Source organism: Myotis myotis, unplaced genomic scaffold (assembly GCF_014108235.1).
Source record: "Myotis myotis isolate mMyoMyo1 unplaced genomic scaffold, mMyoMyo1.p scaffold_m19_p_8, whole genome shotgun sequence".
In the NCBI taxonomy this organism is placed as follows: Eukaryota; Metazoa; Chordata; class Mammalia; order Chiroptera; family Vespertilionidae; genus Myotis; species Myotis myotis.
In genome coordinates this window covers 58,357,813-58,646,170 of record NW_023416390.1, presented here as the reverse complement: position 1 = coordinate 58,646,170, position 288,358 = coordinate 58,357,813, and the positions used below count along the sequence as shown (strand labels likewise).

The following is a 288,358-nucleotide window of genomic DNA, read 5'->3' as shown; positions in this document are numbered from 1 at the left end:
GGGGGACGGGGGAGCGGGGGACAGGAGAAGACTGATCACAAAATTACATTTCTAAAATTCCCTTATCAGCAGCCCCTCTCCTTCATTTCCAGCACAGTCTGGATAGTCATCAGTGACCCTCCAACTTTTTGACTGGGACCCAACACTCATAAATATATTTTATACTGTGGCCCAAGAAAAGTTTCAGAAAACAATGCTAAGACTTTTTATATTTTAGCTACTCTATGCAAAGCACTCATGTTTTCTATTCTGTCATTCGTTTATTTCTCTGAAAGAAAAGTATGATCACAACCCATTATATTGATTTTGCAGACCACTAATGGGTCAGGACCCTCAGTTTGAAAAACACTGGCCTACTTGCGGCCTACTGATGGAGCATCTTCCCTCTCTCTACCCCGCACCCTTTTCTAAACCCCAATTTAACATGACATAGTCAACGCAGTCCTCTCCTGCAAGCTTCCACAGGCAGAACGTCTTAGCGGATCCAGTTCCTCTGGCAGTCCCTGTAGCACCCCATGGAGAACATGCACAGCAGCCCCTGGGCCACCCTCTACTAACGCGGGGAAGTCTCTGAAAGAAACTCAGGCACTATATGTGATATGACAGGTGGGGAATATCCTGGAAATCCTAGTTTCTATAAATATAAAGATAGAAATATAAGGATACAGGAGTGAGAGTGATGGGGGGGGGGGGGCAGAAACCCATCTATCCAAGGAACCTGGTCCCTGCCTCGTGTTATGTCTAGTCCAGCTGAGCAGGACACACAGAGCCGGGCTAAGCCCTGTCCCGCAGCCGGTGTCTTCACTGGAGAAAAGCGTGCGCCTGGGCAGGAGAATAACAGGACCCGCTGCTCCTCCGCCCCACCCGACGCACAACTCTTTTGGCCACTTGAGGAGTCACTACCTCTGGTGCGCGTGGGCGTAGGACGACCAACACGTGTTGCCAGGAGACCTGAAAGCAGGGCCCGGATGCGCTTGACCTCTCCTCGGAGCCTCGGGGTGGAGCACAAGGCACACGTGTGGCTTGGGTATATAGGCCCCTCTCCCAGCCCTTCCTGCAGTTGGGAGGCGCCTCCAACTCTTGCCCTGGTGCCTGTCGCCCCGCCCACAACTAGGGGGTAAAAAACAAAAACATTTTCCCTAGTGTGGTGCACATGGAGCTCCAACCCCTCTCACTCCTCGGGGAACCCGGAGACTGACCACTGATCAGTGGGTGCAGGGAAATCAGGGGGCACCCTGGGCTGCACGTGCTCGCGCCCTGACTCACAGAACCTGGCCAGACCACGACTGGAACCTGTTGCCGCCTTTGGCCCTGGGGGACCTAGAACAGTTGGGAAAGAAGCAGGGAACAGCTGGAGTGGGCAGGGCTGGAAACAGAGGAAACGGAGTTAACCCGGCGTTTTCTTCCTAATTGCTCCCGAGCTCCCTCGGCAAAGTCTCCTGGCGCGACCTGCCGAGTCAAACTCTCTGTCTCCAACACGCAATGAGCAGAGCAGGGCGCTTGCGTCTCCACTTGCGCTCCCAGCCCACCCACAAATGGACACACGTCCTCTCCAGTGATCTTGGGGCCTCAAAAAGCAGACACCACTGGGGAGTGGGGAGTGGCAGTGGGCAGTGGAGAGTGAGAAGGCGTGGGGCTGGGCGAAAGAGGTGAAAGCTCGGCTCTCCGGAGTTTTCCGCCACCTTCTGTTGGGCCCAGAGCTCAAGTCGGAGAGTGGCACTAGGGGTGTGGTCTCCTTACGCCCGGGCGCACTAGGCGCACGCGGGACTTCCCCTTAGGAAACGCAAAGTCAAGGTCGAAGGAAAGACCTTGCAGACTCCAGCGGTCGTTTCCAGCCGCGCTCAGGAAACACGCTAAGCGAAAATGGCTTGAAATGACAGCTTCGCCATCCTACACGGTTATGTGTAACATCCAATTTGGTGTTTTTAGTAAAAGTAAGAAGTAAAAAATGAAAATCGGGTGCTGTGTGCTTCTTTTATTATTAAGAACGAATTACTTTCAAAAACGACGGCCCTGCTTGGAATTCATATCTCGGTTTCCCCGTAAAATCAGCTCTGGGAAACGTAAACCCAGAACATGCTGCTATGGGCGACGTGCTCTTGCTGCTTTGAGTGCTGTCAGAGGCGGGAGCTAAGCAGATCCTTTCCCCAAGACGCTTGCGACCGGGTGCGCTTCTTAGTAGTGGCTGAGACCTACGGGGAGAAAGGGACGATTGCACCCCAACCCCATCCGTGCTCTGAAACTGAAAAACTGAGGCAAGTGCCAGCTCGAGGGATGCCCAGGAAGCTTGGGTTGCAGAGAAATTCCCAGGTGCGCCCAGGAAGCGACAATTCCCGTTCCTGGAGAGCGGGGACAGGTTGGGGGCCAAAAAAAAAGCCTTAAAAATCCTTTCAGAGAAGGATGTCTTAGACATCCATAACTCTGTTCAATTGTTAAAATAAACCTGGAAAAAAAAGTTTTTAAATCCGTAGGACTAGATACCCTCATTTTCCCTCTCACCATGATAGAACCTCCCTCCTTCATTTTTGGGGTGGCTTCCTGCACACAGGACCTCCAGATCATCTTCTCTCACTGAGAGAGGAGAGACGCGTCCGGGAGACCCCCCCACCCCACCCCCCAGCCCTTACTCTCGGCAGCCACCTCCGCGCTGCCGCGCCGCGGATAAAAAGGGAAGCGGACGTGCGTGCGGTGCCAGGCAGGATGCTGGAGGCGCGGAGACGCGCAAGGCGCGCGGGTCTACAAGTGCTCTGGGGTCGCCACCCTCTACAGGACCTGGTGGGGGTGGAAATGGATCCTGTAGCGGGAAACTCTGTGATTAAAATAGGACAATGAAATAAATCTCTTCCCTCCCAGACCTGTTTGTATCTTGAAAGTATTCACCGCTGCCGAGTAGGTTTAAAATAATTGGCTAATTGGATATCCGCGTGGACGCACTGATGCCCGCAAAGCCAAAACATTCTCGGGGCAAAGCGAAATTGAACCTTCAAGTGACATTCTTAAGTTGGCAGGATATCTGCGTCTCTTTGTCGGGCTCCTTGCACTCTGTGAACACGTGCCCCGTAAGGCTCAGGATGGGTATTTTGAGTGGAGAAGGCACTCCAACTCTCTAGGGATGGAGCCAGGCACCACAAAGAAATACATGGGACAGGGTGGTTGGGTGCCACTGCCATCGCAGGGTGCTATGGGCTCCCTGAGCCAGGCATCTCTCTCTTGTTAGAATCAGGGCCAGAGACTCCCCACCCCCACCCCCAAAACGGAAGGCCAGAGCGAGAGCAGCCTGGGCACCTAGGGAATCCGCTGCGGCCGTCAGACCGCAGAGAGGCAGAGCCCAACAAGTAGGTGGTAGCGCAGCTTTGTGCTTTGAATTAAGGGCATCTCTCCATAAAGTCAGGGCCCTCTAAGCAACCACTCAATGTGGGTCTAGAAGATTTAAAATTAGACCTTCTCCCTGAGCTGAAAAATGTATGGTCAAGTCTTCGGAACAATGATTATGTATTTTCATAGCTGGAACGATACACAATAACTGACATTCTGAAAAGGACGTTGGGATAGGAGAAATGAAGGCCCCATCATAAAGTTTTCCTCTCTTTCCAAAGAAGTTTTATGCGACGGCTCGCTTTTGCAATGCAGCGTGTCTGTGGCTTTTCCTGAGTTTTACCCCTGGAAAGACTGGGACAGGAAAAGTCCTCAGCGGCGCGGATCTCAGCAGATCCAGGGGAGATGCGTGCGAGGCTCACAACCCTCACTCCCAACCCTCACTCCCCGGATGCGCAGCCTGGAGTTGGAAAGCCAGTCAGTAACTGTGGAGCAGAAAAGCACTAGCCACCCGGCAACTTGGGTTTGACTATTGAATGCAGGCGGAGGCGGTGCCGTGCGCACGCGGCCATTGGGAGCGGGCCCCCCCTCCCTCCTTTCACCCCAAAGTCTCGGGGGAGAGGCGCACCACCTGGCACCTCTTGGCCTGGGGTGATGCACAGCGGCTTCCTTGAGGGAGAACCGGCAACAGAGTTCCTTTCTGGGTTCAACTCTCGGGGATTCTGAGTCAGAAAGTCATCGTCTCGGCTCCAGACACCTGGGAGGTGAGGGCTGACGGCTCTGCCGACTTGCAGCATTTCTAAAGAGCGTTCTTCCGCTTGTTAGTGTCGGCTTTGGTTGGGGAAGTTGTGACAATAAAAAAGGCAAGCCTCATCTATTCAACCAAGCCAGGAAAGTGAACATGTCGCTTATATTTCATCGCTTATGTGGTCACCCACTTTTGCCCCTCAGTTACCTGCAGAGAAACGCCACTCCGAAAAACCACCTCAATGACTAGGAGACCTGCTTTCTCTCTCTAACCCCCCCCCCCCCGCAAAACGCGTCTTTTTAAAGGGGGGGGGGGGAGGCAAAGTAAAAATAACCTGAGGAGTCTCAAGGTAAGTTACTGTTCTAACTCTGTTTCTTAAGAATAATAATCCTGGAAATTTCAGTGGCCCGAACGAGGTCGGGAATTCCCCGGGGTCAGTGGAGAAGGCGGTCCCCATGTTCGGCTCTCTATGAAGTCACAGCAGCTGTCCTGAGGCGAAACTCAGTGGACAGCTGCGCAGGGTCCGGGGCTGAGAGGCAGCTCGGACTGAAGCGGCTTCTACAGCATGAAGTTACTTTCTTGATAAAAGTTGAGGCTGTGGAATCCTAGAGGCTGTGATATAACTTACTTATACCAGACCCGGGACCTGACAAACGGATATTTTATTATTTATTTGAGAAACTTTTAAGGTGAAATATTATTATAAAACTACAAACTGGACCTCATCACCATCCATGGAAGAAAGAAAAAGTCCTAAGAAATGTCTCTTCACAGTTCTGCTCTACGTCAAAGACCACTGACTCAAGGCCCTAAGGGCCCCGAATGCTTGTCCTTCCACCGACTCTTTACAAGTGTTAAGTAGAAGAATTAGAAAAATCCGAGATTAAGTACAGCACACTTCACATCCATCTTGACTTCCTGAATCTTAATAAAGTATTTCCTAAACATCGTGCCAGACAAAAACTTGACAAGACTTTGGACCTTGCAAAAGTTCAAAAGCTGCTTGGCCTCCTGAACTTCCCTCTGAAAGCTGCACCTATCAGCAAACTTAACAGAAGAGTGGAGATATTCTCGATTGCTTCTGATAAATGTAGGTTTGCCACAATGGAAAATTCCGATTAGGGAAAAATATTGAACTGAAATCTCTGGAAATTAGTTCGATCCCCCAGTTCCTTTTGCCAGCACAGTAGAATCTAGGTTGTCAGTTTGAAACTCAGGTGTTGAATAAGTGACCTATCCCAAATCAAACTCCAACTCTATCTATTGTATATTGCTATTTTTTCCCTCACCCAGAAAGAAGACCAAGTTCTGTTCATTTACATAGTTTATTGTTGTAAACATTAAAATTGTCTTTCTCAAAGAAAGAATTTATCAGAAAAAAAAATCAGTGTCTCTAACTGTCATACACCATAGAAAAAAAGGCAGTGACTCATATCATGTGCCATACTAGAAATATACAAAGAAAAATACTACAGAATATGGCAATATTAAAATTCTTACTCAAACATAAAATAATATATTAACTGACAATTTTAGACATTAAAAAAACAAAAAAAATTCAAAGTGCTCAGTAATTTCCAGGGAGTTATGTGTATTATAAGCACTCTGGAAACAGTCAAAAGCTGCTGCATGCAAGTTTTGTTTAGCTTTAGACAACAAAATAATCAAGATATAAACTTTCTTTTATCAACATCAACGGTACATACAACACTTACAAACAAGGAATGTTGGACGGTGTTACAAACACTATGTGTCCCTTTTGTCAGGATTTTCTGATGTGTCGTACTTGTGCCCACCTATTTTACAATTGAGAAAATGTTTAAGCTCAGATAACTACCAATCTTTATAAAATCTAACAGACTACATAGTGTCTGAAATACTATTTATATAATATAGACATTACTGAAGTAGCAAGTGCCTATAACATTTCAACCTAGAATCAACATGCTGGTCCCTTTTTTGTGTAGTTATATTTTTTTTTTTTTTGCAAACACACTTATCTTTTAGAATTTGTAATATTTATTCATAAATAGGCACAAAATAATTTAAAAAGCCAAACTGCATTGGGTAAATTTACAAGCCTTTGCCTTCTTCAACTCATGCCACCCACGCAACATTTAGTTTTACTATATATTACAGCTTTCTTTACAGCAGAAAACTTTGAAGTCTTTTAAAGGGCAATACTTATGGGTCCCCTTACGATGTGTGTATGTGTGTGTGTGTGTGTGTGTGTGTGTGTAACATTTCTCTTAACTGCAACAACCAAATGTGGCCAAACATTTCCCATCATACATTAGGAATCTTTCTCCTGAACATTTAACTGATTTTTAAACTGATAATAAAAAGTTTATACCACTGCATTGTGTGACGTCCATGTTCTAAATCCAGGATGCCCCGAGCCAAAATGCCCTTTCAGGTTCTGCCTGCAGGTTAGGAAATAGCAACAGTTTTTGTTTTCTGGGGTTTTTTTGTTTGTTTGTTTTCCTTTAAGGATCAAGGGGCTGGGGGGTTATGGAAGGGGTGGGATGGCTAGAGCTGAGACAGCTCAAGGGGTTATCTCTGCCCTTGTGACTTGCCCCCTCTGAACAGTTTTAGGTGTTCTTTCCAGTTCCTTTGAAGTGCATGGGAGGAGGTCTAGAAAGGTAAAGTATCCAGAAAAAGTTTGTCAATTATTGCTGGCGGTGGTACCAAGTCTTCCAGTTTCAGGTAGAAAATGCGCTGTAGACCCTGTGTGCAAAGAGTACGGAGTTCTGGGAGCTTCCCCAACAGTTTGGACAAATAGTTGGGGCGGTTCAAACCCCCGTTATTGAAAGTCACGTGGTCTTTGAGACAATTGACAATCTTGTTTTGTAGTTCTTCCACTCTCTTGGGTTCCTTGAGCCCATGTCTCTCTGCAGAAAACACAATCAGAAACAAAAGAAGAATGGGAAAAACAGTTAGCTAGCTGGCAAAACCCAGGAAGATGGGAGGCAAGGGGAAACTGGGACAAATCCTGCTGGACAGTTTTGGAGAAGAGCCTTGCGCTTATGGTACTGACCTGTGACCATAGCCAGGGCAGCAATGCAGGAGAAGGCAGAAATGTCGATGTTCATGTTCTGCAAGTTGGAGGAGAATTCAACAATGGAATCAATCCATTCCCCAAAGCCACGAACGCATTGCAACCTGTGCAAGACCACCCCATTGCAAAAGATGAGTTTACCCTCCACTGGGTTGGACCTGCAATTAATACCAAAGAGAGAGAGAGGGGAGAAAAAGAGAGAGAGAAAAGCTAAACAACTAATTACTTGAAGAGCAATAAATGAGGGATTTAAGAGGCACCTAATTACCGAAGAGTTAATAAAATGTAGACCAGTGGACCTTGAAAGGGTTCAATTTCATAACAATCAAGAACGCCCCCTATCCCACCTCCATGACATTCATCCAAGACTTCTGGGCTCACTCCTTCCCTTCTCTACCTTTTTCTATTATCCTATCCCTCTTTTCCCCTTATTCTGACCACTTCTCTTTCCTTCCTTTCATTTCCCTTTCCCTCTTTCTTTTCTTGTCTTGATTGCTCTCTTCCTTCTTTCCCAACCTCCCTGATTGCTTCCTCAGTTACCTGTATGCTAATCGCAGCACAAACAGTTCTAAGAAAGCCGATTCAAAAAGCAGGTCCTGGTCGGCTTTGGGCAGGTCAGCAAAGCCCGGAATCTTCTCAGCCCAGCCCCTGATGATCTCCATGGAGCCAGTCAGGAGATCATAGAATTGTTGGATATGCTGGGTGTCATCTCCACTCATCTGATAGTCAGGGTTCGCCTGGAACTGGAATTTCATTTTAAAAAGCACTTAATGAGGTTCTCTAAAATATATAACCCGTGAAATTGCTAACCCCGTTTCTAGTAGTGGAGCCAGGTTTTTATAACAATTAAACCTCTCTCTGACCAGTAAGGAAATTAGATGTTCCGGGGCAATTAATTCAATTAGGGATGGTGCTATGAGGTCGCTGCTTTAAATATGTAAATTACCATTTCCATACAGACTAAATACAGTGCCATCCAGCCCTGGGAAACGTTCACTCTTATCTCCACAAAACAATTGACATGTTAGTATTCATGCCAGTCCCAGAGTGGGTCTCGAGCAGAGGCGCCCTTTGCAAATCTTAATAAAATTGCGGTGACTTCTAAGTTTGCCCGACATACTTCCTCCAATTAAAGCCCTCCCATTCCTCACAGCTGGGGTAAAAGAAGACTCTGACCACTTGATCCCCCACCCCACTGCCATTCCTGGGACCCACTGTCCTTCCCTTCCCCGACCCCCAAGCAGGCAGCCCCCACCCTGACCGTGCCAGAGAGGGTGAGGATTAAAGCATCTCTGGGGGGGCTTCTCAAGAAGCCTCTGGTGTGGCTATCAGAGGCATTAGCGTCTGAGTATGTGGTGCTGGGAAAGGGGCTCGAAGAGGTTTGACCACCCTGGCCTAGCACTTCTTCCTTCCGCTGCACTGTCCTCCTGTCTACACTTGTCTGTGGGTCTGCCCGCCTTCTATGGCTCTCCCCAGAGCTATGAGGACACAGTCTTGCTTGCCTCCTTTTATCCTGAGTCTGGGGGTTAATGATGGGAGTGGGGAGGGTTCCTGCCCATCTGTCGGTTTGTCCACATGATACCCCCCTCCAGCATCTTACCCTGGAATAGTCCAGGCTGGTCATAGCCGGGTTGGAGTCGACATGGGCCCTGACGAGGGCACTGATCAGACTCACCGGGGGCGAGGGGGGAGAGGGCTCCTGTGGGCTCTTCGGTTTGGAAGGTAAACGACCTCGGCGGCCTTTTAAACTGTCCGTGCGAACCACTGCAAAGAAAGAGCCGGTTAGTGTCGCTTGGCCTAGGGGGACCCAGCTGCCTCCTTGGCCCCTCCCGGGGGTGGCTGCAGCTGGGGGGAGTGCGGCCGGGCGGCACTGGGCCCCACTGCTTGTAAAGCCTTTACTGACGAAAAGCGTAAAAAACGCGGGGCTGTTTTATGTCTTCTTCCAAATGGGTCGTATAGTTAAAAGAGAGAAGAGCCTGTCGGCTTTCTCTAGGGCAGGATGGGCAAGCAGGCAGCTGCCCGGGTGGAGGCCGGAGGCGGATGGGGGGGCCGGGAGACCCCTGGCTCTGTCTGTAGAAAGTGGGGTTAGAGTGGGGGCAGCGCTCTCCAAGGGCACAGACTGCGGAGTGGGCCTCTCGCCCGGACCTACCTTCTTTGACCATCCCCACAGCCAGGCACTTCTGGAACCGGCAGTACTGACAGCGATTCCTGCGCCGCTTGTCCACTGGGCAGTTTTTATTTGCTAAACACACGTATTTTGCGTTCTTTTGCACCGTGCGCTGCAAAACAAAAAGACAGTCAAGGCCGAAAATTAATTTTCTCTTGAAAAGCCAGCAACCCAAGGAATCCAGGAACAATTTCTGAAAGGCTGGGGTCTACACTCCCTTGCCACAAACAAACACATATACATAACTGCTTTCTTTTTCTTTTCTTTTTTCCTTTTCCTTTCTCTTTCCTTTCCTTTTCCTCCCCCAGGGCACATTACATTAGAAAATTGATAGCGTTAACATTTGAGCTAACCTTGCCGCTCCTTGCTGTGTTTTATATGCCAAGAGAAGGAGAAGGAGACGCTCAGTAAATACAAATCCGTGGGCATTCATATTATTTACATTCCTTGGAGACCTTCTCTATTTAAAATGATAAGATTATTCAATCAGGAAGGCGAAATAAAGAGATCACTTAATTTGACCATAGGGAATTCTGTTCCACTTGGTTAGCTCAGACACGGTTCTCTGTCCTAACCAATTTCAATCTGAACAGAAAAGACAGCTCTGCGCACATGCAAATGACCCTCTTCCAACTCGCGCTCCAGCAACTTGGGGCGGAGGCCTGCCGGGTCGGCTTTGTGCGGGGGAGATGCGACCCCGGATCTCGGGATCTCCGGGTCTCGGGGTCTCCCCGCTTTCTTTTCTCAGGCAGGCACCCGGATGCCCCCACCACCACCTCTGCGGACGCCGGGGAAAAGAACATTCCGGGGCGAGCGGGAGCTGAGCTGCCTGCACCCAGGCGGAGCGCGCACCCCGAGGCTCCAGGCTGTAGGGGGCCCCTGCCTGCCTCCTCAGCCCCTGTCCTTGCTCACCTTAAAGAACCCCTTGCAGCCCTCACAGGTGCGCACGCCGTAGTGCTGGCAGGCCGCGTTGTCGCCACACACCGCGCACAGCCCCTCGTTGGAGGGGGAGCCCCGCGACGGCGGCGAGGGCACCTGCGTGTCGAGCAGCTGCGACGCGTGGCCGATCTGCAGGCCCGGGAAGCCCATGGACGCGGGCTTTCGGATGGGGTTGGGCACAGCGAAGGTCTGCCCGTCTACAACGTGGTGGCTGCCCGCCGGCTCCGGGTTCATGGGGACGTGCAAGGGCCCGTCGAAGCGCATCTGGCAGCTCGACACAGGGGTGCCGGGGGGCGACTGCTTAAAGGAGAAGAGGGAGAGGCGGGAGACGGGCGTTTTCCTCTGCTCGATCATGTGCGTGGTGGCCACGTAGTTCTGGTGGAAGTTGTGGAGGGAGCCCGGGTCGTCCCACATCGGGCTGTGCTGCACCTGGAAGCCCGGGGTGGCGGACGTCGGGGGCGAGGAGGGCTTGTAGTAAACCGACCCGGAGTGCGGCATCATCTCCTCGGACTGGGGGGGCAGGTGGCTGTGCTGCTGGTAGCTGTGCATCTGAATGTCTTCTACCTTAATGGACGCCTGCTGGCCGGGCAGGGGCGTTTGGTACAAGCAAGGTGGCTTGACGTCGTAGCCTGTGCTGTAGTTGTCCATAAAGGTACTGAAGCTGGGGAGAGAAGTGGTGGCAGTGATTTCAGTGTTGGTGAGGTCCATGCTAAACTTGACAAACTCTGGCGTTAAGAAATCGGAGCTGTATTCTCCCGAAGAGTGGTAACTGTAGCTCTGAGAAGCGGGGCTGGCTCCTTGAGGCGAGGACCCATACTGCGCCTGAACACAAGGCATGGCTGGAAATGAAACAGGGGAACAATGTACACTCAGCCTGGTCAACTGAACACTTCCTCCCGGGCTCGGGCTCACCTGGAGCTGCGCCGGCAGCCCGCGCGGTCAGAGAGCGCGGAGGGGCGCGAGGGGAAGGGCGGGGATCGCGAAGGCTGCGGAGCTAGACAGTGCGGGGCACGGAAAAAGGCTGATCAAATAAAGACCCAGGGCCGGAAAGCCATGGAGGGTCTCCCGGCTCCTTTCAAACGCCTCCCCCTCGACCCCCTTTCATCGACAACCCAGCTCAAATGAGCCTCTCCCTCTGCAGCTCGGGTTCAGCAAGCTCATCCTAGAGATGAAGTTGAACTGCACGAGCAGAAAGTTGTTTCCAAAGGCGACGGGTTAGAAAACCTTAAGTTATAGGCTCTGCTGAGGAAGATCGCATTGCCCCTGGTCTTGATATTTAGGGAATTGGGGGGGGGGGGGGGCTGAGAGAAAGAAATCAAGTTGCACTAACCTTCAGCCGAGTTACAGGCACAGGCGTTTTCAAGGAACTTAAAGGTGGACAGTGTCGTAAAGCAATGAAGGATAAAGTTTCCAAGATTTTTAAAAAAGCATTGGAGAGCCCAGCCTGTCAGATCTCCTCCCTGAAACACAGACACAGACAGCTTCAGGGTGCTTTCCGGACAGAGTCAGCCCAGCATCTGTAGACTCACCGGGCAGGCCCTTCTATGCCGCCCGCGATTGTTTCATTGGAAACCTGGCAGTGAAAAGGAAGGTGTGAAAGAAGTGGCTGAAAACAACATAAAATGCCACCCGTTGCACTGTGTAAGTCCTTGCAGAGAGAGGGTTCTGGAGAATCAAAGGCATCCCATGTACTTATTTAATTCTTTGGAGGTAATAAATTGGCCCCTTTGGTAGGGTGTATGGGGGGGGGGGAGTGTCATTTCCATTTCAGTTTAATTCTGACTCGAAAAGAGGAAACTAGAGCTTAATAAAATACAGCATTGGAACCTTCCCTGATTTTTCTTTTCCCCGTGGTGAAACTGGCTTTTCTTTGGGGAGTGGGGGAGAAAGTAGAGGTCTAGAGTATAAAATAAGGAAACCTCTTCCTCCACCCCTATGAGTTACAAAACGTTAGTGAACAAGGCCTGGGCAGCCTGAAGGTAATCTGAACGTGCTTTTGACAGAGCACTGAGACTGGGGAAACAGGTGAACTGGCACGTAGTTTTCCAAGAAACTTTATCTTTCAACATCTTTAATGGCCAAGGGGTGGGAAGAGCAGACCCTACTTTTCCAGAAGCATCTTAGGTCAATTGCAGGGGGAGCGTGATGTTGCTTATCGGGTGTTGGTACCCCTGCTAAAAGGGCTTTCCTACACACCAAACTGAACACCTCCCCTGTACAGCCTGCCCTGGTCTTCCGGCTTGCTGGAACAAGGCATTCTTGTATCCTAGTAATTTTCAGATGTCCCTACTTGGAAGGCATTCTAGAGCATAGATGATCTTATTAACAATGAAAAAGAAAGTCAAATATCTACACCTTCTGTTTTCCTTGCCCCTCCCCTCAGAATCTTGCTTCAATGGGGAAGGAGACTAACCAGAAAAAGTGGAAAGACATTAGACTCTTGACCCCCACGGCCCCTGAGAAATATGCCTGTGCTGGATATTTTACCCACCTCGTTACTTCACAGCTTCATAACTGTACTCACTACATATTCTCTCCGTCTGTCTCTGACACACTCACATACACAAGCGCGGCATATATCAAACCAGAAATTTCACACAAATTAGTAACAGGACACTCTTCCCATCCCCTCTCTTTACTCAACAATACCCAGGAAACACTGGCACCCTGGCCAGCCACGGTGACACAGTTCCCAAGCAACACACAAACTGGAGTACTTTCTCTCTCCCTGTCACTTGGTGGGTAGCGTCCGGACCCCTCGTAGACACAGGACTTGGAGTCTCCGTGTCCAAAGGCCACACTCAATTTCGCACTAAGAGCAAACTTCCAGCACACTGATTTCCGCGGACAAGTCCACGGCTCCCCGAACTATGCGAGTCTCCCTTCAAAGTCCACGAACGAGGAGCCTGGCAGCTTGGGAGCCAACTCCCCGCTGGTGCCAAAGCCGGTGTTCGGACAAATGCCCTCTGTAGCTGCGCGCACCTCCTCCCCATCCTCCCGCCCCACTCGCGTTCCGCGCCTCTGGCGCCCACTTCCAGAGAACCTATTCCAGAGAGGCAGAAGGAAGAGACGTGCAAAAGAAGAAAGAAGGATTAAAAAAAAAAAAAAAGACCGCGAGCCGCACGGACGGCACCTACTCATTTAGGAGTTCTCCGCGTCTCTCTTCATTCATTCAACTCGGCCGAAGTGCAGTTCCCCCTGGGAGTCCGGGGGCAGGGGCGGGTTGGGGCGGGCGACAGGGGCGCAGGGAGCGAGGCGCCGAGAGCCGGGAGGGAGCCGCGGAAGGCGGCCGGCTGGACCGGCGAGCAGGAGCGCGGAGCGGGGCGCGAGCCTCGGGGAGGACTGGCCCTGGCGGCCAATGTGCCTTTGTTTATGTGGCTCGCGCCGCCGCTGCCAACGCGCACCTAAAGTCTCCGCGCGTCAGCGCGCGTCAGAGCCCGCCGCCCAATCGCCGCGCCGCCGCGCTCCCCGGACTCCTGGCCGCCGCTCGCTTTGGTATATTTCCGACCTGACGTCACGAGCAGGGCCGACGTTAAGGTGGGAACCGTTCTGGGTTCACCTTGGTGGCCAGCTCGGTGGGTGTTGGGGGTGCGTGTGTGCTTTTTTTCCGAAAGAGGTGTGACCTCTCCGCTCTGGACCGCTCAGCCCGCAGAGCGGCGACATCTCACCCACCCGCCCAGCCCCCCGCGCCCCTGCTGCCGCCCGGCCGCTCACACCGGCGGGAAGGTGCAACAAAAGCCTGGGCGGAGGGGAACCCTGGTGTGGGCCAGGCAGCTGGCACCGGGACCCGCAGGGATGGCTGTGCGTGACTGCGCTCTAACCTCACGAACCCACAGTCGTCATCTCCATTAGCAGAGGCGCGAGCAGATGTCCCAGGACGCCGCACGCTCCGAGGGCTCAGGCAATGGGGGTGGGATTTCCCTGGCCCAGGGCATCCTCCTCTTCTCCCGTTCCCTGTCCCTGGCCGCCTCCTCCTCCTCTGGAATATTCATATTCTCCCCCGTCCCCTCCCCCTACACACACACACAGTCCAAGGTGGAAGGGGCTAATTTGTGTTCCTTTCTTTCCTAGCAGTGCCCACGTGCGACGGAGGACGTGGTGCGTGGGGAGGGGAGGGGAGGGGAGGGGAAAGGAGGATGTAGGCAGTGACCCAGCCCTTTGGGGACCCCAAAAGCCAGAGTGAGACGTCGTTCACGTTCCTTTCGCAGACAATGCAGCCGAGCAGAGGGCAACAGGTGCGCCTTTGGCAGATAGGTGCGCTTTCCTCACCATATGCTAACTTTGGTACTTTCGACACTCCTCGGTGCCCATCACCTCCTATCCTTCCACGAGTTTTAGGTAAATACATGGACCCTCCTCTGAAGCACAGGGCTCTGACCGCCTCCCCGTGAGAGCCAAGAAGGAAAGACAAAACGTAGGGAGGAGGGGGCAGGGTGGCTCCGCTAAGCACCGTGTGCCGCCCTCCCAGAAGTGTGGGCTCTGGGCGCACGCCGCACCCCGCGGCCCTCCGAGTCGCCGCCAACTCCGCCGGGCAAGTCCATCCCCCCACCGCGCAGATGGGGCAAGGCGCTTTCTAGCAAAGGAAATGCCGCTTCTCCCAACACCGGGCCGATCCCTGGGCCAGAGCTGGGCCGGCCTCTGGGGGCTTCTCCCGTGGGGCTAGAAGAGGCTGGGGCGACGGAAGGGGAGGGATCGGGGGCTCTTCCTTCTGCCCGCGAGGTTCCAGCCGCCTCTCCTCTCTCCACCGGGCGAGCTTCCAGCCGTTTCAGGCCCCTCGGCAACTCCCCGCCTCCGTCCCCCCCGATGTTCCCAGGACGGGCCCCAAGCGCCGTGGACCGCTCCGCGCCTCGGAGCCACCCAGCTGGAATCTGCACCTCCGCCTTCGCCCGCTCCCCGCCGCCCCCTGCTCCCCAGAGGCGGAGAGGAGAAGCCTTCGGGTGCCCTGCGGCTGCCCCGTGAAGCCGCAGGCTCTTTTGCGCTGCAGCCTCGAGAAAACCTACGTGACCACCTTAAGTTTCCCCCAGATGTTGCGACTGCCGCCGCTGCTCTGCCGCCGCCGCGGCCCAGCGGTGCCTGTGCAGGCGCGAGAAGAAAAAACATTAAACCAGGAAATGTGTAAATGTGTGTGCGTGTGTGCGTGTGCGTGCGTGTGTGTGTGTGCGTGTGTGTGTGTTTGGGGGAGGGGGTAGTGGCGAGTGAAGGTGTGTGAGTAGGGGGATTAGGAGGGGAGGGCGAAGAATAGCTTATTAGCATGAGCTCGGCAGCGTCAGAGCCCCGGGGGCAGAGTCGATTGCACGCGAACGAAAGGGAAAAAGTGAGAGTTTGGAGAGCTGGGGAGAAGGAAAGGGGTGGAGGTGGCGGTGACGCAGGGGCGCAGGCATTGACGCACCGGCTCGGCTGGGCCCAAAATAGCAGCTCTAGCTCGGTGGCGCCCTCCCGGGTTCCCTTCCCCTTCCGCCAGGGAGCAGGGCGCGCCCAAGGGGAGCTTGCCTTGATCCCAGCGGCGGGCCAGGCTCCCGGCCGCTATTTCAGGCAGACGGAAACTCAAGCACAGCCTTGCTGGGGTGGCGGTTATTATTTTTTAATGTATTCCTAGGAAAGCGGGGGCTGGGAGAACCATTACCCTCCATACACAAATAGGCATACGTAAGTAGATGTAGTTCCTCCGCAGGCTCCTCCACCCTTGTTGCGGTTAAAAAAACAGTCCCATCGCCCTGGGTTGAGTCTGGGGACAACGTGAGAATTTTCTCCCAGAGAGTGGGAAAATGTTCTGGAGTTCTTCAAGTGAGCTCCGAGGAACACATACTGTGATTCGTTACTCTATACCAGCAACCTGTGGAGTCTGGCTCCTTGATACCATAGGCTTTGCCCAAGTCTTAATGCACCCAAGATGGAGAGGCAGTCCTCACAGCAGCTTAATAATTATTAATGACTTGGAATGGCGTAATTAAATGTAACATTCAAATGAGAGAAAAGGTGGGCTTATTTCCTTCTGTACTACAATACGTTTAAGAGTTCTCTGGGAAGAGAACTAGTTCCTGGGAAGCTATACTTCTTAGACACATCAGATGCAAGACTGAAATACTCACTTAAACCAATTATTGGCTAAGCTACTCCTAGAGCTGGCATTTTGGGTACGGGTCGGATGTGCTGGGGGTGGAAAGGATCCAGCACAGGCTTCAGAAAGTGTAGAGGAGGACTAGGCTCAAAACTCCAAATTCCTGTGTCCCCACCAGGTTCTGATGAAAGTGTCAGAACCGCCCACGACTGTAATTGACTGATTCTGTCAGTAGGGGGCCTGACTCCACAACGTTCAGGAGGATAAACACAGAGAGGGCGAGAGAGAGAGAGAGAGAGAGAGAGAGAGAGAGAGAGAGAGAGAGAGAGAGAGCTATTACTACTTAGGCCTATCCCCAGGAGAGCATGCTGCAGGCCCCAATATTCATATTGTACTGGAATTCATAAATATTTACAAATCTGTGAGACTCTTCCATTTGTCTGGAAAAGGGAAAGAGTTTAACACATGGAGTTAGGTTCACAATAGATTTTCTTTATTTCCTCCTGCTCATGTTTAACTCACTGTTAGGTCACGGGGAGGGGTGGGGGGAGAAATCAAAATGGTAATAAAAATCTCTCATTTTATCACAAAGCAGTTCAAATTGGCATACAGTTTGGAAAAATGAAAGCATGTTTTTAAAATCCTATGATTACATGTTTAAATAAATTATAGTTTAGAAGAGGATTCCTGTGGGTATATTTGCTAGAACATAAGAAAATGCTTTTGTGCATACAGGTTTAATTACACATATAATGGAATCAAAATGTACAATTGAACCACCTTTTAGAAAATGTTAAAAATTATGCTTTAGGCTAAAAGGAACTGAAATTGTGCATTTATATGACTGCAACCCTTCAAGATTCTTGACAATAGATTCTTGAAAAGAAACTATTTCATAACTCAATTAAAATTAACAATAATGGTTTTTAGGGCCCAGAATCTGATATAACTTTAAATTATTGCCATTTACAGTTATCCCCAATTGGTGGTCTATTTTCTTAACAATTTAAAATAAATGGGAGTAAAAGTTGGTCCTACCCCTAAGTAGCTCCTTTTTTTAATCAGATAAAATTTAAAATTATTATTCCTATCAACATATGCTACTATTTAGAAGACCTCAGTAAAGCATTTAGGAAAGTAATATTATGATATGTTATCATAGTAACCAATATTAAGCAGGATATATTGGCACATGGATGGAAAAATATTTTTATAAAAAAATCAATATAATATATACATTCACATCTCAACCAAAGTAGAAAAATATGAAAAATCAACATAAATAATACATACATGCACATCAAAACCAAGGCTAGGTAGATTATACTTAATAAAATTGAGCTTTTGGTATAATTTAGAAAGCAAACATGAATGTAATCCCTTAGGATTTTCTATCTTAATGCTTGGCAAGGGGGCCTTTATTTCACTAGTCTCCCAAAATGAACTCAGACTAGCCCTTACAATTCAGATATGGTGAATATACATAACTCTTACGTTGTATGAATCAAGGTAACTCTAGGATATGTCATAATAAAATTACTTAATGGAACCTATTTTAAGCATAAAATGAGATATACATTTTAAGTTATATTTAGACAAACACATTCATGGCATTATTTCCATTTGGCAGGAAGTTTTACTTTATTGATTGGAGGAAAAATTTTTTGAAAAAATCTGTTTATGAAAATGCAAAATCCATTTTTAATATTAAGGGGTTTGGTTTGGGGGTTTTTTTGTTTTGTTTTGTTTTTTAGTTTTGTTTTTTGTTGTTTGTTTTGGGGTTGTTTTTTTTTTGCTTTTGCCACTTCATTTGACTTAACAAGATATTAATCAACCAATAATTTGCTCCTTTGTTATAAGATGTTTAGAGAACATGTCAATTGCTTAGCTGGCATTCACATTTTGGGTAGTTGTGCTTTTACTCAATTTTACTTGGCCCATTTTCATCAAAAACCACTTATTGCAAAGACTTTCAAAATTCTTTCTTACTTTGATTCAGAACCCAGTTCTAGATGTGCAAAAGAAAAGAGTACTTTTTTTTCTAGAACCATCTATTTGTAAATTAAAATTGTAAAACTGAATATATGGTGAAACCTCATGCCACTCAAAAAGTATTTTGCATAATAAAAATCCTTCCTTTTCTCTAATGTTTGACTCTGGGTAATCATTGCCTAAATATTCACTTTTAACCATTTCATATTTTCTTTTTTATTTTGATAAAATACACATAACAAAATTTTATCATCTTTACCATCTTAACCATTTTTAATTGTACAGTTCAGTGGTGTTAACTACATTCACACTGTTGTGCACTCATCATCACCATTCCTTCCAATAACTCTTCATCTTATAAAACTGAAATTGTATACCCATTAAACAATAACTCTCCCTGTTCCCCTCCTCGCAGCCCCTGGCAACCATCAATATTTTCATCTGTAACAAATTTTTTTTATTAAGCAAGGAAGAGTAACTTTGGTTTTAGATTTCATTGCTAATTTCAGTAAACATGGAGGTCATTACAATGTACAAAATCCTAAAAGACATTTTAAAGATTCTGAACATAATAAGTTGCTATATGCTAAGAAAATATCCAGGATACTTGACATTTTAAAAGTAGCTATTAACATTAGTAACCATCACAGTATTATATAGCATTTTCTTTAAGTAGACGGAATACATACACTTTGCAACAGTTTTTATGTGTATACCTCAGTTTGGCTAGTTTTTGCTCTACCTTTAATGATAAAATAACCGCTTTTGATTTTTTCCTCAAACTAACTGGTTGATAGGAACCTCTTAATTTAATAAAAAATAAAGATACAATACTGATATATTATGACAAATATATGCCATTTTTTCATCATAATCTTGCAATTACCAAGCCTATAACTTTAATACCACAAAAGTAACTTACAGCAAGGACCCTTATAGTGATAGGCAATAAATCTAATTACCATATCCTTTGAATACATGTAATATAAATTTCATTGCTCACTTAAAAGTTCTAAAGTTAACAGCATAAACTTGAAGTTAAGTAATTAAGTAATCCTTATATAGACACTTATTAAAGTATTTATACATATTATCTTAAATCTACATCTATCATTTTGCCAATTAAAATTAGGACTTTAATTGCAATTAAGTAATTTAATTGCCAATTGAACAGCAAAATTGCTAAGTGACTAATTTTAATGCCTATTTTAATTACCAATCATGACTGGGGAGGGAGCTAATCAAGTTACATCAAGCAGTACCAGAGTAATGATGTGAAGAAAAAAAAAAGGTAGAACAAACATTCCAGGCTACATGCTTTAAAAAAAAAAAGAAAGAAAGGAAGGAAGAAAGCAAGACATAAATTAAATAAATGCAAACATAATCTTAGAAATGTATAAAATACTGTGTTTCAATATCTGAATACAGAACATGAATAGAACAAGATTAAAGAAACCCCTGTCAATCTTCAAAGTAGGGAAAATCAAGTCAAAATTTTATGTGGTATTTACATGGCACTCACTCTAACCCAGATAAAAACAAAGCTGTATATATAGCTGAGAATAAAAGACTGTTTTCTGCTTGGCTGGTTACATATTTACAGATTGACAGTTTTTAAAAATTCTTTAAAAATGAAATGCTATAAAAGAGAGAAACAAGTTTTCAATGCAGCAACATGGGTTTAAATTTGAGAAGCAAACAGGGCCAGTGCAGTGGGATTATATACTCTTTCCTGCTGGCTCTCCTTCCCCTCCCCCACTCACTGGAATGAAGTTCTATTACAGGCCTGATGCCTATTCATAACCTGTCCCATGTTACCTTGAGAAATGCATAAATCTGTCCTATTTTAAGTGTTTTAAAATACATTTGTGAATTAAAAATAATAAGAAGAAAGCATCTAGGATTGCATCACAATTAAAATTACTTAGAACATGGGGAATATACCGTGTCCTAAAAGTATTTCTCATTTTTTCAGTAAAAATAAACATACCAACTCAAGATAAAGGCTGTATATCAGAAAGCAACCAAAAAAAAAAAAAAAAAAAAAAAACCACTGGTAAAAATCTTCTTGGCCAATACAAACACATTCTCAAAAGTTTTCATATCCAAACTATCAGATTAGCAACATGAAAGGCAAGGTAATATTGAAAGGGAGAAGTGAGGTTGATAGCTAAAAAAAAAAAAGAAAGAAAAAGAAAGCAGTCCCCGTATAGACAATAATGCTAGCACTTTCCAGCTATAGGATTGCCTTGGCAGCCAGCCACCTCATTTAGAGTAACAATGGAAATCCATCAAATCTTCATTTAAAATAAAGTCATGATGCAAGATACATATCTTGATCATATATATATATATATATATATATATATATATATATATAAAAACATACATAGTTTGCCTATAAAAGGGCCCAAATTACTCATGAACTATATGTAATGTTACAACTTGAGCAAAAACAAATAGTGCCACTTAAGATTTTATTGACTAATGGACTTGAATTCTGAAACGAAGCATAGCAGGACTTTAGCCTGGCTTTTGAAGGAGGAACACATTAACACGCTCAGGGCCTAACAAAAGGCTGCAATATCTGTTCATGACGATAACAACTTTATAAGACAAGTTCTGTGTGACTGATTGAAGGGCGCACTTACTGTCTATTCAGAAGTCATGGAGTTGGAGTCATTATTGACAAGCTCACACTGATCAAGGTTAAAACTCATTGAGTGTTGATGTCACAGAAATAAAATCTCAGCCATTACAAGATTACCAAAAACAGCCTCCAGAAAAGGTTGCCATAACTCACACATATCTTAGTGCCTTCTGTATAAGAGTTTCTGCTATATAAAGATACAAATCATCTTATATTATGACAATAATATCAAACTTATTGCATTAACTTGAGCACTAAGTAACAAATTATCAGCTATCACAAAAGGAGAAAAATGGAGAAACATTATATGGTAATTTGAAAACAGCCCTGAAAGGACATGAGGTACAGACAAACTTTCAAAATGTTAAGTTTCTGAAACTTGACATGACTGAAAATATATACTTTATAAGACTGTTCATGTCTACTTTATATTTTGCTAATCCATCAGTTCACATGAATTAATACGGTTTGCATATTGTTGTAAGCAAAGTCTTTTAAAAGATAATATGTCTATAGCTTTCAGGTAAATGTTACAGTGAGTCATTTTACTTTTTTTACCCAAGTTTCTTGTTTCTCAGTGTTACCTCTCTGCATTAGCGAAGGAAAAAGGAGGGATACAGTAAAGGACAACCATGTTTATCATCTGAAATTAGAGGCAATAAATTAAAATATTAGTCACCAGGGTTTGTAAAAATAAGACCTGTGAAATATTACAGAATCATCCCACGAGGGTCTGAACAGAGACTTCAGTATGCTGTCACTGACATGTTGGGGGTGGGGTGTTGGAGGAAACAAATGACCAGTACCATCACATACAGGATTCAAGTTGAAGTGCACATGTAGTGTGTGGTGTGTAAATGTATAGAAATTGGTTTCCTCCTTGTTTTTTCTTATATTTCAAATTTCTAAGCACGGTTTTTCTGTAAGTTACTTTCCAAAGTTTAATAATGATTGAAGTTACTGAAAAAAATACACAAATACACAAAATTTCAAATAGTTAATGAATGGATTTAGGAGTTATATTGAAACAACTCAACACCACTTTTCATAGGAGTCTTTTAATTGCGAGTTTCACACCCTCATTGATTACTATTTGGAGGGCTGATTGGCAATATCCAAGACAACAGTTTTGCTAAACTTTACAAACTTTGTATCACCCAGAGGTGAGAAGAGGAAGGCCACACAGAAACAGATTTTAAGCCAGAATGATTGACAGAGCCCCTCAAAACTGTAAAGGGGCGTTATAGAATTTGAAATGTGGCTCTGTGGTTCAATTTATACCACAGAAACGGTGAAATGTTATCTTCCTGTTGTTATAACGTACCAGGTCAAGGGATATAAATTGTACCAGGTAATTTATTTTACCGTTCAGACAGTCATTAAGTTCCTCCCGGAATATATGTGATTGACATCCGTGGAGGTGAAAGGCTAAAAGAACCATATGGCAACATGTTGCATTCCGTCTGCTATCTGCCCATCCGTGCTTAAGCTGCCATTAGCAACATCTGCACCTTACGGAAATCCAGCTGTGCCGACGCCGGCTGACGGAATTGTACTTGGGGGGGAATCTAGCTTAGCGCCATTAACTTGAGACTTAAAAGTCTATCTACCAGGACGGATGGAAGCTTGCACAATTAGACGAGACGACACAAATGCTTTATTAAAGTTTAATTTTGAACTCCCAATTAGCGAAACGGCATTACAAATCGATTGCAATTTCCTAGAAGGCACCGCGAGTTCTCTGCCTGCCTGCCACGTGCGGGGAGGCTCCGGAGCGAGCTTCCCCGGCTCCCGGCAGCGGAAAGGGGAGGGTTCAGAGCTGGTCTCCGCAGCCCAGGAAGTCCCCCAAAATCCTCGCCAGCCCCTCCTTCCGCGAGGCGCGGGCGGAAAATGGGCAGATCCCGCGGGAGGGGGCAGAGGGTGGGAAGGGAGGACTTCCAAGACCCGGGCGTCCGGAGGGAGTGGGGGATGGACGGAGGAAGGGCGGCGGGAGGCTGCGGGGAGGGTGGGGGGGCGGTGTTCCTCCATCCTCTCGGCCTCCCGGGAGGAGCCTCCTCTAGTCAGTTACGCAGAAGTTTCTCTTTCGCTCTTGGCGCTAAACACCCACACGCGCTTCCTGCGCGCCGGCCTCGGGGCGGAGGAGCGGGGCGACTGGAGTCCCAGAAGGGCTGCCCGGCGATCGCACCCCCGCATCCCCTCCCCCACCCGCACAAAGCCCGGTCCGGGTCCGGGATACGTTACCTGCCGGCGCTCCCGGCCCCTCGGTCTCCGCCTTCCCCGCCGGCCGTGCCTTGTGTGCGTCCTGCTCCCCTGGGCGCACAAAGGGGTCTCCCTGCAGGCTACAGCCCCCCTTTCTCACCAAGCAGGGGAAGACGGGGGGACGGGGGAAGTGCAAGCGAAAGCTGGGCCCAAGGGAACTTACTGATTTAAAAAAAAAGTGCAGCTGGCGAGGGCCGGTGAGGGCCACGGGGAGGAAAGGCCGGCCACCTTTCCGGGGACCGCGGGCGGGCGGGAGGGGGTCGGGGAGCGGCCACCAGCCCCGGCCCCCCGCCCCCGGCCCCCGGCGGCGGCGGCAGCTGCACACACAGAAGCCCATTGTCACCCGCTCCCGACGCGCAGCCCCGCGGACTCGGCCCCGCGGCCAAGCGCGTCAGCGGCCCCGTCAGACCGGCCGGGCTCCGTGACGCGCGCGCAGCCCGCGCTATAAATAACCCGTCGCCGGGCGGCCCGGGCGGCTTTCCAGTGACGCCGGGGCGCGGCGTGGGAGGAGGAGGGCGCGGGAGACAATGAAGCCGCCGCCGCCTCCCCAGCTCCTCCGCCCTCCCGCGGCCGAGCTCCCGGCGCCCCGCGCGGACCGCACGCGAGTGGGAAGGACCGAGCCGAGCCCGCGTCCTCCCATCCCGGTGGGACCTCCGGGGGTCCGGGCCCCTGGGGCTTCGTTAGTTCCGCACCGGCGACAGGAGAGGGCAGGGGACTTGGCGACGAGTGGGACGCGGGGCGTTGTTTGTGCTCTCGGAGTGGTGAGACCTCGGGATGCTTTCTGCGCTCTGCACACGCTTCCTGCTGCAGGCCGACTGTGTGCGCAGTAGTAAATCCTCCATTCAAAACAAAACACTTGCACCTTCACTGTCCTGATCTAGCACTTTAAAGGATGTGCGTGTGTTTGCATCTCATGGGGTTCCGAGGACATCCCACCCCGTATATGGACCATACCCTTCCTTTCCTCAAACTCCACCTGAATTATTTGTCTAGTTTTTGTTTGTTTTGTTTTGTTTTCAAGCCAGGCCTACCTTACTCCTTTAAGTTGGGGTGCCCGTTAGAAGCAGCGTGGGTATGGGTCCCAGGACTCACGCTGCTGTCAGTCCCAGAGCATTTTCATGTCTTTTTGACCTTAGCAAAGGCCTTGAACATAGCACATTTGAATTTTCCGGAAGTCTACAATCTGTCAGTGGTTCAGGACTTTCATCAACGCTGCTTTCTCTATAGGTAAATTTTTTGTGGGGACTTTCTGTTCTAGCTCCCATACTTGGGCGATTCTGCCCCACACCCTGAAACTTCTCTGCCCATGAAGGTGCCCATATACAACTGGAGGTAGTCAGTTTTCTTGGGACCATCAATTAATAGACTAGTAATCTCTTCTCCTGAGCAAAATATCTCAGATTATATGAACTCCAGATTTCCTGGGATGCTGAGAGATACTTTGCCCGTGCAAGCAGAGTACTGAAGTGACCTGCATGGATAGAGGAAGTTAAAAGGTTGGGGAAATGCTCCACCATCTCCCCAGAAAATCGTGTAGTGAAGGGTGCACTGAGTGGGGTGTTGGAAGACTAGGGAGTTTAGGTTTCAGTTATAATTTCATTGTACCTCTGTGCCACCTTGCAGAACTCAGCCTCTCCCTGCCTCAGCTTCCTCATCCTCAAAAGGAAGGACTGATGGTTTCTAAGCCCCTTTGAACACTCACATTCTAGGACGCCGAAGGACACAATTGTGTTCAGGTATGAAATTACTAATATGAGCACACAGTGTCTCATGGGAATCGGATAACCAGATGTAGAATAATTCAGTTCCTGCCTATTATTTTGTGCATTTTACAAAAACAAAGTATATTAGGGACAGTTGAGAAAAAGAATGAATTCAATTATACCATTAAAACTATATGCTTCATTTATATGACAGCAGACATAATTACAGTCTGATGATGTTGTAGGCCCTTCCCAACACCTTATTCTTTTATGTGAATTAATGAATTATGGGTAGCAAGATGTACTGGGACCATTTTCTCTAATTCTGCCCCCATTCTGGCTTGGGCAGAGGAAGTTTTCTGTTGAAAGACACTTCAGTGAGTGGTATTTGTGGGGCAGGCTAAGGTCTGCTTCCGATGGAACCTCCTCAGAGAGTCAGAATCTGCCTCATTCTCCTGTCTCCAGGTTGGTGAAGGCAGAAAATGTAAAACTGGCAGAAACACATTTAGAGCCAAAACATTTGCTTCACATAGACACTATCAAAGTGTGATCACAACTAAAAGTTAACCAGTATTTTCCCGGTTCCAAAAGCACATCTGTCTCCCTTTCTATAAAATGTTTGGTATCTCTAATTTAATTTTGTATCAAAGGTCCTTCTTCTGCAGCTTAGAGATATTTTTCTTTCTTTCACTGCTACTTTCCTAATGCTTCCAGCTTCTCACATAGCTTTATATCAAAACTCTTTTTTTTCTTATTTCTTATCCTTTTTTTTTTTCACGTGGTCAATTCTATTCACCATTATCCTTACCCTTAAATGTTGAACAGAATGAGAATTAGGGTATACAGGCTAAAATTAAAACATTCTCGATATTAGAGGAAGGAAATAAAACTTGGTTCTAGAACTAATAGGAATGCAGTGTGTGTGTGTGGGGGGGGGGGGACCACCACAATTTCTTCCAAACAAAACAAACAAAAACCATCGTGCTAAAATTTGCTAAATAAGAGACTGAAAATATGGAAAATCTTTTATTTGGGGCTCCTTGATAGCATAAAGCTTATTACAGTTTTTCAAACATCCTGAAGGTTTTAGAATGTGGACATTTCTCAATATTTTTGAAGTTTCTGTCTACCCGAGGGTAAATCCTTTGAAAAGACTCCTCTATAGTCACAGTATTGAAAAAGTTATTAAAGAAACTACTGTGCACTCTTGCCTTATTACTCAGTTAATCCTGATCTATATTTAGATAGTGGTGCCAGCCAGGTTGAGGCATCAAAGGAATGAGCACAAATATTTGCCATGTCCTGTGCAGTATAGTTTTGGTGATAGAAAATTCATTTTGGAAAATATCAAATGGATAAATAGGTTAACAGGAAAAGTGATGAGAGATTCTCAGTACTCCAAAGGAAAGGAAAGGAACAACCAAGGTTATAAAACTAGAAGCTTTCTGCAAAAAAAAAAAAAAAAGAGCACCCAGTGTCTCATAGGAATTGGATAACCCCATGAGACACTGGGGTTACAAAGCCAAGAAATGGAAGCTTTTTAAAAGAAAACAAATTAACAAGGCTCCCAACATCAGTTCAAAATATGGACATATATACATAACTGCTCCTTCTGATAAGGTTGTCCTGGTTTTCATGGTTCATCCCCCAAACTGCACAGACTTTAATAACTCATTGGTGGGATCTATTGCAAACAGCTTTGATGTTGAAATATAAATTCTAACATCAAACCAGAATTTTGTTAATAGTGAATTTTTTTTTATATAAATATATTTTATTGATTTTTTACAGAGAGGAAGGGAGAGAGAGAGAGAGTTAGAAACATCGATGAGAGAGAAACATCGATCAGCCGCCTCCTGCACACCCCCTACTGGGGATGTGCCCGCAACCCAGGTACATGCCCTTGACCGGAATCGAACCTGGGACCTTTCAGTCCGCAGGCGGACGCTCTATCCACTGAGCCAAACCGGTTTCGACAATAGTGAATTTTAAAAAATTCTTTGCGAAGGTTCAAAGTTCTAGGCCTCTTTGCCCTCTGGTCCATTCCTGGCTCTTCTTTCTTCTCTTCTCTGTCACAGGCAGCTGATCCTGCGAGCAGCCTTCCCCTACATTCCTTAGGAGCTGGGTGCCAGGTAGGTGTGACCCATGGGAAGAAACAGTGGGAAAGTGGAGAGCTGGCCTCACTGTGCCCCCATGCTCCTGCCAAGTGCCCCATGATTCATCTGTTTCTAACCTTCAGTTGTTATTAACAACCTGCACAGACTTATGGGGTGGGGGTATGGGGCAATCACAGAAAAGAACATAGCGAAGTATAACCTGCACACCGCAGCTCGCTAAGACCAGTGGTATGGTCCTGGGGCAGGACAGTAAGATAGGAAAATTGCTTGGCAAATGGAATGGGACACTGAGACAGCTGATTCAAACTGGCCCCATCCAGCACTCTGAGCCACCTGCTTCCTTCTCCCTTGCAAGACCACTCCCTTTAACCTTAAGCCAGTGGTTCTCAACCTTCCTAATGCCGCGACCCTTTAATACAGTTCCTCATGTTGTGGTGACCCCCAATTTCATTGTTACAAATTGAACATAATTAAAGCATAGTGATTAATCACAAAAACAATATGTAATTATACATGTGTTTTCCGATGGTCTTAGGCGACCCCTGTGGAAGAGTCTTTCGACCCCCAAAGGGGTCGCGACCCACAGGTTGAGAACCGCTGCCTTAAGCCCTCAGGACAGTGAGGTTCTGATCAGCATCAAATAATCTTAGGAACAAAGCCTCAGGTCTGAGTTTTGGTCAAACAAGAGGTAACATCTAGGCCACTGGTGTTTCAGCTCCAGGCCCAGAAAAGCAGCAAAACAGATGAAGCAACACCATGACTGACATCAGGACCAGATGCAGTGACAAATGGCTTCCAGTCCTAGTACTGACCAATCATTAGAGGCCATGACCCTGAAAGGACACACCTGGAAAACTGATGAATATTCTACTGAGATCCTCCCCTGAGACCTCTTCTAAAACTCTCGCCTTTAGAAAACAGATAAAAACCCTTAAGACAAAGGATCCAGCATAGGCGCTCACTCTCTCTCTCTCTCTCTCTCTCTCTCTCTCTCTCTCTCTCCTGTGCTTCTCCACCTCCCTTCTTTTCTAAGGCACATATCTTTGCTTTCTTACTCCAAGGGCCTTCTTTTGCCTCTGTAACTTGTTTCCTGAGTCCATGCAGCCCAGCTGGCTCACTTATTCTGCCTCTGTCCTTCTTTCTAAAAGGCTAAATAAAGGTCTTGCATTAGTGTTCTTGGCTTTGAATTCTTTGTTTGCCAACCTCAAGGACTGAAGTCTAAGGCCACCACTAACAGTCCCAACTTCTGGTAAATATTAGGGAAATGAGTGGTGGCCTGAGAAGGAGCATGGAGAACAAGGCCCCTGACAACTTGGGAGCAGACAGGGTGGGTAGAAGGGGGGTGGGGAAGGGGAGTAGGGAAAATTTTGCCAAAAGTATCAGAGCCTCCTGTCCATTCTACCTTTGAGAACTGAATCCCTGTACCTTCCACTTTCCTTCCTCTAAAAATCTGGCTATTTCTTCCCTCTTCCTTCAACTCTCATCATTTTTTACCTGGATTTTTGGCAACAGCCACCTGTGTTGTCTCTTGCAACCAGTGGCTTTCTTGTTGTGGTCTGGTTCTATCACCATGGTTGTCTTTCTAAAGAGCACTGGCCCATGATCTCCCCTGCCAGTATCTCCAATAAAAACCTTCTTTCTGCCTGTTATTGTCTTCAGGATTTCTATAGGAAGTTGCAACTTTCCTTTGGAGGTGCCATTAAAGTTATTTGTCATGCTAATATAATTTCATTTAAAGAACTCTCTATTTAAAGATTACCCAAGTTTTCAATATTGAGACAGATGGCACCACAGTAGAAGCAACAGTGCCCTCAAAAATCTGTCAAATTGGGGAAAGTAAATGTTCACACAGTAATCAAAAGACTTGTGGAATATGCTTCTTTAATAAATCTATAATTCCATCAAATATTTCTGGTCCTAGATGAATCTGGATGGGGAGAGATGATAATATGGGATATGATAGATAGCATGTGGACTGGTGAACATAAATTTTGGATTATTTTGGGGGGCAAGGCTCTTCACCTCTGCACCTCATTTTTGTCATGTTATATCAGGAGCTTTATGACACACGGAGCCCACTTAATTTCCTGAAATTAAGCTATATATAGCATTTTCAAAAGTCTTCTTTGAAGTTAAGTTTATGCTCAAATTTCTAATATGCATAATAGTTTATAAACACAGAGAAGAGAATGGAAGAACAAGAAAATATGCCCCTCTTACTGTCCCAATAAATCATGCCATTGAAAAGGGACCCACTCACAGCTTTGAAATCCAGTATAGAGTCCCCATTACCGCTCTAGTTTATATCTCTGGTCTATCTTGGTTGAATGGGTAGCATAAAGCTGATATATAGAGTCTTGTCTTCCTGTGTATCATAGAGAAGAACATCACTGATGTCTTCATAAATGTCATTAATATAAGATTTCTCCTATATCAATAACAATGTTATAATACATTCAACCTTGGTATTTAGTTTACATGCCTTAAATTCAAAAGCTCTTCACCCACTGCTGCCCACATATGCTGACAACTGTTCTGATCCCAGCAGGAGTAACAGATTTTATTTCTTAAGCATTGCAGAACTACAACCAGAATGTTATTATTAGATGAAAGATCTCATACTGGCTTTGCAATAGAGAAACAAGAAAGAATCAAGACAAAAATAATCTAGGCTATTTTTAAATGCCCCATATTTTCAATATTGTAATTCAATTTGGTTTTCAAAGGTAACATTCAAATGACTAAAAATGCAAAAGGTATAATTTCTCATTCTCCTGCCATCCAGTTCTTTCCAGGCTAACCCAATGTTATAAAATGTAAGCAAACATGTTTATTTAAGAAAGTATATATTTTTTTAACCCTTAACAACTTATTTTGGAGATAGTTTTGTATCAGTACACAAAGGAGTTTTAAATTATTTTTTCTGGTTGCATACTATTCCATTGCAAGGATAGGCATAATTTACTTCACAAGTATCAATTGAATGGACATTTAAGTTGTTTTCAAACTTTGCTAATGCAAAATATTCCCACACTTATATTATTTTACTTGTGGACAAATATTCCTTTCTTTAATATATTTTTATTGATTTCAGAGAGGAAGGGAGAGGGAGCAAGAGATAGAAACATCAATGATAAGAGAAAACCATTGATCAGTTGCCTCCTGCACGCCCCCTACTGGGGATCCAGCCCAAAACTCAGGCATGTGCCCTTGACCAGAATCAAACCTAGAACCCTTCAGTCTGCAAGCCGACGCTCTATCCACTGAGCCAAACTGGCTAGGGCACAAATATTTCTTTAGTATAAACTCCTAGAAGTTGTATTTATTGGTTAAAACTACGTTATAATTTTTTAAGGAATGCAATTTATTCATTTTTGAATTGTGATAAAACATTCAAAAGGGCCTGGCCAGTGTTTTTCAGTAGTTAGAGCATCAGACTGACCACCTGGGGGGGGGGGGTGTTTTGCAGGTTCCACTCCCTATCAAGGGCACCTACCTGGGATGCAGGTTTGATCCCTGGCCCCACTCAGGGCACATGCAGTAGGCAACCAATCACTGTATCTCTTTCACATCTATGTTTCTCTCTCTCTCTCTCTTTCTCTCAGTGGTATGGAGTTGGGAAGGAGATCAAAGGAGATAATTGCTGCTTCTTTTAGCTCCCACCCCATTCTTTTAGAGCACTGGCTCTCCCTCCTTCACTTTCAGTTCCAGAATTACCCAGTGCTAGCATTTCTTAAACCATTTGAGGTTTCTGTTAAATTCTTGGGGATGATTCTCAGCTTTCCCCATGATCAGCTTAGTTCCACTGTGGGATCTGCTAAGTCAGTCAGGATTTATCCACCTCCAGTTTTCCAAAGTATATTGTTGTTTAAGTCCTCTCTTCCTCCCCATCTTTCCCTGTCTTAAAAAAAAAAAAAATGTCTTGAAGATTGTTGTCTCTGTATTTTCTGAAGCGGTGACAGTTAATGTGCATGTGTGTTCAGTTCTTGCCTTAACTCCACACCGGCCCAGCATATTTCATGCTTTTCTGGAAAAGAGGATGATGATCTCCTTGATTCACCAAGCTTCCAATAGGCTTAGGAATCAGAATTTAGTTTTATGCCACTCATTAACTTACTGTTGCCTTGCTGAAAATTCTCTCATTTCCTCATTTTGAGGTAATATTTAAAAATTGGTTTATTTATCCACAACTAAGGCATTAAAATTGGGCCTAAATCATAGAAAATACCCATTCTGAAAAGGCAGTTAACATGTGAGCAAATAAATCTGATTTTTAGAGACACTTCCTACAGACACTTTATTAGAAGGAATAATCATTGAGAAAATATATTTACTTATGAGGGATTTTAAAATTATAAATGATTTGTTATTTGGTCCCCATTTATCAAAAAATGGGCTCCGCTAAGTGGTCTTTTGAAGAAGTTTCACATATCTTTTCAAGGTCATGCTAATTGGCCAAATTAAAGAACTGCTGCAAGTAATTGAGGTGAATCTGCAAGAAAAAAAATAAACTTAAAAATAAAAATGGCACCTGTTTATTACCCAGATATATCTGTTCCCTCTGCTTCATTTTAGTCATAGCTATTTAATTTCCTGAAACAGAAAACAAACAGATTTTTCACTAATGTCAGTACTGCAGAGCTAGCATAGGACAGAAGAGCCAGCTGTACTCCATTTCATCTTATGCATCATCAACAAAATTGGCAGCTAAGTTCTGATTTCAGAGCCTTTATGGTTAATGGTGATGTACAAGCTGTGCTTGATTTTCAGATACAAGACTGATCTTTGCTGACAGAAAAATCTATTTTTGATTTGTAAATTGAGCAAATTTGATGCAAATTTATTGATGTAGGATAAACGCAGATCATGAAGATATCATTTTTAGACACATTTCTAACCCTAAAACCACTTCAGTTTGTTATTATTATTAGAATCTTCATCCTGATAACTAATCCTGTATAATAAAAAGCTAATATGCAAATTGTCCCATCGACCGGGAGTTCAACCAGGGGGCGAGGCCAACCAACTGCCCATAGTCCCTCCCCCCTGTTGGCCCACCCAATTGGCCCTTATCGGGTGGGCCGGCCGGACCCCACCATGCATGAATTCATGCACAGGGCCTCTAGCAGTATTATAATGATGGTAACTAAATATTTAACTAAAATTGCAGTTAAGGTTTGTAAATGAGTCATAGTATCTACAAGGCTCATACTTAAAAATGTAACAATGAAAAAGAGCAACAAAACTAATTAGCAATCAATTCTATTAGCATCCCTGTCCTGGGTATAAGGCTAATTCAGAATCAGATATTGCAAGTGGTCATGGGTGAAAGTCTTCTGAGGTTATGTAAAGAATGGTGGAACAAACAGGTGTGGAAAGGGAAAAATATGCTTCCTTGGTTACTGTAAGCTCTTCAACAACAGAAATTGTATCTCAGTCATTGCTTAGAGCAGCTATAATATTTTTTAATTCACACAAATCAATGTCATCATCATGCTTTTTAATGGTGTACCACTAAAAGTTTTTTAGGAGCAGCAATAATGGCCTTGTGCAAAATTATTTAGCTATAAAATAGTGTCTTAGATGTTCTTCCATCTTGTCCCCACTTATAAGCCCCTACCATACATACCCAGTTCTTTGATGCTGCCTGCTATCTATCCCCTACTCTTAATTCATACCTTTCCCCTTCCTTAGTTTATACCTATCAAAACACAATTTTATCAAAATTTATCTGTCCTTTGTCCAATTCCTTTAAGATTTTACAAAGACATACATGTTAAGAACTTGAAAAATATTTATTTTTTAATATGTTATCTTTCTAGGTATACAAATTTGCATTTTTTAAGAGGAATTGGTTTTATTTTATTTTTTGGCAAGATTTTATTTATTTTTGTTGTTGTTAATCCTCACCAGAGGATCTTTTTCCCTTGATTTTTATTTTATTTATTTATTTTTTAATACTAGGGGCCCAGTGCACAAATTCGTGTACCTTGAGAGGAACTGTGGGCTGTGAGGCTGTGGTGGGCACAGGGGCGGGTCTCGGCCCATCCTCTGTGCCCCTGCCCAGCCCCTCCCACTGCAGCCCCCACTCCTGCCGCTACTCCTGCCACCACTCCTACGTGCTGACAGCGCTGGCCCTGTTTGCACCCACTGATGGTGCAGAGAAATTGGGGCCGGCGCCAGCAGCAGGTGAGAGTGGGGCCAGCACCATCAGTGGAAGCGAGCAGCAGCTGCTGCCCCAATCACCCCTCAGGAGCAAGGGAAGGTGGAGAAGCCCTCAGGGGCAGTCAGGGCCAGCAGTCGCCACTCACACCCACTGACGGCGCCAAGCAATCAGGGCTGGCACCAGGTGCCAGCAGCGGGTGTGAGCAGGGCTGGCGCCCTCAGCAGGTGCGAGCACCAGGCAGAACTGCAGCATGCAGGAGCAAAGAATTTTTAGTAACCACCAAAGTCTCACCCCAATGACAGCCACTAGCGCCCTGCCTTGGTCTGGCACCCCCACTCACCTGCTCCATCATCCTGCCGCGGCCAATGCCCGCCATGTTCTGCGTCTGCTGCCGGCTGCTAATGCCCGCCATGTTCCACGTGCACCCCAGTGGTCAGTGCACATCATAACGACCAGTGGTTTGTTTTTTCCACCTTCGGTCTATTTGCATATTAGCCTTTTATTATATATTTTTATTGATTTGAGAGAGGAAGGGAGAGGGAGCAAGAGATAGAAACATCAATGATGAGAGAAAATGATTGATCGGCTGCCTCTTGCATACCCTCTACTGGGGATTGAGCCCTCAACCTCGGCATGTACCCTTGACTGGAAACATACTGGGGACCCTTCAGTCTGCAAGCCGATGCTTTATCCACTGAGCCAAATGGGCTAGGGCAAGAGGAACTCTTTTTTTAAAAAAAATATTTTTGTATTGATTTCAAAGAGGAAGGAAGAGGGAGAGAGAGATAGAAACATCAATGATGAGAGAGAATCATTAATTGGCTGCCTCCTGCACACCTCCTACTGGGGATGGACCCCACAACCCAGGTATGTGCCCTTGACTGGAATTGAACCCAGGACTGCCCTTGACTAGAATCAAACCTGGGACCATTCAGTCTGTAGGCCTATGCTCTATCAACTGAACCAAACCAGCTAAGGCAAGAGGAATTCTTAAAGACCTGTGGCCAACACTTGAAATGTCACATCTTTCTGTCTATCAAGAGTGGCAAAAATCCATCTATAATAATAAAAACATAATATCCTAATTAGACCAGACGTCCTTCCGGATGACCTTTCGGATGAAGCCGAAGCTTCAAGGGAAGCCTGGGTCCCAGGTGCCAGAGGGAAGCCGGTGCCGGCAGCTGGGGGAAAGAAGGCCTACTCTTGCATGAATTTCATGCATTGGGCCTCTAGTATCCTATAATAACCAACTTTTACTTATTGATTCTATCCAGCTTAAAATGTGTGTTTCTGAAGCATAATAATGAGATGCAGATAAGATCAAGGGTTTTGTGGTCAAATGGATCTGGTTTTGAAACTCAACTCTGCCACTTACTAGCTGTTAGTCACAATTTGCTTGTACAGGGTGGACAAAAGTAGGTTTACAGTTGTGAGTACACAATGCAGAGTTTATTCTTGTATTATTATTCATTAATTATTGTATTATTTATTTGTAAACCTACTTTTGCCCACCACTGTATTTAAGATGGAACACCTGTACCTACCTCATAGGGTTGTTGTAAGAAGCAAATTAGTCCATGCATGTAAAATTATTAAATTAATGCTGAGTAATAGTAGAGCTTTAATAAATGTGAGCTACTATTATTATGTATGTGATTGATATTGTATAATTTAAGTAGTCTTGCTAAATTATTTATTTTTTTGGAATCAAATATAGAATACACACACACACACACACACACACACACACACATATATATGGCTCTAAATGAATCTGATGCAAGACACCAGTCCCTCAAATAGACAATTTGATGTCTAACATATATATCTATATATGCTTATATATATTTATATTTATAAGTATTTATATACATATATTATATATATATATATTCAAAGGATATATAAACCTATATAATCCAAGGATATATAAATCATCAAGCTTTGTTCAACTTTGTTTCCCCAAGACTGCATATAATAATTGATAAATGAGTGTTCAATTTTGTTCAGTCCACCAAGAAATGTCTTTAATTATAATATATATTTATTATAAGGAAGAAGTGTTTGAATGAAGAAAAAAGATGATGGATTTCCACACTATATATTTTCATTGAATCAAACCATTTTTTGTGTGTTTCTTCAGTACGATCAAATGAAGCATTCTCTTAAAAGACCCATCTCTTTGTCATCAGTATAACAGAAACCTCACACGTTATAAGCAATAAACCAGTATCCCAGGGCCTAATTTACTATCAAGAAGCAGATTAGGAGAACCAAGATGGCGGCATAGGTTAACGCTGGAGTTTGCTGCTTTGAACAACTACTTCAAAAGTGAAACCAAAAAACGGAAGGGACATCACCCAGAACCACAGGAACGCTGCCTGAGTGGAAGTCCTACAACTAGGAGGAAAGAGAAACGCATACGGACACTCAGAGGAGGCGCAGTGCTGAAGTCAAATTCTGAGGTGCGGAGTGCGCAGAGCGGGCTGGTGGCGGAGGGCGTGGTTGGCGTTTTCAATCGGGAGGGAGTCACAGACTCTGAGCTCCAGATCCGGGCGAGTCTTTAGGGACCCAGACTCAAACGGGAGAAGCGGGACTGTCTGGCTTCGGTCAGAGCGAGTGCAGCTTTCTCTCTGAGCTTTGCAGCGGGTGCTGGGACTCAGAGAGGCAGAGCCCCTGGGGACAGGACTGAGAGCCGCCATAACTGCTCTCTCCGGCCCACCCTGTTGATCCTGTGCGACCCGCCCCGCCCAAGCCCTGCACACAGGCATTTGCCGGATAGCCTCAGGCAAACGCCAGATTAGCACCTCCCTAGAGGACAGAAGTTCTCTCACTGCTGACACAGCTGATTCTCATAGCCACTTGGCCTGGAGGTCAAACCCTCCCTGGAATTAGCTACAACAATCAAGATTTAACTATAAGACTGTGAACAAAGACCACTAGGGGGTGCACCAAGGAAGCATAACAAAATGCGGAGACAAAGAAACAGGACAAAATTGTCAATGGAAGATATAGAGTTCAGAACCACACTTTTAAGGTCTCTCAAGAACTGTTTAGAAGCCGTCGATAAACTTAATGAGATCTACAAGAAAACTAATAAGACCCTCGATCTTATATTGGGGAACCAACTAGAAATTAAGCATACACGGACTGAAATAACGAATATTATACAGACTCCCGACAGCAGACCAGAGGAGCGCAAGAATCAAGTCAATGATTTGAAATGCGAGGAAGCAAAAAACACCCAACCGGAAAAGCAAAATGAAAAAAGAATCCAAAAATGCGAGGATAGTGTAAGGAGCCTCTGGGACAGCTTCAAGCGTACCAACATCAGAATTATAGGGGTGCCAGAAGATGAGAGAGAGCAAGATATTGAAAACCTATTTGAAGAAATAATGACAGAAAACTTCCCCCACCTGGTGAAAGAAATAGACCTACAGGTCCAAGAAGCGCGAAGAACCCCAAACAAAAGGAATCCAAAGAGGACCACACCAAGACACATCATAATTAAAATGCCAAGAGCAAAAGATAAAGAGAGAATCTTAAAAACAGCAAGAGAAAGAAACTCAGTTACCTACAAGGGAATACCCATACGACTGTCAGCTGATTTCTCAACAGAAACTTTGCAGGCCAGAAGGGAGTGGCAAGAAATATTCAAAGTGATGAATGCCAAGAACCTACAACCAAGATTACTTTATCCAGCAAAGCTATCATTCAGAATTGAAGGTCAGATAAAGAGCTTCACAGATAAGGAAAAGCTAAAGGAGTTCATCACCACCAAACCAGGATTATATGAAATGCTGAAAGGTATCCTTTAAGAAGGGGAAGAGGAAGAAAAAGGTAAAGATACAAATTATGAACAACAAATATGCATCTATCAACAAGTGAATCTAAGAATCAAGTGAATAAATAATCTGATGAACAGAATAAACTGTTGATTATAATAGAATCAGGGACATAGAAAGGGAATGGACTGACTATTCCTGGGGGGGAAAGGGGTGTGGGAGATGCGGGAAGAGACTGGACAAAAATCGTGCACCTATGGATGAGGACAGTGGGTGGGGAGTGAGGGCGGAGGGTGGGGCGGGAACTGGGAGGAGGGGAGTTATGGGGGGAAAAAAAAGAGGAACAAATGTAATAATCTGAACAATAAAGATTTAATTTAAAAAAAAAAAAAAAGAAGCAGATTAAATACCTTCAGATTACTAGCAAAATATACCCAAGTATACTCCAGGGGTCTTAAAGAGTTAATATCTCCCTAAGTGCTATTTGGTCTATTATCAGGGAATAATTTAAACATTTAGGGAATGTTTTAATAATATCAACAAATCAACAGTAGCATCAATGATGTTTTGTCCAATTCTGCAGGGTGTATTTAGGTGTGGGAATTAAAAATCTTTTAGAAATGAGGGTGAAAACCTGTTCAAGAATCACTAAACATTAGCATCTAAGAGATCATTTGTGGGTACAGTGTTTACTTAGAATTTGCAGTGAACTCAACCCAGGGATCTTTTAAAATTATTTCTATACTAGAGGCCGGATGCACAAAATTCATGCAAGAAGAGGCTTTCCTTCCCCCGGCTGCCAGCACCAGCTTCCCTCTGACACCTGGGACCCAGGCTTCCCTCACAGCCCTGGCTTTGTCTGGAAGGTCGTCTGGAAGGATGTCTGGAAGGACATCAGGTCTAATTAGCATATTATGCTTTTATTATTATAGATACTGAGTTCAAGTTGCTCTCATAGTGAGTGATTTATGAGTGACTCTTAATGAATCTGATACAAGACACTATTACCTCAGATAGACAAATTGATGTCCAACAAAATCTAAAAGCCTGTTTGATTGGAGCCTGTTAAATAATTTTTTAAATATATTTTTATTGATTTCAGAGAAGAAGGAAGAAGGAGAGAGAGATAGAAACATCAATGATGAGAAAGAATCATTGATCAGCTGCCTCCTGCACGCACCCTATTGGGGATCCAGCCAGCAACCCTGGCATGTGCCCTTGATCGGAATCAAACTCGGGACCCTTCAATCTGCAGGCCAATGCTCTACCCACTGAGCCAAACTGGCTAGGGCAATTTTTAAAACTGGAGATACCCAATGTGACTGAGTTTTTGGATGTAGATATGAGTGGAGTAAGAAAACCTTGCCATATTTACCAGGGCTTGGGTCTTCTTTCTTTCGAAGCTCAATATGTTTCCACTTAAATCAGTGGTTCTCAACCTGTGGGTTGCGACCCCTTTGGGGATCGAACGACCCTTTCACAGGGGTCGCCTAAGACCATTGGAAAACACGTGTATAATTGCATACTGTTTTTGCAATTAATTACTATGCTTTAATTATGTTCACTTTGTAACAATGAAAATACATCCTGCATATCAGATATTTACATTATGATCCATTACAGTAGCAACATTACAGTTATGAAGTAGCAACGAAAATAATTTTATGGTTGGGTCACCACAACATGAGGAATTGTATTAAAGGGTCGTGGCATTAGGACGGTTGAGAACCACTGACTTAAATGAATTGGAGTCAACTCACGAAGTCAGCAACACTGAGCATCCTAGAGAAGAGGTAGTCCTAAGCCTCTATCGGGTGGGCAAACTTTTTGACTGGAGGGCCACAATGGGTTCCTAAACTGGACCGGAGGGCCGGAACAAAAGCATGGATGGAGTGTTTGTGTGAACTAATATAAATTCAAAGTAAACATCATTACATAAAAGGCTACGGTCTTTTTTTTTTTAGTTTTATTCATTTCAAACGGGCCGGATCCGGCCCGCGGGCCATAGTTTGCCCACGGCTGCTAGCTCCATGTAAAGGAGATCCATTTACCATTTTGTATTACACTGGGTCCACTCAAAAGCAGATGTTCTCACCAAAAGGAATGCTCCTTGCCCCATCACAGTAGTTCCATGTCAAGATCTTCTCTCATTCCTGGCCACCACATCTGGGAACTGCAGGAGCCAAGAGTCGCTTGGGAGCCTCACATCACCCACCTTAAACTGGTTCTCCTCATTCTCCAGGAAAGTATCAAACACCCATTCACTCACATTCCTACATCTGACCTCACCATGCAAAAGCCAAGCTCATTTTATTACTCTGAGATCAAATCCAGCCCATTGCCTGTTTTTGTAAATACAGTTTTATTGGAACACAATCCCGCCCATTTCTTTACATATTGTCTATGGCTGCTTTCGCACTAAACAGGCAAAGTTCAGTAGTTGTGACCGAGGCCATCTGGCCTGCCAAATGTGACATATTTACTATATGGCACTTTTTAGAAAAAGTTTGCTGACCCGTAGCCTGGACATTCATCCTCATACTGACCTGTACATCCACACATCCACTCCTGTGACTTGCTCTTTCCCTCTTTCTTTCTTTCTTTCTTTCTTTCTTTCTTTCTTTCTTTCTTTCTTTCTTTCTTTCTTTCTTTCTTTCTTTCTTTCTTCTTCCTTCCTTCCTTCCTTCCTTCCTTCCTTCCTTCCTTCCTTCCTTCCTTCCTCCTTCCTTCCTTCCTTCCTTCCTCTCCTTCCTTCCTTCCTTCCTTCCTTCCTTCCTTTCTTTCTTTCCTTCTTTCTTTCAAAATATATATATACATACTTTTTTTTTAATTGATTTTTTACAGAGAGGACGGGAGAGGGATAGAGAGTTAGAAACATCGATGAGAGAGAAACATCGATCAGCTGCCTCCTGCACACTCCCCACTGGGTATGGGCCCGAAACCAAGGTACATGCCCTTGACTGGAATCAAACCCGGGACCCTTGAGTTCACAGGCCAATGCTCTATCCACTGAGCCAAACCCGCTATGGCGTGACCTGCTCTTTCGCTTCTGCTGCCCACCCAAGCCCTTGCACCCTGCCACTTGAAGCTAACAGTTCATCATCAGCAAATGTGTCTGCATCCTTAACTCCATCTCTGAATGTTCCCTTTGTTCTCTTACTCTGAGTAAAACCTGGATGTGCCCTCTTGAAATCACTTCTGTTGCATCATAGTCAGTGTAGGCCATTTTTCTTTAACATCCTACCTAACATGACAGGCCTGATCCTGGAGTGGGTGTTCACCTTGCTCTTCAGTGCCACTTCCAAATCTATTCTCTTCCCTCATCCTCCCCAAATCCCAGCTCTTTGAAGCTTGTGTCATCAGACTTTGCCATCTATTATTTTCCTGTTGTTGTCATCTAGAGAACTCAGTTGCCTTCTTTTTTGATAACGTTAGCACCCACCTTATTGTCTTTTTATTATTCTGCCATTATTCTCACAGACTTCCTTCTTGCTGCTTTAAATGCCTGTATGGATGATACACCTCGTACCTCAGACTCTCTGTTTCTGGACCTTCCCACCTTACAATAGAATAATGTTTTTCTTCACCCACCCGCAGCCACTTTCTCATAGGGTCATACTTTTGACCTTGGGATCATCAATGAATTCATCATCTCCAAATCTCAAGTTCAAGCATTCCACTCTCGGACTACTGCCACCTCACAGCTCATTAAATGAGGTACATATACTAGTACCCAAGCAACATTTTGATTTTATTAAGACTTTCAAAATTGTTGAGTTTGTGACTGTATCATTGTTAGTCGGCCCTCCCCAGATCTTCTCTTCCCTCTGTACCCAGCTTGGATTCTATGACACGTTATTAAGACACCCTTTGACAACACCCTCTGCTCCTTTCTTCTGCTACCCTCTTTCACCTGCTGAGCTGCAACCCTGGTTACAATCAATAGTTCCCATGCACCAAAACAAACAAATATTGATGAGGACACAATAACTATGCTGGCCAAGAACACTTCAAATTCTGACTATACATCTCAATTGGATAGTTGCAGTAGTCAGGTTTTTCAGAGAAACAGACCAATAGGAGATAAATGATGATAGATAGATAGATGATAGATAGATAGATAGATAGATAGATAGATAGATAGATAGATAGATAGATAGAAGTATTATAAAGAATTAGTTCATGCAATTATGGAGTCTGAGAAGTCTTAAGATCTGCAGTCACCAAGCTGGAGACCCAGAAGAGTGGATGGTATAGTTCCAGTCTGTGTTCAGTCGGCGGAACCAAGAAAACCAATGGTGTAAGGTCCAGTACAAGACCAAGTCTGAAGGCAGGAAAAGATGCATGTCACAACTCCAAGAGAGTCAGGCAGAGAGAGGGAATTTTCCCTTCCTCAGCCTTTTGTTCTATGCAGGCCTTCGATGGATTGGATGAAGCCCACCCACACTGGGGAGGACAGTCTGCTTCATTCAACCTACAGATTCAAATGTTTTTGGTGTGTTTTTTTAAAACCTTTATTATTGAAAGTATTACATATGTCTCCCTTTTCCCCCATTGGCCTCTTCTAGCCTACCCTGGCCCCCTGTCCCGGGCCAAATGTTAATCTCAGCCAGAAACACCCTCACAGACACATCTAGCATAACGTTTAACTAAATAGTTGGGCACCTCATGGCCCAGTCAAGTTGACATAAAATTAATCATCACAGAAGTCAAGAGCAATCTTATTACTTCTATAGGACTTTTGCATTCCCACTTTCCAAAATGACACTTCACATCTTGTCTTTGCTCTTTGTATCTCCTAACCCCTTTTACTCTCTGCTTATGACATTGTTTCATAATTCATTGAGAAAATGGAAGTAATTCAATAAGAATTTCCTCACCTTTCCAACCTAAAATTGTCCACCCCCGTCCCCTCACTCTATACCTGTTCTCTGACTGCCTTGTTTTATTATAGAACAAGTGTCTCTGTTGCCCCTCTATTTTCACTCTGGATTCCATTCTTCCTCACCTCTCATGGGCATGGTTTCTCAATTATCTCCTCATCCTCTCCTAAATCATCATTTGTCTACTCAATTACTCTAGTTATCATAAACCACCTCTAGTAACTCCTTTCTTACACACACACACACACACACACCACAATTACAACTGCAACAATAGCAACACACAGTAGCAAAATACCCTCCCCCAATGGCCTTTTGGGTCTCCACTAAAATGTTTTCTCAGAGGAGTCTTTCCGGCCACTCATTTTAAAAATTTCATACTCATTATCATATCATTCTATTTGAAGTCTCCATATTGCATTTATCACTTAGTTATATGCATATTTGTTGATTGTGAATGTGTACTGTCTTTCTCCCCTCAATATTACATTAGCTCTATGAAAGCAAGCAACTTCTTTGTCTTTTCACCTCTCACATATGACATATATAAAAGGCCCTTAATGTGATTTTTAAATAATTGAATGAACTATTTTCTGTCTACTACCAGACCATAGGATTCTCAAGGGAAAGGATTTCATTTTTGTGTCTTATCTGTCTCTGTAGTTGGTTCCATAAAGACTTGTTGAATGAGTGAATGAATCATTGACATAAATGAGCAATAACCTAAAGATGAAAGTTATTAACTAGCATGATGTTCTACTTTTAAAATTTGCATTGGCATTTTTACTTTAAAAAAAATCAGAATGATTTCTTTTAGGGTTATACTAATTTTTCTAAAACTAGTACTAATTTCTGTGACATACATATTCATCTAAATTAATTTTTCTAACTTTAACTAAGGCTTATAAATAAATAAGTATACATATATGTATGTAGATGGATGGCTATATATACACCTACCCACACATATATAAAACATATGTTAGCCCTGTTCTAAGAATCTGCCAAAGTTTCTTGGTAAGACTTGCCAAATGCAATCATGTGACAGGATGACAGTTCTCTTCTCTGGGAGAAGTCCAGACTTCCAGTGTCTGGGACAGAAATAATATAGACCAAGAAACATATATAGCTGATGATAGATGATTTTTGGCTCCTATAATGTGAGGTTCGGTCTTCTTATTGGGAGACTTCGAAAATCATTAGACCAGGAATTATTCTTATTTCTACTCAGCTGAAAAATTTTCTTCTTGTGTTTTTATATTCAAGCACACTGTGAAGACAGTTTGCCTGGTCAAGATGGATTTATATTAAACTTTGCCACCCAGTGATAGCATGATATATTTTTTGCCAGGGTAGCTGCCTTATTTTTATCAGTATGTATCCAAATATACCCAATTAATTGCAGTTGCTTTCCTGTTGTCAATGATATAGTACTGCTTAAGAGTGAAGATGTTTTCATTCTCAGGTGGGATTGATTATGAGATGACAGGGACACTTCCATGACTGTGTTTATTCACAGAGGACGTAACAGTTAGGAGTGCTTTCGGCTGCAAGCAACAAGAGAACCAACTAACAGTGGTTTCAACAAAGTTGGGTTCAGTGGATCAGTGACATTTAGGCTGCCATCTCTGAAATTTTGCTGGCCTTCCCCTCAATGTCAAATGATGACTGCAGCACAAAAATGTTCTGGCACACTTGTCCTAGCAAAAGCAGTGTTCAAGTGCAGCAAGAAGGAGATGGTACAGGTAAGTGAGTTTCTCCTTGTACCCTATCCTCTTATCAAGGAGAGAAAATTCTACCTTGAAACCCTTCAACAGACTTCTCATTACAGCTTATTAGCTACAAGTTTGTCCCATGACAATACTTAGACTAGTTATTGGAGCCACCTTTCCTGAAAACCAGGGATTGTTGTTTGATTTCTGAACAAATTAGGGGCTTCATTTGAGAGAATAAAAAGGGGAATGGCTTTGCGTTGGCAAGGAATAGTGCCTCCCACAGAAGGCTGCCAAGAACACTCATGAGGCTTAATGGAGGAGATCATGCTTATGTTGAATCTTGAATTCAAGTAGAAGTTGCCTGGAGATAGAGTCTGGAAAGGCTGAAAGGCACTGAAAGGCACTCTACATGTATATGGAACAACGAGAGAAATGCAATAGACATTTGTAGAGTAGTGAGGGAAACCACTGCAAAGGTTGACAGGAGCCATGTCATGAAGGCAGTGTGGAGGAAGCAGGAATCAAGTTCTCTCACCTTCAGGCATGCATTCTGAGATGATTAAAGTTGAAAATAAATACCAGACTGGGCTTTCCCTCCATAGTGGTTGAGAAAATCTAAACATTTCAAGGACAATGCTGTCATTTCTCTATTTTAAAGAAGAAAGGTGAGAGCAGTCATTACTTAGGATATTTTTTTTCTCACTCTCTCCCTAGCTAAATCTTGCTTGGGGGTCTCTCACTTGTTTGCTAAACCAGATCTTACTCATGGCGCCTTAGAGGACTTGCCAACTATACTTTCTCTGCTAAAACCTTTACAGAAAAGAAGCTTGAGTGCTTGGAGTGAAGTCAGACCTGCTACCTTGATCATTATTTACTAGAGGCCTGGTGCACAGATTTGTGCACTGGTGGGGTACTTGGGCCTGGCCTGTGCCCTTTTGCAATCCGGAACCCCTCGGGGAATGCTGGACAGCCGGTTTTGGCCGGATACCTGCAGGCCTGATCCAGACAGGAGGGAGCCTGGTCCTGTGCATTGAGCATCTGTCCCCTGGTGGTCAGTGTGCATCATAGTGACCAGTTGACCAGTTGTTCAGTTGTTTGGTTACTTAGGCTTTTATATACATAGATTAGACCAAATGATGAGTGCCTGAGCCAAAAGTTGCCCAACAGGAATGTACCTTATTGGGTATTCACAGACCATCATAACCAGAGTTTACTTTGAGAAGGTTAGCAGAGGCAGGGATGGGTGGGTGCCCAAAATGTCCATAGTAGTAACAAGGTACAAAGGAGGGAGGAAAGAGCAGAGAGAAAAAATAAGAGAAAGAGGGAAATTGAACAATAACTGAGCTCTAGCAATGAACATAATAAGTCTTTGATCTTGGAAACTGGGGGGAAAAACATAGAGAGTGTCAAATATTGATCAGTTCTTTAGTGGCCTGGATCATATTATCATCACCATTCTCATCAGACCACAGGAATCATCTAATTTATTTTCAAAATGTGATTTAATCTTATCCCCACCTCCAAAGAATATAATATAGTCAGATAAAATTATTAATGAGGGTTGCAATTATAAATTATTTTGAATCAGTTTGAATTACTGCTCACTTTCTAGGATATCTGAGGAGTGAGGTCTTTGGGAAGTCATGTCAATGTTTCCTTTGTGTGAATTTGTAGTTAATGGATCATAGAGATGTCTTTCTTTATTCTCTGGGTAGTTCTAAGAAAGCAGTAGTTACCCTAGCCAGTTTTGCTCAATGGATACAGCATCAGCCTGGGGACTGCAGGGTCACAGGTTTGATCCCTGTCAAGGGCATGTACGTAAGGGCATGTACCTAGATTGTCGGTGTGTGGGAGGCAGCCAATTGATGTTTCTCTCTGTCATCAATATTTCTCTCTGTATGTCTCTCCGTTCCACTCTCTCTAAAAATCAATGGAAAAATATCCTCAGTAGTTATTAGGAACTGAGGGCCAGAAGATCCATGATTCATGGATCTGCCAGGTTGAAGAGTATAGTCTGAAGGGCAAATAGAAGCAGGATCTGTTCCAGTTGAAGCATACCTATGTCTCCCAGAAGGGTGGTTTAGTTCCACATCGTGACTACTCAGAATTACCTGGAGTATTTCCCCCGCAAATACTCCAGGGGGTGGGGGGGGGGGAATTGCAGACCTTACTCAAGTCCTGCCGAATCAGAACATAACATTTGTGTAGCTGGCCCAGCAATAATGGAGCTTTCACCTGTACACATGAAAAATGCCCATGTAATGATAGCATCAGGTCTTTCTTGAGAGAGACTGTCTTTTGTTCTCAGATGATGGCTCTCTGAAGTTTTTTTACTAGCACGGTATTCCTTTTATGAAACTGTTGTGACAAAACATCAGGCTTTAAAAAAATGTTCTTAATAAAATATAAATTAGTAAAACTGTTGCTACGATTTGACTTGAGGTAATTTATCAACATCACTATCAATAGTTTTCTGATTTTAAAATAATAAAATATAACAGCATTGTTTTGTGTATATTAAATGAGATAACATGTATAATATGTCTGACATGAGAAACACTTAAAAATCTCTCTTCCTAAGTAAGATACTTTGGTTTGCAAAGTTTGACACCTCTGTGTTAAAAATAAAGATGACCTGTTGTTTCAGGTAAGTGAAAAGTCTAGATCAGTGGTGGGCACCAGCTATTGCTGAGGCAGGACTCTGGCTCTATGGTTCTTCCTGTTCTACCCTCTGAGTTTTGGTTTGGCCTCTGGGCTAGTTTCTCAAAGTGGCTGCCAGGATCCACATAGTGAGAGAGAATGCTGCTCCTGAAACTACAAACAAATTCCATCCCTAAGATTTGACCACCCGGGAGCTAATGACTATGAGCAGGGAATGCCAATCATTGACTGCCTTAGCCCTGAGGTAGTGTGGTCCTGAACCAATGCAGTGCTAAAGGAGATGGGATCACCTAGTCAGTTTAACACAGCAGGGCCAGTCCCTGAAGCTGGAGATGCTATAAATCCATCAAAACTGAAAGCATGCCACACAAGGGCAAGAGGAGAATTAAAGTTGTGGGAATTAGCACAATTCCCCTCATAGCTTTATTCCCAAATATATTTGCTATTGGCTACTTGCAGTAGCCCCCTTCACAGACCTTCACTGCCTGCTTCAAGTAGTTTGGGTTACAATGAAAGAAGCTACTAATAGTGTACTCAAGGGAAAAGATTATTTACTTCACTGAAAACTTAGAAAAACTGAAATGTTACTGAAGTGTGAAAATATATAAAATTAGAAGGGAGAAGAAAGGTTCTTATCCTACCAGGGAAGATAACCATCATTAAAATTTAAAGTATTATCATTGTCTTTCTCTTATGTGTATGTATATTATGGATAAAGATATAGATATAGATATAGATATAGATATAGATATAGATATAGATATAGATATAGATATAGATATAGATAGTATATATAGATATAGATATAAATATAGATAGATATAGATAAATAAAACTTTGTATAAGACATTATGTATATAATGTATTTTTACATTTTATTTTAAATTGAACTTTAAACATATATGTGTTTTTCATTATAAGAGGAATGGTCATTTTTAAAATGGAAAAATAAAGAAGTATAAAATAAAAAGGAAAGAGAAGGAAGGAAGGAAAAAATGAAAATCTCATTGTGATACTATTTCTATTTTTCAGTATGCATCAAATATTTGTTTTATGTTGTTGAGGTAAAGTTATTTATATTTGTGTTTTAAGCATGATTAACAAAGAAATGCTCATTTGTCTTAGATGACAGATAATATTTACCACTGGATGGTTTATTCGTTTTTCCCAATTAAAAAAAATGACTCAGGAAATCAATATGAGTTTTAAAGATGTGGAAAATCATAACTCAAGCTTCCTAGCAATAAAAAATGACCACTATTGCTATACATGGCTCTATTTTATGGAAGAGAGAAAAGGGACTTGCATATAATAATTCTTTTAGTGTGGCTCACAACTTAGTAAATAAGTTAGCCATTTTTACCTTATTTTTTAATCAAAGTAGATATGCATATAATTTTTAAAGACAGATAGAAACACAGGAGTCCTCTACTCTACCTCTCCTTACTAGCAGGGGTGGGCAAACTTTTTGACTCAAGGGCCCAATGGGTTCTTAAACTGGACCGGAGGGCCGGAACAAAAGCATGGATGGAGTGTTTGTGTGAACTAATATAAATTCAAAGTAAACATCATTACATAAAAGGGTACGGTCTTTTTTTTCAATAGTTTTATTCATTTCAAACGGGCCGGATCTGGCCCGCGGGCCGTAGTTTGCCCACGGCTGCTTAGTGGATCCAATTGTCCTGGTCCATCTTCCCAGAGATGAGCACTTTCAGCTCTTTTAGCTTTGTCTTCTAGGCTCTCCTGTCATGTTTCTTAATGCTTTTAGTGCCATTCATCATTATTGATTTTTTAAAAATATTTTTTATTGATTTCAGAGAGGAAAGGAGAGGGTGAGAGAGATAGAAACATCAATGATGAAAGAGAATCATTGATCAGCTGCCTCCTGCACACCTCACTCTGGGAATTGAGTCCACAACCTGGGCATGTGCCCTGACCAGGAATGGAACCCTGACCTCCTAGTTCATAGGTTGAAGCTCAACCACTGCACCATACCAGCTGGTCATCGTTATTGACTTAAGACAATACTTGTTACCTCCCAACTCTAGATGATGAGTACTTAGCACTCTCCACGCCCCCTCCCACACTCCAAATATTATTATATCACAATTTTTGGTGAAATCAACATAAAATACTTATATTGATATATCTATATAAATGTTGTTTATAGATAAATATATAATTTATTGTGTTTGCATTTCCTTTCTTCTATAACTTTGCTTTCCAGGGTTAATTATTGTCTGGTTTTGTTGTTGTTATGTTTTCTTTACTTTCTGTATATCTTACATTATTTACCTCCCAAAATTTTAATATTAAAAATTAAACTGTCAGCCCTAACCGGTTTGGCTCAGTGGATAGAGCATCAGCCTGCGGACTCAAGGGTCCCAGGTTCTACTCCGGTCAAGGGCATGTACCTTGGTTTCGGGCACATCCCCAGTAGGGAGTGTGCAGGAGGCAGATGATCGATATTTCTAACTCTCTATTCCTCTCCCTTCCTCTCTGTAAAAAAACAATAAAATATATTTTTAAAAAATTAAACTGTCCCACTGAAGTAAAAAACAGCAATAGAGTCAAACATATCAAGTTCCTCTTTGCTTCCTTGCTTGTTTTGTGTGTGCTAGCCTCTCACCCTATCTTTCCTCCTGTTACGTCTTTTTAGATACCTGGTGTATTCCTGAGCCTTCCCAGGATTCATCCATCTGTTTTCTTTCTTCCAAATGTTTTGACCTCCCCTCATCAATAATTTCTTTCACATAATTTTCTTCTGGTGGGTTTATTCATATTTTATTCCTTTACTTTTATTTTAGTAAAATTTGTGCAAGGTTCAGAGAGAAACAAATATAATCATCAACCAGAAGTTGTTCATCCTTTTTAAACAAGTGATAACTAGAGAACAACTGATATTATTTTATGTTATCACTAAACATGGTTCTATGTAAATCGACAGGTACAGATTTGCAAATAAACATTCATGTTCAGCTAATGTAAAAAAGGAAAAGGAAGAAAGATTAGGGAATCATTATGGATTAAGACTTTTCCAAAATTGCAGAATTCACCTGATATCACATTTTCAATTGGATTAATGAAGGGAATCCAGGTGAAGTAAGAAAAACTGTGCAAGTTCTTTTCCATTACCCCTTCAATATTTTTGATTTCTTAATTCTAAATCATCTCAGAGTTTTCCAGACGAGAACTCGGGGCATGATACTTTCTGAGACAATGCATATCAAAGGATCACTTTCTTTGCCCTCGTGCCTGAAAGACAGCTTGTTTAAGTATAAACGTTTGTAATTATTTTTTTTTATTTAAATCTCTTTGGATGTTTGTTTCTCCGTTGTCTTGGAAAGGTGTTGTTGTGCAGGAATGGGAAGACGGCTCTTTGTTCCTTTCCATACAGCCTACCTCGTTGCTTCTGAGACTTTTTTTTTTTTTTTTTTGGTCTTGAAATCATAAATGTAGACAAATTTGGGTTATATACTATTGACAGTGAAAAATTAATAAATAGTTACTTTAACACACATATTGACATACTATAACATACATATTTCTGGGATTAGGGTAATATGGAACAATGAATCAAATACAGATGGTCTTGCTTAATGATCTATCCTAATTAAAAGATGTCTTAATTTTTAAATCAGCTTTTCTATGGAGTCACAAGTGAGGTTATAAATTAAAAGCCTGTAAAAAGCTGAATCACTTCGTTATCTGGAAATTTCTTACTTTAAAATCTGTGTAAATCTGTTATTACTTTCACCTTCCTTATTCAGAATGTCAAAGACATGAAGGCTAGTGTTTACCCTTTTTATAGAAGCTGACATATATGGAGCTTTCACTTTTATTACATAAAGTGGACATTGTTACAATCCTACTTTCATGGGCAAAAGAAAGAAAGAAAACTATTTCAGCTGATTTTATTATCATTTCAATGTTTTACTTTTTTTTAATAGGAGAAATTTTCTATTCAAATTACAAGTGCTGTTTTGTTTCCTCCTAATCTTTTTTTCCCCCCTTAGTCACTTTTTATTGACTTTGTTCATGTTACAAGAGTTCTTGCACTGCCAAATCATGCCTGAGAATTCAAAGAAACAAATGGTACAATGGACAGCCTCTCCACCCATCATACAGCATATTAAAACTTGATTCATGTGCATTTTGACAATTTCACAGTCTTTTAAAAAGTTATAACAACAGTTGGTTTTAAATCTCCTGCAGGTCTTCAGTTTTCTGGTACAGTAAGCCATTAAATAAGTTCCACATACCCATCCAGTTCATTCCTCAGTAACATAACCCTCAACAAAATGTTGCTGGAAAAAAATGCATACTTTTCAGCGAAAATATGTGGCTTAAGGTCCAAGAGATTAGTTAAGATTTTTGGTTCCCAAATGAACTCTTCAGTTTAACCAAGAATCCCTTATTTCTCGCATAATCATTCAACTTCTCCTTCGCTTGTTCAGCAACTCACCCAAAAACATCAGAAGGCAGGCATCCCAGCCCACCACCTCAGAGAACACCAACATTATTGCTCAGGAACGGTTGGCAGTCCTGTCAGATCTGGAACCCCCCAGGAGTCTGATTCCTGTGTTGACATATTTATCAAGACTAAAGTCCTGCTGAAACTGGTTTGGCTCAGTGGATGGAGCTTCAGCCTGCGGACTGAAAGTTCCCGGGTTCGATTCCGGTCAAGGGCATGTGCCTGGGTTGTGGGAGATGTGCAGGAGGCAGCTGATCGATGTTTCTCTCTCATCGATGTTTCTAACTCTCTATCTCTCTCCCTTCCTCTCTGTAAAAACTCAATAATATATATATATATATATATATATATATATATATATATATATATATATATATATATATATCAAACAAACAAACAAACAAACAAAAAAGACTAAAGTCCCACAGAAATATGCTCCCATATCAGGATAGTTTTACTCACCTGCTTGCTTCACTCTTGCCAGTAGCAAGTCTGCAACTCCCCCTATTTGCTTTTTAAAATATATATATATATATATATATATATATATATATATATATATATAGTATTTATTTCAGAAAGGAAGGGAGAGAGAGAGATAAAAACATCAGTGATGAGAGAGAATCATTGATTGGCTGCCTTCTGCACACTCGCCCACAACCCAAGCATGTGCCTTGACCAGGAATCAAACTGTGACCTTCTGGTTCATAGGTCGACACTCAACCACTGACCCATGCCTGCTGGGCTCCTCCAATCTTAAAGGTAACCCACTGCTATATTTGCAGGGCCTAGACAAGCAGTTGGCATAGTGTGGGTGCACTGTGGCTTGTGTGAATTTATACCAGAGCACGTTTAAGCGAGGAGTCTCAGTGGCCTTCTCATCCATGCACGCTCCTCCGGGCTTCCCACATCAGAGGGTTTGACTTCTGGCTTTCGTTGTGAATCTTTCATCTGGAAACACAGGATACTTGTCTTTGGGAGGCCCATTGTCCATCCCACCAAGGGCACTGCCAACAGCATATTGGACAACATGTTGAGATTTGAGGTCAGGGCTAAGGCACTTGTTGTGAAGCTGTAGTCTAGTTGAATATGTGCTAAATAAATGCAAGTCTTGAAACCTGCACAGGACGATGAGATTTACCTAGATGGCAGAACTATAACAAACAAGGAATTATCAAATTTCTTGACAAAAAGCATAAGGAATTGGAATTCCTACAGTGTCAGATGTAGGCACTGAAGTTTTAGAAACATCACTATTTCTTTATTATCCTCAGGGCACATAACCTCTATAGTAAATCACACTATATTTTATTCCCATTGAAGAGTATAATCCATTTAATCTTCATTTTCCAACAGAGAATTTTTAAATCATGTTCTCTGACCATTCCTTTGATGAGCAAGTGAAGTCCTGTGTGGCTGGGGTATTTCAACAACTGTCAACCAGACTTGTAAGCAGAAACTACTAATATAATGGCTGGGCTATTGCATTTACCCAATCAAAACAAGGTAACTCAAGAATTGAAACAAGGTAACTCAAGAATTAAAAGAAGCGAGAGAGAAAGGAAACCAAGATGGTGGCATAGATAAACACCAGGAATTGCTGCCTCGCACAACCACTTCAAAAACACAACTAAAAGACAAAATGGACATCATCCAGAACCACAGGAAAGTTGGCTGAGTGGAAATTCTACAACTAGAAAGAAAGAGAAAAGCACACTGAGACTCAGAGGAGGTGCGGAAGTAAAGTGCAGAGGTACAGAAGTGCACGCAGAAAGAGCTGGCAACTGAGGACACTGTTGTCTTTTTCAATTGGGAGGGAGTCTCAAGCTCCAGACTGCTCTAAACTCCAGTTCCGGGCAAGTCCCTGGGGACCCAGACTCATACAGGGAGAAACTGGACTGTCTGGCACTGGGCGGAACTCGAGTGTGGCTTTCTCTCAGAGGTGGTTGCAGCGATTACTGGGACACTGAGATGTGCGGCCTCTTAGGGTAGGACTGAGGATCAGCCATAGCTGCTTGCTTTGCCCTGTTGATCCCCTGAGACCCTGCCCCACCCAAGCTGTGTGCAGAGGCTTTTGCATATGAAAGGCCTGGCCCTTTGCAATCTGAAAATTACCTAACAAACTGCAGCTGGGTCAGAGAGACCCAGAACTTCCAAAAGAAGGCCCAAGGCCCCACAGCAGCTTGCATTGCTTCACAGCTGAGCCTCATCTGGGCACCTCCAAACCCCAAACAAAGAAGGGGAATCTGCAGATCTCTCCATAGCTCCTGCTGGGTAGCCTCAGGCAGAGGCTAAATAAGCACCTCCTTAGAGATCCAAGTGCCAGTGTACCCAGTGGCCAGAGTGGGACCATCCAGATTACAACTCCTCGGATCCATAAGGGACACACTCAGGGGGCAGATTCAGTGAGCACCAAAGCCCCACTGAAGCAAGCCTTGCCCCATAAGGGTGTCTCCAGCACAGAAGTTCTCCCACTGCAGACACAGCTGACTCTCACAGCCAATTGGCCTGGAGGTCAATCCCTCCCAGTGATACCTACAACAATCAAGGCTTAACTACAACAAGACTGTGCACAAAGCCCACAAAGGGGTGCACCAAGAGTGTCAGCTCAGGTAATTGGGGAGGCTGAGCCACTGGGCCCTATAGGACACCTGGCACAGAAAGCCACTCTGTCAACACAGGGAAGCATAAAAAAATACAGAGACAAAGAAAAAGGACACAAATGACAGAAATGGAGGAAAGCAAACGACTGGATATAGAGTTCAAAACCACACCTATAAAGTTTTTCAAGAATTTTCTAGAAACCGCTGATAAATTTTGTGAGACCCTCAAGAAATCTAGTGAGACCCTCGAGGTTATGAAAAAGGACCAACTAGAAATTAAGCATACACTGACTGAAATAAACAATATTATACAGAGTTCCAATAGCAGACTAGAGGATCGCAAGAATCAAGTCAAAGATTTGAAATACGAAGAAGCAAAAAACACCCAACTGGAAAAACAAAAAGAAAAAAGAATCCAAAAATATGAACATAGTGTAAGGAGCCTCTGGGACAACTTCAACATCTGAATTATGGGGGTGCCAGAAGAAGAGAGAGAGCAAGATATTGAAAACCTATTTGAAGAAATAATGAAAAAAAACTTCCCCTACATGGTAAAAGAAATAGACTTACAAGTCCAGGAAGCACAGAGAACCCCAAATCAACATCTGAATTATGAGAGTGCCAGAAGAAGAGAGAGAGCAAGATATTTAAAACCTATTTGAAGAAATAATGACAGAAAACTTCCCCTACCTGGTGAAAGAAATAGACTTACAAGTCCAGGAAGCACAGAGAACCCCAAACAAAAAGGAATCCAAAGAGGACCACACCAAGACACATCATAATTAAAATGCCAAGAGTAAAAGACAAAGAGAGAATCTTAAAAGCAGCAAGAGAAAGAAACCCAGTTACCTACAAGGGAATACCCATACGACTGTCAGCTGATTTCTCAACAGAAACTATGCAGGCCAGAAGGGAGTGGCAAGAAATATTCAAAGTGATGAATAGTAAGAACCTACAACCAAGATTACTTTATCCAGCAAAGGATCATTCAGAATTGAAGGTCAGATGAAGAGCTTCACAGATAAGAAAAAGCTAAAGGAGTTCATCACCACCAACCAGTATTATATGAAATGCTGAAAGTTATCCTTTAAGAAGAGGAAGAAGAAGAAAAAGGTAAGTATACAAATTATGAACAACAAATACACAACTATCAACAAGTGAATCTAAAAATCAAGTGAATAATCTGATGAACAAAATAAACTGGTGAATATAATAGAATCAGGGGCATAGAAAGGGAATGGACTGACTATTCTCAGGGGGAAAAGGGTGTGGGGGGTGGGAAGAGACTGGACAAAAATCGTACACTTAAGGATGAGGACAGTGGGGGGGGTGGTAAGGGCAGAGGTTGGGGTGGGACTGGGTGGAGGGGAGCTATGGGGGGGTGGTAAAGAGGAATAACTGTAATAATCTGAACAATAAAGATTTAACGAAAAATTTTTAAAAATTTAAAAAAGAATTAAAACAAGCAAAATAGAGTCACACTCATAGGTAGAGAACAGGCAGACAGCTCTGGTGGTGGGGGTGCTAGGGGAATGGGGGGAGTGAAGGGATTGAGCATAAAAGAAAAAAAGAATTCATGGGCATGGACAATAGTGTGATAATTTCAGGCAGGGAGGAGAGTGGAAGAGAGCACAGAGAGGATAAATGGTGATGGGAAAAAATACAATAAAATAAAAAATTAATTAAACATCAAAAATTATACTCACAATGCTTGTTTCAGCTTCTGGACTTGCCATGAGTCTGTGAGAGATCTGGTCAGGTTATGAATGGTCTTCCTGATGGGTAGGAGCAAGCAAACTCCTACCCTCCCTAGAATTGCTCCTCTGCAGACTTCTCTAGTCTCTGGTACCCTTGTCTAGAATCATGATGGCTCAGATTAGTCAAAATCCTTAGAAAAAGTTTCATTCAAGTCCTAGCCCTCTCACAAAATGGAAATCAAAACTAAATAAAATCACAAATAACAGTCTTAGGAAAGTCCTTAAATACCTCATATTATAGGATATTTCTTTATCATGCAATTTGAAATTCAAGGCAATAAATAAAATTTTTTAAGGCAGTAAAGAAAATTACACACACACACACGTGTGTGTGTGTGTGTGTGTGTGTGTGTGTGTGTGTGTAATAATTCAAAGCAATAAGAAACTTTTCAAATTCTTCCCAGAATTACTCTATTTATGTGCCTTGGGGATAAAAAACTATGCTTCCAAACTCTATAGTATCTGTATTCTAGGTAACTGATCTATATATTCTATTCCATTAATTCAATAGAAAGAGCTACCATTTATTATTTCTATGTGGTACTGTTCTAAGTGCTTTTCATATATTTACTCACTCTCCATTTAGCTTTTGTTATTTCTATTTAGAAACTGAGCACACAAAGGAAAGTACTTTCTCAAGGTTGCACAAGAAGTAGCAGAACTAGAACTCAACCCTAGGTAATCAGACTTGAGCATCAGGGCGCTTAATCACACACAATAATGCCTCTCTAAAATTCTCAATTTGCTACACATATTTATCAAGTGCTAGGATTTTAAATAGAGTTTCCTGAGTGGAAGAAAGAAGCAACGATAACGGTTTAAAAATGTTAGGACCAAACGTTACACTGCTGTGTTCATTTTTTTTTTTTAAATCTTTCATCACTGCCCTAATGAGTACAAAGGAATGTGTCCCCATCCAGATACAACACCAAACTGAGTGTTACAGAAATGGATATGAACTCAAAATCTTTGGTGATTATAGATCAGCGACATGGGAGAACCTAATCTAAACAAATTGATTTGAGCTAAACACAAAGCTCAAGTTAATGGCACCACCTAGAAATGCTCACTGAAAGGCTAAATCTTTGGATTTTTGTGCTATTTGGAAGAGGAGTGGGTTCTGCTAATAGGACAGACTTCATGCAACATATGTTAAGAAAAAAAATTTGGAAGCACTTAAAAAATACAAGTTGGAAGCTCAATCTTGCAAAAGAGGAAAAAAAATACCTTAAAATATTTTGGAGCTTTTAGGAGAAAGTCAATAATAAAATTAGTACGAACATAGAGAAAGGGGGTTATGAGTCAAGTGACTGTTGTTTTTCTAAATGTCAGCATGGAAACCCAAACAGAAAGAGGTGAGTTGGGTCCCTGGAACGACTGACTGGGAAAGCTGAGTGTTAAGTTTGTGACGCGGTTGATGGCAACCAAAACTTGTCAAGTGCATGATGACGAAGTATTTCCTGGAATGAGGGGCTGCTGCAAGACATATAAACAAGGGTAATGTTGTAGGGGCCTGTGCTTTAAACCAAGGTGGGATCTCTATGTGGCAGTATTACCAGCGGCATAAACAACGTTCCCAGGCAGAGGGCTCTGGGACTTGGAAACCATTCACAGACAGTTTGAGCTGAGCTTTATACTGAATTAGCGACCTTTGTATACAGCCGAAGAAAATAACCAACTTTAAAATACAACTTGCTCTCTGCTTTTATTGTGACATCATGGAAAATAACCAATTTTGGAACGTAAACTTGCACTCTGCTTTCATTTTAATGTCATGGTCCTGAAAATATAGCACTTGGCTATTGACAGAGACTAGGACTTACTTCATTACAGCTTGTAGGGTTTCACCCTGAAAATCATATTTAATTGAGTCCTTAACTTTAATTCAAGATTGCCTACTCTAAGGAAAGCAGGAAAGTGTGTTCTAGTTCAAAGTTTCCAAATCTCTGTAAGTCTTAATTTTCTCAGCTATAAAAAAGAAGGATTGGTCTAACCCCTTTACAAGAGTTTGTGAGCTCTGGCTGGGTAGCTAGGTCGGTTAGAGTGTTGTTCTGATATGCCAAGGTTATGGGAATAAGGGTTCAATCCCCAGTCAGGGCACATAGAGGACTCAACCTCTGAATGCATAAATAAGTGGAACAACAAATCAATGTTTCTCTCTCTCCCTCTCTCTAAAATCAATAAAAAAACTTTTTTTGGTTTGTGGGATTTATTGGTTATTGTTATCCTTATAAACAAACTCGGATGTTGTTGATATGACGTTTCTAGAGTGACTATTAGTTCCAACAGAAGCCTGTGTGTGTGTGTGTGTGTGTGTGTGTGTGTGTGTGTGTGTGTCACACACACACATACAGAGGTAAACATATATGTATATATAATACATATAATACTCATCAGTGAATATGATGTTCAGGAAATTTATCACGCTATAAACTAAATAAGAAACCCTCTGTGAATACCAGAAAGCTTCCCCAGTATACTTCCCCAGAACAATTTTTTCCCCACAGAGTAAGAAAAGCACTTTGCAAATTACCTAAAATATTAGTCTAAATGGAGTTGTGACTCCTTCTAAAGCCTTGGGTGTTTCAGGCTCACACCTTACCATTTAGCTTCAGTTTGTGGAAACAATGAAGTGTTTTTGTTTAAGTCTTTCCCCTCTAATTAAACAGAGATGGAACTGAGTCAACAATGGAGTTCTGGAAGCAGACAAACTGGAAATGTCAATAAGCTATTAAAGACATGCTCTCTCTAAATATCTCTCTAAAGATACTTGGAAGTTGCATTGATCCTGAATTCTTAAGAAGAGAAAAAGACCTTTAGATCAGAAAGCAGGACTAAGAGTGGCTTGGAAATCTTAGACTAATGATTCTTTCTCCTTTCAAATTCTTTCTGACCCAGAGGCAGGATAAACAAGGCCAAGGCCTGCAAAGTTTCAAGGAGGGAGAAAATCCCACACTCCTTCGGATATGCAGCAATGTGTTCTCTCTATAACATCTCCCAATCCTTTTGTAAAATGGAGGAAATTTCTGCAGCAGGAAGCCCCCGTGCTTAGGAGCAGACTAGCCGGATGGCATATGATGATTTTATCTTTTATCTATTTTTATACTTGGGGTTGCGATGAGAGTCTGTATACCAGTACATTGACCACAGAGCAGCCTCAGCTTCTATAAAACTTTTACCTAACCCAGTAGATCTCAGATCTTATGGTGATGGCTGCATAAATGTGGGAATATACCAACAACCAATGAACTGTATACTTTAAATGGATGAATTTTATAGTATGTAAATTATATCTCAACAAAATTGTTATAAACATTTTTAGTGTGTGGCATAAAATAGGATACATCTTCCTGAGTCTCACCCCAAAGGGCTGAACCCCTAAATGCTAAGCCCAGACAACTGTATTTTAAACATCTCAAATGACTCCAGTGAAATGACTCAAGGTTCACTCTTTTAAGGAAATCTAAAGGAGATTGCTACTTCCACTAAAAAAGAAAAAAAATCCCCCAAAAGTTCAGAATAATCAGTAATAATTAAAGGAGTACCCATCCTTCAGATAAATTTGATCCAATTTTTAATTCTCTGTTATGAATGTGAATATTATCACTATTGTAGGAACCATGATAAATTTTTACTAGAACTAGGTCAGGAGTCCCCTCAGATAACTTATATGAACATTGAATGAGCCACAAAGGAATTTTTCTTACTGTATATTTTCTTACTGGCTCCTCACTGAGACCTTGTTGAGTGATAGGAGCTGTAAAAGTCACCTGGCTTCTGCAGATGGGAAGGTGGAGATTCAGCAGGGTTAAATGTCGTGCCTAAAACACCTAACTGATAACTCACCAATCTGCTTGGATACTAGGTTTTCCGACTCCCAGTTCAGCACTCTTTTCACCATAAATACCTGTCTTTAAAAAATGCTTCTTCAGCATGTACCAGCATGGCTTGCCCCTAACCTTTAGAAGCTATTGTTTGAGCACATTTATGAAGTTTCTATTGTTAATGATGCTAAGAACCTGTACATCTTTTTTCTACCTGTACCACGAAAAGAAAATGCACAATTTAACACATTTCCCCCAATGCTCTGTAACAGTTTTTGTCTAAAAAACTGCATTAATGTATATCGCAATGTGGATATGTGAGTGTGTGTGTGTGTGTGTGTGTGTGTGTGTGTGTGTAGAATGTGTCTCCATGTGTTTGTGGAAAGAATAGAACATTATTCTAATGTGAAATTGTAAAACAGAATCATTTACTAATTTGTCTGTGAACTGTTCAAAGAAACTAACATTTATTGGATATTTACCATGCTATAAATCTACCTCCCTCCAGTCATCAACTTTCCCCCACTCCCATTCCTTAAAGACATGCGTCTGGCTGCTCTAGCCAGACCCCACTATCCCTCTAAGGTGAATTAATGTTCCCTTGAACATCTCAAGCCTATCAATTCCTTGATCATCTCATCTTTAGTAACCATTGCCTCCATTCTACTGTAGATATTCACTTCCAGGGCTATGTCATTACTCTGATCTTCCCTGTCTTTGAAATATTTATTCCAAAGATCCCACTGATCACATCTCAAAAAATTCATTCTCATTTGACCTCAAAAAATTCTTCAAGCATCTGTTCAACCCTTTCCTCACTACTTCCTTTCAAGAAAATCTTAGAGTTCCTGCTTGCCTCTTTAGTCATACCTTTGTCCATTCCCAAATTTTCTGGCCTTGTTGTCCTTTCATCATAGGCACCCCTTCCTTGGGCTCCACTGCTGGACTGGGGGCTCTCTACATTCCTTTTTCCAGCCTCATCTGGGTCTCAATGCTGCCTGGAAATTCTTCCAACTTCTTTCTAGTTTTTCCACTTTTATCGAATCTTTAAACATAATGGCTTGGCCACGAGACCAAATAGATGCACTCTCTTCTTTGCAGAGAACATAGAAGGTTTCATCATGGGAAAATCTTGAATTTACTGTCACCAAGTATACCACAACTCATCCCTTCCTGCTTTTCTCTTGAAGCAATAAAGCAGGTGCATCTCCCTTGTACCCAAGGAAGTCACTTAAGGAACTTTTCACATGTCTTTATTGCCTCCCTGTCCTCTGACTCCTTTATATTTTCATTCAGACATACTGAATCTCCCACCTTAAAATAAAAACAAAACCCAAAAAAAGCCTTTATTACCTGTAGGAGCTCTTCAATCTACCATTTATTTACTTAGTTCCTCAAGTCAGAAGCATCTTTTATTCCTTCCTTCTTCGTATCCCCTATACCCAATTGACATGCAAGTTCTGCCAAATCCATTTCCTCAGTGTTTCTTTATTCATCCCGGTCTCTCTATTTCCAATGCAAAGGCTATAAGTCAGTGTTGTCCAACAGAAAAATAATGTGAGCCTTATGTGTACATTTTAAAATTTGCTAGTCGCCACAAAAAAGTAAGAAGAAACAATGAAATTAATTTTAACAATCTACTTTATTTAATCCAATGTATTCAAAAATGTTATTTCAATATGTAGTCATGATAAAAAATTATTAATGGGATATTTACCTTCTCAATTTAGATTAACCACATCTAAATAGACGTGTGGCTAGTGGCTACCATATTGGACAGTGCAGCCACAGAGCACCGTCTCTTGCCCAATCCCATTAATTCTTTGCCAAATGCAAGGAGAACGCTTCCAGTTGTTTCCTGTTGGGGCCCCCTCCCATATGTTCTACATATCACAGCCAGAATGATTTTCTAAAAATAAAATTTCATGTTGTTTTCCTCCGTAGGACTCTGCATGGTTTCTCGCATCTATAAGCTTTTATGATATTTACAAGGCTCTGCATAAACTAGATCTCACCTACATTCCAGCTTCAGCTCTTCCTTTTCAGATTCCATAATATATCACATACCTCCCTACTAGCCCTCTCCCCACCCTCCCCCCTCCACACACACGCTAAATTTATTTTTGGCCCTTAAAGCTACTTTGATCTTCTTGGATTCTAGATCACTGCATATTCTGCTCCTTCTACTTAGAAAGCTCTTCTTCATCCTCCTTGTCCCCATTCATCCTCAATAGGTTAACTGCTGCTCATACTTTAAGCCTCCCCGGAAACCTTCCCTTAGGTCTGGATTATGTGTCCATCCTGTGTGCTCATATGGAACCCTTTAGTTTCCTCTACCATATCCTTTATTGCCCAATTGATACTTTCTTTATATTTTGCTGCCTTCCCCTGGTGACAGTCAGAACAGGGACAGCACTACCTGTGTCACTTTTTTGTCCCCAATTCCACCTAGCATCTGGTAGGTGATTGATAGATATTCACCGAGTAAGTGAATGAGTAAGTGAATAAATGTCATCTTTTTTAGTACCAGAAAAAAGCAACACAAACTTTTCTATTTGCAAATTCTCCTATGATTTAAAATGCCTTTTTTGTTGTTTTTTTGTATGTGTGCTTTCTTGATTCCTTGGATCTCACTAATTTTCAGATGAATTTGTTTCCAAAGAAATAATTTCTTTAAGGTAGCTTTTAAAAGGTAGAGAGCATGAAATAGCTCTTTCACTAGAAGATAGGAAAACTTCTCATAGAGAATAACTAAAAATTGCATAGCATGTGTTAGAAGAATCAACATTTGATTTTGTAGTGAAATAACTTATTAAGGGTAACAATGACCTCCATGTTGCTAAAACTAATGGACATTTTACATCTTGGATCTATAACTTGATTTCTCAAGGTGCCAGTATTTTAACTCACCTCCCCTTTGAAACATTATTTTCCCACTGGGATCCCTAAAACCTTATTCTTCTGGTTTTCCTCCTGTCTCCCTGGCTGTTCCTTTTCATTCTCCTCTCTCAGCCTTTAAATGTTTGAGCTCCTCAAAGCTAGACCTTTAGTTTTTTCGTGTCTCATTCACTGCTCTCACCCTAAATAGTCCCATCCAGTCCATGACTTTATTTTCTCTATACCCGTGTTTCTCAAATACACATTTCAATGCCAAACCTCTAGTCTTGTCTCCAAATCTATCATCTAAGTATCTACTGAAGATCTCCCTTTGTAGAGATAAATGCATCCCAAATTGAACAAAATAAAGATAGAATTAATGACCACCTATAAAGCTCACTCTCTCTCCAATGTTTTCTGTTGCATTGAATGATACCACCATGCATGTAATTATTCAAGTCAGAATACTGGAAATCATCTTACACCCTCCTTCTCTTCTATTCTCTATTTCCAATCAATATTTAGTGAATATTTAGCCAATCAATATTGGAAATTTTAATATTAATAAAGATGTATAGAGTTCTTAAAACATATATGTATTATACATTTTCATTATACAGATGCAAATATACACAAATATATTTTCAGAGCTATGAACATTTTTTCTGGGGGTTCCACACAACATTTCTATAAATGGTGTTATTATCCTTTTTCCCTTTTTGTATATCAGTGGGAAACTCTAGTTTCCTGAGTGAGGATAAGGGTAGTATCATAGTTGGCATCATCTTTGTTAGTCAAGATGGACAAGAAATATGAGCATTTGGGATACCAGTTAACATTTGTATCTAGTTCTCACTTTTTAAGGAGTTTGTAACATAATAACAAAAGCTTAGAATTGGAGGGGAGCAGCATGATGTACAATCTTTGGGAGCTAACCCTCTGAATCCGAAGGAAAAGCTATGGCTGCTTTTTCCTCTTCATTTGCTTCTAATCAGTTAGGGATAGTTAAAGCACAGAGGAGCTATTGAGAAAGAGTATCTCCTTAGGCTGTTATTGCCTTCCCTCCCTTTCCCTTTTGGTGATCACTAAGCAAGAAAGTTCTCTGTCCTTTCTTTACCTAGAGTTAGTGAAGAGGAAAATCACTGACTGCCATCCAGCCTGTCTGAGCCCAACTTCACTGGCGGGGCCGAGAGAGCTTAGCCCAGTGTTGTAAAATGGACAATACTGCTCATCGAAGTATGTCTGGGCCAATAGGTAACATATGTCTATGTGTTTACTCTGTCCATGAGAGAATAATTCTTTTTAGCAATTAGAAGTTAGGTTCTATTGTGGAAAAGAGAGATTCTAAATAAAGTGACTGAAACATGAAGAAAGTTTCTTTCTTTCTCATAAAATCCAGATGCAGATAGCTTAGGGCTGGTGGCTCCACAGCTGCTTGGAACCCAAGCTGTGCCCACCTCCCCAGGTGTGCCCTCCCTCTTTAAGTTCCAACCCACACTTTTCTCCAACCCTCACTTCGTAGCTAGATTTAGTCACAAGAGCAAGTTCTGGTCAATGGGATGTGAGGGGAAATATGTCGTAAAGGAAGGAGATGTGCCTCTTTCTCCACACTCCTGCTTGGCAGGGTTGGAAATGCCATTGTTCTGGTGGCCTGTGTGCAGCTGAAAGTCAGAAAATCTATTATCATGGAAGGGAGACCAGATATGGAGACAAACAGCAGCCTTTGGCACAAGTTTAAAAAGGATTTCTTTCTCTTTTTTTAAAATTCTTTATTGTTAAAAGTATTACATAAGTCTCCTTTTCCCCCCACTGACCTCTCCCCGGCCATCCCCAAACCCCAGCACATGCTCTCTTCTCCCCTCCCCCCAGTCTGTGTCCACTGGTTATGCTCATATGCATGCATGCAAGTCCTTTTAGTTGATCTCTTACCCCCTCACCCCAAGCCTTCCCTCAAAGGTTGGACAGTCTGTTTGCTGCTTCTATGACTCTGGTTCTATTTTTGCTCTATTTTTGCTCATCAGTTTATGTTTTTCATTATGTTCCACTAATGAGTGAGATCATGTGATATTTATCTTTCTCCGACTGGCTTATTTCGCTTAGCATAATGCTCTCCAGTTCCATCCATGCTGTTGCAAATGGTAAGAGGTCCTTCCTTTTTAGAGCAGCATAGTATTCCATTGTGTATATGTACCACAGTTTTCTAATCCACTCATCTGCTGATGGGCACTTAGGCTGTTTCCAGATCTTCGCTATGGTGAATTGTGCTGCTATGAACATAGGGGTACATATATCCTTTTTGTTTGGTGTTTCTGTTTTCTTGAGATATATTCCTAGAAGTGGTATCACTGGGTCAAATGGAAGTTCCATTTTTAGTTTTTTGAGGAAACTCCATACTATCTTCCACAGTGGCTGCACCAGTCTGCATTCCCACCAGCAGTGCACGAGGGTTCCTTTTTCTCCACATCCTCACCAGCACTTGTCGTTTGTTGATTTGTTCATGATTGCCATTCTGACAGGTGTGAGATGGTATCTCATTGTTGTTTTGATTTGCATCTGTCCAATGATTAGTGACATTGAGCTTTTCCTTTTTTCCATATGTCTCTTGGCTTTCTGAATGTCCTCTTTCGAAAAGTGTCTATTTAGGTCCTTTGCCCATTTTTGATGGGATTGTTTATCTTCCTTTTGTTAAGTTGTATGAGTTCCCTGTAAATGTTGGAGATTAAACCCTTATCAGAGATAACATTGGCAAATATGTTCTCCCATGCAGTGGGCGTTCTTGTTGTTTTGTTGATAGTTTCTTTTGCTGTGCACAAGCTTTTTATTTTGATGTAGTCACATTTGTTTATTTTCTCCTTAGTTTCCATTGCCCTAGGAGCTGCATTAGTAAAGATATTGCTACGACAAATGTCTGCTATTTTGCTGCCCATGGCTTCTTCTAAGATTTTTATGGTTTCCTGTCTTATGGTTCTTTATCCATTTTGAGTTTATTTTTGTGAATGGTGTAAGTTGGTGTTCTAATTTCATTTTTTTTTTTGCATATATCTGTCCAATTTTCCCAACACCATTTACTGAAGAGACTGTCTTAACTCCATTGTATGCTCTTGCTTCCTTTGTCAAATATTAATTGGGCATAGTGGCGTGGGTAGATTTCTGGGTTCTCTGTTCTGTGCCATTGTTCTATATGTCTGTTCTTATGCCAGTACCAGGCAGTTTTGAGAACAGTGGCTTGGTAATATAGCTTGATATCTGGTATTATGATCCCTCCAACTTTGTTCTTCTTTCTCAAGATGGTGTGGCTATCAGGGTCTCTTTTTATTCCAGATGAATTTTTGGAGAGTTTGTTCTAAGTCTAAGCCATTGGTATTTTATGGGGATTGCATTGAATCTATCAGTATAGATTGCTTTGGGTAGTATGGACATTTTAATGATGCTGATTCTGCCAATCCATGAACATGGTATATTCTTCCATTTGTTTATGTCTTCCTCTATCTATTTTTTCAATGTCTTGTAATTTTCTGAATACAGGTCCTTTACCTCCTTGGTTAAATTTATTCTTAGGTATCTTATTTTTTTTGTTACAATGGTAAATGGGATTTTTTTCTTTTTTTTAGTTTATCTTTCTGTGAGCTCATTATTGGTGTATTAAAAAAAGCCATAGATTTCTGGGTGTTAATTTTGTATCCTGGTACATTTACGAATTCATTTATTAGTTCTAGTAGTTTTTTGATGGAGTCTTTAGGGTTTTCTATGTACAATATCATATCATCTGTGAATAAGGATAATTTTACTTTTTCTTTTCCTATTTGGATGCCTTTTATGTCTTCTTCTTGTCTGATTGCTATGGCTAGCACTTCCAGTACTATGTCAAACAGGAGTAGTGAAAGTGGGCATCCCTGTCTTGTTCCTGTTCTTAGGGGAAATGGTTTTAGTTTTTGCCCATTGAGCATGATGTTGTCTGTAGGTTTGTCATTAAGGCTTTTATTGTGTTGAGGTATGATCCGTCTATTCCCACTTTTCGGAGAGTTGTTATCAGGAAAGGGTGTTGAATTTTGTCAAATATCTTTTCTGAATCAATTGATATGATTATGTGATTTTTGTCTCTGTTTATGTGATGTGTCATATTTATTGTTTTGCAGATATTGTACCAGCCTTGCATCCCTGGAATAAATCCCACTTGGTCATGGTGTATGATCTTTCTAATGTAATGCTGAATCTGATTTGCTAGAATATTGTTGAGGATTTTAGCATCTATGTTCATCAGGGATATTGGCCTGTAATTCTCTTTCTTTGTAGTGTCTTTATCTGGTTTTGGGATTAGGGTAAGGCTGGCTTCATAGAACGAGTTTGGAAGTGTGCCTTCCTCTTGAATTTTTTGGAATAGTCTGAGAAGGATAGGTTTTAGCTCATCTTTGAATGTTTGGTAAAACTCCCCTGTGAAGCCATCTGGCTCCCAGCTTTTGTTTGCTGGGAGTTTTTTGATCACTGCTTCAATTTCCTCCTTAGATATCAGCCTTTTGAGATTTTTTTATTCTTCTTAATTGAGTTTTAGAAGGTCTTATTTTTCTAGGAATATATCCATTTCCTCTAGGTTGTTTAGTTTGTTGGAGTTGAGTTGTTCATAGTATTTTTTTTTTTTTTACAATCCTTTTTATTTCTGTGGGGTCTGTTGTTATTTCTCCTCTTAAAAAGGATTTCTTTAAACTTACGCTAATCATACAGCCTAGGGGTACAGATTTAAGGCTGAGATAAACTTGGTTTGACTTCTGCTTTCAACATCTCATCTATAGGAACTTGGGCAAGTTAAAAGTTCTTGGGTGTTTGTTTCTTCCTTTGGTACTTCATGCAAAATTCCATTATAAAATTCATCGGGTTGGATTCCAATTTATCTCTGTGTTCCTCTGTGTTTAGTTAAGCACCCAACGCATACTTTGCTCTCTCTGCCCTTGTAATAGTTATTGGAAACTGTAGTTTCCCTAACAGCCATTTTCTTCTTTCCTTCTACATTCACAAATCATTGTCTTTCATCTTCCAATTTTCCTTTCGTGTATCATCTTTTTTCTTTTCCAGATCAGTTATGCAGTTTGCATGTGTAACATTTTACTGTCTCATTAATCCCATTCCATTATTAACACATTTTGTTCCCTTACATACCCCCTTTCAGACTTTATTGGGGTATAACTTACATATAAAATTCAACCATTTTAACTGCACAATTAAGTAATTTTTGGTAATTTTACTGAGATGTGAAAACATCACCATAATCCAATTTTAGAATATCTTCATCACCCCAATAGAATCCCTTATGCCTATTTATCTTTAAAGACATTTTTACCAATTTCCCACTTGAAATGTAAGTCAGGATGTGTTAATTATATGTCTATTGAGAATTCAGTGGGTGCTTGGTGCTATGGGAATTCATATAGAATAAAATACAATACCGAATCTCAAGGGGGTCAGCTAGCTGTAAAATAAGACCTCAGTCAGAGACCACCATGAGAAAGTGTGTATCTTATTTGTAGCTTTTGTGAATGGGCCAGTACTACAAGGCTACAGAAACTCCTATAGTTGAACAGGTTGTCTAAATTTGGAAAAATCTTACATACCCCATATACATGGATATTTTTTCTCCTTCCAGTCTTTCTTTATTTTTTTTAATTTAAGTAAACAGTTGGTTCCTTCCAGCCTTAAAACACCCTTTCTTAAACTGACTGATCATTGACAGTTTCCAGTAGTTTGGGCTTTTGTAACATCTCCCTTAAATGCCATCTTAAATATGTACCTCCTTCTGTTTCCACGTATTTGTAAGCAAAATCTATGTTATAGAATTTTCATCTTTCCAAGTAGGATCTAACATACTGTTCAGTAAATACTTCTAATTCTAAATGCAAAGTATGATCACTATAATTTTTCACATTGGGGTACTTATTGAAAAGAGGAATGTTTATTAATTTTCTCTGAATTAAATGTAACCAGTAGCTTTTTGGGGGCCCCCAGGTTAATATTAATGATAATTCACTGTGGTGATGAAGAATTCTTAGTAGTTATTACCCGAAGAGTAAAATAATGTGTTGCAAATTGCCCTAGCTGGTTTGGCTCAGTGGATAAAGCGTCGGCCGGGGACTGAAGAGTTCCGGGCTTTATTCCCGTCAAGGGCACCAAGTGCAGATTACACTCCTATCCCCTTCCTAGTGTCTTGTGGAGGCTGTCTAATGAATGGTTGAATTGAGATATAACTGACATAGAACATTGTATTGGTGAGGTGTACAGCATAATGATTTAATGTCTGCAGATATTGCGAAACGATTAACACAATAAGTTAGCAACCACCACTAACCATCTCTTGTTGACGTGCAAATAGTCTTCAAGCAGAGGCTCTCCGGCTTAGCGGCACTTTGGAATAAACAGGGCGTTTAAATGGATACTGATGCCTGGACCCACTCCTAGAGCTTCTGACTTAATTGGTTGGGGTTGGGCTCACACAAGCACCAGCATTTTTAAAGGCTCTGCCAGTAATTCCAATGTGCTGTGCGGAGTAGGAACTACTGCGTGGACTGCGAATAGGCATGCCAGCTCAGAGCCAGCTCTGATGTAAAGATCCTCTACGCCTGCTGGACGAAGAGTGCCAAGAGCCGAAGCAAGAATGGGGAAGGTACTGTGGAAACAGTGCCAGAGAGAAACGCTACCTGCCTCAAAGTGAGGGCCTAAGGTCAATCGTTGTGAATAGTGTGTGTGTGTGATGTGTGTGAGAAAGAGAAAGAGAGAGTGACGATGGGGGAAATTTGTCCCCAACCAAGAGAGATGTGAGGAGGGTAGAACTAGAACTGGACTTTTAAATTAATTTATTTTTAATTATAATTGACTTAGTATTACATTAGTTTCAGGTGTACAACACACTGATGCAACATTTATATATCTTGCAAAGTGATCACAAGTCTAGGAACCGTCTGTTAGCATACATAGTTATTTTGATGTTTGTGACTCTATTCCCTATGCTGGGCCTTACAACCCCTTGCTGTGACCTTGACCCAGCTCCCCTGACACCAAATCTCTCCCCTGCTCCTTCCCAGTTATTTTATAACTGGAAGTCTGTACCTCTTAATCCCCTTTCCCCTCTCTTCACTCCCCCAGCAATGATCAGAACTGAAATTTTTAATATTCTGTTAAGTTGGACATTTGGTCAGCCTCTCTTCACCTGTGAGCAGAGCTGGGACAGTTTTATGCACATACAGAATAGTTGCAATCCAACAAGTTTTCCTGAAAAGACCACCTACTGGGCTTCCTGTTTTCTCTTTCCCATCAACCACCGAGGCTGAAAAAACCCACCGAGTCTTTCTTTTCGATTAAGCCAGTCCCGTAAACCAACTTCACATCCTCTGCTGGCTTTAGAACTTGGCTTCATTTTCTTTATCAAATGCATCTAGATCGGCCTTGGACTGGTGGAAGAGGAGGCGTGGGCATTTAACGGGGGCTTTTTCTGGCTTCAGCTTTGAAATTTCAGAATTTTGTGAGAAAGAAGTCCCAGAAAGGGAGGAGGGCCTCACGTAATGGTAGACAAATTAGCCGCAACATGAGGAAAGGATCCTAAAGAGGATGTCAAGGTGAGGTCACCAGAGGCAACGTGCTTCTTTTCCAACTAACCGAATATTACAGTTGTAATTTGCACTGGTGAAATCCTTGGGATGGAGAAATGGCTCTGCCCCAGAATCAACTGACGTTCATGTTCTAGTCTAGGGCCTCGCGATGGAACGCAGGGGTTGCTTTGGAAATGTTCTGGCTTGGAGTGGAGCTCCTTAATGACTGTCCCATGATGTGGCTTTCTTCTTCTTCCTTTTTTAGCATTCTGTATTATTGTATTATTAGCTCAGCATGTGGCTTGTTCTAGTTAAAAACAAAATCTGATTAGGAGCCACTATTTGTTTAAATGACCGTAAGCAAACACAGTAACATTTATTTTGAATCTAGGAGTTGATTATGGAGCTTGTGGTTTACCCAGATTTTTGAAACGTCTGCTTTTCCGCTCTGGCTTTGGGCCTGGTGACCATTTCATTTCTAAGGGGTGACTGCTGCCACTAAGGGAGTGGACATTCTAGGCCCCCAGGGTGCTACCTGTTGTGGTCAATTTTAGCCCTGGTGGTTGAAGTGACCTTGACCCAGCTCCCCAGACACCGAGTCTCTCCCCCGCTCCTTCCCATGAGAGTGTCAGAGGCTTCTGCCACCCATCCTTCTCTTGTGGGGGCTGGTAGCAAGCCCACCTGCTTCGGGAAGGGACAAACACATACCATCTAACTGTAAACAGCTCACGATATTTACCTAGCAGGCCATCAGCTGGAGAGGAGCAATTTCTTCCTTTGGGGCTGGGAGTGCGATTGGTGGTTAGGGAAGTTTCAGAGGAATTCAAAGGTGTTCAGTGGCTTACATTACTATCACATCAGCCAGTCAGGTGGGTCCAAGATGTAAATATCAAACAGAGAAAAAGCCACCTTGAGCAAGTCAACCGCCCTGACTCTATCATCATTTATATATAGTTTAACTACAAAGAGGGTAGCGGTGTCATTTTCTTTCTTTCCGTTTAGGCCCCATGAAAAAGAAGAGCATGTTGCGAAATCATTTTCATCTCCAAGAGTTGTCTGGAACGCCCACGTGCCACCAATTTGTAGAGATGTGGCGTGAACACGTCCTTTCCCGGGGATGAGGGCTTATTTCGGGGGTTGTACAGATAAAGCCATAAGGTTTTCGAGTTCGCACAGAAAGTCCCCCACCGCTCTGCTTCGGAAACGGGTCTCCTGAGGCACCAGGGAGACACTGCCAACACGGATGCTGGGTCCCTGGAGTCCCCACGCTCCTTAAGGAGGCACCCCGACATCCGACCCTGCAGCGTGGACCGCGGGCTCCGTGGCGGGCCAGGTGCCCGATTGCCCTTGACCCAAACCCCAGCGCCCGGCAAGAGTGCACAGAGGCGGGGGAGGTCCTCGCTGCGTCCCGCGCTGCTGGCTGCGCGGGGTCCAGATGCATCACGGAAAACTGCTAAACGCGGGAGCAGGAAAGGGTAGAAATGTGCTACAGAAGCACTCACCAGAATGAACACTTGCGAAATTAGTGCAGAAATTTGACTAGTAAGAAGGAGAATGAATGAAAGTCTATTCCAGAAAGCGAGCAGTGGGCTGGGGGATGTAGCTCAGTGGTAGAGCGCGCGCTTCGCATGTGTGAGGTCCCGGGTTCAATCCCCGGCATCTCCAAACAGCCGTTGTCTTTTTTTTTTTCTTTTCCCCTCCTATTCATATCCTACAAGGACACAATACATAACTTTTGCTCACATGGTTTAGGACGTCCCCACGTAAAAATCTAAAGGGGAGGCAGAATACCAGTGCAACTTAGTAAAACAGCAGTTTCGGTTCTCAAAGTAAAAGTGAAACAGGAAATTTGCCGTGATTCACTTCTTTATTTGCATAAGGTAAACATTTTGTATCGTTACTGAACGTGTTTTGAACACCTAAAGACATGCAAGCGAAAATGAAAGTAAAAGCACACATTGCATTGGCCGGGAATCGAACCCGGGCCTCCCGCGTGGCAGGCGAGAATTCTACCACTGAACCACCAATGCTCACAGGTGCTAGTGACTTCCACATTCACCTAAAAGAGATATTTCCAAATGGGTAAAGCCTCTTCTGTAATTATATAGTATTTATATATTCAGTGTTAGAGAAAGCAATGTAATGCTTAATTAAATAATTATCAAAAATATTGAGAACACATTAACATTTACAAAAAAAATCTCATTAATTTGTGTTGAACTTTATGAGGAGATACTTCTGAAGCTATTCTTGGTGAAGGAGACAAATTAAAATGTTGTTATGTATATACAGAATTACACAACTACCTATCTCTATTTTCAGATATTTAGATAATTTAAAATAACTTGCCCCCCCCCCCCTTTGTCAGGGATTTGGAGTAGGGACAAGGAAACAGTGAAGGGGAACTGGGATCCTGAACCAAATTATAAGGATAAATTGTGATGTGAACAGGGAACTTTGAAGCATTGGTGATTCTAGCCAAGTAACCTAATTCTTTAAACTGCCCTTTCTTTCATTATAAATGACTTTTCAACATTAACGTATGAATCTGATCTTTTATCCTTAGTTTCCATGAAAAGGAAAAATTGAAAACCATACAATGAAGATAGATGAGGAGGAGAAGGTAAAGTGAAAAAATGCATTTATGGAAATGAATCTAAATATAAGATAGAAAGCTCTGGATTTAGGCATCATTAGCTCTTTAACTCTGGGAAGAAAATTTCCAACAATTTTCAAGATCACTGAAGACCAAGGAGGATTTTGGAGGAAAGTATTAGAAATTAATAGTAACCATATAGCAGTGTCTATGGGTTAGGCTATGTAAGTATATTACCCATGAACGTTAATCCATCGAGGTAAGTTTTATAATTACTTCAACTTAATAAATGAGGAAACTGAGACTCGTGGAAAGATTGGAACACATGTAGTATCATATTTAACATCTAGGTGCTTAGCCACCACCCTGTTCGGCCTACCACAGACTAAATCCCTGAGTACTTGCACCAGAAATACTGTATTTAACTCAGGATATTATATGTGACGAATAGTAGAGTTAGAAAAAGATCATAAAAGGCTACTGAAATAATGTAAGAATTTCTGTTAAAAGTTATTTTTAAGGACTTTTTAGCATATGGACACAGAAAAATATTGAAGACAAATACATTACAGGATTAGAAAACATAGGAGATATGAAGAGATTAGGAAAGCAGAAAATCTAGACTATAATTCTAAATAACCTGTTAAAAAACAAGGTCAAATCATTTTACCTCTCCGAGCCTCAGTTCTTTGAAATGAGAGAACTGGAGAACTGTGGTTTTTGAATTGCATTCTGAAGGACTCTAGCTTTCCAGAAGGGCCTCAGGGCCTTTGGCTGGTAAGGCCTCCACCAGCTCATGTTGATACTCTCCCATTTATTTGCACTTGTTTGATGGGTTACACGTCTGAAGTAAAAAAATAAATAAATAAAATTGAAAAGCCCTGAACTAAATGACCTAAGTTCCTTTGAACTCCAGAATATTATGATGGGAAATAAAATAACAATCTAAAAAAAAAAAAAATGAGAGAAAACCCTCCATGTGAGAAACACTACCAAAATTTTAAAGCAGCTCTGACTGGTTTGGCTCAGTGGATAGAGCATCAGCCTGTGGACTGAAAGGTCCCAGGTTCGATTCCAGTCAAGGGCATGTACCTTGGTTGCGGGCACATTCCCAGTACTGGGTGTGCAGGAGGCAGCTGGCCGATGTTTCTCTCTCACTGATGTTTCTAACTCTCTATCCTTCTCCCTTCCTCTCTGTAAAAACAATCAATTATATATATATATATATATATATATATATATATATATATATATATATATATATAAAATAAAACATTAAAAAAAATTTAAAACAGGTGGAAGGAATCAAATAAGAAGTATGATGTAATGGCAAACATTATTAATTGCCTACCAAAGGTCATTTTACTTTCTTTCTTACTAAAAGTTGGGACCATTCTACCTAACCCCAGGAACAATTGTTTCTGACAGTTCCTGCCAATGAGAAGGACGTGTAGTCAGCTATTGGTAGTAGGAGCTTCTGAGAAGGGATGGGAAATCTCTTCTGCCTTATTTTCCTGCTAGAAACACTGCCATATGAGGTATGCTTGGAGCTCCCCAGACATCTTGTGACTTGAAGACTGACTGACTGGGGATGACCCAACAGAAAGATGGAAAGAGACGCTGCAATTGTATTGATTTCATACACACAGCTTATTTCTGTCCCAGGTTACTATCCTGGGATGTTCACTTTTCAGACTTTTGATTAAGTAAGATAATGAAAGCTCTTTATTGTCCAAGCCCATGGAGTTGGGCATTTTGTTCCATGTAGCCAAAATCATTCAGGGTGTGTGTGTGTGTGTGTGTGTGTGTGTGTGTGTGTGTGTGTGTGTCCATCAGTTCACACACTTTCTTATACAAGCCTTAGACAAATCTATTCTGTAGAGAATAAATACCTTGAGATTTGGGTAAGGCTAACTTTCCCCCAAATCTGTTTTTCTCTGTCACAATGGTAGAAATGTGAAATAGGTCTAGCCAAATATTTCCCTCCCCACTGTATTTAGAAATGGATATGTGACCATACCAGGGACAATCAAATCTTTATCAAAAGTTTCTTGCCAGTGCTATAAGCAAAGACTCTTTTTCACCTGAATGAACAAACAGGTTTAATTTGTAGCTGAGATGGCAACCATCTCTAATATGACATTGAGCCCCTAAGCAGCCGTGCCTGACTGGAACAAATTCTAGATTTTGTTTTATGTGAATCAGTAGGTTGTCTTTAGACAATATTGGTAAGTTGTCTTTATTTTTTAAAGTTAGTTTAAGTAGCATTTATATTGCTTGCATCTGAACAACATAAATTGAGAAACTATTTTACCACAAACAGTAAATTTAGAGCACTCATTACCCCAGAATGTGACAAAAGCTGAAAATGTGAAAGTATAAGAAAATCTTAGAGAAATTCATCAATGGTAGAATTACAAAGGGACAATAAAACCCATGAAAAAAGTTTGTTGAAATAATGTTAATTCTGTAGCAAGGGAAGCCAGTGAACATGTTCTCAACAGAAGGATCGGAGCATTTGAAGAGGTGACACGGCCATCAGCGTGTTAGAGAAGTGAAAGTTTAAAATAGAGAAATTCACCCAGGAGGCAGTTCAATGGCAGTGGAGAGGCAATGAGGTCCTGAATCAGGGCGAGAACTCTAGCATGAGGTTTGTGGCAAAGCCGAAGGAGGAAGAAAAATGAATGTAGGGCTAAGCGACTAGGAGAACAGTGGTTTAATGTCAGGAAGTCAGGAGGAGAAAGGACTAGAAGGAAGAGGGTGGAGTCAGGTGTTTACTCTTGGAAATACTACGCGAGTAGGTGGAGATGCCTACTGGGCAGTTGACATCAAGATCTGGAGAAATAAGGCTGCAGAGGTGGCGTTGGGAGTAAACTGCACAGAAGGGAAAGGTAAGAATGCAGAGGTGGAGGAAATCACAGAAAAGGAAGAGAGCTGAGGACAGAGCCTTGGGAAGATCTGTTTTAGGGAGTGGAAGGAGTGGAGGAGCCAGAGGTAGAGAAACAGAGGAGTGGGGCGTCATGGCTTCTTCAGGCCAGCACAGCCTGCTCCCCTTTCCTAAATCTCAGAAACACATTATGACAGATACATGTATTATTATATTTCACAGATATACTCTATATTAATTCTGTTTTGCATCTTAGATGCTATGGCAAACAGTGGTTTTGTCATCGGTATGGTCAAGCAGGGAAGGCCACAAGATGGCCAACAGTGCCTCCGGGTGGCACACACTAACACCTCCCCTAGTCTCCTGTGACCCCATGCTCTGTGGAGCGGCCCCACTGAGGTGGGTAGAAAGGAAGAAAGCAGGGAGTTCCATGACATGTCACGCAATTGTCTCATTTAGGAAACCTGGTCATTGTGACAGCCCAATGGGCAGGCAGGGGATTGTAAGTTGCGTCATGTCAGTCAAGGCAACTCGTCCCTGATTGCTGCTGGCTCACTGTGCAAATGTGGCCAGATTTATATCATCTGAAGAAAGCAAACCACTAAGAAACAGAAATAGTTCATATAATACACAGCCACCAAAGCAATGACTTTTTTTTTTTTTTAACTTGTGAGCGATTGTATTGATTTAATACACACAGCTTATTTCTGTCCCAGGTTACAAACTAGCCCTGGGGAAATGCTGGAGCCAGTCATTTGGATTGCCCTTTACTGGCTGGGAATTAAATCATTACTTATTCCGTTTTAGAATCACAAGTAGTACCCCAAGGCCTACTTTCCTAAGGATCAGACCAAGGCCTGGAAATGAAGAATCCAGGTGTAATGCTCGGATGCATGTAGATGTTGAGAAGGCAGCATTTTCCCTGGAAAGCTGTCACTGCAAACTCATCCTGCTCCCGATCTGCTCATTCCTAGCTCTCTAGCACGTCTCAACTAGACGACGGGGCTGGCTTCCCCTGTTAAAACGGCACTGAAGCTCACTGGCTCGCCACATGCCCATCCCTCCTACCTGGTGCAGAGCTTTACCAGCTCACTCCCAAGGCTACCTGGGAAACCTCGGATTTATGTCCTTTGCCATCCTGCATGCTGCTACCAATGGAATATTCTTCCTCCCTCTCCTACTCCTTCCCACTCCTCCCTTTCTCTCTCTGTTTCTTAGTTCCTTAATTTTTGAAAATTTAATCATTCCTTTATTGCTGGTTCAAGAATTGATTTAATTTTAAACCCATACAGAGTCCTCAGGGTGGAGGAAATGTGGGTGTGCATTTCTTTTCTCCTTTTCTTGATACCCATCACTGGGCACAGCATGTAGTTAAACACTTGAGCTGTGCCCCTTGGCTACCCACCGTCTAACTGCAGAAATGGCCATCCTCTCCTTTCCAAGGGCTCTCTCCTCTTCCTTAAAAGTCATGTGGCCTTTTAATATTTGCTTGTTTTTGCAAATAACCCATGCATATGGTGCAAAATTCAAAAGGTATAAGAAAATGTGTTAAAATTTTGACGGTTACGAGATAGGAGGGGAGTTGGGAGATGGATGAAAAAGGGGAAGGATTAAGAAGCACAAATTGGTAGTAATAAAATAGTCATGGGAATGGCAATTACAACAGAGTTAATATAGTAAACAATACTGTAATAACTATGCAGAGTGCCAGGTGGGTACTAGAATTATTGGGGGAATAACTTTGTAAATTATATAAATGTCTAATCACTATTTTGTACACCTGGAAGTAATATAATATTGTATGTCAATTGTAATTGAAAAATTAAAAAAAATTTTTTTAAAGACTATGCAGTAAAAGGTGTGTCTTGTTCCCATCCACCCTGTTCCTGGGTTCCCTTTCTTAGAGGTAGGGGTTGTCATCAGTTTCTTGTATTTCCCTCCACAGATACCCTATGTAGATGCAAATATTGCATTTACTTTTTTTAAAATCCTCACCCAAGGTATCCATTGAATTTTAGAGAGCGTGAAAGAGAGAGGGAAAGACAGAGAGAAACATCAGTGTGAGAGAAAGACACTGATTGATTGCCTCCTGCATGAGTCCGGACCAGGTCCGGGACTGGGGAGTAGCCTGCAAGCAAGGTACGTGCCCTTGACTGAAATCAAACCCGGGACCCTTCAGTCTGCAGGTTGACGCTCTAGTTAATGAGCCAAACCAGATGGCAATTATTTGGGTTCCAATTCAAACTATTTTGTTCTCCTTCATCAGCATTATCATTTATACATGGCCAGAGCATTTTTCTTCTTATCATCAAAGTATAAAGGAAGTGAGGCTGTAATTTGATGGAAATTGGTAAACATGGAGTTACAATATGGGAAATTATTGTAAATTCAAATGCTTAATGGCATCAGTTTATAAAATACTTAATGTTTTCATCTTCACAATGGGTATATATATCCCTGTCATAGAAATTGAATAAGGTCCACAGACCAGTCCCTTCGCAGCCTTGATGAGCTGCACATCCCTAAAGTGTACCCCTCTATTTTAAGCCAAGGATCCCTAACCCTTCCCAGAAACACATTGATATGTTAATAGCATTGATAAAATTACAATTGGTTCTAACACCTCTGCTCCTTGCTTAGGAGATCATTTTTGCTGCCTCTAACATGTTAAAATTTGTTGGATGGTCAGACTACTGTTTCTAGGGAACATTGGGAATGTGCCATGTATGGTGAAGCAACAAGCAAAGCCTCCTTGACCAGAGGTGAATTCTCTTCCAAACATCTTTTATTTGCAGCTACAGAGTCCTCATGAAACATTGTAGTGCAGTAGGTCACAGAACAGGCTCATTTCCCTGTGTTCAAGCCTGCCCACCCAGAGTCCACTCTGCTGGTGCTGACAAGCCAGAGCATTTCCTCTTCCAAATCTTGGCTTTTTAGGGGTGTGAATTCGGTGGTTTCCTCTTCCCTATGGCCCTGGACTTGCTCTTGGAAATGACTGTCAACTTTCTTGCTTCTTGGTACTCCCTCTTCTGGGCATTTATCTCCTTTAACCCAAAGCTTTGTAGGTTCAATTCAGCTCACTTGTGAGGATCCCCATTGGTTGTCACTGGGCAATGCTTTTTACAACTGTCTGCCCCCTCAGCATTTTGCACAAATTTGGTTTTCTGTCTATGCTGACATAATGGACAAATCCATCTTTTGAGTTGTTAGTAAACGCCTTAAGCTTTTTCCTTCCAGGATTGAGTTATCCTGGCAATGAAGTTGTGCAAGGAAGATATCTCAATGGAAAGTTATAGATTTAGCTTTGATTGAACACTAAGAACCATTAACACGTGTGTTTTATTTTTTATTTACACTCCTTTATTGCAAGGGGCTATACTGCAAAGTCATATACTGTTTGTCTATTTTGCTCCTTAGCACTCATGACCATCTTATCTTCAGTTTATGCTTAAAAGGTTAATACTGCCATTAGTTACTTAGAGACCTCTTCACTCTTCCTCTTTCCTCTATAATACGTATACAATATTTACCCCAAAAAGATATTGTGCTGGTGAAAGGAATATTCCATTTGGTCAATTAACCGGATGTCTAACACAAGCTAATTATTTACAATTTAATATGATTTTTCTCACTTCTAAGATAGAATCTATGTAGTAGAAGAAAAACAACAGAGTTGGTGAAAAATAAAGAAAACTACATATAGTATTTTTTAATATATTTGTATTGATTTCAAAGAGGAAGTGGGGGCAGAGAGAGAGAACAAGAGAGAGAGAAACATCAATATGAGAGAGCATATTGATCTCGCCCCCAACTGCCTCTCCTTGCTGGCCTGATTGCCCCTAACTGCCTCTGCCTCAGCCCCCACCACCATGGCTTTGTCCAGAAGGAAGTCAGACATCCGGAAGATGGCCAGTCGACCTGGTCTAATTAGCATATTACTCTTTTATTAGTCTAGATTATTGTATCATTTTCCATACGAACAACTGTAAACTTACTTTTGCCCACCCCTGAATGTAGTGTCTTCTCTCAGTTCTATATATCTTTGTCCTTATAACCATGTTACTCATTTTTATACTGATTATAAGCAGATTTTATAATATTGATTCTCATTTATTATTATTAATAGCTAACATTTATTGAGCTAAGCTGATTATGTTTCAGACACTATGGAAGAACTTTATATGCATTAGCCCATTTACTTCTCGTAGCAACCCTATGAGGTAAGTACAGTTGTCTGTCCATTTTACCAAGGAAAAAATTGAGCCAGGTAAATGGCTTGCCTAAGCTCACAGAGCTAGAGATGGGGATGGGATTTAAACCTTGGTAGCATTGACTAGATCCTCTACTTGTAATCATTATACCATGCCACAATGGTTTCACACAACTGTCTGCAGTACTTCCTAAGGTGCACTGATAAAGCCTACGTCTTTACTACTCAACACTGCTAGCGGAATCTTTGGGTGGTTACCAGTGTTCTCAACTGACTTGAGCAAGCACTTTCACTCAGGATGCTACACTGAGTCAATGAAACTACTTAATATCTGAGTGTGGTTGGCTTTTCACCCAACATATTTTTCTGGCCAGGCATATTTCTTGAAGCTTATGAAGAATTCCATAAGAAGAATTCTTATCAATGATTTAAATTTTAAACGTTATTTTTATATGTCTTGATTCTATAATTTAGGATCATGGAGTCAGAATATGGCAATTATATTTAGAATTTCTTACCTTTCTGAGGAACAACTTCAGTTTTGATGATTCTTAAGGTCAGAGTAGAAGACATCTTACTAACTTGATGTCTAAAGGACATCTTACTACTTGGTGCTAAAGGAAAAACTGCTAGAAATGTTCACTGCTACATTATTTAATATACAGAACTTAATATGACTGGAAAGTTGCGCAAATCAGAGTAAATTTGTTATGATGTATAGGCCAGTTGTCAAAAGTATAAACTCTGGAGTCAGAACACCAACCTTCTACTTACTTTTTGAAGGATCTTAAGCAAGTCACTTAAACCCTAGTTTTTTCATCTGTTAACTAGAAGTGTTCTGGTTTGGGGTAGTAATTACTTTGTTCTTAATTCAAGATGAACAAAGACTGGTTTCTTAAAAATACTATATGCAGTGCCCAGTCAGTGTGGCTTAGTGGTTGAGCATCAACCTATGAACCAGGAGGTCACGGTTTGATTCCCCGTCAGGGCACATGACTTGGTTGCAGGCTCAATCTGGCTCAATCCGGCTCAATCCAGCTCAATCGCCAGTGTGGGGCCTGCAGGGGAGCAGTTAGGGATGATCAGGCAGGAGGCAGAGGCAGTTAGGGGTGATCAGGCAGGCAGGCAAGTGAGCAGTTAGGAGCCAGTGGTCCCAGATTGAAAAAGAGATTTTGGTTTGGAGAGGGTGCAGACTGGGTTGAGGGGACCCCCCTCCATGCACAAATTTTGTGCACTGGGCCTCTAGTTAATAAATTAAAATACAAGAATAAATTGTGCTTCGTGTACTCACAACTGTAGACTTACTTTTGCCAACCCCTGTAGTAGCCAAAATAAATTTTTACTAAGTTAGCAAAAATAGCAGTTCTTTATTTTATCAATATTTCATGATCTTTTCTTAGACTGTTTTGGGCTATTTTGGTAGAAGTAATGTCAAAATTAATAATCATGATGGTCCTTTATATTATAGTATACTTATGGTTACAAAGTACTTTCATAGGCATTTTGCTTTGCAAAAACTCTGCCTGATAGTAATATTTCCTTGTTTTAATAGTGTGGAAACTGATGGTTAGAAAAAAATAGCTATTATTTTAAAGAGGCAGAACTAACACAGGTTTGTTTGTGTGTGTGTGTGTGTGTGTGTGTGTGTGTGTGTGTGTGTGTTTAATTCTAAGTTCTTCAATGGGAGTGTGGAGAATGTAGATTTATATACTTAACACAATTAGTGAATCAGAGGAAAGTATTCAATTGGATTGAGTTTGTTCCAAAAACCCAGTCTCGTCTGCTTAAATAATTTGCAATGTTAAATTTAAAAGTTTTGATTCAAATGCCCAAATCACTTGGAGACAAAGTTTGATTATCCTTATAATTGAAGGACAAGATCTTTATGTCATTCTTGCTGTCACTTACATTAAAAATTTGTAATACAATTACAGAGAACATATTGATCTATTTTCCTCTTAGTGTTCTAAATAAAACTGCTTTCAGAACTGATGTTTTAAAGCACACTAATCATTTTTTAACATAAAAGACCAACAGTTTACTACTTACCTATTTTTTTTTATTCTTCAGATTTTACATAAACTGAAAGTTAAACCCAACATTTCTGTAATAACAGTGCTGAGGCAGGAGAGAAAATCAATGTGAGGTCAAGCATTCATATTAAAATTTAAAGCACAGCTCTATTGTCTGAAAGTATTCATAATGCTTCTTACAGATATGCTAGTATATAAATGTGTTTCTATCCTAAGAAATAGCTTAGATATTCACATGCTTTATGGAAAAGATGTGAACCAAATTATCTCAAGTTATTTTCTAGCTCTGTAGTTCCGTGACATTTTAATGGCTTTAGTAGCATCATATTATTGGTGAACTTTATTTAAAAAAGGAATCAAGCCCTAGCTGGTTTGGCTCAGTGGATAGAGTGTTGGCCTGCAGACTGAAGGGTCCCAGGTTTGATTCTGGTCAAAGGCACATGCCTGGGTTGTGGGCTCGATCCCCAGTAGGGGGTGTGCAGAAGGCAGCTGATCAATGATTCTCTCTCATTACTGATGTTTCTATCTCTCTCTTCCTCTCTGAAATCAATAAAAATATATATATTTTTAAAAAAAGAATCAACCCTTTACATTCAAAGTGAATGAGATCTGAAAAATTTTTCAAAGGTAATTATATTGTTTAGTATTAGCATGACTTTAATGAGTACTTACTTTTTGAATTATTGTGATTCCAATGACACTTGCATTAAAAATGGGCAATGTCACCAGTTTCTCCATATATATTCTAAATAACAGTGACGGTCCCAGAAGGGATCAATATGTTGTTACATAAGGACTAAAGGTATTACTGAGGGTTAGAAAAATATAGCTATTATAGTATCTAACTGACTCAGTTATTATATTGTTATAATTCATACTCCTATTTCCTCCATCTTTTAGACACTATAATGACACATCCTATATAATAAAAGCCTAATATGATAAGTGTCTGACCGTTTGACCATTTGACCAGTCACTATGACATGCACTGACCACCAGGGGGAAGATGCTCTGACTGGTAGGTTAGCTTGCTGCTGGGGTCCGGCCAATTGGGACTGGGTGAGACAGGCAAGACATGCCCTGAAGCCCAACAACGGTCCCTCCCAGCCCCGATCATGCACCAGTGGGGTCCCTCAGCCTGGCCTGTGCCCTCTCACAATCCAGGACCCCTTGGGGGATGTCAGAGAGTCGGTTTTGGCCCAATCCCTGCAGGCCAGGCTGAGGGACCCCACTGCTGCACGAATCTGTGCACTGGGCCTCTAGTGTAGAATAAGAAGGAAGTCTAATCCAAACTTTTTGCTTTTCATTAATTATTTTAGTTGCTCATTAAATAGTTTTGGAGTATTTGTATATGCCAGGCACTCTTTGAGTCACATGAACAAAACAGACAAAAATCCTGTCCTGTGGCACTAACAGTCTAATGTGGGCAGATCAAGACACAAAAAAATAAGACAAAATGTTTACAGTGAAAAGTGCTGCAGAGGAAAATTACCACAAAAAAGGTGGAAGGTGTTGTTTGTTCATGTTTTATTTTTTTAAATATATTTTTATTGATTTCAGAGAGGAAGGGAGAGAGAGATTGAAGCCTCAGTGATGAGAGAGAATCATAAATCAGCTGTCTCCTGCAAGCCCCCTAATGGGGATCCAGCCTGCAACCTGGGGATGTGCCCTTGACATGAGTCAAACCTGGGGCCCTTCAGTCCACAGGCCGACACTCTACAGAATGAGCCAAACAAGCTAGAGCTATTTGTGTTTTATTGTTAACTAGAGGCCTGGTGCATGAATTCATGCATGGGTGGGGTCCCTCGGCCTGGCCGGTGATCAGGGACGATTGGGGGGACCGGCTGGCAGGGGGGAGGGACCACAGGAGGTTGGCCAGCTGGGGGAGGGACCATGGAAGGTTGGCTAGCCAGCTGTGGGAGGTTGGTTGTGGGAGTGCACTGACCACCAAGAGGCAGCAGCTCCTGCATTGAGCATCTGCCCCCTGGTAGTCCGTGCACATCATAGCAACTGGTCGACGGGTCATCCGGTCATTTGGTTTTTCCACTGTTTGGTTGCTTAGGCTTTTATACATATAGATGTAGTTATTGATTTTTTTTAATTTATTTTTTTAATATTTTATTGATTTTTTACAGAGAGGAAGGGAGAGAGATAGAGAGTTAGAGACATCGATGAGAAAGAAGCGTTGATCAGCTGCCTCCTGCACACTCCCTACTGAAGATGTGCCCGCAACCAAGGTACATGCCCTTGACTGGAATCGAACCTGGGACCTTTCAGTCCGCAGGCCGATGCTCTATCCACTGAGCCAAACCGGTTACGGCTAGTTATTGATTTTAGAGAGAGAGGAAGGGACAAAGTGATAGCCTCCTCCCTCTGCACGCCCCCTCATGGGAACCGAGCCCAAAACCCGGGCATGTGTCTTGACTGGGAATCAAACCACTGACCTCTTGGTGCATGGGTCATTGCTCAACCACTGAACACACCAGCCAGGCTGGAAGGTATTGTTTTTTTAAAAAACAGCAGTGGAATGAAGGAGGGAAACATGATGGTTGGTAAGATAAGGGAGATAGGTGGGTAGGTGATGGCCTTGGTTAGGACCAGGGCTTTGGCTCTGAATGATAAGGGAAGCCATTCAAATATTTTAATTAGAGGAAAGGCAGGGGCAAGAAAGAAAGTAATGAGTCAAATTAAAAGTTTAATAACCCATGCAAAAGATGATGGAGGCTGAAACCAAGATGGTAGTAGTGATGATGCTGAGAAGTTGTTGGACTCTGAATATATTTTGCAACCAGAATCAGGAGTTGGATGCCACCATAGCTAAAAAAATAATCAGTCTCAGATAGGCTGTTGTTTGACTAAGAACAAGTGGCCTGTTACTAACACAGTTGGCATAGGATCACAGGTCTTCTACCTCACCTTACATTTTCCCCCCAAACCTCACTTGTATAAGAATTGAAATAAATCAACCTTTGAAATCACACTGGAAAAAATTCATATATATATATATATATATATATATATATATATATATATATAACTTAAACAAATGTGTCAGAATTCATGATTCAAAATTAAATGAAAATATTTCTTTATCTTGCCATGCTTCATATCATTTTATCCTAAACTCATTTGCCTGACATACTGGACAGGTTAGCTCTGGACTGATTTTTTTCTGTTTATCCAAGTAATTAACATCTGACTCTATTCCTTCACTTATGCATTATTTTAAAAGTTATTCTCTTTTTTTTGCAGATTTTAAATTGAATTTTAGAGAGCGAAACAACAATGTGAGAGCAGGACATCAGCTGCCTCCTGCACACCCCCTACCTGGGCATGTGCCCTGACTTGAAATCAAACCGGCAACATTTTGGTGCATTGGAGGACTCCCAACCGAGTCACACCAGCCAGGGCTAAAAATGATTCTTGAGTGTCTATAAAGGTGCCAGGTCCTGGAGCTTAGCTACAACCTGACTCCACTGAAACCTCAACTTGGCTGTCCTCAGTCACTGTCCGTCACTCACGGCTGTGTCACTGATACCCATCTCTTGAAATGGCTATCACCCTGAGTTATATTTATCTGTATAACTGCCTGGTTTCCTCATAATATTTGAAGCACATTGAAGGATTAAGTCTTATTTTTCTTTGCATTTTCAGAAACTAGCATAATGCCTCATACCCAGTAAGTATTCATTGAAGGGTGAATTAATCAAATTTACTCAGAAGAATCTGGCTTTGGACCACTTCCTGTTTTCTCTTTGATCTAATTCCTTGCAAGATGAAAGAGCAATAAAAAAGGATCACTGAAAAGTTACAAAGTATTATTTTATTAATAAGTACTTAGGTACACTATGAGACTGCATAAAATTAAACATATGCCTTACAATAAAATTATGGTTGATTTAATGAGTTAGACCAAAATCTTATAAGTAGACAACGATTTCCCATTTGTATCTTGTGTATTCAAGTTCCTAAATAAGATGCTAAAAATAAGTTAGGATTTATTCCTCATCTTACCAAATATTTATTGAGCACCTATTATGTCAGGGTTTGCCAAACACTAAGTTGATGAGATGCTTTTAGGTGGCATGTGCACACTTTAAAGGTTTTAATTTATTGTAATTTGTTTATATTAATGTTTAATTTGTGGGACTTATTTCTTAGGAAAATGTTAGATTAAAAGTAAATTACTTAAAAAAGTAAGTTACATTAAAAAGTAAATTGGTTTGAAGAAAAATGTTAATAACAAAGGAAGCAAAAATAGTGAGATAGTTCTGTAAACCCCTGACATTTGTTTGTTTTTCCTTTTGTAATGCAAATTTGACTTCAGCTTTTGATTGTCCTTTCAAAGAGGCATCCTCCAAAGATGGTTATCTGGAATAAACTCATTGCTAGCCATTGACTAGATAAAAAGCCAAGTCACCTTCCCCAACTGAGGCTCCTTTGTATCAGAGATCTTGGTTGATTTTAAGAACTGACCCTGTGGGCTGTTTGTATTCTCTTCCTGTGCTTTAAATTCCTGGTATGTGCTAAATTCATCAACAAAGAGTGAGCCCAGGAAACCTCAGGATCCCACCTTCTAGTCGAGAGGTTCTCAACCTGTGGGTTGCGACCCCTTTGGGGGTCGAACGACCCTTTCACAGAGGTCTCTTAAGACCATCAGAAAACACATATAATTACATATTGTTTTTGTGATTAATCACTATGCTTTAATTATGTTCAACTTGTAATAATGAAATTGGGGGTCACCACAACATGAGGAACTGTATTAAAGAGTCGCAGCATTAGGAAGGTTGAGAACCACTGACTTAGGTAAATGGGCCTTGCAAGACCAGATTGTGGAGAAAGGGGCAGTGACTTAATTATAGGCTATCAAGAATGTACATTAGGTTACTGGCACAGATTCAGATGGCTAGCCTCGCCCCCCCCCCCCCCCCCCAAATTGTCTTATTTTCCCCATCACTTCCTCCACCTTGATCCTCAAGCTGATTTTCAGCCTTGGGGATTCAATAGAAGATTCAAAGCTAGGGAGTAGGGTGTTCAGCAGTTTGAGTCTTTTTTCATTTTCATCATCCAAGGGATTGTAATGGCAGTCCAGAGATCTGGTCTGGAGTAACATCTGGGGCTGATGGGTTTGTGATAGGTGGGGTGCTCTCCCGTGTCCCCAGCTGTTGCTGGTGAAAGTGAACTTATTGTGATGTCACAAGAAAAGGAATTTTCTGAGACCTGCTCAGGAGAATTAGTGGTATTTACTTGATTGGAATTAACCCCCTGAGTTTCCAAGGTTCCATTTCCCTCCATCAAGCCAAGGAAAAAGTCCCCTTTTGAAATAGGAATTTTTAGGGGTGAAAAAAGCAGGTTTAGAAAAATTAAGGAGGTCCATGGAAGAAACACAGGGCTACAGAGCTACAAAGGTTACATTTCCATAAGACAAGGAAACCAGGAGTAGCAAAAGGCCTATATTTACAAACTAAGAAGGAGGGCCTCACATGTCCCCTATGAGGTTTGACCTTTGAGCTCAGGAGTTGCTATAGTGACCAAAACAAAAGGGGGATAGTGGCTAATCAGAGGGGATATCAGGATACAGGGACTTGCAGCCTTTATAAACTGTGGAAGAAAGGACTGGGTGGGACTCTTTCCCCCTCCCCATGTGGGAGTCTGTGCCTGTTCTTCAATAAATTCCCACCTTTGCTATACCTCTTCCATCTGTGGCTTCATTCTTTGACTCCGACTGGAACCACATGTTCCAGTCCCAAAATCTCATATCACTTTTGTCTTCAGCAGAGCTAGGGTTAAAGCCATTGCTCAGAGTTTCTGCTTCATACTTCCACAGTCCAGGCCAGCATCTGGCTAGGTTAGCTTGTGTTCCCAGCTGCAGTCCATTGCGTAGGGTCCACATGGCCATGGCCATGCAGCTTCTAGGGCCACATTTGTCAAGGAACACGCAAATGCAAAAAAGCAGGAGTGAAGCAAGAGCAACAAGAGAGAGAGAATTCCTTTGTGAATTTTAACCTTCTAAGATTTCATACACTTGCAGTTGCTCCATCTACTCTGGCCAATCCATGATTCCCCAGGCTACACAGACAGGCAGTATTTTCTTTATGTCACCCCAATTTACTGCACATATGCCCATCTTACCCTTTGTCCCATCTCTTCCCCCAGTGATCTGCAGTGAATAGACTGGTGGTTCCCTGAGGGAGTATGAAATTGCAATTTCCTGGTGAAGCTGCCCAGGTGACCATGCTTATAATGTCTGGCCTTCCCTTTGCTTTTTTCCTATTATTATCAACTAGAAGCCTGGTACACAAAATTTGTGCATGAGGGGGGTGTGCCCTCAGCCCAGCCTCCACCCTCTCCAATCCAGGACATCCCTCTCATAATCTGGGACTGCTGGCTCTTAACTGCTTACCTACCTGCTGGCCTGGTCGCCCTTAACTGCCCCTCCCCCCCAGTCTGGTCACCCCTAACTGCTCCCCTCACCAGCCTGGTCACCCCTCACTGCCCACCCCCTGTCGACCTGGTTGCCCCTTACTGCCCCCCCCCCCCCTGCTGGCCTGGTCTTTCCCAACTGCCTCCCCTCACCGGCCTGGTTACCCCAACTGCTCCCCCTGCCAGTATGGTCGCCCCACGCAGCTCGCTGTTCAATAGTTTGGTCATCTCTCACTAACCCCCCTCCCAGCCTTGTCACCCCACGCAGCCTGTCATTTCTGTGACAGAGTCCTGGACAGTTTGCATATTCCTCTATTATTAGTATAGATAACTAGCTAATTACAGTGGTAACAGGTTGAAGCCAGTACAAAACATCTAAAAATATTAAAAGTTTGAGAAATATTATATCATGAATCATAAAATGGCAAACAAGATTCCTACAAAGCCCTTTTTCTCTGACCAGTCAAATGGACTGTGAAGTATTATGGCAGGTCATGGAGCTTAGTTTCATGAAGAAATATCATTTCTTTTCATTTTTAAGAAAAAAGAATCAGCATTCCAATTTTTTTTTCTTGTTGATATTGTTGGCATTAAATTTATATATCTAAGGGACCTAAAACTCCTCAGAAATTCCCTTTTGGTTTTCTCTTTTTCTTGATCACTTTTGTCTTTTTTTTAAATCCTCACCCAAGGATATGCTTTTTATTGATGTGAGAGAGAAAAAAAGGGAAAGAGAGAGAGAAACATTGACTGAAACATTGGTTCTTTCATATACTTGCCTTGACCCAGGATAGAATCTGAAAACTTATGGGACAACGCTTCAACCGACGGATTCACCATGCCAGGGCCCCCTCTTTTGTCTTTTATCATCATTATCTGACTTATCATCAACAAGAACAAGTTTGAAGAAACAGAATGTTGTTGAATTTGCATTACCAGAAAGGGAGATTGGTCCCCTATCATCTTCTTAGATTTTGCCTAAGTTATTTTTCCCATTACCCACTTGACATAATTTTATTTATTTTTATCTTTATTGTTGAGATTATTACATAAGTCCCCTCTTTTTCCCCATTGACCTCTTCCAGCCTGCTCCTCCCCTCCCCACAGGCCCTCACCACCCCATTGTCTGTGTCCATGAGTTATGCGTATACCTAAGTATTCTTATAGTGAAATAAACATTGATGAATACCAATCAAAAACTTGTAAGTGCTCTATGGCTATTTCTGTGTCTTTTTTGCTTTTGTTAATAAAAATCAACCATTGCTTATCTAAAATAAAATACAGAGAATGAGGACAACTAAATTTACATTGCATTTTTTAAGTTCTAACAAACTTTGAAAAATTTCTGTAAGTGTATTTGAAACAAGGAATTGTGGGACACAAAATTGTTACTTGATCCAACATAAATTTTCCCTTTGGGTTTATTGTAAATTCCACTATAATGATCTGAAATAATTATTGAACTATTTAATGAAACTTTTGACATCCTAACAAATGTTCACATTTGATTACAAGATGGAAATCTTTAGCCAGATTTAGAAATCTTTAGCCAGATTTCTAAAAAGACTAACGCAATAAAATTTGTAACTCAATAGGATGTATTCTATGAAGTTTGCACATTTTATTTATTTTTAACTATATATTTTTATTGATTTCAGAGAGGAAGGGAGAGGGGGAGAGAGAGATAGAAACATCAATGATGAGAGGGAATCATTGATTGGCTGCCTCCTGCATGCCCCCCACTGGGGATGGAGCCTGAAACCTGGGCATATGCCCTTGACCTGAATCGAACCCGGACTCTTTAGTCCACAGGCTGATGCTCTATCCACTGAGCCAAACCAGGTAGGGTCCAAGTTTGCACCTTTTAAAATATCAACTAGTCATGCTAAATAAAAACTCCATCATTGCCACTATTTACTTTTAGTTCCAGCTGCATAATTTTACAATTTAAAAGGTTGGTCAATAGAAACTGACAAGAAAAATAAAACCAAAACCAATGTTATTTCATTTAGTATTTATTGATCATACTTCAAGCTATTTCAGTCTTTTTTGCTACAACTACCCATGAAGTCATTTATACCTAGAAAAGAGTTAGAAATTGATATATAAGCAGAAGGGGATAACTAGGGGACTATTAATAGACCATTTGGACCTCATTTTTTCCCATTAATTTTCCTAGAATATTTATATATACCACAGGTTTACCCTTCTGGGATTTTTTTTTTTTCACCCAAGTTACTCAATTGAAACTGGAAACAATTTTGAGATACAAGGCTTCTTGCTGCATCTTCCCAGTGTCCAGTATTATCTGAATTCTAGGTCCCCCAAAACCAAATGGATGGGATTTCTACTTTTCGTGGGAATTTTTTTGTGTGTTGGATCTACTCCCAGATTATTTACTGACAGCTGTCCTATAGACCAGGGTTTATCAAATTTTAATCTACATATAAATCATCCAGGAAACTTGTTAATGTGCCAATTCTGTATAGCAGGTCTAAGGTAAGATCTGAGATTCTGCATTTCTAATAAGCATACATGTGATACTTTTGCTGCTTACACAGGAACAGCTCTTTGAGTAGCAAAGGTCTATAGCAGAGTTGTTCAACACTGTGCAGTCTGTTCAGCATGATGTCGCCTGAGGACTACCTACATACCAATTAGCTGAGGATGCTCATTAGAATGCAGATCCTTCATCCCCAACTTGTTTTTACAGAGGCAAAATCTGTGTAGGTACCCTTTACTCCTAGACTCAAGCACTTTTTAAAAATAGATTTTTATTGATTTTAGAGAGGAAGGGAGAGGGAAAAAGAGATGGAACCATCAATGATGAGAGAATATCATTGATCAGTTGCCTCCTGCACCCCACACTGGGGATCCGGCTTGCCACAGGGCATGTGCTCTGACTGGGAATCTAACCATGACCTCCTGGTTCATAGGTCAGTGCTCAACCACTGAGCCACACTGGCTGGGCTAGACTCAAACATTTTAAAACAAGTGCTCTAGGTTATTTTTACATACATTTAATATAAAACGACAACAACTTTGCTTCAAGCAGCCTGTCATCTGTACTTTTCATGGGAGCAGAAAGAGGTTCTTGAGTAGGTATTGGCAGAGTGGGCTAGGAGGTAACAGTGGTTTGCCTTTCTTGAAAATCCTGTCTGATGATGTGGGTCATGGAAATGTGCATGCTAGCATTTCAAAAGTGCTCCAACTACTTACAGTATTCTTGAGAGTTGAAAGGGGAAAAAAACCCAACTCTTATTCTTTATATCCTATAGCATAGATTACCAGAAAAGTTATCTTTTTTTTTTTTTTAATATATTTTATTGATTTTTTACAGAGAGGAAGGGAGAGGGGCAGAGAGCCAGAAACATCAATGAGAGAGAAACATCGATCAGCTGCCTCCTGCACGCCCCCCACTGGGGATGTGCCCGCAACCAAGGTACATGCCCTTGACCGGAATCGAACCCGGGACCCTTGAGTCCGCAGGCCGACGCTCTATCCACTGAGCCAAACCGGTTCTGGCAGAAAAGTTATCTTTTAAAATTATTGGTCCTTAAAATCTTATTAGCCCCAAGCCAAAGGTGCCTTGCTTCTTTAGAACAGTGATTTTCAACCAGTGTGGCATGGTACACGGGTGTACCACAAGAGGCACACCTGTGTGGTATAATAATTTTTAGAACATGCAATGCCTGACTATTTAGTCAGGGGCACTGACCTTTTTTTCCCTTAGATTGTCAAATAAAAAAATGTCCAACAGCCAACACAACAATAGCCGTCCAGTGTGATTGAATCAAAATTATACCTTTTTTTTTGGTCAGATCAGTAAAAAAGCTATTTTTGGTGTGCCGCTGCATTTTAGTAATTAGTTTCTGTGTGTCATGAGATGAAAAAGGTTGAAAATTGCTGCTTTAGAGTATGACCTCACCTCTGAGCAACCTGAGGTTAAGGAACTCTTTCCTGTTCATGTTTTCCTCCCCCAACCTCATACTGAGCTCAAAAGAGTCCGGAGGCTTTGGCTAAAAGTAAATGACAAAGATTTATTCAAGGGTCTTAGGATTTGCAAATCACAAACACAGGTGGGCAATACCCAGCGTTACAAAGGAGAAAGGAAAGTTTGAGAGGTTTTACAGTGAAAAGCACACGTTTGAAATAGTCAGTTCTTAGCCCACAGATTGGCTCCGGATGGTAATCTCCCAGATGCCAGGTGGTCTGGATAATGGATGCCAGGTGGCTTGAATAATGAAATATTCTTTCTTAAGCATGGCAAGTGGTTATCTGTAAGAGTTATACAGGGTGAGCAAGAGCAGGTTTGCAGGTGTTTGTATGGAAAATACAATAATTAATAAATAATAATACAAGAATAATCTGTTTTGCATACAACTGTAAACCAAGTTTTGACCACTCTCATATACATCTCCAACACATGAACATTCTTTCTTAAGTCCTTCAGAGGTTTATTTATAGAATTTAGGTACATTCTAGCACTGGTGCACAACTGAATGTTCAAAAGTTTAAGTTCCAGTCATCCTGTGAACCGAAGGGTCACAGGTTTGATTCCCAGTCAGGGTACATACCAAGGTTGTGGGTTTGATCTCCAGTTGGAATGGTATGGGAGGCAACCAATCAATGTTTCTCTCTCTCCCTTTCTCTCTAAAATAAATAAAAACATATTTAAAAAATAAAACAAAATATTGCTTAAAAATAAAAAGTTTAAGTTCCAGACTAGTTAAAGCAAGAATAGAATTGTTTCCTTATGCCTCCGCCTGCTTGTTTTTAATAATTTAGCAGCTTGACCAGAGTGACTCTATTTTATTTCTTCACTCTTTTCCCTAAACCTCTTATCCTGCAACACCCAGCTCTGCTACACCTTCCACTGAAAGCTTTCCTTGGGCAAGCTAGTAACAGGTGTTAAATTTTTTTTTTTAATGTTCATCATCTTTGATTCAATAATTCCACTAAAAAATATATCCTAAAAAATCAATTGAACAAGAAATACAAAGATATTTAAAGCAATGTTATCTATAATACAAATTGGAAGCCATCTTTGTAGGTCCTTTGTATAGGCAATTGGTTGAATAAACTATGGTATAACTTCTCCTTGAAGTGCTGTGCAATCAGTAAAAATGAGGATGCCAATCTATGTTTATTGTCATGGAAAGGTATTCTTGATATTATGTTAAATGAAAAGACTTGCAGAACATTATATTAGTAATTATAATATTTAAAAAAATATATTTTGTTCACTGATGTTGGCTAAATTCTTAGTACAAAGGGCTCTTAATAAACATTTGTTGGATAAATGAAGCTGTTAAGTGATTTCTACTACCCAGGGTTGTTCACTAAGAATTGTACTTCTGTTAAATCATTTATCTTTACAACACTCCACTAAGGTAAGTACCAATACCCATATATTATAGATGAAAAAACAGATGCTCAGAGAGATTAAGCAGATTGCCTGGTCAGGAAGATAATAAGTGGTAAGACCTGTTTTGAACAATGTGATTCAAAGCCCAATGTCTTCACATATTCTTCTGGCTTTTAATATTTTCTTAAAAAATTGTGACTATATAGTATAAAACATTCTTACAATGTTTATAGCAAGTTATCAACAGTGGTTAATTGTGATCTGAGTGGTGGGATGACAGAGATATTTTTCTCTTTTTTGTCTATATGTTTTCATGCTTCCAAAATGAACATGGATTATTTCTGTAATGAGATACCTACATCACCAAGGGCTTTTTGGGTTGGTTTCACCACCATTAACAATAAAAAAGCCTCCTTGGCATTTGCCTTTCCAAAAAGAATGAATCATTCCCTTTACCACGCTATGTCAAAACCCAGTTCTGCATCTACTTTTTGTTCTTTCCATTCTTTTACAGAAATTATTGTTTCAAAGTTGTTCCTTTCAACTTGACAAAGTTGGAATATGTATTTCATTCATCTTTTCATTTTTAGGGTTAATATACTAGTAGTGCCAGGCACACCAGACAAATATTCACAGAGATTTCTTTCATTGAAAAAGATCTTTAAACTAGTAAAATCACTATTGGTCATGCTATTTTCCTTTGTCCCTTTCCTTGTGCAGTAACTATTATGTGTTTGTCTGTAGTCTCTGCCATGGCAGAGCGAGCCTCCACTGCCCTTTATCTCCTACCGCTAAGAACAGTAGCCACTAAGTGCAAAAAATCAAAACAAAGCCCTTTCCCATCTCCCTGAAGGAGTAAAAGCAGTGAAGCCCAAATAATGCTTAGTTACCAAAAGCCACACCAGGTGTCTAATCGAAAGGGTATTGATTTTAGCTAGTAAATAGCCCTTAATATAGTTGGAACCTGGGTTGAATATGCAGCCTGGTAATTAGCTAATAAAGCAAACAAGAGCTAGAGAGAACGTGGCACAGTTGGATAAGCAGCAGCCTGTCATCCAGGAAGCTTGCCTAGGTCTAATACATCCTCATACGGAGGACTGAAGTTACCTTTAAGACTCCTGGCCTACTGTTTTCAGCCATTAAATGAGGAAAAACTATAACCCTATCATAGGGTCTGAGATATAACTAAAAGCAGTTGTAAATGTTTGGCAAATATTACATGCGATAGACATGCTTCCTGAAGACAGATGTTGCAATTTAATAATCTGAAGTGGGGAGGTTTAATAACTATTTTAGATCGTTAGGATAATGTTTAGTGCCCTGGGATAATTATTAAACAATTCTCAGTTTGCTAATTCATCGGATACTCCAGAGAAATTCATAGCCTGATTAATTCCCACATTATCCACCAACTGCTCAGTGAAACTGCAAAGTGGCAGAGACCAGTTGGGAAAAAAGAAAAGCAAGAGTGAGCAAGGACCAACTTAGCTAGATATCACTTTCAAAAAGAAGAAAATCAAGGGGAGAGGGAGAGAACTAAGGTGTAAAAGAAAAGGGTTAAGGTGCAAACGATCTAAATCAGAGACAGGAAATTAGAGGCCTATGGGTCAGCGTCAGCATCCAATGCATTATAACAGGCCGGCAGAGGTGTTTTCTTGTTGTTGCTGGTTTTATTTGTTTATAAATTTGAGTGTTAGCCGAAACCGGTTTGGCTCGGTGGATAGAGCGTCGGCCTGCGGACTGAAAGGTCCCGGGTTCGATTCCGGTCAAGGGCATGTACCTGGGTTGCGGGCACATCCCCAGTAGGAGATGTGCAGGAGGCAGCTGATCGATGATTCTCTCTCATCGATGTTTCTAACTCTCTATCTCTCTCTCCCTTCCTCTCTGTAAAAAATCAATAAAATATATTTAAAAACAAAACAAAACAAAAAAAAACATTTGAGTGTTAATATTTTCTTAAGTTGAAAAGGTATTTTATATACAAAGTTCAGATTACCATTTTAAAAATTTTAATAAATAAAATTTTATTTTAACATTCAGAGTATCTAGTAACAGTAAGCCTAATTCACTCATGACAATAATGGACAAAAGCAGCATAAAGACTGCCCTTTTATTTTTTCTAAAGATTTTGAATATGAAAATCTTAAGGCTTATGGAAAAATAGACAAAAGCATCTATTCACTTACTCCCCATCCAACAAATATTAATATTTTGCTATATTTATTATATAAGTAAGTACTTATATCTATGCATTTAAATTTTTGCTGAACCATCTTAAAGTGGATATATTATTTTTCTCTGAATACATTAGCATACATTTTTTTAAAAAAATAAGGACAGTTTCCTACATAACTGCAACATTATTATCACACTGAAAACAATTTCAGGTGTAATTTCCTAATGTCCTCTTTTCTTGGTCCACATTCAAGTTTCCACAGTGTCCCCGAAACGTTTTCTACATTCATTTTCTTTTCAAGCGAGGATCCAATAAAAACACCTGGGTTGTGTTTGGCTATGTCACATTAGTCACTTTTACCCTAGCTCGGGCGGGGCTCCCCCAGCTCCCCTTTTCTTCTATGACACTATCCTGTTGAGATGGTCAGTTGTTTATTACTCTTTGTGCTTATTATTCTTTTTTGAAAGCTTTTGGAGAAACAAAGTGGCTTTATTTGCTCACTGCTTTTCTCTTCTGCACTGAGGGAATATGGATTTTCTTAGAAAGTGTAAGCTTTAGGCTTCAGGATGCAGGAGCTGTTAAAAGTGAGGAAGGAGGCTGGAAGCTGCTGGTGTTGGTGTTAAGTCTTCCCATCTGTACAGAGGGAGGATGGAGAGAGGAAATGTAGAAATGTTTGCTTCCTAAGGCTCCTGAGCCAGTCATTTCATGTAGTCTAACACAGAACAGACTTTTACTTTCTGATGCTTAGGTTCTATCAATAATGACGTTGGGCCTTGACTGCCCCACAGCATATTTTCACATCCAAATATTTTGAAATGAATTCATCTTACTGTTATTTTAAGGCATCTCCCCTGTAAACCATTTTCTTGGCTTTGATAGCCCCTAGTTAGTTGGAAAAATAATGCACGAATGCTGGTTCCAGGGCCCTCAAGGGGTTGCCAATATTTTTCCACTTGAATATTTTGGAATCCTGATATCTTCAATCTTTGACAATTTACACAAGATTTCCCTGCCATGGCAGGTGTGGCTCAGAGATTGGATCATCAGCCTGCACACCAAAGGGTGTTGGGTTGGATTCCCAGTCAAGGGCACGTACCTGGGTTGCAGGTTCATCCCCAGCAAGTGGGAGGCAACCAATCAATGAGTCTCTCATGTTGGTGCTTCATTTTTTTTTAACATTATTTTTCATTTTTTCAATTACAGTTGACATACAATATCATATTAATTTCAGGTGTATACCCCAGTGATTAGACATTATAAACTTATTAAATGATCATCCCCAAAAATCTCATACCCATCTGACATTTTACATAGTTATTAGAATATTATTGACTATATTCCCTATATTGTACTTTATACAATAAAGTACACTGCCATGACTACACTATAACTACTAATTTGTACTTCTAAGTCCCTTCACCTTTTTTACCCATTCTCCACCTCCCCTCCCATCTGGCAACCATCAATATGTCCTCTGTATCTATGAGTCTGTTTCTGTTCTGCTTTTTGGTTTATTTTGATTTTTAGATTCAATTGTTGATAGATAAATATTTATTGCCATTTTATGGCTCATATTTTGAACTTTTTTTTTCTTCTTAAAGAAGACTCTTTAACATTTCATGTAATACTGGTTTGGTGGTGATGAACTCTTTTAGTTTTTCCTTGTTTGGGAAGCTCTTTATCTGACCTTCAATTCTGAATGATAGCTTTGCTTGGTTGTAGGTCCTTGCTTTTCATAATTTTGAATATTTCTTGCCACTCCCTTCTGGCCTGAAAAGTTTCTGTTGAGAAATCAGCTGACAATCCTATAGGTATTCCCTTGTAGGTAACTAACTGCTTTTCTCTTCCTTCTTTTAAGATTCTCTCTTTGTCTTTAACCTTTGGCATTTTAATTATGATGTGTCTTGGTGTGGGCCTTTTTGGGTTCATCTTGTTTGGGACTTTCTATGCTTCCTGGACTTGTATGTTTATTTCTTTCACCAGGTAAGGAAGTTTTCTGTTATTATTGTTTTCAATTTCTTGCTTACCTTCTTCTTCTTCTGGCATCTCAATAATGTGAATGTTGGTACACTTAAAGTTGTCCCAGAGGTTCCTTACACTATCTTTATATTTTTGGAATATTTTTTCTTTTTGCTCTTCTGATTGGGTATTTTTTGCTTCCTTATATTCCAAATCACCAATTTGATTCTCAGCATCATCTACTCTACTGTTGATTGCCTGTAAGTTATTCTTCATTTCAGTTATGTATCCTTCATTTCTGACTGGTTCTTTTTTATGTTGTTAATATTCTCACTAAGTTCCTTGAAGTTTTCAGTAAGGCCCTTGAGCATCCTTATAACCATTGTATTGAACTTTGTATCAAAACTCTTGGAGTTTTCTTGCTTCCATTTTATTTAGTTTTTTTTCTGGATATTTCTCCTGTTCTTTCATTTGTGACATGTTTCTTTGTCTCCACATTTTGGCTGCTTCCCTGTGTTTGTTTCTGTATATTAGGTAGATCTGCTATGTCTCCCAGACTTGGTAGTCATCTTGTATCGTAGGTGTCCTATAGGGACCAGTGGCTCAGCCTCCCAGTCACCTGAGCTTGGACACTCCAGGTGTGCCCCTGAGTGAGCTGTGTGCACTGCCTATTGTAGCTGAGCCTTGATGGATGTTGGCATCACTGGGAGGAATTGGTTGTGAGCATTGGCTGCAACTACAATGGAAGAGCCTCTGTGCAGGAGCTGACCCTATGGAGCAGGACTTGCTTCAGTAGGGCTTTGGTGCTCACCAGGTTTATCCCTAGAGTGTGTCACTTGTGGAGGTGGTAGGGTTGTAATCTGGCATGGCTGAAGTTGAACACCGAGTACACTAGTTCTGGGGCCTCCTGGGAGGTACAAAGTTTGCCTCTGCCTGTGCCCTGCCCCGGGGCCACCCAGCATGAGCTACAAAGCAATCTTCGATGGCTGCTACTTATGAGCTTAGAGGTGCCCAGGTGAGGCTAAACTATGAACCAGGTCGGGCTGCTGTAGGACTTCTGTTCTAGATTGTAAGTGGTTCTGAATGATGATTGTTCTGTATTTTAGTTGTAAATTTTGATGTGGTTTTGAGAGGTGACAAGTACCATGTTTACCTATGCTGCCATCCTCTCACATTGGTCTAAAGGCTTGATTAAATATTTGGGGCAAAAATAATTCAGAGGTTATGAGGCAGACTTTATGTTACAGCACATGTGGAGGCACATAATATCTGTTGCCCTAATTGGTAACACATAGTTTGATCACCAGGTTAAGGTAGTGGGCTAATCTCCTTGGATTGGTATGCTCTCTATAAGATGCCACAGATCCCACCACTCCTTATTTGCTTTACATCAAGCCTAATCAACTCATTTTACCTTTCCCAGAAGGTGTATGTAAATGTTGACCTGAAGTACATCACATGCTACAATTTGGGCTGTGTTATTACAGCATATACCACTGTTTCCCTGGAACAATAGATCAGTGCCAAGTGCATTGTTGGTGTTCAAGTTAGAAACTTTAATTAATCACTCAGTTAGAGAAACACGAAAGAAAGTAGGGTGTGGGGAAAATTTTGACATCCTTGCTCCTGAACAGTGGTTCAGATAAGCCCTGAATATGTAGAACAGATGGCAGAGGCTCCTGGCTCTAGGGAATCATTCTTGATTTGAACTGGACAGAAATGTACAATCCCAGTGCAGAAATCACAAGGAGAAAGAATGATTTCAGAAAATTGTGGAACTCAAGGATGTTGATTATCTGGGCCTCACATTCATGAAGGGTCCTGTCACAGGGTGGGCTTTTCAGAAGCAGACAGAGCATGACATGCAGATTATTCTTATGGATGCTTGTGAAAAGAAGAGCACAGAAGCAGGATTGGGCTGAGGGAGAAATAGAACTGTGATGCAGGCCTATCAAAACCTCAATCACCATCTGAGGGACTGTTGGAGCATACACAGATACACAGCCCATCAGTTATTTCCCAATGATCCAGTCAAGCCTTACTTACCCCTGCTTAACACAAGAACAAGGTAAGGACTTGCCCAGGAAAGGAATGACCTTGAATGAGGTAGCTCTTTGCAGTAGAGGCAAATTCTGAAGGAGTTGGCAGCTGGACACCACTTGCTGGTTCCAGCAGCTTCCAGAAACAAGTTCTGCTTAAAGAGGGTCTGGGGGTTGCAGCATTCTGTCTACCGCAGTCCTCATATTTAAACATTTGCTCTTATCTCTAAAGGAAGCTATATGGACAGTATTCCTTCTGCTGACCATTAGCCAGCTAATTATAACATTTAAACTGTTAGGGGCAGGAAGGAGAAATAGAATTGTGGGAACTAGCTAGAGTTAGAAGATATATTAATCATGCTCTGTTAATGGTGATTGTTTTGTTCTGATTAAAGAAAGCACATGCTGCCTGGCCAGTGGTTGAGTGTCAACCCGGGAACCAGGAGGTCACAGTCAACTCCAGGTCAGAGCACATGCCTGGGTTGCAGGACTTGATCCCTAGTTGGGGGCATGCAGGAGGCAGCCAATCGATCGATGATGTTTCTCTCTCATTGATGTTTCTATCTCTCTATCCCCCTCCCTTTCCTCTATCTCTCTTAAAAAAAGATCAATAAAAACATATTTTAAAAGAAAGAGAGGAAGAGAGAGAGAGGGAGGGAGAAAGGAAGAAAGGAAGAAAGGAAGAAAGGAAGGAAGAAAGAAAAAGAAAGAAAGAAAGAAAGAAAGAAAGAAAGAAAGAAAGAAAGGAAGAAAGGAAGAAAGAAAGAAAGAAAGGAAGAAAGAAAGAAAGAAAGAAAGAAAGAAATAAAGAAAGAAATAAAGAAAGAAAGAAAGAAAGAAAGAAAGAAAGAAAGAAAGGGAGGACATTCTTACCTGGCTGGGAGTTGTCTGCCCTGGGACCTGGGAGTTAACCTTGAAATGTGTTCCATTCTCTGCATCTGAGAATTGACTATCACTATGGAGTTGCTGAAACTATGGAGTCCCTGAGGCACCTACTCTTTGCAACCCCCAGCCTGCCTTACCTGTAACTTGTAACCATTATACCCATTCTTATTCCTTTTGCCTACTTCCCCATGTGATCTTTGTCCTTCTACCCAATATAACCAGCTGGCTTATGCGGGGTGGGGGGAGGGTAGAGTAAAGAAGACTTTTTTGGATGACCTGCTGGCAAAGCTGGAAAATAAAACACTCATATACATTTTAACCCTGCCTCTGCTTCATTGGCTAAAGTATTGACAGGCAGCCCAGATGCATTTGTTGTCCACTTTAAAAACTATGGTCTGATTTTTTTCAGCCTCGTTTTGGCATTTATTTACTTATTTAAAAGCTGAAAAAATACAGAATAAAATAATCCAGAAGCTCTCACATTTTATGAGGCTCTGTACATAAAATGTACAAAGAAATCCATAGAAAAGCACACGTGGGTCATGTAACTCACGTTACTTAACTCTCTCACACGGTAGAAAATTGAGACCAGTTACATGGATGTATATTGCTTTACATGGATGTAAATGCTAATAATGTACTGATGGGCCAGCTCTACAAAGACAGGTTGGCATTAATAAATAAAAAGCTGTATCAGTTTCCTATTGCTATTGTAACAAATTACTACAAAGTTGGTGGCTCAAACAACAGAACTATATTCTTCCAGAGTTCTGGAGTCCAGATGTCCAAAATCAGAATCACTGTGCCAAAATCAGGGGTAAGCAGGGCCTCACTCCTTCTAGAGCATTTGGGGAGAATCCATTCCTCGTGTCTTCCAGCTTATGGTGGCTGGGGCATTGCTTGACTTGTATCTGCATTATTCCAATGACTGTTTGTGGCAACATTCGTTGTCTCTACTGTCTGTGTGAAATCTTCCTATTCTCACCCTATTCTTTCTTAGAAGGATCAGTGTGATTGCAGTTAGGGTCTATACCAGTGATGGCGAACCTATGACACGCGTGTCAGAGGTGACACGTGAACTCATTTTTTTGGTTGATTTTTCTTTGTTAAATGGCATTTAAATATATAAATATCAAAAATATAAGTCTTTGTTTTACTATGGTTGCAAATATCAAAAAATTTCTATATGTGACATGGCACCAGACTTAAGTTAGGGTTTTTCAAAATGCTGACACGACGAGCTCAAAAGGTTCGCCATCACTGGTCTACACTATCATCTCAAGATATTTAATCAAATCATATCTGCAAAGTAACACCCTCCTCCCATATAAGGTAGCATTCATGGGTTCCAGGGAGGCCATTCAGACTACCACAGGGTAGCTTTTAGGTCTTTGCTTTAGCCGTGTATTAGTAAGCCTGGGGACAATTTACCTTTTACTTAGCCCAGAGCAGGAATATAGGTTGTGTCTAGGGTAAGCATAATGACAGAAAAGCTAGAATTTCAGCCTCAGTACTCTGAGACCCACTTTAGGAAGGCCATCTTTGTGGCTGTAGGACGCTGCTCTTATGGCAAAACCGGAGGGCAGCCAGGTTGATAGCCAAGAGCACATGCTCAGGAGACATTGCCTTCCTCCATGTTTGCCTATTGAACTATATTTTTAGAACACATATTACACTTACCCGAAAAAAATATTTTTAGATGCCCTGACACAAGTTTCTGGCTTCTTATCGCATATCAAGTTGTCTCAGTTCTCAGAAACTTGGCCAGGGTGAAGAGTTAGGCAGAAGGAAAGGAGATTATTTACAGTGTGGTCTAGAGAATTTAAAAATATAGACACACTCCATTAAGTTGTCAAATTTCTCCTAGATGAAGTTTTCATTGAACCATTCTCTCCTTCTCTTTTATACCTGCCAAGAAAGCTATTTTAAAAGTATTCTTCAATATGCAACTTAAAGGTAATAGAAAAAAGATTCTCTACTTTTCTGTTGTCCATTTTTTTTTTTTTTGCTGACAGAGGAGAAATGAAGAAGATTGGCTTCTGAGGCCAAGTTATCTGCTGAGGGAACAGCACCGGTAGCACTGGCTGACGTGCTCTGTGTGTGAAGTGCCTTCCTCTTGGCGAGGCAGAAATTAGGTCAGTGCCTACATGTTTCAAGGCGGCTGAATTCAGACACAACATGGCCATTTTAAAGCTAATCACGCACAGACACAAACCCCGTCCATTACTATTGTTGACTTATTTTCGCTAATCTGATTCCCTTATTTTAAAAAATTCATATTAGACTATTACAAACAGGGGTCGAATTTATTTTACGCATTTACTGCTGAGAGTCAAGCCATTTTCAGGTTATATAACAGGCATTCAGATGTAGAACTGAACAAATCTCCAGTTTCTTGGGCTGTTTACCTTGACTTGCTTGCCTCTTTCGCAGAATCATAACCAGGTTTACTCTGAAGAGCCCAATTCTCCATTTTATTTCAAGTCCCCCTTAGAACCTAATACTTATTCATGGTCTCTGTAAGAGTTTCTTAGGACATTTCTGCTTACCCACAATCTTCCTGCTGCTGTTAGATAAGAGCTTCCATTCCAGAGACAACATTATCCAGTTGACATCATCAGCAAGTGCTTGTTTTCAGTGCTGCCCTATTTGAGGAACGAAGTGGATGCTGCCTAGAGAAGTTCACATTTCCTTTACCCTTGAGACCTTTCAATCCAAGGGAGTTTCTTGGTGCCACTTTATATTGATGCTTTAAATATTTACTTTAAATATACTTTCCCAGATTTTCATAAAGCAGAAATAAAATTTGAAGTACCCATTAAATATACATTTAGTATTTTTATTTCATTTTTTCAAGGATCATATATTTTCACCTCATTCTTGGTCCTAAGTCTGAGAATCACTGATGTGGGAAGATTTTCCATTGGCTATTTTTAGACCTCTATAATGCTGCTTTTAAGAAGTAATAAGTAGATGGAAGCCTACTAAATGAGCTGTTCTCATTTCAAAGCCCCAGTGTCACTGGTCAGGTCTTGTTCAAAGGTTTTCCTGGATAGTATCATCAATCTTTTAGAAATTTTATATTAGCTTTTTTCTTTGTAAGTAGAAAGCTGTAGTCTTTGTTTACAAACTTATGGTTATCTTCTTAGCATTCTCAACTATCGAATAAGATTATAGGTATACATAGTGCTTAAATTATGTAAACTACTAAAATGCACCAGAGTTTTATATATATACTAGAGACCTGATGCACGATATTCGTGCAAGAGTAGGCCTTCATTCTCCCGGCTGCCGGCACCAGCTTTCCTCTTGCACCCGGGACCTGGGCTTCCCTCCAGCCGCCAGCAGGCACCTGGGACCCAGGCTTCCCTCGCAGCCCCGGCCTCGTCCGGAAGGTCGTCTGGAAGGATGTCCAGTCTAATTAGCATATTACGCTTTTATTATTATAGATATATTTTGAACATACAGAGTCATTGGAGCTTGGAGCAATGGTGTCTTGGCTCAATGTTGGACCAAGAGTCAGAATGTCTGGAATTTAGAGAAGAAAACTGACATTGGTATACTATTATTAACAATGGATATGCTAGCATTTCACATGAATTATCCCATTCAATCCTAGTTTGGTCAGTTACTAGTTGTGTTAGTTTTTAGGCACCTTACTTAACAATTTTGAATCTCGCCAAAACCGGTTTGGCTCAGTGGATAGAGCGTCGGCCTGAGGACTGAAGGGTCCCAGGTTCGATTCCGGTCAAGGGCATGTACCTGGGTTGCGGGCATATCCCCAGTAGGAGATGTGCAGGAGGCAGCTGATCGATGTTTCTCTCTCATCGATGTTTCTAACTCTCTATCTCTCTCCCTTCCTCTCTGTAAAAAATCAATAAAATATATTTAAAAGAAAAACAAAACAATTTTGAATCTCAATTTACCCATTTGTAAATATAAAACAACCCCCCGGCTAAAAACAAAAACACACACCTCATAGAGTTACTCTGAGGATTAAAGATTACAGGTATGTATATATCTTGTTAAAACTAATGTTTGTCAGAGTAAACACTGTGTGAATGTTCACTATTAACATCCTCACTGATGAGGAAACTGAGGTTAGGGAGGCTAGAGAATCAGGTCCAGGTTAAAGAACTTAGATAAGGATGGATTTGTTAACGTAAAAACATTCAAACATGTAAATAATTTTTGTGAGTTTATTCGAACCAAACTGTGGATAATTGCTGGGAAGCAGTATCTCTACAGGTTGGGATAATGCTCCAGAGGATGGCGGTTTCTCATCTATTTTTATACATTGCAATCAAAGGAGGGGATGTAGGTGGGTTACATGAAATCCATTGGTGATAGATTAGAGAGGCGGGAGAAAGCAAAGCGGGGTGGGGGGCACCTCTGGGATTGGATAAGAAGTAAAATGACAGACACATACTTAGGTGGGTGCAGGATAGTAACAGTAAACAATTAACATGATAACAATAACAATGACGGAAATTGTGGTATCTGTCCTGGTGCCCAGGCACATTAGGTTGTGCCCCTTGCAGTCCAGAAAAAGGGAAGTTACAAGTTACCCAGACATTTCAAGGATATTACAGATGCAAAAAGACAGATAGGCTCAGTTAAGGTGAAGATTGACCTTATCAGTGAAGATACTGGGCTAGGAGGTGACTACCCACCATAACAGCTTTTAGTTAAAGTCTAATTTTAGACCATCCTTTGTGGTTACTTTTGGTCTTTGAGTTTGCAAGACTGCTACGCAGGCCTTCCCTGAGCTAGTCAGGTCAGCATGTGGCCCCTTCCGTCCACAGATTTGAAGTCTACAAACTGTTCTCTCTATCAAGTAGTTTCTCATTTTAGTCTTGGTTTTAGGTTTAGCTAATTCAATAACTTCAAACTTCCTTGCCTTAATTTCATCACTTGTAAAACAAAAAAATGTGGGCATAGCCTTAACTGGTTTTGCTCAGTGGATAGAGTTTCGGCCTGTGGACTGAAAGGTCCCAGGTTCGATTCTGGTCAAGGGCATGTACCTTGGTTGCGGGCACAACTTCAGTAGGGAGTGTGCAGGAGGCAGCTGATCAATGTTTCTCTCTCATGGATGTTTCTAACTCTCTATCTCTCTCCCTTCCTTTCTGTAAAAAATCAATAAAATATATATTTTTTTAAAAAAGGGCATATACCTTGGTTGTGGGCACATCCCCAGTAGGGAGTGTGCAGGAGGCAGCTGAATTGGTGTTTCTCTCTCATCAATGTTTCTAACTCTTTATCCCTCTCCCTTTCTCTCTGTAAAAAAATCAATAAAATATATTTTTTAAAAATGTGGGCTTAAATTACATTAATGGCCCCTTTCAATCCTTTTATTATATAAATTTTACAATGAGTTTTGGTGACTAATGAATATTTGGGAAAAATTTGTTTTTCTCTTGTGGACCCCAAAGGGGTTCTATGGAAAATAACCTCATTGAGTGGTCTGATTATAAATTCTTAATGTCAACTGTAATTAAAAAAAAAATTAAATGAAAAAAAAATTCATGGTGGGTAGCCACACCCAGGCATATACCTTTTTAGTAAAAGGTTTATCTTTGTCTAAGAAAGCCCTGTCCATTGTTTCTGTACATTTTAGTTAACACATTTGAAATGCCTTTTTCAGACCCCTCAAGTAAAACCACCCTGAAGAGAGCATATAATCTTGTCCTGTAATCCAACCCCGCCTTGCTTTCTTCCACCTACCTGTCTTCTTTCTTATGTTCCCTCCTTAATTTCAAATGCATAAAGAAGCTGTGAAATGCCTTTCCAAGAAGCATTTTCTCAGTCTATTGAGATCTTGCTTCCAGGTGTATCCCCTGTTTGGTTCAAATCCATTTTTATAAAAATTCTTTCCAAGTTTGGATGTTCTTAATGTTGACACTCTAGAAATGGGCAGGGGCTAAAACAGCTGGCCCTTGGCATGTGGTGGATGTGTAACTGGACAATCAATGGGCCCAAGCTGCCTGTCATTACTTGAGCCAATTAAGCAGAGACAGGGTAGAATCATATATTAGTGTTTATTCCAATAATGCCAGCAGTATGGGAGAGCAGCAGGTCATCCACAAAAATCTGCTCTGTAACCTCCCATAAGCCAGCTGCTTATATGGGGTAGGACAAAGTTTACATGGGGAAGTAGGAATTATAGGCATGGGGAAGTAGACATTGTGAGCTGGGGCAGGACTCCATTGTTTAGGCAACAAGGTTGTTAATCTTTCCATGATATTAGGCAGTTCTTGAATGAAAATGGTTGACTCCCAGGTAGAAAGTTGACTGCCAAGTCCAAGGTTGAGTCCCAGGTCCTGGGGACATACAACTCCCAGCCAGGTTAGAAAGTTCTTTCTTTAATCAGAACAAGGCAATCACAGTAGATTGAGCATGATTAATATTTCTTAGAACTATAGCTAGTCCCCAATATTCTATTTTTGCCCCTAATAGATGGTCGTTAAAGGTACTTGATAGAATCACCAGTGGAAGGTTCCCCCATGCTGAGGAAGGTTCACCCCAGCATTTGGGTTTCAGATATCTTAGCAGCAGGTAGCCTTCGGAAAGGAAGGAATTCTTGCTAGTTTTGTTACACTATAATATGGAAGATAAGCTAAATTCACCTGACAACACTACAAAAGCAAGATAGATTAATTGTGGGCAAAGCTTTGGTAAGACAGAAACAAATGTAAAGAAGAAACCTTTTAGATTTGGGTGCCCATGTGAGGCTGAAAACCCATGACTGTGCTGAAGTTTTCTTAAGCACAGGAGGAAAGACTTAGGTGGCACCAAAGTTATTTGACACCCTCAATTTGAAAGACAGTAAACATAGTTTCATTCCAAATGCTGAGTCATGCCTATGATGACAAGGAGAAACACTGAAGGCGTTAACTTCCTAGTTATCAGTAGATTACTTCTGCTGAAGTAATTCATGTTTTAAATTATGTTATAGTAAGTGCTTCCCTCTTACCCCTTCACTCAGTCTTCCATGTTCTTAGCCCTCACCCTATTTACTTGTTCGGTTTTATTTTAATTCCATGAGCAAGAAGAAGCTGTAGTGAGTGTATGTGTGTATAAGTTTTTTAAAAAATCTTTATTATTGAAAGTATTACATATGTCCTCTTTCTCCCCCATTGACCTCTCCCACCTCCATCTACCCTGAATAAGTTTTTTTTTTTTTTAAATAAAAAGATTTGTGGATCTAGCATAATACTTAATTCTGCATTTTGGTTCCAAAATTAATAATTATTCCCCTCAAAATTATCTTAATAATAACAAGAAATTGCTTAGTCATATGGGAAATTATGATCCTGTTAGAATGAAAGGGCGAGGAGTACGCCCTCCACCTTGCCCCAGGGTAAGGGCTATGCCCTTCATCTTAACTTGGCCATGTGCTCAGCAAGCTTCTTCCCGGAAGATAGTCAAGGGAAGTGCACGCCATCACTATGACCACATCCTGTGTACTCACGCCTGGCCAATCAGCAGGGCCCACAGTCCTTTCTCCTCCCCTTACCCCAAACCCCTATAAAACCTCTCTCCACACAGAGTTCTCGCTCTCTCGGCCACTGGAGCTTACCGTTGCATCGGTGAGTGTGGCAGGGGAGCCAAACCTAGGTTTGAAATGAATGACTCTTTGCTTTTGCATCGGACTCGCTGGCTCCCTGTGGGTTCTTGGGAATCATGAAATCTGGGCACAACATTTGGGGGCTCGTCCGGGATTCCCAAGACCATCGAGGGACCCCCGATCCGAAGAGTCTGACTGACCGCGGTATGTGTGTGTCGTTGTATGTTCTGTTCAGTGTGAGCTCGTTTCTGGAACCTGTAATTGCCTGAGGGGTCTAGGCGGACGCGCCGTGAACGACCACAGGCAGGGGAGAGTTGGAAGACGTTCCGCTCCCCAGGAGGGATGGATATGCCCCTCACCCCAGGAGGGATGGATATGCCCCTCACGAGGGATGGATATGCCCCTTGCGGATTTGAGACGAGGCAGGTCGCTCCTGCCGGTTTGGCGTAAGGCCAACGTCTAGTTGCTTCCATGGAGTTGGAAGCCTGTATTTTCGGGCCCTGTTTAGTGTTCTGTGTTTGTACTGGACGGATGTTATGGGATGGACTCAGACTGCTCCTTTGGGTATTGTGATTGATCATTTCAAGGAGATTGGGGGAAGCTTTAGAGCTCCCTCAGGAGTTGGGAAGTTGTTAGGAATTGAATGGATTGTTTAAAGTCTGAATGAATGTCTGGTGAAAGTGTGGGAGTGTGGAGGGAGGGGGATTGCCCTCCCCCCTCCTTGGTGTGGCGGTCGGGCGGCCGCCTGAGTGAGGGTCTGTGGAAACAGGTCACCCCCTCCCCAAGTAAATGCGTCTGGGACTTCTGTGCACGTGTTAGGAGAAAAGCTGGCTTAAAACTAATGTGCGCACCGTCCGTTTTTGGATAGGGTTTTGGGCTAGTGTATTTAATTTGCTACCTAAGATTTTAAAAAGTTCTGCAATATAATGTTGGCCATCTATCTTTTAGGGGTTTTGGTTTGCTCTTCCTTTGTTTATTGTGAGAATGAGGAAATCATCTTTTCTGTCAGAGAACAGTTTAGACCGCCACAATGTTGAGCTGCCTGACTTGGCAGCCGCCATGTTGGCCGCATGGCATGCCGTGCCCCTGGGGGCCGCCATCTTGGAACAGTAAAGGCCCCTCCCTCTGACTTAGTCAATCACAAAAGGAATGTCTGCTCACTGAGGCAGGATGGGATTTCAGGGGTGGAGTTTTAAGGCGGAGTTTTACTAAGGAAATGCAGATGGGGCAGAAAGTGTGCCTGCCTCCCAGATTTATTTAATACTAAATTAGCAATCATGGTCTTAATATAATTTTAGTGGTATGATAGACCAATGTTTTGAGCAGTTGGCTTTATAAGGGCCGACAATAGAGCTTGTATTTCTTAAAGGGCTTGTAGATAGAGAACTGAAATGCTTTTACAAATTCATAAATGCATCCAGGATTTCTGTGCACATGTAAAGGAAAAGGCCAGTTTAAAAACGAGTGCGCATAGTTTTGAGCTGAACTTGACCTTTTGCTGTGTACAGAATAAAATCCCGAGACTGTTTTGGCCTTAATAGTTATGGGTTTGCTTCTTGAATTCCCCAGCAGGAAAATTGTGACCATTTTGAAATTTAGCAGCTATGCCAGGATAGCAGTAACCCAATTTCTAAAGTAAAGTACAATTATTTCAGGTAGAAACTGTGGTTTAAAAGTTCTAGCTACCTGGAAAGCATGGCCTTGGTATGATGGGAGGAAAAAGAAATGTTAAATGGATGGTAGACCAGTGAGCTGGGACTGGTCACTGATGGTGGATTATGAAAAGGGCTGGACGTGGCCTAACTTCTCCTTCCTTGGTACCCCTGAAACGTCTGAGGGTACTTCTGGCCTTGGTTTTCCAATGTGTTAAATCTGTCGATTTTGTTGTTTCGCCGAAATCCTCTTGAAGGACATTGAATGGTTCTTTCCTTCCTCTTTAACTTTTGGGGGATTGTGTGAATGGATTACTGATGTAGATTATCAAGAATCTCTAAGGTACTTGTCCTGTATCTGGAGGAATGGCTTCTAGATGGTATTCACCGTCTCTGGGACTTCCGGAGGGAAGTCAAAGCTCGGACTGGCTAAGGGTTCGAATCTGGCCTATCTTTTAAAAAGGTAGAAAAGAAGCATTCCTAAGCAGTTTTCTACTGCCTCTGTTTAGGGACTTGTTCTGTATCTCGACACAACTGAAACTGATTTGTTGGTATTTTGTGGTATAAATGTGGCATGTACCTCGAAGTTCTTAATGGGGAATGTATCTAGTTATTGTGTCTATTTAGTCTTGATTTCCTTGTTCAATATGAGTACCGTTTCTATCTGGATGAGACATAGGTCAAAAGTCCTGTCCTGGGATGTGGGAAAGGGAGGCCTCCACATCTGTTCCTGTCTGCTCAAGATCCCAAGACTGTAAAGGTACTTGTTCACTGAAAGGGTGTAAGTGTAAATATTTATTTGATGTTTGTATGTCTACTTGGGTATAATTATTTGTTCATGTAAGTGTGGAAGTCTGTGGAAAAAAAAGTCACACGCTTGCCCCAAGAGCGCTTGCTCTCTGTCAGAGGTGGAATCAGCCCGCCTAACTAGTAAACATCTCTGTCTGTTTGTTTGCTGGGAACTTTGATTTGCTATGTGATATTCAGTGCTGGGTTGGGATTTTGGAATTCTGGGGTAGATTTAAAAGGTATTTGTGGCTTTTCTAGTCTGATTGGGACATTTAAGGGTGGGCTCACAGTTCCTCAGGGCAGAGATTTCATGGGCCCTTCCCCCTGCCTGTGCTGAATTAAATAATACAGGCCAGTGTCATTTGGCTTGCTGGTTAAAGGAAGACAATGGGTCTTAGAATCTGTAAAGGTGAGCGGGAATGAAGCTGGTCAAATGTACTGAAAGGGTTTGGTACCTGTTGCTGCTGTAACTGATAAACAGGGTTACCTAGAAGCCATCAGGACTTTGAAGTTCTCCAAGAGAGGAGGAATCTGTCTGACTCGGAGACTGGCGAGGACTGGGTGGCTTTTCTTTAACAATCTCTTTCCTTGAGAGGGCTCCAGAGGGTGCATGAGGACATTTGGCTGTGCCTCCGCGCCATCTACGAGACCAGCCCAACCCCAACTCCTCATCAGCACAGACCAGGAGATTGGGTCCACGTCAGAAGGCACCACCGGGAGACCCTAGAGCCACATTGGAAGGGTTCCTACACTGTGGTGCTGACGACCCCCACCGCTCTCAAGGTAGATGATGTCGCGACCTGGGTCCATCACACTCACGTCCAGTCAGCGGTTCCATCCATGACCCGGAAAGACTTCATCACCAAATGGAGCATCGATCAAGATCAACGCAACCCGCTCAAGCTCAAGCTACGGCGTGCTCAACCTGCCTGATGCTGGTAACATGACATTTAGATAATGCCGGCATCTTCATGGACATGGCTCCAAAGAGACAAGGACAATTTATAGGATCACATGTTTGGTAGCAGAAGATTTGGCTGCCTAAAGCGGCCATGATGCCAATATTATGTTTCATTGTATTGATATGTTATATTAACCTTTGATTCTTTTGCAGGTTTGAATGTATGTTGGCTGTCCTGGAAGGGAGCTGTGTGGGGTGACCCCCAAAAGTAAAGGGTGCCTAGCTGCCAAGAGGGCAGGTGCCCAGCTGGGCAGGGAAGGGTGCCCATCAGGTTTTGGTCTCTGTTGAGAGACAGCTAACAGTTGGCAGCCTGTAATACTGTCTTGCAGACCTGAGTCACCATGCCCATGTCAGGGTTAGTAAAGCTGGAAAAAGCCTGTTTAGAATAGAAGGTCTGAGGCATGGTTATGCATAGAAAGAAGGTTTTATGCCAACAGTTACTGTTTTGTTTTAAATCCATGAAAAGGAATTAGCAAGGAAAGTCAGAAAATCTTAGAGTAGATCAGTATGTTTTTCTCCTTATGTAATTCCTCCGAAATCTGGCAATGCTAAATAAGTACGTTTCTTTGCATAGATTCAGTAAGACTGGTTCCTAATAGTGGTTTTATTAACGGAAAACTTTGACTGGAGTATCATGTTTCAAAGAGCCCTATCTGAGCTCTAAAGACTTGAAGCCAGTAAAAATGCCACGAAGAAAGCCTGGTATCCTGCTTGGGAGCCCTGAAGATGGCTGGCGCTGGAGCGTCAGGCTGATGCCCTACCATCACTGGCGGTTGGTAAGAGTAGAAGGGGAGCAGTAAAGATGCCTCTGCATCCCTGCAGAACCCCACACACTCTGGGCCGCAACAAGTAGGAGGGCTACTGAGATGGGCCTTAAAGCCTGGAGCGTGGGCTCAGGTGGAGTTGCTACAGGTGAGGGATTCACCTAACTCAGCAGATACTGCAGGCAGGCTTGATGGCAGCTGGATGGCTTGACTTCCTGGCCCTACGGGGCACATTAAGATTCAACCATGAAATTCCAGCAAAGGTAGTCAGTTACCATTCTTGTTGTGTGTATGCAAACATCAGGACAGTAGATAAATTAATCTTGATTTGGCTTTTTGATAGCCATGGAGGAATTTTAAGAAGAAAAATCCTGTTTCAATAGAAGTTGTTAAATCTAAAATGGTTTCTTTCCCTTCCACCGGGCCATTTGTTAAGCTTATAGGGATAGTTCAGTTGATAGTTCTGTGTGCCCAGTATGGGCCTCTAGCAATGGTGGAATAGAAATGCAGTCCGTCTCATGATTGAGCCGGAAGTTCCAAGACAAGGGGGGAATGAAAGGGCGAGGAGTACGCCCTCCACCTTGCCCCAGGGTAAGGGCTATGCCCTTCATCTTAACTTGGCCATGTGCTCAGCAAGCTTCTTCCCGGAAGATAGTCAAGGGAAGTGCACGCCATCACTATGACCACATCCTGTGTACTCACGCCTGGCCAATCAGCAGGGCCCACAGTCCTTTCTCCTCCCCTTACCCCAAACCCCTATAAAACCTCTCTCCACACAGAGTTCTCGCTCTCTCGGCCACTGGAGCTTACCGTTGCATCGGTGAGTGTGGCAGGGGAGCCAAACCTAGGTTTGAAATGAATGACTCTTTGCTTTTGCATCGGACTCGCTGGCTCCCTGTGGGTTCTTGGGAATCATGAAATCTGGGCACAACAAGATACCCTGGTCCATAACCAAACTCAGTGGAATTCTTGTCATAATATGCAAGATGTAGGGGCAGAGATGGAGAGGCAGAGGCTACTTTAGGTACTCATAAATAGTATCCTAAACTTGGAAGCACTGTGTATAAGGCTAAAAGGAAAAATTTATTTTCATATTTTATTCCCTCTAGAAAATACTGGTGAAGTAAATAGGAAATCATTTTGATTTCATAAGTTTCTGTGAGTTTTAAAGTAGAGTTATCATAAGCCTTTGTTTTGAACTTATCTAGGATTTATCTTAAAAAATTAACAACTTTTTAAAAACCATTTTGCCTTAAACAAAAATGAATGCTTAATTTCTGCTGGTTAATTACAAGTCAGCTATGTTTTCTTGCAATATTTTACAGCACTATCCTATTAAAAAGTGTTTTTTTTTCAAGATTGTAGTTGAGATTAAGTGTGTGTACAGAGCGTGGGGGAGTGGAGGGTAGAGGTGGGGTTGTTTAGAAAGCCAAGGTCCAGAGTAAACTGTAGGCTAATCACCTTAAGCTTCCTTATCTCTCCTTCCCAGCCTCTCCCATACACACCTTTTTCTTTTGGTGCTTTTCCTGAATTCCACTGGATGTCTAGTGTCCTTATGCTTTCCTTTGGTTGTTTTGGGCTCTAACTTTGGCAAGAGAAATCATCCAATGCTTCTGACTTTTTTTCACCTCCTTTAAATTCTCTACCTCCACCCATGTCCTATTTCATTAGGGCAGTGGTTCTCAACCTTCTGGCCCTTTAAATACAGTTCCTCATGCTGTGACCCAACTATACAATTATTTTCGTTGCTACTTCATAACTGTAATGTTGCTACTGTTATGAATCATAATGTAAATATCTGATTTGCAGGATGATCTTATGCGACCCTTGTGAAAGGGTCGTTCAACTGCCAAAGGGGTCGCGACCCACAGGTTGAGAACCACTGGGTTAGACCATTATTGATAAGAACTGAATCCGTGCTGGCTTGTTAGCTGGCAAGGTGACTAAGACTTCTGGGGAAAATACAAAGTCGACATAACAGGCCCTGGAGCAAATTGTTCACCTAAGCATTAATTTCAAATCAATAAACACGTATTGAACATCTATTATGTTATAGGCCGTGTGCTAGGTGCCAGAGTATGAAAGTGAGTAACAGGTGGTCTCCATTTTCCAAGCACTGAACTGTTTTGGGTGTATTAGGGGGAAAGAAATCCAGAACTGGCACCTCAATTCAACTAGGTTATCATTCTGTGTAACATGCTGTTCTTCTAAAGGTTTGGGATTGGAATAAATATAAAAGCATTGGTCTATTCAATAGTCTTTTGCATTGGTTCTCAACACTGGCTGCTCATTAGAGTCACCTGGGGAAGCTTTTACACTGTTTCTCAAGCTTTAGTGTGCCTCAGAATCACTGGGAAGGTTTGTTAAATCAGATAGGCCCAGCCTAGAGTTCAGGAATCAGTTTATCTGGAGTGAAGCCATATTTGCATTGCTATGAAGTTCTCAGCTGATGCTGCTGGCTGCTGGCTCCCAAGGGAGAACCACAGCTTTAAAATATAAGGACTTCCAGGTTCCATCCACAGACTGATTCAATGGATGTGGGCATGGGAACTTGGCATAGGTCATTTTACACCCCACTCCTATTCCAATGTGTATTTTGGGGGAGGAACAAACTTTCCTCTACCCTTCTACGTTCTTCTGGCTGGTCTAATAATCAAATGGACGAGAGAAATTAACAAGAGACAAATAACCAAACGTAATGACATACATATCTGTGTCTATGGGAACACCACATACACGAGCGGTTCAGAGTCAGAAAGGGAAAACGAGGTACATATGGTGTTCTGAGCTAAAATGACACCAGGCCCTTGGGGCTTCAGAGGGGAGGAAGGTCATTCGCAGCAAGATAAGCACAAATGTTTACTAATTAGATGTTTGCCCTACCCTATAGATAAGTCTTAAAACGTTAGTTCTTGTAATAACTCATTATCTGCAAGGCTCCCAATGTAGATTCTTTAAGGGAGTGGTAAACGTTTCTCCATGAGCCTCCCCCCCCTCCCCCCATAGGGTCTCCACTGCCTCAACTTAAAATAATCCACTTGCCAAAATAGCACATCTTGGTGGGGCCTGTTCTGAACCACTCAAGTAGCCAAGGCTGACAACCACTCTTCCACCAGATCCCCTATCCACTGGGGAGGCTGGTTTCCTGAAGTTACTGAACTTGGAACGCAATGAACCTACACATGCCTCTGGGTTAATTTTAATAATTATGCGGTATTTAAAGAAATTAGTATGTGACTTAATATAAAATAATTGGAAAAAACCCACCACTTTGATTTGGGTTGGAACAAATTTGGCCGCCTTCCCTTGGAAGGCCTTCCCAAACCGCCCCTGGATATTTTCCAACACCACGTTGGAAATATCTGTAAAGGGCCAGAGGTCTTCGGAGGAAAGGTCCTCAAGAAAGAAATGGGCTCCATTTATTTGAATCCCATCAGCACCCTCCTGGGCTCCCCCTGGCCTGGCCTAACACTTGTAGTTCCACGGGAGCTGGGCATGCTCAGTGGGCAGGGTCAGTGTTGGGGGGTGCAACTGGGAAGCCTGCTGCTCGACTGCGGGCTCTGCGCCTCCCCCCACCTGTTCGAGGCTGGGCCTGAGGAGCCTGTGCTCAGCATCCTCCCCCTGGGGCCTGGGCTCGGTCTTCCCGGCGGGTCCCCGCGCTGACATTCAGGCGGGGAGTCAGGAGGCCGGGCGCGCCTCCAGAGCGCGCGGGGGGAGCCGGGCCAGGGCGCTGGGCTCTGACGGGGGGTGGAGAGGTTCCCAGGGGTTCGCCCGCCTCCCAGCCGCGTTTCTAGGCCCAGGGAAGCCTGCCCGCAGAGCAGGGGAAGCCAGATTCGTGGGCTGGTGGCGAGAAATCAGGTAAGCCAACCCCGCGGGCGGGCGGGCGGGCCAGCGGGCGAGGTCTCCCCTCCCGGGCAGGTGGCAGGGCGGCTCGCCTGGTGGACAGAGGCCATCGGACACCTCCACCATCTTCCCCGGCCTAGTCCAGCCAGGCTTTCCAGTCTGGCAGCCGCCTGGCAAGGCGGGGCGGAGGGTCTGGAGTGGGGCAGGGCGAGGGCTCAAGGCAGGAACTGGAGCCTGGGACAGGGCCCATGGCAGCCGCCGCGCCGTGACCCCACCCGGCGGGCCCGGAGCCCCGGGTCCCCGTCCGATCGCGCTCATGGGGCCGCGGAGACCTCGCCAACTCGCCGCCCGCGAACCAGCGCCCGCCTCCACTTCCGCGCCTCCTCGCGGGGCCGGAGGAGCCGGGGCCCCGGGAGCCAGGCCCTCAGTGTGGGGGCCGGAGGAGCGGCCGCGCCCCCAGGCCACCCCCCGGGCGGGAGCGGGAGCGGGAGCGGGGCGGGAGGAGGAAGCGCGGCGGGCGGGGCGCGTCGGGTTACACCGGCTCGGCCCGCCCCGCCCGCCCCGGAGTGACATCCGCGCGCGCCCGGCCCCGGCGCTGACTCCGAGCGAGACCGACTCCGCCCCGGCCCGAGGAACCCGCGCTCCCGCCCCGTCTCCCCTCGCGCCGCAGGACTGGTCTCAGGTGTGTGCTTGCTGGGAGCCCCGCGCCCTCGCCCCGGCTGGCAGGGTCCCCCCCCCCCCCCCCCGCCCCGACCCGGCCCGCGCGCTGCGGCTCCTGTGTCGGGGTGGGCGGTGGCGGGAATCCGGGGACAGAGTTGTACCGTCTCCCCAACAACTGAAGGTGGACCCTTCTCATCTGGGGCTTCGCTGTTTACTTTGGGGGGCTGGGAGGTGGTGGTAATACATTCGCTTCCTTAGTTAAGTGGCGGGACTTCGCGGGGAGGGTTGGTATTCTCTCTCCCTGAAAGTTCTCCGCAAACTTTCGGCGGGTGGATGCCGCTCCCTGGTGAGGACTGGTGCTCCCTTGTGAAGCAGGAGAGGGGAGGGTTCTGGAAGGGCGCTGAGGCTTCTTTGAGGACCTTCCCTGCTGGGGGCTGGCAGTTCTGGGGAGAAGTGGAAGGCGTGGGGGCACAGATGAACTTACAGCAGCCTCCACTCCCCGAGGAGTAACTTCTACGGAGCGAGAAGAGACGTACACAGAATGCGCTGGCGGGAAGGGGCAGCTCTGAATGAGGTGCTGCTCTGGACTGCCTCCCACCGTGTATGCGGAGGGCCACTCGCTCCCTCCTTCCATACGAGTCCCCACGTCGTTTACAAACAAATTCTCCCAGTCTTCCTGGCAAGGGCCACCCAAACTACAAGCACATCATAAATACCATGAGAAGAGGCAGCTATAGGAATAGCTAGCAGCTAACTTAGTCAACTTTACTTTGTATAACTCGGTGGGGGAAGGAAGGGTAAGTTTCATCGGGTCTTTATTGCTTAGAATTCTGCCTATGCTCCAAGTTGAAGAGATGTGAAGTTTCTTTTTGGAGTGTGGAGACTAAATGGCAACTGGTGCCAAACACTTCCTGGTAGCTACTAAGCAATCTAGGGTCCCGAGTCCCACAGTTTTTGCTGGCCATTTGCTGGATGCCATTGCCCAATGGATACCATGTGTATCCTGGGGCACCTTATGATGTGTTTCTCAAAGGGGCATATGCCAAGTTTAACATTCCCTTGATTTTACAAATCAGCTCTTCAAGTAATGACCCAGTTCCTTAGTGAATAATAGATGAAAGGTGGAATTTGGGGTTTGAGAACCGACACTGACAGCTGCCCATTTTGGTATCTCACACAGTCACTTGATTTTATAAAGAAATTCTGAACAGCATTAAAGCTGTGCTTCCTTTTCTCTTCCTCTGATTATTAAAAGATGCAGTGTCCTGGCCCAGTAATTGACAGCAGGGCCACAATGCTACTACTCATCAGTGGGTCTTACATCCCACCTCTCCATTTAGTTTTTGCAGCTATTTAATCTCATTATAGATATTAAAAAAATGACTATCATTGTACAAAAATCATTTTGGTGAATTTTAAACCTCTGGTTGGTTATTTGTTTTCTGTCATTCATCACCAGCTTGCCAGTTCTGTGAGAGGACTTGATCAGCCTCACACGGTTTTGTATTTCTAATGCCTAGAGTGGGGACTAGCATGGACTAAGCCCTCAGTGGATGTTTCCTCAATGAGTGACTAAACTGTGGGACAAATTCTAGCTGAGTGTAGTTGGGGAAGAAAGCAAAGACTTTGGCATTAATCTACTTAAACTCACTGAGGCTCAATTATCTCCTTGGCGAACTGTGCATAATAACTTATGAGATAATACATGCTAGAGACGGACCTGTCAGGAAGTAGACTTAAAATATTAGCTTTCTTCCTTATATGTTTTCTTTTTACATTCATAAAGGGAAGATTTGGGCAAAGAACACAGTTAGCTAGATAATTTAGCTGTAGCATGTCATGCATGAATTATCCAGGCTCTCTCCTCTTTAATTTGGTGTGTCTGATTGGGGGTGAGGGGAGGGAAGGTGGTTAGTGGCAGCTAGGGTAGTTAGAGAAGGGAAGTAATTTCCAGATCATTATCTAACTTCTCCTGTGTTTTTTTTTTTTTTTTTAAATATGATGATGTTTTCAAAACTTGTTTCTTCCTGCTTGTCAACCAGACTCTCTAGGTTGTCCTAAGTCAGTGATGGCGAACCTATGACACGCGTGTCAGAGGTGACACGTGAACTCAATTTTTTGGTTGATTTTTCTTTGTTAAATGGCATTTAAATATATAAAATAAATATCAAAAATATAAGTCTTTGTTTTACTATGGTTGCAAATATCAGAAAATTTCTGTATCTGACACGGCACCAGAGTTAAGTTAGGGTTTTTCAACATGCTGACACGCCGAGCTCAGAAGGTTCGCACTTCAGAAAGAGCATTAGAAATCAAATGTATGTAACACTTGGCTTCTTAAATGAAGTTTTCTGTGGGCTTGTGCAGCATTATATAGTACCAAGCGCTAGGTAAAGAAAAAGTATGGTTATCCTGCTTTTGAGAAGTTCAGTTTGTTTTACAAGGTAAAATATATACATGTAAAACAACTAGAGGCCAACGAAAGACCTTGCATAATCATATACCCAGTGGTAGAATGTCAACTTAAAACTATTTAAAAATATATATTTTAATTAATTTCAGAGAGAAAGGGAGAGAGAGAGATAGAAACATCAGTGATTAGAGAGAATCATTGATCAGGTGCCTCCTGCACTTCCCACACTAGGGATGGAGCCCACAACCCGGTCATGCTCCCTGACCCGAATCAAACCAGGACCTCCTGGTTCATAGGTTGACGCTCAACTACTGAGCCAAGCCGGTCTGGCTTAGCTTGTAACTCTTGTGGTTATGGAAGGGAGATGTTAATGTGAGTTCAAGTGCTTGAGACAATTTAATGGTGAAGAGAATCTCATATTAGCAGCAGAGAGACTTAAAGTTTCCTAAAGATTACAGCAGAAAGAAAAAGATTACAGCAGATCATCTTTGTTTCAAGAATGTTTGCTATTTTGTACTTCAGTGTATCAAAATGCCAGCACCATCATCTGCTTTCAAAATGAACTATCTATGGAAAAGTATATTAGAAATCTATAGGAAAACTTTGTATGTGTACTAAATAGTAGTTTTCACTATGTCTTTGAAATTTTAAAGCCCAGGATTGGAATTGCCACTTTTAATACACGTGTGTTAGATGGCCTGTTGCTCTATCCAGTTGGGTACAATGGAGTATATAGTTTTTATCTGAAGTTTCAGGGACAATTACTAGTCATTAGGCTTGGGCCCTCCACAACTGGCTAACTTCAGGATTGTTATTTTGGGAGATAGGGAAGGACTGAATGTAAGTAAACCAAGAAGGAATTATCGAAGTGTTTTTCAATGTTTATCAAAATACTTAGGTAATTCCATTAGGACGTACCACCTCTGAGATAAGAGGAAAACTTGGAAGAAGAAACAAATAAAGTGCGTGTGGTATATTTCTTTGTTTAGAATTGTTGACAAGATGGGGGAAAGAAATGTAGAATGATGGGATTGATCTCAGGGACATTTATGGAAAAAGAAACTCGGGGAGCTAATGGTTTAAATACCTGAGGATGTTCAGATGATATTTGTAGTCAGAGTTTGTCCAGAAATCTAATTTTGTGTCCTGACATGAACTTGACTATGATTTTTTTTTGTTGGAGGGTCTTACTGGTACCTTGGTTTAAATATTTCTCCCTACATCATGTCTGTGCTCTTTTTTTTTTTTTTTTAATTTTTTTTATATGTATTTTATTGAGTTTTTACAGAGAGGAAGGGAGAGAGATAGAGAGTTAGAAACATCGATCAGCTGCCTCCTGCACATCTCCTACTGGGGATGTGCCCGCAACCCAGGTACATGCCCTTGACCGGAATCGAACCTGGGACCTTTCAGTCCGCAGGCCGACGCTCTATCCACTGAGCCAAACTGGCTTCGGCATGTCTGTGCTCTTATTTCCCATTTTTCAGTTGAGAATTTTACGTTGGTTCTTTCAAAATCAGAGTTCTGATTTATGCAGCAGACAAAACATGGTTTTTGAATTTAATTAGGTCAAGCTTTTGTCCTATTAGTTCACTAAAATTAGTGGGAAAAGCTAGTTAATTAGTGGGAAATGTTTCCCACCTAACTAATATTTTTTGTGACATATGTATTAACAAAATTTTAAAACATTATTTGGGGATGTCCATTAATTTTTCAGGCAAATTGAAATTATTACTGATTGTGATACTTTCTTTTTTAATAGATACTGTTAATGTGTGGGTATTTTTTTTTGTTCTTGTTAATCTTCACCCGAAGATATTTTTCCATTGCTTTTTAGGGAGAGTGGGAGAGAGAGGGAAAGACAGAAAGAAACATCGATGTGAGAGAAACACATCGATTGGTTGCCTCCTGCATGAGCCCCGACCAGGGCCCAGGCTGGGGAGAAGCCTGCAAATCGAGGTATGTGCCCTTCACTGGAATCGAACCCTGGACCCTTAGGTTCCCAGGCTGACGCTCTATCCACTGAGCCAAACCGGCTAGGGCAGTGGTTCTCAACCTTTCCAATGCCATCGACCCTTTAATACAGTTCCTCATGTTATGATGACCCCCAACCATAAAATTATTTTCGTTGCTACTTCATAACTGTAATGTTGCAACTGTTATGAATCGTAATGTAAATATCTGATATGCAGGATATATTTTCATTGTTACAAATTGAACATAATTAAAGCATAGTGATTAATCACAAAAACAATATGTAATTATATATGTGTTTTCCGATGGTCTTAGGTGACCGCTGTGAAAGGGTCGTTTGACCCCCCAAAGGGGTCGCGACCCACAGGTTGGCGACCCACAGGTTGAGAACCGCTGGGCTAGGGCAATGTGTGGGTATTTTTTTGAACAATTACTATCTAATTTAGATTATTTTTAGCCTCGTATTTTTAAAATAGTGATATGTCCTCTGTGGAATCTCATATTTGATCACCTGCCTATATTCTTCTGTAAAATACTATAAGATAGAGGAGAAAAGAAACCCCATAAACTAACAGAGAGTCTGTTTCCTGAAAATGAGATTTCTACAAGCTGCTACTGTCAAATGAGATAGCCTCTGAGTGTGACTTATTGACACAAGCTGAGAAAGCTTTATTACTTACTTTATATCCAACAATGACCACTAAGGCCAGTTGGTTATACAATAGGAACAAAAGTGTATGTTCATGGGAAGCATTTAAGAAAAATTTTGGTTAAGATTTTATGCTGTTATTATTTCACTAAAACATAATAAGCATGTTTATTTGCAAAGTGGTAAAAATAGTGCAGTTCAGAGTATTAGGTTCTCAAAAGTCATTTTCCTTATTTAAGTGGACTAAAGAAAGGATGTTTGGTTTCATTGTGGTAACATCAAAACTGCTTTGATCATATCACTCTCTGTTCCACCCTTCCGAGGCTCACTCAGTCCTGTTGGATAAAGTTCTAAATATTTGTCGTGGAATTTATGACTTTTCTCATCTTTTTTCCCTTTATTTTATTTTATTTTATTTTATTTTATTTTATTTTATTTTATTTTATTTTATTATTTTTTCCCATCACCATTTATCCCCCCTATACCCTCTCCCACCTCCACACTCCACCCCCCAACCCCCTACCCCCACCGCGATCACCACACTGTTGTCTGTGTCCATGAGTTCTTTCTCTCTCTCTCTTTTTTTTTTTGTTCAATCCCTCCACCTCAGTTTCTTGCCTTATCTATCTTGTGAATTAGCCAAATTGGATTACTTGGCATCCCTTTAATCTGTGTTATTCTTACTGCTCACCCTATACTAATGATCTTCCTCCTGCTTCACCAATTGAAATCCTATCTGTCCTTGAGTATCCTGACCACTAGCTGCCAGTTTCATGATGCTTTCCCTCACAGCCCAGTCAGAAATGTTATGCACATTTTCTATATATTTTTTTGTCTTAAATTCTGTTTGTTTGTTTTTTAAATTAAGTATAATTGGCATATTATTTTTAGGTTTACAATATAATGATGTGACACATGTGTAAGCACCACACTAAGTCTAGTAATCATCTGTCACCGTGCATTTATCATAGTATTACTGACTGTATTCCCGTATACCTTTCCACCCATCCCCCACAACCCCTTTTCTCTGGCCACCGTTAGCTTCATCTCTGATTTTATGAGTCTGTTTGTTTTGTTTTCTTTATTTGTTTTTTAATTTTTAAAAAATATTTATTGTTGAACTTTGTTTTTTTTATATTTCACATATAAGTAAAATCATATAGTATTTGGCTTTCTCTGTCCAACTTATTTCACTTAGTATAATATTATGTCCATCTATGTTAAAATGGCAAGATTTTATTCTTTATTATGGTTGAAGAATATTCCATTGTAAGTATGTACCACATCTTTATCCATTTATCTATCAATGGACACTTAGGTTGCTTCCATATCTTGGCTATTGTAAATAATGTTGCAGTGAATACTGCACATTTTCTAAACACTTCAACTACTCTTTTTATGACACTCTTAGTCTCTTACTTATTCCTGTGCATGATAATTAAAAATGCATCATTTCCTCTCCTGCAGGAGATCGTGCAGAACAAAGGCTGGATCTTACACAATTTTGTAGACCTGACATGCCCAACCCACGTTTTGCATGCAGAGGACACCTAGTAAATAGTTGTTGAGTGAATGATTGCATCATAATTTACTCATCACTTAATTGCTCAAGAAATAAGTGGTAGAAATGGGTTGGGTGTGAGTAGACAGCAGATAACACTCGGGCAGGTGCACTCAGATAGTCATTTAAACTGGATACTTTGTCTTTTTCAGGCCTCCCCTTTCTCCCTACACATTTGGCAGTTTTAACATATAAAGTATATTTAGCAGGAGGGATGGAAAACTGCATTTGAACCAAATTTATAAAAACAGTCCCTGAAAATCAGTGGAGGGATATACAATTGAGGAGGTCATTTGATATCCGCTGAGGGCTCAGCCACCTTTGCCAGAGCTCTTAGGACTCTTTTCTCTGCACTCATTTAACCCTTCTCCTCCACCTGCCCACTTAATCCAGCCTCTTAAAGAATTCAGAAAATGAATTCATAACAGTACAATTGATAAAGTTAACTTGTCACCTTCTCAAAGGTTTCTGGGTTCTAAGGGGACAAAAGTCTTGGGGACCATTTATGTAGGCTAGATAATAGAAGGAGTATTTGGGGAGCTGTGTTTACTTCTATGCATCCCCAAAGTCACATCATAGCCACTTAAGTGTGGCTTTGGTCAGTCTCTGAAAATTTCATTTTCTCCCTCTGTTAAATGAGGTGGCTGGACTGCATGGAATTTAAAGCCCATAAAAAAGTATGGAGTGTTTTATTGCTCTTGTCCTGCCTAAGGGATAGACAGTCTTGGCCAGTGGGTTCTGTTCACTGCTGGACTCTGCCCTAACTTCTCTTACTTCCTTGAGTTTTTTTTTTTGTTTTTTGTTTTTCCCCCAGCCTCTCTAGATGTAGCATTTACATCTGGGAGATGCGGTGTTCCTTTATCTCCCTCCTGGTTTTTGTTAATAGGCTCTGTCATACAAGTATATTTTTATTTATTTCTTTCATAACATTTGCTAGTATTAACCCCTTTCCCTCACCCTACCTGACCATTAAATAGCTGGTATATTTATCTAAAAAAATATAGATTCAGGGGGTTAGAGAGCTAATTTAACTCTTTATTATTTATAATAAATAGTAATAAGTATCATTTATTGAGCAATCATCATATTCCAAGCCCTGTGCTAAGCACTTTGGGCACATCTTTTCATATCAATAATGAAACCTGTCACATCATTGAGGGAACAGTTCCAGAGAACTTAAGTGAGTCACTCAAAGCCACATAGTTATTTTCTGGTATGACAGAAACTTCCTTGAAAACTACAGAAATAGAATCAAAATATAATTGTACTCACATATCTGTCATGCATTTCCTGCTCTTTGCTACTTTGGATTCTATTGCTATACTCATTGAACTTTGACTTTTAACACTTCCATTTAAAAAAAATATTTTTATGGATTTCAGAGAGAAAGGGAGAGGGAGAGCGAGATAGAAACATCAATGATGAGTGAGAATCACTGATCGGCTGCCTCCTGCACGCCCCACACTGGGTATCTAGCCCACAACTTGGGCATGTGCCCTGACCGGGAATTGAACTATGACCTCCTGGTTCATAGGTTGACGCTCAACCACTCAGCCATGCAGGCTGGGCTTAGCACTTCCACTTTCTAATACTTGACTCTTTAACACCCATGATATTCTTTTGATTTGACTTCTAGGGACCCATGACATTGTTAAAATCCTCTTTAGTCTTAGTGGATGTGGAAACAACCTACAACTTGATATTAGTCTGCTTTTTGCACTTCTACACCTGGGTTTATGGATGATATTGGAGAAATGAACACTATTATGTTGGCAGTACATGCAAATTTATGTTCTTCAGCCACATTTCTTGCACCTGTTTCTAGACGGCACCTTTTCCCATTTCTTGCCATAGCTTTTCTGGATCTTCAGCATTTTCTTTGAGCCTTTTACCCCACCTGTGCATTTTTTAAAATCAGAAGACGATTGATAGCAGTTAGAGCAGACTAAACTATCATAACAGAAAGATCTGAAAATAGATAAAAGCACAACACAACAGATCATGGCTTGGTTGGTGAGTGGCTTTCCTCCACTGGGTGATTCAGGCATTCTGGAACTTTTCATTTTGTTACTCTGCCACCCCTTAGGGCAACATTTTTCAACCTTTTTCATTTCATGGCACACATAAACTAATTACTAAAATTCTGTGGCACACTGAAAAATATGTATTTTGCCAATCTGACAAAAAATAGGTATAATTTTGATTCATTCACACCAGATGGCTATTGTTGTGTTGGCTGTTGTCATTTTTTAAAATTTGACAACTTAAGGGAAAATAGGTCAGTGCCCCTACTAGATAGTCAGGCATTGCATTTTTAAAAAGTTCTTGTGGCCCATTGGTTGAAAATCACTCTATTTTCAACTAGTGAAAGTGAAAGAGAAGCATATCTACTTTCTAAATGCTTAGTCTTAAAATAAATGTACCAATTCCACTCACATACCATTGGCCCGAAGTCAGGTGCACAGACACACTTATTAGCAAAGGGAGATTGGCAAATGTAGTCTAGCTGGACCCAGGAAGAAGAGAATATTGGCTTTTAGTGAAGAGTTAGCTATACCCCTCACAGTGTTCTTGTATCCTCTTATACTGAGAAAACACAGATAGGTCAACTTTCAAGATTTTACTCTCCTTTCCACATCTACATATCTGAACCCACCAACTCCATCAATCACTACCAACACTGAGGTAGAGTTATCCAAACTTGATGCTTTCCTCAATACTTCTCATCCCCTCAGATAGCTTACTCCATGATTTCTCCAGGTTCACCTGCATTTTAAATATTTATAAGAATGTTCAAGATTCTCCCATTACAAAACAAACCAGACTGAAAACCAGAACTATTCCTCCACCCTGCACTCTCCTCTTGCTCCATGCTCACTTCCTCCTTTCTTTCAAGCTATGCTTCCTGAAAGCATATTTTATATGTTGTTTTTTTACTTCTTCCCCTCCCATTTACTCTACAGCTGTTAGCAATTTGGCTTCTACCTTAGATTAATTTGTTCTTGTTATGATTTCTGGTGTTCCCCTGACTGGCAAGCAATGAGACCTTATTAGTTGGAATGTCTGGTGCTGCTCATTCCCTCGTGAAATTGAACTTCACTAGGCTACTATGATTCTTTGTTCTTCATTTGGACTGCTCCTTGAGGATATTTCTGAAGGTTCTTCTCCTTGATATGGGAGTTTCCAGGGTCTCTTCCTCAATTTACTGTCTTCTCATTGTAGATGCTCTCTGCACCATCAAATTTATCTGCTATATCCCATTCAATGATTCCAAAGTCAACATCTCCAACTGGAGCTCTTCCTTGAGTTCAGACTCAGTGGACATTTCTACTTGGATGTCCCACAGTCAAGACAGGACTCACCATCTCTCCCGCTCTCTAAATATTGTCTCTTCTCTATAATTGAAGAGCACCACCATGTTTTCTCCCTCCTATGGCATCTATTCATTTGTGAAGTTTATCAATCACCTAATTATGTGCCAGACATTTTCCTACAAATTAAGATTATAGTGATATACAAAACAGATATGATCTCTGCTTTTAAAAATATATATATTCTTATTGATTTCAGAGAGGAAGGGAGAGGGAGAGAAAGAGAGAACCATCAATGACAGAGAATCAATCATCGATCGGTTGCCTCCTGCATGCCCTCCACTGGTGATCGAGCCCACAACCCGGGCATGTGCCATGACCAGGAATCGAACCCTGACCTCCTGGTTCATAGGTCGACTCAACCACTGAGACACACCAGCTGGGCTGATCTCTGCTTTTGTAGAGTTTACATTCTGGGCATCGGGGAAGAAGTAATAATGATTAAATTAAGAAATGACTTATGAGATGGTGATAGCTATGGGATTATTTTGGATTTGGTTGGTTTGGGAAGGACTGTCCAAAGAGCTGACATTTGAGCTGTTTCCTAAGTGACCAGAAGGAGCTAGCTGTGCAAAGATGAGAAGAGCATTCCAGGGAGTGGACATGGTCGGTACCGAAACCCTACTTGTATTCCTGGTGAATCCGATGGGCAGAAGAAGGTGAATAAACCTGGAACTTAGTGAGTGAGAGTGAGAGCTGTCTGTACTAGTTTCCTGTGGCTGCTGTAACAAATTATCTAACCTTGGTGGCTTAAAACAGACAGACATTTATTCCCTCATAGTTCAGGAGGCCAGAGTTTCAAAATCAGGGTCACTGGCCAAAATCAAGGTGTTGTAAGTCTGTACTCTCTTCTTAGGCTCTAGGGAACAATCTGTTCCTTGCTTCTTCCAGCTGCTGGTGCCTACCAGCACTTATTAGCTATGGTTAATTATTGCAATCTCTGACTCTGTGGTCACAATGCCTTCTCTTCTGTGTGTGTCAAATCTCCCTTTGCCTCCTTTTATAATGATGTGTGTGATTGCATTCGGTTTCCATCTTGGAAATTTAGGATAATTTCTCCATCTCAAGATCCTTTGTATAATCACATTTGCAAAGGGCTTTTTTATTTTTATTTTTGGTTATATAACATTCACAAGTTCTAGGGTTTAGGATGTGGATATCTTTTGAGTGGATATCTTTCAGTCTACCACAATGTACAAGAGAATCTTTAAAAAGTAGGCAAGGGCCAGAAGAGCTTTTTTTCTTCTTCTCCTGTTTTCACATTCTTATTGGGACCACAGGGAAGGATACCTCCTCCCTGTTAGTGGAGGTATTCACAGTTTATTCAGCCACTCCAAGCTTGGGCCCGTGGGCCCTGGGAATGGCTGGGCACATGGGGCATGTTCCCATCATCTCGGAGGGGCACTGGGTAGTTGTAGGGTGTGATCTTGTTGATTATGGCCACGTGCTTGGGGTAGGGGTGGAAGGCAGGGAGAATTACAGTCCCGGCGGCCAATCCTATAGAGCTTTATAAGGCAGATTAAGGTACTTAGATTTTGTTCAACAGTTATATAAGCCATTGGATGATTATGTGCCAGTAAATGAAATGCTGTGGTTTTGCTATAAAAAAGTGTCCCTCTGCCCTGACCGGTTTGGCTCAGTGGATAGAATGTCAGCCTGTGGACTGAAGGGTCCCTAGTTCGATTCCATTCAAGGGCATGTACCTTGGTTGCGGGCACATCCCCAGTGGGAGGTGTGTAGGAGGCAGCTGATTGATGTTTCTCTCTCATCGATGTTTCCAACTCTCTATCCCTTTCCCTTCCTCTCTGTAAAAAATCAACAAAATATATTTAAAAAAATAAAACAGTGTCCCTCTTAACTTCTTTTCTCATGTCTCTCTAAAAAGAAAAATTAAATGGAAATTAATTAAAAATTTAAATTAATTTTGCCCTAGCAAGAGAGTATTAATTAAATATTAAGGAATAAGGTTTTGTTGGGTAGAGTTGAGCTTTGAAGAACAACAAATCATTGTTATATAAAATATCCCCCCCTTCCCCAACCAGTTTTTCCCCCTTGTGGGTATTACTGCCCCCATTCAGAATGCATGCTATCAAAGACTGTTCTGGTTGCTAAAAGTGGACTGGATTAGGGTAGGTGAGGGAAGGAAGATAGGAAACAGGATTTTAGTTGAGTCTATTTTAATTGCCCAACTGAGAAATCACAGTTGTATGGACAAGCATTGTGTTAAAGATGGGAAAGAAGTGAATGGATTTAGGATATGTTTTTGAGATAGAGTTAGCTGACTGATCTTGCTGATAGATTAATTATATAGAGAGAGGAAACAAGAAACTAGACAGAGGCTTACATTTGTTACTTGAGGAACTGGACCATAAACTGAGAAAGGGAGAACTGGGAGAGAAGCAGGCTTGACAGAAGGCATAAAATTCTGTTTTGGGCTATGTTGAGGTTGAGGCACTTATTAGATATTTCTTTGGAGACAATTGGATAAATGGCATTTGGAGATTCTAAGTGGCATTTTGGCTGAAGATACAGAGTTGGGAATAATTTGCTGTAGGTTGTATTTGATACTGGATGGAATTACCCATTGAGAATGTATATGTAGAGACTGGGGCCGTTAGGAACACTGAATTGTTTAGAAGAGAAGGAGGAGTTGCCAGTGGGATAGGAAGGAAATCAGGAGTGTGGTATCCCTCAAGTTGAGTTCAAATATTTTTAAAAGGAGATGTGTCAGTTGTAGTTATTGCATTTGGTGAAATGAGGCCATTTGTGATTTTGACAGTCTGACATACAGTTTAAGTAGAAGCTGGGATGAAAGGTTATTGGATTGAGTTGTGTAAGTAGTGCTTACAAACAACTTAAATAAATTTTGCTGTGAAGAGAATCAGAGAAATGGGAAAATTCTTGGAAGAAGATATTGGTTAAGAGAGGGTATTTTTAGGAACCAGAGAGTAATAGAGTGAGCTTAAGTAGAGAAGAAATGATAGAATGATTAAGGAGCAAGGAAAAACTAATGAAGACAGGAAAGAGTGATGGGTAGATGTTGGAGTATAATTCCTAAAGGGCCAGGAAGTGAGATCTAGGGTACAAATGAAGAGGTTACTAGGACTAGGGACAGTTCAGTCATAGTAAAAAGGACTGCAGAGCCCACCCGGTATGGCTCAGTGGTTGAGTGTTGACCAGGAGGTCATGGTTTGTTTTCGGTCAGGGTACATGCCCAGGTTGCAGAATTGATCCCCATTTGGGGGCGTGCTGGAGGCAGCCGATAGAAGATTCTCTCTCATCATTGGTGTTTCTATCTCTCTCTCCCACTTCCTTCCTCTCTGAAATCAATAAAAATATATTAAAAAAAAAAGAAAAAAGGATTGCAGAGACAATGGGTAGAAGCTGAAAGGTCATGGTTTGGGTTGTGGGAAAATGGAGCTCTTACCTGATTGCTTCTTCTTTCCCAAGGAAGTGTGAGAATATTGGGGTGGGGAGGAGTGAAACAGGTTTGGGGAAAAAGATTTGCAATAGCTATTTGGAAACATCTCCAGGAAGTGCCCATTATAGATTTGCAGCCATGAATTTAAATTGAGGCTAGTTGTGGTTGTGTGTTTTCCTCCAGACATTTCTTCAGCTTTGTAGGTAGAGGCTTGGAACAGGCCAATGGTTGGGTGCAATTTGAGGGTGAGCCAGGTAATTGAGAAGCAGGAAGAGAGGACTAAGGGACTTACCGGTGCTTACAAAGGAGAGGTTACAATGATGGACCTTGACTCTAAACTTGGAAGACATGAAAGTGAGGGTGTAACTAATAGTGGAAGAAATTGTAGGGTTAATGGATTGGAAAGCCAGATACTGCCAAGAAGATGCTGCAATAGAAAGAAATAGGAGAATAGATGAGCTGGAAAAAGAAAAAGTGGTGCTCACATTGTGGGATGCTTGAAGTCTCAGAGCTCATGCAAGTAATCAAGATGCCAAATCAGAGGTTATAAGAATGAGCGTGGGTGACTGAAACTGGGTCCAAGAGAAGATCATCAGAGGTGAGATGGTTTAGGAGCTGGAGGCTCCATGGACATGTAGAAGATGGCTAGAGTGAAATGAAATGTGATTCTGTCTGATCCTACAAGGAAAGTTTGGAAAGGGAAACAGCCGGGTGCCTGTCATCAGTGAATGAGGGCAAACAGTAGTACATGAGTCGATGACAGCAAGAAGGGATAATGGGTGGTAAAGTCTAGTGACATCAACTTCAAAACAGGTATGATTTTTGAAAGAGGATAGAGGAGAAATTGGAAGGTGAAAGAGACAATTCATTTCCAGGCTGGGGTATTTTTAGGATAGGAGCTGGAGTGTTACTCAAAGTATTTACAACTCAAGTGGAATGGGAATCACAGAAGCAAGCTTTTGGTCTGTAGTAGGATCCTGGGTATCTTTTGGGAAGCTAAGCATTAACTCTTTAATCACTTTATCATAGGAACGTCCCAGGCAAGGATCTACTTACCATCTGGTTCATAGATATTTTGATATTTTAGCAACTGGTACAGCCATCCCTATTTATACTGACTGAACACTAGGCTTAAATCTGAGTGTATAATCAGCCTCCCCTTGATGGAATACTGGAAAAACGGTGTTAGTAAGTTTTAGCCTTAAAATTCAGGTTAAACCTTGCTTTCTCCATATTTCTGGGTTTTGCCTGGTAGAAGGAACATTCAGAGAAGAGAATATTATGGAGTTTATAGAGGGTAGACAGTGAGTTTCAGATGACAGAAGGGGCAGGGGGAGGGCTGAGAAGGTAAGAAATGGGGCAGATAGTTTCTGGTGAAGACTGAGGTAACGAGGATTGTGAGGCATGCTGGAATTGGTCCTGAGATATCTTGGAGGAAGCTGGGTGAAGACCTGGTGGCAGCTCCTTTTGACTTGGTAGCCAACGATGAGCAAAAGGCTCCTGAGTTTCCATAGCCTTAGGCATCTCCTGATGGCCTAAGGGCCAATTGGAGAATAAAGGCCTCCTTGGGCACCACTCTCAAGTGTCAGGAGACCACATTCTCTAAGGGCCTCTTCCTAGCCAAGATGGTGGTGTGATCCCTGGGGGAGGTGCTTTCTCCTATTTGGCAGAACTAAGGAGTGCTGCTTCTGGAGGCAATGATCATAAAAGTCTTCCCTCCAAATGGGTAGACTATTGTGCTCTCCACTCCACTGTCACTGTCATGGGCTTAAGTATATGTCCTTAGGAGTTTATGGGTAGATGTTTGCACCCAGTCTCCTGATTTCCCTGCTCCCAGACTCATGTCCTTTCAGTGTATCTCCCAGCACTGCTTCAAGGAACTGGGAATGGGAGAATGGTCTTTTAAATTCAAATGTGATTCTGTCTGATCCTACAAGGAATGTTGTAAGGAGTAAGATAATGGGTATAAACTGACTGGCTAGCACAGTCCTTATAACGCAGTATGTAACCAGCAAATATACCTAAAAGCCTTCCTTGCCAATTCATTGCCTACTGGACAAAGGCCAACATCCTCTGAATGGCATATAAGATCTCCGGAGATGTAGCCTTGCTGCCTGGTCAGTCTCCTCCCCTCCTTCCTCACGTATGACTATTGCATAGCCTCCTGTGCTCCAGGCATATCACACCCTCTTGTTCTGGAAAATGAAATATTCATTCATGCTGTCATGCCTTTGCTCATGTTCACCCTGCACCTGGTCAACCTTCAACATTTGAGCTAATGCTTTCTCTACAAACCTGTTGTGATGATGTTTCCTATCTCCCTTTCCCCTCAGGGGTAATTACTCCCTTAGCCCCTTTTCCAAACCTTATTTGTATCTCTTGTATTTGTTTTAGAATCTTCTCTAACCTATGAATTTCTTAAAGCCAGAAATTATGAATTATTCATCTTTGTTTACTCACAGGCTGCCACACTAGGTGCCCAATGAATATTTGTTGAATAAATGAAAATTCAATACATATTTGACTTTACAAATTATATTTTGTTTATTCTTTTTTTTGTTTTGTTACTTCAACAGTGGAGGTAAATTTTCTGATAAAGGAGGAGATGAATGCAGAAGAAAATTAGTGGCCATGAGTTAGGACAGGAGGTGTACTTAATCCTGTTATTTTTCTTTACTGATGACTGTTATTTACTTGAGTTATATAGTGGTTTTGCTCACAGTGTTATTGTTTTATTCTGAATTGGAATCATGAACTTAAAAAAATTTTTACATTAAAACATAATTGGCATACAATATTATATTAGTTTCAGGTTTACAACAGTGATTTGACATTTATGTATCTTGTGATGTGGTCACCATATTAAGTCTGGTAACCAGTTATTTATTTTATAACTGGAACTTTATACCACTATTTCTCTTCACTCGTGAAGATTCCAAATATAAGGTACTAGTAAATCATATGATATTTTTTCTTTTTCTGCCTGACTTTTAGTTCACTAAGCATAATACCCTTTAGGTCCATCCATTTTGCTGCTTTCCGTTGTGGCTGCACCAATTTACAATTCCACGAATAGTCATGAGGGCTCCTGTTTCTTCACATCCTTGCCAACACTTGTTATTGGTTGACTTTTTCATAGTAGCCCTTCTGACTAGCGTGAGGCAGTATCTCTTTGTGGTTTTGATTTGTATTTCCCTGGTGATTAGTGATGTTGAGCATCTTTTCAATTCTTGTTGGTCATCTGTATATTTTTGGAGAAATGGTTTATTCAGGTCCTCTGCCTATTTTAAAATCAGATTGTTTGCTTTTTGATGTTGAGTTGTATGATTTCCTTGTATATTTTAGACACTAAGCCATAATCGGATATGCCATTTGCAAATATTTCCATTTTGTTGATGGTTTTCTTTTCTGTGCTTCTAGAGGCTTTTTAGTTTGATGTATTCCTATATGTTTATTTTGCTTTTATTTTTCTTGCCCGAGGAGTCATATCCAAAAAGATACTGCTAAGATCCCTGCTAAAGAGTTTATTGCTGATTTGTCTTCTAGGAATTAAGTGGTTTCAGGTGTTACATTTATGTCTTTGATCCATTTTGAATATATATTTGATATGGTGGAATAGAATAGCCCAGTTTAATTATTTTGCATTTATCTGACCAGTTTCTCCAACACCACTTATTAAAGAGTATGTTCTTGCTTCCTTTGTCATAGAGTACTTGACCAAATAAGCAAAGGTTTATTTTTGGGCTCTCTGTTCTGTTCCATTGATCTATGAGTCTGTTTTTGTGCCAGTACCATACTGTTTTGATTACTATAGCTTTGTAATATAGTTTTAAATCAGGGAGTGTGCTACCTTCAACTTTGTTCTTCTTTCTCAAGATTGCTTTGGCTATTCAGAGTCTTTTGTGGTTCCATATACTAGGTGTACCGGTTAGTAATGGCGGATTTTGTAATCAAAGAAAACATGATAATTTCAAGAGAAACATCAACAGTGCTTTATTCAAAGTAACTTCCATCCCTAGCTACACATTTCCCCTATCTTTAGGTAATTTGTGGATACCGTCCCAATAGAACTTTTCTTGTTTTGAGGCAGACCATTCCGAGCCCCAATTTTCCACTTCTTCGTATGTTTTGAAGTGCTGCTCAGAAAGTGTGTGTGCCATCATCTGAACAAGTGGTAATCTGAAGGAGCAAGGTCTGGTGAATACGGTGGATGGGTTAATACTTCCCAGACAAGATCTTTTAATGTGTCTTTAACTGGTTTTGAAGTGTGTGATGGTGCATTATCATGAAGCAAAATTATTTTGCCGTGTCTTCTGGCACATTCTGGTCATTTCACGATCAAAGCATGGTTCAAAATGATTATTTGTTGTCCGTAGCAATCAGGATTAAAGTTTTCACCTGGTTTTAGAAGCTCATAATACACCACACCTTCCTGATCCCACAAAATGCAGAGCATTGTCTCCTTTCCGAAGCGAGTTGGCCTTGCAGTCGATGTTGATGGTTGACCTGGATCAACCCATGATTCTGTGCATTTGGGATTCTCAAAATAAATCCACTTTTCATCGCCAGTCACAATTTGATGCAAAAAAAGGTTTTCTTTTGTGCTGTTGAAACAACATTTTACTGATGACTTTTCGGTTTTCCATTTGTCTTTCATTCAGTTGCTATAGCACCCATTTTCCTTCCTTTAAAATCTTTCCCATTTCTTGTAAACGATGGGAAATTGTTTGCTGAACAACCTTTAATCTTCCTGCAAGTTGTTTTTGAGTTTGACATGCATCTTCATCCAATAATGCTTGTAATTGTTGGTCTTCAAACTTTTTCGGTTGACCTGGATGCTCTTTGTCTTTCACATTGAAATCATCACTTTTAAAGCATTTAAACCAGCGTTCACAAGTATCTTGAGATGGAGCATGTTCACCATAAGCTTCCCAAAGTATACAGTAACTTTTCAGCAGCACTTTTCTTTAAAATAAAGTAATGAATTAAAACTTCCCACAAATGCTCTTTTTTTGGCACGAAATTTGACATTTTTAAGCGTAAAAATATCTATGATGTTAACACCTTCATCAAATTTGACATATGAAGTTTTGAAGCTTGCTGTCAATACAACAAAATAGCATACATATCAAATTGCATATATATCAACATATGTGTTACTCCATCTATTGAAAAAAATCCGCATTATTAACTGGTACATCTTAGGATTATTTATGCTAGTTCTTAGAATAATGCCATTGGTATTTTGGTAGGGATTGCCTGAATATGGAGATTGCTTTGGGTAGTATGGACATTTTAATGATATTAAGCTGCCCAGCCCATGGACATAGTATTTCTTTCCATGTATTTCTGTCCTCTTCAGTTCCTTTCGCCAATATGTTATACTTTTTACAGTATAGGTTTTTCACTTCCTGTAATAATTAGCTTTCTAAGTTTCACACCCTACATCAAACAAATGCAGTTTTCTCATGGTGTTTACGTATGATGACCAGGCAGTTTCCAGTGCCTTCTTACAATTGCTGGATTATTGTGGGGAACCTCTTGGAACCTTGGTTAAAATATCCAATTTCTTTTAGCTTTCTTCATATCTTGGGTTTCTTGATCCTACATGAACTGGTTAATTATATATAACAAAGAATTGAGATCATGTAAATCAGACATCAGCAATAAGAACCTAGTAAGAGAAGAATGGAAAGGGCACATGTGAAATGAAGTAGCAGGAGTAACTTCTTAGTGCAGATGGATGGGGAATGATGGCTATTAAGGGGAGAGCAAGGGTATGTTGAGTGGTGGGAAATGGAAGGGATTCTGTGGGTATGGGTAAAGGTGGTTTGGGGAACACAGTACACTATTTGGTAGAGGTTGACATGCACTGAATGAGTGACCAGACAACACCCATTTTGACACTTAAGATGGGGTTTCTGACTCTAGTTCCCAAGTTCTTGCTAACAGGTTAACCAAAGTCATGTTATATGTTTTTTACATCTGTCATCTAGATATTATAATATAAAGGACACATTTAAAGAAATATCTTGATTTGTTTAAAAATATCAAGTCAGAGCTGATTGTCTTGACATCTTCGTTTTACATTAGTATGTTCTTTATGGTAAATGGTGTTCAGGGTTTATGACTGAGCCAGAAAGCAATTCCTCACCTTCTTTGAACTAAAAATAAATTCCAAGAAATATTCTGAATAGAGGGGAAAAAAACACACACTCTTGTGGGTCAAAGTTGTCCCAGTGACTTGGGTTAACTGAGGCCAGAAACCTTTGCTCAAGCCTCTTCTGGGGAATGTTTTAAACCCATCAACTGAACTGCTCAGGACAGACAAGAAAGACGCGTCAGCGCTGGGCTCCCTGTGGTTAGCGCCGGACCTCAGGTGAGAGAGAGCCTGCTGTCTTCTGACCTCTGTGACAGGTAACCTGTGGCCTGGACTTAGATCTGTGTTAGATGTTGGGCTTTACAGTTTTTCTTTTGTTTGTTTTGTTTGTTTTTTTTAGAACAAATAACAGTATCCGTTCTGTTTGAGAGAACGTTTATTTTGGGGAGCGATGCTAGAGAAATGACGGAAGAGGCCTGCCTACTGTTTTTTCTCAGGGAAGTGATAGGATTTATATCCCAACCTGTGAGTCTTAAGTGCCTTTGCTTGGTCTGAGACAAGCTCCATGTAAGCTAAAGCAGGGTTATGCCCTGTGTAGATTAGCTGTTTTTGTTCTCTCCTCTGACCCCAGTTTTCTCTATCACCCCAATTCAGCAATGCAAATGTGGGAGCCCGTTGTACGTGCTCAGTAATGGGAGTTGTTGATGGCAGGTGCATTTTGCACCTTGGTATATGATCTCAAATTCTCAGTATAACTTGTGAAATAGATGAGATTTTATGGATGAGAAGACTAAAGCTCATAGTCACAGAGATAGTAAGTGGCTAAGTTGGAATTCAACCCAGGGCTGCCTGTCTTTGATGGCCCCTACACTGACTGCCTCCGGCCGAGAATGTGCTCTAGCTGTGCCTCCTGCAGAGAATGTTCTGTAGCTGTGTTCCTGCATGAGAGCACTGAATTGTCACAAGGTGGGGAGACAGAAGGAATGTTGGCCCCATCTAGGGTGGCTTGTCCTTTCTGTATTGGTGGACTTCCTGGCACAGTGGATGGGTCCCCCCCGGCTGTGTTGTTGGCTGAAGAGTTAACCTTGGGGAACACCAAATTCTAGTAAGTTCCATCAGCTTTGCAGTCACTGATTTTATTAGATGTTGGGATTTTTGATGTTGTGTTAAACTTTAAACCCCTCACTGGATGTAATATAAAATAACATTTCAAGATTAGTTTAGATGTAGTTTAACTTGGGTTTAAATAGTTATTGGGTTGGTGCTCAAGGCAAATTCATTCTAGTTAGTGTAGAGACTGTTCTTCAGAATACGGTAGATAATTTTGTGACACTTTCCAGTTCTTTCTCCAAGATTCCTCTTAAATTATAAAGGCAAATGATTCTTTTCTTTTCTCTGTATGGATCTTTTACTTTAGTTCATTGAAGATGAGAGAAGTTGTATAACAGGAAGATCACTCAAGTAATGGTCAGATGATATGGGATTTAGTCAGATGCCAGCTCTCTGCAGGGTGCTCTTGAGAATTTTTACTTTTTCACTTCTCCCCGCCCCTTCCCCCTACCCCCCAGTCACCACACTGGACTTGTTTTTATTACAAGAATAATTCATGCTCACTTTAGAAATTTTAAGAAAGGATTCACACAAGGAAGAAAATAAAAATGACTTACAACCCTACCATTCAAAGACGAAATGGGTTTTAAACATTTTGGGTATAACCTTCTAGCTTTCATGTGTATGTATGTGTGTATGGGTGTGTGTGTGTATGCACATATACTTAAAAGAAATACACACACACACAGATACTGATTTATGTACTTTTGTTCTCTTCACAGTTAATTTTCTACTTGCCCATCATCTTATCTATATCCAGAGTGTAATTAATGCGGAATGAATTAATTTCTAAGCTATAAAGACATTCTAGAATGTCTAACTTACTTAAGGCTGTCTGCTTACTTGTAGCTCTTCCTTCACTTTATTATAATTATTACCAGTTTACAACTGTTGCTTTTTCAAGTCAGAGTGGGATAAGAGATGCTGATGGCAAACATTTTGGTGGTTAGTTTGGAAAACAGGAACAATGGCCAGAGGCCCTGGAGAGCAAAAGGCCAGGGCTATGGGATCTACTAGTAGAAGTGGTATGACAAAGCAAAAGTACTGATGATCTCAATCTTTTATAGAGGAGACTGAAGTCCAGAGAAGTCTGGCTTTGTGCAGGCCGAGATTGCCTTAGATAGGGTGGAGTATCAAATATAGTCTGAAAAAAACCATGCTGCTGGCAGCTGCCAAACTAATGACCCAGGAAGTAGGTATAAGTGCACTGGGTGAGGTCTGGCCTGAAGGTCACTGGATTGATATTGGAGTCTGGAGTTTTGGCAGGAGTTCTATTAGAAATTTCATTTTGTGAGTCACTTGCCTCCTGAGTGCCTCATGGTAAAAACAGTGTCTCATGGTAAGAACACAGACTGTATGGGTTCAATTTCTTGGGTTAACTTTGGGTTTCATTAAACATTATCTTGAAATTTATGGTTGAGGAGAGGCTGTTGAGTAGAAATTGCTAACGTGCTCTGCTGATTTCCATCAGCGATGTGATTTGACTGACAACAGTGTGAGCCTAGCCCACTGGGGTCTGGTGAATTACATCTGCTCAGCCAGAGTGTTTCTTGAGCTGGAATTGAAATGCATGGCCCTTTAGTTTCCAGTGTGATGCCAACACTCAGGCAATTGACTTTTGCTCTTCAGTCTCCAACAGGGGGAAAATTATGAAATAAAATGGGGAGAGGCCAGGCATACTGAAGATCCAAACCCATAAATATAAATAACTGCAATTAATCATTTGCAGTCTCTCTTGTCTATTAAATCTATACTCAGTGGGTCAGTAAGTTGCACACAGCTCTTTAGCTCTCAGCCTGTGGTTGGTGGGGAATGTTCTGGGAGCGACAGCTTGTTGAGATGTGACCCAGGGTTCTTTTCCAAGATGAGTCCAAAATCAGTTCAAGCTATAATGAGTTGGGGGGGGGGGGGAGTCATTTGCAAACAACCCCAGGCCAAGGGGGAACAGAAATAGAAAAAAGACTTCTGCTGTTGGCATTTGAGAGGCTCTCTCAGTTGACACTTACTCTTCTTTGCTACCAGCTTGTTAGGCCGAATAAGATAAAACAGTCTTTCAAGTGTGTAAGTTCAGTAGATATTATATTCAAAATTATCCTGAGGTATTTGTTTTTCTATTATAGAATCCTGTTTTTGATTGTGGTTTATATTTTGACTATTTTCTCATGCGATTTGTTAACTCTCCTTGGTATGTCCTTTTTTTTTGCTTTCATCTACTCGCTATGAACATGGCTAGTGGTGTTCTTAAGTAAAAAATGACTGTTTTTACTCTTAATACCTTAAGAGGTATTAAGGAATGATCCTCCCTCCCCATCTCCCTCTTTCTCTTCCTCCCTTCCCTCCTTTTTTTTCCTTCCTACAAATTTCACCTTATCATTGCACTGATTAAGACCATCCATTGATTTTATATCTCTGTCTTTTCAGAATAAGTGCCTTACAAGGAAGAAGTCATATGTGACTCAGCACCTGTCTTGCTCTCTGACCTCTCCTGTAACCCGTTATTCCTTTCATTCATTGGGCTGCAGCCAGAGTGGCTTTCAGTGTCCATAGCAGCCAAGTTTGCACACCTGTTTCCTCCTTGTGGAAGGCCCTTCTCTCAGATCTCTGGGTGGCTGGCTCTTCCTCAATTACATTTTTGCCAAATCACCTTCATGAACATTCTATCTAAAGTGGATCCCCCGCTAATCCCAGCCAATCGCTAACCTAATATTCCACCTTGTGTTCTTCATAGCACTTGTCAGTTTCAGAGCACTCAATTTTAAAATTTGTCTACATGTTTAATTTTTGTTTTCCCCAATCTATGAGAGCAGAGAAATCGCCAGTCCCTAGAGCAGTGCTGAGGACATAGCAAGCGTTCAGTAAATCCCAGGTGAATGTATGTTGCAGGACTGAACATTTCTCCTTTCATTTTCCTTACTTGGGTAGGTCCTTCAGTGAAACTTTCCTGAGTACACGATTAAACTCTTGCTTTGGTTATTTTCTTAGAGTTCACCATTGTTATCTTTCCCTCACCAACTACAAGTGTGTTTTTTGTAAGCCAGCTTTTGACAAGGAATTTTGAAGTTTTTTAGGAGTGGCAGATAGATTATTTTTTGGCCAATTTATCTGTAAAGTCTTTAAATCCATGATAGCACAGAAAAATGGTTCTAATTATTTCTTGATCAGAAGCAGACAGCTTTGCCGCATTTTTTTCCCCCCAAGAGAATTTGGGTTCTGTTCAGATGAGATGGAATTGAAATAAGAATTTCCTTTTTCTAATCTTGAACTTGTGCTTGTGTCTGGTTTGAAGTTCTTAATCTTCATACTCTTATGTAGTTGGTGGTGTTTGTTTCATCCATATTGTGTACAGCAAACTTCTAGGTGAACTCTTCTGACCTAGAACTCAGGAAGGAAGGGAGCAAAGACCTTTGAGTAGATAGAGCCAGACTGTTGAAATCCAAATGCTAAAATGCTGATAAGTTGTTCCTCCTGCCTTGCTCAGAATTATTTATTTGTATTTTAAACACAGTTTTAGCTAATGTGGCTCTCATTCTTCTGACCACAGTGGTAACAAGTTAGAAGTGAGCTAGCTGGAGAGCTCCAAGATCAAAAGGGAAAATTACCAGCAGCCTGACGGTTTGGAAGAAACAGGAAAACTTTGTGTAGCAGACAGGAGAATTCAAATGGAATAGGCTGTTGTTTGGGGCCACTCAGTAAAGGGGCTGATACTGTTGTCCCTGTGCTTTCCTGAGGGCACCGCCCTTTGATGGCATAGTTTGATGTTCATTTGGATGGCTCTGAGTCATCAATATTGACTTCATGGGCAATATCTTTTATTTAAGAAGAAGACTATGACTTGTATTTTTGAGATATTTTAATTCAAAGTAGTTTAGACATAAAAACACACACCTGTAAACTTCACTCAAATGTAAACTCTTGCAGGGCAGGAGTTTTGTATATTTGTTCTTAGTTGTACGTTCAGTGCCTAGCACATGTTAGATGGTCTGTCAATAATTAATGAATGAAAGAATGAATTCAAGCCTTATTACCCAATACAGCTAAATAAATAGGACATTAAGATAGTATCACCTTTAATGGGTAAGGTTTTTTTTTGTTTTGTCTTTATTGTGGGTTTTTTTCCTTGTACCTATTGAATGAAGAGAATAATGAAATAATATGAATTTAAAGTTAAAATAGCTCTGGACATTTTCAGAGATACTTTATAGGTGGCACGAGGAACCACACTTTCAAATGATTTGCCTGAAATCACAAAGCAAGCTGGTGGTAGAAACAGAATTACAAGGCAAGTTTCCTTAATCTCACCTTGCTGGTGCTTTTTAAAAATCTTGTTTTGAGAATAAGAATAACATAGAGTCGTTTTTTTTTTTCTTCTTCTTTTTTTTACTTTTTACCTTCTGTAGCAATAGCGGCTCTAGAGACAATATTGAGTAGAATCCTTTTATCTTCTTATGTTCATGCTATTTAAAAAATTTTTCTTACTGTTTTTTAGAGAGGGGGAGAGAGAGAGCAAATGTGAGAGAGAGAGGGGAAGAGAGAGATAGAGAGAGAGAAAGAGAGGGCGAGGGAAAATACTGATGTGAGTGAAAAACATCAATTGGTTGCCTCCTATATGCGTCTCAACCTGGGATTGAAACCGCAACCAAGGATGTGCCCTGACTGGGAATTGAACCTGCAATCTTTTGGTGTATGGGACAACACCCCAACCAACTGAGCCACCCGGGTATGCTGTTTAAATTTTAGAATGTCAAATGCAAGGGTATTAGCTGTGTAATGTTGGTACACAGCTGTCTCATGCACAGTGACTAGACTTGTTAATAGTCTAGGACTTGAATGCTTTCTACTTGGGGTCTGTGCCAGTCCTTTTCAGGAAGAAAAGAAAAATCTAAAAGGAGAGGTTTGAAGAGGATGCCTATTCAAGTGGGGCAAGTAAGATCTTATGACCAAGTTTGTTTTAGCCAAGATGACTAAGGAGGTGGAGCATAGCTTTGCGTAGTATTTTTGCATAGGTGAAGGAAGAACTATTATTTTTTCTTTCCCATTTTGGAGGATGAGGGAATGGAGCATTTATAAGATGTTGTATGATTTGTATTTCATACTTCGGAATGAAATTGTTAGAATCTGTCTCTTCTGTTGCCTGATCCTTATTTCCTTAAGGGTCCCGTCATTTTTCAGGGAGTATAATTGCTAAGCTAAAAATACAATACATGATTATTTTAACTCTAGTACATTTTAGATTTATTTTGCATGATGCTTTATGTGTGTAATTTGGACCTTTGTTGAGAGTTACATCTATACTTGCAGCAGGTTATTAGTTAGATGTGTAGGGGAGTGAATTTTATTTTATTTTTGCTAATCCTCACCTGAGTATATTTTCCCATTGGTTTTTAGAGAGAGTGGAAGGGAAGAGGGGTGGGGGAGAGAGAGAAACAGCGATGTGAGAGAGACACATCGATTGGTTGCCTCCTGCATGAGCCCTGAGCCCTGAGCCCTGAGCCCTGAGTGGGTCCTGGGATTGAGCCTGCATGTGCCCTTGACTGGAATTGAACCTGGGATCCTTCAATCCATGGGCGGATGCTTTTTAAAAAATATATATTTTTTGATTTCAGAGAGGAAGGGAGAGGGAGAGGGATAGAAACATCAATGATGAGAGAGAATCATTGATCGGCTGCCTTCTGCACACCCCCTACTGGGGATCGAGCCCACAATCCGGGCATGTGCCCTTGACCGGAATCGAACCTGAGACCCTTCAGTCAGCAGGCCTACACTCTATAACTGAGCCAAACCCGCCAGGAGTGAATTTTAAATGTAAATTCAGTAGGCTACAGAGGGAAAAAAGCTACGGGATGAAAATTGTGGTTAGCTTTATTTCCTGAAGATATTCTCAAGCTGAAGGAAGTAGAACAGTGTTCTCCCATCCCAGCATACTTCTTGGTCCCTGTTATAACTCTCAGCCATGGTGTGTGCATTAATAGAGCTGTAATAGAGCTATGATCAAATTTAGAACTATTTTTTTCAAAAAATAATGTAAGTAAATTAAATTAACTGAAGTTATTGTGCTATAACTAATTATAAAAAATTATCAGTCATAGTTTTTATTAGTGAGCTCAGGATTTCATGAACTATGTTCAACAAGTATTACCTAAAATGTATTTCTAGTGATAAAAATATAATGCAATTGCAACTGAACTTCTGAAAGAAGTGGTACTTTTCCCTTTTATTCAGTGATAAAAATAATTAGGGAAAGTTAAATCAATTGGCATCAGCATTTTGAAAATTTAAAAAATCCAACTTTTCAAAGGTTTTTATGTTGCAAGGCAGATTCTCAAACCTTCATCTCTGCTACTCAAAAAAAATAAGAGATTTCAGAATAATGATCTTGAGTTTCTTCTTTAAGATTTTTTAAAAAATATTTTTTTTTTGATTTCAGAGAGGAAGGGAGAGGGAGAAAGAGATAGAAACATCAATGATGAGAGAGAATCATTTGATCAGCTGCCTCCTGCACACCCCACAATCCAGGCATGTGCCCTGACTGGGAATCGAACCTGGGACCCTTGAGTCCACAGGCCGATGCTCTATCCACTGAGCCAAACCAGGTAGGGCCTTTAAGATTTTTTGAGACTTCAAAGAAGGATGACTACATTTAGAAATAGTTTTTTTGTTTGTTTGTTTTTTTTTTTGGTTAGTGGTTAGGGTGTTGGTCTGAGGACTGAAGGGTCTTGGGTTTGATTCAGGTCAAGAGCACCTGCCTTGGTTGCAGGCTCCATCCTTGCCTCAGTCAGGGCTCCTGTGGGAGACAACCAATTGATGTGTCTTTCTTACATAGATGTTTTTCTCTCTCTATCTCTTCCTTTCCCTTCCACTTTCTCTAAAAATCAGTGGCAAAAATATCCTCAGGTGAGGATTAACAAAAACAAAACAAAACAAAAATAATAAAAGACATCTGTAATTAAGATCCAGGCCAATAGAAACTTAATTATCTAAAGCACTTCTTTTTCCCATACAGTGGCCTCCCTACTCATTTTGTTGATGGTTTCTTTTGCTGTGCAGAAGCTTTTTATTTTGATGTAGTCCCATTTGTTTATTTTTGCCTTAGTTTCCTTTTCCCTAGAAGATGTATCCTTAAACATATTGCTATGAGAGATGTCTGAGATTTTGCTGCCTAATGGTTTCTTCTAGGATTTTTATGGTTTCCCAGCTAACATTTAGGTCTTTCATCCATTTTGAGTTTATTCTTGTGCATAATGTAAATTAGTGGTCTAGTTTCATTTTTTTTGCATGTATCTGTCCAATTTTCCCAACACCATTTATTGAAGAGACTGTCTTGACTCCATTGTATACTCTTGCCTCCTTTGTCAAATATTAATTGAGTGTAATGAGTTGGGTTGATTTCTGGCTCTCTGTTCTGTTCCATTGATCTATATGCCTGTTCTTGTGCCAGTACCAGGCAGTTTTGATTACGGTGGCTTTGTAGTATAACTTGATATCTGGTATTGTGATCCCTGCAACTTTGTTCTTCTTTCTCAAGATTGCTGCAGGTATTTGGGGTCTTTTTTGATTGCATATAAATTTTTGGAGTGTTTGCCCTAGAATTGTGAAATATGCCATTGTTATTTTAATAGGGATTACATTGAATCTACAGATTGCCTTGGGTAGTATGGACATTTTAATGATATTAATTCTGCAAATCCATGAACAAAGAAAGAATATTCTTCCACTTGTTTATATCTTCTCCTGTCTCTTTTTTTTCAACACCCTGTATTAACTGACTTATTTGCAATGGTTGTTGACCTTGTTCTCTCTCTCTCTTTTTTTGGTGGCTTTTATTAAACTGATTTGAACTTCTGGAACCAGTTCAACCCTTCTCTGTGCCAACTCCTCCTTCTGTCAAGTTTCTAGGCTCCTGCCCTGCTTTGAGCTGAGGAATGGTCCTGGGCTAACCTCTTCTCAGTCCTCTGTAGCTGTGTGTTTGACCCTGAAAGAATATACCTGACCTAACAGTGCTCAGGGAGATTAGGAGGAAGCTTTTCCAAAGTACTTTCTTGCTAGAAGCTAGAACCAATACATATTACATATAAAAAAAAAAATACATATTACATATATAATGTTTGTCCTCTTTCATTTTCTCTTTGTTTCCTGATTTTTGTTACTTTTTGTGTCTTTATGGAATCCTTTTTCTTTGATTATATACTCCCCCTCCCGCCCCCCCCAATCTTTGGGTTGGGCCCTTCTGGCTTGGGATTTCCTGGGGGAAATTGATTGGAATAGAACATGCCTTTCCTAAAGCAGTCTGTCTTTCTGATAGGGTGTGAAAGGCAAGGACAAAGCTAGGGTTTGGATGCTGAGCCAGGAATGTGTGATTATGTAGCTGTAGCTTCCGAATGAGCCACAGTCCAAAATTTTGGCCATTCAGAATCTGAGGATCCATTGTATTTCTAACTTTTCTGCTGACTTTTACTGGGTTCTTTCATTTAGCTTGTTTTATCAGGAAAATATTTTTCTCAATAGCTTCAGAAGAGGTTGTCATTGTTGTGTTTGTGGCTTTAAAAATTAATTAAATAATTTATTTATTTATAATAAGGGAAAGGCGACTAGAAGGTGATTAAAAGATAAATGTGGCTACTATTTCCTCGTGACTTAGTATATTCACTTATTTCTATTGGGATAATCTTTTGAGGATAACCCTTGGGTCAATTTCCTATCGAGATTTGGCCTAAGTTCTTTCTTACAATGTTTCAAACAACCCAAAAAAGGACAAGTAAGTTTTCAGTTTATGGACTAGGACTTCGCTCTTTTTCCAAAGAAGAGGTTGGGGGCCTCTGATGTTGACTATTTTGTTCATTTATGTCTGACAGCTTTCAAAAAGCATGTGTGTTTCTGCAGGACCACATGCTGCCATGTGAGATGTACTAGTATGTGTGTAGAAGTGCCTCTCTGCTTCTCTGGGGAGAATTCCTTTACGGTTTTGACAGTGTAGTGTCAGCCCTGGGGAAAGAGAAGGTAGTACATGGTGTGCTTTGATACTGTGTTAAGCACTTTATCAGCATGTGCTGGGTATGCCTAAACCAGGATGTTCTTTCTTGTAGAGAAGTGTTCACAACATTTGCTGTCACACCAATTGGAATGATAAAGGATTTGCTTTGTTGAAGCATGTTTAGTTCAAAACACCCAGAAACCTTGGCTTTTATAGTTAAAATGAGGCTGCTGGGTGGGAAGGTACTTTAGAGCTCACCCCCTTTTGTTCCATTTTGCTGGGGACTTGCTGCAAGTTCCTTGGTTGCATAGGACTTCCTCTGTTGAGGTCCCGCACCCTTATTTTGTAAGATTCCTATGACCATCTCCTGTAAGACACTGATTTTGTATACAGGTGGACCTTGAGGCCTGGCCCTTTCAGTTGTACCTTCTGTGGGTTAGATAGAGTGTTATGACTCAAAGTAGATGAGGGGGCGTTTTTCCTGCACAGCTATAAGGTAAGTGCCTGCACAATTGAAGTATAAAGAGCTTCTTGCTAGTTTGAAACTGCACATGCTATGTAAAGGGCTTCATACTTGTAGATTACATCCTGGTGTTTTCATTTTATGTTTTTTATTTTAGTTATTTTTAAAAATATTGTTTATTGATTTCAGAGAGGAAGGGAGAGTGAGAGAGAGATAGAAACATCAATGATGTGAGAGGATCATTGATCGGTTGCCTCCTGCATGCCCCCCACTGGGGATCGAGCCCACAACCCAGGCATGTGCCTCAAACAGGATTTGAACCATGATTTCCTGGTTCATAGCTCAACACTGAACCACTGAGCGTTCATTTTATATTTTAAATTCCTCACTCACCTGGATTTCTCAGTGAATGTGATCAGAGTGGCATGGAATCCTTTATATCTTGCTAGAGAACACAGGTCCCCAGGACTGCAAGGCTTATGATTGAAATGACTCTTCTGAAAATGGTCTTTGAGCTATACCTCCTCCTCCTCTCTCCCCTCCCCAAGCAAACACTGACTACTCTTGTAAAAGATGAGAAGAAATATGCTTACATCTATGCTGGCAAAAGACTCAAAACCCTGAGAAGTCCCAGTTTCTCTTAAGTTAATGAGAGCATGAAGATTGGAAAGGAAATTGCTATTTCTACACCAGAGGTCCAAGGATAGGAGAATTTTTGTAAAGGTGAAGGCCCTGGATGGATATCCAAGGAAGAGTGATAAATCCATATGGATGGATTTTCATTTATGCTAAATTAAGAGAGAGGCTAGGGCTGTAAGATAGGGAGAGGAGTTTGTGAATGCTATTTCAAGAATTCAGGGGCCAGGAATTGTGCTCTTGTTCTGGAATAAATTTGCTGGTGCGTGGTTGCTGAAGGGACCCTCAGCCTTTTTTTAGTGGGTGGTTATTTCTTGATTTTAAGTTTAAAATGTGTGGTTTAATCATTCAAATATATGATTTAGCTGGGAGAGTAGCCTTCTATCTGAATAGGAGGCAGAAAGGGTGAGCATTCAAGGAGTATTTGAAATAGGATCTGAGTAGTTATTCTTGTTGGTGTCACTATTTTTTTAAAAAAATATTTTTATTGATTTCATAGAGGAAGGGAGGGGGAGGGAGAGATAGAAACATCAATGATGAGAATCATTGATCAGCTGCCTCCTGCATGCCCCACACTGGGGATGGAGCTCACAACTCCAGCATGTGCCCTGACTGGGGATTGAACCACGACCACCTGGTTCATAGGTCGATGCTGAACCACTGAGCCACCTCGGCAGGGTGGAGTCACTGTATTTTTAATGGGACTCCTAAAGGACAGCTAAGAATTAGGTTGAGCCAGGTAAATTGCAGGTTTATATAAAAGCAGGGGTTAACAGACTTTGAGGAGTGGCAAACCCAGTTTTTGTTTGGCCCAAGTACATGAATTGTGTAGTTATATCTGTAGCTCTGGCAGAAGATTCCTCAAACCATAGCTTCACCTCTGACTACTCCTGTGAGTTTGAGACCCACCTGTCCATTATTTTTTTTTTTTTACTGTTTTCTCTAAGTTGGTATTCTATCAAGATCTCAAATTTCTTTAATTCCAAACTAAGCTCTTCTCCCTTAAACCTACTTCTCTTTCTAAAGCGTAATAGTGTAATGTTGAGGGCAGCCCCCAGTTACCAGGGTAAAACCCCTTGTGGTGTTAAGTCTCTTTCTGCTTCCTTTGTAAGCAGGTCCTGCCCTGGTTTCTAATTTGGTGCTGCCATTAGATTTCTGCAAAGCATCAATCTCTGCATTTTGAACTTTTGAAATAGTCTTAAGCCAGGCTCTCATTCTCTCACATGGGGACTATTTCATTGCCTGCTATTGGTCCCTCTGTGTTGTAAGCTCTTTGTTTCCTTCTAAGAATTTTATGGTTTCGAGTCTTATGTTTAAGTCTTTTTTGTTGTTGTTGTGTAAAGGGAACTTTTTTGTTGTTGTTGTTTAAAGGGAACTCTCACATTTTTATTTATTTTTAATTTTTATTTTTTGTTAATCCTCACTCGAGGATATTTTCCATTGATTTTAGAGTGGAAGGGAGAGGGAAAGACAGAGAAATATTGATGTGAGAGAAACACATCGATTGGTTGCCTCCTGCATGAGCCCCCACCAAGGTCTGAGCTGGGGAGGAGCCTGCAACCTATTTATGTGCCCTTGACTGGAATCGAACCCGGGACCCTTCCATCCTCAGGCTGACGTTCTATGTACTGAGCCAAACCGGTTAGGGCTGTTTTTAAGTCTTTAATCTATATTGAGTTGATTTTTGTGTGTAATGCAAGATAGAGATCCAGTTTCAATCTTTTGCGTGTGGTTGTCCAGTTTTCCTACCACAATTTATTAAAGAGAGTATCTTTTTCCTAATGGAATATTCTTGACTCTTGTGTCAAAAATTAATTGACAGTATATTTGTGCATTTATTTTTTGAGCTCTTTATTTTGTTTCATTGATCTCTGTGTGGTTTCATGCCAATGCCATACTGTTTTGATTACTATAGCTATGTAATATAATGTGAAATCAGGAATTGTGTTACCTTCAGCTTTGTTCTTTCTCAAGATTGATTTGGCTATTGAGGGTCTTTTGTCTATCAGAGCATTAATAGCACTCAATATATAGCACAATTAGTTATAAGACAGAGTTACAAGACAGACTTTGATATTTAATCCTCCAAATTGATTGTGATCCTCTTCAGGGTAGTTGATACACCCATATATATATTTAAATGAGTATCTTTCATTTAGGGTTTTGTTTAGTTGAGCTGGTGTTCTCCTTGCAAGAGTTAGAGGGCTGGCACTGGTCTATGCAAATGCAGGAATCACTCCTGAGTCAGTGTATTTGTGATTTAATTCATGGGCTATTAAATATGGACATCAGGCTATGCTGACTAAGCTAATTTTTTTGTTGTTAATCTTCACCCAAGGGTATATTTTTTTTCCATTGATTTTGTTAACGTAAAAAAACCATTGAATCCTGTAAAGAATTTTTGTGAGTTTATTTGAGCCAAACTGTCGACATATGCCAGGAAGGAGAACCTCAATGAATTGAGATAATGCTCCGGAGAATGGTGGGGTTACATCTGCATTTATGCATTGCAGTCCAAGGAGGAACATAAGTGGGTTACATGAAATTCATTGGTGATAGATTAAGGAGGAGGGATAAAGCAAAGCAGGGAAACCCCTGGGATTGGATAAAAAGTAAAATGATGGACACATACGTAGGTGGGTACAGGAACAATTAACATGATGATGAAGGGATTTGTGGTATCTGTCGTGGGGCCCAGCACATTTGGTTGTGCCCCAGGGGCTCCAGATACAGGGAAGTCACAAGTTACCCAGACATTTCCAGGGTATGTTATCATAGATGCAAAAAGACAGATAGGCTCAGTTAAGGTAAAGGTTGACCTTGTCAGTGAAGATACTGGCCTAGGACATAACTGCCCACCATAACTGCTTTTAGTTAAAGTTTAATTTCAGACCATCCTTTGTGGTTACTTTAGGTCTCTGAGTTTGCAAGACTGCCATGCAGGCCTTCCCTGAGCTTGTCAGGTCAGCATGTGGCCCCTTTCGTCCACAATTTTTAGAGAGTGGAAGGGAGGGGTACAAACAGAAGCATTGGTGTGAGAGACATATCAATTGGTTGCCTCCCGCATGCTCCCGAACCAGGGCAGTAATCGAACATGCAACTGAGGTACGTGCCCTTGACCAGAATCGAATCCGAGACCCTTTAGTCCTCAGGTCGACGGGCATTCTAACCACTGAGCACTCGGCGGGGGCCTAAGCTAATTTTTTTGGATGATTTTTCTACCTTGATTTTCTCACAAATTTAGTTGCAAAATGTAAAAATTTATTGATATTCTTGTTCCCCTTGGCTAAGTTACTGGTTGCAGCTTTTACTTAGAAGGAAACATCTTTTCTTTTTCTAATAAGTGTGCAAACTTTTCTCCTTATAATGGAATGTAAATGGGTATAAGTACTCTGGAGCATGTGGTTTATATTTATCTGGTTTTACATTTCTTTCAGCATTGAAATAAAGTCCTTACATTATCTGGCAGAAGGTTACCAGTAGATATTTTATCAGAGGGCTCTTCACTGCCTTAGTCAAGGGACTGTACACTTTGAGGGAGTTTTGACAATAGGACTTTCCTTTGGGAGTAACAGAAAAACCTGGGGTGTCTCTTTGAGAACAAAGGCAGGGCAGAACCACCCATGCTTAAGAACATAGACTAAGCTGTGGTTTTGTCACTTACTAGGGAGTGGCCTTGGGCAAGTCCCCTATTTCCTCTTTTATGAAATTAGGTTGTTGTAAGGTTGATGTGAGCTGATATATATAAAGAATTAAAAGCATAGTACTTACTAGATTAGCAGATAATAAATGATAAATATTAATCATCATCATTGTCTCGTCGTCATCATCATCATCATCATCATCATCATCATCATCTTAGGAGAGCCAGGTTAAATTGACTGATTCTGTGCTGTGTGTGTGTGTGTGTGTGTGTGTGTGTATGTGTGTGTGTGTGTGTACGTGCGTGTGTACTTTTGTTTTTGAATTACCTGTAAGAGTGATTTACTCATTACAACTAGCTAGATGATCTTATGGATGAATTTGATCACAATAGAAATAATGATTCCCTAAGTATAGATTATCTTATGAAATTACTGAAAAAAGAAATTATTGATTATAGTCAATATTATTACTAACTTTGCAAAATAATGTGTTAATGCAGTTTTTTTTTTTTGTTGTTGTTAGTATTAGTGGCTCATTGAAAAAATCCCATGAAAATATGCCACTTAGCAAGGTTTGGCTTCAGACAAATGAAATTGAAGCCGTATAATGAGGTGAACAAGGAATACAGGAACTTAGACAACTGGAAAAATTGTCTCCAAAATTAACTGGCTGAGTGGTCACCTTTGCTGAAGTATTTTCATTGACTGTATTATATGACATCCCTCAGTTGGCTGTATTGATGTGTGGTCTCCTTTCTGAGGTCATAAATGACATTATCAACAAGACAGAAGCAATGAAACTGAGCTAAAGTCAATCAGCTATAAAACACATCCAAGGAACCACCAGGCTGCTGTTGATATGGGGAGGGCAGATACATACATTGTTTAGGTAAATAAAACTAGGTCTCTATTGTCTGTCCCTGCCTGTCAGGGGGACCCAGTTAGCCTGGATATCGTATGTTATCTTGTCTGGGCTGCTAGGGTTTCTGTTGTGCGATCGGCACCCATGTGAGCATTTACAGCAGTAGTAGGAACGATGCTGGTGAGCTGTAACAAATGGATGCTTTCCAAATTGGCTAAATTATGGTTTCTACATCAGAGAAGCCTGGGACATTAGGTTTTGTTTATGGTTGACTGAATGATGAAGGGAGGCGCCTAGTCAGCATATACCAACTGTTGTGCACAACTTGGGAGAGAGGGGATGGTTGATGGAGAGAAGGGACGGTCAAGAAGATGCCTCCAGTAGCAGATAATGTATGTATGCCTGTGAAATAGTTTTTTTGGTGAGAATCTTAATAATAAAGACGAATCTTAGACTTTAGGAGTTTGTCAGAAGGAATGAGATCAGAGTAAAAATAAAGTTTTAAGAAATGCCAACTTTTATTTTAGTAGATAACTTATAGTATTCCAAAATAAATTTTCTGTGGAATCATAGTTACCAACTGCACTGTGGTTCTTTGCTTTAGGACCCAAACATTTTAGCTGCCATAATTTACATTGAGATGATATGTATTCTTTATTATCCTCGGTTAAAACTGACTTTATATCAACTACTTTCTTGAGGCAAGAAATATCTGTAGAGTATAAGGTGTGTCGTCTAGACAGGTCAGACCTCCGCCCATTCAGGAAAATAGGGTAGTGACTTCCCTGAAATATGTGGGTGTGTCAGCTCCTTTTGTGAATAAGTCTCAGGCAGGTACTATGGACTGTAGGTTCGAATTCTTCTTAGGTGATCACACAGTATTATCTTTTTTTTGTTTAACAGAATAAAAACTGGCAAGAGGTTTTTTTTTCCCCCCAGTGGAATTTTTATTTTTATGCTTTTTATTTATTTTATTTTATTTTTTTGCTTTCTGAAAAGTAAAGAATATTTGTCTTTAAAAAAACTTAAAAAAAATACCGTGAGTCTAATAGCAGAAATATTTTTACAAAAGGTGAGAAGAAAGACAGTCAAAAGCTAACACGATGTAAGACTTTAGAAAAACAGTGGGCACAAAAGAGTACTTGGTCTGGAGGGTTTTCCCTTGAAATAGGGTGTCAGGCAAACTCGGCTAGAGGTAACTTTTTAAAGTTTCCTTAGTGGAAGGAGCTACAGCAGTGTTCAAACTGTCACTTTGTGAAAGGATCAAGGCATGGCTTCCTGGGCCTTTTTGTCTGCAAAGTGTAGACTCTTTTAGGGATAGAAATGTAAGTGTGTGGGCTTTGGGCTCTACTGAGAACTTCATTAGGAAGGGGAAAACTCAGGGAGTTGTACCACAATGTGAATTAAACACTTGACAAAGAACCCAAAGCAGGCATGGAGTTCATTGTCATGTTGAGTGACAGAAGACTTCTAGTTCTCCTTGCGGAGGGGATTAGCGGTGGAACAAATCTGGGAGGACAGTGTGCAGTTTTGTCAGATGCACAATGACATTTCTTTTCACAGCTCTCTTGACTTTATACTGTTTAAATATCTTTGGTTGTCCCTTAATTTGCTTTTCTTTCTTTAATTCCTGTTGGAAGGGAGCTTTTGTATAGTCAATTCCCATGTTTATTTGTGTGTTTTTTTGTTTATTGTTTTTGAATGGAAATACTCAAAATGGTATGTTAGTAACTGACTTATTTTATATTTTCTTTTCTAGGTTAACATAGTTTCATAAATACACAGGCTCTTTATTATTTGGACTGTTCATGTAATGAAAATCCTAATTAACTTTTTTGTTTCCTTTTTTTTTTTTTTTTTGTAGGCTAAGAAATGGCATTTAAGAAGGCAGTAAAAGGGACAATTCTTGCTGGAGGAGGTGCTCTTGCAACTATTCTAGGCCTCTCTCAGTTTGCCCATTACAGAAGGAAGCAAGTAAGTAACGGCACACGTATTGATTATAGCATGAAACTTAAATGTGTGAAAGAATTGTGTGTGGGGTATGTGTATGCTGATGGTTTTGTTTAGACATTACTGTCTCAGTTTGATCTGAAAGATACTAATTTAGAAACTGCCTTAAGGATCCTTGAGAACTGCATGTATCTGATTTTAAAAAAGTAAATTTCTTTATCAGAAAGTATTATATAACTTAGCCTCTGTTTGTGCTTTGGTTTTAAAAGACTGCTTCATTTCCAAGTGCCAGCGTTTGTTCATTTAGACTTTTCCTTGTTTCATTCTTCCAAATGTCTGGATACCTTCTTTGTTCCTGCCAAAAGTTTGTCTTGTTAGAAGTCAGGCAGCTGAGAAAGGAAATGGAAAAGAAAGAGCCTGTATTAAAGGCCCAAATTTGAATGTTGGTTTTGTTTCTTATTGGTTTAGTTTATGTAGAACTGCTTTATATTTGGTAAAATTTTTATGGGGGAAAGACATGAAAATGTGATTGGTATTGTTAACGTAAAAAAACCATTGAAACCTGTAAAGAATTTTTGTGAGTTTATTTGAGCCAAACTGTCGACATATGCCGGGAAGCAGAACCTCAACAAATTGAGATAATGCTCCGGAGAATGGTGGGGTTACATCTGCATTTATGCATTGCAATCCAAGGAGGAACACAGGTGGGTTACATGAAATTCATTGGTGATAGATTAAGGAGGAGGGATAAAGCAAAGCAGGGAAACCCCTGGGATTGGATAAAAAGTAAAATGATGGACACATACTTAGGTGGGTGCAGGAACAATTAACATGATGATGTAGGGATTTGTGGTATCTGTCGTGGGGCCCAGCACATTTGGTTGTGCCCCAGGGGCTCCAGATACAGGGAAGTCACAAGTTACCCAGACATTTCCAGGGTATGTTATCATAGATGCAAAAAGACAGATAGGCTCAGTTAAGGTAAAGGTTGACCTTGTCAGTGAAGATACTGGCCTAGGACGTAACTGCCCACCATAACTGCTTTTAGTTAAAGTTTAATTTCAGACCATCCTTTGTGGTTACTTTAGGTCTCCGAGTTTGCAAGACTGCCATGCAGGCCTTCCCTGAGCTTGTCAGGTCAGCATGTGGCCCCTTTTGTCCACAGTATGAACTTTCCAAATAATTTAAAGTGTTCAGTTGATTTTTATTTTATTTTTTCCCCTTTGGAGAAAAAAGGCACCACAACTATGCCTTCCTATAGTTTATATTAATGCTAAGAAATAATTTTGGTGAATGGTTTTGCTTTTTTTTCTGGGTTGAAATGCTGGTAGCCACCTCAGTAGTCAGTGTAAGTCCCCCAGGACCTAAGGATACTTTGTGATACCAGCTGGGTGGTGCGTTCTCTTTCTTTTGTTTTTGGGTGGTGCATTCTCTAAGCAAAGATGGAGATGCAGGAATGTGGGAAGCTATTTGTGGCTGGGTTATCTCTGAACTACTCGTTTTTACACTTTTGTGATAACCTTTAAGCCCTGGTTGTCTTACATTTGTTGTTTTGGTTGCTTTCGGCTATAAGGCGGAGGAGCCAGCCTCGGCTTGGAGTCCTATGTCCTGAATGGGAAATAGCACTTTAAAAGCACATATTAAGAAAAATCAATTTGCTGGCTTATAGTTTTTAAAAAAATATATATTTTTATTGATTTCTAAGAGGAAGGGAGAGGGAGAGATGGAAACACCAATGATGATAGAGAATCATTGATTGGCTGCCTCCCGCACGCCCCCTACTGGGGATCAAGCCTGCATCCTGGCCACATGCCCTGGGATGGAATCATGATTTCCTGCTTCCGAGGTCAACACTCAACCACTGAGCCACAGCTAGTTATTTTTAAGGCTTATTTTTAGTGCTTCCTCCTAAAGATGGACCATGTTCAACAGATTAATTAGTCTTTTTCATTCTTAACTTTGAGCACATTACGTTAAGGTTCCCCCAGGAGTACATGTTACAGGTATTATTAATTGCCTAACTTGTTACTGAAACTTAACTTTACCCATTGATAATTTTTGATGCACACCACTTTCTTTTAAAATGTTGTCTTGGTTCCTTAAAAGTGAATGTGAAAAGAAAAAAAATATATATGTGATAGTTTTCCTTCTATTCTTTCCCTTGTAAATATGAGCTAATGTAACCGACTTGGTACCTGAACCCTTACAGAACTATTCAGTCACCAAATGTGCTTTAACCATTGATCAGCTCTGAGAATCAACCTGTTTGTATTTAGAATACAATTCCTGTCTGCATTTTAGGAGGGAAGTTTTGTGCTGGGAATATCAAATGAGCACAAGCTGGGAGCTAGGAGCCAGGAGAGAGAGCACTGTAGGTACAGAGCAGGCTGTGGAGGCTATTTCAGAAGTGCAGTTTTGTTTGAGACTTGGGCTTTAATGGATTTGATTACTTCTGCCATCCTTAACCAGTGCTATCTGTAATGATACTGGAAAATGCCAGTGTCAAAGGTAACGACATTTAATATGATGAGTTGTTGCTAAATTTGTACATGGTTTATTACTTAAGCACAGTTAAGCATGTTCTACCTCAGAGCTTATAACTTAACTTTGTACCGGGGTAATATGTTGTTGTTGTTTTTTTTTAATGTTTGATTTCTTTTTAATTTCAAAGGATAGAACAAACAGTTGGTACTGCCTTCAGTTAGAAGTGAATTTTAATCATTAAAATAAAAGGCAAACAAGGGTCTGTTGATTTCTGGGACATTTGATCATTTTCTCCTTCCTACATTAGACATCCTGACCACCTAATAGCCAAAATGAAACAGATATCAGCAGTTCAAGTCATTTATAATTTTAAGCTGACAAGTGTTTTTGAGAAAAATCACCATAGGCATATTCAGTCAATGAGTTGCATATGATATGCATCCAAGTGTGTGCATTCTTTTGTGGTGATTCCTGTCCCTTTAAGCCACTGCCATGAGCATATTTTGGGTAGCAGGTTGAGATATAGCCATAGGGATTGCAAAAAAGGGAGAGAGAATGATGGGGAGGGAGCAAGGGGGAAAAGGAGACCAACGCATTTGAGCCATTGACATAAAATGACCACAGGCCTCAGCTGTCCTTTCTCAGAAAATATCTGCCAATCAGAGCCATCCTGGGCAGGAACATTTTCCTGACTTTAACAGTCAATAAAAACCTCCCCCTTGATATCCATTTTACATATATATATATATATATATATATATATATATATATATATATATATTTCAGTTTTCTAAGATGATTCTAACTGACAAAAAATTCTCCTCCTTTAAGAATTAGTTGGTGTTGAAAGCCCAAGATGCTGATGCCTGAGAAAGCTGTCTCTTGACTTTAAGTTCAGGCACATTTTGCTGGCATTTCTGTACCCACATTTTTCTCTCCCTTGCCCCCTAGCTTGTGGTCATTTGATATTCCCAGTACAAAGCTTCCTTCCTAAAATGCAGTCGGGGTTTGTATTCAAAATACAAATGGGAGATTCTAAGAGCTTACCAATGGTTAAAGCACACTTGGTTTGGTGATGGCATACTTCCGTAAGTGTTCAGGTGCCAAGTCGGTTAAATTAGCTTATATTTGCAAGGGAAAGAATTTTTAGAAGGGAAACTATGACACATACTAATTTTCTTTGTTTAATTGAACAGAAAACACAATGAAATTGAGTAAGAGGTGGTTCACTTACCTTGTACCCAGTTGCTTGAATAGGTGAGAAAAGAGAGACATTTGTGCAGATGCTGGCAATCCTGGGGGCAGTTGGGGGTTAGAGGTGATAACAATGATATTTTGGTCTCACTTTACTTTGTAGTATGGCTTTCCTTCTTACAAGCACATTGATTACATTTCTGTTATGTTTTTCAATGGTGAATAGTGTATACTGTTGACTCAGGTGAGGCCTAGAGATGTTTTTCTTTTTTCTTTTGAGATAAATGAAGTCAGATTTAGAAGGGATGGAGATCACAACGTAAGGAGAGAGCTAGTATTATCATTATTATATTTTCTTTGGGAACTAAGCAAACTAAATCTTCAATTCCGGTGAGGAAGCTGATAGAGAAAAGGAGATGAATGTGGCTGACTTTTGACTGTGACCACCTGCAAGGGAGGAGGTTTGTGGCCACACTGCATCCCCATTCCTGGCCCTGCTCCGTTACGCATGCAGTGGTTGAGTGGTCTTGAAGAGGCTTTCTGTTCATTTCTCCGCTTCTTTTATTTCTCCACCCATAAGTAGGTGACTAAGTTTCCACAAAAACTTCTTGATTTTTTCCTCTCCCCAGACCAGCCATATGTCAAGGGACAGGAGGCTGAGTAGTAGGATATACACATCCCAGCTCTATCTTAAGTCCCACCAGGGATGCAGCAAGCAAACTACTTCTGCAGTGGTGTGCAGATTTTCAGGAGCAAGGCATTTGTCACTTCCTATTTAGTATACGTCTGTTTAATAATAAACTGTTAATGGGAAGGGACTTAGAAGACATCCAATCTTCCTCTCAGTACAGAACGTTCTGCTGGTGATTCTTTAATATCTAGTGAAAGAAAAGGGTTACTTCATACTTCATGGGAGAACTATTTTTTTTCTTTCTTTTTCTAATTCCAAGCTGATAGGAGAATGGAGCTGATGAGTAGGAGGGTTTATATTAGGAGTGAGTGGCAGAGGGGCAGAGTGGAGAGTGTAAAAGTCAGGGCTGCCTGAGGGTTCTCAGGGGGGTGGGAAGAATGGAGTTAGCCGGGAAGAGAATGGAGTCAAAGATAGGGTGGGAGTGCAAAGATTTAATGAGGTGCCCCCTAGGCTCTTGACTTTTCATAATAGACCAAGGCACTTTTCGAAAAACTTTTTAAAAAAGCTGAACATTTATTTCATACCTTCTAGGTCCTAACTGGAAACATTGGTGTGATAGTGTGGGTTTCTTTTCAACCCCAGTGGTATGGCTGATGTAACCAAGACCTATTTAGGTCTGAGGGTGGGCCCTCTCACGTAACACCTACTGGGCTTGTTCCTTCCATTACCCACTCTGGAGGTGTGGTGGGCTTTGTGAAGCAACACCGAGGTGGAACCTGAGAACCACTAAGAGCTTTCTCAAAGCCCGGATGTGAAAGTCTTTTCTTTTTTGCACCAGACATAGGCCAGGGAGTGGGCTTAAAAGTATGGAAATTAAGGTCTTTTATCCATGTAAGGAGAGGTATTAAGATCAAGGAATTGAGAGATTCCAGTGATTGATGTGTTATTCCTGAGCAACATAACAGAGGACAAGAGCATGTTCTTTGATGCAGTTTTTGCAGGCTGCCTGTATCTAACACTGCTTCTTAAAAACTAAGTGACTATGGGAAAAAATTATTAAATTCTCTCAGCCTCATCCCCCTATCCTCTCCCCCCTGTAAAATGAGGAGAGGAATGGTACAGTAAGTCTTTGCTAGGTTCTGTAACTTTTAGTGAAATGATGTATAAGAAAACCAATGTTAGTTATCATAGGCTAATTGATATACATAAGAGTTAAATTCCTATGAATGGACCTTCAGAGTTTCAGGCTAAGTGAAATAAGTCATATGGAAAAGGACAAGAATCATATATGGGATATAAAACAGAAAGCAACAAATGAACAAAACAAACAAACTCATAGATATGTAGACAACAGCATGAAGGTTACCAGAGGGAACGAGGGGTGGGGGGAGGTGGAAGAGGGAAAGGGGGTCAAATATATAGTGATGAAAGGAGCTAGACTTTGGGAGGTGAGCACACAATGCAATATACAATAATGTATTATAGAATCATACACTTGAAACATGTTATTAATCAATGTCACACAAATGAATTTAATTTTAAAAAAAATATATTTTATTGATTTTTTACAGAGAGGAAGGAATAGGGATAGAGAGTTAGAAACATCGATCAGCTGCCTCCTGCACACTCCCTACTGGGGATGTGCCCACAACCAAGGTATGTGCCCTTGACAGGAATCGAACCTGGGACCCTTGAGTCCGCAGGCCGACACTCTATCCACTGAGCCAAACTGGTCAGGGCAATAAATTTAATTTTTTAACAAAAGAATTAATTTCCTATGGCATCTCATCAACGTCATAACAAAATTGTGTTATTTGGGGACTGCTGTACTTCCCTCATAGGACTGTGGAAGAGTAGTAAAGCCTGGGAGAGCTTCTGGAACATAGTAAGCTTTCAAAACCATTAGATACGATTAGATTCCCAGGTGACATGAATATGAAGTGTGCTTGTAGTTGGCAAGAAAGTCATTCTTGTCACTGTGGATTCTTGCATTCAGGGACACCTTTTTAAAACTTTGAGGTTAGTAGCAATCGGTATGTCTTTCATCTGAGGTGGTTGGAGAATGGCTAGAAAACAGTTATACAAACACCTTCTTGTTTTTTTCTTCTTCTTGCTTTCTGATCTGAAGATAAGCCAGTAACAAGGTGGACAATCCCAATTATTGACTTAAACTCTTTCCGAAAGTTGTAAGTAATAAATTTCATAAAGTTTCCTCTCTCTCTCTCTCTCTCTCTCTCTCTCTCTCTCTCTCTCTCTCTCTCTCTCTTTTAAAACTTTTTAGGCTTATATGAGTTATGGCAGATTTGATTTCTTTGTTTCATCAGTGTTTCTCTCTCTTTTCCTCTCCCTTCCTTTCTCTTTAAAAATCAATGAAAAATGAAAAAGAAAAAAAAAAAACCTCTTGGCATTTTTTTTTTGTAAATCAGAATTTTCATATATCATTTTAGCTTGAAGTACAATGCAATTCAACTTATTCTTTCCTAAAATCAATGATATAGTAATAGTTGTTAATGACAGGATCTTTCTGCTTTGCAAAACAGTCTCACTTTGTAAGAGACAGCAATTCACATACTTTTAGTGGCTTCCTAAATACTGTAGTTCCTTGTGCTTTGTGTATTACTTAAGGGAACCTGGAAAAAGTCCTAGTGACAATGTGTTAGGTGGGTTGAAATATAGGCAAGCTTATGCTACCTTTGTTGTTAATATCATCAGAACCTATGAGGGAAAAAAAATTTATGCCAACGAGAGGCAAAGTGATACATGAATTATTAAAATCTATGGGGATTTTGAGGACATTGTTTTAATTTTAGTCTTTCCCCCTCAATACATTATTTGTAAGGGAGTCTAATAAACCAGGCCTTTTGACTGGTAGTGCCAATGCCTCAAATTTCAAAAGGTTGACAAACAACAAAGAATAGAATGATCATATCTAATCAAGGAAAGACATACTTTGCAGTTTATTTTAATGGATAGTTAGATGAAAAGATGTTTAGCTTCCTGAATGTGTCATTTATACAAGTGCGGCTGGGTTTTGGTGAACTTGTTATTATGCACAGGCTATGAAAGTTTTTAAACTCTAGTTTCTTCGTAAGGTGAGGATAATGCCATTTACTCCCAGGCTCTTTCCCCTGCCAAGCAGGAAGTCAGTCAGTATATAGAAGCCAGTGATCACAGTACCTGACACATAGCAGGTCTTTTTACCTATTGTACTTATTTCCCTTTCTGCGATAGAGGATATGGGTATTTGGAACAGACCTAGCCTTGTTAGGCATAATAAGAAAGCTATGACACCAGATTTCTTTCTTTCTTTCTTTTTTTTTTTTTTAAACAGGTATCTCCTTCTTTCTTTCTTCTTCTTCTTCTTTTTAAATATATTTTATTTTATTTTTTTATTTTTTATTTATTTATTTTTTTTACAGAAAGGAAGGGAGAGGGATAGAGAGTTAGACACATCAATGAGAGAGAAACATCGATCAGTTGCCTTCTGCACACCCCCCACTGGGGACGTGCCTGCAACCAAGGTACATGCCCTTGATGGGAATTGAACCTGGGACCCTTGAGTCCGCAGGCTGACGCTCTATCCACTGAGCCAAACCAGCCAGGGCGACACCAGATTTCTTTAAATAGCTGAGCATTTGGTTGATATTATATTGCTTATATTAACTGCTGGACAGAGAAACTGGTAGATGTCAGAGAAACTTGCAGTCCAGATGACTAATGATAGAAGAGAAACCAAAATCCTGAGCATGACACCAAATGCTGGTGAGGATGTGGAGCAATAGGAAGTCTCGTTTACTGCTGGTGAGGATGTACAATGTTTGGTGGTTTCTTACAAAACTACAAATACATTCTTACCATATGATTCAGCAATATCACATTCATTGATATTTACTCAAAGGAGCTGAAAATTCATGTCCACACAAAAACCTGCACATGGATGTTTACAGCAGCTTTATTTACAGTTGCCCAAACTTGGAAGCAACCAAGAGGTCCTTCACTAGGTGAATGGAAAAATAAACTGTGGTACACCCAGCCAGTGGAATATTATCCAGTGCTAGAAAGAAATGTTATCAAGCCATGAAAAGGCATGGAGGAACTTGAAATGCATACTACTAACTGAAAAACGTCACTATGAAGAAGCTACATACTATATGGTTATAACTATATGATGTCTGGAAAAGGCAAAACTCTGGAGACTGGAAAAAACCCCCACAAAACCAGTGGTTGCCAGGGGTGTGTGGCGACAGATGACCAAGCAGAGCACAGAGGAGTTTTAGGGCAGGAAAACTGCTCTGTGTGATATCATAATGATGAATATGTGTTATTACATATTTGCCCAAAGCCACAGAATGTACACCACCAAGAGTGAACCCTTAAGGAAACTATGGACTTCGGGTGATTATGATGTGTCAGTGTAGGTTCATCCTTGGTAAAAAATGTGCCATTCTGCTATGCATATGTGGGGGTAAGAGTTATATGGGAAATCCTTTGATTTTTCCTCTCAATTTTATTGTAAACCTAAAACTGCTCTAAAAAAAAAAAAATAAAGCCTTTAAAAATATACTTAAAATCTTAAACATGTCTCTGGAACATGTCAATTAAGAAAATAAAAATCATAAAAATTCACTTCATTACTTTTCAGTAGTATCTTGATTGAATATAACTATATACATATATATATATATATATATATATATATATATATATGACACATTTAATATCTTTTTAAAAAATCCTCACCCAAGAATATTTTTCAATTGATTTTTAGGGAGAGTGGAAGAGAGAAGGAAAGACTGAGAGAACCATCGATGTGAGAGAAACACATTGATTGGTTGCCTCCCACAGGGGCTGGGGCTGCAACCAAGGTTCATGCCCTTAACTGGAATCGAACCCGGGGCCCTTTGGTCTGCAGGCCAGCGCTCTATCCACTGAGCCAGACTGGCTAGGGCAACACATTTAATAATTTTAAGACTTTAATCTCAGTTGTAAATATTTTCTGGTTCCTAAGCTAAAGCATATCTGTGGGTTTGAGATGAGTATAACTTTTCTTGAGCACTGATGTAGCTGAAATTATGTGACACATTTGCTTACCAGATTGCTTTTAACTTCGTGAGTCAATTCAGGCTAGCAGACTTGTTTGTTCTCTCTGAGTAAATAATCTTCCATCTCCAGAGGCATTTTTCATAGTTTCATAAACAGCCTTTCTCTGAAAAAAACAAAAAAAACCCCAAAACAACACACAAAACTTACCAAGTACTGTAATAGCAGCTGTTCTTAAATGGTCTTCATTTTTGTTGATTTTAATATTTAGGTGGAAACTATATTGTTAGATACCATGTGAGGAATGTATGTTTAGGAGAAGAAAGGACTGGAGATTGAATGATAGGGGTCTTGGTCCTCCTTGCCTGCTTACAGTGCTGTCAGCATCACTTCTGTGAAATATGAAGGAAGAAACATCTCTGCACCATGGTTCGGAGGGGCTTGCATTTAATGATCTATCTGTCCTTTTGGAGCTTCTCTATGGATTTATTTTCCTGTAAACGATGGGGCCCCATCTGTCCCAGGAAGATTCTGACCATGTACAGACTACATACAAAGTAGGCAAGTTGTGCATCTTGGGTTTGAGTGCTATACATATCTCATGTTTGGTGTTTTTAGTGGAGTAAGCTATTTGGTGTAATAAACAATGCCCAAATCTCATTACAGTGAAGGTATATTTCTTGCCACATTACAGTCCAGGGTGGATAGGTTGGGGGCTTGTTTCTTGAAATTATTCAGGAACCTCTGTCCCTTTATTCTAGTGGCTGTTACACATTATATGGCTTTTTAAAAAATATATATATACTTTTATTGATTTCAGACAGGAAGGAAGAGGGAGAGACAGATAGAAACATCAATGATGAGAGAGAATCATTAATCGGCTGCCACCTGCATGCCCCCTAAGGGGATTGAGCCCTTGACTGGAATCAAACCCAGGACCCTTTGGTCCACGGACCAACGCCCTATCCACTGAGCCAAACTGGCTAGAGCCATTATAGGGCTTTTTGACCTACTGGATCATTTTTAGCCAGTTGTAAGGAAAGGTGGAAAATGTGATCCAGTAGTGTTCTCTGGAAGAAGAGAAAAGGTTTGGTTACACACCCATCCCGCCATTACATCTGTGTCCTGACTAGTTTTTGATGTTACTGACTAATGAGCTATATTTCTTTTGATCAGAATTTTATTGTAAGTTTATGCCAAAGATTCTATCATTCATTTACTTCACTTGCTTAGAGAAGCCTGTGCATAGATTCCTGGAAGGACTGTTTTTTTCTCCTAGAAACACAACTAAATATATTGAGGCTGTGTCTGATATCTAAAGCTTGATGAAGATTCTGAATGCACTGTATTTTCGATAAGGCCAGTTGAAACTATTCTTAACTACTCTATATGGTTCACTGTTTCTTCAGAGGCATGTTTCATCAAAGCACTAAAATTATGCAGACAGAGTTGGAAATGTTCTTTGAAGAGCATCCTATCATCTTCCTTATAATTTTGGTTTTTATTTAACACTTAGCTCCCAAAGTGGGGCCATGGCAATATCTTTGAGTTCTAACTCACGCCAGGCTTTCGAGGAGTTTGTGATGCTATTTTACTGCTGGCATACAAAATCAGCGAGGTTAACTGTACTGCTATAGGTCACACAGTGAGTCAACGGCTGAGCTATGATTAGCGTTGACAGCTGGTGAGCTTCTAGGCTGTCGCAAACTGAGCAACACTGACATTCATTTTGATTTGACTTTGCATTTCATTTTCAACTATTTATTCATTTTAAGGTCTCTTTAAGAAACTTTTTGGGGATATTGTGGGACTGGGGAAACTTTCCATAAATGCTTTTGGGGAGAGTCCTTTAGCTTTTCCCTCCCCATCTTCCTGCTTAATAGTTAAGTTGTGTTGCCCTAACCGGTTTGGCCGATGCTTGCAGACTCAAGGGTCCTGGGTTCGATTCCAGTCAAGGGCATGTACCTTGGTTGCGGGCACATCACCAGTGGGGAGTGTGCAGGAGGCAGCTGATCGATGTTTCTCTCTCATCGATGTTTCTAACTCTCTATTCCTCTCCCTTCCTCTCTGTAAAAAAAAATCAATAAAATATATTAAAAAAATAGTTAAGTTGTGTTTATGTTAGGCAAGTTTCCTCTAGGTAGAGTTTTGCAAATTAATAAGAAAATAGATGCTTTAAGATAATTTAGGCAACATTAATTTTACCTGCTTATTTTGAAATTTGTGATTTTTCAACAATGAAGTTTTGAGATCTAATGATAAGCTTGTGAGTACAAACTGGAGAAGTTATAAATATGTGTATATTCGATGAAATAATTCACAGGGAAATGGAAAGTGTGCATCACAAATTTGACCCAAAATGGTTTTGAACATAAGGTTAAAAAGTAGCCGATGGTCATCTGGATTGCTTGGTCATTTGATTCTTTGGGTCAGCATCTTTAAAAAATATATATTTTTATTGATTTCAGAGAGAGAGAGAGAGAGAGAGAGAGAGAGAGAGAGAGAGAAACATCAGTGATGAGAGAGATTGATTTCAGAGAGAGAGAGAGAGAGAGAGAGAGAGAGAGAGAGAGAGAGAGAAACATCAGTGATGAGAGAGAATCATTGATTGGCTGCCTCCTGCTTGCCCCACCCTGGGGACTGAGTCCATATCCCAGGCATGTGCCTGACTGGGAATTGAACGGTGACCTCCTGGTTCATAGGTCGACATTCAACCACTGAGCCATGCCTGCTGGGCTGGGTCAACATCTTACTCACCTGGGAGGGATGGGGAAAGAGTGAGCCTTCTTTTAGTTCTGTATCCACTTCCAGGTATATACATTGGGGAAGCTTTTAAGGAAAAGTGCTGTTTCTTGGAACCTGGTTGTCATCTTCATTGCCCTGGGTGGCTGGCTACAAGCTGAGCAGAGTCCATGGGTCTTCTGATTACACTGTCATTAATACTTTCCTGCATTGCTGGTGTCAGAGAAGCTGGTGGGTCTTGGGGTCCAGGTAACCCAAACATATAGGCAAAGATAACCTAGCAGAGGTGAGGACATGTGATTTAGAGTCAAACCTGGGATCAAAGTGTGATTCAGTGACTCAGTGACTTTCCTAAGGAATCACAAAACCCAGTTTCCTCTCTGGTCAAAGGCTGCCTCCCTTCTGTGGTAGCCATGACACCTAAAGGAGCTAGCATGTTAGAGTGTGTGGTCCAACAACAGTGAGGCAGTGACAACTCTCATCGCTTCCCTCTCTGCCTCTCGGATCTCAGGCTTCCTCTCCAGATTTGCTAATCCTCAGCGCCCTATGGGAATTGAAGAACAATGTCAAGTTTAGACACCTCCAAACACATATTCTATGTTTTAAAAATGTTTATTTGAAAACCAATGAAACATATTTCTTAAACCTCAGCTCATGTAGTCTATTATGATGTGAGCTTCTTTGAAGGCGGACAGAGCCAAAGGGTTTTCCCTATTTTTCAGCTATAAGAGCTTTTATAATGATATAGTACAATTGCTATTAAAGTTTCTCTGTGACTTCTCAAAGGAACCCAGCCACTTAACGGTTGTATAACACCTTCAAGGTGAACTAGAACTCCATTCTCAGCCACCCTGGAAGGATGGACTTGTCTTGTTTTCTCTTATCTGGTCCCCAGTGGAGATGACAGTCTACCCATTTGCAACCGTTCTTACAGAGTAATCATGAGTCCATCACCAAGTATGTTTACACTGAGAAATGTTGCTTACTGTCATGTAGTTACAGGAAAACCATCAGTTTAGGATCATAAAGTGACTCAGGAGGTGAAGGCCATTAAAACATCTTATGGTGCACTGTTAGGAGGTGCTTGTTGCATTTTACTTTCCAGGAATATACAGATATAGTCAGCCTGTTTCAGTGACAACAAAACACGAAGCAATTTCCCTTAAATTTAACGGTTCCATTATCAATGTGTGATTGAATCACAATATGGGAGTGAATGATAGTTGCAGCATGAAGTGATTTGCATGAAACCCTACTTTATACTCCAATTATTACTCTACATGATTACAGGGCAACCTGGTTGTTAATTGCCTGTGGTCTTTAAATATGCACTTCTTTCAGAAATAGACACTAATTATTAGATCTTGTTTTCGGTCTCACCCGAAGTTGCAAGTGTCTAGGCTTTTTTTTTTTTTTTTTAATTTGCAAGGCTAATGGTGCACAGGCATAGTGAAACAGATCTCATTCTGACTCCCATTCTGTTCTCTGGGATGTAAACTCTCAAAGACTATAAGCTTGGCTTTCAATTCCATGTCGGTGTTCAGTGTGCCAGTCTGTCTCTTGACAAAAGCTGTATGCTTTCTATCAGAACACTGGAAGAATTTTATCTTTTTCAAATGTATATAAAAATCTGCTTACACATTAATAAAACAGCTACTTCCTCATAGTCCATAATAATTAAATATAGTCAGAAATAACAACATGAAAATAATATTCTATATTAGATCTTCTAATTCTTCTAAGATAAGAATTTTTTTGTTGGGGAGCTGTAGTTGGAACTGTGCTAAGCAAAAGGCAGTTTGCTTTGTGTGTGTCTCCTTTCTTCTGGCAACAATGGCTGAGCTAGGAAATAGATTCTGAATCTGGTAGTACTGGGCCTGTCTTAGGTCAGGGTTGGCAAACTGCTGGTCCCGTAAGGGCCAGACTGGTCCCATGAAGCCAGTGAATGGGAATGCTGGGCTAACAAGAGCACAGGTCCTGCCTAAGGGAGAACTGCTGTTCCCTTTCAGCAGATTTATCTCAGATGGACATTTTCTAATTTTTACGTGGAACACAGCAGCTTTTAAATATTGGAAGTGCTTTTGAGAAAGTATTGTGCTGACTAATTGGCTAGTATGACTTCTGGCACATGCTATTGAATACGACTTCCTTCCCTGTTACTGTCACCCAGCTAATGTATTAGTTTATCTTGACCCGATTCAGCTGTCATTTCCAGGAAACTTTCTTAGGTCTGGATTGGGGTGCCACTTGTTGCTCTGGTATAGCCTCTTCTCTGTCTTAAATCCAGCCGTTCAGCGATATCATAATTTCCTTTTTATCTTTTTGTTTTGTCCTCCAGTGTGTAGATTCCTTGAGGGCCTGCAGTACATATTGATTGAGTGACAGTGGGTGAGATATCCTCCCAGGACACAGGAGAGAGATTGGTCTCTCAGGTGGTTTAGAATGGGTGGCCTGTCCAAGGCTTCTCCCAGAATCTCTGCATCAATCCTGCGATGGAGCCTGCCTCTCAGACTCCCATTTACTAAAACTGCCTTGGAAAGAAGGAGGGTGAGAAGAGGGCTGGGGAGATTTGGAGCACAAAGGCCTCTATTCTCAGAGCACGCTGTGACTTGCCACTGCTGTTTCCTTCCTGCTGCTTCTCTTCTTTATTTCCCCTCCATCAACATATTCTCAGGAAGGTAGAGTGCAGATGTGTTTTTGTGACTCAAAGCCATATGAAGCCAAAATGAGTCTTTCTCTTGTCATAATTAGAAGTAGGGCCTTAGGCTGTTTACTGACTCTAAAATAAACGTGGTGCTTAGCTTCTCAGTTGCAACACTTTCCAGCTTTTATGAAAAAAGTAAACAAAAATAAAATCTTATTTTAAATGTAGTGGCAGAAATTAAATAAATTATCCTCAATAGGACCGTATAGTTAAAAAAAAATTGTTTTGGGAGGACTGTTCAGCAAAACCTTCACAACAAAACCATACCCCAAAAAAACCCAAAAAACTTTCTGCATTTGGCAACCGGTGATAACTCATCCTATTATAACTATTTAGTCTGTTTCCTTATTTTTTTCCTCAGATTATATGTAGAGTCGGTATGGTATAGCAATATAAAACTTAGTATCCATTGCCAGGCTGTGTGGTTCAATTCCCAGCTCTACCATATAGAGTGCTTACCTTCTCTGTTACTTCTGTAAAATGGAGACCATAGTAGTGCCTAGCTCATAGGGTTATTGTGAGGATTAAATGAGTAGGGGGAAAAAAATCTTTATAATAGCGCCTGATACAGAATGGCTATAGTATATGTATTTACCTATTCTTTTTTTAGTAAAGTTTATTAATGTATTATTTGAGGTGCAATTTTTATGCAGTAAAATTCACCCTTTATAATATACTCTTCTGGGAATTTTGACAAGTACATAAACCATATAACCACCATCACAATCAAGATATATAACATTTCTATCATCCTTAAAAGTTCTCTCTTATCCTCTTTGTAGTCAATCTTCCCTGCCCCTAACACCCAAACCCTGGCAATCACTGGTGATCTGTTTTCTGACCCTATACATTTTTGCTTTACAGAACAGCATATAAGTGGAATCATATCATATATACACTTCTGAGTCTAGCTTCTTTCGCTTGGCACAGGGATTGGGAAACTTTTCAGTAAAGAGCTAGGTGGTAAATGTTTTAGGCTTGCAGGCCATATAGTCTCTGTTGATACTCGTTCTGCTATTGCAGTAATGGCTGATACATGAATGATGGTGTGTGGTCGTGTTTGAATAAAAGTTTATGTATTAAAACAGGTGGTAGTTGCCCTGGCCAGTGTCTCAGTTCCTTGAGCATCGTTCCATGAACCAAAAGGTTGCAGGTTTGATTCCCAGTCAGGGCACATACCCAGGTTGTGGATTAGGCTTTTGATCAGAGTGTGTATGGGAGGCAACGGATTGATGTTTCTCACACTGATGTTTCTCTCTCTTCCCCCTCCCTTCTTCTCTCTCTAAAATCAGTAAAAACACACACATACAAAACAAACAAACCCAAAACAAAAAATACAGGTGACAGCCAGATTTGGGTGGAAAACCATAATTTGGTGCTATGACTTAGCATAATGAATATGAGATTTATTCATATCATGTATCTATCAGTAGTTTGTTCTTTAGATTGTTGGTTATTACTCCATTGCATAGATATATAACAGTTTGTTTAGTCAGTTGAGTATGTTTGAGATTTTCCTGATTTTTGGCAATTATAAATAAAGCCACTGTAAACATGTTCCTACAGGTTTTTGTATTAATGTAGGTCTTCATTTCTCTTGAGTAATTATCTAGGAGAACTGCTAGATTGTATGGTACGTGTATGTTTCCCGTTATAGTATCCAAAACTCCCAAACTGTTTTCCAAAATAGCTGTATCACTTTGTGTTTCTTTCAGCAATGTAAGAGGGTTCCAACTGTGCGATACCCTCACCAGCACTGGTATTGTCTACTCTAAAAGACTGTGAGGAATCTTGGAAACTAGAGTAAAGATATTTACCTTTAACTTAAATTGAGTTGGAAACTTCTGAAAGGTTTTACACTTGGAAACAATGTTAGTTGGGTTTAAAAATTATTACCTTAGCTGCAGTGTAGATAATGACTTGGAAGGAGACACAGCAAATGTATGAAGATCTGAAGGAGGATATCATATTAGTATAAGCCCCTATACTATAGGGGAAAGGGAAGACACCTTGACTGGAAAGATGGCAGTGAAGATTAAGTGATTGGAGTTGGTAGAACTCAGTGATTCATCAAATATGGGGACTTGAGAGAGTGGTACACCCAACTACATGTATAATGGTACCTTCATGAGATGAGGAACATTGATAGGGAAAAAATGTATGGGGAGATAAAGTCATCAGTTCAATTTTGAAATATATGCGAGATGTCTAAATGCAGGTACCAAGTAGGTAGTTTGATATCTGGCTCTGAAATAAGGGAACAAAATTGGAAGTCAGTGTGGTATAAAAGATATCTGACAGTATGGAGGTTGAAGAGATTCTCTAAAGAGTTTTTAGTGATCTGAGAATAGTGACGGGGGCAGATCCAAGAGGAACCTCAGTGTTCAATGTTAGGTAGAGGGATGTCCAAAGGAAAGTAGGAGAGAGTTGTTAAAAGGAGAGAGAGAGAGAGAGAGAGAGAGAGAGAGAGAGAGAGAGAGAGAGAGAGAGAATTTCAACTCACAAGAGAGAGAGAGAGAGAGAGAGAGAGAGAGAGAGAGAGAGAGACAGACAGAATTTCAACTCATAAGATTGCCTCCCAGATGCCAAGGTGAGTGAACAGTTATGTGTGTGCTGAGATGACAAGTAAATCAGGGATAGAATGTGCTCATAAAATTTACTAGTAGAGCCGATACCAGTTTGGCTCAGTGGATAGAGCGTCGGCTTGCGGACTGAGGGGTCCCGGGTTCGATTCCGGTCAAGGGCATATACCTGGGTTGCGGGCATATCCCCAGTGGGAGATGTGCAGGAGGCAGCTGATCGATGTTTCTCTCTCATCGATGTTTCTAACTCTCTATCTCTCTCCCTTCCTCTTTGTGAAAAATCAATAAAATATATTTAAAAAAAATTTACTAGTAGAACTATAGTGGACATTAGCCAGTTTTGCTGGTAATGGTGGTGGTGCTCGTATGTATGTGAAAATTGATATTAGAATGAATTGAGGAGTGGGTAGGATGTGAGGCAGTAGAAAAAGCAAGGGCATACAGGGCTTTTAAGAACTTTTAGATTGATTATTAGAAACGTGTGTTAAAAGATGTTTTTGATTGTAAAGATGAGACAAATTAGAGCATGCTGGTGAGAAGGATGAGCAGGGGATGACGACAGAAAAATCAGTGTAGTCAATGGAATGACATACCCACAAGGCATGAGAGATACCCATCAATCAGATCTAGTAATCTTGCAGAAGTTCAGTTGAGTTTAATATTCATAGTTATCACCTGTGAACAGAGAAAAATATGGGGCTTTTAGCATTACCAAATTCTAATGAAGTATATCAAGATATATTGCATTAGAACTTGAATTTATTTTTCAAGTATTTCTTTTTTCCCCCCCAAGTATTTCTAGAAAACTTAAACAGAAAATGTCAGGAAAATTCTTTCACTGTGTGAAAACGCACTGACAGTTTAGTCACTTGTCAGTCTCGTGGCCCATTTGAAATCTTCCCTCATCAGAATGGCCATAGCTCAGTGCTGTGTGTGTGTGTGTGTGTGTGTGTGTGTGTGTGTAAATTATTTTTCCTCATTAAATGATCGAAGGTATAGACCATGACTAAAAGTTATTTTAGTCTCCACAGCACCTAGCAATTACATTTATTTAGTTTGTTGCCTTAAATGTATGTAAATGTGAACACAGGGAAATGGTTTTTAGCAGGTAATTAGGATAAGTTATATACTAGTAAAGGAGAATATGATTTTGTGGCTTGGCATCAGAATTAATAGCTTGAAAATTATGGTACCTGATTATAAGCTTTTGTTTTTATGATTCTTAGTAAAGTATGTTTTGAAAGTTCCCTTTTATATACTACTAGACTCAAACAACAATTCTTTGGTGGTGATACTTTATAGTTGACGAATTACTTTCATGTTACTGTATATTCAGGTGGAGGGTAGCTCAGAGAGGAAGAGAGAGAGACATCATAGGACATTATCCCATTCTACAGGGGAAGAAACCAAGGACCAGAGAGATCATGGGTCAAAAGTCACATTACTAGTAAACAAGAGTGCTAAGATCTAAACTAGGACCTGCTGACCCAACTCTAGATTTCTTTCAGCATACTCTATGGCTTCCAGATTTATTTTTATAGAAATCCAATTGGCCTGATTATAAGTAAATATGACCACAAGGAGGAGTTTGGTTTACTCTATTTAAATGAACAAAAATCACTTAGAACAATCTCTTGGTCAGCCATAGATCACCTTTTTCTTGAGCAAGCTGTGGCCTGTGGTTCTGGGAAAACACGGCATTATGGCTTGTCCAGATGCTGTGATTTAAAGAAAAGAATACAGAAGCGATATATCTGTGGGTAATGATCTCCCAGAGCCACACTAGCCAGCACTGTTCATTATAGTGAATGAACCTCATGTTAGCATTTTGGGGGAAAAAAACAGATACCTATTTTTCTAGGCCTTTGACTCTGACTTCTGACAGCTATTTTTTGTTTTGTTTTTTTTAAAGGCCAGCATCATTTTGGATTTAGGATGATAAGTTACATTCTAATGAGAGAAGGTCATTATTCTTTAGGGGGACTATGGCTGGATTTAATTATATTATTGTTAGAACTTTCAAAAATCAAAACAGTGTATATTAAATGTGTAAAATTTGTAATTTTATAGTAAAACACTTAATGGGCAAAGCTCTGACTACAATCTTTGAAAAATATCATTCCCGTTGGCCTTAGCTGATGATTTAAACTTGTGTTAAACAGATTCTTTTTAAACTTATAGACCCTCAAACTCTAGAATATATTTTCATCAGGGGAATTAAGGAATGAAGAGCACATACTTTTAAGAAATTGCAGAAAGTCATAAAGTACTTTTTAAAACCTCCTCCTCTCAAAACTTGTTAATGTTATTTGACCGAATTGCTGCTACTGGATAAAAACATATCCTTATATTCCCATATATTGTCTTAGACAAGGTGTTTGGGAATTGCTGTACGGTGTGGGGAATAATTAAACTTGTCTGTATATGAAACCAAATCAAGTAGTTGAGAGGTGGAATCTGAAACCAAGTGTTCCATGGCTCAGTAGTTGTGACTCACGGGGAAAAAACACACCTGGATTTTAAGGTCTTTTTTCTTCCCAAGACAGTTGGTGGCATAACTCTATGTGGCCTGTGGACTGAGGTCTAGCTCTGCTATTCCTTATCTCCTTGCAACTCTCTTTTAGCATGTTGTAAAATTTATTAAGTGAGCATTCTAGACAAACAACTGTAAATGGTCTCCTTTTACATCAGATGACCCTGGCCTATGTTAAAGCAGCCGAGAACGTTTCAGAACCAGTGAACAAGGATCCTCCTTCCCGAGAAGCTCAGATACTGACTTTGAGAAACACGCCTGAATTCGATGTCCTTGTCATTGGAGGAGGAGCGACAGGGTGTGGCTGTGCACTAGATGCTGTCACCAGAGGTAAGTCTGGTGTGGATGGACGTGACACAGATAAAGAAAGTTTCCACCTTTCTTCCCCAGTACACACACACGATCGGCCTCTATGCTGGCAGTCATGTTTCTGTTGCATTTACTAATTTTCCATCCTTTGTGAAGCACCTTCATATATTTTTTTGATGTAGGCAGTTGCACAGTTTTAAGATTAAATAGTACTGTTTTACACTGAAATGAATTTAAAAAGGAAAGTTTGTATTCCTGTGATTTTATGAGCTGATGTTCTTATAATTTTTTTAATACATAGTAAAGTAAATACATCTCAATGAAATCCTCCTATATAATAAAAGGCTAATATGCAAATCGACCAAATGGCAGAATGACCCGTCGCTATGACGTGCACTGACCGTAAGGGGGCAGACGCTCAACACAGGAGCTGTCCCCTGGTGGTCAGTGTGCTCCCACAGGGGGAGCACCGCTCAGCCACAAGCTGGGATCATGGCTGGCAAGCGATGGTGGTGGGAGCCTCCACGGCAGTGCTAAGGATGTCCAACTGCTGGCTTAGGCCCGTTCCCCACATCCCCTGTGGGCTCCTGGACTGCGAGAGGGCACAGGCCAGGCTGAGGGGCTCCCCCGCCACTGAGTGCACGAATTTTGTGCACTGGGCTTCTAGTAAGAAATATTTGTATATGATCTGAAATCACATTTATGTCAGTTAAGAGTAGAAAAGATTTATTAAAATGAATTATTCTATTAAAATAACTCTCTTTGTTCATGTATCTTTTAAAATAATTTCTTTAGTGAAATATGGACTGCAGTTTGGGAAACTCCAGTGTATGTGAATAAACTGTTGCTAATCTATTCTCTTTCAGTCACTCTATTAGTTAACATTAGGAAAGACATTAGAAAAGTTCATTAAAAATGGAAACATGACCCTAGCTTGTTTGACTTAGTGGATAGAGCTTCGGCCTGCGGACTGAAGGGTCCCAGGTTTGATTCCGGCCAAGGGCATGTGCCCAAGTTGCAGGCTTGATCCCCAGTAGGGGGCGTGCAGAAGTCAGCCAATAGTGATTCTCTCTCATCATTGATGTTTCTATCTCTCCCTCTCCCTTTCTCTCTGAAATTATTAAAAAAAAAAAAAAATGGAAACATGACATGGAAAGAAAGGCATTTTGGTTTGGAACACCAATGCTGTTACTTAAGATATATTTAATAGAATAATTTCTTTCCTCTGGTTATTAATGTGAAGTCACTTTCTCTCTCTCTCTCTCTCTCTCTCACACACACACACACACACACACACACACACACACACACACACTTGGGCAAATTAGTTAATTTCTCTCAGGTTCCTCAGCTTTCAAGTAAGGAAAAATACCTTCTGTCGATGATGTTGAGAGGATTAAATGTGTAGTCATGAAAATGGCTTGAAAACAGTGCACTCGGGGCGGGGGATCCCCTCAGCCCGGCCTGTGCCCTCTCGCAATCTTTACATACATACAATACACATTATTTTTGATGTGAGCCAAGTACTAAATCAGCTATGAGAATACAGAATAAGAAGATGTGGCCTTGCCCTCAAGAAGCTTATAATCTATTAATATTTGCTGAACAAATACTCTTTTTCCTTTGAGCAGTGAAAACAGTCAGTAGTGATCAGGACATTAACCAGTTAATGAATAGGTCAGCAGTTCTCAACCTGTGGGTCGCGACCCCTTTGGCGGTCGAACGACCCTTTCACAGGGGTCGCCTAAGACCATCCTGCATATCAGATATTTACATTATGATACATAACAGTAGCAACATTACAGTTATGAAGTAGCAACGAAAAAATAATTTTATGGTTGGGTCACAACATGAGGAACTGTATTTAAAGGGCCAGAAGGTTGAGAACCACTGGAATAGGTGATTGTGGATAGTGATAATTCTGGAGAGATAAGGGTTTCCAGAGTCTGAATGTTGACCAGACTTTTAATTTTTACAGTTAGTAACAGCCAAGAAAGTGCTGTACTTTTAATATCTCTTGGTATATTGACTGCTGTTTTTTTTTCAATAATTGACTTAATGTGTTTTTGATATATGTGGAATTGTGATTTATAAAGGGGATGGAGGAACCTTCTTTTTTTTATGCTGGTAGCTCTCTGGGGGTAGCCTTTATAATTAAAATGTATAGAGATGTTGAACTTAATCTATATTTATCCTTTTACTACCATTCCTGATCATATCAGTGGCCCTCTGAAGTGTGAAATAGTCATGGGCATTTGGTTAATGAATTGTGCATTGTTGCTGTTCATTCATGGAATTTGCTCTTTTATTATATTTGATGCTTCACTTAACAACAAATTTTGCTTTCTCTGCATTTGATATGTTTTTACCAAATTATTCCTGATTGTATCCATTAATCTTTAGTCACATTTGACAAAAATAAATTACTGTGATCTTTTAAAGTTACCAGTAATAATTAGATTTTTTCAGGACATCAAAGTTTTGGGGGAACATTAGATATCTAAGGGCTTGTATAAAAATGTTTGCACAAGCTTTTTGATAAAATACTATGCCCCAGTGCAATTTAGGTAATGGATAAACAAAGAGTACAAGGAAGAGGAAAAAGTTATGAAGTCTTCATAATGAACATTTATTTGCATTCTTACCATCTGCATTTTTTTGGGAATCAATTTTCATTTGGGATATTACGTTATAAACGTAATTTTCACAGTCCTCACGTTCTCCTACAGGTCTCTAGGGCTCATTAGAAATTGTTTCACTGTTTAACACTTCTGTGTCCAGTTCCTGGGGAGAAGCACAGCCTTGAAGCCCAGTTGTGGGCACTTTGTCCCCAAAGAGAGCTGGAATGAGGGGAAGCTGACAAATATATTCACACTCCCAGCATTCTTCAAGTTGTTTTTATTCAGTTCTTCATGTTCTTTTATGTGACTTTACTTATGTATCAGGAATCACCTAGTACGGTTTTGGTTTAAAACCTGATTTATAAATGTAACCTTTATGGTTTCTATTCAAATTCCAGAGAAGACTGCTTTTCACTGGAGGAAAATATTAATTATCAGTCTCTTGTTTAAAAATGTATGTATACTTTTAGTTTATGAGTGGGTCTAGCTAGCAATTCTGGAATTCTCACTACAGTTTCTTCAAGTTTTAGGCAGTACAGCACAGTGATTAAGGGCTCAGGTTGTAAACCCTGAACGAATTGGGATAAAATTTTGTCTTCATCCTTTACTAGCACCATGACTTTCCACAGGTGTCTTTTAAAAAAAATTTTTTTTGTAATTGATTTTGGAGAGGAAGGGTCAGGGAAAGAGAGAGAATCATCAATGATAAGAGAGAATCATTGATCGGCTGCCTCCTGCATGCCCCAGGCTGGGGATCGAGCCCGCTTTCCTGGGCATGTGCCCTGACCTGGAATCGAACCATGACCTTCTGGTTCATAGGTCCATGCTCAAATCTATGAGCCATGCCTGCTGGTCTCCTAACTGTACAGAGAACTCAGGTTTCTCAGACACAAATGAAGGAATGTAATAACACTCTTTTGCATAAGTAAAGGTTTACGAAAAGCAGAAGGTGTATGCATTGCAAGACAAAAGCAAGAAAGGGAGAGCTTTGGAAAATAGTGCAAACAGGTTTCTACCCCTTCCCCACTTCTACCTTCTCCCACCACGAGGGAATAGAAATTCCTATTTCAGGACAGTAGAATTGCAGCAGGTGAAAGTTTTCTGGACACTGCTAATTAGACTAGATTGCAAGTTTCTACTAAAGTTAATGTGGAGATTTAATGTAATTTTAATTAATATAGTGATTTTCTTTGGCAGGAGTAGAGAAACTTGTGCTAAAGTTTATCTGGAAAAATAAGCCTATGAGACTTACTAGATTAATTTTGAAGAAGAATAATGATAAAGAAGATAGAGATCGGTCAGATATTAAAGTTCTTCTAAAGCTAGTTTAATTAAAATAGTTTTTTTAAAGGAATAGAGGGATCAGTGAACAAAAGTAAGATTCTAAAATCAATCTAAATATATATAATTTAGAATATGGTAAAGACAACATTTCAGGTCTGTCGTTACTAGTTATTAATAAGTGATGCTGGAGTATCCACTTCCCCAAACACACACACACACACACACACACACACACACACACACACCCCAGAAATGTAGCGGTAGCAGAGACCCAGAGCCGAGTAGTCAGGCCCCCACAGCCTCTGTATTGCTGGGCTCTGGGGGCTAGAAATGGGCAAAGGAATCCAAGATTTCTTTTATCATAATCCAAGATTATGTTTATCATAATCCATGTGGATCAAGGATTTAACAAAATACTATAAAACTATAAGAAAGTATATGCAAATTTTTTAAAAATGGAGTAGGAAAGATGCTTTTAAGCAAGACACCAATAAAGCCATTGGTGTCTTTTGGAAAATCCTGCTAAATTTAATTTCATAAATATAAAACTTTATCTATAGCAGAATTATAATAAACATGTGATACCGAGAAATATTTGTAACATCAAATAGGGTTTGTGCCATAATTATTTTCAACTTTTCTACATCTATTGTTTTAGTATGTTATGGTGCACTGCATATACCTGGATTTTTATGCCAAATAGAGAGAATCTACCTTTTAAAGGTGAATTTGATCCATTTCCCTTTATTTGATTCCACATGCATTTATTTTGTATCTTGTTTTTTACTTTACTTTTTCCTCATTCTTTCCCTCTTTTGTATTAAAACAATGAGTATCGCTTTCTGTTTCCAGACCTTCACCTCTATAGATAGAGTTGCTACCACCACCCAGTCCCATCAGAGACTCTCCCAGAACCAAAGTGAGGCTCCTGCTCCTGTGTTGCTCTCGGGCACCCTGCAGACCAGCTGGTGGTACAGGCGCTGCTCTCCGGCTATCTGTCTTCCTGCCTCCTGGGCACATCCCAGCTGATAGTGCACAACCCGACAGTGGTTAGGAGGAGCCTTTCACAAAAGCCCGAGCCTTTCTTCAATCCTTGCATTCAAGTGCTAATCTGGCATCTTTACTTTTCCTTCCTGGGAGACTTCTATTCCTCTTACCCTTTAGGAACAGAAATCTTGGTTTCCTTTGCCTATTTCTAGCCCCAGAGCCAGCAAGACAGAGGCTGTGGGGGCTTGACTACTCAGCTCTGGGTCTCTGCTACTGCTACGTTTCTGGTCCATGGAGTGTTTATACATATAATTTTCTTTGTGTTTAGAGGAGTTCAAAGCTGGACTTAACAATGCAATATTCATCAAATTTCTATTTATACTAATATTTATAATAGCAAAAAATGGGTGCCTGGATTAATAAATTAGGTACATTCAGTTATTAAAAAGCAATTTATAAGTACTTACAAGGAAAATGGCTAAACTATATTGTAAGTTGAAAAACAAGTTGTGAAAAACACACACCAAAAAACATGTTATGAAGAGTGAGTTTGTTAATTGTATTTGTGTTTAAAGCTAAGCAGTATACAAGTTGTATACTTTCATAAGCTTGGAAAGTTTCTAGTAAGATACAGGGGGCATTTTTATAGTTAACGTTAGTTACCTTTGGGTTTTATAACTAGGAAGCCAGTGATGCATTATTCTCTCTTTGTATGCTTCTGTATTGTTTGGATATTCTTCCTCTCATTGAACATTGGCTGTTTTTATAATAAAACTAGAGGCCCGGTGCACGAAATTCATGTACAGATAGGGTCCGTAGACCTGGCTGGAGATTGGGGCCTTCCTTCCCTTGACTGTTAGCTGCCGGCCAGGGCCTTCCTTCGTCCACTCCCTGGTGGTCAGCTCACATCATAGTGAGCAGTCGAACTCCTGGTTGGTCAAACTCCTGAGGGGACAATGTGTATATTAGCCTTTTATTATATAGGAAAGTAAAAAGTAAAAGCAGCAATAGCAACTCCCTTATTTTCATGAAATTATATTATTACAATTAATGCTATGGCTTAATACATTTTTGAGTTGCTGTGTTTTTAAGGAAAACAGAGTATGCTAATGATATGTTCTAACTTCACGAATATCTCCGTTAATGGTTTATCTGTTTTCTAATATAAAAATAGAAATAGGTACTAAATAATACAATATTATACAATTCTATAAAATGCTAACATTCACTGTTAGAAAATACTAGTCCAAAGCACAGGATTCTGATCAGGAGGATTAAAAAGACAGGATTACTTTGCAGTTTTACAGGAGTGTTATATTTTAGAGAAACTGATCCTTCATTTAAAATGTTTAGCCTTTGGGTTAGTCCTTTTTCTTATTAATGGCAATGACTTTTTGAAATACAAGGGTAAGTGCCCAAAGCTTTTCTGAAGATAGATAAACTCCCCTTTCCTTAAATAATATCATTTTTCTTTCATGGGATATGTGGCATCAATACCCGTTCTATAGTACCAATGTACAGAATGTCTCAATTTTTAGATTTGTGTGTTATTACCTTGATGCCTGTGATGGTTATTTCATAGGGATTACTCTTTCCTTTCTATTGAAAAATAGCTAAAGTATGCCATATCTAAAATTTATTCTAGTGAATTAATTAAAGATGTAGAGTTTAAATGAAAATATAATCTTGCAGTTCTATCTGTGATACGAGGTAGGAAATAACCCAAAATTGAATAAGTAAATCATTGTAAATATATAGTGTAATATTATCCACACATTAAAATGAAATAATAGGAAAATATTTATTGACATGGAGAGTTGTTTACACTAAATATTGTTAAATGAAAAACAAAAAAAAGGAATACATCACATGATCCTAATTTGGAAAAATGTATGTATGTGATTATATACATGCATAGAAAATGTGAACATTTAAACACTCAAATGTCAACTGTGGTTGTCTCTGAGTGGTGTGATTACAGGAGAGTTTTATTTTGTTCTCCTTTTTTGCATTTATTATATTGAGCATGTTTTTATGCATAATAAGATAATCAGTAAAAGGCATTAAAATGTACTTCTGTTCTATTTTATGCTGTGAAAGTTAAATGTCGTATCATTCCTCCCCTTAGATGGTAATTATCCATCTATATTCATCCAACTCTCTTATTTTAAATTAAAAAACTTTTTAAAATTTCAATTACAGTTGACATACAATATTATACTAGTTTTAGGTGTATAACCTTGATTAGACATTTATATAACTTATGAAGTGATCTATAGACTTATTGGGTTGATCACTTCATCCAGCTGTCTTATTTTTAATTTTTAATATATTTTTATTGATTTCAGAGAGGAAGGGAGAGGCAGAGAGAGATAGAAACATCAATGATGAGAGAGAATCATTGATCGGTTGCCTCCTGCATACCCCACACTGTGGATTGTGCCCGCAATCTGGGCAGGTGCCCTGACCGGGAATTGAACCATGACCTCCTGGTTTATAGGTCAATGCTCAACCACTGAGCTACACCCGTGGCCACCCAGTGTAGCTGATCCATGAATTGGTTTACTTGGAAGTACTTGGTAGCTAGACCTTCTCATTGAAGTCTATAGGCAAAGCTATAAAGAGCTGTATTTAGTTCACACCCCTGCCCCACACAGAAGATACAATTTTAACTTGCTAAGAGATGGGCTGAAAGGTAGAGTTCAAGGTGGCTTTGTTCTTCTACTAGAGCTAATCCTTTTATTAGAGTAAGAATTACTCTAAGAATTTTAGAGTAATTTTACTCCATTATTAATACTTCACCACTGTCATGAAATTCCTGAAAATACCTACTAAAAGCAATCAATAATAAAAACAAATAAAGCAATAATAGCATCGTAAATGTTCTGGTTCCTCTCAACAGTGAGCTTATTGATTTCCATAAAGAAGTAACATCTGAAAAGAAAAGAAACAAAAACTATTTCTTATAAAATCTTGAACTAGTTGAATGAATTACCTAAATGGAGGGAGGCCAGCCCTTCATTGCCAGCCATGTGGGGCGGCATTCTCTCTGTTCTGAAGGGAGACCTTTGCGAGCTCCTCAAATACAGCCAGGAGTAGAGGCTTGAAGACTGGGGACGTTATTTCTGATGTCCTTCAAATTTGTTTTCCTTAAGAATACAAAATGTTAGCATTGATTGTCACTTAAAAATACTGTTCATTCTTTTTGAGAAGATAAAACAGCACCCTCTTTTTACTTCCTTGCTTTATGCTTAATGTATCAGAAAACTAAACTCTTAATTTTAGATCAGTATTTTGTTTTTCTTCAGATCAATAATTTTTGAGGGGAGAAAAAATTTGCATTTTGAGAGGTGGAACAGAAAGGAACATCCTATATAATAAAAGCTTAGTATGCTAAGTGTCTGATCGTCCAGTCGTCCGTTAAACCAATCAAAGTGTAATATGCTAATGATATGCTAAGGCCGTTCAACCACTTGCTATGACCACCAGGGGGCAGACGCTCCAACCATTAGGTTAGCTTGCTGCTGGGATCTGTCTGATCGGGACTGAGCAAGATGAGCTGGATGTGCCCTGGAGCCCTCCTGTGGTCCCTTCCTGGCTGGCCAACCTCCTGCGTCCCTCCCCGGCCCCAATCATGCACTGGTGGGGTCCCTTAACCTGGCCTGCGCCCTCTCCCAATCTGGGACTCCTCAGGGGATGTCGGAGAGCCAGTTTCAGCCGGATCTCACAGGCCAGGCTGAGGGACCCCACTGGTGCACGAATTCATGCACTGGGCCTCTAGTGTTAGATAATGGTTAATCAGCTAAAGAATGTATTTTGAGAAACGGTTATAACTTCTAGTAATGTCTTGACTTTACATTGCCCCCCCCTTCTATCATTCTTGTCAACAAAAATAAGAAATTCAGAACATTTAGCATATAGCATCAGTTTAAATTTTTAAAATATTTTTTTCTAGACTATTTAGTTTTTTTGTGGTTCCAAAAAACTTTTGGTAATGCTTTTACATTACATTAATATATCAATGTAGCTACAATTTGATTTTTATGTTTTTTGCTCTGGAAGGAACAGTACCATTTCTCATCAGGAATCCTGGTGGGTAGCTTGATGATATGACACTAGAAATAATGGGACAAGAACAACAGCGTGGTTTGACAGAGAAGCCCATTTTAACTTTTGTTGGTATTCACTAGGGTTTCTCACATACGTACATGTGAATAACTTTTTAAAATGCCCAATACTTGCAAAAGCAGTTTTGAGGCTTTAAAGTGTTAGGTCTCACTTATCTATCCTGAAATATCTTCCTGAGATGGCTTGCTAATTCCTAGAGTAGTTCCCTGCCTCACACTGTCAGTTTGGGAAAGGAAAAAAAAAAAAAGTGTTCTGTTAACACAGGTCCGTAAAATTCTCTCTTCCTATCCCGCTCCAATATCATCTTTAGCCCTGTAAGGCTGGCATCATCACTGCCCTGCGCCTGCTCAGGCGGGCCCCCCTAAGTGCCCTCCTGCCTCCAGCTCTTCTCCTCCTCCAGCCCTGCCCTCCAGGCCCACTCTTAGAGAAATCTTTCTAGAACATTCATCTGATTTCTCAGCTTAAAGCACTTTGGTGGTTCTCCTGATAGGCAGCAGAGTAGCATTTCTCAAAAACAATATCTGAGAACCTCTGGAAGATTTTCAGTTTATTCCTCTTTTTGTAATGATAAAAAGAAAAAAAATCAGCAAGCACGCCCTTATTCTTCCAAACGGATACATGGTGACTGAGCACAGGATTCAAGTTCATGCTCATGTGAGAGAATCATTGATTGTCTGCCTCCTGCACGCCCCCTACTGGGGGTTGAGCCGGCAACCGGGGCATGTGCCCTGACCAGGATTCGAATTGTGACCTCCTGGTCCATAGGTTGATGCTCAACCATTGAGCCACACCAGCTGGGCTGATGCCAGATCTTGTACTTTCGAAGGAAGCATTTGCTTCTCAAACTGATCCATGCCTTTCAGCCATGTTCACAGAGGCATTTCCTTTTGAGGAGACTGGATATTACTTCACTTGTGAGACAGTGGCCCACAGGACAGGATCCTGCCCCAAAGTAGACGAAAGCCTCTACTCCTGGCTATATTTGAGGAGCTCACAAAGGCCTTCCTTCAGAGCAGAGAGAATGCCTCCCCACATGGCTGGCAATGAAGGGCTGGCCTCCCTCCATTTAGGTAATTCATTCAACTAGTCCAAGATTTTATGAGAAATAGTTTTTGTTTCTTTTCTTTTCAGACATTACTTCTTTATGGAAATCAATAAGCTCTATCACTGCTGAGATGAACTAGAACATTTATGATGCTATTATGTCTTTATTTGTGATAGGCCTTTTACAACCCCCCCCCGCCCCAAGTCCTTCCCATCGCCCCTTGAACCCTGCACTCCAGCCCCTGAGGAGGGACAAGTGGCTGCTACAAAAGTTGGGCCATTTCAAGCATTTGCCTTTTTCTTGCTTAAGCTGATCTTGGCCGGTGATCCACTTTCCCTCCATCTCTCTGCAGCACACTCCTCTGTAGACGCAGGCTTTCTTGAACACCCATCCTAGGTATTTAAAAACTCCTGCCTCGGCTGTTGTTCTTGTTCTTAGAGGGAATTGCGCCATCAATAAACTACCCTAAAACGCAGTGGCTTGAAACCACATTTATTATCCCAGTTTCAGGGGGCCAGGCGTCTGCGTGTGCCCTGGCCTGCCTCTGGCTCGGAGCCTCTCACAGGATGCCGTGCTTCCGAGCAAGTCACATGCTTGTTGGCAGGACCAGGGCCTCACAGGTTGTTGGCCCGAGGCCTCCATTCCTCATGACCTGCTGGCTGGGGCGTCCTGTGGTTCCTTGACTCAACATGGGAGCTTGCTTCTTCTGAGTGGATAAAAAGGACAAGGAAACGTTTGTAACTGAACACAGGAGTCATGTGCCATTGTTCTTGCTGTGCCCCCCTCATTAGAAGCCAGGCACGAGGCCTAGCCCACACACCAGGGTGGGGGATTAGACACTAGAAAGTGGGCATTATGGGGCACTAAGATGCCCTCTACCACAGCCAGCAGGATGCCTTTGGGCAGGCCCACGCGGGGAGCCAGGGGCTGGCTTGGAGGCTGCTTGACCGTTCTCAGTCTGATGTCCCTGCCTCTCATGGTACGGGCGTCTCGATGCCAAGACTGTGGTTCCGAGGTTGAAAGAGAGGTCTATATTATACAATCTGGCTCTTAAATGCCATTTGAAAGTCACATCCCCCCACCCCTCACCCCACCCCCAATCTGATCACAACTGAAGAGAAACAGTCTAGTTTAGAGCTAGAAAAACTCTGTGTTGGACTTACTAAGGCAAGGTGATATAGCTCACCAAGACAGTGCATTTGTAAGAGAATACAAATGTAATCTTGATTACAGTACTTTGAGGCTTATGTCCTGAATTTACCTGCTAAGCCAGAGTAAGGTAAGAGTCCTCTGTATTTTCAAATGTAGTACCTATGAAATCCGGTGGCACTTTCTGCCCCTCTCTTTGGCCTGGGAGCTACTTGACACCTCAGTCCATGCCTAATTCATTTCTGGCATCATCACTTAGCTCTAAGTTGGCACTAAGCTCTCAATATTCTTAAGTACTAATTTGGTATAGTTTATTTTTTATTTTTTTATAATGCACCCAGTACTACATTTACTAAACTCTGATAGGGTATTCATACTTGAGAATTTTACAGATCTTTCTCTGGCATAAATGCTTAAAAGAGGGACCTGGGTCTATGATACCTGTAATTTCTGTGTTATTTAGCTCCTTAGTTAGAGCACTAGCACTTTTTGCCCTTGGAATCAAAGTTCTCTTCTTTCCTCTCCACGGCTTCCAAATATTTTGTCCTTTTGAGTCAAGGGAATTGGCCTGATTTTATGATGACATTTGGGTACGATATTTAAACTGTTAAAAGTTATAAAAACGACCCTTTGGTATTAAATGTAATGAATGGCTCTGAATTGAATACACGCACAAGTTCTCTTATATGAGCTTTGTGAGCCCAAACTGCTCCAGTTACATATTCTCATTGTAATTGGATTCCATGACATTCTCTCATCCCCAAGAGTGTGCCAGGCCATGAAAACTCCTCATGGCTCGGTGTTGATATATACTTTGGGCCTTTTGAAGTTTTGAATTTCATCTCTAACTAGCGTATGGATCTCACCGTACTGCTGCTCCTACCCAACGCTGGAGAGATAGGGGTGTCTCTGCAAGAAAACCAAACCAAAGCAAACTAATTTAATCTCTAAGAGATTTGTTGCAACCCTCACAGGAAGGGGGGGGGGGGGAGGGAGGGACAGCTTCTGGAACTGACCTTTCTTTGCCCAGCCTCACCTTTACCAAGAATATTGTCCTTCCTTGGGTTCATTTGTTCCGGCTTGTATTTTTCTTTGTAAGTCCACAATATTATGCTTGGATGTCTTACATTAGACCAGGAACTCCTCAATATCAGGGGTTAATTTTCTTCTTCTTCTGTTGTGATAGCTTTGATCTCTTTTCCCATTTTATAACCTCTAAAACACCATTCTAGAAATAGGAGCCAACACATACGAGGGCTAGTCTAGACTCATTGATGATGCGTTAGAGTAGATTGGAGATGTGGGGCTGGAACACGCCTGGACTCCTGTAGTGAGGGATGAATGGGAGTTCCAGAAGGACTTGTGAAAATGACTGAGTTAGCCTCCTGGGTAAAGATGGGTGCAGGCTCTCCTTGGACCCTCTAAAAGCACCAGAGTTTGTGACTGCCCTGAAATTGTACTGTGATATTTCCTAGTTGTGATTCATTCACCGTTTAATATGCTTCTAGTTCTGCTTTGACTTTTCCCCCAGGAAGAGACTAAAATCTCTTCATTATAATATAGACAGTGTACCGCACTTGGAATACAAATTTATCCATGTTCAGAGTAATTTTTCTTGTGATTGTCTCTACCCTGGAGAAGCGCCTTTAATGAATTACATACAAATTGTGTAATTTAAGAAGTTAATTTGGTTTTCTGGTTACACAGGACTAAAAACAGCCCTTGTAGAAAGAGATGATTTCTCATCGGGGACCAGCAGCAGAAGCACTAAATTGATCCATGGTGGTGTGAGATATCTTCAGAAGGCTATCATGAAGTTGGATATTGAGCAGGTAATTGTGTATGCTGGTTGTTAAACAAAAATTGCGACTATGCTTTTTTCTACCCAATTAAATCATTTTTTTTTTTTAATGGCTCCTAACATTTCTTCCTGTTGGAAATACCTATTTAGTGTAGTCTGCTGGAATATCTTTCAGGAGAGGCGTGCGGGTTCTTTCCTGTGGTATTATGTTTATGGGCGATCGGGGGCTTTTTCTGCACAGGCATGTCAAAGTAGCAGATTTACAAAATCACTTTTGGGGGTGTTGCCTTTTAACAACGGTGATTGTTTTTTTTTTCTTCTTTTTTTGTTTTTGTTTGCCAATAGCCACCAAATTGCTACTTCCCCAGAGTAATACAGGGGAAGTATTACTCTGTATTACTGTGCTGTAGTACGGGGGGGAGGGGGGGTATTAAATTGATCCTCTTGACTGAAACTGCAGCCATACGTTAATCTTGTCGCTGACATTCTGAAGGAAAGATGATCTGAGTCATGCTTTTCTTATGTCACACATTACTGTGTCCAGTCTGCCACCGCTTGAAAACTGCCAAGGCAGTGTGGAAGATGACATTTCCCAGAGGGCTAAAAAAAAAAAAAATCAACTGAACTCGGTATCTGTCTTCCGTACGGGAAAAACACAGCAGCACTAACTTGACACTGTCACTTGTGAATCTGTCCCTTTTCTTTGGTGTCTCTGCGACATCGTGATGGCTGCAAGGAAAAGAGCATAGGGTTTAGAATCAGATGGCCTGGCATGTGTTCCAGTTTACTTACTCAATTTTTAGGAGCCTCAGTATTCTCCTTTGTAAAATTAGTATCATACTTGTAATGCTGGTTCTTCAGAGGGGTATTCTAAGGACCAAAGGAGTTAAGAGATAAGCTTTTTTGTAATAATCTATAAAATACTGTGCAACTCCTAAGCATCATCTCTGCTTGGGGTCGTGGAGGCCAGAAGGGGATGTGTAGCATGCTTTTGAACAATCTGTTGTCTCTTACACGGGGAAATATTACAGGGGCCTGAGAAAAGGGACAATATAGAGAATGCAAGATAAATTGTTATAATAATCTTGTAACTCCAGTCAGGAAAATATCTTACACCTGGGAGCTCTGACAGCATGTTTTTCTCCTATGCAAATACAGTTAAGGCTTCTAAAAAATCTCCCCGGTTGACAGCATGATGTATTATTAGAAATCTGATTAGGGGGGAGCTACCCTCTCTCAGAGGTAGAGAGGTTTCTGTGTATCAATCAGTTGGCGGGGTGTCTATTTGCCATTTGAAAATATTATGATCTGTTACTGCCAAACTAATTTTCTCTGTTTTGCTTTTCAGTATAGGATGGTAAAAGAAGCCCTTCACGAGCGCGCCAACCTACTAGAAATTGCTCCCCATTTATCAGCTCCGTTGCCTATAATGCTTCCCGTTTACAAGTAAGCATTTTGGTAGCATCTATACACATTTGCTTATCCGAGGTTAATAGAGAACAACACAGTTTTAATGGAAATACTCCTCAGTTTGTATTTCTTAATGTGGTTTTAATTAATCGCAATCTTTAATCATGCTCAAATACTTTCCTTTGTTGTATTAAAAGTGTGGCTTTTCCTAAATCACTCCCTACTGACCAGCCTCCAAAGGCTACATCTTGAAGGCAAAGGGAGCTGTGTTCTGTATTTATCATTTTGGGTCATTTTCAATATGTGCATTAACCCAAACTTTGTTTAGAAGTGTCAGATATTGCTGGCAGGTATGGCTCAGTGCCTGAGCATCGACCTCTGCACCAGGAGGTCTTGTTTCAACTCCTGGTCAGGGCACATGCCCGGGTTGCAGGCTCAGTCCCCGCTGTGGGGCGTGCAGGAGGCAGCCGATCAATGATTCTCTCTCATCATTGATGTTTCTGTCTTTTCCTCTCCCTTCCTCTCTGAAATCAATAAACAAAACATTTTTTTAAAAAGTGTCAGATTATAAATTATAAAACCCATTTTCCTGATATTGTTAAAGCTATTCATGAAGTTGCCTTAAATTAGAGTACAGGTAATATGAAGAAGTGGATTCTCTAACTTTGTTAGCTATGAGTGTTGTGGGGGACCTAGAAACAGATTTTACAATTGTCCATATTTTGTCATAGATTGCTTAGGACACCTTAAGCCAGTGATTCCCCACCCTGGGGATCCATTATTGTCAGCCAGGCCCCTTCCTAGTTTAGCTAAATTAATCTCTAGACATGTGAAGCCTAGGCATCTGTATTTATTTCTGATGCTCTCCAGAGAATTCTAAAATGCAGCGAGGTCAAGAACCATTGTCTTCCAGGTGATTCATTGGAAGGCTTATGGATTCATTCACTTACATCAGGGGTCCTCAAACTACGGCCCGCGGGCCACATGCAAATACAAATATTGTATTTGTTCCCATTTTGTTTTTTTACTTCAAAATAAGATATGTGCAGTGTGCATAGGAATTTGCTCATAGTTTTTTTTGAACTATAGTCTGGCCATCCATCTGTCTGAGGGACAGTGAACTGGCCCCCTGTTTAAAAAGTTTGAGGACCCCTGACTTACTTAGTTCAGCTGGGCTTTTGTCAACAACAGCGGTGCGGTTCTGTTTCTTTCACAGTACGCTTCTAGCCGTATTTTGCTTTTCTTAAATGAAACATATCTAAGAACTTAAAGTGACATTCTGTAATGCGATACACTGTCTAAAGAAACCTTTCCCCCTATTTATGCTGTAGGTGGTGGCAGTTACCTTACTACTGGGTAGGAATCAAAATGTACGACCTGGTGGCAGGAAGTAACTGCCTGAAAAGCAGTTACATCCTCAGCAAATCGAGAGCCCTGGAGCATTTCCCAATGCTTCAGAAGGACAGGCTGGTAGGAGCAATTGTCTACTATGATGGTATGTGTTTTTTTGTTGTTTTGTTTTACAAGATACTTTACTCTCACTCATGACCCTTACAGTGTATTGTTAATGAGACAGTTTTGCATTCTTAATTTTAATGTGAATCTTACACAACACACAAATAGACACACCCACTCACCATTTTCTCCGATACTAGCTAAAAACCTCCGCATTGTGTTTGCTTTTCATATGTGTAATTTTGCATATTTCTTTTCTGCTTGGGTTTCTACATTGTATCTTATGGTTGGTTTGGTCCATTTTCCCTCATTATGAATTTGGACCCCACCTTCATGTCATTTAATTGGTTATATGTTTGCCAGTGACTATATTACATGTAATGAATATATTACAATGTTGAAAGGAGCTGAGGATCTGTTAGGTTTTCTAGATGAAACCTCTATTTTCAAGGGGTTAGAAACCCAGAGAAAAATGCCCCCTGGGCTGAAATGGACAAGTTTGTAGTTTGCACAGGACACAATTCTTGAACATATAATTCATGATGAAGGTGGATGAACACTGCATTTATTAAACCAATCCCTCTGTTTTTATTGCTTATTTTATTGTTATTGGATGTTTTCTAATAGTGATATTATTTAGTATCCATTTGCCATGAGTTCAATGTTCATTTTGTGCGTGAGCAATATAATTTTGTATACTTTTATTTGAAGGAACTCACCACTTATATTTCCAGATGGACCACAATACAGCATAAAGTAAAACAGGAAAAGCCATTTGTGAAAATTTTTATAGTTTTAAAGGGTGTGTGGAATTAGCAAATAGTCCAAAGGTGTTTATTTACAAGGAAATAACTGGATATAGATATTGTATATGTTCAAAAAGTCTTAGAAATTTTGTGACACAATAGGTTCTATAGCTCAGTGAGTTTTTTAAATTTCCATTATGTGATGTTTGTATTTCATGTTAGGTATCTAAACTCTTAGTGTGAAATATATCTATATTTAGGAGGCTTTGATATTTATATTACTTCATATTATAGTATATCCTCAAGACCATCCTATCTCCCCCAAGTGTTAGACAGCTAAGTAGTTAGCTGTCTGTTAGGCTTTCATGTGGAAATACAAAAAGTGTATGTGCAATGGGGACAAACTCAAGAAAATGTCCTAGGAGCAACATTAGGGAAATGTTAAGGGTCTTAGGCAAACATTAGAAGCTAGAAAATTCGCAGTGCCCATCAGTATCTGAACATGACGGAGGGCGGGGGCCACTTATCTACACTTTTGGTACCCTTGATAGGATATATGTTAAGGACAACCTTAACTGTGAATTTGCTTTCTCAGCATCGGACCCTAATGCTAGTCCACTGTAGTTTACTGGGTGATTACATTGAAGAAGGTTTGGTCCAGGAGGAGGAAGAAGGCATTCTACTCATCCTGACGTGGAAGTGTTGTATTCTTTGCCTCTTAATGCTGAGCCCTCCTGCACAGTCCCTCTAGACTTGCCCATGTGAGGATGCTAACTACTTTTACTGTTTGCTTGGTTTTGTTTTTAATGTGTGCATATCTGAATCTCCTGAAGAGGATTCTTAGTGGATATCATATCTGATTTTGTGGCATCTTGTCTTATGTTGGCTTTAATATTGTTATGAATTATAAGTTCTTTTTTTAAATGTTTTTATTGATTTCAGAAAGAAGGAGAGAGAGATAGTAACATCAGAGAATCATTGTTGGTTGCCTCCTGCAGTCCTCCTCCCCCCCCAAGGATTCAGCCCGAAACCTAGGCATGTGCCAGGACTGGGAATTGAAACGTGACCTCCTTCCTGGTCCATGGGTTCAACCATTGAGCCACACTGGCCAGGCGAATGAATTATAGATTCTTAAAGGGAAATCTATGTCACACACGCAAAAAACAAACAAACACATGGCCCTATTAGAATCAAGGGGATCAAGAATTTCTTTAATTCCGAATTGGCTCTTACAGCTTGTTATAGGTTGCAAAATTGAGTTTAGCAAAGATTACCAAAAAATTTAAAAATCATTATGAAAATAATTTCATGTTGACATTTGGAAATTTATTTTAAAATCTTAAAGTCCTGAATAGAAAGGGTAAAAATAATTATATTCTAGTCCTTTGAAATAATTTTCTTTTAATCCTTGTTCAGAAATGATACAGGCCCAACTGTGTCACTCTTGAGGTAAGTTAAAACAAGAATGTGAACTAAAGTGTAGTTCTGTGATTTCCCAGCTGTGCTCACAGATAGGACAACTCCTGGTGATGAGCAAATTAAATAGCAACATGGAAGTAGATACAATAGGGAGCATATAGGTAAAGGAATTAAATGTCGTAAATATATACGCAGAGAAAGGAAGGAATGCCTTACCCCTGATCAAAAAATAACATCAGCATCCTGTTTCCGAAGTATTTCAGAGGAAAATAACTTCCTGAACGTTTACTTTTGCAAACAAGGTCTAAAATTGTAATGCATAACATAAACCTTTCTTAACAAGAAAAAAAAAATATTCTTCATAACTAACCATTATGAGACTGTAGTAACAGTCACCCAGATGGTTTCAAATGTATTTGAGCTTCTTGAAATAACCTTTCTTTTTAATTTAAAAAATATTTTATTGAGGTGAAATTCATATAACAAAATTACCATTTTAAAGTGAACAGAAGTAATATTTATACCTCTCATCTTAGGGAAAATCTTGATTATGATAAAAAAAAAAAGAAAGTAGCAAAAGTAATTGAAAGAACTTTTAAATGCTACCAGAAGTTTTGTGAACGAAAACCTCTTATTAGTGATACATTAGACCAGTGATGGCGAACCTTTTGAGCTTGGCGTGTCATCATTTTGAAAAACTCTAACTTAACTCTGGTGCCGTGTCACATATAGAAATTTTTTGATATTTGCAACCATAGTAAAACAAAGACTTATATATATATATATTTTTAAATATATTTTATTGATTTTCTACAGAGAGGAAGGGAGAGAGATAGAGAGCCAGAAACATCGATGAGAGAGAAACATGGATCAGCTGCCTCCTGCACATCTCCCACTGGGGATATGCCCGCAACCCAGGCACATGCCCTTGACCGGAATCGAACCTGGGACCTCTCAGTCCGCAGGCCGACGCTCTATCCACTGAGCCAAACCGGCTTCGGCAAGACTTATATTTTTGATATTTATTTTATATATTTAAATGCCATTTAACAAAGAAAAATCAACCAAAAAAATGAGTTCGCGTGTCACCTCTGACACGCGTGTCATAGGTTCACCATCACTGCATTAGACAGTTACATCAGCACCAATGAAAAGTGAAATGTAAGCCCTAACCGGTTTGGCTCAGTGAAAAGTGAAATGTAGGCGTGTGGAAATATAGTGAGATGGACTAGAAAACATTGCCATTCACTTGGACTGATGGCTGAGACAGTCTAAGGTTCCTTCCATACTGCGATGTTGAGCTAGCTGAAGATGTTCCCTCTAAAGTATGAAATGTACAAAGGTAAAAAAATTTTTCTTACTTACTCATAAGGACATTTCATCCTAAATAAATAGAGATGGCCATTGCATATGATTAAGGCAAAATATATTCCCTCCACACAAGTCCAAAGGGTCATAAAAGTAATTCCATATTTTTTAAAATGTAGTAATTATAGTGGCTTTGCTCAGCAAAGGCATGATCCATTGCCATGTTTTGTTGTTAACTGCTGAAAACATCTCACACATATAGAGGAATAGCTAGCTACCTTTTCCTTTTTTTTTTTTTTTTTTTTTTCAGTGCAGACAAAGTAAATGTCAGATTTCTCAGTAAAATCCATATGAAATGAAAGTTGGACTAGGAAGTGACATACAAGCTTATATTTTCTTTTTATATTCTGCTAGAGAAAACATACAGTCAGCTTACTGGTTTTCTGACTGAGACATGTCCGAGTGTTTCCTATCTGCTCCTTGCCATCTCCTACCAGAGCGCCATTAGCTGACCCCGACCATGGCCATGACCACTGGTCAGGGGTTCACCAGATAGAGTGTGTGACTGATCCAACTCTCCCAAGTCAGCGAGAAGTGTTGAAGGCCTGACAGGCTTGGGTGACTTGTCCGACTGTGAGATTAAGTGAACCAGCTGTGGAGAGGAAGCAAGTCTCCTCAGGACCTTATTTTGTGTTCCTCTGTCAACTTTACTTCTATCTTCCTGTTCCCAGAGGAGATCTTTGATGCCATTCCTCTTGGACTCCAGTCATCTGATTCAGTGCACAAAAAGTGAGATATAACTAAAAATCATTAAATATTTAAAACCATTAAATTCCTCCATTAAGCTTCTCTAAGATACAACTGGAGAACAAAATTACAGCTTTAAGTTCTTTCTTATGCGAGTCCAGTCATGGACACAGAGAGTTGTCTGTTATTTCCTACCTGATAATGCCCTCAAGTATTCCTTGTGCACATATGAAAACAGCAACGTACAAGAAATTACATTAGCTTTCCTAATGTAAACAAAAATTAGTATATCCGTGTTTCAAAGGGGGAATTACAACCCAGGTTTTCTTAGAATATTCATTTTTATTCCAACGCAAAACTCACAGCATACTAATAGATGAATTCCGCTGGCGAGAGAGCAAAGCTAATTTAATCTCTGGCTCCCCTGAGGTAAATGTAGTTCATGGTCCTGCCCCCGCCCCAACCTCAGCTATAATCCCTGGCTCCTGGAGGTAGGAATGCACTGGAGTGAGGAAAATTCTTCAGCAGGATATAATGATCCAAAATGACAGGGACAATAATGACAATGAATTTCATGTCTCCTAGTCATGGGCTGGAGATGCTTGACTAGGCTGACTCATACAATTAAATTGTTACAGGTACAGCAGGAGATGCAGTTAGCTCTGTGCTTTGGGGAACGATGCCTCTGGCAAGAGGCATATTGTGGCATCCAGACTCTTTTGTTAGGAACAAACTATTGCTCCTCTAGGCATGCACCTGCAATTGTACACTCGAATAAAGAAAGCCTGGGCTAAAGACAAGGCTTTTAAGGTGTTGATTTTATCTGCTTTGAAAGCTTAAAAAAATCAATTACCCAATAACAGAAAGGTGATATTTTTTGGTCTTACTGTTTTGTTTTTTTGTTGTTGTTGAAATCCTGGAACTTAAATCAAATCCAAAGATGGTGCCTTTAATCCTCATTTACATTATATGCAAACAGCATTGTTGAACTAATTGGATGTTATCTACTTTGCATATGACAGACACATCAATTTCTTCAGAGGAATAGAAATAGGTTGAAAAAGTAACTGAATGATGAGGATTTACAAACAAAATAGCAGTGCTATTATGCAAGTTTAGTTACCTGCTTCTTATTGCAGTTCTTATAAGTCTTATTGCAGTTCTTATAAGTGTATCACTCATTTGTGGAATATAGAGAACAACATAGATTGATGAACAGGGACAGATCCAAAGACAGAGAAACAGCGATCAGACTATTAATCCCCAGAAGGGAAAGTAGGGGAGGGAGGGGGCAAGGGGAAGAGATCAACCAAAGGACTTGTATGCATGCATATAAGCTAAACCAATGGACATGGACAACAGGGGGATGAGAGCATGAGTTTGGGCGGGGGGGAATGGGGTTTAATGGGGGGGATGAAGACACATTTGAATACCTTAACTAATAAAGAATTTTTTAAAAAAATAAGTGTATCGTGACCTCTAACATGGTATGAGTGAGCCTCATGGGTGCACAAAACCATCCACTGCTTGTAGGAAGAAGATATTAGAATTCCTACTTAGATCTACTTCTATCAATATTACAATCCCTACTTAGATCTATTTCTATCAAATTCCATATAAATGTCCTTTTATAGCCTGGCCTGTGTGACTGAGTAGTTCAGGAGGTCATGGTTTGATTCCTGGTCAGGGCACATGCTGGGGTTGTGGCCCAATACCCAGTAGGCGGTATGCAGGGGGTAGCTGATCAATGATTCTCATCATTTATGTTTCTATCTCTCTTTCCCTCTCCCTTCCTCTCTGAAATAAAATATATGTATATATATTAAAAATAAATATAAAACCTGTTATATATGGTTCAAATGTCTATAATATATAAGTACAGTAACATATATATATACTGTATATGTATATGTATATACACACACACAATAATACAGATATGTATTTATAAATAAACATCCACATTGAGGTTATATGTTGACATTTGCTATACTTTTGTAACACTTGACTTAATTTTTCTTTTTTAAACCACTGGGTTGGTAATTTGTCATCATGTTATGTTTTGGTAACTGACTAATTTTATTCTTATCAAGATAGATGTATTCAGAGAAAGGAAAAATTCCTCTAGAAGAATAAACATTACCAAATCCCTTCCTTTATTTCTCAAGGTTCAATTTCTAGGAACTTTGATGGAGGGGTCTAGGAAAAAAACAAACCCAAAATCTATTGACTAAGAGGGTTTACTACCTTGAGAACCTCAAAATTGTCAGAATTTGACATGATAGATTAAGACCTATTTATTGTTTTTATTTCCATCTTAAAGTAAAGATATAATAAATTTATTTTAAAATGTAAAGTTCTATTTGCCAACAGTTTTCGAGGCTCCTTTTCAGATCCTTATTATTGTACATACTGAGGTTTAAAATTGCATAGATATTGATACATACAAAAAACTATAACACACATACACACAGTCTTCTTCTTTATATTATGTAAATATTTAAAAATAGTCTGTTGTTTAGTTTTATTTTTAAACTTTGTAAAAGTATAATGTGATTAGTTATATAAGTTGATATGAACACTTTGGAAAACAATTAGACCCTCACAGTAAAGTTGAGCATGCATATTATACCTTGTGATTCAGTAATTCTCCTACTAAGTTTATGCCCAGGAAAGCTTACAAAGTGTCCACCAGGAGATAAGTACAGAAAAGTTCATTGTAGCACTGGGTATAATTTCAAAAGAGGGATAATGAAAACATCTACCAAGAGACAAATGAATAAATAACCTATAGTGTAGTCACATTATGGAGTAAAACACAGCATTGAAAGTGAATGAATGAAGCTGAACAAAACAAATGAGTCTTAGAAAAAGAATGTTGAAAATGCCACAATAACTTGCCTCACAATTCTAAGTATCACAATCATACTTGCGAATTGCTTTCCACAGTATTGTAGTGCAGTTGAAACAATAATATGGAAATAGACACCTTAAGTTTACTAACTTTATTGAGTTTTCAGCCCCACATTTTACATTTATGACTTTAGGTTTTTATAATACCTAACTCATAGGGTGTTTTAAGGTTTAGATGAATTAGTAAGTGTAAAATAACACTATAGAACATTATTCAAATATTAATTGTTTTAGTGGGGTCAATTTTATGGGTAATCTACAGTATATCAAATTCTTCTTTTCATGAAAATGTTCCAAAGGGAAGCATCAGCTCCACTAAAGTCCCTTTATAAATTTAAAATTTGCGGCTTTCCCCAGATAAGTTTGTAAGACATTCTTAGGAAAAAGGAACATGTTGTGCAGATAAACATGTTCCACATAAATATGTAATTTTTGAAATTTAAGAGTTAGAAAACACACATTCTAAAAGAACTTATTTAAAAATTTTTCCACCTCTTTAGACACTAATTTAAAATACATTTGTTTTAATAGTTCTCCTTGCCCATCTGCACATACATTAAATGTATAATTTTTATCTTGAGTTCCTATTATCAGTTTTCCATTGTATTTCTTCTCTTGTTTTCTGTGAGTTACATAAATGAAACTGACATTATTGCTCATATAGCAGGCATTTTTTTTTTTTTTTTTTTTTTGCCCCCGAATGTTGCCTTTTTGCTATTCAATCTATCTGGATACCAACTAATGCTAAATGAAGTTTGACATGTACCCCTAAGAAACAAAACTTATAAATTGTGGCTTCAAAGGAAACCTTGAATAAATAGGACACATTTGTGTCCACCCAGGCTAACATCTAACATATGCTTTAGCTTCCTGAGGATGAGACAGAGCAAAATAGCCCCTAGGAAAGTTTACAATTGTTTATTGCTCATTTGACTAGTATGTATTAAATACCAGGCTTTCATTCTCTTATAATTAGTTTTATTAAAGAAAATGAAAAGCACTAAAAGGTAAATTTGATCAGGTGTAGGATACTGAGATAGTAGTCATCCATATTATGCTTTGAATATAAAGGCTTAAAAAACAGTGCTAAATTCACCAATAGTAGGGTTTTTATGCATAGAAGTTGTTTGAGCATGTAGTTCTGGTATGTTTATGTAAGTTATCTACTTCTCACTGTTGCTGGTTGACCCTTTTTGAAAAGATGTAGGATCAAAGGCAATTGCTCTTGTATCACCCCTTCTCCCTAGTTTACTCACTCATCCAAAATATATATTTATGGAGCTCCTACTATTTTTCAGACACTGTGCCTGGCATTAGGGCCAAATGCAGCAAGGACAGAGTTCTGAGCTTTCGAATTCTGAGAGTGTTCACTGCGTGGATGCCAAATCTTATGCCAAACACATGGTCCCCACTACCAACAATGTTTTACATTTGTAGAGCAGAGTGTAGTTTTCAAACCATTTTTTCCTCCATAAATTATGTTAGTTGACCCTGCTCAGTATGTATGCTGGAACAGGATATTATGATCCCTGTTTTAAAGGAGAAGGGTATCATAGCCGAATGTTTGGATCAGTATTTTGGACACGTGGGGATGTAAAAGTGATTTTTTTTCTTGGCTAGAAAGAAAGAGTTTTTACAGAGTATGGATTATAACATCTTGGCTTCTTGAAGTCTGTCATGTACTTTAACAAAAAACTGCAAATGTAATGAGATTAATAAAATGAACTTCCCATTTCAACACAAAATCTCATGGCTTACCTTCGTCTATACTCCTATCTACTTCCTACTGCCCCCAGATATTTCATCCATGAATATTTTACTTTGTATCTTTAAAGGATATTTGTTCTTTAAAATACAACCACACCTAAGATGTTTGACAATAATTTCTTAATATCAGGTCATGTACATATGTCCCCCTGTAGCCTTATAACCTTAATCAGCTCCTGACTAAATAAAATAAAATAAAATAAAATAAAAATCAACCTATAGAACAAACAAAATCTTATTTAAGGTTCATATATGTCAATTCATTCTTTTTACCTAATAGGTTTTCCTTGCCTTCGTTTGTTTCCTTATGGTTTTATTTACCAGTTTCCTATATTTCTTGGTCGTTGGTCGTTAGGCCTGTTCCATTAATCTGTTGCTGCGTAAGCCACCCAAATTAAGTGGCTTCAAACGCCAGTGAACTCTCCGGGTTCTGAGGGTGGATGGGCGCGGCTGGGTTTCTCACTCGGATCCCTCTAAGTAAGATGGCAGCTGAGGCCGGAGTTTTTCTTAAATGTCTAGCTCCTGGGCTGAGAAGGCTGGAACAGCTTGGGGCTAGCTCCGCATCTGTCTCACTGGGCCTTTTCTACATGGCCAGGCTGGACTTGTGCGTAGTCAGACTTTATGTCGCAGCTGGCTTACCCCGATGAGTGTACCAAGAGACCAAGGCTTAAATGCAAGTCTTCTTCTGACCTTGGGAGTTATAGTGTCACTTCTACTACATTCTGTTAATTAAAATGAATGAAAGGGGCAGTCTAGGTTTAAGGACAATATAAAAGCAAGAAAATAGGAGGCATAGTTTATTGGGGAGAGATGGGAGACATCTTTGGTGGCTAACTACAAGGAGGCTGGATCTCAAATTGTTTTATCAAAAACACTTTATAGGTATTGGTGTGACTTTCTGTCTTCCTTTAAAAAAAAAAAATCAGTCATTATAATCATTGCCTAGATCAATTAATAGTATTTCATTAGCGGTTAAGAGGCTACAACATGGTATTTTCCTAACTCTCTTTCCTTCTTTATTTATATGTTGGATTTGTTATAATGTTCCTGCATCAATTCTTTGCCTACCTTGTTACATTTTGTATAACATGTCTGGATAAATGCTTGAGTTTTTCCATTAATTGCTAGTTTTTAAAAATAAAGAGTTGGTGTTCCTGTATTCTCCAAATGTTATGAGAAATTTTTTTGACTACCAACTACACTCATGATATCAAACATATTTGATGTGTGTCAATTCCTTACGTATTGATGTTCAAACTGTCCTATCTCTGGCCTCTGGGCACCTGCTCAGGTTGGCCCTTTTAATACGCTGTCAGTGGTGGATGATGACTTCTGTGTTATCTGGTATCACAAGTTATATTCAGGCTCTTCTTGAAACTTTCCTGCCCTAGACTTAGAAGCAACCGTTTCTTCAACAAGCTGTGATTCCTTCCTGTGCGAGATGCTAATCAGAGACCATAATCTCTTTGCTATGGATGTTCATTGCTGCTCATTGGTCATTATTTCTAGGCCTTAGAGTAGAAGAAAATAAGAAAAATGTTTTGTTTAAAGAAGAAAAACATCCCCTGGATGGGCGGCTCGGTTGGTTGGAGCATTGCTCCCTACACTATTAAAGGTCCTGGTCTGATTCCTGGTCAGAGCACATACCCATGTTCTGGATTCAGTCCCAGTCAGGGCACCTGATTGATGTTTCTCTCTCACAGTGATGCTTCTTTTTTCTTTCGCTCTTCCTCTTTCTAGTACATATCCTTGGGTGAGGATTTAAAAAAAAAGAAGTAAAAGAAAACATGATGAATTCTTAGACATAATTCCACTTTAAATTCAGGAGTAGATGCCTTTTATTTAACCTCATCAGTCATTATCTCTAAAAAAATCACTGAAAGCAGTTTAAGATTTTTGTTGTTGTTCTTAGAGTATATGCCTGCCAATGAGGATATGTAGACAGATTACTGTATTTTAAAGCTACTTGACATAGTTCCTATTAGTGTTTTTATGTCACTAACTCAGTATAATAAATCAGTTTAATTTTGCCTTAGATCATTAAGAATTTATTTATTTATTACTTTTTTTTTTTAATTTCAGAGAGAAAGGGAGAGGGAGAGAGAGAGAGAGAGATAGAAACATCAATGATGAGACAGAATCATTGATTGGCTGCCTCCTGCATGCCCCACATGGGATCGAGCCCACAACCCGGGCATATGACCTGACTGGGAATCAAACCGAGACTTCCTGGTTCATAGCTTGATGCTCAACCACTGAGCCATGCTGGTCAGGAAGGAATTTATTTTTTTTCAGCTGTGCTCTTGCATAATAATTATGTAAAGTACAGAGTTTCAAGGTAAAAATAAATATAAACACTATTCAAATAAGGTTAGCTTCTCTCCCTATGTCCTCCACCATATTCCCTTCTTCTTAAATATAAGGTTTTTGTTTTTTAAGAATTTTGGTATATCTTTTCATTGTATGTATGTATATGTATGCATATCTGTATATTATATGTATAATTATGTTTGCTCCCTTTACCATTTCTTAGATAATATTAGTGCCTTGGTTTTTCCCCCCAGCTAATGGTGGGTATTTTATTCCATAGTAGTATAAGGAACCACAAAGTTTTAAAAAGGTGAATTTAAAAAGCATACAAGACCCAAATTCTACAGGATTAAATGTTATTGCTGTTAGCTGCTTGGATCAATATATATCCATTAGTACAGCCTTAGCCATCAATAAACCATATTTTCAAGTTATTTTTCTTCTTATAAATGAAAATACAATCTTTCTTTCTTTGGACACTACAAAACAATGGCACATCCACTACATTTATTTATTTTTATTTGTTTGTTTATTTTAAAACAGATTGTTATTGATTTTAGAGAAATAGGGAGAGGGAGAGAGGGATAGAAATATTAATGATGATGGAGAATCATTGATCAGCTGCCTCCTGCACGCACGCTACTGGGGTTCGAGCCTGCAACCCAGGCATGTGCCCTTGACAGGAATTGAACCCAGGACCTTTCAGTCTGCAGGCTGACACTCTATCCACTGAGCCAAACTGGCTAGGGCCTCTACTTTTATTATATAGACTTTAAAATTAGGCTGTGAGTTGCAAATCCATAATTTTATCATTATATAAAACATGCTCCGATTTTTTTAAATTTGCTGAAACCTAGTTCATATCATCTGCTTGTGTTGAACGGCAATCTGCCTAGTCAAACTAAATGCTCATGTTAATTATAATGATTTAAAAAAAAGATGAGTCTGTTTTACATTAATGCATACAGTTATATACTTAGTAAAATTTTATTTTTATATTAATGGTACATTTAAACATATTAGACATGAAACTAATTAATTATAGCTAACAGCCAGGGTTTAAAATGTTGAGGGATTTTAAGCTTTTGTTTTAGAGACATTAGGAAAACACATGCCCAAGAACTATAAGCCATATCTAAATGTGGTGCACACTGACGCTTAAGGTAACTATTCAACGTGTTTGTCTTAAAGTAGCTTTCCTTCAGAAATTTGATCCCATGGGTCACATTTGGAAAAGAAGGGAGTGGGAAATATTTGCCACTGCAGTGTGGGAAATAGGAAATAAAAAGCTAGCAGGCTTTCTTTAGGAACCGATTCTCTTGCTGCTTGATTGAGTGACAATATAATGCCTCATGTATCTGTTGGCAGACTCTCTGGGTGCCCACTGATCTTATCCACTCTAGCGTGTTTTCTCACACCCTTTTGAGGGATTGAGAGTCTGTGCTCAGATAAAATTTTTTGAAAAGGAAGAAACAGAGAAAAACAACAACAGTCGTCAAATCCATTTGGAGTTTTGTATACACCACGCAGCAGCTTTCTTAGTGGTATGGAATTCCAGGCTGGTGTCTCACCTCACAGGAAATAGTAGTAATACAAACATCTCTTGGATAAAAATGCGCCACACTGTAGTTTCAATATCTGTTCCACAACCAAACCTTGGTAATGTTACATGGAAAAACAGTGAAAAAAAGGTATTGGTTCATAGTTCTTATAAATAGACCTAACACCTTGGTAGCTTCTATTCTCTGGAACCAAATAGGCCACTATTTTAGACTGTGAATTTCAAACTGGTTTCATTATGACTATTAATACTTACTCACATCACACGTCATATTAATAAAACACTGCTTAGACCAGTGGTCGGCAAACTGCGGCTCGTGAGCCACATGCGGCTCTTTGGCCCCTTGAGTGTGGCTCTTCCACAAAATACCAACTTCTGCGCATGGGCCACAAATAGGCAACTGCACTGTACATGCGCGCCTGCACGTGGTATTTTGTGGAAGAGCCACACTCAAGGGGCCAAAGAGCCGCATGTGGCTCACGAGCCGCAGTTTGCCGACCACTGGCTTAGACCATCATATCTGCCCACAGAAAATGTGAACCACACAACACCTACTTTAAAAAACAACAACTCAGTTCTGCCTGTTAAAAACACACACATCCTAACTGACTTCCCACACAACTTATATAGCTGCTGCTCCTTTACTATCCAAAAACAAATAGGTATTCTTGCATTCTGGAAAAACTGTTACAATCTGTAATTTGCTACCTATTAAGAAGAACACGTCTTTTGAGCAGAGCATGACAAAAAAACACACACATAAGAATTAGATGAACAACCATCAAAGAACAAAATCAAATAACTTGTACTTTATGTCAGTAATGATTAATATATTACTCCGAATTAACTAGGGATAGGTAGCATCAAAGGCTCTCAGTAAACCAGAAGCTCCGTATTCCCAGGAGTTTTAGATCCTTCTAGCTTTAACCTGATGGCTGCAGCAGTTAATGGACGTGCGGTTCATGCAGCATCACTCCCCCTCACAGAGGACAAAGCCTGGCTGAAAGCGCGCTGAGACCAGGCTCCCAGGGCTGCTCTTTCTCTTTCGATAATTTCTCTGTGCAACGCCTTTGCCTCAGTAGCTACCTCAAGCTGTTTTGGTAGAAGAAGGGGTACAAATACATGATCATTACAAGGATTTACAAATTGGATAAATTCACTATCACCCCCTTTAGGGAATGAAATAAATTCAGATTTTCTTTTTTAGCAGTTGTCTCTTCAAGCAGCATTAAAAACACACACACAATAGTATATGCTAGTAACAAGAAAAAAGTATTGTGTAAAGTAAGATTAATATATATTTTTACATTTTTCCTGTCTTCTACTTGTACATTTCTTTTTCACATTTTTGGGTAAAACTGGTGTCTTCATGATCCTTATGAATCACCTTCATGATCCTAAGTATGAATAGAGAGAAAAACGTATTTCTCCATTCAAGTATATATATATTTTTATTTAGGTAGCAAAAAACCCTATTTAAAAGAAGGTAAGCATAAACATGATTAACATAAACATAATGAAACAAACATACAATTTTAAATATTTGAAGTATATAAATTCCTAGAAACAATTAAATACCTCATCCACTAAAGATTAATTTTTTAAATTTGTTACATCTGACCATCTCTTTTCCCCACCCCACCTCAAATCTGAATAGAAGTAACTCACCCCATACATTTGAATTAGACAACATTTGTCTGAAACTTAGCTTCTCCCCTATTGGTTATTACTAGTAAGTATCTCTATTCTGCAAGCCCTTGACTGCCTCTAAGTGTTGTTGAGGGCCTTCTGTGTGCTGGGTGTTTGTCTATGACCGAACCTCCCGCTCCCCTGCCTCTGCCCCTCTAGATCGGATTTGGAGTAAGTACCCTTCCCTCAATTCATGTATTATTTGAGCTACAAACTGTAGACTATTTTCCTTTTTTAATTCTCTTCGAATTTTGGCATTTTAGCCATTTTCCACAGATACTGAACTTGAAATTCTAGAGACACCAGAGGGCCTGACCCTATCAACTCTCTTATTACTAGTAGCCCTAAGCATGAATCTGTGCGCCTGTAGCTTGCTGCCCGCCCTCCAGTAGCTCTCCACCCGCTGCCCTGCCCTCCTGGAGCTCCCCCTTCCCTCCTCCCCACCTCCCCACCTCCCCTATAGCTTGCTGCCCTGCTGCCTTGCCCGCTCCTGTAGCTCTCGGCCCCACCCTCCTGCTGATCTGTGATCCAGTCCTTATGCGGTTGGTCATTTCACTTCTTGGCATAGCAACCATTTGCATATTACATCTTTATTATATAGGATTCTGCTGGCTGCAACAGCAGTTACTAGTTGAGCATAACCAACAAAACAACAGGAATTAGAAGGCTAGTGAGTAATAAACAGCTTGGGGAAAACAATCTCTGATTTCCACTCTACCACCTGTATTTGATATATACAAGTCATGCCTTTTCTAGTATTGGACAGACCCACATTAAAGCAAGTTGCCATAAAGTTTTCCCCGCTCACGATGAGAAGGAGCTGTAGCATCTTGTGTCAGTTTGGAGTCTGTGTGCTGGAGCAGCTCCTTCAGTGTGGGACACCTACAGTCAGCCTGGGGGGGGGGGGGTGTGGGGGGCGGAGATTGCCACCTCTGATCCTTTGCCTCTACTGGAAGGGATGTTTCCCAGGGTTGAAGAAGCAGCAGCCATTGTAGCATTGAGGAGCCCTTGGCTAGATCCCGATGGTCTCTGCCTGCATAGATTTGCTTAATCTCTGAAAAGGAAGTAGGGAAAGGCTGAGCAGTCTTATTTTTCCTCATCAGCTCAGGAGGTGTGGGATCTGAAGGAAGGCTGGAGAATGGTTTGAAAGCAGGAATTGCATTTTGGTTTCATATTTTTGCTGAAGTTGCTGCTCCCCAAACTACAGGGCTTCTCTCCCGGCCGGTGTTTCACCTTCCAGTCTTTTAGTCCATTAAAGAGGCTGATTCTGTCAGCAGGAACTCCAGTGTGGATCTTAACCCCGGTGTTGGTTTTGTTAAATCTACCCTCCCAAAGCTTGTGCAAAGTCCTGGGATGTAAACACTGCTGAACTTCCTGTTGTATGATTCTCGGGAGGAAGTTGACTAAATGTTGATATGCATTACTTCTGCATTGAAGTGTACCTAATAGAGGTCTAGGCATAGGTTATATATTGCCTCAATTGTGTAGACTCTAATTATGAATGTTAATACTTTCTAAGGGTTTATTTTCTATAGCTCTGTACTCAATTCTTCTTCAAACTGACCTTTATGTATTAGTCTTGGGAAATTTGGAATGATTACAAAGGAAGCAACACTTTGCATAGCAAGATGAATTAATTTGTAGTTTCATATCTTTCTAGATGGGATAATATTCTTAGTTTTCAAAAAAATATAACTAGCAATTTTATTTATTTATTTATCTCTTCAATACCATATGTTAGCACTGCGCATACAGTTCATGTGATCTGTCTTGGAGATGCACAGACTAACATAATGTTACCTTTCCTCAAAAAGTTATTTGAGTCATAAAGCAGACCAATGACTTTCAGTAACGGTGGGAGTTCTGTGAGAGGCACACACCGAGAAAAGCTTCCTAAGTATGTAATACTTTGCTGAATTGTAAGAATGAGTAGGACAGCCAGGTGGAGTCATTGGAGAGAGTGTGGAAGGGAACATTGTGGCCAGAGGCAAGCAGGCACATGGAACATAGAAGCAGTTACAGATAGATCTTGAGCAGAGGGGGTGGAGAGGTGGGAATAGCAAACAGGACCCGGATTATTGAGGGTCAGCCATGCCACACTATAAAGAGTTTATTTTGAACTCTGTAGGCAGTGGGCATCCAGTGAATGAAAACAGCATTTAATACAGGGAACTCAGAACCTAGGGAACATATTTGGGTGACTAGTAGGAAGTGTTTTGGATGAGATTTAATGCTAATTTGAAAGAGCCCAGCCTGAAAGAGAGGTAACGGCACCGGAAAAAGGAAGGTATGACACGGAGCAGTATCCTCTCATTGCTCACGTTTCCTGGACAACTCCAGTGTCCACTGACTAGATATTCTTATTTTTTTGATAGTTAGCTTAGCCTTTTTATTTTTCTGTCTGCTCTTTCTAGTCCGCTGTTAAATCTTCCTCAATTTGGAAGTGAATTAATAAGTTAATGTTAAGTGTTTTCCACACTTTTTTAAAAAAAGAATAATCTAGATTTTTATAAACTTTAGTAATGTGGGCTTTTAAAAAATCTGTAATTGCCCAAATGGTTTATGTCAACATTTTGGAAAGAATATCAGTCTTTAAAATGGCATTAGAGATATAAATCCTTGGGGGAGTGAAGGATGCCTGGTGCATGCTAATTTTGTACTTATCCAGGTGCAAGAGAGAGAGGAGTAGCCAAAGCTATAGATAGAACAAAGGGATGTCAGTTGCAACCTGGTCTCAGTTTGGGCTTAGCTCTCTCCTCACTAATCCCATCTCAGAACGTTATTGGTTTATTTATTTATTTCTAACCTGTATCATATTAAGACCTTACTTTGACAAATCGCATTTTGATTTATAGTCTGTGCTTTTGGCATGTGCTTTAATGGCATTAGCCAACTCTAGACACATACTGAATTCATTATGTACCTTATGTATGTAAGTAGTAATACTTCCTTTTAATGAACATACGGTCACATCAAAGTGCTGTGAGGTTGTTTTACAAAAGCGTGTTTGTGCAGGGCTCCTCGGAAGTTGGAGATGTGTGTGAAGCTGAAGATTAATATGCTGTATTTAAAGTTATATTTTAATGGCATAACATATTATAATTTTGCTCTCTTTTTAAGGCAAATAGACTGTTATGGTCTGGGTCTTTTATTCACATAGCAATAACTCAATAAAAGTCCATTGTATTATGTTTATAGGTATGCCATGTTTTAGGCTCCAAAACTCTTAGAACTAAAAATTATTATTCAGATAATAACTTAAAATGTGCCATCACAATCTCTGCCCAGAGGGAAACTTACACTTTTAGGAGAACTATGAACATATATAAAAATCCTTTTTTTAAAAAAGTATATTTTTATTGATTTTTTACAGAGAGGAAGGGAGAGAGATAGAGAGTCAGAAACATCGATGAGAGAGAAACATCAATCAGCCGCCTCCTGCACATCCCCCACCAGGGATGTGCCCGCAACCCAAGTACATGCCCTTGACCGGAATCGAACCTGGGACCCTTCAGTCCGCAGGCCGACGCTCTATCCACTGAGCCAAATCGGTTTCAGCAGAATCTTAAGCAGCCTGGCTGGTTGTGGCTCAGTGGTTGAGTGTTAACCTATGAACCAGGAGGTCACCATTTGATTCTCGGTCAGGGCACATGCCCCGGGTTGTGGGCTCAGTCCCAAGTCAGAGGCACGCAGGAGGCAGCCAATCAATGATTCTCTCTCATCATTGATGTTTCTATCTCTATCTCTCCCTTCTTCTCTCTGAAATCAATACATGTATAGTTTAAAAAAAATGCAACCATTTCTGGATATTCATTTTGTATCCTGCTACTTTGCTGTTCATTTATTAGTTCTATTAGTTTTTGGTGGAATCTTTAGGGTTCTCTATGTAGAGTATCATGTCATCTGCAAATAATTTATTAATTTTTATGAAAAACAAAACATCGTGTGGATCAGTTGACTCACGATTGCTGTTTAAAAATTCCGTTAGGGCAAACATATTTAATCACCAAATTATGTTCAGGATTCTGCTTAGTAAATATCAAGTTTGAGCAGAAGCAATTGGATGTTATTGTAGTTTCAAACAATACCAGTTAAAATAGATTTGTGAAGTGAGCCTGAAGGTTTGTTTTGCATTGAAAAAGTATTAAATTCTTACTTTTCTGCCTCTTTTAAAGTTTCAAGCCCCCCAAAATGTTTCGTAGTAAACATTGAATCTGATGGCTAAGAGATTATTCTGATACTGAGAAATGTTAATGACTTGGATAACAGATTAAAGTCTGTCTCAAAGGGAGAGGGAAGCTAAATTAATAGAAGGAAATTTTCATGAACCATAATAGCTTCATTCTTTAAAAAAAATTATTATTATTTTTTTTTATTGATTTCAGAGAGGAAGGACAGAGAGATAGAAACATCAATGATGAGAGAGAATCACTGATTGGCTGCCCCCTGCATGCCCCACCCGGGAATCGTGGGTGTGCCCTGCCTGGGAGTCGAAGTGTGATCTGGTTCATAGGCTGATGCTCAACCATTGAGCCATGCCAGTCGGGCAATCATAGCTTCATTCTTACAATGGTTCCAGTTTACAAGTGCTTCCCCATATGCTGTACTTGGATTAGCTCAGTGGCTCCAGAAGATTGGCCGAGGAGCTGGTGTAAACCCTCCTGTGCGGATGAAGAGCAGGCTCTGAAGGGTAAAGCGCGTGTCAGCCTGTGGCAGCTGCGTCCCCATCTCAGGTATGCTGAGTCTCCAGGCCCCGCGCTCTCCCTGGGCTGCGGGGAGTTAGCCGGGTGTTCGTGTCAGTGTGATAGTACACATTTCTGTCAGACAATCAGGGCATCGGACTCTGGTCAGGCTGATTCGATAACAGTTTGATAAGGCGTGGAATCTTTCCGTGATTAGGGAGAGAAATTTGATAAGATACAGGACTGGCCCTGCAACAGATAAAGGTTCTCAAAAGGCTGCTCCCACTTAGAATTCCCCGGCTGGTCCTTAGCACACACTTCCATGTATTTATTATGTAGCTCACACTCGGAATCACCCCTGGGGCAGGTTGAGCCATTCCAGCAGGTTTGTAAAAAGTTGTGTGCATGCACTCACACACAAATGAGGAGAGGAGGGCTGGAAGGGGTCCTTTGTAAGTGAAAGAACTCGCTTTTGCCAGTCCTTCTATGCAAGGTGTATTACTTTCAGAAAGGCTTCGTTTACTTTGAAGTAGATTCTTAAGTTTTCAGTTGGTTTATTTGGAATTTTGTGATTGCAGCTTATAAAACTGGGAGAGCCCGAAGGATCCTTAGTGATGATAAAGTTCCACTCGGTGGCTTAAGCAAGGAGGAAACTGAGGCATAGAGGTCCGGGCTTGCCCAGATTTTCCGTCTTAGGCAAAAAAATAAATGTGGCTGATGTTAGGAGAAAAGTGTTTTTTTTTTAAGAGGACGTTGAACAATAGGCAGAAATACGGGAACGCTGAAGACAAATGAAAAATAAGGGACCAAAAGTGTTTTGCAGCAACTAAAGCCACTGGCAAAATCCTGTTCCAGAAACAGAACATCATTGAAGACTTTAGTGCTGATGACCGTACATCGAGGCTTGTTCTGACACCACTGCTGACATTTCTGTTGCTGCTGCTGCTCTGCCTCCACCTTCAGATTGGATTCCCTGCATCCCATGCTCTGGGTCACTATCTCTAGGTTGGTGTCTGTATTGAGAGCATCCAGTTGCTGGTGCCAGGTTAGAGGCCTGAGTTTTCCCGTGCGCCTTCTTTCTCCTGCGGGTGGGGTAGACTGCCATCTTCAAGGCTTGCATGAGAGAGAGAAGTGGAGGAGGGGGGTGTCAGATGCTGGAAAGCAATACCAAACCAACCAAACCCAGACAGTTATCTATTACAAAAACATCCAGTTAGTGACTGTTTGAAGGGTTAGGATGTGAGTCTTTTCCTAATTTATTGCTAGTGTTGATTTCCTTTGTAAAAACTGAAAGAGAAATGAAGTCCCCTCGATTAAGATTTGGTGATGCTAACATTTTGAAACACTGTTATCCTGTCAACACTGTTTTCCTCTGGATGGAAAAGCGTTCTCCGGTCTTCCTAGCCTTTGTGACGCACGCAAAGGAATACCTTGCTTGTCAGCGGTGAAAAGTGAAGAGAGAGAGAAAAAGAGCAAGCAGTGTTCCTGAAGTGCACAGATTAGAGATCGTTGTGACATGTTTTGGGAAAAGTTTGTTACGTTTTAAAAATATTTTAGGCAACTATATCTTTTCATTACGGCATAAAGTGGTCTTGACTTGCTAGTAAATTTTTAAATATTTTAATAATGATAGTTAATATTTGTTGAGAACTGTTATGCTGTAACATACATTGCCTGTCTCACTTATTCCTCATGTTAACCTATGTCAGTCCCATTACCACCCCCCTGCAGAGACGAATGGAAGGAACCTTAGAGGAAGCAACTAGCGTGAGGCTTCCCAGGGGCTGAGGAAGGGACTTGAACTTATGCACACAGTCCTTTGAAAGAAGCTTGCAGATCTTCCTATAACACGAGGTGGGGAGACAGAGATATGGCCGGAGCACAGTGTCTGGTGATGTTTTAGGAGAACTGCAGAGGCAAGAGAGAGGACGCGTGCTAGGACGTGGAGAGACGTTTTGGGACGCGCGACTTTTCCAAGTCAGACTGTACACTTGCTCTTGTAGCGCAGGGTCCTAGAGCAGCTGAGCCAGCCCGTTTAATACATATTTGTAAAAGAGACCAATCGCAAGCATTTGCAGAACACCTGGGGTTCAGATGCCGTGTGTTCCCGACTGCAGCTTTCAGTAAAGCGAGACCTTTGCCCTCAAAGCCAGACATGCTAAGGTGGCTTCTCAGGGACTTTTGTGCATTTCACGAACAACCAAGGCGGGTGACCTGTGGCTTCAGGCCACAGGGTTGAATGGTCTGCAAGAGTCTCCCTAGTGGGTCATGCGTTCTGACTTTTCACCTCATTTCAGTTAATTGCTTTGGTCACATTGCTCCTTTCCCCTTTTTCTTAAAAGTATAAAAGCCTGCTTTTGGTTTGCGCTAGAGAGAGAATGAATTGTCCTGGTAGTCACTGTAAACTGACGTAGAACACATTTGCACAGATATAGCTGATGAAAACCCAAACGTTCTGTTGTTTGCAGTTTACATGTGGCTTATATTTATTTGTTCAGCTCTAGCTGATTTCTAAGTATCTGAAAAGTAGAAAACTTACTCTTTATTAGATTCATTTAAAACTTTTTCAAGAAAGGAAAGTCGTGAGGGAAGAGAAGCTTTATGTGCTTAAATGTGTCACGTGAAGGCACTTCACAATGTTTCGTTTGCATGGGGTCAAAGACCACAGATCCACGCTGATTGCTAATTATTTAGATTGTAAATAGCTTATCCAAGAACTTAGGGAGAAACAAAAGAAGCATGAAGGAACAAAAGGCCCAGGATAATGAAAAGGATATTGCAAAGAGAAAGGCGGGGCAGAATTATGATGCAGGTCACATCCTGTACCTGTATTTAATTGTACCTTTGTATTTAATAATAAAAATGATTACATGCTTAGTGCTAACACGTGCCCCTTCCTGAGAACTGTAGTGTGGATAAGTGACAGCAAATTACTCCAATTCATAAACTTTGAGTATTATGCTTTTGTTTTGAGTTTTACCAGTCTGTACTAGAAGACATTTCCTGGAATAGTATACATTAACCCAGGAAGATTTAAAAAATTTAATTCCTGATAAGTATATTTAAAATATAGGCGAGTAAAGTATGAGTAAAAAAAAAAATCACTTTCCCAGCACTTTGGAGTTGTGTTAATACCATAGTCACATTTCTGGTAGTTTATGCTTCATGTAAGCTTTGGATATAATTGAAAATTAGCAGTGATTACAGTTGATAGAAAGTGGTCTTTCTTGGTCTTGCTGTTAGGACTTCTCTTCTTTGCATTTTCTCTACTTCTTGCTCATCTTGACCACTTTCCCTAACAGCCCTGCCTAAAATATAGCCCCGGCCCAGGGAGTGGCTCCCCCTGCCACCTATTCCTCCTTTATTGCCATTATTGCAATTTTTAATAATCTTACTGCTTTATTTTGGTTGATTTTTATGTCTTCTCCATGTGGTTTCATAGCTCAGAGACCAGGGTAGTCCTATTCTCCCTCCTTGGTGGGTTCCCTAGTGCAGGGGTGGGCAAACTTTTTGACTCGAGGGCCACAATGGGTTCTTAAACTGGACCGGAGGGCCAGAACAAAAGCATGGATGGAGTGTTTGTGTGAACTAATATAAATTCAAAGTAAGCATCATTACATAAAAGGGTATGGTCTTTTTTTTTTTTTTTTTTAGTTTTATTCATTTCAAACGGGCCGGATCCGGCCCGCGGGCCGTAGTTTGCCCACGGCTGCCCTAGTGCCTAGCATCGTGCCTGGCTCACAATATGTACTAGGTCAATATTTGTTAAAGGGATCTGCCACTTGCTGTCCTAATCATACACCACACGCTTGCCTTAACTCTGTCACTGGCCTTCTCTTTTTGCTTCTGTTTTCACCAGAGATTTTGTGATAGGAGACATGCTGCTTCCATTGTCTGGGTAGCTAGGTAGACAGACAACAGCCCCTTGGTTTCGTGGAGAACACAGTCTTTAGTGGGGGTAGTACTGAGGGGTTGGGGACTGTTCCTAGAATATCTCAGCCATGAGCACATTTCCTTTATTTGGCCAGTGATTATGTTCCATATTCATGTCCATTAACTCATTCATTCATTTGTTCAACAAATATTTGAATATCTACTAGGTAGCAAATGCTACGGTAGGTGCTGTGAAAACAAAATTAATAAGGTGCTCTCTGTTCTTTTAGGAACCTCCAATAGTCTGCAGTGACTATTTGTGTGCCTGTTGTAAACCCGGTTCCTAGGATAATCCCTGGTACATTAAAAGCATTGAGTACATGTTTGCCCAATTAATGAGTGTTCAATGCAAATGTTGAGAAAATAGTTTGTGCTGTAATAAATGTGCTTATAAAGTGCCATGGAAGCACAGAGGAGAGAAGGCTCTTGTGACTGATTGGAGTCAGGGACGGTTTGGTGAAGGAAAGATGAAAAGTTGGATAGTGTAGAGGTAAGGCAAGATGTTCCATGGAGTAGGGACAACATGAGCAACAGCCAGAGGCATGAAAGAGCAGAGTTGTGTTTGAGGATGGGCACTGGGGTCAGCCTGGAGACTGAGGGTCAGTGAGAGGGAGTGGTGGGCATTGAGGCTTTGGAATAATGACCGATTCCCTTATTCAAACACCATATGCACTAAATAGCTCTTGTGGCACAAACTAATCAACTCACCATGTTTTATTTATGGCATTTTTACAGGAAAATGAATTGTGTCCTTTTTTTGGGTTGTGGTTAATCCTCACCTGAGTCTACGTTTTTGTGTGTCCCCCGCCCCCTCCCCACCTTTTTTTTTTTTTTTTTTTTTTTCGAGAGAGAGAGAGAGAGAGAGAGAGAGAGAGAGAGAAAGAGAGAGAGAGAGAGAGAAAGGGAGGAGAGAGAAACATTGCTAGACTGGGGCTGGGGATTGAGCCTACAACTGAGGTATGGGAATTGAACCCACAACTCTTCGGTTTGATGGCCAGCACTCTAACTACCAAGCAAAACTGGCTAGGGCTGAATTGTGTTCTAAATAGCCATCTTATAATGCAATTTTGAGGCTATAACTCATTGTTCAGTTGCGAGTATATAAGAAAAATGGTTACATTGCTTGTATAAGTTACCTATTGCCACAATTCCACACAACAAACAACCCTTAGTCCTCAGGAGCACAAAAACAATTAGGATTGACTGCTAATGCACTGGAGCAGTCAGGTTCTTCTGATCTTGTCTTGGGTTGGTTCAGAGATTTTTCTGCTCTCGGCTCCACTTGCACTCAGGCCTACTAGCTGGTGTAGGATGGCCGTGGCTGGAATGAATGACTGCAGCAACTTGCCACATGCCTCTCATTGTCCTCCTGGTACCAGCAGGTCAGCCTGGGGATGTCCTTTTCATAGCATTTGAAGAGCTTCCCTTTTCTTTTTTTTCCTCACATCCACTGACATTCCATTGACCCAAACCATTTCACATGGCTGAGTCCAGAGTCAGAGTGGGAGAAGACGCTGTGAAGACACGTGGCAAAGGGCATGGCTGCAAGGAGGGGTGAAGAATTGGGGCACTTTTGCAATATACTAGTACTACATAGCCCATAAAGACCAATCAAATCACGATTGCATTGTAACTCCATATCTAATGTAAGAACATGACTTCTGATTTTATTTTTCTGATTTACTTTATAAAGCACCTGTTTTTGGTCTTTATTAATGCCCATTCTCTTTTTAGACATATTGGGGGCAAAGTCAGAGACACCAGAAATGAAAAAAATTGAAGTATTGAAAAGAGTAGCTAGCTATTGAAGATCAGCCATTTTTGTATATTTTCAGAGGGGCCACCCAACTCCTCTCCTTTTATAGGACATTGAAGCCCAGAGAAGTACCAAAATGTGTGACCCAGTCATTCCAAGTCCAGAGCCACTCACCGATATGTCTTGTGAGGTGCTGAACTGTTTCCCTCACCCCTGCCACTAGCCGTAATTTACTTATGGAAATGCATTGTTGTCGTAGTTTACTCTGAAATAGGTTCTCATTTTGTTTTCCTCTTCACGTGTATTCATCATATGTACTTAAACCAGAATTTAGTCATCTCCTTACACACACACACACCTTTTCACTCTGCCTCTGTCTGCACTCTTCCCATTAGACAGGGAAATTTTAAATATAATGATTATATGAAGTCAGCTTGAGTTTGGTGGGTTGTTAGCCTTTGAATTGTCTTTGCCTAACTGCTAAAGAGAAGCTGCCGAGAGGTCACTGTGACACTGTCAGTCTGAGACAATGAAGCGTGCCCTGTGCGTTTTGTTGGAAATGGGATGAAATCTTTGAGGAAGTATTCTTTCTTTCATGCATCCTTTTTCCCCCCTTCCAGAAGCAGGGTCAGGGCACAGGGAAATGGAAGGGAATGTTCTCAACATTTCTTGTGGCAATTTTAACTGCCTATGAATTTTTCGACAGGTGTTATTTTAATCAAGGACTGTTTTTTCTAACAATTAGACTTTCTGTACAAATTCCTGGGTCCGTGTAGATAGGTCTGTGCACTGTGCATGCCCATTTTAAAGTATGCTGTATTAAAATAAGATTGTATGTAGAATTTCACAGCACTGTAGAATTTTAGATCCGAAGGACCAGGAAAATGCCAGGTAATTTGTTACCTAGGGATTTTCATATTTACTCATTCTTCATACCGTTTACACTTTCAATGACTACTTCTCTTTTTCCAACTGTTTTACATGATAACTTAGCTGCCAAACTTTGAAACCCTCTGAGTAGAGCAATATTGCTATGTCTCCAAAATATTTATACTTGAGGTCTATCCTATGATTGCTTCCTAAAATATTTTCCACCCCAAATATCTCCCACTAACCTGTGTGCGAGGCCATTGAGGATGAAGGCAAAAATCCCTCTCTACCACCACTGACCTACATTCTGTTCAGTGGGTTGATTGAACATTTTGTTTTTCTAAACAAGGGAAAACAGTTATAGTTCCACCTCTTCTGTGCTTCCTCTCAGAAGCACTGCAAGTTCAGAGTGTGCACATATGTAAGATTTCAAGTGCAAAAGGAGAAGAGTAGGAAACAGATTTTCACAGTCCCCGTCTGGGCACTTGTGTAAGTGCCAACGTAAAGCTATTCGCTGATTAGTGAATAGTATGTTGCCTGGCTCTGAGGAAACAGATTGGAAAATCCAAACTTAATAAGCAGATCAATTGGGTGGGGGAGGTGAGATTGTTGTAGCGCATTCCAATGACATGCACTGTTTGTCAGAAACTTTTCTCCAGAAACGAAATTACAGGAGGCATGCAGATACCTTGCAAAATGTCAGGAATGGGGGGCTAGGAGGAATTTAGTTAAGAAGAGTGAAGATATCCCACTTATCCCAGGAAGCACACACTGCAAGCATCTGGGTATCTCAGGGTACAGGCTGACTTGAATGTGGGTAGGGGAGGAGATCTACCCTGAATCCAAGGAGGGAAATGAATTAAGCTGAATGTCTGCAAAGAAGGGAACTTCTGGGTGGAGGTGTGAGCTCTTGGGCCCAGAGGAAACTCAACGTATTCATCAATTTCTAGAAGCTTATAATAACTGGATTTGCTTTTCCCCTGCAGAGTAAGGAGAAACTTGTGGGATAAGTCTTGAGGGAATCATACATAACCATTTCTCCTTTCATCCCACTTTGGGTTTAAGTTCAGATTTTACACATTTCTGGGTTTCCCTGCTCCCCTTAAAATTTCTTGCAACCAACTCATTGAGGTCTGAAATTCTTTAACACCAGACAAAGCATTCCATAGTTAGAGATAAAACTGTAAATCTATATAGATGAAACAACTTTATAAAATTTGTATATAATTATGAAAAAATTAAGACTATATATCTAAGGCTATAAATAAATCTTATTTATTTATGGATTTTGTCTACACTTAACACCTCTTGGATACCTGTTCTGTGTTTGGTACTAACAAGAAAAAAGAAAGATGAACAAGTAAAGCTTCCTGACTTCCCACAACTGGAATGAGGGAACATGGCAAATCATACAGTAATTGCAATGTGATGTAAGTTCTATGAGACTAGAGACACCTGTATCTCTCTCACCACTGGGTGCTCCCTGCATTTGTCACAGTGTCTGACTCATAGCCAAAGCTAATTGTTTTTTAAGCTGATGGATATATGGATGAATGTAGTATCATAAAGATTATAATAAAGGTATGTACACGCTATAATGTTGACTCAGAAGAAGGAATAAACAACGTTGCCTTGGAGGGATGCAGAGAAGAGGAGACTTCTTGGGGAGATGCTTGAACCAGATCATGAGAGATGAATAGGAATTGCCCAGAGCTGCCACCATGGTACTGCAGCCAAAAGAATGAATGTGGGCGAAGGCAAGAAGTTGTGAAATAACACAGATGTTTAGGGATTTGCAAATGACTTCATAGTCCTAGGCAGTGAGAATAATGGGAGTGGAAATGTGGCAGATGAGGGCCATACTATGAAGCCCTTCATAAATAAGTGACGTACCTGATTCGAGTCAAAGCAGGTGCTCCTGGGTATCAGGGCAGGTGTGGAAAAGAAGGAGCAAAGGAACTGGTTTCCCCCTCACACTTTAACCGAGCCTGATCTTGTTTACCTTCAAAAGTATTGGGACTCAGTGTGAACTTAAACCTCATGCGGTCTGATCAGATAGGTCCACTAGAAAAGAAAATCTCACAATGGGGGAAACAAGGGGACATAAGTAATGCTTTCAATAATAAAGATTAAAAGAAAAGTATTGGGATTTGAAAGCTAATTAGGAAGGCTTTTCTTAGTATAGAAGCCGCAGAGCATGATGAACTATACGAGTACGGATCCAGTGAGATTTTATATTTTAAAAGGCATTAAAAGAAAGATTTTGTATTTTCAGAACTTAGAGAGCTTTATTACCAGATGATTGTGTAATAGAGATACCATTTTACAAGGGCATCTGTCATTTAATAAATAGGATTTCTGTTCTGGTTCCTTTGAATAGTGACTTCATGTAGGATTCAAAATAGCCGAGTCACACATGGCTTTCCGGAGACCTGCCATGTGTGTACATCAAGGCGCATCTGGGTGGGTGAGGGTTTCCCACTGCACTAACAGGCCCTGGGCTTTTTGAATTGCCCGCGATGTGTTTCATTGTTATGTGAATACATCTACTAGAAAGATTGGATGGGATGGGTACTCACCCTCTTTAGATGTATAATTTCTTTAAAGAGAAGATCTATAGTAGAATTTTTTTAAAGTTTTTATTTTATTTTATTGATTTCAGAGAGAAAGGAAGAGAGATTGATCGGCTGCCTCTTGCATGCCCCACACTGGGGATCGAGTCCGCAACCCGTGCTTGTGCCCTGACCTGGAAACCAACCGTGACCTCCTGGTTCCTAGGTCGCCCGATCCTCAACCACTGAGCTATGCCTGCTGGGCTCTAGTGGATTTTTTACTTTGTTGCTTTGGATTCTGTATGCATTTAACTTTGTGGAATATATTCCAATTTTAAGTAAGGAGCCCTACATTAATAAAAGTTGGTTTCTTAAACATTAAATACACCTACTGACTGTTCTAATAGCAACTTCGGGGTCACGCTAAGTTGAAATTGATAGACATGCTACCCTTCTTCCTACTTCTAGCTCAGGTCCCAAGGCTGCTGCTGTTTTCTTTCTCCTACTTTCCTTCTACTAATTTTTTTTATAAAATAACTTTTCATTCTGCATGTTTAGGTTTAATATGTGCTCTTCACTTGATAAGAGGATTTCATTTTGAAGGGAAGGTTCTTGGCGGGTTGTATTAGTCCAGCGGTCTTAGAATAAGATGTTTGTGGGGAGGGGCGGCGGCATCTCAGCCATCGATTCTCTCTTTATAACTTTGCCCTTTTAGCTGGAACAGATTACCTGTGTTGTGCTTCTGGCTCTGCACAGACTGAATCACAAGGAAGAAACTTTACATAAACCATTTATACTAAATGTTTGGTATGCTGGCAACATAAATCAACAACAATATTCATTACAAATTCATCCCTTTATCAGTATTATCTTGATAGAACTGATCCCAGTGTGTGGGAATTTGAACCCTGCTTCAATACATCTAGCCCTGGGTAATTAATTATTCAGGGCACAGAGAACCTGGCCCCTGCAATGTAGAGTAATTCTTCCTGGTCAGCGTTAACTCCACTGGCAATAATAAATAGAAAAAGTCTCTAGTGATGCCAGTATTTTAAAGTGATTAATCATCTTTCCCCCCTTCTCCTCCCCCTTAGTTTTCTTTAACTAGGATTTTTTTCAGCAATAAATCTTTAACAATACAGGTAGGAATTGTTCTGTAATTAAATTTTGCCCTGCTTAATTTCTTACCTTTTATGTGTGTGATTAAAAAAAAAAAAGTTACATGTTAAGGAGCTCTGATCAAAATTCAGACCCAGAAAAAAAAATCCTTTTATAGAATATCAGAGATTCTGTATGGAAGAATAAGCTCTTGATTTTGAATATTAGATAGCGCACATACTCATAAAAATTGTTAATCAACACCAGTTGGGGTGTCAAATATTCTGAAGTTTTGAATTGCTTCTCTTTCGTGCATAAGGGTTGTCTGTATTAGGAAAAGTCTGACATATACATATGTTCCCCAAACTGAGAGAATAATTATTGCTTAACTTTCAGATAATCGGTCTGAGCTCTGCAGGAAAGGGTATTTTTCGCCCTTTCCACGGCACAAAAGTGCGCTTGCTGAAGTGGCAGGTAAATGCCTGACCGAGAATGACTGTGTATTTTTAAATCCTGCCCTCTAGAGCTGACCAGCCATCATTTATATCCTGGGTGACAGGGACAGATGTGACATATCTGCTGTGACACACTTCTGAACCACCAGCCTGTGGCTCGAGGTGACTCCTGCCCCTCCTCTTTCCCTGCTGCAGGACAACACAACGACGCACGGATGAACCTTGCCATTGCTCTCACTGCTGCCAGGTATGGGGCTGCCACAGCCAATTACATGGAGGTCCTGAGCTTGCTGAAGAAGACAGACCCCCAAACAGGGAAAGAGCGCGTGAGCGGCGCGCGGTGCAAGGACATACTCACAGGTATGCCAAGGCTCTGGCAGGGAGCTCTTCTTCGCATCTTGCCTTGCCTGTATAATGACTGAATTATAATTTTTCTGTCACTTTGATTTGACTTAAGCAGATTTCAGAGTCATCTTAATTATATCCTTATTGTCAACAGTGACTGGTTTCACGTGAAAATTTTCCCTTGTGGGACCTGGCAGTTTACCCCAAATAATGATGCTGATAGTGATGATAATAAAATGCGAAAGTAATAAATGCCCACAAACCCCCACAGCTATGAATGCATTTAGTTTTCTTTACGGAAACATGTTAAAACAAAATAAACGTGCAAGTTTCAAAGTATCATTTTCCATGACATAAACAGTGCATTTGCACGTTAGAGTCAATCGCTTCGCTTTGGTTAGACTCTCATTCTTGTCCTGAGTCTAAGGCCATGTAGGCGCCCTTTCAAAACTGCATCCTTTCTTTACACAAAACCAGCAATGGGAAACATATTGTCTCGCGGCAACACTGCTTACACATTCGAGTTTTAAAGAGAAAGCAGCTTACTTACTCATCTCATTTTCTTCATATTTGGCACTTGGATGCGGGCATTTTGCAAAATAACTGAGAGCTGAAATGAAAAAGCGGCATGCTCTCCCCCCAGTCCCTCAGTTTGGACTTGGCTTTGGAACATTTACTCAGGTGTGAGCCTTTGTGTGGCTTTTCAATAACTCTGGCTGCTCATGTCCCTTAGTGCGGTATACGATATACTTTGCCATAGGTGGAGTTAATAGATGAATTAATAACCCAAAGCACCCGTGAGCAGGGAAACAAATGCGGTGTGTGATTGATGCTGCTTTCTTCCACAGGACAGGAATTTGATGTGAGAGCCAAATGTGTTATCAATGCCACGGGACCTTTCACAGACGCCGTGCGCCAAATGGATGATAAGGACGCCGCAACTATCTGCCAGCCGAGTGCTGGGGTCCACATTGTGATGCCTGGTTACTACAGGTACTGGATTCCAACTCTGTGATTGTCGCCAGAGAATGAAGGGCACAGGCATTGCCTGTATTTAGTCTTTTAGCTCACCTTTCTTAATAACCTATGAGGAGAAATATGTCTAATCTCTATGTTGTACACCAGAAACTAATGTAATATTGTATGTCAACTAAAAAAAAAAAAAAAAAAAAAAAAAAAGAGGAGAAATAAGTAAAGGAACTCATCCAGAAGACAAAATACAATTTCTTAGCTTTAATGGCAATACTCCTTTCTACGAGTTAATGATTTGGGATCCATTTGTGTACTTTCTTTAGTGTAGTCATCTTCAGAGATTAAGCCTTAGTGTTTCAGAATTTTCATTAAAACATTAAAATTTAATTTTGCAAAAATTTTTATAAAGGACTTTAATATATATATATATTTCAGAGAGGAAGGAAGAGGGAGAGAGAGATAGAAACATCCATGATGAGAGAGAATCATTGATCGGCTGCCTCTTGCAAGTCCCCCACTGGGGATCGAGCCCACAACCCGGGCATGTGCCCTTGACTGGAATCAAACCTGGGCCCTTTCAGTTCACAGGCCGACACTCTATGCATTGACCCTAACCACCTAGGGCTCATAAAGGACTTTTTAATTAAAAAGTTAATTTTATAAAACACCCAAATTTACTTAGGAAGAATTTGAAAATAAGGACCACTTAGGTATTTTTATGTTTAAAACTTCTGAAATTATTTTGAAAAATATTATAGCAAGTAAAAATCAGATGTAATTTCTAATTCATCATAATAACATAGATAGTCAGAAACAGAGAAATGGTTAGGGATAGAGATGAAATAAAAACATCTATTGCCCTGGCTGGTTAGAGTGTCCATTCACATACTGAGAGGTCGCAGGCTTAATTCCCAGTTAAGGGCACGTACCTGGGTTGTAGGTTTGATCCCAACCCTGGTTGTGCAGGAAACAACCAATTGAAAATGCCTCGCATCTCTCTTTCTCTCTCTTTCCCTCCAACCCCCTCCCTCTCTTCTATTCTTTCTAAAATCAATGGAAAAAATATCCTCAGGTGAGGATAAAAAAAATCACTTTCATTCTACTTTGGGAGAAATAAATATCCCCATGTTTAGTTAGCACTTTGACCTGCAACTACTACACAACCTGCTGGAAACCTTGGAGGCATGGTCGACAGCCCATGCAGATGAGCTCCATTGCAGATGAGCCTCTTGCTTGGGAATGCTACTTGGATTAAGAGTTTATTCCCTCTTAAAGGCACAGACCTTGAGCAGCTGTAATACTGGCAATCCAGAAGAAAGTTTTGCTCTCCATATCAAGTCATTCTCTTGGGTGGGGTGAAGAGATCTCAGATGGAAACATCTCCCTGGGTTCATCAACCAATCACACTCAGCAATTATATAACTCAAGGCTTTAACTAGGTCCTTAGGGATCCAGTGGTTGGCAAACTGCGGCTCGCGAGCCACACGCGGCTCTTTGGCCCCTTGAGTGTGGCTCTTCCACAAAATACCGGCTCTTCCACAAAATACCGACTTCTGCGCATGGGCCACGAAGTTTCAATTTCACTGTACGTGCGCGCCCGCACGTGGTATTTTGTGGAAGAGCCACACTCAAGGGGCAAGAGCCGCATGTGGCTCGTGAGCCGTGGTTTACAGACCACGGACGGAGGCTGCCCTATAAACAGCCTGATCATAACTGAAGACCTAACATTTCAACTAGAACCTGCTCAGTTTGAAAATGCAGTGAGCTCATTAGCCACTGACTCCTTGTGTGTAGGCTACTAAATGAGGAGCAAGGACTATGCATAAGTCTATCTTGTTGGGTTGTTTTCAGAGTATCTTTATGGCATTTATTAAGCTTGTCATGACCCTTACATTCCATGTGTGGAATTCTCTTGGGCCATGGTAACAGCTTTTTAAAAATTATTTTAATGCCAGAAAACCCAACACACAGAAATCATTTCTTTTTAAAGGTACTTTTTTTTAAAAAAATATATTTTATTGATTTTTTACAGAGAGGAAGGGAGAGAGATAGAGAGTTAGAAACATCGATGAGAGAGAAACATCGATCAGCTGCCTCCTGCCCATCTCCCACTGGGGATATGCCCGCAACCCAGGTACATGCCCTTGACCGGAATCGAACCCGGGACCCCTCAGTCCGCAGGCCGACGCTCTATCCACTGAGCCAAACCGGTTTCGGCTTAAAGGTACTTTTTAGTTCACTTAAGAAATCTGGAATTTTCGTCAGAGTTGTGGCTATGCTCTTATGAAAGCAGCAACAATACGCCAAATGGCTGAAATGCATGAAAAGCATCTCCTCCTTATAGCCTAAAGGTTTTTTACCACTGACAAGAGGTCAGTTTTTTTTTTCCCCTATAAGTGTCTGCATGCTGTTAGTTCTACCACTGATTGCTACGTAATTAATAAATTGATTTCAGTTTAAATATAGGTACTAGTACTTCAGGAAGGCAATAGTCTGCATGAGAAAATTGTTCGTTACATTTAATCCTATGCACACACACACACACACACACACACAAATTAGCAGGAAGCTTTTTTGCTCCTGATGTCAAGTGAATCATACATATTGAAAAAGACCTATGCCTCACTCTGTTATAGTTGATATACATAGTTGATATCCATTTTCAAACTTTAGTGTAACGGTGCAGAATTAATTCTTTATAAGAAAACAAACTTTTCCCTAAGGGAGAGCATGAATTAGGTAATTTAGAACTGATGAAAGCTATTTCCAAATGGATTCTTAAATTTTTATACCAGACATTAATAGCTTTGTCTTCCCTCTGTGCTTGTTAATTTTATGTTTGACACATATGTCTTCACTTAAGCAGTTGATTCTCTACAGGTTCCAGTTACGTGTGTTGGTAACCATCACCTTCACCCTTTAAACTGCTTTTATTGCATTGGAAGGTTTTAAAGGATTCAGTAGTTATGCTTTTCTAACAGCATTTCATGTCTAGGTTGCTGTATATTATAATTTTATGCTGAAGTTGATGAGGTTTATTGAGTTATATAGGTGTATTACATGATATCTATTCTATAAAGATGACCATGTATAAGATATGCCAAGATAATGTATAAGATATGCCAAGATATAATTTGTTGGAATATGGAATTTATCTTTTTGTTTCAATGTAGTACTACTTACAAAATTGAAACCTTGAACTCTGAATGAGTTAAATTTCCAATCCCAAAGTGACTGATTTAATGTAAGGGCATATTAACCCAGAATCAAATTAGGTGCTTACAAAACACACACTTAACTAATTTTTTTAAAGATTTTAAGAGAATCTTATAATAAATATAAAGAAAAAAATAGTCATACAGAGGCTGAAAATACTCCAGACTTATAGTTTTCTATATATAAAAATGAAAGTAAAAATACTTTCTTTAAGTAACCCTGAGTAAAGATGAAATCTTAGTTGAAGTTTTAAATGACTGACATACTTCTGTGGTGCTTTTTGCATGTGCTAAGTGGGGACTGTGGCCCTCTCTCTCCTGTGTCTTTCAAGTAGGTTGTAGACAGTGATTTCTTTCTCCAAAGGCTGTATAGACATAGCAGGCATATCATGAGGCTGATGGGTTTTGCAAAGAAAGATTAGTATTCCTTGTGGTTTAAAGAAAGTGCATTACCTAAGCTTACTGTGGATTTCCTTTAAATAAGACTTTTTTTTTTTTTAATGATTTTAGAGAGAACAAGAGAAAGGGAGAGAGACAGAAAGAGGAAGAGAGAGAGAGAGAGAGAGAGAGAGAGAGAGAGACATCCATATGACATGTGAGAAACATTGATCGGTTGCTTCCCGCATGAGCCTTGACTGGGGATCAAACCCAAAACCTGGGTGTATGCCCTGACTGGGAATAGAACCCACCACCTTTCAGTGTACAGGACGATGTGCTAACCAACTGAACAACACTGACCAGGGCAAAACAATATTTTTTATTTTAGGAGTTGTTATAGTCTAATCTTTATGTATGTGAATCAATTGGGATTAAAAAAATTTTAAAGGGATTGATAAACATAAAAGGTTGACTATATGCCCTTTTAAGTTTGTGGGTATAAGAGAGATATCTTAAAAATTTATTTAAACCAAATAGAATTGTGTTTCCTATTTCAGAAATTGCATTAATAGAAGCTGAAAATAGCTCCCAGTAAATACTGTTAACCCTGGCTTGCTTTGAGAATTCAGTCAAATAGAAACAGCCTTCTGAAGATTTGTCGTGTCCTATTTGAATACGATACTTTCAGATTCCTTCCACTCCTTTAACAACTTCTCCAAATGTCTTTGAATGGTTAATGAATACATTCAAATAATAGTTTCTAGTGATTTAATAACACTATTGGATGGGGTTTTGTTAAATTTTTTTATAGTTGCCTATCCTTTCAAGTGTGTTTTCTAATTTGGTTTTAGAATATAAGCACATGTTAGTGAAAATTCTTGATTAATATTTTGGAAGATTTTATGTAATCTTCCAGAAGAGGCATCCTTGAACTTCGATTTCATAGCATGATGCACTAGTGCCTTCTCTCTGTGTAAAGATTTTCATCACGTTCTCCTTTTTGGCCTTATCCTAGTACATTATTATTTTAGTAGTAGAAAACTGAGCCCCTTTCTTATGGCTGTACTGCTTGAGATTTCTGCAAAATTGAAATAAAGTAAGAAATCTCATATTTGGTCAAGTGGTACAAGGTCATCTAGGTCAGCGGTTCTTAACCTGTGGGTTGCGACCCCTTTGGGGGGGTCGAACGACCCTTTCACAGGGGTCGCCTAAGACCATCGTAAAACACATATATAATTACACATTGTTTTTGTGATTAATCACTATGCTTTAATTATGTTCAATTTGTAACAATGAAATTGGGGGTCACCACAACATGAGGAACTGTATTAAAGGGTCGCAGCATTAGAAAGGTTGAGAACCACTGATCTAGGTAAAAAGAAGTAAAGAACTTTTTGATTACATTTTAGTTTCTAGAAAGTGGACCCTTCACTTTTCTCATGTGCTTCTGAGACCTTCTACTAAAAGATGTGCCAAATGTCAAATGTCCCAGGAAAATACTTTTCATAGACTTTAAAAAAGGTTGAAGAGCTATCTTTAATTGACCATCATAAAAGAAATTATAGACATTTATCTCGCTGACATTATCTCATGTGAATTGTCCAAGGAATATAAAATCCCAAACAATTGTAACTTGAAGTCCATTTTCATAATTAACCTTGCATTTCTGAGATGGGAAGGGTTGGTTCTACTGTGCAATGTTAGCATTATCACACTTGCTCCATTACTTTTTGTTACCAAAGTGTTTTTTTTTTTTTATTTTTTATCCTCACCAGAGAATGTGTTTTTAATTGATTTTTACAGAGAAAGGGGGAGGGGGGGAGAGAGAGAGAGAGAGAGAGAGAGAGAGAGAGAGAGAGAGAGAGATTGGTTGCTCTCTATATATGTACTGACTAGGGATTGAACCGAGAGAGAGAGAGAGAGAGAGAGAGAGAGAGAGAGATTGATTGGTTGCTCTCCATATATGTACTGACTGGGAATTGAACCCACAACCTAGGTATGTGCCCTGGATGGGAATTTAACCTGCAACCTTTTAGTGTATAGGATGATGCTACACAGAACTGACACACAGCCTGGGCCAATTTTGTTTTCAAAGGAATTTTTAGGTTAATTTAGTGGCAGTAAAAATGATAGCTCATGTTGTTCTTGTTTATTTATATGAGATGTGATGAATAAAATAGGTTGTAGATTAAGATTAAATTTTTACTAATTTCAAAAATAAAAAAATATTCCTTTTATCTCAGCCCAGAGAGCATGGGACTTCTTGACCCAGCAACCAGTGATGGGCGAGTTATTTTCTTCTTACCGTGGCAAAAGATGACTATAGCTGGCACTACCGACACTCCAACCAATATTACACACCATCCTATTCCTTCGGAAGAAGACATCAACTTCATTTTGAACGAAGTGCGTAATTACCTGAGTCATGATGTTGAAGGTAATGTATCCATTCCCTTAAGCTTGTCTTCTCTCTTTTATAAACATCTCCCAAACCATTCCAGCTCTCCAGGTAACTGCCATGTCTGCAGCCTGACTCATCTTTACACCTGCCTGCTCCAATTCCTTCTTCTTCCAGGAAATTTATGAGGGCCAAATTATAACACTGTGGGAAGAGGTTGCCTTTCTTTTCCTTCTATTTTCTGCATCCACATGCATTTACACAGCCCTTTTCTGGTAATTTTTAGTGGCACAATTGGAGTGCTGCACATGAGCTCTAAACGTACATGTTCTTTGAGAACAGTACGAAATATTTGTACTGCTATTTAAATTCTAGGGCTTGGGAAGGTCTGATTTACAAACACAGGATATTCATAGGAAATAATTAGAGAAATGAGAGCATAGAGGTATAACTTAAGAAACTTCGTGAGCTATTACCATGTAGAAAGTAGAGTTTTGACTGTGGATTTAGCTAAGAAGGGTATGTTTGCTTGAATTGAAAATGTCAAAGTTTACTTAATTCCAATGCTAACCTAGGCATACTTTTATTTAACTTGGATGTCATAACATTTTCTCCAATGAACATATATAGGATAGTGATGTTTTAAAAATCCTGGCTAATTTCAGAAGTTTCCAAATGTTATCCTCTGAAATTTCCTCTGTCAGTTAACAGCCTCACCATCCATCTAGTCACTCAAGCTGGAAATGCCTGCTTGTCTTTGGTGATCCTTCTCTTCCATATCCATTCCGGTTTCTATCAGTGCTCACTCCTTACACCCCCTTTCACTTTATTGCCCTGGTGCGCCCCCGTCATTTCTCACTTGAACAGTTACGTTGGCCCCCTAGCTGGCTTCTATTTGTCGGGTCTCTGTCCCCACCCAGTCTGATCTTTCCACCAGAACTGTCTTTCCAAAACACAATTCCGATCGTCACTTCCCTGCACTAAAATATCCCTTGACTGTCTCCCCATTGGAAGAGTTCTAAACTATCTCCCATGGGGTCCAAGGCTTTTCACAATTAGTCTTTGCAGGTTTATATTCAACTGTACTACCTCTGTGCATTCTGTGGTCTAATCCTTGTATTACCATATATACATCATCAGGTCATGCCCTTTATATCTCCTCCTGGTTTAGACTGAAGGCTCACTCGGGATGCCTTCCTCCCGACTTTTCATCTTGGCTTTTTGCCTCGATGCCCATAAAATGCTGGCCTGGTATATCACATTATGTGATAGGTAGCCCTCGGAGACGTGTTTTCACTTGGAGCTCCTTGAGGGTAAGGGCTTTTTACTCAGGTACAAAGCTTGCTGTCTCTCTGCTATGCCACTCATGATTGTTTTGAATTAAAATGAATTAGTAATAGGTGTTTTCAAGGTTTTTGATGTATTAGCAGCTTGGACATCATTCTGTATGAAGGTAGAAGGTTTAAGAGTTTTGAAAAATAGTCTTCATTTATATCAGGAATCTTCTATAATGCTGGCTTCCGTGGAGGACATGCAAAGACAATTTTTGTCTTGATGTGACTCACTGGCATCTATGGATCCTTTTTTCCTAGAGAATTTTGTTCATTGTGTGATCACATATTTATAAACAAACCACTTTAAACAATGGTTCAGGTCACTCTCCTAGTTTAATTGATTGATCCATATTTTACAATTTTAGTTTCTTCTAATTTCAAGTAATGGGTTTTTTTGAGTAGAGTCTCCTTGGATATCTATAGTAATAGTATAAATATATTGAATATATGTAATCGAAATCTATCTCGCTAATACTTAGGCTCACACACAGTTATCCTATCTAATAAAAGAGAAACATGGTAATTGGCGTATGACCGCTACCCTTCCCATTGGCTAATCAGGGCGATATGCAAATTAACTGCCGGCCAAGATGGCGGCCGGCAGCCAGGCAGCTTGAAACTAACATGAGGCTTGCTTGCTTCAGTGATGGAGGACTCCAACGTTCCCCGCCTGCCGCTGCAGGCCTCTGAGCTGGCAGTTTGAAACATAGTTACAAAAATAGAAGCTAAACAAAACCCCAGAAACCAGCTTTCAGCTAGCCGGGATCTCAGACCTGGAGTTGATACAGAGTTTCGATTGTAGAACCTAAACAAACCAGATACCGGCTTTCAGGAGCGGAGGCCTAAGAGCTGGAGCCTCAGAGCTAAAGCTGGCTCAGAATAAAAAAGAAAAAAGAAAAAAGGAGCAGTTGGGAGCTTCAGTCCCAGCCTGAAAACAGCCCTCAGCCCCTCACCCAGACTGGCCAGGCACCCCAGTGGGGACCCCCACCCTGAAGGGTGTGTGACCAGCTGCAAACAGCCATCATCCCCTCATCCAGGCTAGCCAGGCACCCCAGTGGGGACCCCCACCCTGATCCGGGACACCCTTCAGGGCAAACCATCCAGCCCCCACCCATGCACCAGGCCTCTATTCTATATAGTAAAAGGGTAATATGCCTCCCAGCACCTGGATCAGCGGAGCCGCGAGGTCTCCCGGCACCGGGATCAGCATGACAGGGGGCAGCGCCCAAACCCCCTGATCGCCCTGTGGCTCTGTGTGTGACAGGGGGCGGGGCCACAACCTCCCTATCCTCCCTGGTCTGTTGGTGACAGGGGAAGGCGCCCCAACCCCCTGATCGGCCCTGCTCTGTGCCTGATAGGGGGGAGCTCCCCAACCTCCTGATCGCCCTGTGGCTCTGTGTGTGACAGGGTGCAGCGCCCCAACCCCCCCACCCCACAGGCCCTGCTCTGTGTGTAACGGGTTAGAGCCATAACCTCCCCATCGGTCCTGCCCTGAGTGTGAGAGTGGCGGTGCCCCAACCCCCTGATCGGCCCTGCTCTGTGGGTGACAGAGGGAGGTGCCCCAACCCCCCACCCCACGGGCCCTGCTCTGTGTGTGATGGAGTAGAGCCATAACCTCCCCATCGGCCCTGCCCTGAGTGTGACAGTGGTGGCGCCCCAACCCCCTGATCAGCCCTGCTCTGTGGGTGATAGAGGGCGGCGCCCCAACCCCCTGATCAGCCCTGCTCTGTACGTGACAGGGGGGAGCTCCCCAACCCCCTGATGGGCCCTGCTCTGTGCATGACAGGGGGGAGCTCCCCAACCCACTGATGGGCCCTGCTCTGTGCATGACAGGGGGGAGCTCCCCAACCCCCTGATTGACCCTGCTCTGTGCATGACAGGGGGGAGCTCCCCAACCCCCCAATCGACCCTACCCTGAGCGTGACTGAGGGTGGCATCGCAACCTCCCAATCCGCCCTGCTCTGTGCATGACAGGGGGCGGCGCCCCAATTCCCCAATCGGCCCTGCTCTGAGCCGGACCAGGGGCTGCACCTAGGGATTAGGCCTGCCCTCTGCCACCTGGGAGCAGGCCTAAGCCAGCAGGTCGTTATCTCCCGAGGGGTCCCAGACTTCAAGAGGGCACAGGCCGGGTTGAGGGACCCCCCTCCCCCCCGAGTGCACAAATTTTTGTGCACCGGGCCTCTAGTTAGGGATATAATTATGATTTGTTTAATATCCATATTTAAATAATCAACGTGCTTTGCAATTTTACCTTGATACCTTTTGCAAGGGAGGAGCTTCCTCTGAGTATGATTATATTTTAATACATTGATTATTGTTACTGAACTACGCTTCATTTCAAATTTATGTAAAAAGGAGGTTTATATCTCGGCTTTACAAGCAGAATGTTTGATTGTTGGAGCAAGAAATAAAATTAATTCAGGAGCAGAGAGCTCTATGTTGACAGTTTCCAAATTCTTAAAGTTCAAATGCAGTAATGACGAGAAATCTAACTGCTTACATGTGCTGGGAGGCTGGATGTGTGGGAAACAGATCTGGTTCCAAGAGGCCGTCAGGCGTATCCCTGTAGGTGGGGATTTCCACAGTGACATAGCTCTGGGCTGTAGCAGAGACTGGACCCTGCTCCCTGCTCTTTCATTCTGCCTATTAACAAATGGAAGACGTTTGCAATACCAGCTGGGAACTGGTTGATCTGTAAAGCTTGTTTCAGTTCACATGCCTTTTGGTAATCAGGGAATTGGTGAAACTAACAAATAGTTTTTGTCAATTCTGATATCTGGTCAAAGTGGTAGATGGAAATGAACATCTCAACACTAAATCCAGCCTTTTTCCGGTGGTCTGGGGACTTTTGAGAGGAGGAGTTCTCCAGATAGCAAATACCTGGGATAGAAGCAGAGATCCCAGCTCTTTCACATACTTCATTAATTTTCCTTTGCACCCCACCTGTCATAGCTTCCTACTTATAAACTTACCCTTTGTTACAATGAATGATTCTTTATAGTTGCTTTTCATTTTTATTTCTAAGTGAACGAGAGTCTTGAGGAATTACCCTTAGTCTTGGGAGAGTGTTAGCTGAAGGATGTCTATATCTTAAAGTGAGACATTCAAATTTGTATTTTTTCCAAGGAATTTCTCTTCTATCCTGAGGAAATGTGGGAGAAAACTCAGCATCAGGAACCATTGAGTTATTTGATGACATGCTGTTGCTACACCTCTTTTAATCTTTCCATTTGTTTATAATGGTTAACACATGCTTTGTTTTTTATTAAGTCTACCTTATTGAGCACTTTTTATGCTACATACTCTGCTAACCATATTGCCTATATTATCTCTTTGATTCCTCAGAGCAGCCTTATGAGGTATATTTTAATTCCCGCTTCATAGAGGAAGAAGCGGAGCCCCAGCAGTCTGAAGTTTCTTGCCAATAACTCTTTTGTGTTGGAGACATGGTGTGAGTTGAGTACAAGTCAGTCTGGCCTCAGTACTTGTGCTTCTGAAAATGGTACAGTACTCTGATTGGTAGTTTCAGGTTTCATGATGTGGTATTATATTTACTACGGAGTGGATTAAGTCTCAATTCAGTTTATGGGAGCTGCTCGACACTCTCCGAATGATAACAACCTTTCCTCCTAACTGGCCTTATTTGAATTTGTATATTAAACTGGAGGAGATCCCGTGTTTCCTAACTAAAACCTTGGACTAAGCCATCTTCTGTACAGATTCAAAACTTTAAAAAGTTTGATTTAGATCCTAGAGCAATAATCATTTTAAAAGGATTTATTAAATGGATGAATAGTAAAATTCTGACAACAGTTTCTGAGCCTCCCCAAATGGCTATATCCTTAAGGAAGAAAAAAAAAGTGTCAAATCTTAACACTCCATGCTGTTCGCAGCAGCTGCCACACTTCTGCAAAATGCGCCGGAACAATCCCGCAAAGCATTTTGCCTGTTGGGAATAAGACCATGTCTTCTTTTACGATGTAGAAAGCTTTCCATTCACAAGCTGAATTTTCTAGATTGCTTGTTTGTTCTTTTCTGAAACGAGTGGGTAATTGATAGTTGTGCGGTGCATATCTGGTTAGGAAGAAAAATGATCCTTTGAAAAATGTACCATTAAGTCTGCTGTGTGCAGGTTAATCAGAAGGATGCAGTGGCGAAACCAAGCTCTGACTCACAGGGATTGAGAGAGACAGAAGATTTGCCAAGTGCTTTATCCACGTAGTTTTTCTGGAGTGCTTCTCTAGGCAGCTTTTCTAGTTGTGCACAGGTTTTCACATATGCAATTAGTAGTGTTTATAGATTGCCTGCTATTCAATTAACAACTGCACTGGCCATATCAACTCACTGCAGACCTGCCTTTTCACTGCCAGAGATTGTACCAAGGTTATCAACTTACACAGGCTTGGATGTCTTCCAGCTGTTTAATTATAGTGTCACATGTTTTGCTTTTTCTGGTTTCATTAGTATATAAATGTAATATGGTATCTTATTTCTGTGCTTAACACTTCATTTCAGCAGGTTAAACATGCTGGTAGAGAAGTATTGATTTCTGACACTATTTCCCCTGTGTTCATTTAGATATTTCACATGCTTTTTATTGATTTTTCGAAAGTGGCACACATGAGAAAGGACACCCCCAAACGTATGGCTAAATTACTGATGTGAAACGAAAACACACATTTAGCTCTTAATTGTCACTTCCCAGGGGCTTCATTTCCTATTAATGTTAAAACAAACACTTGTCTTGCCAAGTTTTTAAGAGTAAAAATATTAATTATAATTTGAAAAATCACATAAGTATTTAGTCTTTTCAACCAGCTGTGAACAATGTCTGTGCAAACTTTACCATTTCTGTGGTATTTTATTCCTTATATGTTATATATACTAAAACCTGAAATAGTTGTTTATCAGCATTGTATAATACTTCTTAGACATGATGGTAGGACAATTTTATTTTCTAACTGCCCTTTAGAAAATATTGCCAAGGACTTACATACACTCTGGAGGTACTTGTGTTTTTTTGTTTTGTTTGTTTGTTTGTTTGTTTTTTACATCTGGGCAGTTGACACTTAAAAATCAACTAGGAGCCATCTGGGTAAGCCACTCTAAAAAAGTGGTGTTTAATGAGGCTTTTTCTCAATGTTAATAGTAGTGTTATATCCTGTCATCTTGTTTAAAGTGTTCATTTATTTTGAAAGGGAATATACAATTATTTAAATATAGCCCGGCCGGCTTGGCTCAGTGGTTGAGCATCGGCCTATGAACCGGGAGGTTACAGTTCAATTCCCAGTCAGGGCACATGTCTGGGTTGTGGGCTCAATCCCCAGTGTGGTGTGCAGGAGGCAGCGATCCTGGAAGTATGAGAACCAGAAAAATCAAGATGAATCTTTGAGCTCTGAAGCATCACCACCTTGAGCTGAGTTATTTGCTTCACACATTGTATCCTTGAGAGTTAAAGTAGGTGATGTTCACTACCTACTCTTGGCTGTAATCTGAGTGATGGAACTGCTGATATCCAGGTAAGAACTTGAGGGTAGGAGTACTAAACTGAGTAAATTTTTTTTTTATTTTTTTTAATTTGTGAGATTAGTAGGAGAGGAGGATAGTCTGAAATGGTAAATATGGGACATGTTATGATCGTAAAATTATTTGGGTGAAAAGAGAGCAATTACAGCAAGTTGTAGTCTCATGAGCGAAGGAGGTACAGTCAAATCTCACAGAAAAGATGCTCCATTCAGATGTGTGGGTGAGCGGCCGTGGTGGCAGTCACCAGCTTAATGAGGACAAATCTGAGATCTACTACTTGGCAGCTTTTACTCTAGAGCTGTGCAATATCATAGCCGTGTGTGGCTAGTTAAATTAAAGTTAGTTAAAATTAAATACAATTTGAAATTCAGTTCACATGAACCACATTTCAAGTGCTTAATAGCCGCATGCATAGGTGGCTGGTGAACTGGACAGTACAGGCATGGAGCACTGTCATCACTGCAGAAAAGCCTGTGGGACAGTGCCACTGCAGAATCTGGAAGGATGTATGTACACCTTTAGAGAAGGAAATAGCCAGTTTTTTACAGAGTCATGGAATCTGTATGTTTTTGTTCTATAAAATAGTGTATTATCTTGTAAAAGAAGAACTCGATATAAGAATGCTCAAGAGGTGGTTAATTTAGTGACTCCGCAGTATCTAAAGTGCATGTCTCTTATTTCTCGTCCCGCTGCCATTCTCCAAGTTGGGTTCATCCTGGGGTTGTTTCCCTCACGGTTCAACATGGCTGCAGCAGTTCCAGGCGGTAGTAAAAGATTCTCTACGCGGTCCATCTACTGCATTGGAATTTCTTTTCTTCAGAGAACTTTAGTTAGTGATTGTTTAACAGCGTACACGGTTTCCACTGTGGGTGAATACTGTGGGAAAATATTACTGCGGGTGATAACGAGAGAAAGCTGTTAGTTCAGTTAGTTGCTGTCTTTTGTACAAGTGGTTAGAATTTATGTTTCATGTGTTTAGCAATGCTCTGTCCCATGGATGTAGGTTATACCCGAGGCCTGACTGGTCATTACTTAAATTTCGGTGGTGAAGAGATACAAGCACTTTATTCTTCAGCAGTAAATAGCTGAAGAATAATCCATAAAAATCATTAAGTCTCAAGGCTGAGAGAGAACTGGTAGGGAGATAGCTGATCCAACCACCCTCTGGTTGAATAATATAAAAATTCTACAGGCTATGAAGACTGATTCACATTTTAAATGTGACTTAAAATTTGATTATCCTTTTAAAATAAATTTAATGGCAAAATTTATCTGATATAATTCTTAGGCTAAGAGCGGAATGTTAAGATATCAAGCAAAATAAAGGAAAGTTCCTAATACATTGTGAATTCTTCCTGGCAGTGTTTTCCTATATTGAGTGTCAATTTCAAGAGTAGGATTAAGAATGGTATCAGCATACCTAATGCTTTAGTTAATGTTCCTCTATGAATGAAAAAAAGTGTTTTAGTTCTGTTTTTTTCTTTCAGATAAACACAATTTCATAGAAGTATTTTTCTTCCTGTTATACCAGAAAAGGGAAAGCATTCGCTACCAAGATTATTTGCATATGCTTCAGATTTACTCTAGAAAGTCTAATTTTCCATGAAATAATTTTAGTATCAGCCAGAGGGCTTTAAGAGTTGAAACCAAATTCCTGGTCAGCGTGGCTACCTAAGGAATTTCACAGACACACTCTGCAGACTTTGTGGTGACCACAGTGACGTTCTAAGTGGTTGGCTAAGTTTTATTTTTAACTCAGGGTGATTTGAACTCTAATGGAAAATAGTGGTAATTTCCTAGTTGGGCTTTTTGTAAAGATTAAAACATTACATACTTTATGTTGATATTTTAAAAGACTTTTGTGGAATCCTGTGAAGCAAGAATTAACCCCTCTTCCATATGAGCCATTAGGCTTAAACCTATGAAAGAATGCACACATCAGAGGGGCAGGTCGAGGACTGGGATCCCAGCATCAAGACTCCCTTGTGGGCTCCAGTTGAGAAGCCTGGATGCCTAAGGCTTTCCTCACCAGGTTATGTTTCAGATACAGTGTTTGGATATGGGTTTGATTAGCCACCCCGTAGAGGTATATGGGTACCTCTTCTTTCAGCATACAATCATCTTAAGAGTGTGGCCCTTAAAGAGCCATTTTAAAATATGCTAGATTTAACTTAGTTCCAATATAACTTTTTAAAAAAACATGTTTTTATTGATTTTTAGAGATTGCAATAACTCCCCATTCTTCCCTTCTCCTCCCTCTGGTGACCACTATTTTACTTTCTGTTCCTATGAATTTGACTACTCTAGGTACATTATATAAATGGAATCATAATATTTATCCTTTTGTGCCTGGTTTACTTTACTTAGCATTATGTCTTCAATGTTCATCCATGCTATAGAGTGTTTCAGAATTTCCTTTTCAAAGCTGAATAATAATCCATTGCATATATATAATATATTTTATTTATCCATTGATCTGTTTGTGGACACTTGGGTTGTTTCCACATTTTGGCCATTACAAATGATGTTTCTGTGAATTGAATTTTCTCTGCTTTCTATTCTTTTCGCTATGAACCCAGAAGTGTAATTGCCAGGTCATCTGGTAATTCTAATTTTTTTGAGGAACTGCCATGCTTTTACCCATAGTAGCTGCATCATTTTGCCTTCCTATCTAAAATACACAAGATATCCCAATTTCTCCACATCCTTTCCAACATTTGTTATTTTGTGTGTTTTTTTAAATAAAATTTTTATAATAGCCATCCTAATGGGTATGAAGTTGTGTATCATTACGGTTTTCATTTATATTTTCCTAATGATTAGTGATATTGAGCATCTTTTTATGTGCTTATTGGCCATTTGTACACCTTCTTTGGATAAATACTTATTCAAATCTTTTTCCCATCATTCAAACGAGTTATTTGTTTTTTAGTTACGGAGTTTTAGGAGTTCTTGTATATATATCCTAGATATTAACCCTTTTTCAGATATATAATTTGAAAAAATTTTCTCCCATGGCTTGTTTTTCATTCTGTTGATATCTTTTTTAATGTATTATTTTAATTTTTAAAATAATTCTTTATTGTTGGAAGTATTACATATGCCCCATTTTTTCCCCCACTGACTCCCACCAGATAATGTCTTTTGATGTGCAAACATTTTTAATTTTGATGAAGCCCATTTTATCTATTTTTTCTTGTGTAGCAAGTGCCTTTGGTTTCGTATGCAAGAAATCACTGCCAAATCCAATGTCACGAATCTTTCCCATGTATTTTCTTCTAAATGTTTTATAGTTTTAGCTCCGTAAATAGGCCTTTGACCCATTTTGAGTTAATTTTTATATACAGTGGAAAGTAAGGGCACAACTTTTTTAATTTTTTAATTTTTTTGCATGTGGATATTCAGTTTTCCCATTTTCTTGATGTTTTTAAGACTATATACAGACAGTTTTTATTACTATGGGTAATGGCTGGGAGTAAGATAAAGAATGACCTGGGTCATGGTTGAAGCAAAATTGTATTTCTTTATTATCCAGGTCATTCTGGATAATAAAGATTAACTAGTTTAACCAAAGTAAGTGCAACAGAACCAGGTAAGCAATCACCTCCCCAGAGTTTGCATCATTAGGCAGCTATTGCATTTGTGCACATGGTTAGTTCCTTGATGTGGAGAATGGAGAGGAAAGAAGCTAAGCCAACCCTGAAGCTGATCTGGATAAAGAAGAGTAGATTCTGAAAGCTCTACCTTTAGGTTTTGCCCTTCCTCTGATGGTGTTCCAGCAGCACAATTAGGCTACTCTTTTTAGCATTTTTACTTCAGTAATGAGTGCTGTGCAAATGCTGTCCAATTTTGTTTTTATATCATCAGTGTTTGGTACTGAGGGGTAATCATGTTTTGGCAGAGACAGTAAGAAGAATTTCATAGTATCTTGACTTTTCAGAGGTTCCAAACACTATAACTCAAGTACTGTGAACTTATATTGGGAGGAGGCCTATCTATTTTTGTGGCAGTTATAAAGATAATGGAATGAAAAAAGAAAAAAAAAAGTAGAGTATGGAAATTGTCAGCAGTTGAGAGACCGTGATTCAATGGGTAAGAATGTGCTGCTCTATCATTTATAAGATGTTTGCTTTGGGCAAGTTGGTTTAACTTTTCCAATCTTTTTTTTTTTTCATCTGTACAGTGAGAATAATAATACCTAATGCTATGGGGCTTTGTGAGGTTAAGTGAGATGAAATGTGTATGCCAAGTGCTTTGACAAGGCTAGGCCAGCTGTAAATGCTCAATTAAGGATCCGTGTCTTCCCTGTGAAGAGATTGGAAGACATATTCTAGGAGAAATACAACAAGCCATGTCTATTAGGTTGTTTTTATTTTGTTTCTGCCTTTCTTGTTGTTCTTTTTAACTACTTCAAATTGTTCCAGCTGAAGCTTGCTAGCATTTGTTTCTTTTGTTTTCTCTTTTCAATTTTTTCCCCATGAAGATTATCTTTGTAATAAAATAAATTGATTTTTTCTTGTACTTATCTACTCAGTTCTTATATTTAAGGACTCCCCCTTAAACCCTCCCTCCCCCATTTTTAAATATCCTTTTATTGATTTCAGAGAGGAAGGGAGAGTGAGTGATAGAAACATACATAATGAGAGAGAATCATTGATCGGCTGCCTCCTGCAGCCCCCTACTGGGGATTGAGCCCAAGGCCGGGCATATGCCCTTGACCGGAATCAAACCCCAGACCCTTCAGTCCGCAGGCTGATGCTCTATGCACCTAGCCAAACCAGTTAAGGGCTTTCTCTCCCTTTTGAAGTGCATAATCATGTGTTCCTTTTGCTGTACTCTTTTCTGCTTATTAACTATTTCATAGTTTTGTTGAGATATCTCTGAGTAATCCTCTTACCCCTTGTCATTGATCCTTCCCAGTGAGGAGAGGGGATGTCCTGGCAGCGTGGAGTGGTATTCGTCCCCTTGTGACAGATCCTAAGTCTGCAAACACTCAGTCCATCTCCCGGAATCATGTTGTGGATATCAGCGAGAGCGGCCTCATCACGATAGCAGGTACGGGCATTACCTTGTTACTTGGGAAAGCTTTAGAGGGGACCTTGTGTTCAGTGGTCACACTGGCACTTCTTTGAACTCTAATCAACAAGCTTTTTTATGATTCTGAGTAAAGTCTAACATCACTTTGCCATATATATTTTTTTTTTTACAAACAACAGGTGGGTTTGTTACTCATACGTTGATAAATGATTAAGTATAAAACAATAAGGGGTAGTATCCTAATGAATTATTTACCAACTTGTTTGTAGGGGGAAAGTGGACAACCTATCGCTCTATGGCAGAAGATACCATAAATGCTGCTATCAAGGCTCATAATTTGAAAGCAGGACCAAGTAGAACAGTTGGGCTTTTTCTTCAAGGGGGCAAGGATTGGAGCCCCACACTGTACATCAGGCTTGTCCAGGATTATGGACTTGAAAGTGAGGTGGGTGTGCATTGCCATATTATCTTATCTTTACCTGCCTAATCTCACCATTGCCAGTAGCAGAAGCAGCAACCGTGTGGCCTCCCTTAATTAGAATTTCCTCTTGGGGGGTTCATTTCCGTCTGTGTACTGTGGACGAGAACTAATGGAGAAAAGAAAAAAAAAGAATGGCTTATTTGCTTCAGTGGCCTAAAAAAAAAAAAATGCACATTTTTAGTTTCTCTTTTAAAATCTAGGGTTTGTTTGCTTTGTTCTTAGCAGACAGGACATCCTAAATTCTCTCTGTCGTGAACATCGGGGGAGCTGTTCTTTAGAAGTGATATTGGGAGCAGAATGAAGCTGAAGCTCCATCAGTCACTGATACAGTGATACATGTGTAGTCGAGTTCATGCTGGCCTAAGCACTTGGGGCCCAAGTGGTTTCCTCCCACAAAATCAAAATCTAATACTCTCCCAGAACTATTAGTTACAGGCTGTAGAAAGCTGACAAGATAAGCTTGTAGGTTTGTTTTGTTTTTTGGGGTTGTTTTGTTTTTTTGCTTTGCACCTAAAAGTATTGATATTCAAAGCCCTAATGCAGTTTTGTGTCCCTAGGTGGCACAGCATCTTGCCTCCACCTATGGGGACAAGGCCTTTGAGGTGGCCAAAATGGCAAGTGTGACTGGAAAAAGGTGGCCCATTGTTGGAGTGCGTCTGGTGTCAGAATTTCCATACATCGAAGCAGAGGTATGTGATGGCCAAATGGGAACCTCTGGTCTGCACGGGGTGCCATTCATCTGTTTGTTTTTCATCTTTTAAAATAATTAAAATGTGGGCTAAGTTTTAATGCACATATGTGAGCTAAAACCTGAAGTAAAATGTCTGCTCAGCCTAGATATTTTTCATTTATACATTTTTATCTTAACTCTAAATTGTTATTGATCATGGTAACCATGATAGTAGAAAATAAAGGATTTCTTTCTGCTCCAAGAGCTCTCCCAAGTCTTGTTAATTCACAGTTGTTTGCCTTTTTGTGAATTTGCAACTCTTGTACCACTCATGTACTACCTGATGACATATCTTGATTTGACAATCAACTTCTCAAAGATTTATGCTTTGTTTCTCATTAAGGTTTCACATTTTATGAAACAGAGACCATGCTTTATATTTACTTATAAGTCACTGCCCCTTAAAACCTGGGTATCCAGTAAGCATGTGCTTAGTGATGGAAGGCAGGGCTTCTGTCTTTTGGTTACTCAGACTGAAATCTTGGGACAGCTTAAAGAGATGAGACCATAACTTTTTGATACTTGTTCTTTGCCTACTCAGCTATGTAAATTAACACCCATATTAAGTATAAGCAAAGAGGTACGCGATTACTGTGGACGGTAAATGAGAAGTGAGGCAGTTTGCAAGTTTGTGGCAGGTTCTATTCTGAAAGAAGGCATTAACTCTTAACTAATTTGTCCCAGTTTCCAAAACTCCTTTGGCAGGCTGATGGGCAACTTGTATGATGTCACTGTTTGTCCCATGCCTGCCACAGAACTGGGGTTTATAAAGAAAAACTGTCACTTTTCCTAAGAACAGTTGTTTTCAGTAAAATTTTATTTTCTCTTTTAAAAAAAGCCTAAACTACTAATTTTACTTTAATTCAAAATCAGGTGAAATATGGGATTAAGGAGTATGCCTGCACTGCAGTGGATATGATTTCACGTCGCACTCGCCTGGCTTTTCTAAATGTCCAGGCAGCAGAGGAAGCCCTACCCAGGATTGTTGAGCTGATGGGCAGAGAACTGAATTGGAACGATGCTAAAAAACAGGTATTATATAGAAGTCTTTAAAATTATAGTAACCATTATAAAAATGTAATGTTGTGATCTGTTAGTAGAGACTAGCATAGTTTTTGTGGTGACTTTAGATTTCTTGCCAGTTCCTATGAGTGTGTGTGTGTGTGTGTGTGTGTGTGTGTTTTATATTGCCAAGTCTTAGGAAACCGGAAAGATGTTCTTGTACCAAAATGTGTTGGTTGTTTCTGGAAAAACCCTTGTAGAAAAATGCTATCAAATTCATGGTCATAATTCCTGAAAAAAACATAACATAATGATTGTGGGTAGACCTTTTTCTGGTTTTCACTGAAAACACTCTTGGAATGTAATCTGCAGTGAAATTCATACTCCTGCGAATTTGCCTTTGTTAGGAAACCTATTACCATCAGTTTTCCTGCTTGACCATCAAATGCAATATTGATTTGTGTCATTTGAAATTTTATATTTACACCCAAATTAGAAAAAGAAAGCCAGTAATACTCAGATGCCCACATATATAGCCCTGGGCTTGTTGTGATAAACAGATCTTCATTTTTTTTTTAACCAAACTATTATAATATGCAAAATCACTTTCATGTATTTATTCAAAAAATACTTTCTGTACTCACTGGTTTACTTCTTTCCCTCCTAGTCTTTCTAGAACCCATTTCATTTAGGCAATTTTGCTGCCACTTTGTTGTAGTAACTCCAGTCACACTCACCAATAACCTCTATCTTGCTCAATATACTTGTCAATGTTCCATCCTCCTTTTACTCAACTAAATAGTGGCATCGACACACTTGATTCCTCCTTGAGCTACTGTTTGGAACACCACCTATCTTAGTCTACTCAGGCTGTGATACTAGAATACTACAGACTGGGTGGCTTCAACAACAGGCATTTATTTCTCTCAAGTCTGGAGGCTAGAACTCTGAGATCAGGGTGCTAGCCTGGTTGGGTTCTGGCTAGCACCCTGGCTTTCAAACAGCTGCCTTCTTGCTGTGTCCTCACATGGAGGAGAGAGAGAGGGAGAGGGAACCCTTCTCTCAAGATGCATTTAAACCTAATCACCTCCCCAAAAGCTCCATCTCTGAATACTATCACACTGAGTGTTAGGGCTTCAGCAAGCAAATTTGGTTGATTAGGCCTAAAGCTTGACATCATAACCTGATCTAAATCCATTAGCAAATCTCATCATATTTATCTTAAAATCATGGCTTGAACTCACCTATCTATCTATCTATCTATCTATCTATCTATCTATCTATCATCTATCTATTTATTTTGATCTTTATTGTTTAAAGTATTATGTTATGTCCCCCTTTTTTCTCCATTGACCACATCTAGCCTATCCCTGTCAACCCTTTCTTAACACATTTAACTGCTCACCCTGATTCAGCATCTCTTACGTGGATTGTTATAATAATTTCTCTCCCCTTAACCAAGGTCCCTGCTTTAACAACTTCAATGATTCTATTAAAACATAAGCCAGATCATTGGCTATGTCAGTCTGAAGTTGAGAGGGAACAGTTGAGTTGGTATTTTAGTCATCAGACTGAACGAGATCCAGGGAGTTCATGTGGTTAAATAATGGCAAGTAGTCCAAAGACAGCCCAAGGCACTCCACAATTTAGACGTTGGAGAGAAAAGGAAGAATCTGGGAGAAAAAAAGTAAGTTATAGCTAGTGAGTTTGGAGAAGGTGTGAGAAGCCTCAAGAGAGATCTGTGACCAGAAGGGAAGGAAGTATTTCAAGAAGAGGGAAGGAATCTGCTGCATCAAGTGCCGTTGATAGGTTTAGTAAGATGAGGACTGACAGTTAACAATTCATTTACTAAAACATCTTTCTTTTACTCACACTAAAGCCAAAGTCATGACAGTGGTTTGCAAGGCCTTTGTGATCTGGCCACCACCTTTCTGATCCCTGGTCTGTCTTTCCATTATTCACTCCCCATCAACCCACAGGTCAAGTTGCTTTCCTTCATTCACATCCTGCTGATGCCTCTGCTTGGAATGCTCTTCCCTGGATATCCTCACAGCCTCCTCCCTCACTTCCTCCTGGTCTCTACTCCAGAGAACTTCCTTAACTGGGCAGAATAAAAGAGCTCCTTCTCCCATTTGAATGATGTTTTCTACTCCATTTCCTACTTTATTTTTCTCTTTAGCATCTGTTCCCATTTGACACAGGATGTATTTAGTTGTTTATTTGTTGTCTGCCTTTCCTCCAGGAAATAAGCTCCAAAGGAGAAGACATAATCTGTTTTGTTTCTGTACACTCAGTGCCCAGCATATATAGGGGGCCCTAAATAAATATCTATTGAATCAGTGAATAAACATTATTGAGCATCCATGTCATCTGTGTAAGGAAGGATTGGGTATAGATCCTGCCCTTAAATTTTTCTCATTCTGGTGTAGATTCCCAAAGATGGTTACCTATCAGAGTCACCTGAGAATGTAGGGGAAAGGGCAGAGTTCAAGGGTTGTCTTTAGACCATCAGAGTCAGAGTCTTCTGGGGTGAAACCAGGGCCCTCCATTTAAAACTTCTCTTGTAATTTGAATGCATTGTATGTAGTATGCTGCTGGTGGAATTCACCAGTTGAAAGAGCTCCTTAAATCTGACCACAACTCTATCAGGCATAAACCTTTACCCCCATTTTATAGTTGAGGAAATAGTCTTAGAGGGAGTAAGTCCCAGTCAGAGTTTATACAACAGTAGTGAGTTGTGCAACTGGGATTGAAAGCAGTATTCTGATCCTAGAACATAAGCTTTTCCCACCTGCCCTCTTGCCTCTGCTTTGGTGGGACTGGTTTATAGCTCTTCCTGTTTGGAGTTTTGATTTGATCAACTAAAGCTATATATGGAGGCTACACAGAATGAAACTCACTCCTGTGCTACTGCCAATCATTTTTAGCATATAGAAGGACTGAGGAGAATGTGTTCCTGTAAAAATTATGGTTGGAATGATTTGAATATGCAGGAAGATATTTTGTGCCAGGATTTCAGGCTGTAGGAGGTAGAAAGGAGGAAGAAAATTCTGTAAACTGGTGTGTTCGGCCCTCCCGAGGAAACTAGATTTAACTTCAGTTCAAATTTTATGAGCAGATTTATGTACTCAGGAATATTCTCCCATCCCCCTCAACAAAGGAACAGAAATAAAAGACCTAAAGTTATTACTCAGTATCCGAGACATTGGAGTGTTAATGAGGTCTGTGGACAGTCTGGAGAGAACAAAGGAGAAGGGGAAAAAAAGAATTAAAGGTTAGAAAGCTGGACTTCTGAGAAAAGGTTAAAAGCATTGGGATTATTTAACCTGCAAAAGTGAAAGAGGAACAAGGTGATAAATAACCCTCTGTAGATGAATTGTGCTTGTTTTTACCAGTCAATACTTAATGAGTGACTTGTATGCTGAGCATTATACCAAATATTTTAGGGGAATAATAAATAGCTCATAGTTTTAAGGACCTTGAAACCCAATTGAGTAGCTATAGCACATGTATACCTCAGAAATGTGTGTATGTTTTCCAAAATGTAGAGAAATATTTAGAGAACTGTCATTTAAGATCAAATTCAACCAACTTGGAAGAACCAATTAGGGAGAAAGGTAGTATTTAAGGGCAGTGGGGTTCGAGACTGGAGTTGCTGGGCATATTTAAGAAATAGAACTCTGTCAAATTATGTCCCACAGGGTACAAATAATATAAGTCAAAAGATGACTATATGGTCAAAAGAGTGGAAAATTATGAGTTAAACAAATGAAATCATTTTCTTCAATGTAGGTGATTTGGTGCCTTTAAAATGCTTATGTGCACTGTCAGTCTCCAAAAAGGAACTTATTCAGAGACAGACCCGACTCTCACATTTTGGAAGGGCTGGGGGAAAGGAGACGAGGAAGTATTTTGGGAAATGCCCCCATAGGATTTGGTAAGGAGGTTTTATAACTTTCAGACAAAGCATGCATTTCATTGAGAGACTTTAAAGAGAAGACCACTTAAGTAGATTGAGGGAGTCTCACAAAAAGAAATTCTTTCAAAATTGTTTCAAAATTGATTTCAATGGGGAAGAAGCCAGTGAAGAAATGAAGTGACTGAAAAAAGCAAGCTGCTAAGCAGCAAATTTAAAACAGATGGAAGACAAGTGCTCAACAATAAAAGGGTATCTAAGAATGATATGGATGTATATAAATAGTGTCAGGGATTGGCTGACTGCTGGGAAAAAAATTGCTAAGGACAAAACACACACACACACACACACACACACACACACACACACACACACACACAAGAAACAACTTTTACAAATGGAAAGGAATGCCAGTGAGGCCTAACCTGGATGACTGTTTGATGAGACTGGCACCATAGTCTTCAATGGAGAAAAGGGAGAACTTTTCAACTTATAGTTTAATACCAAATTGTTTTTCTTTTTGGTCAAGAAGAATGATTTTCAGTGTGCAAAGAGAAAAATAAATATTGGCAAGAGGAAATAGATATTTAAATAGAAGGTTGCTCTAAATGAGTTTGTATGCCAACCCAGAAAGATTATACCTCAGGCTACTCAGAGAATTTGCAGATGGAATTTATTTAACCACTGTTGAGATTTAAAATATTGTAGCAAACAGAACCAGAACCAGAAGACAAAAGATGGGCAAATGGAGCACCAAATTCCAAAAAAGGAGAAGAGAGAAAAACATAGTTTGTAGCTTATAAATTGGTGATCTTAGCATTGTTCTTGGAAAGTTTTCTAGATTATGGCATTTTAAGTTTATTTTATTGATTTAGCAAGACGTGTAGTGATCATTGGAAGCTAGTAAGGAATTATTTAGGAAAAAAATCATTTCAGATATCTCATTTTCTTTTCATAAAGATTAGCAAGATTGTTAGATCAAGGAAATGTTATAGAAATGGTGTATTTAAGTTCCTTAAAGCATTCTTCGAAGCCCCATGTGATATCTTTTTTTTTAAATTGGAGGATTTGTAATCAAATGATCACTGTTTGTCTCAGAAGAGGTCTCTGAGGATTTTGTCCTTGGTTTGACCTAATCTACCTTGCTTCAAGTGCTGAGATTACAGTGTTGATGGCATGCATCTTTGGCACACCAATAATAGGAATTGGAGGGAGAGTGAATGTTTAATGACAAATAGAAGCAAGAGGTGAAATTTCATTAGGTATAATTAGCAATAAATGGTAAACCTTGCAATACGTAGAAACACGATTCCATTCGTTCATGATAGATTTGACAAGGCTTACCAGTAACAAATGCAAAAATGAAATATGGTTTCTGTTATCTGTGAATGCCTAGCAGTTAACAGTAAATCATGGCTGCCCCCAAATGCAATTGTAATCTGAAGCTGCATTAATAGGAATCATATCTCTAGATTGATGAAGCTAGTAGTTACTCCTTCCTAGGTACTTGTTAATCCCAAACAAATTGGAGGAATTACAAAGAGATGGGTTTAATCTCAACATAAAAATTTTAAGCAATTGGAGCCATCCCTCTATGGGCTACTTTCAGTGGTATTGAGTTATCACCCTATTGTGAGAATTTTTTAGATGAAGAGCTCCTGCTTCCATTTTTGGAATATTGTAAAGAAAATGTGAGGTTAGGGAGGTGCATTGGGTGAATTCGAGGGAAAAATCGCTTCCAACTCTGAAATTCCATGGTTCCTTGCTTGAATGGTGTATGCATAACTCACATGGGTGATGAAGGGAGATGTATCAAAGAAGAGCTTGTTCTTGGAGGGAAGCATCAGAGAAGCTATTTCCAGGGAAATGAATCTTGAATGAGTTTTATAGAATGTGACCTGGTAAAATCGGTGCAATGGAAATATGTTTGTTTGTTTGTTTGTTTGTTTGTTTGTTTTTTAAATAACTGGTGGGTTTTCTTGTATGAAGAGAGTAATCTGCCAGTGGAGAATGCCTTTTGTAACTTCACAGACAAGTCCTATATATACCTTATATATCATGTGTGGTGTGCGATATCAGATAGATGATATATAGCATATTTTGATAATATATAGTATATGTATAGTTTATGTATATATATATATATTAGCTGAGAATATTTTAGCATTTCTAATTTTATATATACTATAGTTATTTTGCTTTTTCTATAATATATAGTATGTATTTATTTTACTTACATATTTATATTATATATGTACATATCTATAATTTCCTAAGAGAAAAAAAATATATTTCTCTTAAGAGAAAATAATGTAGGAAGGGAATAATCTCAGAAAAGTAGTTTGTCTTCCCCTCTCCAAGAAAAAGGAGCAGAGGCACTTGTCATCTACATAAGATCCTGGGGAGTCTGGGGAGCTTAAGACTTGCATTAGTAAGGTTTCTCCAGATGGTGTGCTCTATAACAAACAACTTCAAAATCTTATTAGCTTACAATGGCAAGCATTTACTTTTCACTCATGTTACATGAAGGCTGCATGTTAGCTGCCGTGGCTCTTTTCTATATTCTAGATTATCTTCAGGTGTCTCTGATTTATACCCTTGTCATGGCAAGAGAAACCAGAGGCAACGTTGTTCTGATGCTTTTAAGTTTTACTCAGAAGTAGCCTATGTCATACCTATTCATGTTCTGTTGGCCAAAGTTAATCATCTGTCCAAGCTCACATCAATGGGTTGAGAAGTATACTCATGGCAAGAGGAGGGAGGTTGGTGTGTATAGATAATATATATAGGTAAAAGGAAGGAAAGAGATATTTGTGAACAGTATACAGCACAATAGAGTCATTTTGAAAGTTCTTTGATGAGAGACAGACTCGATGAACACTAATAATGACTGCCTGGCCGGTATGGCTCAGTGGTTGAGCATGAACCTATGAACCAAGAGATCATGGTTCAGTTCCCAGTCAGGGCACAGGCCTGTGGTGCAGGCTCGATCCCTAGTAGGAGGCATGCAGGAAGCAGCTGATCAATGATTCTCTCTTATCATTGATGTTTCTATCTCTCCCTTTTCCTTCCTCTCTGAAATCAATTGTGTGTGTGTGTGTGTGTGTGTGTGTGTGATTTTTTTTTTTTTTTTAAAGAATGACAATGTTCTCAGCAATAGTATCAATTGAGTCTGGAACATTTGAGAAAACAGGTAGAACTAGTCAGGATAGCTTGTTTCTTCTCATTACTCAGTAACTTCCACCCAACTATCAGAATCCTAGTGACAGAATTTCAGAATAGCTAATATCATGTTGTTTGTCTGGGTATACTGCATACTACATTCTAAGTAGTTGTTCAAGTCCTATATATCTTCTTCACTTCTAATTGCCTTTTTTTTTTTTTAACCAAAACCACAGATTTTGGTCCTGTAGATTTTGCTAGTGGAAGAGTATTCTGCATTAAAAGCAAACAAAATAATACAACATGCAACAACATGAATGAATCTTGGAATCATTATGCTGTGGAAGCAAATGCAGAAGACTACCTGCTATATGAGCCCTTTTATATGAAATTCTAGAAAAGGCAAAACTTGTGACAAACAACAACAAACAAACAGATCAGTGGTTGCCTGGGGAAGAGATGAACTGCAAATGGGCAGAAGGAAGCTTTTTAGGGTGATAGAAGTGTTCTATGTCCTGATCATGGTAGACTATACATCAAACTATGTACCTAAAATAGGTGGATTTTGTTGAATATAAATTATACTTTAATAAGTCTGGAAGAAATAAAAAATGTGCTGGTCAGATAAGTGAGGATAAGCTAGCTTCTTTTTAGAACATCAAAAGAAAAAAAATCAATACATTTTACTATAAATCTTTGAAATTTGTGTGTGTCTGTGTTTTAGGAAGAACTTGAAACAGCTAAGAAGTTTCTGTATTTCGAAATGGGTTATAAATCTCGATCAGAACAGTTAACACATCACTCTGAAATTACCCTGCTGCCTTCAGACGTTGACAGGTACTTCTAATAAGTTTCTCTCTCTCTCTCTCTCTCTCTCTCTCTCTCTCTCTCTTTCTCCCTACATAAGTATATTATTCCATTATTCAACATTGTATTCCAGGTACAAGAAGAGATTTCATAAGTTTGATACAGACCAAAAGGGCTTTATTACCACTGTTGATGTTCAGCGTGTATTAGAGGTAATTTTTTTTGACTCAATATGTTGGATAGCAAAAGAATGTAAAGATTATATTAGATATTTTTTCCTTAAGTAGGTATTTCTATGGGTAATATTTCTCTTTTAATTTTTGAAAAGTTGATAACATTATTAAAAGGATTTGCATAATTTTTAGTTAATCTTTATTTTGTGGTTTAATATAGAGTATCAATATCCAAATGGATGAAAACACACTACATGAAATTCTGAATGAAGTAGATTTGAACAAAAATGGACAAGTTGAACTCGATGAATTTTTGCAGGTGAGTTGTACTGAAAGGAAACACATATATTTGTTTTTTATCTTTTGGTTGCCAATGGTTGCTCCAGGATAGAGTTTGATGTCCACACAATTGTCACTTCATTCTGAAAAAGCAGAGAGCTTGAAGCCAGCAAAAGTTGATATGTCTGCCTTCAAGGATAAGGCTCTATGTGGTACACATTCTTTTTCCTTTTTATAAGACACATTCTGTTATATTGGGCAATTTAGATAAAATTTAAGTTAATTATGGCCTAAAGAGGGTAAGAAGTATGCTTTTTAAAGAAGTATGCCATGGAATACCACTGCCAGACCATTCTTTACCTGCTTCAAGGAGTTATAACACAACGTTTCTAATGTGGAAAGTCATTTTTTAAGGAAAAGTTTTAAAAATCATTGTCGCATTCATTTGAGAATCATATTCACTTGAGATCCTGAAATGTAATTATTATATTCTTACATTGTAAAGAACATGAAAAACAAAAGAAAGGGAACATGCATTCTGGGGTCAAGACCATATAATTCAAGCATTTCTATTTTTACTTACTCACGGCTCAATTCTTTAATTGTAACCATGAAGGAAATACATTTTGCTACTTTAACTTCCAATTGGATGCTGCACATCATTCCTTAAAAGAGAGAAATTCAACAAACCCATACATTACTGTGGCTGTCCATAGGACTCTGATAATATGAAGTATGTATTGGTTTCCAAGCAGCCAGGCTTTTTTCTGTAGTGCTTCTTGGGCAGGTATTTCAAATGAATGCCAGGTCTTGCTTGCACCATGGCAATGATGAATGCTGAACATGAAATAAATTAATGCTGGGGATTTTGGTCAATGTCAGCCTTTTCTTCACTGTGTCAAGTTAAACAAACAAGATCAAGGCAAAGGAAATGGTAATTGTCTCTCTGGAGATGAGCTGCAGATAAGAGCATTGTTGAATCTAAATGCAGAAAATTTTCACAGATTGTGTCCAGCATTACAAAAAAGGATGTTTAGTTCTTTAGCTTACCGGCTAACTAAGTTCACCTTTTGAATTGAGGTTAAAATCTGTGCTTGGCAATTAGAAATCATTTAATACATTTTTGTCTAGTTTGTTTTTAGAATATTTTATGGTTTGTATCAGCATTTTAGAAAACTTTAAAGAAGTGGTTTATGTTTCATTTCATGTGTTGTAAATAAGCAATGGTACTTAAGGTTGGCAGCAGTTCTCAACCTGTGGGTCGCGACCCCTTTGGGGGTCGAATGACCCTTTCACAGGGGTCGCCTAAGACCATCGGAAAACCACATATATAATTACATATTGTTTTTGTGATTAATCACTATGCTTTAATTATGGTCAATTTGTAACAATGAAATTGGGGGTCACCACAACATGAGGAACTGTATTAAAGGGTCTCGGCACTAGGAAGGTTGAGAACCACTGACCTAGGGTTTTAGAAGCAATAAGAATCTAATTTCATGGATATGCTCTCTGGTTTGAGTGTTGAGTAATTTTTTTGAATGCAATAGAGTTAAACACATACAAAGTAATTTAAACCATCTGTGGGTTTTCTTGTACAGTTTTTAATAATTGAGTATTCCTTTTTTTTTTTCCAATTCTTAATGAAAGAGACTATTCATGCCTCTACTAAGTACAAACACAGAGTCTAATTTTCAACTTAAAAATTGCTGATCATATTTCTCATAAAATATATTCACACCCAAATGTTTTTTTTTTCTCCTTGTAATATGGTTGCAAGATACATATAATGTTTAAAGAAACTTTGAATTTTTAAAGGCTGGTACATCATATAATGTTTATGGATAAATGAAAAGCTCCAGTTCTATCAGATTTGTTAGCTCTGATAAACTTTGAAGGTCTTCATGCACTCAGAGACAAAACAATAGACAATAAATTGTTCTGTATTTAGATGTCAGCATTCTTTATGTTACATCATTTGTCATATGTAAAGTATGTTGTCAGGGTTGTTTTTTTTATACAATTTTTTTCCCCTCGGGATTGAGTCCATGTTTACCTCATTAAACACCCTTGTCAGTATAGATTTGGTTTCTCAATAATCCCCACTGGAAGGATCCCTGCAGGCATCACGTGGTTGCGTGACTTTATTTTTAGGTTTGGGCTCTGATGCCACTTGTGCATGTAGGAGTCAGTCTCTAATAGGCAGTAGCTTGTGAAGCAGCTTTTAATAAGGTCAGGCAATTCTGATCCTGCGCCTTGGCACACGCCTCTGACTCTTCTTCAGAGCCATTTAAAGAAATGTGTCTCTGTAAGCTGAAAGCTATCACCCTACAAAGTATTCCAGCGAATGGCTAACTCAGTGCTCTTTTAAATAAATAAATAAATAAATAAATAAATAAATAAAAGATTGAGGAAGTGATACTAAGAAAAGCAAAGAGTTAAAATCACATAAACTTGAAATGAGAAAAAAAATATCCCCCCGCTCATAATGGCGAAGTGCCTTCAAGATTAAAGGCCTTTGCCCACTGACTGCATGTAATTTCAAGACTAATTCTGATTTTATCCATTGGATAAAAATGAATTAGCTAAAATCTGGGCTGCGGAGTGCTTTTAATTCTTAAGGTAGATCTCTGGGTCCATTTTCAAGTACTCAAATGTAAATTACTTTATCCAGTCTTTAAGAATTTGGATTTAGGGGAATTGGAGTTTTCAAGTACAGTAACATTAAAAAAGAGTAGTTAAATATAGATCATGGTTTGTCTTTGTTCAATCCCTGAGATTCATTTCTAAGATTTTAAAATGGAACTCATGATCCAATATTTGAGTTGCTCAAAAAAAAATATGCGCCCTGAGCACATTAAAGGACAAAAAAGTGACGTATTGTATTTGCATTTAAAGGCAGGCCAATTTTGCTAGATGGGTGTAGTTTTTACAGCAGTGAAAAAATACCTGCCTGTGCCCCCATTTCTAAAATATTCAAAAATTGTCCTCTTTCGATTTGAACTAGAGGAACTGCGATGGCTTTTGATGGAGCACTCAATGACCTCTGCCTACAGCAAAGGTGACCATTCAGACGCCGCCGCGAGGAAGGGAGTGAGTCAGCTGCCTTCTGAATCTGTTGCTTGTTTTCTCTTTAAGCTGATGAGTGCTATTCAGAAAGGAAGGGTGTCTGGGAGCCGGCTGGCGATCCTACTGAAAACGGCGGAAGAGAACCTGGAAGGAAGGGTTCCCATTCCGGTGGACAGAAGTTGTGGAGGATTGTGAGTGTGAGCAGTGACTCCTCGGCCAACGCACATAGGAACAACAAATCGTCATGTAACAACAGTTACGAAATACAACACTCCAAAATAGTGGATATGGATAGCTGCTTTTTTTATTTTAAACACTGGGAAACATTCCAAAACTTTAGGATGTTGATGTATACCCCCTCTTTGTATTTGCCACTCACTCTCGCTTCTAAAAAGTGTATTTTATCCCTTTTCCTCATTTTCGATGCACCCTGCCTTAATGTTTTGTATCCATTTTGTGACCGATTAGACTGGACATGCTCTCTTTTTGTGTATTTGTTCATTTATTCTAATTCATTTCTAGAGGCAGAATGCTTTGGCTGAAATCGAAAAAAAGGAGCTGGAAGAATTTTGTAACATACCCAAAGCTCTGGACGTTAAGCTTGTAGATAGTATTTGTTCTTAAAAGAAATGGAGCTGAGAGTGGCCTCTTAAGAGAAGACCTCTCAGCCACTCCTTCCTCCAGCTTGTCTGCCTTCCCTCTCCAAACCGTCGCACAATTTTCTATGTAGAGCATGACTGGCAAAGCTGGAGAGGGAAGGAAACATTTAGATCTGGTTACAGGAGCAAGTCTGAAAGAGAAACTCCGAAAGCTTCCAGAATCACAGGTATAAGATAAGGATAGCATTGACATTTCTGGGAGTTACAGTGATAGTTTCATCTCAGCAATTCGTTGTGGTTTTTTTTTCCCTCCCTCAGTCACTGCTGGTTTTTCTTTGACTATTATAGTTGCCAGGAAGATTCTTGCTGTTTTAACTTGAAAACCGGCATTTCAGTGGTAAGTTAGATGTAATGGGATGAGACTGAATTTCTCAAATCTTTACAGGAGTAATTAATACATTTAAGGGTTAAAAACCTGTGTTTATTAAAGATCCACATATGATAGCACAATTTTTAATCCCCAAATCCTAAACGTTAGAGCATGTGATATTGTCAGAGCTGACCTGTTTTGCTTGGTTTACTGCATCCTTTTGGGGGAGTATTTGTAAACAGACTGCAATGAGGATAGAAATAACCCTTCAGTAACTTTATAATTATCTGTAAAAAGGCACAGCACTCAAGGTCCTTTAGGTTACCTAAAGCCTCTCAGTCTGTACTCAGTGGAAAAGTTCTTAATCAACCAAAAAGAAACAGAAAAATATAAAACCACACAAACATACACTCACACACATTCCCCCAGCACACATACACACACAGAGAGACACAAAACAAACAAAAATCCAATCTGTATTTCATTTCACAAATAATGAATTGAATTTAAAGGTCTATTTTGGTATGCTTTTGCAATATTTTGTTGGCATTTTAGCCAGTCACCTGAATATTTATTTTTTGTGCTTCTTCTTGTGAAGTTAACTACCTATTTTTGTGTCTCCAGATCAGGTTGTGTATGTGAAATCTAACCCTTTATTTAATGTCAGGTTTTCACTGCACACTCTTAAAGTCTTAGTTTTTTAAACTGGTACATGAAACATTTTTGTGCTGTTATTTCTGTTTATGTCAATATTGTAGCCTATCTTTATGCCTCATTCGAGTGGGGCATGAGCCTGGATGTTATAGTATAAACACTGGAAATTCACTCACGTAAGCACCCATCCTCACTTCTGAAACAGTTAAGGTAGCATCTTCACTCCTTTTGCTTTTAAAGGATGTTTTAGACTTGCCACTTCGAAAGGAAAACCTAAAACAGAGCAAGGGGTGCTCCGAAGTACCACTGTGAAGTTTTTCTTTCAAGGTGTGATTTTTTTTATACTGGCTATTTTATTTTTTTAAATAATGGAAGCTTGTGGCTTTGTAATTTAGTATTTTTCTATCAGGACGATACATTTCACTGTTTGGAATCCAGTGACACTTAACAGACAGAAGAGCTGTCCTTTCAACCATTACAGATGATGTGCCACAATACTGTACACTTGTGTTCTCTGTCTTTCTCTTTTTCTAGTTAGAGATGATAAGGATGACTTGTATCCTCCCTGAATCCATTACAGTAGGGACCCAGCTTAAGACCTGACTAGCCTGGGCAAAGCTGTGTTTGTAACACAGGCCTTGTTTGTGCACACTTTGCTATGAGTGAAGTTCCTTTAAGGACAAAGAAAAGCACACTTTTCTTCTTTTGAGCATATTTGCTTTTGCTTAAAATCTGCTAATTCTAAAACATACGCTCCTTCATCGATCCCAGAGACTCATCTTGGAAACGAGCTGGCTCCAAGTCTTTACTGTGAATAAAGCACCCCCACATTTGGGTGTAAGCTCTTAATTAAACCTGCACAGCTTCTTCACCTGATTTCAGAAACGAAGCAAGAAATAGGGGGATAAGCCCCTGCAAAACCTACTCCGAGTGCAAAAGAATGTTTTGCCCTTTTCCTATAAATGTGATGTAGATGATGCTGTGGGGGCGGGGGTGGGGTGTGCAGGGATTGTCTTTTATCAATCAAGTGATTTCTTTCAAGAGCCTTTAAGGGGGTTCAGGTGAAGGAAACCCCATCTGTGGTGGAGACCTGGATGTTCCTTTAAACAGCTCGACCACAGTCATACGGGAGTGATCGTGCTGGATTATTTGTTAAGCCAGGGTTGCCTGCCTCATATCCATCATGCTGTTTACAAAATTCGTGCTTTTAATCAATTTATACTGAGTGTAACTTTAGGGTTTCTACAATTAAATGCATGCTCCCTATTCTGCTTTATTTTCTAGCCTGTTTTGCCTTTTTCAAATTATGTAGATTTCTCTTTTGTACAATGAAAATTTCACTCTGACTTTTACTAAACATACTGTCAGAATGATCATTGATCTTATTCCCTTTTTTATGTATTTGTATTTTGGCCTATGAATGTAATAATACTGATGTCGGTGATGCTATAACTTGCACTGTTTTGCATTATGTCAGCCCTTTTTAGGGGAGTAAAAAAGCCCTACTGTGTTTTTAAAGAAGATCAAGTATAAGCACAGTAGTGAAGTAGAGAAACACACTGCATGTTTTCATGGCTCTTTTATGTATTGTGGTGGGTTATTGTTCTAGATTGGACTGTTAAATACTATGTTTGAGGCTGGGTTGTCATTTTTATAACTGTCTTGGTGTTTTATCGGCATTATTTATTACTTTTGATATACGGAATGAGCTGCATGCATTTATAGAGCAATAAGAGGATGTATTTAATGTGCCTTGTTTTTAACGGAATAAGTACTGAAAGCATGAATCAATAAAACTGATTAAAATGGTCCATTTGCTGGCATTTTGATGTTACTTGCAGTCAGAGAAATAACTTTGATTACTGTTGAAGTTTTTTAAAAAAAGTTTGAAAATATGTTTACAAACTATGTTTTTAATGGCACTTACACATTAATTCTTTTAGCTTGAAATTTCATAATTTGATCTCAAAAGTAAATCTCTGCATAGACAGATGTAATTTTTTGAGACTGCCAGGATTATTTGTATTAATTTGGTGCTGCAGCCTTTAGGGCATGACTTCTGGATTTGTGCAATCCTATTCTAAAATTACATTCATCCTATTACAACTAACTCAGCTGAATTCTTTTTTTTCCTTCCTTTTTTTTTTTTTTTTTTGTCTCCAAGAGCCTTTCAGCCTGAGGGTTCCCAGGCACACTGATGAATTTTATCATAACTAAAATCAATAGAAATGAATGGGAAAGATTACATAATCCATTTTGATCATCTCACATGTCAAGTTAGTACAGGGTTGCCAAGTGTTGATAAATGCTCTGACAGAAAAAATGCTATATATTTTCATTGTCAGTAAATCAGTAAAGCTGTTATCAGTTTTAACACAAGTTTTACAATGCCCATGTTATTTTATAGGTTTTAATTTACACACGTGTGTGGAGCATACCATACACTCCATTTGTGGTTTAGATGCACTGCCTCCTGGTTTTTGGTGCTCAAAGCATGTGTGAGCTTCTGAAGTTTCTTTGGCATTGCCTAGAATACCCAAAGCCATGCCCCCCTTCCCCCCCCCCCCCCCCGCCTCCCCCCACCCCCCCCCCCAGACTGGTAACAATGAACTGTTTGTTCAGTGCCTGGAAAAAAATATATAGCAGCTCGAAACATTGTTCATTGATCTAGCTTATCAAATTTTATAGCACTTTAAAATTTGTCAACTTAAAATTTGTCAAAGTGGATTGCTTCAGTTTTTGGAATGTATATACAATTTCTGATAATCAAAGGAAAATGGATACTAACATCGATATTTGCAAATCTTTGTCAACACCACATTATCATTAGTGTTAGATTCCACCTGATGACATGTGACTTATGAAGGAGGCACAACAGAAGTTTTAAATTGATACGGCATCCTTCTAATGAGAGGATTTCTGTATAGGAGATGGAGTTGATGAGCCTTTTGTGCCTGCACTTTGTATTTTAGGCCTTTATTAGCTACCAAACTTGTGAAATACATGCACATAACATGATATATGTGAGCCATGCTGACACCAGGATAGTCCTGTAGATCCTGCACAAAGAAGGTTGTGGGCCCTTTGCCAAAAGCAGTAATTATCTTTGCATTTTGTTAAATATTTGACCCAGAATAATAAAATTTACATGATCTAAGCAAAACTGCTTTAGCAACATGACCAAGGCCATCTTTGTTCGTCACATTTGGCATTAAATTGCATTGCTTAGCACACCCTACCACCAGTCCCCTGTTAGTTACCTGCATTCACATTGGAGTTGCTAGAAACTGAAAGCTGAGGTATGTATCTTATAGTCGTAGATAGCATATCATGTTTCAGTGGAAGAGACGGGAGAATCGAGTCTCAGAGTACCCACCTGGGATGCTCGGGCATGGCACATGGTACAACTGGTTCCACCAGCTTCTGAGCCATTCAAGCCCACTCTTTTGTGTCTTAAGCAGAGTATCTGCTCTCATTTTCCAGGTATAGTGACTCCCATAGAGTTCAAGTTCACTTCTTCAGTGGCGGCTGCTAGCTTTCCTTCAGTGTGGTGTCTCAAGGAGTTAGGAGGTGTCAACATTTTTTTTTTTCTTTTCTTTTTGGTCCTGATACTTATATAAAAAAAAATAGTTTGGGTTAGGGAGAATCTTGAATTGGAGGCTGTGTTTTCATAGTCACAGGATTTTTTTAAAATTCTATTTGTTTTAAACTTATACTGTAAAACTGGTTCTAACTTTTTTGTGATTTAAAAAAATCCAATGTAGGTATATCTGATTTTGCTTTAAAAGCTACCTTCCCGTGTCTGCCTAAGCAATCTAAATGTAATGAGATCGGATCAACATATCACTTTTCTTGAACCTGACCTTCATGCCCTCTGCTAAGTGAGCAGTTCCCTCTCACAACCTCCTTCCTTCAAGGTCTTAGAGTAAATAGTTGTTTCTTCTCCTTTCTAATTTGTTGCTTGTTAGATTTTCTCTACTTAAAATCAATTGTTTTGTTTTTCATATCCCTCATTAATTGGTTTGCAATTCATTCTTATGCATACAGAGTCTTTCCTATCTAAGTTAAGAAGCTGTAAATCTTAGATCCATTGAAATGACAGTGAGAAATATTTCATTTTATCCCATGAATCACTTGCCATCCTTATTGTAGAAAAAATGGCAAAATTATGGTGTACCATGTTTTCATAAATTACCCTGTCCCACCCCTCACTCCAGTTCATTGCATTATTTGTTTGGAAAGACTGCAAGAGTCAGAATCCAGACACTTGTGGTAAACAATTCTGATTTTACAGCAGGCTAATCAAAATTTCATAACATCACAAATGAATTCCTCTGGAACCATGAGGAATTTAATTCATGTACAAATAGATCATCTATTTTATAACTCAAAAATAGCTTGCTATTAAAGTATATTCTGTGATTTGCTAGTATAACAAAAGGGGAAGAGTGTCGAGTTCCTTAAATAATATACATAATTTTCAATGGGTTTCATATGACAAATTAGTCATTTATATCTCAAAGGTGTATGCTTTGCACTATGTATTTAAACAGTATTAAAAAATCATGGCTTCTTCCAAAAAGGACAAATCATAGGTTCACATTTCACATCTGACCTAGAATGAATATCTAATATGGAGATTCCCTCTCCCTTAGGAATATCCTCATAAGTAAAAATTGAAAATATGCCTATGGATGGATAAATATTTTTAAAAGCAATCAATTAGGTCAGTTACTATAATGTTATAATACTGCTAAGTGGGCAAATTTGTCTGTTGCCCTTAATCTCTATTTTATTATCAGATCTTTTAAGAAACCCGGTTCGTTATTTATACAGTTGGAAAAAAGTCAAGTTTATCCCAATAAATATATTCGTCATAGTGAGCTGCTAAACTGTTTTCAAAAATGGGCCATTTTTTTTTAAATGGAGCTTATCCAGCTTGATCCATGCTTTAAGCAGCACTGAACCATTAAATAAAAACCTGGGACAAAATGCTTTTGAAAAGGGTTAATTAGCTTTAATATTGATTTATTCCATATAGATGCTAATAGACTAGAACAGTTCTGTTTTGGATCATTAAAAACTGGCTTTAGTTCTAGAACAATTTGTTTCTAATAAATAAAAATTAGACCAATTAGAGTAATTTTAGCAGAACCCACAATATATGAGGAGGAACTTTTTAAGAAAACAAAAACCTGATCACTATCTCACAATTCACTGCGATTCCATCAGAAGCGCCGTCTGCAAAACACAAGGTCATTAAGCTCAAACAGAACTATTTCTACTTCAGCCCTAAAACAGGTGACGTGTAGAGGAAGCTAATGTAGGGATGGAGACCTCCCGAAAGCTGAAGTGGCAAGAAGCTGCTCCTGTGTCCTTTTGCTCTAACAGTAGGATTCACTCCCATCTTCTCCATTACTTAGCTTTCTCCATCCATCGACTTTACCCTTGGAAAATATTACTGCCTCAAAAAAGTTTACCTCGGCCAAGGTGCTTGTCTCTCTGCAGGGGTTACCTCCCTGGCTGTGCTTAGTTTTTGTTCTAATGCTGCCCTCTAATGGATACCAAATTATTTCATTAGACCAGGAACAAAAGTAAATCTTAAGCTTCTTAGAGCTCCTCCTGCCCCAGCCCATCACTCTTTGAAACTGTGACCTGATCCTTTTTCCCTCCCTACACGTGTTGGCCTAGGAGACATGTTAATTGTGTGGGATCGCCTGGCCAAACCCGCATTCCCCACCTGGGCAGTACAGGGGCAAGGAGGCTAGTCTGTGCTCTATCTAACTTTCCTCCTTTCTCAGCCAGCAACTGGAAAGAACTGATGTTCTGGAGGACTTAAAAATGAGGAATAAAAACAGTGTAAGTGCTGTATGAAGATGATATGCTGTATGTTTTATCAGCCACTGGCACCTAGTTCAAAAGACAAGAAAATTAGCAGCAGTGGTTTGGGAATAGGCCTGTGCACGGGGTGGATATGAAAGCCGTACATGAAGAATATCAGCACTTTTCACATGCTGCGTTCTGACACCCATTGCTAGAGCTGAAAACTATCTCTATTGTCCAGTTTGATTGCTTGAATCAAACTGATTTACAGCAAATCCATCTGAGCTTTGATAAATCTATTACAGTTTCATTTCACTGATTTCATTAACGTGAATAAAACCAGCCATGCTTTCTGCATAACTGCCTTTTAATGGCTTGGCCCTGTCACCTGCCTGAATATTAATCCCCCTGACTTATTGCTCCACAGAGGGAATGAGTAATGGGTATTTGAATGTGATCAGCACAGTACAATGCAATTAAGGAAGCAGTACTGTTCTGTGCCTTTAATCCTGAACTAATTTGAATTGCAGTTTGATAGCACAGTGAATCCTGCATAATTATGTAGGGTGCATATTAAACTCTGTGACAAACCGGAGAAGCTTTTAACCATCACAGCTATGGTAGACGGGGGAAGGCCGGAGGCAGAGGGCCCACCATTGGACTGAGAGCTCAATTAATAGAACCTTCAGCTTGGCAAGCTTGGAGTGCAACAGATCTTGGAACAAAAATATAAAGTTGTCTTGTTTCAAATAGATTTCATTTGATAGGCATTTGGGCTTTCAGGGCTTCCTTTGAGTTTGCAAGGTAGCCAGGAGTAAACTGTTTCTTAGGAGAACTTTGTATTCTCTTAGTGCTTTCAGCAGTTAGAAAAGTAGCAGTTACAATTGGTAGCTCTGGCCATCCAAGTACTTGGCTCTCTCCAGTTCAGCAAAGGTGCAGTTAGTCAAACCAGGACCCAAACACAGACTTGGTCAGCAAAAAAGGGCAAAAACCCCACACATATGCACACATACAAATAAAACTGTTTAGAATGTCCCCACTTAAAACATCCTCTCTCCCCAGAAGAAATCATTTTAGCAGAGGTCAGACTTCCCTGAAATATATATATTCTACGATGGCAGATTATTTACTGTTGCCACATAGAAGCTTTTATTACTCTATATTAGTGCTAGGGATTAAAAAAAACTAAAACAACATAAAATAAATATTCTGACTATGTTAGACCTTTTGTGAATATATTGGCAATTGATTTGCATGGTCACTTAGGAGTTTCTTTGTGTGTTTTCCCCCCAGTCCCAAATATATAAACTGGCTGTTAGAAGGAAGGGTCGGAAATAGACAATCTTACCCCTATGCTGTGGTTTTCCTTGCTACTGTTAGTTTCACAGAAATAAGAAAATGAGATGTATTAATTTATGTCTTGGGCTGGTCCTGCAGTGGGAAATAGCCATAAAAGGTCAGGAATGACTCCTTTGCTGCTGTTAGGGCATTTAAGGTAAACAATCAATATCATACTTTTAATGCACATTATTATCGGAATAAAAATGACATCCTAATTCAGTGGAACTATTTGTATGTAGCACTCCAAAGTTACTTTGCTATAGTAGCTCTGATACTTAAATGCTTTGCTGATGGAATAGACAGATAAGGGGATGGCTTTTACCTAAGCAGTAGGAGATAGGATAGTTACGTTCAGAGGAAACACACGTAGGCAAAATCCCGTAACTGTTTTTACTACAATCCATTCAATGCTTGTTTAAGCTTAGGAATTTATTTTTATGCCACCTCCTTGCTTATTAAGGATAGAGGTGCTGGTGATACTGAAGCTTTAAGAAATTTGGTTACATGGAGATGTATGTTTGGAGGAAAATACCTAGCACTGTATATTCCAAGATAACAAATGTTTTTAAACGGTATTTTTTTGCTCTCCAATTGGGAATGTAGGTTTAATCCAACAAATTGTTATTTAAAATTAGCTAAATGCAAAATGCACCAACCAAACTGGAGTTGGGGGCGGGAATGATTTCCCTAAGGTGTACAATAATATTAGCGGGATTACAGACCTTTAATTTTTTCAGTCTAATTGAATCCAATAGAATTACTGTAGGTTCTTAAGAGTCACCATATCCTGCTGGGCTACTGTAATCTAAATATTGCTAGTTAACCTTGTTTTTCAAAAATACATTGGAAAAAGCTAAATGGAGCCTCTTTCCATAATCAGTTTACATTATGTTACACACTAACTGCTGATTACATTTCCCAGAGATGAATTATTTCCCTTATGCTACCTGAAGTGATTTTTTTTTTCAGCAATAGTATTCAATTCTGGCTTAAATAAAATAATTTTGTTTTTAATGCCTCAAAAACATTTAAATCATAAGTGAAAATAGATAAGGGTATAAAAAAACTGGAAAAAGTACCCTAGAAGGAATATTAAAACACTTTCTGATAGACTTTTTTTTTTTTAATAAATCAAGGCGAGTCATTGAATAGATGCCACTCCAGAAAAATGAACTATGTGAAAGGCTGTGCTAAATGCAGCATATGCTCTGTTACTGAAACTGCTGTAAATCAGTAAAAAAAAAATACAAATTATGTTTGAAGTCATACTTTCAAGAGTTTAGCATTCAATTTGTATCTTGATATGTTACTTTTTACATGAAAACATTTTTCTAATTTTGGTTTTACTTTACAAAGACTTCTGAGATGCTCACTCTATTTCATCCATTTATGTTAAAAATAAAACAATAGCATTAAGAGCCTGTTGGTGCTGTTGGCTCTAACAAAAATGTCAAAACAATCTTTGTTCACTGATCTAGAGGGGTTTTTTAAGATGTCAATTATGACTTCTCCTTTGTAGTATAACCAGTATTTTTTTTTATGAATCTAGTACTGTGAAAATAATAATAAAAAATCCCTGTTTTTACCCTTACCTCCACTTTCCCCACCCTCATTATTGTTGTTGTTGTTTTTTAATCATAAAACAATTCTAGAGTAGTATGTTGCTTAAGCTAAGGCTGGGCTGTTAGCTAAATTAAGCCATTGTGACTCAAAATCCTCCTTTAATAAGGTTCATGCTGTCTACAACTTCATCATTTTCTGCTGAATGATAATTACTTTATTCAATCATGTTCAAGGTTTTAGTGAAAGCTAGCATTGATTGATTAACTTCAATTACCATGCTTACATTTGCATAGATAAAAACTGCTTTTCAATTTGTGAGTGGCACGCCAGTGGAAACCCTGCGCTGATATTTGCATTTCAATGTGAACAGTGAAGAATAAAGGTGGAAGAGAGGTCTGATCAGTGCTAAGCCCTTTCTGCTTCAGTGCTTAAGCATTTTTCCATAAACACTCTTGTTATGATGTTAGTTTGTTCAAACCACTCGGAGGTAACTGATGGAGGCTCCTGTTTACAAGCTTTAGTGACAATTGAACAGTATGGATGAGGGGGAAGGGACTCCCCTAGTACCTTGCAGGCCGTCCACCAAGTTAAAGAAGGATGGAATCTCTTCCTGTAGCCTGTCATGGACACTCCCACAGGCCAGCAATGCTTGGAAGATCAACCTCCTCTGCCACCTCTTGGTTCTCAGGGTCTGGCTTTACAATAGCTAGTGCTTTTCTCCATGAGCAGTCTGCTGGTCTAGGACCAAATGTTGAGCTTTTATTAGTCCAATTTTCTGTTGAAATACTTTTCATTCTTCTAGAATGGGCCCCTAAACAAATATTTACTTATACTATACCCATTGGATGTTATCACCACGTGTGGTTTGAGTAACCTGATTTTTTGCACATGTATTAGATGAGGCCAGCCCTGTTTTCCTTATCATTTGGTGGTTCAGAGATACAGAGGTTTGCTGTAGTTTTCTTTGCCTTTTCTGCATATCACAGTTTAATCAGAGTCATATTAGTCTTACATCCATCCTGGGAAGTTCAACCTTTATGAATTCACCAAAGCTCATAACCAGAGAGCTGTTTCTTAAGTCAATTTGATCTTCTTTTTTTCTTCTTCAAGATAGGCAACTAAATGGATCACTTTGCCAATATAAAGCTTTTTTTGTGGGTTAATATTTTGATTCTAAACAGTTTCGAGCATAGTGGCACTCAATAAATCTTTTTGGTTGTGACATCTTTAAAAACTGAAACTCCTACAAACTCCAAGATGTTTCTACTTGAAGACTAAATAGATTTCCCCCAAATAATAATTTCAATCTTTAGATCTTTAGGACAAGGAAGTAGTACCATTGAAAATATACCATCAGATCTACCTGCAGAGTTTACTAGTATATGGGCACCCAGGCTGCCATTAAGTAAATTTTTATATGCATAGAAAAATCAGTTATACAATTTGCAGTCTATATGGTAATGCATATATTGTTTCTATTTTAAAGATTAAAATAATTCAAAGGTCAAATTGCATATTTTTCTACAAACATTTTTTTCTTTGCCAAATGAAAAATTATGTGGGAACTTTATGTAAATTTCAAATAATATTTAAAGATAGGGTGATATGTTGCCCGAATCTCATTTGTTATCACTTTTGTTCTGGTCTGAAGCTGTATGACAATTATTCTTTACTTAAATTAGGGTATGCATTATATAATGTTGCACCAGTCTCCCACCCCCAAGCGTTCAGTACTGAGAAATGCTACCTTGTGCTATATGCTTAAAGATTGGCCCTGACCTTCTGATGGTCTCAACCTAAACGGGCAGCTGTTAAGCTGTGCTTCCTAAGCATGGAACCAGGGCCATTGCCATTAATGCTGGCCTCCTTATCACAGCAAAGAAAAGCCATGCTCCAGAGTTGGGAACCTCTGCCAAATGTATAAATATTGCCTGTTAGCCCTGGTCTGATAATGTTAAATGAATAAGTCAAATTGGTGATTTCTCTATAGATACGGCAATAACCTTCTAAATAAAGTTTCTTCACTAAAGAAATTTCTTGGAGTGCACAGGGAATCAAGCAGAGATTAACAAAGCAAGATTCAGATAGGCACTTGTGACAAGCAAGGGGTTTCTTTTTCAATTTAAGTTGCTTTGAACCAAACAAGGGTAGAGATGATAACAGGAAAAACACAAACAGATTTCACTGAGGATAAAGAAGTCAAGATAAAAAGACAAATTGGGGAAAAAACACACACTCAGATTCTTAAACATAATATTAAAGATGTTCCATCAATTCAAGAGTTTTGGTCTGAAATATTATCCACCAAAACGTATAGAACTTTTTTGTAGTTAGTTTTGTGACTGGTATGGTGAAAGAATGCTATTTTGAAAAGTTAATTTTAGTTGGATTGGATAATTAAGTGTAGAAAAATGAAGCAGTCTTGGAAGTCAGTTAAATTGTGTTGTCAAACCAGCAAGATACAATAGAAGTCAAGAAACGCATTCTTATAAGATTTTAAATGGGTAAAATGAATAATTAATAGTAATTTTTAAAAACTTTAAAACTTTAAAAATTCAATCTTAGGAGATGGGATTGAGCAAATTACAGATGTTATCAAATGTTTGTGGGTTAAACAAATATGAATTACAATGTGCTATCGACATGGATTTGAGGAAATAGCGCTAAAAACAAGTAATCTAGGATTGACTATGTTATTTTCACCCTGAATGCAATAGTGAGAAATTTGCTCTGTGAATAACTAACCATTTTGTCATTTCTCATAAATTGGTGTCCTGTTAACATTTAGAATTAGAAAAGCATATAATTCTAAACTAAGTGTACCTTAAAACTCAAAAATGTGAGCATATCTTTCTCTCTGGGGTAGTTCTGTGATCTTTATTTCTTTACTTCCAGTTCATTCATAGGACTCAAAATCTTGTCCCATAAAACACTTATACCCTCAAGGGTAACTATGATATACTCTAGACCTGTTCAGAGTTTTTCTGTGTGGAGTTAGAGAGGCATGAACTCCAACTGTGTGTATACCCACTGTCTGACTTTTGCCAGCTGTTTCTGGAAATCTAGGATTGGAATTCACTACTGGAATTTTCACCCTTTCCTTCTCTTCAATTGCTAGGTTCCATCTTTTTTTTTTTTTTTTTGTCTTCAGCTGTCTCCTCCTCCTTTTGTTTTCATTCTCTTTTATCAGTACCACCATCTCCCCAGAAAGTTATTCTGTTTATCTGGCTAATCTTAATAGGAACCAGCTATATTGGTACAGAGCAATTTTTCTTTCCATAGTGTCACAAGTTAAAAAAGTGCACAAAAGGCAGATATTTCCAGTCCTCTCTTCCAAACATTTTAAACTTTACATAATTATGTAAAGTGATATATTTAAGACAAATATCTTTAAGATCCTAAAGAAACATAGTATACCTTTTAATTGAAACAAAGATTTTTTTAAAAAAATCTGGGTGATACCTTGGCAGTGGATGTCACTCCTATAAACTGCTCAACATGTGGGTGAAGTAGTCACTACAGATGGAAGTCATTTTCGACATGCCTTTGAATTTAAAGCCCAGTTATGTGAAAATGGAAGACAAATTCTTAACATCTATACTTACAGACACCTAACAAGAACACAAAGAACAGAAGAGTGAAGCACCTCTGATGAAGCTCCAGGATGCCTGTTCAAATCTTTCTACTTCTCGCTGGTCACCCAAATGGAAACAATGTGATCACTTAAAATGAATTCAATAGTAGTTTAAGCTGTTGCGGGTTTTAATCAGGACCTGGGGGGAACAGTCCCCTGTGATTCCACCACCTATTCCTCCACCCCATTCTTTGATTTTTCCTTCTCCAGACCTAACTTTGAGAGGACCTAAGGTAGGTGGATATCTGCAGCAATTGCTCAGAGGTTGGGATGTTGGGTTAAAACTGATGGGATTAAAGGGTCGCACTTCCTCCAAATTTATGAGCATCAAGGTATTAAATGGACAACTTGGAGTCGGGAAATCCGATTCTCCTGTGCCCTTCACTCCAGCAGCCACATCATAGAGCCATAAAGTCATGAGACTGCTGAAAAGTTAGAATTGGCGATACATCATTGTTCTTGAAAAAGCCCCTGGTTCTTTATCTGCAGCATGGAAGTGTTATTTTCTGGTTGGGTCACCTGCTTCTCAAAGTCACTGTTAACGATTCATCAGAGGTTTTAAAGCAAATTTCCCCTGGTATTTTAATAATTTTGCTATAGAGAAAATATACTTTTTTGGGGGGGTGGTGGGTTTCATTTACCCAGCATTAAAATAGTTATTTTCCTCTTATCCTTGGAAGAATGCAAGCTTTTAAGAAAGAAATCCAAAACCACGGGATAGTCAAATGAAGGAATTTTTATGGCAGTGCCAGAAAAAAATTTCCTCCTTCTGTCCATATACCAGACCATTTTTAAAAAAATGACATTCAAATGACAATCACATGGCACTGTCTTTGCTGGAGTTGCTATGTACGATGGCGTTAAACTCTGTATTATAATATATGTTGCAGATGGCACCTACAGTGCATTTATGTAGAGATTTTGTCCACCCCTCCAAAAAGATATATTTACTTACAACGATTCAAAACAGATGGATAGGCAAATCTGTCTTCGATATTTAATACTAATATATTAATGTGCAAATGACTTATAACAATAGGTTTGTTTTCTAGAGCCTAATGCAATGGTTGCCATAAGAACACAAATTATGTGTACATTTTAATGCATCTATGCTTCATAATTATGCATGGTTGTGTGCTGTTATAATTGACATAAAATATAAAACAGGTCAAAGAGCAGCTATTAAAACTATTTTTCATTTTGCTTCTTGACAGCTGGCAACATTGGTGCCTGGTACATTTAATAGGGCCATACGTGGAATGCACAGATAGTTATGGAATTGCAGCCGCATTAAAGGGCTCCCGAATGTGTGACCTAATTATTTCAAACATTGTTTTAAGGCTGATGATTTTATTTGGAAGGTTCCAATTTTGAGACCACATGTGAAGTAGTTTAAAATAGAAATGAATGAGGGAACTAGGAATGGGTATTGTGTGTGTGTGTGTGTGTGTCTGTGAGAGAGAGAGAGAGAGAGAGAGAGAGAGAAAGAGAGAGAGAGAGAGAGAGAGAGAGAAGAGAGAGGAGGAAGAGAGTGGGAATTTTATTTGAAAATAATGTGTCCTGAGCCTTAGCTGGGGTTTGGTTCAATGAACAGAGCACCTGTCTGCGGACTGAAGGGTCCCAGGTTTGTTTCCAGTCAAGGACACATGCCCAGGTTGCGGGCTTGATCCCCAGTGTGGGGCCTGCAGGAGGCAGCTGATCAATGAGTCTCTCTCATCATTGATGTTTTTATCTTTCTCTCCCTCTCCCTTCCTCTCTGAAATCAATAAAAATATATTGAGAAAATAATGTGTCCTGAAATAATTTTTTTTCTGCTTAGGTAAAATGAAGAGGTAGTCTCCCCCAGTCCTTTGTACTGATAACTGCATTTCTGCTTTGTGTGGCTTTAACTCTGTTTTCTTTGTTTTCTAACACACTTCAGAATTATTTGGAAAAACTCTCACCTTCTAAAGGATTACATAAGAAGAAACTCTCATTTTCTAATTACTTAATGCACTTACCACCCCATAAGGGAACTGAACATTAATAGCCTCACCTTAGCAGTGAGGGAGGAGAGGCCAAGGGAGGTTAAGTGACTTGCCCAAGGGCACTCAGCAAGCCTGGCGAAGGCTGGAATTGGAACTCTGGACACCTGCATCTCAGGCATGAGCTCAGGCCCGGCTCCTGCTGCCTCAAATATTTGTAATTCTTCTGAGGGCCAAAGACATCTTCATTTTCCTGTCATAAAACTCCAGGGAGCTCTGGGTGAAAAAAATATAACTTGCACACAGTCGACCAATGGCAATGCAAATTTGACTTGACTTACAAAAAGTTTCCATTATTGTACTTTTTATATGCAGAGTTTTGGAACTGTAAAGCAAAAACGTGAAATTTACACCCAGCGAATAATGATTCCTCACTGCCATCGTGATATGCCAACATAGCAGGTATAACTCTTTCTCGTTTCTGAATTTTCATTTTAGAAAGATAGTTCTTTTTAAACAGGCAGGGAAGGACACTTTTCCTTAGTTACAAAGTCTAACATACCTTTTTAGTGTGTTAAGGATGTTTCCTTTCTATAAACATTTTAAATGCAATGTTAAATAATGAAGTCAATAGGAAATTGAGAGAAACTGAAGTGGAATAAGAAGAGGTTGGAGGAAATATAGTTTGAAAGACACCTTACTCTGTGGGCTACCGTGTAGCACCATTTCAGCCTCCTTTAGTTCTGCGCTGCCCTCTCTCACAGTGAACTCCCACCCGGAACTCTTCCAGGCACCCAGCTTCCCAGGAACCACCTAGCCCTGCGGATCCCCACAGCCTTTATGCCCGTCGGAACTTGGCTGTTTCCTTTACTTAGGCCGCTTTAAAGTGCTTCCCTGTAGTTTGAGTCTTTGTCTCCTCCAAGGGCAGAGCCCAGGTGTATGCAGATAGAAACCAGGCAGCAACGGATAAAGTAAAAATTGGGAGGAGGTATCTTTTTAAAAAATTGCTAATAATCTATTCTTCAATTATTTTAAATTATGCCCTTAAATTATGCATTTCAATGCAACTGCTCTATTGCCCACATGGGGGAGAAAATTACAGAATAAAGAAGTAACCCCAATAAAGGTCACAATAACAACAACTATTATTTTGTGGCTTAATATATGTCAAATACTGGCCGAAGTACTTTATATATATATATATATTAACTTTTCTTTTAGTCATAAAAGTAAATTCTTTTTTTTATTGTTTAAAGTATTACATATGTCTCCTTTTCCCCCAATTGACCCCCCCCCCACCCCCCAGGACAAGCCCCCACTGCACAGTCTCCGTGTCCATTGGTTATGCTTATATGCATGCATGCAAATCCTTTAGTTGATCTCTTACCCCTCCCTCCTCCAAACCCCCGCCTTCTCTCTGAGGTTGGACTGTCTGTTCAGTGTTTCTCTGTCTCTGGATCTGTTTTTGTTCATCAGTTTATGTTGTTCATTATGTCCCACATATGAGTGAGATCATGTGATATTTATCCTTCTCCAACTGGCTTATCTCCCTTAGCATAATGCTCTCCAATTCTATCCATGCTGTTGCAAATGGTAAACGTTCCTTCTTTTTTATAGCAGCATAGTATTCCATTGTGTAGATGTATCACAGTTTTCTAATCCACTCATCTGCTGATGGGTACTTAGGCTGATTCCAGATCTTAGCTATTGTAAATTGTGCTGCTATGAACACAGGGGTACATATGTCCTTTCTGATTGGTGTTTCTGATTTCTTGGGATATATTTCCAAGAAATATCCCAGAAGTGGGATTACTGGGTGGAATGGAAGTTCCATTTTTAATTTTTTGAGGAATCTCTCCATACTGTTTTCCACAGTGGCTGCACCAGTCTGCATTCCCACCAGCAGTGCAAGAAGGTTCTTTTTTCTCTGCATCCTCGCCAGCACTTGTCATTTGTTGATTTGTTGTTGATATAATAACTTTTTAACTCTTCACAAAAAACTCCACAATTAGGTACCATGACTATCCCTATTTATAGGTGAAGAAACTGAGGTGCAAAGAGAGTGGATGACTTTGCTCAGGGTTACCAATGTGGTAAGTGGGAGTGGAAGAGCTGGGATTGTGTGCAGTGGAGGGCTGGAATTGTTTCTTGTTCTTCCTGGCATAGAGAGATGAAGACATGGGGTAGTGGTCCAAAGCCTGCTTGATCCAAGGCAAAAAAATTCTAGTTTATTCTAAAGGATTACATAGGAAGAGACTCACAACAACGTTCTCAAGAAAACCTCCAAATAATAAAAATGACAGTTAGTATAAAAGGTATCAGATCAAAATGAAAGTAGAACTATTGTGACATTTAAGAATGTAAGCTTTTTCTAAAAGGACATATGTGACTTTCTCAGGAATGTAAGTACTAATGACCAATCGCCGTTCTTCGGTTAGGACTCTCTAGTCATTATTTGTAATTGTATATAGTCCCATTTAGATGCCTGTTTTGACTCTGAAGGTACAAAGGAATCAAGAAAGAAGACAAGGTTTATGTTTGGTTTGGGGGTTCATTGGTCCTCTCCCCTTTCAATATGTTGCTGTTACATGAAGGATTTTAGATGCCAGAGCTCTATGTCTCTATGTGTATTTTGGTATTGTTGTTGTGGTTCTATACCTGTTGTGTTTATCCAGACATGTCTGACTTATTTCTGTATGAGGTATTGGCATCTTGTCACGGTATCTCAAGCAGTCCTGAAGATGTATGCTACTGCTTGGAGATACCTTACTCGGGAATTCTATAGTTTTGCCAATTGGACATGCCATTTTCATACTAGGGTACAGTTTTCCATAAAATAGTCTCATTCACTGTAATGCAAAATGCCAAACGTTATAAATATCATCTACATCAACCAAGAGTGTGTTGAGGGTCATGAATGAATCATCAAAATTATTCTAACTCAGTTAAACAGTCTCCCAGTTTTCTAAGATTTCTACAACATAAATCTTACTATCTCATGAGCTGAAGACGTTAACAGTATCTTTCAAACATTGCAATCCAACAAAGGCAATAAAGCTGCTTTCTTCCTCCACTCCCTTTCCACCCTTAGCTGGCAAGTTTAACCTCTTCTATCTACAAATATTTCCCTACCTGTCCCATTATCTCCACCCAGGGCTGATTCAGGCTGCCATCATCTCCACCTGATGGAATTCTAGCTCCTCAACCACATTCTCTAACTCAAAATAGCACCAATCACTCAACCCCTCATCCCATTGTTACTCTGATTGGGTCTCCCCATTGTGACAATCCTTTATTTCTAAAAATTTGTTTATGTCTGTCCCTTCCTAAAAAGCCCATAGTGGCTCTTTAACAAGATGAAAGGGCCACTCGCAAACTGGAGCTGTTTACAATCCCAGGCTTTTCCCATGTTTGCCCTACACATTCCTGACACAAAACTTCTCACCACTGCCCATGCCCTTGCAAGCTGTGTATCTCTCTGCATGTGATGTTCTTGCAGCTGAAACAGCCCCCCTTTGGGCTCCACTTCTTTGCTTCAAATATTTCTGTATTTTATTTTATTTATTTTTTGTTTATCCTCACCTGAGGATAATTTTCCATTGATTTTTTTTAGAGAAAGTGGAAAGGAGGGGGAGAGACACACAGAGAGATACATCAATGTGAGAGAGACATATTGGTTGCCTCCCGCATGTGTCCCGATCAAGATTGGGGATCGATCCTGCAACCGAAGTACCTGCCCTTGACTGGAACTGAACCCGGGATCCTTCATTCCTCAGCCGACACTCTATCCACTGAGCCAAACAGGCCAGGGCAATTCCTATATTTTAATCATGGTTCTAAAGTTACCTATCTCAGAAGTTCTTCTCCACTTCTGTTTCCCAACTTCCTGTTTCAGAAAGAATAACTAAATTGCCCCTTCCCTAATCTCCATCAAGCTTTGATTGTGCGTCTCTTATAGTAATTATCATGTCTCATTATTTTACTGTTTATCTGACTATGCTGATAGAAAACCATCCGGTCCTGGTCAGGGACTTCGGCTTACTCACCTCTTTATAACCAGTCAAGAACCTTGCAAGCAGCGGACACACAATAAACATGTACTAAACTAAGACAAATTCTGGTAGCCTCCGATCACCCGTCTGTTCAACAGTAAGTATGACTGAACAGAGTGCTGGCTGTTGTGTGCCTGGACCGCTTTTCCATCCAACAATGGGGGCAGAGGCCGATGGGTCGCATTCTGGGCATAGTTAAAGGCATCCATGGAGACCAGAGGGATTGGATCTTGGGAACAGTCGGCTGGAGAAAGGGCATGCTTCCTGATTCTCTGTGTACTTCCAACCCTCCTCACAACTCTGAACTCCTGTGGAATTTGCACACAGGAGGTCCGGAGGATCTGTATAGTGTTTCTGCTTCTCAGCTTTGGGTGACGAGAGTGCGGGGGCAAGGTTGGAAAGAAGGCAAGCATCCCTCTTCCTGCGTAAGCATATGCTGGGAACCCTCCCTGGCCTCTGGACAAGGCTAAATGTGCGAGGCTCAAAGATTTGAGGGAGGGAAAAGAAGATAGATGGCACATTTTATAAAACTGAGATTCGTAGGATGCCTAGGAATTCAAAACACTTTTATTGCCTTACAAAACCTACCATGGCACTGGTTCTATGTATGTCTGTTTTTCCGGTAACGTAAATGGGAATAAAGGGCATTTCTTGTCCTTCAGTGCTGTACATCCCACTTGTTATTAGTAACACAGGCTTACATTGTAGCCCACGTTGGGCCTCATTACAACTAGTCTTTATAAGCAAGCCGGGTAGATGGTGTCAGACCAGATTTCAGCTTGGGATGATACTGGGGTGGGGTGGGGGGACCCATAAATTTAAACTGCAACAAGCAGGATGAATCTTAAATAAAATCTCAAAGAGAAGACTCACTTGTCACTGCATTCTGTGCTCTTTTTTTGGACTCCAGGTGTGAAAAGAGAAGGCAGGTTAGAGGAAGTTATTGCTTTCAATAGTGCAAATATTCTCTGATAATTGTATAAGGCCCTGGGGAGAGAGAAGAGCAAAAATGACTGTAAGCTTTTGTTTCTCCAAATGTCAAAGGTTACTAAAATAGGAATGAGAAGGACTGAAATGGAAACTTTTAGTGAGTATTATGTCATTCTGTCAGAATCTCATTCAGGGATACCCAATCGGCCCTTGTTTCTTGGTGAACACGTCCACTCATTTCTAATCCCACTCCACACTCCCTCAACCCCATTAAAATAAAACCAATCCAACCAAACTTGAATTAGACAGGAAATTAGGGAAGGAACATTTAAAGATGTGTATATTTGAATGGTTTTTCAGTTTCATAAGAATTTATTTTGTAACAAAATTTTATTGATGATTTATCATTATACAAATTGGAAAAAAAATTGAATAGATATAAAAATAACTCTAAATTCACCTGAAATTTCAACATTTGGAGATAAGTGCAATTCATATTTTGGTGACCATCCTTTCACTATATCACTTTTCCATATATGCATCTATATTTATGGTATATCACACATGCTGATCTTTTCACGGGTACTTGGCATTTGCTTTAGGATTTTTCACTAACTCTATGCCTTACATATCAACTACAGTGTATGAGGCTACTTATTACAAGATATTTCTCAAGAAATACTTGTTCTCACTCTTTAGTATTGGCCAATTAATAGCTTATTGGTTCTTTATGTTGAACCAAAGATGCTAAGCATCTTTGATATGCTTATTGATCATTTGGATTAACGCCTATTTAAGTTGCCTATTTATTTATTTATTTATTTATTTATTTATTTATTTATTTATTTATTATTTATTGCTTAAAGTATTATAAAGGGTATTACATATGTGTCCATTTTTCCCCCCCCGCCCTAGACAGTCCCCTAGCCTCCCCTGTCCCCCAGTGTCTTATGTCCATTGGTTATGCTTATATGCATGCATACAAGTCCTTTAGTTGATTTCTTACCCCCCTACCTCCTGCCCCCCTACCCTCCCCGGCCTTCCCGCTGCAGTTTGACAATCTGTTTGAGGCAGCTCTGCCTCTGTATCTATTATTGTTCAGAAGTTTATAATGGTCTCTGTTATCCATGAATGAGTGAGATCATGTGGTATTTTTCCTTCATTGACTGGCTTATTTCACTTAGCATAATGCTCTCCAGTTCCATCCATGATGGTACAAATGGTTAGAGTTCCTTCCTTTTTAGAGCAGCATAGTATTCCATCGTGTAGATATACCACGGTTTTCTAATCCATTCATCTACTGATGGGCAACTTAGGCTGTTTCCAGATCTTAGCTATGGTGAATTGTGCTGCTATGAACATAGGGGTGCATATATCCTTTCTGATTGGTGTTTTTGGTTTCCTGGGATATAGTCCTAGAAGTGGGATCACAGGGTCAAATGGGAGTTCCATGTTTAGTTTTTTGAGGAAACTCCATACTGTCTTCCATAGTGGCTGCACCAGTCTGCATTCCCACCAGCAGTGCACGAGTGTTCCCTTTTCTCCACATCCTCTCCAGCACTTGTCATTTGTTGATTTGTTGATGATAGCCATTCTGACAGGTGTGAGATGGTACCTCATTGTTGTTTTGATTTGCATCTCTCAGATGATTAGTGACTTGGAGCATGTTTTCATATGTCTCTTGGCTTTCTGAATGTCCTCTTTTGAAAGGTGTCTATTTAGGTCCTTTGCCCATTTTTTGATTGGATTGTTTATCTTCCTTTTGTTAAGTTGTATGAGTTCCCTATAAATTTTGGAGATTAGGCCCTTATCAGATATGACATTGGCAAATATGTTTTCCCACACAGTGGGTTTTCTCGTTGTTTTGTTGATGGTTTCTTTTGTTGTGCAGAAGCTTTTTATTTTGATGTAGTCCCATTTGTTCATTTTCTCTTTAGTTTCAAGTGCCCTAGGAGCTGTATCAGTGAAGAAATTGCTTTGGCATATGTCTGAGATTTTGTTGCCTTTGGATTCTTCTAGAATTTTTATGGTTTCCTGTCGTACATTTAAGTCCTTTATCCATTTTGAGTTTATTTTTGTGTATGGTGTAAGTTGGTGGTCTAGTTTCATTTTCTTGCATATATCTGTCCAATTTTCCCAACACCATTTATTGAAGAGACTATCTTGGCTCCATTGTATGTTCTTGCCTCCTTTGTCAAATATTAATTGAGCATATTGGTTCGGGCCGATTTCTGGGCTCCCTATTCTATTCCATTGATCTATATGCCTATTCTTGTGCCAGTACCAGGCAGTTTTGAGAACAGTGGCTTTGTAATACAACTTGATATCTGGTATTGAGATCCCACCTACTTTGTTCTTTTACAGGATTGCTGCAGCTATTCGGGGTCTTTTTTTTTTTATTCCAGATGAATTTTTGGAGAGTTCGTTCTAGATCTCTGATGTATGCTGTTGATATTTTAATGGGAAGTGCGTTGAATTTATAGATTGCTTTGGGTAGTATGGACATTTTAATGATGTTGATTCTACCAATCCATGAACACGGTATGTTCTTCCATCTGTTTATGTCTTCCTCTATCTCTTTTTTCAACGTCCTGTAGTTTTCTGAGTAGAGGTCTTTTACCTCTTTAGTTAAGTTTATTCCTAGGTAGCTTAATTTTTTTGGTGAGATGGTAAACGGGGTTGTTTTTATAATCTCTCTTTCTGAAAGTTCACTATTGGTGTATAGAAATGCCTCAGGTTTCTTGGGGTTAATTTTGTATCCTGCTACATTGCCAAATTCATGTATTAAGTCCAGTAGCTTTTTGATGGAGTCTCTAGGGTTTTGTATGTATAATATCATGTCGTCTGCAAATAAGGACAGTTTTACTTCCTCTTTTCCAATTTGGATGCCTTTTATTTCTTCTTCTTGCCGAATTGCAATGGCTAACACTTCCAGTACTATGTTGAACAGGAGTGGTGAGAGGGGGCATCCCTGTCTTGTTCCTGTTCTTAGGGGAAATGGTGTTAGTTTTTGTCCATTGAGTATGATGCTGGCTGTGGGCCTGTCATATATGGCTTTTATTATGTTGAGGTATGATCCTTCTACTCCCGCCTTACTGAGAGTTTTTATCAAAAATGGGTGTTGAATTTTGTCAAATGCTTTTTCTGCATCAATTGATATGACCATGTGGTTTTTTTCTTTCAATTTATTTATGTGATGTATCACGTTTATTGATTTGCGGATATTGTACCATCCTTGCATCCCTGGGATAAATCCTACTTGGTCATGGTGTATGATCTTTCTGATGTACTGCTGGATCCGATTTGCTAAGATTTTGTTGAGGATTTTGGCACCTATGTTCATGAGGGATATTGGCCTGTAATTCTCTTTCATTGTGTTGTCTTTACCTGGTTTTGGTATTAGGGTGATGCTTGCTTCATAGAATAAGCTTGGAAGTGTTCCTTCCTCTTGAATTTTTTGTAGTAGTCTGAGGAGGATAGGTTTTAGTTCTTCCTTGAATGTTTGGTAAAACTCCCCTGTGAAGCCTTCTGGTCCTGGGCTTTTGTTTGATGGAAGCTTTTGACGACTGCTTCAATTTCTTCCATAGTTATTGGCCTGTTGAGATTTTTAGATTCTTCCTGATTGAGTTTTGGAATGTTGTATTTTTCTAGGAATTTGTCCATTTCCTCCAGGTTGTCTAGTTTGTTGGAGTAGAGCTGTCCATAGTATTTTTTAACAATCATTTGTATTTCTGTGGGGTCTGTTGTTATTTCGCCTCTATCATTTCTGATTTTGTTGATTTGGGTCCTCTCTCTTTGCTTCTTGGTGAGCCTGGCTAGAGGTTTGTCAATCTTGTTTATCCTTTCAAAGAACCAGCTCTTGATTTCATTGATTTTCTGTATTTTTTTTTGGTCTCTATGTCATTTATTTCTGCTCTAATCTTTATTATCTCCTTCCTTCTGCTCACTCTGGGGTTTTCTTGTTGCTCTCTTTCTAATTCTTTGAGTTGTAGAGTTAGATGATTTACTACCATTTTTTCTTGTTTTTTGAGATAGGCCTGTAGAGCTATAAACTTCCCTCTCAGGACTGCTTTCACTGTGTCCCATAGGTTTTGGATTGTTGTGTTTTCATTGTCATTAGTTTCCAAGATGTTTTTAATTTCTTCTTTGATCTCATTGGTAACCCAATCAATATTTAATAGCATGCTATTCAGCTTCCAGGTGTTTGAGTATTTTGGGTTGTTTTTATTGTAGTTTATTTCTAATATTATGCCATCGTGGTCTGCGAAGACGCTTTTTATGATTTCAATTTTCTTGAATTTGGGGATACTTTGCTTGTTACCCAATATATGGTCTATTTTTGAATATGTGTTATGAGTACTTGAGTAGAATGTATATTCCGTGGCATTGGGGTGAAGTGTTCTGAAGATGTCTATTAAGTCCATCTGATCTAGTGAGTCATTTAGGATTGCTGTATCTTTGCTGATTGTTTGTCTAGAGGACTTATCCAGTGCTGTCAGTGGTGTATTAAAGTCCCCTACTATAATTGTATTGTTGTCGATCTCTCCTTTGATATCTTCCAGGAGTTTTTTTTATGAATTTGGGTGCTCCTGCATTGGGTGCATATATGGTTACCAGGGTTATATCTTCTTGTTGTATTGATCCCTTTAGTATTATGAAGTGGCCTTCCCTATCTCTTGTTATGGCCTTCACTTTGAGGTCTATTTTGTCTGATATAAGTATTGCTACCCCAGCTTTCTTTTCCTTTCCATTTGCCTGAAGGATATTTTTCCATCCTTTCACTTTCAGTCTGTGTGAGTCTCTTCTAATGAGGTGGGTTTCTTGTAGACAGCAGATGTATGGGTCATGTTTTTTTATCCATTCAGCCACTCGATGTCTTTTGGTTGGAGCATTTAGTCCATTTACGTTTAAAGTTATTATTGAAAGGTATTTGTAGCCATTTCTTTTTTTGTGTGGCTGTTTTCTTTCTGAGCTTTTTATTTCTTATTTTTATAGCAGTCCCTTTAGCATTCCTTGCATTGCTGGCTTGGTGGTGATAAACCCCCCTAGCCTTTTTTTGTCTGTGAAGCTTCTTATTTCCCCTTCAAGTTTGAATGATAGCCTTGCTGGATAGAGTATTCTTGGATTCAGTCCTTTGCTTTGTATCACTTTGTAAATTTCTGTCCTTTCTTTTCTGGCCTGATGTGTTTCTCTTGAGAAATCATTTGACAATCTAATGGGAGATCCCTTGTATGTAACTTTCCGTCTCTCTCTTGCAGCCTGTAAGATTCTCTCTTTGTCCTGAACATTTGCCATGGTAACTATGATGTGTCTTGGTGTGGGTCTTTTCGGGTTCACTTGTTTGGGACTCTCTGGGCTTGTGTGACTTTTTTCTTCCCCACCTTAGGGAAGTTTTCTGATATTATTTCTTCGAATAGGTTTTCTAATCCTTGTTCATCTTTCTGTTGTTCTGGTACCCCTATTATTTGTATGTTGTTTCGTTTCATGTTGTCCCAAAGCTCCCTTAGGCTCTCCTCCTGTCTTTTAATTTTTTTCTCCAATTGCAGTACATTTTGGGTGTGTTTTGCTTCCTTGTCTTCTAATTCACTAATTCAGTCCTCCGCTTCTCCTAGTCTACTGTTGATACTTTCAATGGTGTTTTTCATTGCAGCTATATCACTCTTCATTTCTTCTTGGGTCTTACTTAAGTTGTTGATTTTTTCATCTGTTTCTTCTAGCTTCTTCCATATGTTATTGATTTTTTCATCTGTTTCTTCTTCCTTCTTGCAGAGGTTGTCGATTTTTTCCTCCATCCGGTTTATGCACTCTAGGACCCTTATTCTGAATTCTTTTTCTGTCATGTTGCATGCCTCTGTATTACTTAGCTGCTTTTCTGGAGAGTCCTCCTTCTCTTTCCTTTGGGGGTTTCTTTGTCTACCCATGTTTGATCTCACTGACATATCTAGACGTTGAGTCGTTCACTGGTTGCTCCCTTGGTGGCAGTGACTCCTTTGTCTGTGGTTGCTCTTCGGGCGGTTGCGGTAGCAGCTGCTCTTCAATTGGCAGCAGCTCCTCTGGTGGGTGCTGTTCACAGCTGTGGTGGCTCTTCTGGCTGGTGGGGCAAGGTTTCACGTACAGCTGCTGTTCCTCAGCAGAGGGTGTGGTGCTCAGGAGGTTGCTGTTGCTTGGATCTGCTGCGTTGATTTAAAGGCACAAAATACAACACAACAAGGCACCACGTACCAGGCACTATACACAAATATATTCACGATATTAATAACCCCAAATAAAGGTGACCACCCGAATTATGAGAATTAGGGGATAAGGAAGAAGGAAGAGAAAAAGATAAAAGAGAAAAAAGAAAAGAAAAGTAGGGACCAAAAAAAGGAGTGCAAAAATGAAATTTGGAAAAAGGAGGGGGGAAATAAAAGCGAGAAAAGAAAAGAAAAGAAAAAAAAAGAGCGAAAAGAGAGAATGAAGTGGAAGAGGGGAAGAGACTTTTTATATGAGGAGAATACTATAGAACCGCCACTAATCCCAACAAATTCCAGCAACAGCTCCCTAGAGATGAATGCAAACTAGAAGCAACCAATAATATAACGATGAAAATAGAATGGAGAACACTAATCCCAAAATAAAATAAAGAGAGAATAAAATGGCACTTTAAAAAATGGTAAAATGGTAGCAGTAATAATACTGGTTAAAAATGGTAAAATGGTAGCAGTAATAATACTGGTTAAAAATAAGAAGGTAGTAATTAAAAGGATAAAATCAGGTGATGGATAAAGAAGAAAAAAAAAGAAAGAAAAAAAAGAAAAGAAAAGAAGAAAAAAAAAGAAAAAAAAATTGGTTTCGTAGTTAAAAGGTGAAAAAAGAAAAAAAAATTGCAGTAGTGAAGGTCCTTTGGTTCTTCTATTCTTCAGTGTGGCTCGCCTTAGACCTGCCAGGTATTCAGGAGAGTATTGAGTTTCCCTGCGATACACTGTTCCTCTGTGTTGTAAACTACAGTCCTTATTTTAAAGCAGGCCGTATTTGTTTCCCAGACTTCCTTATTTTGTGTTTAGCAAAGAGTCAGTTTGTGGGTCAGCCTCTGGGTGGCAGTGTTCTGGGGTTGGCTTCTGAGGCTATAGGGCCTCTCTGTCCAGTGGAAGTTCACTGCCCAGAGCTGGCTGCATAATAGTTAGTTACTGGCACTGTGTTGTTGCTGGGATTGAAAATCCCTCTATAGGCCAGACCCTGTTAACTCCCAGGGACTGATCAGGTTATTTTAATCCTTGATCTCGTTCAGGGTGGAATCTGGGTGTGGCTGTGCTCCTTGCCTGGGGGCTGGGGGGAGGAGTCTCACTCTCTGGAGAGAATGGCTGCCCCAGTCCTGGGCTCAGGGGTGTCTCAGCACTCAATTCGTTGCCACCTCTCCCGGCCCCCCTTCTCTCCTCAGTTTCTCCCCAGATTCCACTCCTCCACACACTCTCCCTTTCTTCAGCACAGGTGAGTGTCTGTATCCGAAATGTCCCATGAACAGGATTCAGTGAAAACAAACAAACAAACGCCGGCGGCGGAAACGGGGAAGGCTTGGTTTCTGTAAGCTTCTTCTCTTACCGGGACTGCATGGTCTGGTCAGCTCTTCAGGCTGTCCCCTTTAGGCTCAGTCCTCTGTGATCACAGAACCCAGCTCTCAATTCCCCCGGCGGCGCCAGGAATCCCGCGGTTCTCCTTTCCCCCGTCAGGGGCTGTGCCTGTCCCAAGGGACGCGGCTGTCTGCCACACGGTCTCCCTCTGACTTTCTGGGCTCAGAGGTCTGGCAAACTTTCCTGCCCAAATCCCTGGTTTTTTTTACCTTTCCAGGGGAGTTCTGCTCTTCCCGGCTGCAAACCGTCTCACCAGCTGAGCAATTTCGCCAATTCGGGGTTGGTGTTATTAGTTTCAGCTGCTCACTCCATTTGCTCCGGGACAAGACCTGGGACGCATCTGCCTATATCGCCACCATCTTCCATCTCCTAAGTTGCCTATTTATATTCTTCCCATTTTTAAATTGGAATTGGTTGGTTTTTAAAAATAATGACTTGTAACAGATTATTTTTATACGCGTTTAAGTATTTTTTTAATATTTTTGGCAATTGAAGTATATTTTAATTTTATGAAGTCAAATATGTTTTTTATAGTTTACAGATATCCTGTTTTTGCTATATAGTTCTCCAATCCTTAGTTAATAAATATACTAAATTTCTACAAGCTTTTTTGTTTTTGTTTTATTTTTTAAATAGAGGCCCGATGCACAAAATTCATGCAAGAGTAGGCCTTCCTTCCCCTGGCTGCTGGCATCGGCTTCCCTCTGACACCTGGGACCCAGGTTTCCCTCGCAGCCCCGGCTTTGTCCAGAAGGTCATCTGGAAGGATGTCCGGTCTAATTAGCATATTACACTTTTATTATTATAGATCCTCACCTGAGGATATTTTTCCATTGATTTTCCATTAATCCTCTTCAACACCAGGATAGGGAGGGGGAGAGATAGAGAGAGAATCATCAATGTGAGAGAGACACATCGATTGGTTGCTTCTTGCATGCACCTCGACCAGGGCCAGGGATCAAGCCTTCAACCAAGGTACATGCCCTTGACCTGGAATCGAACCCAGGACCCTTCAGTCCTCGTGCCAATGCCCTATCCACTGAGCAAAACCGGCTAGGGCTCTGCAAGCTTGTTATTGTTTTATGATTTATATTCAAGTCTTGAATCCATTTGGAGTTTATTTTTGTACATGTGGTGAAGTAGAGATCTACCTTTATTCTTTTCTGATGAGCAGCCACTTTTGGCAGTACCACTTGTAATACATTTTTCACATTGAAATGAAATACATGTCAAGTATATTGTATTTATTTCTTTTCTCTTATTCAATCCAAGTGGTCTATTCTTTTTCTTTCTTCTCAAGTCAAGAAAATACTCTTGAATGCAATGGCTTTACAGTATATTTTATTTCTGGAAAAGCAGGCCCTCCTTTCCCTATTCTACTTTTTCATAATGAACTCTAATATTCTTAGATAGCTGCTCTTCTGAAAAGAATTTAGTTAAGAGAAGCTCTTTTGAGATTCTAACTGAAATTGCATGAAATGTATAAATTAACTTTGGGAGAATTGACATTTCTGTGGTACTTTTTTTTCCCTTCAAAATAATTTGATAATATAAGTCCTTCTTGTGAAGTTATATAATATTGTTATGGCCTCTATTTATAATCTCTCATAAAATAATTAAAACCAGAAAACCAAGTGGTCACCTTCCCACAGTCATTAAACACTTGAGAACATCTCTGACCCCTGTGACATCTAAGCTAGGACAACAGTCTGGTCAGGGGAAAATTATACCAGAATGAGGAGAAAGGGGGGGTACTCAGATGTTAAGCGCAGGCCTTGTCTACATCTCTTGTAAGTCTAGCTTCAAGCTTATACTAAAAATCTTAATATTTTTAGCAAAAGCCACAGTCCCTCAAAACTATATTGGGTCTTGTGACATTTATTTCAGCATTCCTAACACTGAAAGGCTAAGTTTCATACACTCTGCTTCATATTGTTATGGGGTGGGGCCACAACATTAGTAACAAAGAAACAGAATTTCTGGAGGATGAGGCCCAGAAATCAGGATTTTAAAAAGATTCCCAGGTGATTCTAATGTGCAGCCAAGGTTGAGAACCCCTGATCTATAGATATAATATTTCCAAAGGTAGCTTCAATAATAGATCCATTACAAATCATTTCACTTCCACACTCTGCTCCGAGGGCTGGTTCCTGCCTGAAACCTCGCCCTCCAGGAAACAGCTGTGGGAGGGCACAGCCGTTTCCAAAACAACTCCTGCAGAACTGACTTCCTTCCGGTTGGTCGTGGTTCTGGCCGTGATGTTACACCCAGGGTTTTTATATAAGTAGATTTCATTCTCTTGTCTGTCTTTCCTAAGCCTTTCAGCTGCCCCCACTCAGGTTCACTCTTGGCCGTGCTGGCACTGCACACTTTATAAAGATATGCCTCCATGCTCTGAGGGTGGGTTCCTGACTCAAACCCCACCCTTACAGGAAACAGCTCCAGGAAACAGCTAGTGGGGAGGGTGCAACCGTTTCCAAGACAACCCTGCAGGACTTCATTCCAGTTGGTCGTGGTTCTGGCTGTGATGTTACACCCAGGGTTTTTATATAAGTAGATGAGATTAGACTGTATTTGTTATAACTTGCATTTTCACTTACCTATACATTATATATTTTTATGTCAATTAAATATAAATCTTTCTTCTTTTTAATGGCTAAATATTACTCCATTGTGTGTAAGAAACCATGGTTTATTAATTATTATTATTATTATTATTTAATCCTCACCCAAGGATATTTTTCCATTGATATTTAGAGAGAGTGGAAGAGAGAGGGAAAGACAGAGGGAAACATCAATGTGAGAGAAACACATCGATTGGTTGCCTCCTGCATGAGCCCTGACAAGGGCCCAGGCCAGGGAGGAGCCTGCAATTCCTTGACTGGAGTTGAACCCAGGACCCTTTGGTCTGTAGTCCAATGATCTACCCACTGAGCAAAACCAGCTAGGCCAGAAACCATAGTTTATTTCATCAATCTTCTAGTTATGTAGATTGGAATTGTTTTTTAAATCAATATTAAATATCTTTATGCAATTGTGCAAATAAATTTTAGATAAATTAATGGAACTGATTAAGTTTTGCCAAAGTGCTGACACATTTAATTTTAATTTAATTAATTTGTAGTACATTTGACAGGCATCTCTACCAATAGTGGTTTATAGTACTGTTTTATAGCACCATTATTAGTGCTATGTTTTGAAAAATTCCAGAACCTTTTACTCAACAATCATCCAAAAAGTTGGAAATCTTTTGCTACATGACAGAACAAGGAGTACATTCTCTTTTTGATCTCTTCTTCTAGTATGTATTATCTTAGGAATTCAGCAGGATGACATTGGAAATATCCCAGATTCCTAAAATTCTATCCTCACTATTCAAAGAAAATACAATTGGCCCACCCTTTTCAGGCATAAACTTGAAGTTGTTTTTTTCACGTTAATGATGATTCTGAGCTACTTCAAGTTGTACTATTTCATCTGTTGAAGTCAAATACATTCATTCATTTGTGATATGGCTAAAATGTAACTCTAATTCCATCTGTCCAAAATGAACTCATGTTTCCCTCAAATTTGTTAATTTGCTCAATTTCCTTCATCTTGGTGAAAGGCAGCATCATCACTGCCATCAGGTGCTCTGCTCTAAAGCAAACTTTTCATTCCTCATTTTCTCTCTTCTTCACCATTTAACCCATGCATGCTGGATCAGTTCCACCTCCCACTATTTAACTTTTTCCATCTGTACTATCCCTTCTCTGAACACCCTGCAATAGTTCGCCATTGTATTTAGAACTAAATTTAAACTATTTAAAATGATTCCCCAAACTCTCTATTATTTTTTCTTATGTAAATTCCCCACTCGTTCAGTTCCCTGGCCTTCTTTGTATTCATCACACATGTTAACCTTCTTCTCCCCTCCGGGGCTTTGACTTGCTGCTCTCTCTACCTGGTTCAGAGTTTTCCTGTTTCTGAAAGGCTGGCTCTGCCTCATCACTGAGGTCACTGATCAAACGTCATGTCTTCAGCGGCCTTCTCTGACCACCCCATCTGCAACGGGCCCTCCTAGGTAGCACTGACCACTAGTTGAGAGTATTTTGTGTGTTTCTGATCAAGTTGCTTGTCTCCTTCTCATCCCTGATCTTGAATGGAAGGCCTATGGTAACAGGGATCTCAGTTGTTCACCCAGGTATCTCCTGTGCCTGCAATAGCATTGGGCTTACAGAAAGCACCTAATCAATAGATAACTTATTTCATAAATGAATTCCTGAGGCCAGGCTAGTGGCTCTGGCCTCACAGAAAAGCAAACTCCCCTACTTCTCTGCTCAAAATGCACTTGACACGATCAGACACAGGGGCTTGAATGTGCCACATTTGCTCAGATGATCTAGGCCTGGATGCCCTTGCTGAATTTGTACAGAGGAGAAGGCAAATTAGATCCAGAATCTAGAGCTCATAGCTCATATAATAGCTGAATGATAGCATTGTGAAGATGAAAATATTTGGGGTCCTTGACAAAAAAATCTGGACTTTTAAATTTTTAATCACTTTAATTAGATATGTGTGAAGAATTCTTTTGGCTTTCATTGAGGTTTAACTTTCATACAGTAAATTGTACAAAGTGTATGGTTCAATGAATTTTTATAAATATACAAGTATATCCCAAGTCACCATTCTAGATCAGGATATAGAAAAATTTCATCACCCTACAAGTTTCTCTCATGCCCCTCCTCTATCAATAACCATTTCCCAGTATGGATTCCGTCAGCATAAATTAAATTTGTCTGTCCTTTAACTTTATATAAGTAGAATCCTAAGTACCTATTGTTTGTGCCTGTCTTTCACTTAACCCCATGTCTGAGATCCATCATGTTGTTACTTGCTCAAGACACACCCTCTTCTATGCCTGCTAATGGGAGCCAGGGATTACTTTGGGTTCATTCCAAAACACAACTTTAACTTTGCACGTCTAGCTTCTCCAACACCTGGAGTGGTGATTTGATAACAATCTCAGCTAAGGGTTTTGAATGTCATTCTTCTGGAGTGTACCAGGACAGTGTCGAGCTAGGCAATTATCTTAATTCAACTAAAATAGTTGGTCACAGTATACATTAAATGAGCATCTTGAGCCAAACCTGAACATGCAGTCAACCTGAACAAAATGAGCTCAGTCACAGAGGGCCAAATTTCTTAATTAGTTCTCAGTGGCAAGATCATTTTATGTTCCTAGAAGTCAAGTACAAATTCTACCAGTGACACAATTCAAGAAGACTTCATAAGGGTGAATTAAACCTGGCCTCCCACTGTCCTCCGCAGCATCTGAAGCCATGTTCGTTTATTTCTCACTGTCAGTGCTCTTAGAAGTACCGACATGCTACAATAAAGAAGTAATGGCTAACTTAATTGTGGCATTATTGAATTAAGTAACACAGTGCAACCCCTTGACCTTGGACAGGTTGTTGTTTCCTCTTTATTTTTCTCTTCCCGTTTCTGGCAAAAGAAGCATATTAATTACATGAGTCTTTAAGATACCTTATTCAATCAATCCTTTGATACTCACAGATTTTCTAAAAGTGGAAATATTTTAACAGGCAAGGAATAAAATATAAATAATTGTCTGCTTTTATTTGTTTGGTTTAGTTTCATTTATGTAGGGAAAATTATTTGCAGTTTAGAGACTGTATTTATAAATGTTAGGAACAGAATGTGGTGATACAATGTGTTGACACTTTTTTTTTTTATTACTATTGCTGCTAATAATGAATGCAAGCCGCCTCTTCCAAGACTCAAACATACATCTTCTGAAACTTCACTGGGGAGAATATAACCTACTGATGGTCAATGTAAGGGACCAAATCTTTCCCTCTTTAATTATACCTCTGGGGGCTTTCCGTCTTAGATTTCCTTCATCCCATTCTTATATTGGTGAGTTGGAAAATTGCTATTTTTTGTTGTGGCGAGTTATCATAATAGTAGTGCCATCTTTTATGATTAATACGTAAGTAAAGAAAATTTAATGAGCATATTTTAGTTTGTCTTATTATTTAACTGAATTGTGCAGATGAGTTACATGTCTCTGCACTGAAAATGTTCACCCCTCTAATACTGATCAGATGACACAAATAGTTTGATTTCTTCCTAAGTATTGAAAATTAATCATTCATGGTAGAGGGTTTGAAACCAAACATAAATAAAATTTTCAGTGAAAAGCAAAATGTTGTAGTTATGTTTTTATTAACACTTATTTGGCAATAAATTTATAAAACACTTTGGAATTTATTAGAAAATATTACTACTGTCTTGAGATATTTTTCCATTGCAAAGCATCTTACTTTGAGAAACCAAAAAGCCTAAGATTGCTTACACTCACTTCTCCCTTCAATCCAGATCGAAATGTTAATGAAAGAGTTGAGCTCCAGGAAGCTCTTCCTAACTTAATGGGTGACAGAAAAAATAATTATAGGTATCCATTAAAAATCATACTTAGCATCTAGAAAAGAAAGTAACATGTCAAAATAAAGCTGCATATTTCCCTTCTGGTTTAATCTCAGCTTTCTCTCCTTGCCATCTGTTTGGTAAATGTGACTGTGTTTGATATCACTCAACCTCTAAGCCTTCACTACAGGCCCAATTTCCTACTCCCTGTGAATGCAGCCCTTCCCAGCAAATCATGCCTGCCTCCCCATGAGAAACAGTTAATCAAGCTAAAAGAAAATTGGTGGGCTACTACTGCCCAACGTTGAACAATTCAAGCATTAAAAATAATAACTGTAATTGATTCACACAATTTAATATATACACATCCATGAGCCTATAATAGTGCTTTAAAAAGCAAACAAAAATCCCCTTATTACTACCATTAGAAATGACTTTAACACCAACTCCTTACTCTAAAATGTGGTAACTTAAGGGAAATAGAAAATGTATTTTATCTTCCTTTTCTAGTAGCTATAGATAATGAGGGAATGTTTTTCCTTACAAAACAGAACCAGCTAAGAAATTTGGAAGGAATGGTATGAAATATATCAGCAACAAGAAAAGCAGAATATCAATGATTTTAAAATCTAGAATACATTAGATTATGGATATATGGGTGCTCTTTGTATAATTTGTTCATATTTTTATCTGTTAGAAGATTTTCACAATTTAAAAAAATGCCAATAAGCAGACAATAAACCTGTTAAGATCGCTAGTTGGGTTAAAGAGATACACTTTTATAAAACGTCCTCTTGATATTCAGAAACCACATGCATTCTGGAAAGTTTCTTCAGTGAAGGAAGGAGGAATAAAAGCTTGTGCAAAACCAATTTCCTTCCTAATCCAGTAAATCAAGAAAATATCTATTTCCAATTGCAATCATGTAAAAAAATTTCTGCAGGGAACGACAAATACAGGCATGATATTTCAAAGACATACCCATCTTATAAGATGATGATACCAAACCCAGGAACTGCTTCTTTCGCCCCTGTTTTGTGTGTATCTGCAGCAGGAATGAGAAACACAGCCAGAAGTCTAGGACCTTACAAAGTGTTTGGCCAAGGGCTGTCATAAATTTGACACTTTTTACCAACATCTAAATTTTGAACAGCCTTTCTCTGTGAAAATAGCAAAAGTAGCCCCTTGCTCTAATAAAGTATCATAAAGAATGAGGACATCAGGTAATATGTATATTTTAATATATACTTACATATAATTATATGTATATTTCAATATGTATAATTTAAAGACTGTGGCAAGTGAAAAAGATTATAACACATTCTTTTAAAATGCTCCATAATTCTTATATAAACAACATTGTTTAATGGTCCAAGATTTATGCAGAATACTAGATTAAGTGCA

General features: G+C 40.2%; 2 protein-coding genes, 2 long non-coding RNA genes and 2 other non-coding genes across 19 annotated transcripts; 3 read left to right on the top strand and 3 right to left on the bottom strand.

The window, feature by feature from the left end:
- Nucleotides 1–5,384: 5,384 nt before the first annotated feature.
- On the bottom strand, nucleotides 5,385–23,389 carry NR4A2 (nuclear receptor subfamily 4 group A member 2). Of its 7 annotated transcripts, none has more exons than XM_036319820.1 (8): nucleotides 23,169–23,389; nucleotides 11,558–11,687; nucleotides 10,201–11,066; nucleotides 9,271–9,400; nucleotides 8,722–8,885; nucleotides 7,662–7,864; nucleotides 7,101–7,279; nucleotides 5,385–6,954 (listed from the first exon to the last, which is right to left on the bottom strand). In XM_036319820.1, exons 3-8 carry the CDS (start codon nucleotides 11,062–11,064, stop codon nucleotides 6,698–6,700), a joined length of 1,797 nt encoding a protein of 598 aa, XP_036175713.1. In that variant the 5' UTR covers nucleotides 11,065–11,066; nucleotides 11,558–11,687; nucleotides 23,169–23,389; the 3' UTR covers nucleotides 5,385–6,697. The 7 variants fall into 7 exon arrangements, with proteins under 7 accessions (XP_036175713.1, XP_036175711.1, XP_036175716.1 ...); XM_036319818.1 differs by lacking the exon at nucleotides 23,169–23,389 and adding an exon at nucleotides 13,365–13,864 and having other exon boundaries at nucleotides 11,558–11,800; XM_036319823.1 differs by lacking the exon at nucleotides 23,169–23,389 and adding an exon at nucleotides 13,365–13,864 and having other exon boundaries at nucleotides 10,201–10,888; nucleotides 11,558–11,800.
- Nucleotides 23,390–70,915: 47,526 nt separating this feature from the next.
- On the top strand, nucleotides 70,916–70,987 carry TRNAA-CGC. Its single transcript has one exon. It is a non-coding gene; the product is annotated as a tRNA-Ala (tRNA).
- Nucleotides 70,988–71,281: 294 nt separating this feature from the next.
- TRNAG-GCC lies at nucleotides 71,282–71,352 on the bottom strand. Its single transcript has one exon. It is a non-coding gene; the product is annotated as a tRNA-Gly (tRNA).
- Nucleotides 71,353–91,494: 20,142 nt separating this feature from the next.
- Nucleotides 91,495–102,547, bottom strand: LOC118661267. The gene is made up of 2 exons (XR_004969244.1): nucleotides 102,451–102,547; nucleotides 91,495–91,752 (listed from the first exon to the last, which is right to left on the bottom strand). It is a non-coding gene; the product is annotated as an uncharacterized LOC118661267 (long non-coding RNA).
- A 12,789-nt stretch (nucleotides 102,548–115,336) lies between these two features.
- GPD2 (glycerol-3-phosphate dehydrogenase 2) lies at nucleotides 115,337–255,422 on the top strand. Of its 8 annotated transcripts, XM_036320880.1 has the most exons (18): nucleotides 116,013–116,159; nucleotides 153,174–153,283; nucleotides 173,328–173,499; nucleotides 186,400–186,524; nucleotides 187,842–187,939; nucleotides 189,235–189,398; nucleotides 219,360–219,524; nucleotides 220,358–220,502; nucleotides 226,318–226,511; nucleotides 238,253–238,387; nucleotides 238,639–238,814; nucleotides 239,408–239,539; nucleotides 240,454–240,612; nucleotides 248,385–248,497; nucleotides 248,601–248,679; nucleotides 248,861–248,959; nucleotides 251,927–251,980; nucleotides 252,058–252,181. In XM_036320880.1, exons 2-17 carry the CDS (start codon nucleotides 153,182–153,184, stop codon nucleotides 251,945–251,947), a joined length of 2,079 nt encoding a protein of 692 aa, XP_036176773.1. In that variant the 5' UTR covers nucleotides 116,013–116,159; nucleotides 153,174–153,181; the 3' UTR covers nucleotides 251,948–251,980; nucleotides 252,058–252,181. The 8 variants fall into 8 exon arrangements, with proteins under 8 accessions (XP_036176769.1, XP_036176773.1, XP_036176768.1 ...); XM_036320876.1 differs by lacking the exons at nucleotides 116,013–116,159; nucleotides 251,927–251,980 and adding an exon at nucleotides 115,337–115,492 and having other exon boundaries at nucleotides 252,058–255,422; XM_036320875.1 differs by lacking the exon at nucleotides 251,927–251,980 and having other exon boundaries at nucleotides 252,058–255,422.
- On the top strand, nucleotides 208,245–219,345 carry LOC118662247. Its single transcript, XR_004969648.1, has 3 exons — nucleotides 208,245–208,551; nucleotides 209,356–209,505; nucleotides 219,234–219,345. It is a non-coding gene; the product is annotated as an uncharacterized LOC118662247 (long non-coding RNA).
- Nucleotides 255,423–288,358: the final 32,936 nt, after the last annotated feature.

Bases quoted from the DNA above. Each gene is read 5' to 3' on its own strand.
- GPD2 (XM_036320876.1), top strand. From the start codon at position 153,182: ATGGCATTTAAGAAGGCAGTAAAAGGGACAATTCTTGCTGGAGGAGGT. The intron at 238,815-239,407 runs GTGGGTGTGCAT...TTGTGTCCCTAG, and splicing joins ATTATGGACTTGAAAGTGAG to GTGGCACAGCATCTTGCCTC. The intron at 248,960-252,057 runs GTGAGTTGTACT...TTTCTCTTTAAG, and splicing joins AACTCGATGAATTTTTGCAG to CTGATGAGTGCTATTCAGAA.
- NR4A2 (XM_036319817.1), bottom strand. The intron at 7,865-8,721 runs GTAAGATGCTGG...ATGAAATTCCAG, and splicing joins CCAGCCTGGACTATTCCAGG to TTCCAGGCGAACCCTGACTA. The intron at 6,955-7,100 runs GTCAGTACCATA...TGTTTTCTGCAG, and splicing joins TGCCCTGGCTATGGTCACAG to AGAGACATGGGCTCAAGGAA.